The sequence below is a fragment of the Dendrobates tinctorius genome, unplaced genomic scaffold, assembly GCF_039654945.1.
Source record: "Dendrobates tinctorius isolate UK_male_01 unplaced genomic scaffold, ASM3965494v1 ptg000019l, whole genome shotgun sequence".
Taxonomy (NCBI): Eukaryota; Metazoa; Chordata; class Amphibia; order Anura; family Dendrobatidae; genus Dendrobates; species Dendrobates tinctorius.
The window spans coordinates 51,986,900-52,275,257 of record NW_027361687.1 but is presented as its reverse complement, the minus strand read 5'-3'; the positions used below and the strand labels follow the sequence as shown (position 1 = coordinate 52,275,257).

General features: G+C 47.0%; 4 protein-coding genes and 1 non-coding gene across 16 annotated transcripts in view; 4 read left to right on the top strand and 1 right to left on the bottom strand.

The window, feature by feature from the left end:
• Positions 1-42,632, bottom strand: part of LOC141082950 (uncharacterized) — an 80,035-nt gene extending 37,403 nt beyond the window's left edge. For all 4 annotated transcript variants that reach the window (XM_073567028.1, XM_073567031.1, XM_073567030.1 and 1 more), the window contains exons 1-14: positions 42,495-42,632; positions 41,111-41,159; positions 40,899-40,973; positions 39,838-39,928; positions 39,415-39,551; positions 39,088-39,210; positions 38,538-38,607; positions 35,859-36,356; positions 35,686-35,728; positions 34,359-34,404; positions 34,234-34,272; positions 11,127-11,186; positions 8,273-8,425; positions 7,769-7,826 (exon numbers count right to left, since the gene is read on the bottom strand). In XM_073567028.1, coding sequence (XP_073423129.1) covers positions 7,769-7,826; positions 8,273-8,425; positions 11,127-11,186; positions 34,234-34,272; positions 34,359-34,404; positions 35,686-35,728; positions 35,859-36,356; positions 38,538-38,607; positions 39,088-39,210; positions 39,415-39,551; positions 39,838-39,928; positions 40,899-40,973; positions 41,111-41,152 — 1,435 coding nt within the window. In that variant the 5' untranslated portion in view covers positions 41,153-41,159; positions 42,495-42,632. The remainder of the gene's footprint in view (positions 1-7,768; positions 7,827-8,272; positions 8,426-11,126; positions 11,187-34,233; positions 34,273-34,358; positions 34,405-35,685; positions 35,729-35,858; positions 36,357-38,537; positions 38,608-39,087; positions 39,211-39,414; positions 39,552-39,837; positions 39,929-40,898; positions 40,974-41,110; positions 41,160-42,494) is intronic.
• Positions 42,633-42,719: 87 nt separating this feature from the next.
• Positions 42,720-51,956, top strand: KHDC4 (KH domain containing 4, pre-mRNA splicing factor). Of its 5 annotated transcripts, none has more exons than XM_073567033.1 (14): positions 42,720-42,859; positions 44,040-44,289; positions 44,956-45,084; positions 45,167-45,243; positions 45,596-45,648; positions 45,724-45,887; positions 45,971-46,182; positions 46,621-46,681; positions 47,204-47,261; positions 47,645-47,904; positions 48,702-48,845; positions 49,195-49,307; positions 49,606-49,694; positions 50,155-51,956. In XM_073567033.1, exons 2-14 carry the CDS (start codon positions 44,104-44,106, stop codon positions 50,346-50,348), a joined length of 1,740 nt encoding a protein of 579 aa, XP_073423134.1. In that variant the 5' UTR covers positions 42,720-42,859; positions 44,040-44,103; the 3' UTR covers positions 50,349-51,956. The 5 variants fall into 5 exon arrangements, 4 of the variants coding, with proteins under 4 accessions (XP_073423134.1, XP_073423133.1, XP_073423137.1 ...); XR_012230616.1 differs by having other exon boundaries at positions 42,812-42,969; positions 49,223-49,307; positions 50,155-50,214; XM_073567032.1 differs by having other exon boundaries at positions 42,812-42,969.
• LOC141083115 (small Cajal body-specific RNA 4) lies at positions 46,714-46,842 on the top strand. Its single transcript, XR_012230651.1, has one exon.
• A 30,005-nt stretch (positions 51,957-81,961) lies between the features above and the next one.
• Positions 81,962-93,013, top strand: NOP9 (NOP9 nucleolar protein). Of its 4 annotated transcripts, none has more exons than XM_073567025.1 (11): positions 81,962-82,109; positions 88,205-88,404; positions 88,813-89,247; positions 89,753-89,833; positions 89,912-90,053; positions 90,218-90,410; positions 90,483-90,623; positions 90,701-90,820; positions 91,902-92,132; positions 92,257-92,362; positions 92,470-93,013. In XM_073567025.1, the coding sequence occupies exons 2-11, from the start codon at positions 88,224-88,226 to the stop codon at positions 92,625-92,627; spliced, it is 1,788 nt and encodes a 595-aa protein (XP_073423126.1). In that variant the 5' UTR covers positions 81,962-82,109; positions 88,205-88,223; the 3' UTR covers positions 92,628-93,013. The 4 variants fall into 4 exon arrangements, with proteins under 4 accessions (XP_073423126.1, XP_073423125.1, XP_073423127.1 ...); XM_073567024.1 differs by having other exon boundaries at positions 82,053-82,208; XM_073567026.1 differs by having other exon boundaries at positions 82,079-82,216.
• Positions 93,014-93,523: 510 nt separating this feature from the next.
• On the top strand, positions 93,524-277,418 carry LOC141082948 (sodium/potassium-transporting ATPase subunit alpha-2). 2 transcript variants are annotated; one of them, XM_073567023.1, is made up of 23 exons: positions 93,524-93,685; positions 227,462-227,566; positions 227,750-227,809; positions 229,231-229,434; positions 229,521-229,634; positions 230,252-230,386; positions 230,520-230,637; positions 232,073-232,341; positions 232,436-232,634; positions 236,951-237,060; positions 237,165-237,299; positions 237,511-237,700; positions 237,783-237,958; positions 239,342-239,478; positions 245,223-245,373; positions 245,519-245,687; positions 258,357-258,511; positions 258,704-258,827; positions 260,967-261,112; positions 261,615-261,745; positions 262,045-262,146; positions 262,482-262,573; positions 277,030-277,418. In XM_073567023.1, exons 1-23 carry the CDS (start codon positions 93,539-93,541, stop codon positions 277,056-277,058), a joined length of 3,198 nt encoding a protein of 1,065 aa, XP_073423124.1. In that variant the 5' UTR covers positions 93,524-93,538; the 3' UTR covers positions 277,059-277,418. The 2 variants fall into 2 exon arrangements, with proteins under 2 accessions (XP_073423124.1, XP_073423123.1); XM_073567022.1 differs by lacking the exon at positions 93,524-93,685 and adding an exon at positions 208,769-209,055.
• The last annotated feature ends 10,940 nt before the right edge of the window (positions 277,419-288,358 follow it).

Sequence of the window (288,358 nt, the reverse complement as noted above, 5' to 3'; positions counted from 1 at the left end):
TTAACCCTTTTCTGACATTTCTCGTAATAAGTTCCTGTGCATTGGGCCTTATTGACCAGAGACAGATTATTATGCTATTGCGATCACCCACGCACACGGGTGGTGTATGGGCGATTACCGCTGATTGTCAGCTGATTCTGACAGCCGTCACCCGGCACTAAGTGCCAGGAGCGGTAACGCACTGCTCCCGGCACTTAAAATGCTGCAATCGAACACCATCGCAGCATTCCAGGAGACGGCAGAGGGCTTACAGTCCCTCTGCCCTTGGATTGGGGACCCTGCAGCGTCCCGATCGTTGCCATGGTGACCAGATGTCATCATGACAATTTCCGGGTCACCAGAACTAGGAAAGTTGCTATATCATGCGCAGTGCATGATCAGCAAGTCTCTGTCAGTGCAGCGCTGACAGCTTATATGACATGCAGATGCTGCTGCATCCCTATGCTGTACAAGCGATCATCCCATAGTGGGACCAAGTAAAAAAAAAATACGTTTTCATAAATATTTGTATGAAAAAAATCTAAACAATAATAGTACACATATTTGGTATCCTAACGTCAACAACTACCCGACCTGTAAAACTGTCCTGTAAGTTAACTTCTTTAGTGAACACCAAAAAAAAAACAAAAAAAAAAAAACACAATGCTTTATCATCATACCACCGAACAAAAAGTGGAGTAAAACGCAATCAAAAAGACGGATAAAAATAAGAGCAGTACTGCTGAAAGCGTCATCTTGTCGCGCAAAAAACAGGCCCCCATAAAGCTCCATCACCAGAAAAATAAAAAAGTTATAGCTGTCAGAAGAAAGTGATGCAAAAATATTTTCTTCTACAAAAGTTTTTATTGTATAAAAGCGCCAAAACACAAAAAACGATATGAGGTATCGCTGTCACCGTACTGACCTGAAGAATAAAACTGCCTTATCAATTTTACTACATACGGAACCGCATTAACCCCCCCCCCCAAAAGAAATTCCTGAATTGCTGGTTTTTGCTCATTTTGCCTCTCAAAAATCAAAATAGAAAGTGATCAAAAAGTGTCATGTGCCCGAAAATGGTACCAATAAAAAGGTCAACTCATCCTGCAAAAAATAAGACCTCACATGACTCGGTGGGTCAAAATATGGAAAAATTCTAGCTCTCAAAATGTGGCGATGCAAAAACATTTTCGCAATAAAAAGTGTTTTTTAGTGTGTGACAGCTGCCAAACATAAAAACCCGCTATAAATCTGGTATCGCTGTAATCGCACCGACCCCAAGAATAAAGTCGCCTAATTACTTATACCGCACGAGGAACGGAATAAAAAAATAAATAAAAACAATTCTTCACATGATGTTGATTTTTTTCATTCTGCCTCCCAAAGATCACAGTAAGGCTTGGTGCGAATTTATCCTGCGTGCTGCGATGAGTGCTTACACCGGGGTTTCTGTGTAAATCTCTGAAATACGTGATCCAGACAGAACCCCTGTCAGATGATTCCCTATAATGAGGCAGATGGAGGCACTGTGGACGATGTCTGACCTGTGATCCAGTGGTGTCCGTCTTTTTAGGATTGCATAAATGTGTTGTGCACTTCTGAAAAGGACACTGCTGAACAGAGGCCAAGCGGAGTCCAGAGTAACTCTGCTGCCTCAGTATTGTGAATGCTGTAGAGCGCCGGATAAATGTGATCACAAACGTTACATAAAATGTTCCCAATAAAAGCTTCAACTCAATCCACAAAAAAGCAAGTCCCCACTCAGGTCCGTCATCTATTAACAGAAATATAGGGGGCTTACATGTTTACTGGTAGCAGAAAGGCTCTGGAAAAGCGAAATGGCTCCATAACACTTGAAAGTAATTCAGCAAATTCTGCACTTCCAAATCCAAATGCCCCCCTCCCTTCTGAGCCCCAGTGTGCATAAACCACATATAGCGTCCATGTTTGGCATTTCTGTAGTGATGAGAGCCCACCTAACTTACGGGTGCATGTCTACAGAAGAATGAGCTGGGCATAACGTACTGATCACTACAGCGGCAGTTTTCAATTTTCACTCGGCAACATTCATTGCCGCTTCTTTCTGGAAAACACCCATGGGTGTATTATTTACACCACTCAAAGTGACTTCAAATGTGAGGTGGTCCCTAAAAAAATGGTTTTGTAAATTTTGTTGGAAAAATGAAAAATATCGCTGGACAACTTTTAACCTTTATAATTTCCTAACAAACAAAAAATTAGTTCCAAAATTAGACATGTGGGAAAAGTTAGATATCTCTGTGATTTAAGGGCTTGGAAATTCAAAGTTTTGTAAATTTCAAAATTTTCACCAAATTTCTGTTATTTTACTATCATGAAGTACAATATGTCACGAAAAAAACAATCTCAGAATCACCGAGATCTATTGAAGCGTTCCAGAATTATTACCTCATCAAGTGACAGTGGTCAGAATTGTAAAAATTGGCCTGGTCATTTACGTGCAAGCCACCTTCGGGGGTAAAGGGGTTAATTGGTTCAAAACATTATTATTTATATAGCACCATTGGTTTCATGGTGCTGTACATAAGAAGGGGTTACATACAAATTACAGATATAACTTACAGTAAACACTTACAATGACAGACTGATATAGAGGGGAGAGAGGACCCTGCCCTTTCGGGCTTACATGCTACAGGATGGCGGGGAAGGAGACAGTAGGTTGGTGGGTTGCAGCAGTTCCGGTGTTGGTTGACGTGATAACTCCGGTAGTGGTGAGGAGGCAGCAGGGTCATTGAAGGCTGTAGGTTTTCAGGTTCCGTCTGAAGGATCCGAATGTGGTTGATAGTCGGACATGTTGGGGCAAAAAATTCCAAAGGATGGGGGCTATTCAGGAGAAGTTTTGGAGGCGGTTTGGTGAGGAGCAAATAAGTGTGGAGGAGAGAAGGGGGTCTTGGGATGACCGAGATTATGTGAGGGAAGGTATCGGGAGATTAGTTCAGAGATATATGGAGGAGACAGGTTATACAGTTGTGGCCAAAAGTATTGACACCCCTGCAATTGTGTCAGATAATACTCATTTCCTTCCTGAAAATGATTGCAAACACAAATTCTTTGGTATTATTATCTTCATTTAATTTGTCTTAAATGAAAAACCACAAAAGAGAATGAAGCAAAACATTGATCATTTCACACAAAACTCCAAAAATGGGCAAGACAAAAGTATTGGCACCCTCAGCCTAATACTTGGTTGCACAACCTTTAGCCAAAATAACTGCGACCAACCGCTTCCGGTAACCATCAATGAGTTTCTTACAATGCTCTGCTGGAATTTTAGACCATTCTTCTTTGGCAAACTGCTCCAGGTCCCTGATATTAGAAGGGTGCCTTCTCCAAACTGCCATTTTTAGATCTCTCCACAGGTGTTCTATGGGATTCAGGTCTGGTCTCATTGCTGGCCACCTTAGAAGTCTCCAGTGCTTTCTCTCAAACCATTTTCTAGTGCTTTTTGAAGTGTGTTTTGGGTCATTGTCCTGCTGGAAGACCCATGACCTCTGAGGGAGACCCAGCTTTCTCACACTGGGCCCTACATTATGCTGCAAAATTTGTTGGTAGTCTTCAGACTTCATAATGCCATGCACACGGTCAAGCAGTCCAGTGCCAGAGGCAGCAAAGCAGCCCCAAAACATCAGGGAACCTCCGTCATGTTTGACTGTAGGGAACGTGTTTTTTTCTTTGAATGCCTTTTTTTTTTTTCCTGTAAACTCTATGTTGATGCCTTTGCCCAAAAAGCTCTACTTTTGTCTCATCTGACCACAGAACATTCTTCCAAAACGTTTTAGGCTTTTTCAGGTAAGTTTTGGCACACTCCAGCCTGGCTTTTTTATGTCTCAGGGTAAGAAGTGGGGTCTTCCTGGGTCTCCTACCATACAGTCCCTTTTCATTCAGATTCCGACGGATAGTACGGGTTGACACTGTTGTACCCGTGGACTGCAGGGCAGCTTGAACTTGTTTGGATGTTAGTAGAGGTTCTTTATCCAACATCCGCACAATCTTGCGTTGAAATCGCTTGTCAATTTTTCTTTTCCGTCCAAATCTAGGGAGGTTAGCCACAGTGTCATGGGCTTTAAACTTCTTGATGACACTGCGCACGGTAGACACAGGAACATTCTGGTCTTTGGAGATGGACTTGTAGCCTTGAGATTGCTCATGCTTCCTCACAATCTGGTTTCTCAAGTCCTCAGACAGTTCTTTGGTCTTTTCTTTCTTTCTTTTCTCCATGCTCAATGTGGTACACACAAGGACACAGGACAGAGGTTGAGTCAACTTTAATCCATGTCAACTGGCTGCAAGTGTGATTTACTTATTGCCAACACCTGTTAGGTGTCACAGGTAAGTTACAAGTGCTGTTAATTACACAAATTAGAGAAGCATCACATGATTTTTCAAACATTGCCAATACTTTTGTCCACCCTCTTTTTTATGTTTGGTGTGGAATTATATCCAATTTGGCTTTACGACAATTCTTTTTGTGTTTTTTCATTTAAGACAAATTAAATGAAGGTAATAATAACAAAGAATTTGTGTTTGCAATAATTTTCAGGAAGAAACTGAGTATTATCTGACAAAATTGCAGGGGTGTCAATACTTTTGGCCACAACTGTAGATGGCCTTGTAGGTCAGTATTAGTAATTTGAACTGGATAAACTGAGGTAATAGAAGCCAGTGAAGAGATTTGCAGTGCGGAGAAGCGGAGGTGTAGCGAGGAGAGAGATGAATTAGTGAGGCAGCAGAGTTAAGGATGGACTGGAGAGGTGCGAGGGTGTTAGCAGGGAGACCACAGAAAAGGATGTTGCAGTAGTCGAGGCGGGAGATGATGAGGGCATGCACAAGCATTTTAGTAGATTGAGGGTTGAGGAAAGGACGGATTATGAAAATATTTTTGAGCTGGAGGCGACAGGAGGTAGAAAGAACTTGGATGTGCGGTTTGAAGGACAGGGCAGAGTCAAGGGTTACTCCGAGGCAGCGGACTTGCGGTGCTGGGGAAAGCGTGATGTCATTAATTGTGATAAGATAGGTCAGGTAAGGAAGATCTGTGAGATGGAGGAAAGATGATGAGTTCAGATTTGTCCACATAGAGCTTGAGGAACCGAGAGGAGAAGGAGGATATGGCTGATAGACACGCCGGGATTCTGGGCAGCAGAGAGGTGACGTCTGGGCCAGAGAGCTAGATCTGAATGTCGTCAGCATAAAGGTGGTACTGGAATCCATGGGACTTTTTGAGTTGACCCAGGCCAATGGTATAAATTGAGAAGAGTAGGGGTCCTAGAACTGAGCCTTGGAGGACTCCAACAGAGAGAGGGTGGGATGAGGAGGTAGTGTGGGAGTGGGAGACGCTGAATGTGCGGTTTGAAAGGTATGAGGAGATCCAGGATAGGGCGAGGTCTTTGATGCCAAAGGAGGAAAGGATTTGTAGTAGGAGGCAGTGGTCAACTGTGTCGAATGCAGAGGACAGGTCTAGAAGCAGGAGTATAGAGTATTGTCCTTTTGCTTTGGCTGTAAGTAGGTCGTTAGTAATTTTGGTCAGGGCTGTGTCAGTGGAGAGATGGGGGGCGGAAACCAGTTTGTAGATTGTCAAAGAGCAAGTTAGATGAGAGGTGGGAGAAAAGTTCAGCGTGGACGTCCAGCTCCAGGAGTTTGGAAGCGAATGGGAGCAGTGATATTGGGCGATAGCTGGACATAGCGGTTGGGTCGAGGGTTGGCTTTTTAAGGATAGGCGTAATTGTGGCATGTTTAAAAGCAGAAGGGAAGGTACCGGATGTTAGCGATAGGTTAAAGAGGTGGGTTAGGGATGGGATAAGTGTGGTGGTGAGGTTGAGGAGGAGGTGGGATGGGGTCAAGTGCACATGAAGTGAGGTGCGATTTGGAGAAGAGGCGATTAAGCTCCCCTTCAGTGATGTTGGAGAGGGAGGTTATGGGGTTTGGGCATCGGTCTGGTATACAAAGGGGTTGTGGTGGTTGAACAATGAAGACTTGCCTTGTTTGGTCGATCTTATTTTTGAAGTGTGTGGCAAAGTCCTCAGCAGAGATGAGGGAGGTTGGAGGGGGCAGTGGTGGGTGGAGGAGGGAGTTGAAAGTTTTGAATAACTGTTTGGGATTGTAGGATAGGGAAGATACGAGGGTTGTGAAGTAGGCCTGTTTAGCAGAGGTGAGGGCAGAGTTGAAAGCGAGTGTTGCCTGTTTGAATGCAGTGAAGTCATCTTGCGAATTTGGACACTTGCCGGAGCTTTTTAGTGGTGTTATTGTGCCAGGGTTGGTCTGTTGGTACGTCGCATTCTGCCATGAACGAGAGGGGCCACCGTGTCAAAAGCTGATGCGATCAATTCTTATTGCACAAAGTAAGGGATTTTCTAGGATTTCATATATGGGTTGAAACACAGCCATGAATGAAACAGAAATAACTATGCAGAAGGCTTTAAACTTGGTGAGGAACAGGAAAACTCTACTACGAAGTTGAGGTTTTGGAAGACAGTTTCATATCCCAAGTCATATAATACACCATGGTAAGACTGAGCACAGAAACAAGACACAAGGTAGTTATACTGCATCAGCAAGGTCTCTCCCAGGAATAAAAAATGCTGTTCAAGCTCATTTGAAGAAATCCCAAGAAAAAGGCAATGGTGAGGAAAGAAGATCAGTGCTCGGCCAAGGTAGTTTAGTGCAGCAGATGAAAGACACATTGTGTGTACTTGTCTTTTGAAATTGGAAGATATCTGGCAGTGCCATCAGCTCAGAACTGGCAGCAACCAGTGGGACCAGCTACTGTTCAGAGACGTCTGGTCAGAAGTAGTCTTTATGGAAGAACAGTGACATGACACAAAATAAGGCCAAAACGACTCAACAATGCACAAAAAGATAGAAACCAGGGGCAGAGAAATGTCAGCAGGTGATCTGGTCAGATCAGTGTGAAATATTTGGCTATAACAGAAGGCAGTTAGTTCCTGAATGGCTGGAGCATGGCACAATAACGAGGGTCTGCAGGAACAGTGAAGCGCGGTGGAAGGTCCTGCAAGTTCAGGAAATGTAGTTGGGGATTGGGTCAGGATTAATGTTGTCCTTAATGCTGAGAAATACTGACATACTTATCCATCACGTAATACCATCAGGGATGCATCTGACTGGCTAGAAGTTTATTCTGCAGCCAAACAATGACCCCAAACATACAAATAATAATAATAATCTTTATTTTTATATAGCGCTAACATATTCCGCAGCGCTTTACAGTTTGCACACATTTTCATCACTGTCCCCGATGGGGCTCACAATCTAAATTCCCTATCAGTATGTCTTTGAAGTGTGGGAGGAAACCGGAGTGCCCGGAGGAAACCCACGCAAACACGGGGAGAACATACAAACTCCTTGCAGATGTTGTCCTTGGTGGGATTCGAACCCAGGACTCCAGCGCTGCAAGGCTGCAGCGCTAATCACTGAGCCACCGTGCTGCCCTTATACGAAAATTATAAGCACAAGGAGTCCTGTAAGTGATGATGAGACCCCCACAGAGCCTAGATCTCACATCATCCAGTCTGACACTACATGAGGAGCACAAGCAACACCCACAGACCTGCAGTGAATTCTCCAAGATGTTTATTTTGTTTTGCAGACAATGGAGGGGGGGGGGGGTCACCAAATATAGATGTGATTTAGATTTCTCCTTTGTTTCTATGTTTGATTGCCCGGGGTCTCCATTTTCTAACAGTGCAGTCACCCTTATAACACGTGTTTCTCCCGCTAGGCCTGGTCTTGTACTTACCGCAGATTTTTGTGCTGGTTATCTTATCTTCTTTTCGCTTCTTCATTTCTTGAAATTTCTAGAATATAGAAGACAGGTGGTTATACAGGATCACAGCCCCATTGGCAGCCCCATTCCGCTCCTCCCGGGCCAGGGGAGAAACAAAAGACATCTGGCTATGGCAATGCCACCTGATGAAGACAGAAGCTGTCGAAGCGCGTTGTGAAATTCAATAAACTAAAGAAATCTTTTAATCTACTGACCCTCTCCATGTCCTTTGTGCTCCCCTGCGACCGGGACATCCTGCACTATTATAGAATTACATCAGGGCTGAGCTGCGGCACCAGGTATGGTCACATCCATATAGTGCCCCTGTTACGCTCACCAGTTGGGCCCCAAACCCACCATACATTGATCTTGCAGCTACTCATCAAGCCACTGAGGAATGATGAGGGAAGGGCAGCAATTACACACAAAAGGCCCCCTATTCCGGAGGTGCAGGGACAGTCACACAGCACATAATACCTTCTTCTCTTCTTCCAGCTTCTGCTTCTCCTGCGCTATCCAATTCTTCAGATCCTCCATCCGTGTCTTGTGACGTACCAAGGCGTGAGATAAGGTCTTTATGGCCTCCAGGATGAACTGGACGTCTTCTTCATCTCCAACGTGGTAGCATTTCTAAAAAAGACAAAAATCAGAAGGTAAATCTCAGCATCTCCGTACTAGAGCCGCAGACAATTTTTGATTTTGCGCTACTTCCACCTGTTTCAAGACTCATAATAACTGTTATTTTTGTGCTGACGTTGCATTCAAGAGATTTTTTTTTTTTTTTTTGAAGGATGAGTTGTAGTTTTGAATGACAAATCATTTGAGAGTAAAATTTACTGAAAAATTAAAGTTTGCCATTTTATTTTTAAATAATGGAAAATTATATACAGTACAGACCAAAAGTTTGGACACACCTCGTTCAAAGAGTTTTCTTTATGTTCATGACTATGAAAATTGTAGATTCACTCTGAAGGCATCAAAACTATGAATCAACACCTGTGGAATTATATAATTAACAAAAAAGTGTGAAACAACTGAAAATATGTCTTATATTCTAGGTTCTTCAAAGTAGCCACCTTTTGCTTTGATTACTGCTTTCCACACTCTTGGCATTCTCTTGATGAGCTTCAAGAGGTAGTCACCGGAAATGGTTTTCACTTCAAAGGTATGCCCAGTCAGGTTTAATAAGTGGGATTTCTTGCCTTATAAATGGGGTTGGGACCATCAGTTGTGTTGTGCTGAAGTCTGGTGGATACACAGCTGATAGTCCTACTGAATAGACTGTTAGAATTTGTATTATGGCAAGAAAAAAGCAGCTGAGTAAAGAAAAACGAGTGGCCATCATTACTTTAAGAAATGAAGGTCAGCCAGTCCGAAAAATTGGGAAAACTTTGAAAGCATCCCCAAGTGCAGTGGCAAAAACCATCAAGAGCAACAAAGAAACTGGCTCACATGAGGACCCCCCCAGGAAAGGAAGACCAAGAATCACCTCTGCTGCGGAGGATAAGTTAATCCGAGCCACCAGCCTCAGAAATCGCAGGTTTCAGCAGCTCAGATTAGAGACCAGGTCAATGCCACACAGAGTTCTAGCAGCAGACACATCTCTACAACAACTGTTAAAAGGAGACTTTGTGCAGCAGGCCTTCATGGTAAAATAGCTGCTAGGAAACCACTGCTAAGGACAGGCAACAAGCAGAAGAGACTTGTTTGGGCTAAAGAATACAAGGAATGGACATTAGACCAGTGGAAATCTGTGCTTTGGTCTGATGAGTCCAAATTTGAGATCTTTGGTTCCAACCACCGTGTCTTTGTGCGAAGCAGAAAAGGTGAATGGATGGACTCTACATGCCTGGTTCCCACCGTGAAGCATGGAGGAGGTGGTGTGATGGTGCTTTGCTGGTGACACTGTTGGGGATTTATTCAAAATTGAAGGCATACTGAACCAGCATGGCTACCACAGCATCTTGCAGCGGCATGCTATTCCATCCGGTTTGTGTTTAGTTGGACCATCATTTGTTTTTCAACAGGACAATGACCCTAAACACACCTCCAGGCTGTGTAAGGGCTATTTGACCAAAAAGGAGAGTGATGGGGTGCTACACCAGATGACCTGGCCTCCACGGTCACCAGACCTGAACCCAATCGAGATGGTTTGGGGTGAGCTGGACCGCAGAGTGAAGGCAAAAAGGGCCAACAAGTGCTAAGCATCTCTGGGAACTCCTTCAAGACTGTTGGAAGACCATTTCCGGTCACTACCTCTTGAAGCTCATTAAGAGAATGCAAAGAGTGTGCAAAGCAGTAATCAAAGCAAAAGGTGGCTACTTTGAAGAACCTAGAATATAAGACATATTTTCAGTTGTTTCACACTTTTTTATTATTAATTATATAATTCAACATGTGTTAATTCATAGTTTTGATGCCTTCAGAGTGAATCTACAATTTTCATAGTCATGAAAATAAAGAAAACTCTTTAAATGAGAAGGCGTGTCCAAACTTTTGGTCTGTACTGTATATATACATACATATACACACACACACACACACACACCCCCTGTATATACTCGTGCATAAGCCGAGTTTTTCAGCCCCTTTTTTGGGCTGAAAAAGACCCTCTCGGCTTATACACGAGTCGCACACCTGAAAGCCAGCGAGGGAGGGGGAACAGGAGACATGATACTCACCCCCCTGGCATCTGCATATCCGGCTCTGCTACATCTTAGTCCCAGCGTCTGTATCTCCCTTCCTGTGCGGTCACATGGTACCGCTCATTAAAGTCATGAATGTGGACGTGTCTCCACTCTCATAGGGGTAGATCCGCATATTAATGACTTTAATGAACGGTACCATGTGACCGCACAGGAAGACGACAGGAAGGGAGATACAGACGCCGGGACTAAGATGTAGCAAAGCCAGATATGCAGACGCCAGGAGGGTGAGCAGCACTGGGGGAGGATGAGCCAGCCATGCCATAAGGATGCCATAAAGAGAGGTGAGTATGTCAATTTTTTTTTTAAATCGCAGCAGCATTATTATATGGGGCATATATGGAGCATGTTATGTGCCATCAATAACCTTTGTGCAGCATTATATGGGGCATATATTAATATGGAGCATATTGCATTTCCCACCCTCGGCTTACACTCGAGTCAATAAGTTTTCCCAGTTTTTTGTGGCAAAATTAGGGGGGGGGGGGGTTCAGCTTATACACGAGTATATACACTTATATATATATATATATATTTTACACACACACACACACACACACACACTCTGAACTTTATTATTAGTGTAAAAGGTGATCAGTATCTCCTCATATAAGATGAGGCCTTACCAAGTAATCAAACAGCTCCTCGTTACACCAGAAATCGTCAGGTTCACATTCGCTGAAGTCCTGTAGGTAAATGGAATAAATATTATTAGAAATTTCATCCTGTGGCGACATGTAAACCAGCTTTTTAAATAGTATGAGAACAGAAAAATGGTCTGTGGTGACCCCCGGCAGAACCACTCCTTTATAGGGGCTGTCTTGTTAATTGCTTCTATTTCTACCTGTTGTCTGTTCCATTTGCACAATAGCAGGAGAAATTGATTCACAATCAGTGTTGCTTCATAACTGGAGAGGTTGATTTTACAGAAGTGTGATTGGCTTGGAGTTACATTGTGTTGTTTAAGTGTTCCCTTTATTTTTTGGAGCAGTGTTTGTGAGTGTATTCTACTGCTGTTATGCAAATAGTAAAGACAACAGGTAGAAATGACAGGCAATTAACCAGATATTTGGCTGTCGTTTTGGTCACTTTTGCATTTTGTCATTCTCTCACACCTAAAGGTACTGTACAGTAGAATGAGGCAGTGTCTACAATTCAGATATTGATCAGGTAGTGCAGCTCATCCAGGATGGCACATCAATGTGAGCAGTGGCAAGAAGGGTAGCTGTGACTGTCAGCACAGTGTCCAGAGCATTTAGCAGATGCCAGGAGACAGACCAGTACACCAAGAGATGTGGATAGGGCCGTAGGAGTGCAACAATACATCATCACGACCACAACACCTCCTCCTCTGTGCAAGGAGGAACAGCAGGAGCAGTGCTAGAGCCCTGCAAAATGAACCCCAGCAGGCCACTAGCATCCATGTGTCTGCTTAAACTATCAGAAACAGACTCCATGAGGGAGCTATGAGGGCCCGACATCCACAGGTGGGAGTTGAACTTACAGCCCAACACTATGCAGGGTGTCAAATTGAACGTTGGCGACCAGGACTCTTCATGGATGAGAGCAGGGTCACACCGAACACGTGACAGAATATCGTTCTGCTGCCTGCAACATTCTTCAGCATGACCGATTTGGCAGTGGGTCAGAAATGGTGTGGGAGGCATGTCTTTGGAGGACCGCACAACCATCCATGTGCTAACCAGAGGTACTCTTGACTGCCATTCGGTACCAGGATGAGATCCTCAGACCCATTGTGAGACCATATGCAGGTGCACTGGGCCCTTGGTTCCTTCTGATGCATGACCATGCTAGACCTCATATGGCTGAAGTGTGTCAGCAGTTCCTGCATGATGAAGCCATTGATGCTATGGACTGCCCTACCCGTTCCCCAGATGCGAATCCAATCGAGCAGATCTGGGACATCATGCCTTGTTCTATCCACCAATGCCACGATGCACCACAGACTGTCCAGGAGTTGATTGATGCTTTAATCCAGGTCTGGGAGAACCCTCAGGAGAACATTCGCCTCATCAGGAGAATGTACAGACGTTGTAGGGAGGTAATATAGGCACATGGATGCCACACACACTACTGAGCATCATTTCCTTGTCTTGAGGCATTTCCACTGAAGTTGGATCAGCCTGTAATTTGATTTTCCACTTAGAGAATCATTCCAAATCCAGACCTCCATGGGATATTAAGTTACATTGATCATTTTTATGTTTTATTGGTCTTAACGCATTCCACTATGTAATGAATAAAGAATAGCAACTGGAATACTTCATTCAGCAGTGATATGCAGGATGTAGTTGTGAGATATGGGAAAATGATATTTTGATTTCTGATGGAATTCCCTATCAAGATAAAGTTTGGCCCAAAATTACTTGCTTCAGACAACGCAGCCCCCTACCTTGGCATGCATTCACAAGGACATAAAAAGCAATGCAATGTTTTTCTTTAATTAAAATATGCAAATTGCCTCTTCAGAGAGGAAGAGAACTTGAACTTTATAGCGCCACCTGTTGGTAGTAGCGATCCTACAAGTCACAATCAACTCTTTACCGAGTCTTGTAATAGGACTTAGGATTGAGCGTTGCACGGCGAATAAGCCTCCTTACCTTGACAAGCCAGAGCTGGTATGTCACTCTCCACAAGGAGAAACCTTACCCCTTAGACCTCTTTAATTAAAAACTCTAGGAACAAGCTCTTTTAAGCTCGGTGCCAACAATTAGCACAAGGGTGTGAGTTCTAGTGCAGGCACAGCCAAACTAAATTCCTTTTGTGTAACTCATGCACTACAGGTCACAGGAAGGCTCTGAGGTATTGAATCTGTAAAATGACCTATATTAACAGCATGCAACATCTCTGAGCCTAGCTGAGCATATTATCGGAATCGGCATTCCTTTCCCCACACACCCGTGCCCGGCAGCCACCTGTAGCACTCTGCGTTATTGAATTACAAAGCATGGCTACCAGGAATTACACATGATAGGCATATTTAGTCTCTATGCGCAGATAAACTCCAGCGGAATCCAGTGGCACCGCTGCCATTCCATTCAGAGCTTCGGACGAAAAGTTATCAGCCTCCACGGATCTGGACAGTAAATCATACTTTCAGATATGGGAGGAGAGAGGCTGCACAAGCCCAGGGGTGGGCGCAGAGTGTGGGAGGGAACGGCCTAGGAGATATAAGGCAGCCCCTCATTTTAGACCAAGTTTTTTTCTACTGGCAGGAGGATCCTTTAGCTGATGCAGCCAGGAAAACCACGCAACTAAGTTTTGGACCCATGATCCATCAGTGCCTCCCTGTGGTCATAAGCTACATAACACCCTATCTATACCCTATCCTTGTACTACACTCTTGACTTTATACCTGTATATTGTTCTTGTAAATACATACCTGTATATTTCTAGTTTAACTTTTCGGCAATCGATTATAAAATTAATCTAGGGCTGCTTTTATCTCGATACACGAATCCCCACGTCCGCACGCTCCGTTCGTTATTATTATACGCTACCCGGGTTGGTTTCTGACCTGATATAAGCCTGCTGTCGGACGGGGCTTATTTCGAATGAGGAACTGGTGGCACAATACTGTACTGTTTTAGTGAGAAACTCTGGCAGTGACGGCCGGGAGGTATATATACATATCCCCAGCCTGGTCTGGTGATATATATCCCCCCTCACTGGGAGTGCCTCAATAACTCGTACCTATAAGGGAAGCCTTTCCGACGACTATTTGCCCTCGGTGCAGTTCCATGACTGACCTGGGGCAAGTGGTGGCGTCAGAGAGCCGATCCCTGCTGGGTCCTTCTCTCCCCTCCCCAGAGTTGAGCGAAGTCGACACCCCCTTCCCCTGTGCGATCGGTCACAGTGGTATTTTAGTGTTCAGAGCCCAGCGCTGCCCGGGCTCATGCCATAGTTATAGCAAATTATAATTATCCTCCATCCCATAGTCCGGTGCCCATATACCCATCATACATATCCACGATCCCATAGGCCCGTACCAATTTACCCATCATCCATATCCGCCATCCCATAGTCGAGCACCCATATACCCATCATACATATCCGTCACCCCATAGTCCTGTGCCCATATACCCGTCATACATATCCTCCATCCTATAGTCCAGTGTCCATATACCCATCACACATCCGCCATCCCATAGTCAACCATTATGACATCATAATGAGGGGCGGGGCTTGATACACACACACTTTTTCCCCATTATGTAGATAAGGCCAATTGGTGAATTGGAACGCGCGGGGTTAAAATTTCACCTCACAACATAGTCTAGGACACTCTCGGGGTCCAGACGTGTGACTGTGCCAAATTTTGTGGCTGTAGCTGCGACGGTGCGGATGCCAGTCCCGGACACACACACAAACACTTGAGCTTCATATATTTTATATATCAGAGAATATATATATATATATATATATATATATATATATATATATATATACACACACACACACACAGTATGTATATATATATATAATATATATATAATATATATATATATATATATATATATATATATATATATATATATATATATATATATATATATATATATAATACACATAGGCTTGGCCCATGCAAAATTTTCCCACATTGGTCGTTGGGAGTGCATGCAATTTCAGAAAAAGCAAGCTGGTCAAATGTAAATGTATTTCATGAGCTGAAGAACACAGACAGGTATTTGTATATGTAGACTGGTAATACAATAAATTGTTTTGATAAGTAGAGGCCAAAAAATGTTTTCTGTTTGAGGTGCCACCTGCAGGTCATTGTGTCTTTCTGCAGGTTAATGAAAATGAATGTTTAAACTGTATTTAGTGATAAAATCGTGAATGTGTGGTTTGTTTGGCTGTTTTCTTGCTGAAGGGAGCATGACAGCACACCTGAGAGAGGGATCCGCCCCGCCAGGACAGGAACCTACTGAAATATAAGGGTCAGCACCTCTCCCCTGCTTCAGTTGGTTATAGAGCATGGAGAGGACTTCCCGGTTAGTCACGTTTATCCGACACCACATCACACAAATACACCCTACTAACGTGCATACCCATAAGGTAAAAAAAGGGGGGGGGGGGGGTTGATATACGGGTGCTGTCATGGGTTCAGGTAAAAACGGCTACCGGTAAGTAACCATGGTGGTTTTCCCTTCACCCATGACAGCACACCTTAGAGATTTTTGGAGACTTCGAGACACCTAAGGGATGGACCACCGCTTGCAGCACCCTTCTACCAAAGGTTAGGTCAGCAGAAGAGGATAGATTTAATCTACAGTGCTTAAAAAAGGTTGAAGGTGAGGCCCAGGTAGCGGCCTTACAAATTTGCTCAATCGATACCGCTGCCTTTTCAGCCCAGGAGGTCGCCACGGCTCTGGTGGAATGAGCCTTGATGCAGTCAGGAATTCGAACACAACTAGCTGAGTTGGCTATACTAATGGCCTCCCTAATCCATCTGGCAATAGTCCCTTTTGATACTCCATAGCCCTTCCTAGCACCCTGGAAGGCTACAAATAGGGACTGGGACCTTCTACACTGGCTAGTCACTGATATATACTCTAACAGGGCCCTTTTAACATCTAGTTTGATGAATTTCTCCTCCCCTGGGTTTTTTGGATCCTCACAGATGGAGGGGAGGATAATCTCGTGCTGACACCTGCACTTTAAGGGTATTTACCGCTAGGCCTAGCTGTAGTCCTGCCTGTAAGAATTCCAAGATGGCCTTAATCAGGGGTTTTTGGTCTAACGGCTTCCCCAGGAACTGCAGAAACTTATTCCATGTTCTACCATATATGTTAGTTGTTACTGGTTTCCTACTTTTCATCAACGTAGCCACCAACCCAGGAGAGAACCCTCTATTTCTTAAAAGTGACCTTTCAAATTCCACGCCATCAGATGCAACCCCTTGACTTGCGTGTGGAATACTGGACCCTGAGCTAGCAGATCTGGGATCTCTGGTAGCACCCATGAATCCGAGAGGGACATAATTTGCAGTAGCGAGAGCCAGGGCCTTTTCGGCCAGAACGGGGCTATTAAGATCACTCTGGCCTGATCTTCTCTTATTTTCTTCACCACTGCTGGGATTAGAGCTACTGGAGGAAAGGCGTAACTCAGTTTGAAATTCCACGGAATTTGCAATGCGTCCACCGCCCATGGTTTTTCTTTTGGGTTCAATGAACAAAATCTCTTTGCCAACAAAAGCAACAGACAGGTAAAGAGGTCTACTACCGGATCTCCCCAGAGTTGTACTATTTCCTGGAACACTAAGTGATTTAGGGCCCATTTGTCAGGGACACCGCACTGAACTTGCTCACTGAGCCAGTGCGTGTATCCTGAGTAAAGCGAACTGTGCTCAAAGATACCTGTGGAGCGGGCAGCAGCCGAGTAGATGCGTACTTCAGAACAGCAGGACCTGAAGCACTTGACTGCTAGGGGCGTGGCCTAAACTCCAGAGAGCTAGGAGCTACAAGAGAACTCATAGCAGGGTACCTGCGAGACAAAGTTACCAAGGGGCATAGACAGGGTGGATAGTCAGGACATGGCCAATGAGTCATACACAGAGATAGCTGCAAGGTACAAGAGGGGCGAGCAGAGTAGTCAGATCACAGGCAATGAGTCATACACAGAGAGGGAAGCGCAGTACAGAATCAACAGGCAAACTCACAACGGGGAACAGAACCGGGTCAGAACCATATAAACAAGCTATAACAACGAACAAGCACACAGAGGTCACCACACTCGGCCAAAGGCAAAAGTATAACTGACAGGGATTGGAGCTTCCCAGGGGTTTAAGAATCTCTCCCAGAACCAAAGAGAGGCCACAATCATTAACCCCAGGCACTGAGCTCCAGACATTAACCCCTGATGCGCAGCTCAAAAACCTGCACTGGGATCATGACAGTACCCCCCTCTCAACGGGGGACCTCTGGACCCCCAGGCTTCCCCGGGAACTTGGCATGGAAAGCCAGAACCAGGCAATCTGCATATACAGAGCGAGCAGGGACCCATGAGCGCTCCTCTGGTCCATATCCCTTCCAGTGGACCAGGTACCGCAAAGAGCGGCGCACCCGCCGAGAGTCCACAATATGTCCGACCTCATACTCCAATTGACCCTCCACCAGCACTGGAGGAACAACAGGCTCGGAGTCCTCTTTGACAGACCCGACGGATTTCAACAGAGATTTATGGAACACATTGGATATTTTTAAGGAGGCGGGGAGACGCAACCTATATGCTACTGGGTTGACTATCTCCATAATCTCGTACGGACCAATGAATTTTGGTCCCAACTTAGCTGATAGTACCTTTAAGTTGATGTTATGTGTGGAAAGCCAAACCTTCTTTCGCACGTGAAACATGTCTCCCGAGGCTCTCTTTTTGTCAGCAAAATATTTGTACCTCCCCTGGGTACAAGAGATATTACGCTGGACTTTAGCCCAGAGGTTTTTTAACCATTGAACGGACCCCTCTACCCCTGGACAACCGGAATCCACCCGTGAAAACTCCTCAAAATGAGGATTAAACCCATAATTGATTAGGAATGGGGACATGTTGGTGGACTGACTCACCCGGTTGTTAAAAGCGAATTCCGCCAACTGTAACGCATCACACCAATCATCCTGTCTGTCGGAGGTCAGACACCTGAGATTTTGTTCCAGGGATTGATTGGTGCGTTCTGTCTGATCATTACTCTCCGGGTGATATGCCGAAGAGAAGAGTGAGATGCCCAATTTCATACAGAACGCCCTCCAAAATTTGGCCACAAACTACACACCTCTGTCAGACACAACATTCAGGGGTACCCCATGCTGCACAAACAACCTTGACAATGTTTCTGCTGAGGGTAATGCTGCCAAGGGAATGAAATGGGCCTGTTTAGAAAACCTATCCACCACCACCCTGATCACGGTATTGCCCCTGGGAGGTGGAAAGCCGGTAATAAAATCCATGGAAAGATGAGTCCATGGCCTATCAGAAACCCGTAAAGGTATGAGTTCCCCAGCCGGTCGGTTATGCGAGCTTTTGGAACGGGCACACACGCCACAAGCAGAAACAAATTTCTTGACATTGGACCTTAGTGAAGGCCACCAAAAACCCCTGGCTACTGCCTCTCTAGTGGCCGTGATACCTGGATGAGCACTCAGCCTAGACTCATGAAACTCCTGCAGAAGTCTAGGCCGCAATAAATATGGAACAAACAATTTATCTCTTGGCCTGGTTGCCGGAGCTAGGGCCTGAGCCCTTAGAATTTCTTGTTCCAACTCAGATGAGACCCCCGCCACTACCACCCCTGGGGGAAGAATGGAGGACGGCGGCTCAGGGGGAGACACTGGGTCAAAACTTCTGGACAGGGCATCCACTTTAACATTTTTGGACCCCGGTCGAAAGCTAATGGAGAACTGAAATCGTGAAAAAAAAAGTGACCAACGGGCTTGTCTAGGAGTAAGCCTCTTAGCAGATTCAAGGTATGCCAAATTTTTGTGATCCGTTACAACCGTGATAGGGTGAGCCACCCCTTTCAAAAAGTGCCTCCATTCCTCAAATGCCAGCTTGACCGCAAGAAGTTCTCTATTGCCTACATCATAGTTTCTCTCGGCTGAAGAGAACTTCTTGGAGAAGGTACAGGGTTTGAGATTCGTAAGGGTGGCCGGACCCTGGGACAGCACAGCCCCCACTTCAGAAGCATCCACCTCCACAAAGAATGGTTTGGACGGGTCTGGTTGTACCAACACTGGGGCGGACACGAAACATTTCTTAATAGCCGAGAAGGACTCCTTAGCGAGTACAGACCAATTTTTCACATCAGCGCCTTTCTGGGTAAGATCCGTGAGTGGTTTAACCACTTGTGAGAAACCTTTAATGAATCTCCGATAATAGTTTGCAAATCCTAAGTGCTGGAGCCCCTTGCGATCTCGAGGCTGAACCAAGTCAGCGATCGCCAGCACCTTCTTAGGATCCATACGAAACCCCTCACAGGACACAATCAACCCCAAAAAAGACAGTTCCTGTACATTTTCCAATTTAGTGAACAATTGGTTCTCCCTGAGTCTCTGAAGAACTGTCTGTAGATGTTGCAAGTGAGATTGGCTGTCCGGGGAATAGACTAAAAAATGTCATCCAAATAGATAATAACAAAACGGCCTATCAGGTCAGAAAACACAACATTGATGAAATTCTGGAAAATAGAGGGTGCATTAGTTAACCCAAACAGCATTACCAGGTTTTCAAAGCGTCCTTCTGATGTGAGGAACGCAGTTTTCCACTTGTCCCCTTCCCGAACCCTTATCAGATTGTAGGCCCCCTGGAGATCTAACTTGGAGAACTGTTGTGAGCTCATCTCTTCATTCATCTTTTGTGTCCGAGGATCTCCCTCTTCTGGTGAAGGAAGGTAGTGAGGCTGATTACCAAACACCTGATCAGGTGGATGGTGACTGGGTAACGGGAACTTCTGACTGGATATAAGGCAGCCGACGCCCTTCTGAGTCGCTGGTGATTTCTCTGCTGGATTCTTGGAGACCAGTCTGATTCCTGCTTCCCAAAGGTAAGTTTTTGCTCTGCTATTGAACTTATTAGTTTTGGTTTTGTTTATTTTGTTTTTTGGAGTTCAGCCATCCCCGGCCGGGGGTGTGCTGGATTCTTCTTCCTTGATCAGTGTTCTCTTTTGCTCTGCTTCCAGAATATTCTGAGTGCTGATATAGGGTTTGAAGTCTAGAGACTTCAGGGTCCTTTTTGCTTATCAGTTGTGTTGGTAATATTTTTTAGCAGGGTTTTCTCGGATTGCAGACAGCAGCTTTTCTATCCTGTCCTTTTTAGTTAGCTTGGGCCCCATCGTTTGCTCAAATCTATCTTTTTATCTTTGTTACTGTTTTCATCTTACTTCACCGTCATTATATGTTGGGGGCTGCCTATTGCTTTGGGGTCTGCTCTGGGGCAGTCAGTTTTTCCCTTTTCTCTCTTTAGGCTTATGTAGATCTCCGGCTATGACGAGGTGTCTAGGATCACCGTAGGAACACTCCACGGCTACTGCTAGTTGTGTGATAGGATTAGGGGTCTGCAATCCGCTAGTTTCCAACCTCTCTGATTTTCTGGGCTGAGCTTGTGTTTTGTTTTTTCCTCCTCGGTGACTCAATCATAACAGAGAACCATTGGGCCCCAGCTAACTGGTTACATAAGTCTGGGATGAGGGGAAGCGGGTAAGTGTTCCTAACCGTTATCTTGTTCAGTTCCCGAAAGTCGAGGCACGGCCGCAAACCACTATCTTTTTTCTTCACAAAAAAGAATCCTGCTGCCACAGGTGACACAGAAGGCCTGATATGCCCTTTGCGGAGACTCTCAGCTATGTACTCCTTCATGGCTTGGCGCTCAGGCCCAGACAAACTGAACAATCGAACCTTAGGTAACTTGGCTCCGGGTACTAAATCAATGGCACAATCATAGGGTCTATGTGGTGGCAGCACCTCAGCCTCACTTTCGGAAAAAACGTCTTCGAAATCCTTCAGGTACTCCGGAATACCTTCCAGACGACACATGTACGGATTTAACAGCGTTAACAAGATGTCCCAGGTTACCACATTTATCCTTGCATCCCCATTGAGTGATCTCCCCGTAACCCAATCAATGGTAGGATTATGGCGTTGAAGCCAAGGCATCCCCAGTACCAGTCCCGCAGGCAAGTTATCTAGCACAAGACAACTTAGTTTTTCCACATGAGTGGAACCCACTTTTAGAGAAAAAAGTTCAGACCTGCAACAGATACCATCCTGGGTAAGAGGGGACGAGTCAACTGCCACAAGTTTAACAGGATCCTGAAGCCGGACTATCCCTATATTATTAAGTGTCATAATTTTGGTATCAATCAGGTTCACAGCAGAACCACAGTCAACAAAAGCAGTAGTCTGAATCGGAACATTACCAAGTTCCAGTTCCACCTGCAGCACCATTTTTGCACGTGAGGAAAATTGTACCTGAAGGTATAATTAGCCTCCTCGACTACTACCCAGACCTAGTCGTTTCCAGCCATCTTGGAGGATGACGGACAGGAGGGGCAGTCCTTCTTCCAGTGTCCAGATTCCCCACAATAGAAGCACAACAGCTTCTTCCGGCGGCGTCTTCTTTCCTTTTCCTCACAGGTGACAGCGCTCACCTCCATAGCCACAGGAAGAGTCCGGGTCTCATCTCCACTGAAGAATAATGGTGTTTCCAGTTGCATAACGCCTCTAGCCCGCAGTCTGCAATCCATGCGAACCGCTTGGGTCATGGCATCCTCCAGGGAGTCAGGTGGAGGATGGAGTGCCAAGGCATTCTTCAGACATTCACACAGGCCTCTACGGAACAGCCCCTGAAGGGCGGCATCACTCCAAGAAATCTCGGCTGTCCAACGTCTGAATTCCGTACAGAACCACTCGGCCAAGTGCTCCCCCGACAGACACTCATCACCTTGTCCTCAGCCAAACGCACTCCATCAGGCTCATCATAAATAAGCCCTAAGGCTTCAAAAAACGCATCCACAGACATTCTCTCAGAGGCAGAAGAGGAGAGCGAAAATGCCCAGGCTTGTGGGGACCCCCTAAGCAGGGACATAACCACCCCCACCCTCTGTTTCTCATCCCCAGAGGAGCGGGGTCTCAGAGAAAAAGCGCTTACAGCCCTCCTTAAATGCTCTGAATTCATCTTTTGTTACCATAAAACGTATCTGGCACTTTAACCGGGGATTCGGGTGGGACAAAAATTACATCTCTATTCCCCACCTGCTGAAAGCACCCTCTGAACTGAGTCCTCAACCAGCCGTTGGGACTGGGCTAGAGCTTGGTGTTCCAAACTAAGCTTCTGCAGCGACTGAGTCAAGCATTTCACCTGCTCAGATAAAGCACACATTGGATCCATGCTGCAGAAGTGAGGAGAGAAAAAAAAAAAATTCAAGGTCAGTTATGTCAGGAACACCGCACTGAACTTGCTCACCGAGCCAGTGCTTGTGCCCTGAGTAAAGCGAACTGTGCTCAAAGATACCTGTGGAGCGGGCAGCAGCCGAGTACTTCAGAGCAGCAGGACCTGAAGCACGTGACTGCTAGGGGCGTGGCCTAAACTCCAGAGAGCTAGGAGCTGTAAGAGAACTCATAGTAGGGCAACTGCGAGACAAAGTTACCAAGGGGCATAGACAGGGAGGATAGTCAGGACGTAGCCAATGAGTCATACACAGAGATAGCTGCAAGGTACAAGAGGGGCGAGCAGAGAGTAGTCAGATCACAGGCAATGAGATACACAGAGAGGGAAGGGCAGTACAGAATCAACAGGCAAACTCACAATGGGGAACAGAACTGGGTCAGAACCATATAAACAAGCTATAACAACAAACAGGCACACAGGGGTCAGAACACTAGGCCAAAGGCAAAAGTATAACTGACAGGGAATGGAGCTTCCCAGAGGTTTAAGAAGCTCTCCCAGAATCAAAGAGAGGCCACAATCATTAACCCCAGGTGTGCAGGTCAAAACCTGCACTGAGCTCCAGACATTAACCCCTGACATGCAGCTCAAAAACCTGCACTGGGATCATGACACCATTCTCCTTGCCTCAATGTATTGCGGCTTAGGAAGTCGGCTTGTACGTTTTCTACCCCTCTTATGTGTAGTGCCGTTAGGGAGAGTAGATGTCGTTCTGCTCTGTGAAAGATTTCGTTGGCCTCGTTCATTAAGGAGTGTGACCTTGTCCCTCCCTGGTGGTTGATATACGCCACTGTCACTTTGTTGTCTGACATGATCCGGACATTGCGGCCTTCTAGGCTGGGAATAAAGATTTTTAAGGCTTTGTTTACTGACCGTAGTTCTCTTAGGTTGGAGGATGCGTTTTGCTCTTGGGGTCCCCAGGCTACCTGTCCCCTTAGGTGCGCCCCCCACCCCGAGGAACTTGCATCCGTCAGGATCACGTCGGACACTGGTCTGTGCCATAACGTTCCTGCTACCAGGTTTGTCCTGTCTAACCACCATCTGAGAGAGTTTTGACCTTTAAGGAAAGCTCCAGCCTTCCTTCCAAACGCCCTCTTAGCGATTTCTGTGCTGATAGGATTTCTGCCTGCAGCTGAGGGGTGGGAAATTGTGCCCATCTGATCGCTGGAATACAAGCTGTCAGGGTGCCTAGTAAGGACATCGCGCCCCTCAGGGTCGTGTGAGGTTGGTCTAGGGATGCCAAGGTCATATTCTTCACCTTTTCCACCTTGGCTTCTGGCAACAGACAGGTTTGTTGCTCCGAGTCCAGGATGAACCCTAGAAATATCTGCCTCTTTAGGGGTTGTAATCTTGACTTCTTGATATTCACCATCCAGCCAAGTCTCCGTAAGGTATTTGTTACCCTTTCTACCTGCTCTGTGCAGTGATGTTCCAAGTTGCCCACTATTAGAAAATCGTCCAAGCAGGGTATTAAAATTGTGTTGTAGATTCGGAGGAAGGCTGTCATCTCCGCTACTACTTTCGTAAACACCCTCGGGGCTATGGATATGCCGAATGGAAGGACTTTGAATTGAAAATGCCTGAGATTGCCCTGGATGTAGAGAGCTACTCTTAAGTATTTTTGATACTCTGGATGGATCGGTATGTGGTAATAGGCATCCTTTAGATCGACTACGGCCATAAAACAATTGTGGTGTAATAGCTTTATGGCCGAAGTTACCGACTCCATTTTGAAGGTCTGGTTTTCTATCCACTGATTGAGGCCTCTGAGGTTTATAATCGTCCTGAATGACTGGTCCGGCTTTTTTATTAGGAAGAGGGGTGAGTAGAACCCCGTTCTCTCCTGTCCGCTTGGGACTTCGGTCAGGACGCGTTCGTCTAGCAGACTTAAGATTTCTGACTCCAGGGCCAACTGCTCTTCTATCCCCTTCCTGACGGGGGTCACCACAAATGATGCTCTCAGACGTTGAAAAAACGGGATTTTGAGGCCTTTTTTCATAATGTTTAAGATCCAAGCATTGGAAGAGATACCTTCCCAGGCCTGACAAAAGAGCATCAGTCTCCCCCCTACTGGGATCCCGGCGTCATTGTGGGGATTTTTTTTGCGGATGAGGTGGCTCCGCCGAACATGAATCCAGATTCCTTCTTCCTTTTGTCCTCCCCATCTTTTCCGATCCCCCGGAGGAACGGCCCCTGTTCAATTTTCCTCTCCGAAAGGACAGCCTTCTTTGATCTCCTGGAAATCTGGGGGAAGCCCTTCTTTCTATCACTTGCTTTTTCCAGGATGTCATCTAAATTTTTTCCAAATAGAAATTGTCCATCACATGGAAGAGAGCACAACTTAGCTTTTGATTGTAGGTCTCCTGGACAACCTTTAAGCCATAATGCACCCCTTGCGGCGTTTGATAATCCTGCTGCCCTCGCCGTCAGTCTCATGGAATCGGCAGAGGTGTCGGCCAAAAAAGCTGCTGCTCCATGTAGAAGATACATATCTGCCAGAGTTTTTTCCCTCGAGACCTTGGATGCGAGTTTCTCTTCCAGCTGCTGCATCCAAATAATTAAGGATCGTGCTGTGCAGGTGCCGACTATTGCCGGTTTCAATCCTCCTGCCGCTGCTTCCCATGTATGTCTTAGGTAGGAGTCTGCTTTCTTATCTAGCGGGTCTCTCAGTACACCTGAGTCTTCCAGGGGCAGGGTCGATTTTTGTGGACGATCTAGACACTGCTGCGTCAATCTTTGGGACCTTGTCCCATATTTCCGTATCTTTAGGCTCAAAGGGGTATCTCCTTTTAGAGGAGGAAGGAAGGCTTCCTGATCTTTCAGGCTTCTTCCATTCTCTTTCAATGAGTGCTTGGATTTTCTCATTGACAGGAAAGGTGCGCTTTTTCCTTTCCTGTAACCCCCCGAACATGATGTCTTCTAGGGACTTAGTCGTTTTCTCCTCCTGTAGGCCCGTGGTTGTCCTAATGGCTTTAAGGAGAGCATCCGTATCCTCTACCGGAAAACACGGCTTGCCACCCGTGTCACTATCCGAGGAGAAGGAGGACAGGTGTTCGGCCTGATATTCAGCCGAGGAGGAGTCTGATGAAGAACTTTTTCTTTAATAACACTTTAAGTGAGCCTTCCACCTCAGACCTGATGACTGATCTGAGGTTAGTTGCCAAGTTCGGCACCTCCTCCGCCATAGTTCGCTGGATTCAGCTGGCGCAAAGGTCCTTTTGCCAATCTCTCGCTAGGGGGTTCTGACATATGGCACACTCCCTATTATTTCTCTTGTTCCCTGCTTTTTTGGCTTTTCCCTAAGGAAAAACAACACACAAGAAGGACCCTATTAACATTAGTCTAGCATTCACGGAGATCACTCACCACCCATAAAGTCGGGTACCGGACTCGGAGGCTGTGTTGGAGCATGTGGCCTGTGCTCTCTCGACCTCGAGGAATCTCTCGATCTGTGGCTCGGGCGACTGCTGCTTTTGCCGCTTGAATGGCTGCCATGCTTACGAGCGGAGGTTTGCGATGGGGGAAGAGACGGTGGAGACGGCGAACGTTCCTGCTGTGACCCCATTGTATTACCTGGCCGCCTTGCCTCCTTTAAATAGGTCCATCCGGTGAGCGTTTTCTTCTCCCCTCCCCCCTGCGACCGCCGGCCGCCGCCATTCTTCTTAATGCGGCCGGCGTCGCACCAGGCGCCATCTTGCCGTCGCATCTGTGACGTCAGCCGGCGCGCTCCCATGGTGCCCCGCGCCGCTGACGTCAGACGCCGGAAACCGCCCCCGGCTCTCCCTGTCGTGTCCAAGGGAGAAAGGTCGGGCGCGCGCAAGGGGAGGGAGGTACGGAGGAGTGCCCCGCTACAGAGGCCACCTAGCCGCACACGAACCCAGAGCCTGCAGGAGGATCCCCGGGGACTGCGCTTCCAGGAACCGACGGCCGGCGCTGGAGGTAAGCTGACCTGCTCTTCCCGCACCGGGACGGCCCTGGGTCCATTCATCCATGACATGCACCGCCGCTGTCAGACTGGGATTCCGTTCCAGGACAGGAACCCAACTGAAGCGGGGGAGAGGTGCCGCCCCTTATATTTCAGTAGGTTTCTGTCCTGGCGGGGCGGATCCCTCTCTCAGGTGTGCTGTCATGGGTGAAGGGAAAGTCTTAGTTACTCACCGGTTAACGGTATTTTTCGGAGTCCATGACAGCACCACCTGAGAGGGGATCCGCCCTTCAGAAACAGGAAACCTACAGATACAAAAGGGCGGCACCTCTCCCACGCATCAGTTGGATTACAGAGCACAAGCTAAATATTTATCACCAGTGGACATATACAAGAGGAAGACGTGCACACCCGATTTAGCTAAGGGAAGGGAATATACTGGTGCTGTCATGGACTCCGAAAAATACCGTTAACCGGTGAGTAACTAAGACTTTATTCGGTCGTCCATGACAGCACCACCTGAGAGAATTACAGAGTGTAATAACTACTTTAGGGAGGGACTACAGCCTGTAGTACCCTTATACCAAAAGAAAGGTCTGCGGAAGCACCCAGGTCTAGCCTATAATGACTATAAAAGGTGCTCGGAGAGGACCAAGTAGCCGCCTTACAAATCTGGTCAATGGAGACTTCTGATCTTTCGGCCCATGAGGTTGCCATGGCTCTGGTGGAATGCGCCCTCAGCTTTCTGGGTGGTGATCTGCCTTTTGAGGTGTATGCTATTGAAATCGCCTCTCTAATCCACCTGGCTAGTGTACTTTTTGACGCTCTACAACCTTTCCTACGGCCTTGATGGGAGACAAACAGGGCATTATCTTTCTTCCAGGGAACGGTAACTGCCAGATATTCTATGAGGCATCTCCTAACATCCAGGGTGTGTAGTTTCTCTTCCTTCTCATTAGCTGGATTAGGGAGGAAGGACGGAAGGACTATTTCCTGTGTCCTATGAAAGCTAGAAACTACCTTAGGTAAGTACGCTGGATCAGGTCTAAGTATTACCCTATCGTCTTTAAACTGTAAATAAGGAGGATGCCTAGATAATGCCTGGATGTCGCTTACTCTGCGAGCTGATGTCAGAGCTACCAGGAAGGCTATTTTGAGGGACAGGTTTTTTATGGAAGCTGATGAGATAGGTTCGAATGGGGTTTCCGTCATAGCTGTGAGGACTAGGTTCAAGTCCCATGGCATGAATCGATCCTTCACTATTGGCCTGGATCTACCTGCCGCCTTAATGAACCTGCTGACTCAGTAATTACCCACGATGTTGCAGCTAAAGAGGGCCCCCAAGGCTGATACTTGTACTTTAAGGGTACTGGTAGAAAGCCCCATGTACCTTCTACCTTTCTGTAGAAACTCTAAGATCTGAATTATAGGCGCTGAATCCCCAGCGACTACTCCTGGGTTATGAAGGAATTTTTTCCAAATTCTGACGTAAATTTTTGTAGTAATGATTTTTCTACTTTTAAGTAGGGTGTTAATCTGGTCTGGTGAGAAACCTTTATCTATTAGGAGTGACCGTTCAAACTCCACGCCGTCAGATGTAGGCCAGCCACCTGAGGATGGAAGACTGGGCCCTGGGATAGGAGATCCGGGATGTCCGGAAGAACCCAAGGATCGGACACTGACATGGTCCTGAGGCATGAGAACCATGCCCTCCTGGGCCAAAATGGAGCAATAATTATCACCCTTGCTCTGTCATTTCTGATTTTCCTCATCACCAGGGGTAGTAGAGATAGGGGAGGGAAGGCGTAGGCTAGCCTGAAGTCCCATTTTATCAGAAAGGCATCTACCGCCAGAGGATTCTCTCTGGGGTTTAGGGAGCAGAATTGCCTTAATTTCCTGTTTTCCTTGGTGGCAAAGAGATCTACCTCTGGATGTCCCCACTTTTGTACAATCAGGTTGAAGATGGAGGTGTTTAGGGACCATTCTCCTTGCTTTAGCAGATTGCGGCTTAAAAAGTCTGCCGTGATGTTTTCTTTCCCTTTTATATGTAGAGCTGTTAAAGATAGAAAATGCTGCTCTGCTAGTTGGAACAACCGCTCTGCTACAGTCATCAGGGGTTTGGAACGAGTCCCGCCTTGGTGGTTGATATAAGCCATGGTGACCTGATTGTCAGAGAACACTCGTACGTGATGGCCCTGTAGATACACAAGGAGCTTTTTAGCTGCCTGCTCCACTGCTGTCAATTCTTTCAGGTTAGACGACATTTCTATCTGATGATGCTCCCATAGGCCCTGGACTTGCATCTCACCCATATGGGCCCCCCAACCGGAAGGGCTAGCATCCGTGGTGACTATGCGGGTTATGTTATACTCCCAGGGTACCCCTCTGGATAAATTATCCTTGTCTAGCCACCACTCTAGGGACTCCCTTGTGTTTCGGGACAAGGTTAGCTGGCCCTCCAAGTAACCCCCAAGGACTTTTTGATGTAATAAAACCTCGCCCTGTAGTTTCCTTGCATGAAACTGGGCCCACTGGACTGCCGGGATACAGGCCAAGAGAGAACCTAGAAGGGACATGGCTTTCCTGAGGGACATGGAGGGGTTACTGGAAGCGTTCAGGACCTGGTAGTGCAGGCGAACAAGCTTCTCATGAGGCAGACGGCATTCCTGTTTCTCAGAATCTAGGATTAGGCCTAAGAATTGTTGGACTCACGGCGGTTGTAACCGAGATTTTTTGATGTTCAGCAACCATCCTAACCCCTCTAGGGCCGATATTGCCCTTTGTAGCTGTTCCAAACAATGATCCGCCGTTTTGCCTACAATAAGGAAGTCGTCCAGGTAGGGGACCACTAGAATGTCTGATTCACGTAGATGGGCCATGACCTCCGCTACTACTTTAGTAAATACTCGGGGGGCGACTGCCACCCCAAAGGGGAGGGCCGCATATTGGAAATGTCGAACTGACCCATCTAACTGAACCGCCACTCTGAGGAAACGCTGATGAGCTACACGAATTGGTATATGGTAGTAGGCGTCCTTTAAATCTAACACCACCATAAAGCAGTTTTGGAACAGCAATTTTATTGTGGAATTAATTGTTTCCATTTTGAACGGACGTATGACCAGAAACTCGTTGAGGGCCTTAAGGTTTATTATAGTCCTAAAGGAGCTGTCTGGCTTGCGGACCAGGATCAGAGGGGAGTAGAAACCTTTCCCCCATTCTCCCTCTGGAACTTCTGTTAGGACCTTCTTGCCGCATAGATCATGAACCTCGGCCTCCAGGGCAGCTTGTTCTGAAGTGGAAGACCTGAGTGCGGTGACTTTAAATCGATCTTGGGGAACCCCGGAGAATTCTAGTCGCAGTCGCGCAGCTATCACCCCCAGTATCCAGTTGCTATTAGAGGTCAGCAACCAGGCTGGGTAAAAGGCAGCTAGTCTCCCTCCTACCGGGGCAACTAGTCATTGGTGCGGCTTTTTCGTGTCGCGAGCTTCACCTTCCTGGCGCCCCCCTCCTCCAAACATAAATCCTGTACCTTTCCTTCTTTTCTCATCCCATCTGCCCTGATCTCTGGACGGCCTTCTACGGAAATATCCTTTCCTGGTAAAGGGACGTCTATAAGAAAGGTTAGGCAGACTGGGGAATTTCTTTTTGTCATCCCCAGCTTTTTCTAATAGTTCGTCCAGGACGGGGCCGAATAGATATTCCCCCTAACAAGGAATGGAACAGAGTCGGGACCTGGCCTGAATATCTCCCGGCCAGCACTTTAACCAGAGCGCTCGTCACGCTGCATTAGACAGTCCCGCGGTTCTAGCCGCCATCCTTGCAGAGTCTGCTGAAGCATCGGCTAAAAACGCAGCGGCATTCTGGATGATCGGCAGATTTTTTCAAATGGATGCTCTTGAGGCTTCGTCTTTTAGCTGGGAATCCAGTTGATCTAGCCAGACCATCATGGATCTGGCTGTACATGTGGCAGCTATCGCTGGTCTTAGTGCACCTGGTGACATCTCTCCCATGTAACCTTTAGAAAAGAATCTGCTTTTTTATCCAGCAGATCTTTCAAGGACGCCATATCGTCAAAGGGTATGGAGGATTTTTTGGATGCTTTGGCTACTGCCGCGTCCAGCTTAGGGGCCTTATCCCATCTGCTTACTACTGGGTCATCAAAGGGGTACCTTCGCTTGAAAGCTGGTGGCATGGTGCCTTTTTTCAGGCCTCTTCCATTCTCTATCAGGCTCTGGACTTTATCATTTAATGGAAATGCCCTGCGTTTTCTGGGGTCTTTCTGGGGTCTAGACCCCCCGATCATCATGTCCTGTGCTGAGAGTTCCGGCCTTGTGTCTGCTACCCCCATGGTGGACCTTATTGCTTTAACAAGTCTATCCATTTGGTCTAAGGGGAAGCAGAACCGGGTAGAGTCTTTATCCGAGGAAGACAAAGAGGAGGCCGAGGAGTCTGAGGAGTTATCGTCTTTCCTAGGGACCACCGAGGACTCCGAGCCTGAAAAACTAGCCTCTCTTCTTCTAGAAGATTCCCCTTGAGATAGGGCTTTCATCTCTGTCCTGATTATCTCCCTCAGGCTTGTAGTGAAGTCAGGCGTCTCTTCCGCTACCTGCATAAACGGGGGAGAGTGTAAGGGCCTGACAATCTACCCATGGACTCTCGATCCCCATCAACCCCTACCTTCTGTCATACGCATGGCTGACATAACTTTTTAGGGTGGCCATCTGGTAAGGGGCAACTACTGAGGGCACATTCCCTGTGCTTCTGTTTTCCCGTATCTTTCCTCCCCTGCGAAAAAACATAAGGGAACACTGCATCAGGGTACATTCACAGAGATCTTTTACCCATGCAGATGAAGCAGGTACCAGATCACGGAGGGAGGCAGGGGGATCCTTTAGTCTGGAGGAACTTCCGCGGCTCTGTCCGCTTGTTCGTCTGTTTCTTTTGCTGGCCACTCGTATGCGGTTTCGTTGTGGCCTGTTTCTGCGGGCGCTCCTGCGCCTCGTCCTGCTGGTCTATGGGGGCTCCCGTCGTATCCATTGCTGGGCCTTCGGAAGCACCCCAGCAGCGTCCCCGCCTGCCTTATATGGCCTCCTGGTGTCCGGGTCAGCAGGGTTCTGGCCGTGGCACCTCCCACCTGGGACCCTCCCGCGACCTTCCAGCGCCCCGGCCGCCGCCCGCGACCCAGGACAGGCATGCACCCGCGGTGCACACCGGAAGCCGGCCGGCACCCGACTTCCGGTTTCGGCGTTCCCGGCCCCGCCCCTTCCGCCGCGTCACCCCCCGCCGCTCACCTGAGACCACGGGAGCGCGCGGGAAGGAGCCGGCACAGCGCCCCCGGCCCGGAATGCCTCCAGCCCCCACGTGCGCCGCCACATACCCGTCGACAGGGCGCTAACGCCGACCTGGATGAGGAGAGGACCGGACCCCGGGGGAACGCACCAGGAGGGGCCCGGGGCATACATACCTGGTGCTGGCACTCTGGAGGCAGTTGTCCACCAGACCCTGTGTTCCACCTGCTCCGTCCACTGCCGTGGCGACCTACCCGGCTCCACCGTGGCGCTTCCAGGGACCCCGCGCTGACCGAGGTAGGAGATCCCCCCGCTACCTGGGTCGGTCAGCCGGCCTGGGAATATCCTCGAAGACTCCATGACGGACGATCTGTAGGAAGTCCTGTCCTCTAGGAACAGGAAACCAACTGATGCGTGGGAGAGGTGCCGCCCTTTTGTATCTGTAGGTTTCCTGTTCCTGAAGGGCGGATCCCCTCTCTCTCAGGTGGTGCTTTCATGGACGACCAAATAAAATTACCTTTGAAATGGTGTATCGCGTGTGTGGAGTGATCAGCGAAAAAGCTGTGCATGTTTACAAATGTGTTGGTAGTGTGCCATGGGGTACTGTGGTGCCACCTGCAGGTCATTTTTCCTTACTGCAGGTATATGAAAATTAATGTTTAAACTGTATTTTGTGATCAAATCGTGAATGTATGGTTTGTTTGGCTATTTTCGTGCTGAAGGGGGCAAGTTTACCTTTCAAATGGTGTATCATTTACAGTGTGTGTGTGGGTGCAGTATGAACGGGGATACAAAGGAATCACCGAAAAACAGTGTTTAGAAACAATAAAATATATACAGTAGGTCCATATATTTGGACAGAGACAACATTTTTCTAATTTTGGTTCTAGACATTACCACAATGAATTTTAAACAAAAAAATTCAGATGCAGTTGAAGTTCAGACTTTCAGCTTTCATTTGAGGGTATCCACATTAAAATTGGATGAAGGGTTTAGGAGTTTCAGCTCCTTAACATGTGCCACCCTGTTTTTAAAAGGGACCAAAAGTAATTGGACAATTGACTCCAAGGCTATTTCATGGACAGGTGTGGGCAATCCCTTCGTTATGTCATTCTCAAGCAGGTAAAAGGCCTGGAGCTGATTTGAGGTGTGGTGCTTGCATTTAGGTTTTGCTGTGAAGGAAACATGCGGTCAAAGGAGCTCTCCATGCAGGTGAAACAAGCCATCCTTAAGCTGCAAAAACAGAAAAACCCATCCGAGAAATTGCTGCAACATTAGGAGTGGCAAAATCTACAGTTTGGTACATCCTGAGAAAGAAAGCACTGGTGAACTCATCAATGCAAAAAGACCTGGGCGCCCACGGAAGACAACAGTGGTGGATGATCGCAGAATAATCTCCATGGTGAAGAGAAACCCCTTCACAACAGCCAACCAAGTGAACAACACTCTCCAGGAGGTAGGCGTATCAATATCCAAATCTACCATAAAGAGAAGACTGCATGAAATACAGAGGGTTCACTGCACGGTGCAAGCCACTCATAAGCATCAAGAATAAAAAGGCTAGACTGGACTTTGCTAAAAAAATCTAAAAAAGCCAGCAAAGTTCTGGAAGAACATTCTTTGGACAGATGAAACCAAGATCAACCTCTAACCAGAATGATGGAAAGAGAAAAGTATGGCGAAGGCATGGTACAGCTCATGATCCAAAGCATACCACATCTGTAAAACACGGCAGAGGCAGTGTGATGGCTTGGGCATACATGGCTGCCAGTGGCACTGGGTCACTAGTGTTTATTGATGATGTGACACAGGACAGAAGCAGCCGAATGAATTCTGAGGTATTCAGAGCCATACTGTGTGCTCAGATCCAGCCAAATGCAGTCAAACTGATTGGTCGTCGTTTCACACCACAGATGGACAATGACCCAAAACATAAAGGCAAAGCAACCCAGGAGTTTATTAAAGCAAAGAAGTGGAATATTCTTGAATGGCCAAGTCAGTCACCGGATCTCAACCCAATTGACCATGCATTTCACTTGTTAAAGACTAAACTTCAGACAGAAAGGCCAACAAACAAACAGCACCTGAAAACCACCGCAGTGAAGGCCTGGCAGAGCATCAGAAAGGAGGAAACACAGCGTCTGGTGATGTCCATGAGTTCAAGACTTCAGGCAGTCATTGCCAACAAAGGGTTTTCAACCAAGTACTAGAAATGAACATTTTATTTACAAATATTTAATCTGTCCAATTACCTTTGGTCCCCTTAAAAACAGGGTGGCACATGTTAAGGAGCTGAAACTCCTAAACCCTTCATCCAATTTTACTGTGGATACCCTCAAATGAAAGCTGAAAGTCTGAACTTCAACTGCATCTGAATTGTTTTGTTTAAAATTCATTGTGGTAATGTCTAGAACCAAAATTAGAAAAATGTTGTCTCTGTCCAAATATATATGAACCTAACTATAATATAGATAGATAGATATATATATATATATATATATATATATACACACAAACATGTGTCAGATTTCATGTACTGTACATCAGTCTGTCACATACCATGCTGCACACTTCCATATCGCTGTCCGAGTCCTTGTCCTGAAAAAAAAAAAAAAAAAAGAAAAAGATAAGGTGAATGTGTCGCCGCTATGGGGGTTTGTTTAGGATTTCTTGTGGATGCTTACCGTCTTCGTCGTCTTCTTCTTTTTACACAGGGGTAGATGTAAGCTGCTGTAAAAGAAATAACTCCATGAGTATTTTATGTTGAATCTATTTTTATTGAAAGAAAGACCAAATAGACAGACAGAGTAAACAAAATAAACATACAAAATGGTAAAGATTGTACAACATCTGAACAATTTCACATTATAACAATCCCTTATAACTCTATCACATCTGCTTAAGGTAAAGTTTCGCTTCTTCCCAATAGAATGCATGTTGAGTATACCCAGATCCACTGTCGCTACCCAAGTTCCACCCGAATGATTGGCCCTTAGTATTAATTAACCCCACTATATGGGTTGCATTAAACATTCTGCTTACACTCCATGAGTATTTTATACATTATATGGTTAAGCATTATGTCGGCTGCCTCTAGACAGAGCTGTATATTGGGGGAGATATGTTAGGACAATAATGTATTGCACATATGTACCAGAGAGGACCACATTCACCTTGAGTACAGTGATCCCACGGTCGTGTACTGTAAATGACCTTTTTTATTTACTTCCCTTTTTTTTCGAATTTCCATAGAAGTGAATGGAAAGAGCAACACATGAGCGACCATTTCTACATTAAACCTAGGGCCGCATTCTCCACAGGGTTACGAGTTCCAGATGTGGGACACATTCCTATTTCAAAAAAAGGAAGTCGCCCAACCGGAGAGACACTGTTTCGCATGTGCTTGTGAAGTGAATGGAGAGAGCTGCAAATGGGTTGGGCCCATGTTCAAGACAAGTGAGATGGCCAGTTTTCCCATGAAGGGATGTCTTGTGATCCCTGCCTCGCGGCTTGTAGCAGGTAGGGCGGCGCATGCTCATCTCTCTCAGTTTGAGTTTATGGTAGGTCCAAGATGGCTATTCTACTTTCAGAAAGGCGACTGGAGAGAACTGAACATAATGGGACCCTTTACCATGTACAGCCGCAGCAAAATAGGACCCACTATTGAAATTACTGCAGGATCTTGAGGTGGGATGAGCACTTCTCTCATGACCTCTACTGTACATGCGCATCTCTCAGAGCTGTGTTTCCAATGCAATCTTTCCATTTTCAGCACCTGGAAGCAAGATGCTACTGGGACCTGCGCCTATAGGACGTTTATGGTATATTCGGCTGATGTGCTAAGCTAAGAGAGAGGACAGGATAGGAGCAGCCAGAGCTGCACTGCATTACATGCAGGCTCCACAAATCTAGACCAAATACTGCACTGAGCCAAAATATTGTAGCCATGTGTAAACCTACAACATTGGTAACAGAAGCATCCTGCATTGATGTCATAGCCTTATCACTAACCTGAATCCTCCGTGTAGATGTCCTACGTTAGCTGCCTTCAGTTCTGTAATGATACATGTGATCAGTACAGTATGGACCGTAGTGACAAGGTGACACAAGGTAGGTACAGAACGGCAGAGACCAGTGGCCGAATACAGCAACATTTCAGAAAGCCAGAAAGCAGATGAGCTTACCTCGAAATGAGATGCCCCCTGCGGGCAATACAGACCGCACGTCAATATCGCCAGAGCTCTCTAAGAATTTGGATCTGTGACTACTATGTGATTTACTGCGACGATCTGGAGAACGAGACCGCTTCCTACGATCTGACTTGGAGTTAGCAGCTGAGGAATCTTTCAGTAAGTTGAGTCGAGATGCAGAGCTACTGCCCTGGCTTATGTTCCTGGCATCGAAATCGTCATCGTGAATCAGAGATTTCGGCAGCTCTTTATGGTCACGTCGAGAAGATGAGGAATCGCGGTCACGACGAGAAGGTGAGGAATCGCGGTCACGACGAGAAGATGAGGAATCGCGGTCACGACGCCTGGATCGGTCATCACGATCATCATCTCGCTCTCGAGATTTTATCAGATCTCTAAACTTCTCTGCTCGCTCCCGTGCTCTTCTGGATCTACTATTCTCCTTGCCGACATCTTTTTTGCTTTCCGGGTCTTTTATCGAGGGAATATTGTCTGTGAGATTTAAGGGGTTGTACAGCATTAAAAACAAACAAAAAACCTATAACTGTTTCCATAAACTGTGCCACACCAGTTTTGTGGCTGTTATTGCAATTGCGCTCCATTCACTTCACTAGAGCTGAGCTGTAATACCTCACACTGACAGGTGTGGCACTATCCCGGCAACATCCGGTCAACTGATCCTTTTAAGTATATTCTACGACACTGGTATTGCAGTATACAGTACAAATAATGCTTTTCTGGAGTAAGTAGATCGCAGCGAAGGGTGATGTGGGGGTGGGCTTCAGCAGCCCCCGACTGTCATGGCAACCAATCGGCACCTCACAATCCTGCAGCAAAGAGGAGGACTGCTCCTTGACAGATGTCTATATCATGAAGTGTGTAGAGGTTAAAGCATCATATACATTGTCTTACAAAATATACACCCCCTTGGCATTTTTTTGCGTTTTGCTCCCTCACAACCTGGAATTTCACTGTTTTTCAAGGGTTTGCATAAATTCATGTAAAGAACATGCCTACAACTGAGAACATGTGGGTTTCTTTCTATTGTGAAGCAAATAGGACAAAATAACTGAAAACTTCCGTGTGCATAATGATTCACCCCCCTAAAGTCAGCACTTTGAAGAGCCTCCTTTTGCAGAAAATACAGCTGCAAGTCACTCTCGATAAGTCTCTGAGCTTTCCACATCTGGCTACTGGGATTTTTGCCCATTCCTCAAGGCAAAACTGCTCCAGCTCCTTCACACTAGATGCTTTCGACTGAGGAACGTGCTCAGATAAGGTGTTATCTGAGCATGCTCGTGTCCTATTCGATTCTTTTCCGTGTAGTCGAAAAATATGTTTGAATCCCCGCGATTGCAAGTCTGGAGGCTATCGAACAACTGCAAGACATGCAGCGGCTGGAACATTTTTCAGGTACGCTGAAAAAACTCGATTAGGACACGAGTGTGCTCAGATAACACCTTATCCGAACATGCATTGCTCACTCATCACTATTGTTTTCCTCTGGTGAACAGCAATCTTCAACTCTGACCACAGATTCTCAGTTGGATTAAGATCTGGGCTGTGACTAGGCCACTCATTTACACGTTTCCCCTTAACCCACTCAAGTGTTGCTTTAACATTATGCTTTGGGTCATTGTCTTGTTGGAAGGTGACCATCCGTTCCAGTCTCAAATCACTGACAGAGTGAAACAGGTTTTTCCTCAAGGAGAAGAATATCCTTGTTAAATACATCAATCTTCCCCTCGACTTGACCACTTTCACGGTCCTTGCTGCTCACCACAGCATGATGCTGCCACCATGTTTCACTGCGGGGATGGTGTGCTTGGAATGATGAGATGTGTTGGTTTGTCTCCAAACATAACGTTTACCTTGGTGGGAAAAAAGTTCAATTTTGGTCTCATCTGACCACAGCACTTTCCTCCGTATGTTTGGGGAGTCTCCCACATCTTTTGGCAAACTCAAAACCAGCCTTACAGTTTGTGTGTGTAAGTAAAGGCTACCTCTATGAAGTGTACGGCTTATTGTGGTCGTATGGAAAGTTACTCCAGTCTCTGCTTGGGAACTCTGCAGCTCCTTCAGCATTACCTTTGTCTCTGTGCAGCCTCTTTGATTAATGCCCTCTTTTCCCGGGCTAGGAGTTTTGGAGGGCACCCTCTCTTGACAGGTTTGTTGTGGTACCATGTTCTTTCCATTTGATAATGGTTTTGATGGTGCTCTGGGGACTATTCAGAATATATGTTATAACCTAACCCTGATGTCTAGCTTCTCAACAACTTTGCCTCTGACTTGTTTGGAGATGATCTTGTTGGTGTTTGGAGATCTCCTTGGTCTTCGTGGTGGTGTTTGGAGATTTCCTTGGTCTTCATGGTGTTTGGTTAGTGGTGCCTCTTGTTAATGGTGTTGCAGCCTCTGCAGCCTTTTAGAAAAGGTAAAGTGTATACACTGACGGACATGTGACACTTAGATTGCACACACGTCCTGTCACTAAGCATGTGACTTATGAAGGGAATTGCTTGCAAAAGAAATTTTTAAGGGCTTCATAGCAAAACAGGTGAATACATATGCAAATGCCAGTTTTTAGTTATTTGATCCCATAAATGGGACGTATACTTTTTTCTCACTTCACCAACTTAAAACTACCACTCTTTCCTCTGCCAGTGGTTAACGTACCCACAAGATAAATTTCAAGATCACTGACTTCAGAGACGTTCGGTTTTGATACATAAACTTCCTCCACAACCTAAAAGTAAAAATAAACATATACAAGGTATCAGACATCCTCAATCCTGTTTGAACCTCCCTATCTGTGCATGTTTATTAACCCATTCCTGATAACGGGGTTAATAATTAAGCCCCCTCCATTCACAGCAGACACCATCATGTAACTGCAGGCATTGGAGAGGTCTCAAATTCTGAAGACTCAACCACTTAGATGCTGCAGTGAATAGCTGCTGTGGCATCTAAGCGTGTACTCAGAGAATCATGGCTTCCTCTGCCACCCCAAAAGTCTAATGGGCTGCCAGAGTAATTGGGGACCTAAGGTAACTCCAAGCCTGTTATAAATGCCTAACACTATCGTAGAAGTACTGACTTGTACCAGCAAACACATTACTAAAGTTGCCACAAATGCTACCAATTTCCTGAAGTGAAGTCTGGTATGGCAGTATTCTAGTTACAGAAGCACGGCCCATGGAAATACTGTTTAAGATGTCTGGCTTACATTTATCTTCTTCCTTCCGTGCGTCTGCTCGATGGCGAGGGCATGATTGGTTAATTTTCGGTAATGCACTTGTTGTTGTACTTCGTAATTGTCCTCAATCCCCATAATGGGATGATGCTTTGCCTAAAAGAAAAAAAAAAAAAAAAAAAAACTCCACAAACCGAACTGGAGTCATAAGAATTTGGACATGAGCCAGTACAGAGGTCGGGGGGCACCAGGGATTACTACACAAATTCCAAGGATCCAGGAGAGAGACATCAGATGAGAGCACTGCTGGTACAATCCTGAATCCCTCCATCGCGGGGAGTCTGTGCAGCTCCTACTTACCAGGTACAAAACCCGGTGCCGGATCCCCACAATGTGGAAGAAGATGGAGGCGACTCTGAAGGCGGATGAGCAGAGCTTGCATTCGTACATGCGGACCCCTTGGCTATCCTCTGCATACTCATAGATGTACTCAAGGCCTGCCAAAAGAAATCCAACACAGTATTGCGTGTATCCATCATCTCCCCACAATTCATACCTTACACGCTCTGCTCTGTATGCACCCTCATAACTGCTGAAGCTACTGAGCTCAGTGACTGGCTACAAAGGTGTTGCGAGCTGTCGAAATGACATCATTGCTGAGGGAGCCATCATAGGGGTCACCCCGCTGCCCCTCCTAGTGATGCACTCAATACTACTGGCCAGGAAGCCCCCATTGCAGTGTACAGAAGCCCCCTGGCGTGTGAAGGCTCCCGACTTTCTTACCAATTAAAGACTCCTTTTTGCCGGTTTCTGTGATCTGATCGTTCAGCGTCTTGGAATTTCCCATATAAGACAGCTGCGTTCGCCTCACCCCCTGTATGAAGAGTAATCATACAGTCCTTATACATCACAGACCTAACAACCCGGCAGATTATAAAACCTTCCGGATTATCGAAAAAAAAAAAAAAAAAAAAAAAGGGGCTTGAAGGGAACCTGTCAAGTACCCCGTGCCCTCCAATCCAGCAGCATTCACCTATGTGTGATTGAGCACACTCACTAACCAGAAGTCAGTTCTATAACTGATCTAAAAAAAAAAAAAAAGCCTTCATATTGTCCCCGTTTCCTATGCAAATGAGGGCTATGACTAGTCAACCCTCTTTTCCGGCAGCGCGTCTGAAGCCGGGTTTACGCTTCCCGCATGACCAGAAGCCATCTCCTAAACTTGCGGTCATGTGCAGTGCGTCTCTGACGCTGGGAAGCGTACACCCGGCTTCAGACACGAAAACTATGTTATCGCACCCACAGGGGCATGATAACATGAAAAGAGGGCTGACTAGTCTGAGGAACTAACGCCACATGGACTAGGCACAGGCCTCATTAGTATAGGGAGAGCGGAGGTTAGAGATGCTTCAGTAGGGCATTATACCTGAATGCGGTTATATAGGGCGGGTTAGGAGGGAGCGGAATGCTGCTGGATTGGAGGGCATGGGGGACCTCACAGGTTCGCTTTAAATCCTTCCTGATCAGAAGAATTTCCATTCTTGCGCTTCTGTTTTTACCTCCTTTTCTTCCAGGGACCGAAAGTTTTCTTTAATTTTCGCCTGTGAGAACTTGTTTGTTTCCTGGACGAGCCGTCATTCACTTTACCTGGATTTTTTCCCCTCATCTTCCAGTACATTAAAATGAATGGCGTCATTCAAAGCTACAACTCGCAAGAAAACAACAAGTCCACATATGGGGAAGAAAAAAAAAAAAAAAAACAAACTTCCGGCACTTGGAACAAAGGGGAGAAGCAGCTTTTACTTTGGGTCTTGTGACGAGAACCAGTCGGGGCTTTCACTCACCGTCATGAACTTGTGGAACTGCCCGTTATAATGGGTGTCTTTTTCCTTGTTGTTCGTGAACTGCGCATCGCAGAGCTGAAAAAAATGGAGACAGGTAGTAATGATATATAAGGGCTGGACCCTGGCTGATTTCAGGGGTCACATGTAGACTTCCTGGCAAGGTCGGCTCCGGGCGCTGACGGACCCTGGCAGTGGCCAGCTGCGGTACTTACATGGCACTTATGGACGACTCCCTCTTTCTCCTTGTCAGCCATGTCGATTCTGCAATTTAAAGAGACGTGGCGATGAATTCGACAGAGCGTGTGTGCCGCCATTACTAGTCCTACATCATATTAACAACCTACGACATACATCTTCCCCATAGCCTTCCAAATATGAGGTCGGCTCAGGACTGCTGGGCCAGCACTAGGCCCCGGTGACGCTCGCCCATGGGCTAAGCTCCAGGACAAGCACGGATATTTCACTAGGTACTGCAATACTGTAGGATGACACTGAGCACGTTCAAGTCCCCTAAAGGGACCGGAAAATAAAGTAAAACATTTAAAAAAAAATTAGAAATATTAGAATAAAAAACATTTAAAAATCAAAAATAAACCTTTATCGTGTAAAATATATACCGTATTTTTAGCTTTATAAGACGCACCCCAAATTTTGAGGAGAAAAATGGGAAAAAACATTTTTTTAATAAAATGGTGGTGCTTCTTATAATCCAGGCGTCTTATTGCTTACCGCTCTGTCCCCAGGGTGCTGTCGCCACCGGGCTCTGTCCCGTGCTGCGTGGGGGGCTTTGCCGTTCCATCCATGCCTGTGCGGTGGATTGCTTCCTGGAAAATGGCCGCCGCGCAAGCGCAGATGGAGATCTCGGCACTGTAATCTCGGGAGATGAGATTAAAGCGCTGAAATCTCATCTCCTGAGATTTCAATGCCGAGATCTCCATCTGCGCTTGCGCGGCGGCCATTTTCCAGGAAGCAATCCACCGCACAGGCATGGATGGAACGGCAAAGCCCGGTGGCGGCAGGCACCAGGGGACCCAGCGCGGCGGCGACAGCACCCGAGGGACCCAGCGCGGTGGCACAATAAAAGGTACATTTGCATTGTAAGACGCACCCCTATTTTCCCCACAAATTTGGGGGGGAAAAAGTGCGTCTTACAAAGCGAAAAATACGGTATATATCTCAAAATACAAACGTAATAGAAAGTAAAGGAAAAATTAGAAGGCAAAAATGATGAAATCACTGCAAACAATGCAATAAAGTGACCAAGACACGATATCGGAGGGGAGGAAAGAAACACCAAGGGCTAATAAAGCCCCGCTCTGTGGAACCAAAATACTACAGGATATGGAGGCAGACGACAAAAAGAAACCACAAATATATGGACAACACAGATCAGAATCAGCTAAACTATATCCTAAAAATCAAATCACAATATTTCTAAAAAAAAATATATATATTTAAACAATGTTTTCCAAAGTATTTCCCTCCTGCCAGCCGCCACCGCCGCCGCCGCCGCACTCATCAAACCATCAGTTCATTAGAATCAAGCGCCGGACTTGAGTGACCCAGCGCGGCCCACACACCCGCCACAGGCCTCACCTGCACCCGGAGCTCGGCTCCGTCTCCCAGTCTCCTCTGCTCGCCGCAATACAAAGCCCCGAAACTACGAGCTACAGCACACGCCCTCTGTCTCCCGTGCAGCCGCCATCTTGGAGGAGATATTCCGGTAGGAACACATTGCCGGAAGTCTCCGACAACATGGAGGACGCGCAGACATAGGGGCTGCGCACTGCGAACACGGGAGAATCGGCGCTTAGATGATGGCATAACCATGTGATCAGCCACTTTTTTTTTCTTTAAACGGCTGTTTTATTTCTTTATTTTCCCCCTCTGCTGAGCTAGACACGTTGCAGTTACGCCGTCTGAGTGAGAGAGGGCGCCCGTACGACAGAACTCTACAGAAGGTACAGCGTTGGTGGGCGTGGACTTTACAGTAACGTTCTTGCGTCATGACGTCGCGGGAGGTCGTCGTGAAGGCGCAGAGCGGAGCGGTCGCCATGTCAGCTATGAGCGGGTGAGGAGGGGATAGTCCGGGGACTGTCGCAGTGATTAACCGTCCCCCTTCCCACAGCCATACCCTCTTTTCCTCCCGCCCGTGTAGCCGGGAGTCGGCTTCTGTCTCGCCGGCTGAGCCGTAGTGGTTCTTATTGCCATGGTGGGGTGATGGGACGCTTTGTCGCCTCTTATCACATGGTTGTTAGGCCTCTTTCACACATCCGGTTTTTGTAATCCGGCACGATGCGGCGAAACTTTTAATAACCGGATCCGGTTTTGTCCCATAAGCTTTCATGGGCGCCGCATCGTGCCGGTTGGTTATGCGTCGTGTCCGGTTGTTGCCGGACACGGCATAAATTAGCCGTCCGGTATCTGCAAAAACGTTCCCTGCAACGTTTTTTTGTCAGCGCCGGACCGGCTTTTTCCACAGCGCATGCCCGGACTGTGAATGTTAACCCCACAAGTGCCCGGCGAGAGAGAGATCTCTCTCTCTCGCCGGGCACTTGTGGGGTTAACACTCACAGTGTCTGGGTGAGAGAGCGAGATCTCTCTGTGGGGTTAACCCCACAAGTGCCCGGCAAGAGAGAGATTCTCTCGCCTGGACACTGAGTGTTAACCCCCCCATGTCTCTCTCTCTCTCCACCTCCCCTCCCTTTCAGCAGCTGTCTCTCATCGGCTGCCTCTGTTCACCTCGTCCTGCGGCTCCTTTAATAATGTCCGAGCCGTATCGTCTCACCACACACACATCCGGTGTCACGGCTGCAGGCCGGATCCGGCGGCCCGGCTTTTCCCCGCACGCCGCCGGACCCCACACACCGGATGTGTGAAAGTAGCCTTAGATGTGGCAACCAAGAAAAGTCATCTGTGGGGTTTGAGGTTTCACCTTCTTTCTGGTGCGGTTATGTAACAGTCACACTGCGGTATCGCCTCCGTCACAGATCCACCACCCTCCGAGAACGGCCACACATGGTTAATGAGCAGCTCACTTTACTGCCTGCTGTAAGAGGCCTGCTTCAGGGCGGCTCAGACTAGGAGCATGCACATTACGGGGCCACACATCGCGTCTTGATTTTATTTATTTTTCCCTAGACGGAGAAGTAAATGGGACCAGCCGGGCCCTGCTACCACTGCCAGCCATCTCCTCCCCGGGGTGATGTCGGTGATCCCGCCCATTGGTACGACCATGTTCATGCTGCCTGTAGAAGAAAAGCTGCCGATGTGTGAGACAGTTAGCGCACCCTCCGGGGCCCTGGATGCGGCAGCCGCCGTGGCTGCCAAGATCAACGCAATGCTGGTGGCCAAGGGGAAGATCAAACCTGCCCAGAATACACCAGACAAGGTGAGGGGGCCCCCTGTGGCAGAAACTCATGAGCAGGGGATTAATGGATCATAAGAGGAGGGTCCTGTGACCCCTGTGGATCTGAAGTCACTCATTCAGGTGCTGTACCATCTGGTGGTATAGACCATGAAGGTGCTCGCCACTGTGTTGTAACAGGATTCAAGACCCTCATTCTTTTGCTTTGGGGGTCTCCACAACCATTGTACAGTTATCACTTAACCTATCTGATAATTTTGAGGTGAACGAGGTCAGTAACTGATTAGTTCAACAGCGAGCACCGACTAATTCTGTTTCATTACTTAGAGGTTGTCCACTACTATCCTTAGTATGGTTCATCAATGTGTGATCGGTCAGGGTCTGGCACCCTCGCTGATCAGCTGGTGTCGGCGCTGGCTGGAAGTACTCGCTTGCCAAGCTGCTCTGCTGTAGGGACTGCACATTCACCTCCTATTAATTTAAAGGACTTAGATGCGAAGTACCAAGAAGCCCCGGGCACTACAAGTAGACGGAGCAGCTCGGCAAATGAGTACTTGCATCCAATACCGATAACAGGTGATCAGGGGAGTGCCGGACCTCTTTAAATGCCAGCTGCAGGTTGGTAGGTCATGGCTGTGGGGAACATTGGGTCGTTATATTCTCACCCATATGTTGAACGGTTCTTTTTAGGTTCCGGTCGCTGTTAAACCTCCAGCCACCTCCAAAAGCAAAGACAACCTGGTAGTGGCCGAAGTGGAGATCAATGACGTGCCCCAGACCTGCCGGAATCTGCTGACCAGGGGGCAGATGCAGGACGAGGTGCGTACACTGCTCTCCAATGTTTGTCAGCGTTGTGCTAACGAACTGTTACGAGAACAACCATTATCTTGTGCCCCCACAGATCAGCCGACTGAGCGGAGCTGCTGTGTCCACAAGGGGGAGATACATGAGACAGGAGGAGAAAGCCAAGGAGCCTGGGTACGTATGAGTGGAGGATGGAGCGGCTCTGTGGATACTGGGCCGAAAAGTCAGGCTGTTCTCACCTCTTGCTACTTTTTGACGAGACAGACGATGGATAAGAGTAGTGTCACCTTATAAGGGGTGGTTGATTTTGCTGATCTCAGGGTCTAAACCCCTTGCTCTAATTTATAGGGATATTACAAAACTATATTTGTGGGTTGACATCAATGGCTTACCTTACAGATAGACACTGGGTATTGCAATCCCATCTAAGACTTGTATTGTACTGTTTGCGGTGGGAGGGGATAGTGAGAACGTTGCCCTGTTGGGTTCATTTCTCATGTCACCCTCTTTTCCATCCTCCTGGCAGGGATCGACCGATCTATCTCCACGTTCAGGGACAGACCAGGGAGCTTGTGGACCGTAAGTAGCTTGTTCTGTTCTGGTGATGCTCTGTGTGATGTGCAGTGTGACAGGTAACATTCTGTGCCGCCTCAGGGGCAGTGAATATAATAAAGGAAATCATTACCAATGGAGTGGTCACAGCCGCCACCGGCTCCAGCCCCACCTTCAATGGCGCCACCGTGACTGTGTATCACCAACCGGCCCCCGTGACACCAGTAACCCCTTTGGCATCTCCCAAGCCGCCGTTTCAGTCCGGAGTATGTATTTCTTTCAAACACAATACCCAACCTTAGAAGTAGGGGTGCGGAAAGCTCAGCTTTTGTTCTTGTCCCCTTCGCAGTTGCACTACGTCCAGGACAAGCTGTTTGTGGGGCTAGAGCACGCCATAGTCACCTTCAACGTGAAGGAGAAGGTGGAGGGGCCGGGCTGCTCTTACCTCCAGCACATCCAGATGGAAACCGGCGCTAAAGTCTTCCTGAGGGGGAAAGGCTCGGGGTGTATTGAGCCTGCGTCTGGGCGGGAAGCTTTTGAGCCAATGTACATTTATATCAGGTTTGTCAAATGTGTTGTTTTTTTTTTTTTTTTTTTTGTTTTGTTTTTTTTTAATAGAGGTCTCTGTATTGAAGAGGTGGTCCGATACCCTTCACTCCTGCATCAAGAGGTGAGTGGTGCTGAGGTCACATCCTGGAAGATTTGTGGTAGCGCAGCTTTCTTATCAGCACCGCTTGCCCCCTGATGCGGGACACTGGGCTGTGTGGGTATCACGTATGGCAGGGTTCCCCAACTCCACTCCTCAAGGTCCACCAACAGGTCATGTTTTCAGGATTTCCTTAGTATTGCCCAGGTGATAATTGCATCACCTGTACAATACAAGGGAAATCCTGAAAACATGACCTGTTGGTGGGCCTTGAGGAGTGGAGTTGGGGCACTCTGACGTATGGGTTCCAGATAATGTGCACGTCTGAGTGTGATGTTGCTTCATCTTCACAGCCACCCAAAACCCGAAGGCCTGGCAGCCGCCAAGAAGCTGTGCGAGAACCTCCTACAGACGGTAAGTGCCCAGACCTCTCCCATAGCCTCTTCTGTGGAGGGTGAAGAAAGCACAGTCTGTGCAGTGAGGCTCTGCTGATACTGCCCTCCTACAGGAAAGCATGGTCCGAGAGCAGCCGTGCTACCAGTCAGGGTGAGGGCTGACTGCGCCATGCGACACCACCAAGAACCGCCGCTGCCATGCCCAGACACTGATGTGGCGCTCTCACCCCCGAGGTGGGGTTTAGAAGACTGTGAATGGATAATTTGTATTTCTCACGGTTACCAGTTCTCTCCTCGCCATCATTAGTTTGGACTTTTTGTTGGTACCTGGTGGACCCATTTAGCACTGGAATTATCTTTAGGGCCCGATAGCGAGCAGCGCAGGGCCTCGCACAATCAAGAGGTGGCACTCTGCCAGGAATGGGGTCCTGGCTGTTCATGAATCGCTGAGAGCGCCATACATGGATGTCAGGTCTGCAGGGAATGTACCAGAGGAGACCACCCCTTTAATGGAGTAAATATTACTTTTTCTGCCCACCAGGTCCATGCGGAGTATTCAAGGTTCATCAGTCAGATGACTTCAGCTGCTTCTGTGCCCGGTACGTCATCCCGGGGTCTGGAGACCGTTCGCCCTGTCACTGCTGACCCCTCTAAGTATTGGCCGTGACAGGTAGTGAGACAGTGTCGGGCTGAATGATGGGTGGTGGGCCCACTCCACCACCTCTCCATATACACAGGACTCTTGGGGCCCCCCCAGCACCCATCCTGTGTACAATGTTATACAACCTCCTCAAAGGGGTTAAGGTTTGGTAGATCCCCCTCTGCTTTCTGTCGGCAAATGGGGTTATTCTTACCTGGTCTACCAGCCATCGTGACACAGCTGAAGCGTTCTACACTCAGGTTTAGTCCGTCCTGTGAGCTGCGACTTCAGAGCGATGCCTTGTACCTGCACTAACACATTGTAACAAACTCTCTTTCTCAGCGTATGCCCAGCCCCCACAGATATCGACTGTACCCATCCAGCCGCCATACTATGCAACAAATGGCTACCAGGCGGGGTTTCCTGTGGGTCCACCCATCCCACCGCAGCAGCCGGTGCAAGTGCCATATGTAGTGCCCACACCAATGAGCAGCCCAGTGCCTCCTGTAACTACTGTCATACCGACCATGCCCGCTCCTGTGCCCCCTGTACCAACGCGGTATCCAATCCCACAAGTGCAACCACCAGTAACCTCTATTCCAGTAAGTTACTGCGACAGCAGAATAGTGAGTGAAGCTCTGGAGTATAATATAGGATGTAACTCAGGATCAGTACAGGATCAGTAATGTATGTATACAGTGACTGCACCAGCAGAATAGTGAGTGCAGCTCTGTGGGTATAATTCACGATGTAACTCAGGATCAGTACAGGATTAGTAATGTAATGCATGTACTCAGTGATGGCACCAGCAGAATAATGAGTGCAGCTCTGGCGTACAACACAGGATGTTTCTCAGGATCAGTAATGTATGTACACAGTGAATGCACCAGCAGAATAGTGAGTGCAGCTCTGGAGTATAATATAGGATGTAACTCAGGATCAGTACAGGATCAGTAATGTGTATATATACAGTGACTGCACCAGCAGAATAGTGAGTGCGGCTCTGTGGGTATAATTCACGATGTAACTCAGGATCAGTACAGGATCAGTAATGTAATGCATGTACACAGTGAAGGCACCAGCAGAATAGTGAGTGCAGCTCTGGAGTATAACTCAGGATCAGTAATGTATGTACCCAGTGACCGCACCAGCAGATTAGTGAGTGCATCTCTTGGGTATAATACTGGTTGTAACTCAGAATCAATACAGGATCAGTAATGTTATGTATGTACACAGTGACTGCACCAGCAGAATAGTGAGTGCAGCTCTGGAGTATAATACAGGATGTAACTCGGGATCAGTAATGTATGTACACACTGACTGCACCAGCAGAATGGTGAATGCAGCTCTGGAGTATAATACAGGATGTAACTGTATTCCGTTCTTTCTTCCTCTTCAGGCTCCTATACCCTATATTGCGCCTGCCCTCTGTAAATCCACCACTACACCCCTGTTGGTACCCAACTTACCTCTTCAAGGTCAGAAGCGACGTTTCAAAGAGGAGCTTCCTGAGGAACAAGACTCGGGTCTGCTGGGTTACCAGGTGCTTTTACACCTCCATATTCGTTTGTGTTTCCTCCTCTCTGCCCCCTGTGCTCATTGCTCTACGCTCACTGACCTCCGTGGCTTTCAGCTGATTTTGGTGGGGGACGTTGTGGCCATTTCTTCCCTGCAGTATCACGTGATGGCCCACACTGGGAGGCGCTGACATCTTATTGCCCCGGTCATTGGGATGATAGCCGGGGTCTTGTATGTAGTAGAGTGGAGATGCCACCCTGGAGCCCTCTTCCTGGGGTGGGGATCTATGGGTTGCTTGGTTGCCCGCGCAGTAGCAGATGGCACCACTTCTGTAGGATTGCTAATAATGCCCCTGTGTATCTTTCTGCTCATAGCATGGACCCATTCATATGACTAATTTAGGTACAGGCTTCCCGGGCCAGAACAAAATGGACGCTCCTGCCTCTAAACCAGACACCTCGGCCTGCAAGGAGCGAGAGAGGGACAGGTAAGAACACAAGGCTTAAAAGGGCAGTGAGATGAGACTGCATGGACTTAATCTAGTTCTCAAATATTAGATTTCAGTGTGGTCCGCAGTCATCGGGGGGCAAAAGTGCTCCTTTTTACCATTCTACTCCGCCAGTACCCGTCTATAAGGCTGTGTACTATATTCACTACACAGTGTGCAGCTCACCAACAGCAAATATTAGATGTGCTGAATAGTTCATTTTTGATGTGTAAGATTAGGGGGGGTATCTCCCGCGAGGAATAATGGTTCCCACGATATGTCTATTAACTCCCTGCAGGCAGTTGATGCCCCCGCCAGGGTTGCCAGTGACGACGCAGAGGAGTCCAGAGGAGCACAGCAGCATGCGGACCTATGAGGGTGCAGATGGTGAGTGTTGAGCCCCCTCGGTAGGTGGTACCCCTGCTTCCCACCAGTTCTCAGCCTTCTCCCTGGATTCTGCAGGCTGCCGGTGTGAAGTCTTCCATGATTTTAGCTGGCCCTGTGTATATTGTGTTGCCCCTGCCGCCCGTTATACGGCAGGGGGCAGCTTGGTGCAGAGTCTGTCGTCATCTCTAACTGCATATTTTTGTATTTTTTTTGTGTCTTTTTTTTTTTTTTCTCCATTTTTCTCTTCTCTTCTATGACCGTGGACTGCGTGCCTATGCTGTGCTTGACCCGACGCGTGACCTGCCCTGGGGGAACCCTCACAAATCTCCCATATGGTTCCCGACTAATGTGTTTATTTCTCCTGAATTAATGGACCCGGGTATTTTCTCTTTCTGTCCTCCCGCCTTTGTTTTGTTCCCCTCCCCCTCTCCGGCTCTTGTTCTGTTTTTTCCTTTTCCAGATTCTCCCACCAAGAAAATGAAGGCTGATAAAACTTTCGGGCTGGTAGCATACGCTGGAGATTCGTCTGATGAGGAAGAGGAGCATGGGGGGCATAAGAGTTCGGGTTCCTTCTCTCCGGGGTGGAATGTTGGGTACCAGTATCCCGCGTCCCAGCAGCGGGCCAAACAGATGCCTTTCTGGATGGCACCGTAGCGCGTTGGCACATTCATATCCTGTAGCAATAATTCGGCATGTGCGTACACCAGACTCTCATGTGTCAGACTTTATAAGCAGGAGCAGGTAAAGAGATGACATCTGGATCCATCTTGTCCCAACTCTCCCTATCCAGTCGTTGTCCTGTCCCTGTTAATCCTACTGTTGGGCTTTGCTGGAGCTCGGCCCTTGATCCTTGTAGAGAAAAGATCGGCAGCTTTTGGCAGGCCAGTGTTGTGACACTACGGTTCCCAGCATGCTTTGATCGTCTGAGGCTGTTGGGCATGTTGGGAGTTGTCTGTCATTGTTACAATGCTGAAAGTGTAGCTACTGCGCGATTATGATCCTTAATCCTCTTGGCAGCCGCTTGGGTACCAGGAAGGAATAAAGATAGTTTTCTCCCTGTAGCTGTGCGTTTATTGAAGTGGTCGGACAGCATTGTAACGCAGATTACCTGCAGCTTATAAGTGTTTGGGGACAGGACGGTCCCCCTATGTTGCAGTAATGCTAGCTCATAAAGTGATGGCAAGCTTGCAAGGGTCATTGTACTACTATTGGGGTCCTTTACCAATCTTGAGTTCACAGATTAGCACTATGTACAGCGACGATACCTCAACACTGCATCCACTTCATGCTCGGCGAGGACATAACCAGCGATGCACCATTGTTTTGAGCGCAGAATACCTATTTAAATTGGTAAATCATAAACGTGGTAATTTTTTTATTTTTTTTTTTTTATTTGCTCAATCTTCTCGGTTGTTAAAGGGTTATTGCAGCTCTACTCACTTCTGTGTTAGCATGTGCCATCACATCTATACTAATACTGGATGGGTCACTTGAATGTTATATTGTTGATCCTCTCCCTTACTGATTCGAGTGGGAGTGGAACTAGAATATCCCTTTAAATTTAGAGTATGCTGCTGAAGAATGTAAATGTAATATGGGCGGCTTTCTAAGTTCAGGTTATGATAGGTGCTGATTTACCTGCTGGACCTTTTGAAAAGACTTTTTGGTGTGTACAACTGTTGTTTTTTTTTTGTTTTTTTTTTTTTTTTTTTTCTTCTCTCCATTGGAGGGACCCCAAATAGCTGACGAGGGTAATAACCAAAAGCCACATTGGGAGATTGCTTCCAATTGATTAGTCAACAGTGTGTTTTGGGGTTCTGTAATGAGGTCCAACCTCACTTCACGACTACTCCATTATGTTGAGTGCACCATGGCTTGTGGTCTTGTGCCAGCTGAGTTGGGTGGAAACAGTTAACACGCTCCCTCTGACACCTAGTAATGTTAAATCTTTTCCCATTAAGAGCCTTATTCTCACTGAGGACCCCTTTGCTGTACACACTTAGCCCCATGTGCCACTGATTACCTCACTCTGTGCTCTGAGTCGCCCCCTGTTATTTGCATGTTGTCATCGTGCTTGGATATTTATAGCTAAACGCCTGATCGCAGCTGCTGCCGTCTATATACTGCAGATTTGTTCCTCCTGTCTGGATCCCTCTGCGTCCATCTCCTGCTGCCTGGTGGTTCTGCTCTGTACTTTTTATGTATTTTGCTGTAAATATGGGGGGAAAATCTTTTATTGTAAATAAATGTATTCATATTCAATCTTCTGCGTCTGTGTGGTGCAGGGTAACAGGGCAGGAGTTCTGTAAATGTTGCTCATCTTGCCTGTGGCTGGCAGAGGGGTTTCCTGTGTACGTTGGCCATTTCTCTTAACAGCAGCGGACCTTGAGTGTGACGATCTGCTGCCATGAGACACGGGTCATCTCTTGCCAGGCAGAAGGTTTGGGCATTGATGTTTAGCATGCCCGATCCTCTCCAGTGATAAGTGTGAAGGGTCTCTGCTCAGGCTTTCCCTGATAAGTATGGGGTTGTTGCAAAAATATTTAATGCCAGATTAGAGAGAACCTGTCATCACATTTTTGGTCTACCAGCTTAAAATATCCTTTAATGTCACCTATGCATTACAGAACTAGTTTTAACCCCTTACCTACAATGGACGTAATATTCCGTCCATGTGACCCTGGACCTAATTCCCATGGACGGAATATTACGTCATAGCGCTCAGCGGCGCCAACGTGAGCGCCGCTGATCGCGGCTGGGTGTCAGCTAATTATCACAGCTGACACCCGGCACAATGTGTCAGGGGCGGTCACGGACCGCCTCTGACAAGTTAACCCCTTGCACACCGCGATCAAACACGGTCGCGGTGTACCGGGGGTTAAAGGGAAGCATCGGCAGGGAGGGGGCTCCCTCCGTGCTTCCCTGAGCCCCCCACAGCAGCGCAATGTGCAGCGCTGCTGCGGGGGGGGGGCTTCTTCCCTGCAGGTCCCCGGATCCAAGATGGCGACGGGGGCCTACAGGGAGCTGGCTTCCTCAGTACCTGCAAAGCGCAGGCATGAGGAAGTCTGCGTCTATGCCTGTGACAGATCGCTGATCTGTCAGTGATCTGTGATGTGACAGATCAGCGATCTGTCACAGGACAGTGATGTCCCCCCCTGGGACAACCTAATAAAGTTAAAAAAAAAAAAAAAGTGTAAAAATAATTTTAAAAAATCGCTAAATAAATTTAAAAAAAAAATTCCCAAATTCATTTTTTGGAAATAAAAAAATAAAAGTACACATATATGGTAACGCCGCGTCCGTAACGACCCGCCCTATAAAACGGTCTCATTAGTTAACCCCTTAAAAAATAAAAATAAAAAACGAAGCAAAAAATGATTTATCATACCGCCGAACAAAAAGTGCAATAACGCGCAATCAAAAAGACGCATATAAATATCCATGGTACCGCTGAAAACGTCATCTTGTCCCACAAAAAAGAGCCACCATACAGCATCATCAGCAAAAAAATAAAAACGTTATAGCACGCAGAATAAAGCGATGCAAAAATTATTTTTTGTATAAAATTGTTTTCATTGCATAAAAGCGCCAAAACATAAAAAAAACCTAAATGAGGTATCGCTGTAACCGTACTGACCCGAAGAATAAAGCCGCTTTATCAATTTTACCGCAGGCGGAACGGTGTAAACGCACCCCCCAAAAGAAATTCATGAAACGCTGGTTTTTGTTCATTCTGCATCCCAAAAATCGGAATAAAAAGCGATCAAAAGATGTCACGTGCCCGAACGTGGTACCAATAAAAACGTCAACTCGTCCCGCAAAAAATAAGACCTCACATAACTCGGGTCAAAATATTAAAAAATTATATCTCAATATGTGGTGATGCAAAAACTATTTTTACAATAAAAAGAGTCTTTTAGCGTGTGACAGCTGCCAAACATAAAAACCGCCATAAATAGTAAATCAAGCCCCCCGTTATCACCCCCTTAGTAAGGGAAAAATAATAAAATTAAAAGAAAATGTATTTATTTCCATTTTCCCATTAGGGCTAGAGTTAGGGCTTAGATTATGGTAAGGGGTGTGTTGGGGTTAGGGTTGGAGTTATAATTGGGGGTTTCCACTGTTTGGGCACATCAGGGGCTCCCCAAACGCAACATGGCGTCTGATCTCAATTCCAGCCATTTCTGCGTTGAAAAAGTCAAATGGTGCTCCTTCCCTTCCAAGCTCTGCCATGTGCTCAAACAGTGGTTTACCCCCACATATGGGGTATCAGCCTACTCAGGACAAATTGCAAAACAACTTTTGGGGTCCAATTTCTCCTATTACCCTTAGGAAAATAAAAAATTGGGGGCAAAAATATCATTTTTGTGGAAAAAAATGATTTTTTTATTTTCACGCCCGGGCGTTATAAACTTCTGTGAAGCACTTGCGGGTTCAAAGTGCTCACCACACATCTAAAGTTCCGTGGGGGGTCTAGTTTCCAAAATGGGGTCACTTGTGGGGCGTTTCAATAGTTTAGGTACATCAGGGGCTCTCCAAACGCACATGATACCCGCAGACCATTCCGTCAAAGTCTGCATTCCAAAACGTCACTACTTCCCTTCCGAGCCCCGACGTATGCCCATACAGCAGTTTTCTCCCACATATGGGGTATCAGAGAACTCAGGACAAATTAGACAACAACTTTTGGGGTCCAATTTCTCCTTTTACCCTTGGGAAAATTAAAAAAAAATGGGGACTAAAACATGTTTGTTGAAATAATACGATTTTTTTTTATTTTCACGCCCAGTCGTTATAAACTTCTGTGAAGCCCTTGGGGGGTTAAAAGTTCTCACCACACATCTAGATAAGTTCCTTTGGGGGTCTAGTTTCCAAAATGGTGTCATTTGTGGGGGGTCTTCACTGTTTTGGTACATCAGGGGCTTTCCAAACGCGACGCGTCCGATCTTAATTCCAGCCAAAAACGTCAAATGGCGCTGCTTCCCTTCCGAGCTCTGCCATGCGCCCAAATAGTGGTTTACCCCCACATGTGAGGTATCAGCGTACTCATGACAAATTGCACAATAACTTTTAGGGTCCTGTTACCCTTGCAAAAATAAGAATTGAGGGTGAAAAGCAGGGCTGTGGAGTCAGAGTCGGTGCTCATTTTGGTGGAGTCGGTATAAAATGGTCCGACTCCTAAAATATATAATAAATTGGGTACAGTAGTTCAATGCAGAATGTGCTGAATATTTTTTCATAGGAATTTGGGAAAGTCATGAAATGTCCTAGAAATGGCTGTTCTATTCCTGATGTAAGGCTACATTCACACAGCATTTTTCCTGCGTTTTTTGAGGATACGTTTTTCAGTTGCAAAAGCAGATCAGCTTTTTAAAAAACCGCATCACCTGAAAGGTTTTTGAGCTCATAGATAATGTTTTCAATAGCAAAAGAAGATTAGAAATCTGCTCTATCTATATATCCATTTATCCATATCTGTCTATCCATATCATATCTGTACCAAAAAGAATGAAAGCCGGGTAGCACACAGACTAACACTCCTTTTATTTAGCAACAATCAGGTACACCTCATAGCTGCCCAAAAGGACGCCCAGGACAGGCATTGCTCGTCTTCAGTAACATCAACATCAACTGATAGTTGGAATAAATAGACTGCATTCATCACCACATCTTAAGGTGCAGGCTTTATTTTCAAGTGTAGGGTTGTGAAGTATGAGGTTCTGCAGCAGCTGAGGTGTGCAGCATAAAATTCTGCGGAACAGTATGAGGTTCTACCCCCCCACCCCCCCCCCAGGTTTGATCGTGGCTACGCCCATAGTGTGAATGTAGCCTGAGGATCTAGGCTTTATCTTAGCCGAGATAAGTCAGTGTGTGTGTGTGTGTGTGTGTGTGTGTATATATATATATATATATATATATATATATATATATATATATATATATACACACTCACATACAGTATATATAATATATACACAGTACAGGCTAAAAGTTTGGACACACCTCAAAGCGTTTTCTTTATTTTCAAGACTATGAAAATTGTAGATTCACTCTGAAGGCATCAAAACTATGAATTTAACACGTGGAATTATATAATTAACAAAAAAGTGTGAAACAACTGAAAATATGTCTTATATTCTAGGTTCTTCAAAGTAGCCACCTTTTGCTTTGATTTGTGCTTTGCACACGCTTGGCATTCTCTTGATGAGTTTCAAGAGGTAGTCACCGGAAGTGGTTTTCACTTCACAGGTGTGCCCTGTCAGGTTTAATAAGTGGGATTTCTTGCCTCATAAATGAGGTTGGGACCATCAGTTGTGTTGTGCAGAAGTCTGGTGGATACACAGGTGATAGTCCTACTGAATAGACTCTTAGCTGCTTTTTTCTTGCCATAATACAAATTCTAAGTAAAGAAAAACGAGTGGCCATCATTACTTTAAGAAATGAAGGTAAGTCAGTCTGAATAATTGGGAAAACTTTGAAAGTGTCCCCAAGTGCATTGGCAAAAACCATTAAGCGCTACACAGAAACTGGCTCACATGAGGAACGCCCAGTAAAGGAAGACCAAGAGTCACCTCTGCTGCGGAGGATAAGTTCATCCGAGTCACCAGCCTCAGAAATCGCAGGTTAGCAGCAGCTCAGATTAGAGACCAGTTCAATGCCACACAGAGTTCTAGCAGCAGACACATCTCTACAACGACTGTTAAGAGGAGACTTTGTGCAGCAGGCCTTCATGGAAAAATAGCTGCTAGGAAACTACTGCTAAGGACAGGCAACAAGCAGAAGAGACTTGTTTGGGCTAAAGAACACAAGGAATGGACATTAGACCAGTGGAAATCTGTGCTTTGGTCTGATGAGTCCAAATCTGCGATCTTTGGTTCCAACCACCGTGTCTTTGTGCGACGCAGAAAAGGTGAATGGATGGACTCTACATGCCTGGTTGCCACCGTGAAGCATGGAGGAGGAGGTGTGATGGTGCTTTGCTGGTGACACTGTTGGGGAATTATTCAAAATTGAAGGCATACTGAACCAGCATGGCTACCACAGCATCTTGCAGCGGCATGCTATTCCATCCGGTTTGCGTTTAGTTGGACCATCATTTATTTTTCAACAGGACAATGACCTCAAACTCACCTCCAGGCTGTGTAAGGGCTATTTGACCAAGAAGGAGAGTGACCTGGCCTCCACAGTCACCAGACATGAACCCAATCGAGATGGTTTGGGGTGAGCTGGACTGCAGAGTGAAGGCAAAAGGGCCAACAAGTGCTAAGCATCTCTGGGAACTCCTTCAAGACTGTTGGAAGACCATTTCCAGTAACTAACTCTTGAAGCTCATCAAGAGAATGCCAAGAGTGTGCAAAGCAGTAATCAAAGCAAAAGGTGGCTACTTTGAAGAACCTAGAATATAAGACACATTACTCTGTCGCCTCATTGGGGGACACAAGACCTTGGGTGTTATGCTTTCTGTCCACTAGGAGGCGACACTATGCTTAATCTGAAAAAGATTTGGCTCTGGCTCCTCCACAGTATACACCCCTGGGCGGCATCCGCCTTACCTCAGTTTTTGCTTAGTGTCGCAAGGAGGCACACCATAAGAAGATTCTTCTTGACACAGATGAAGAAAAGAGGGTCTCTCTGAGACTCCCGACATGGCTCCCTCCTCGGTCCTCTTTTTAGCGGTACCCGGTTGAGGTAGAGATGGCTCTTCCCCATGTCGCTCCCTCCCCAGCCCTTCGGGTGCATGGTTCGAGGTCGAGAACCCCCCTCCTTCCCCAGGCCCTGGGCTTTTTGGTTTGAGGCTGAGGTGAGGAAGAATTCCTCCTGATGGCGGTGAAGCGCCCTCCCTAACCCCCTCTAGGGATGTTAGGTTGAGACGCCACAGGTAGGAGCTGCGTTCGCAGCGCTAACTTTATTGTAGCCCCAGCACTGCTGTGGTCTGCTATGGGGCCGGGGGCTGCCATATTTGGGCCACAGTATGCAGGGATTCCTGTCCCTGCGGCAGCGTCAGCCCTCTAAAGGGGTCAAAAAGACCCTTCACAGGGCTGCGCTGCGTATATAGGGGCGTCCGGGCGATATGGCACTCATCCGGGGGGGGGTTTTGGTTCGTTTTCCGCCCCCCTCCAGACTACCGCGCCGCTCTGGAGCCCTTCCCGGGCAGGATTTTGTACTTTAGTCCGTGGCTTCGGCCTAAGCCGAAGCCGCTGCCCTTGTTACCGCCCCCGGTAACCTCAGGGAAGACAGCAGCGCTGCTATATTACTCAAGAACGCTGCACAGTCTCCAGGGGGCGCAGAACCGAAGTTTTTCTGCTGGCGCCGGATCTAGGAGCACACCGGTGGGGTAAGGCACAGCAGGATAATATCCTGCTGTGGACGCAGACTCCCTATAGGTTCCCTATAGCGCTCCTCTACATAGCCACCCCTGTAAGGTTTTTGGTCAGAATAACCTGCCGGCACTCAGTGCACTATGTCGGTCTCCAGGTCCGAAAGAAGAGAGAAAAAAAAAAACAGGTTTATCTGCTGTTACGCAGTCTGTTCAGCCTGCAAAGCCAATCTTCCCAGTGGCAACATGCACCGTACTGCTAGAGTTTTTCCCAAAATGCTGGGTCAGTGCCCCAAGAGGCTCCTGTCACTGTTTCAACTCCACTGACATGCCGGTATGGGCCGCATCTATGTCACAGTCCATAGATACGCTGACTTCCACATTGCTTCAGGCTATGCAGGGTCATATCCCAGCTATAAGCGGACAGGCAGTCCCTGGCAATGCTAGTAGTGAACGGCCCCATAGGTCACATTCAGCTACGTCCTCCCATGGCTCACGGTCGTCCTGCTCTAGGCAGAGACACCGTAATTCTAGGTCTCCTAGACCGTCTCGTTCCAGAGACGGGCGCAGCAGATCTCCACAGAGATCTTCGGGCATGGAAAAGCGGAGGTCCAGATCTCCCTCCAAGCAACGCCTCAGCGATGCGCAGGATTCAGAGGGCATCTGTGACTCCGAATCAGAAAAGGAAACATAGGAGTCTCAGGCTCCTTGTCCTCCTAGCAATACAGCCCTAGTTGAGGACATTATCACTTCTATTCATCGGGTGCTGGTTTTATCCGATGCTCCCCAAGAACCCCCAAAACATAAGATCTGTTTTGAGGGGCCCCTGAAGTCCCTAAAGTTTTTTTCTGATCACCCAAGCTTTCAGGACATCCTTGATAAGCATTTTTCGCAGCCTGCCAAATAATTCGCCAACCGTAAATAAAACCATAAAAAAGGGCTAGATAGTCTTTTTTTCTCAAAAAGACCAAGAAGTGGACAGATCCACCGGAAATCGATCCCCCTATCTCTAAGCTTGCAGCACAGTCTCTCCTCTCACTGCCAGATAGCTCAACCCTGAAGGATACAGCAGATCGGCAGGTTGAGCGCATGGCTCGTTCAATTTTTGAGGCTGCAGGAGCCTCCCTGGCTCCCGCGTTCACCTCAACGTGGGCAGCCACGGCCATTCTGCTATGGGCCAAAAGATTGCAGGAGAACCTCCAAAAGTCTGCTCCTCAGATGTTCGATCAACTAGTTCAGATAGCGGTGGTGGCAGATTACATACGCCTTGCAGCTTTTGATTCTGCAAGAGGCGTAGCAGGTATAGCAGCGAATGTAATTACAATCAGACGTATCCTCTGGCTGTGAGAATGGGAAGCGGACGCGTCTTCAAACAAGCCTCTTACGGATCTCCCGTACGTCAGTGGGAGATTTTTTTTTCGGGGGAAAAATAGACAAGATGATTTCCAATGCCACGGGGGGGTATAAGAGTACCTTTCTTCCCCAACCGCAACCTAAACGTACGTTTAAGCGACGTAACCAGGCTAGGTTCCGGTCTTTTCAGAACTCCTCAGGCTAGGCCGCTTCACGTCCTTCACAGAATTACAACCGTTCCCCCTCACAGGGACAACCAAAGGACAGCAGAGAGGACGGACAAGAATTGGCGGTCAACATCAGGCCAGGCAAAGCCCAAAGGAGGGAAATTCCACAATTTCTCCTCGTCATGACTCACGAAATACGGAAGACACCCCACCTGTAGGCGGTCGACTTTTAATCTTTCAGCAAGTCTGGCTGCCTATTACAGAGGACAGGTGGGTCAAGGAAATAGTGTCTCTTTCTCCTTCAAGCAGGAGTCATAATACGGGTTCCCGAAAACGAGAGATTCCGAGGACTCTACTACAACCTATTCGTGGTTCCCAAAAAGGAGGCAGCGTTAGGTCCAGGAATTGGCCGAACGCAACTCAAAAAGTTTGTAAGAGTTCGGCAGTTTCGCATGGAGTCCCTTCGATCCATCATTGCGGCTATGGAACAGGGAGAATATCTCGCATCCATAGACATACAAGAGGCATACCTGCACATCCCTATTGCGCCTGCTCATCAAAGATCTCTCAGGTTCACAATAGGGCAGAATCAGTACCAGTTTGTGGCTTTGCCTTTCGGATTAGCCACGGCTCCCAGAACATTCACCAAGGTTATGGCAGCCACCATGGATGTCCTACACTCCAGAGGCATAGTGGTCGTCCCATGTCTGGATGATCTACTCATCAAGGCACTTACTGTCAAAGACTGCGAAGACGGCGTCTCAATCACGATCAACACACTAACTCATCTAGGCTGGCTAGTCAACTTTAAGAAGTCGTCAACTACTCCCGAGTCAGTCACTGATCTTCCTAGGGATCCTGTTCGATACCTCCAGGGGTCTGGTACACCTTCCCAAGGACAAGGTACAAGCTATCCGCTGTGCAGTTCGCATGTTAATCCACATACCTTGCCGATCTCTTCGGTTTGCCAGGAGACTCCTTAGCAGGATGGCAGCAGCAATGGAGGTGATACCATTTGCCCAGTTCCACCTCAGACCTCTTCAACTAGCCATTCTCAGATCCTGGGACAGGAACCCTTTCTCCCTCGAAAGGGAGTTCCGACTGACGGAGTCAACCAGGAAATCACTGTACTGGTGGCTCAAACCACCCGTACTGGCCAAAGGAAAATTCTTTCTTCCCAGTCGATGGAAAGTCCTGACCACCGATGCGAGTCTAACAAGATGGGGTGCAGTGCACCTACTTCACAGGGCACGTGGTCTCCAATAGAAGCGACCATGCCCATCAACATTCTGCGAGCTATCTTCCTGGCGCTAAAAGTTTTTTGCCATCTGCTGAAGGCCTCACATCAGAGTGCAGTCGGACAATGCCACGGCAGTGGCATATGTGAACCACCAAGGTGGGACTCGCAGTGCCCAGGCAATGAGAGAAGTGGCGCGTCTCCTTCGCTGGGCAGAAAACAAGAAATCAGTACTCTCAGTGGTCCACAGTCCAGGTGTGGACAACTGGGAAGCTGACTACCTCATCAGACAGGAAATGGACTCGGGGGAGTGGTCTCCATCCCAAAATCTTTCGTCGGATCTGTTATCGCTGGGGGACTCCGGACTAATCGCATCTCATCTCAATGCCAAGGTCTCCATTTTCATGGCAAGGACACGCGGTCTGAGGTTGCTCGGGGTGGATGCACTGGTTCAGGACTGGACTCAGGTCCAGCTTCTGTACATTTTCCCACCTCTTCCCCTGATGGCCAGAGTCATGAGGAAGATCAAGCAGGAAGGAGTTCCGACCATCCTAATTGCGCCGGACTGGCCCAGACGTACAAGGTACGCCGACATCCTTCAGCTTACAGCAGACACCCCTTGGCGTCTTCCAGACCGTCCCGATCCCCTGTCTCACGGCCTGTTCTACCACCAGAATTTAGGGACTCTCAATTTGATGGCGTGGTCCTTGAAACCTGGGTTTTAACCCAGGCAGGGTTTGCTCCAGACGTCATTAGAACCATGATCAGGGCACGGCAACCAGCTTCCGCCAAAATTTATCATCGTACCTGGAAAACGTATTTTACTTGGTGCGACTCTCGCGGGAGAATTCCGTTCCCTTACTCTCTTCCGTAAGTTCGTGGTTTCCATCAATCAGGTCTGGACGCCGGCCTATCCTTAGGATCGCTTAAGGGTCAGGTGTCAGCGCTTTCAGTGCTCTTTCAGAATCGTATTGCTTACAAACCACAAGTCAGGACGTTTCTTCAGGGAGTCTCCAGATTGGTCCCTCCTTACAGACTTCCACTGGATACGTGGGACCTTAATTTGGTCCTAACTGCTCTACAGGCACCTCCTTTTCAACCTCTTAAGGAAGCTCCACTTCGAGTTTTATCACAAAAGGTGGTCTTCCTCGTGGCAATCACCTCGCTACGCAAGGTGTCTGAGCTGTCAGTGCTCTCCTGCAAACAGCTTTTCCTATTCTTCCACCAGGACAAGGTGGTTCTCCGGACAGTTCCATCCTTCCTTCCAAAGGTTGTGTCTGATTTCCACCTCAATGAGGGCATCTCATTACCGACCCTTTGCCCGGCTCCGGTTCATAGAGTGGAGAGGGCCCTGCATACTCTTGACCTTGCCAGGGCATTGCGTATGTGTGTGTCTAGGACTCCACCCTTCCGGAAGTCTGATTCCTTTTTTTCCTTATTCCAGAAGGCATTCGCAGGGGTTTACCGGCTTCAAAAGCTACCCTTGCCAGGTGGATCAGGTCCACCATCCATGACGCCTACCGCCTAAACAATTCTCCTATTCCGGCCGGTATCACGGCACATTCCACACGGGCGGTAGGAGCCTCCTGGGCCATTCGACGCCAGGCTTCAGCACAACACGTGTGTAAAGCGGTCACTTGGACTAGCTTACACACGTTTACAAAACAATACAGTGTGCATACTCAGTCCTCAGTGGAAGCGAGTCTGGGTAGACGGGTACTGCAGGCGGCAGTGTCCCAAGTCTAGGGACCTGTCAGCACAATGTTTGTCCATTGCTTCCCACCCAGGGACTGCTTTGGGACGTCCCAAGATCTTGTGTCCCCCAATGAGGCGACAGAGTAAAGGAGATTTTTGTGTACTCACCGTAAAATCTCTTTCTCTTAGCCTCTAATTGGGGGACACAGCTCCCACCCTGTTGCCCTTGCGGGCTGTTATTATGTTGGGTACTCATATTGTTCCTTGAGCTGTACATAGTGGCCTTTGTTTATAGGCTTGGTTATGTTGGATTTGTTATCTCCTCCTACTGCTTGGGTACAAAAACTGAGGTAAGGCGGATGCCGCCCAGGGGTGTATACTGTGGAGGAGGAGCCAGAGCCAAATCTTTTTCAGATTAAGCATAGTGTCGCCTCCTAGTGGACAGAAAGCATAACACCCAAGGTCTTGTGTCCCCCAATTAGAGGCTAAGAGAAAGAGATTTTACGGTGAGTACACAAAAATCTCCTTTTTCAGTTTCACACTTTTTTGTTAATTATATAATTCCACGTGTGTTAATTCATAGTTTTGATGCCTTCAGAGTGAATCTACAATTTTCATAATTATGAAAAAGAAAACTCTTTGAATGAGGTGTGTCCAAACTTTGGTCTGTACCGTATGTATGTAATCGATATTATACAGTGTATTACATATTTACAATTTATTAGTTTTTTGTGTTCTAAAGTTGTATTCCAATAAATAGATATTATGTTCTAAATATCTTGATTATTGTATCATAGAAATGATTAAATGTCTGTTCACATTGTGCTACAATAAATTTTTCACTTAAATATAAGCAATATATTTCGGAGTCGGTGTAAGGGAAATTGAGGAGTCTGAGTCGCAGGTTTTGCTTACCGACTCCACAGCCCTGGTGAAAAGATCATTTTTGTGGAAAAAATATGATTTTTTTAATTGTACGGCTGTATGTTATAAACTTCTGTGAAGCCCTTGGGGGTTCAAAGTTCTCACCACACATCTAAATAAGTTCCTTAGGGGGTCTAGTTTCCAAAATGGTGTCATTTGTGGGGAGTTTCCACTGTTTTGATACATCAGGGGTTTTCCAATCGCGACATGGTGTCTGATCTCAATTCCAGCCAAAAAAGTCAAATGGCGCTGCTTCCCTTCTGAGCTCTGCCATGCGCCCAAGTAGTCGTTTACACCCACATATGGGGTATCAGCGTACTCAGGACAAATTGCACAATAACTTTTAGGGTCCTGTTACCTTTGGGAAAATAAAAATTGGGGGTGAAAAGATCATTTTTGTGGAAAAAATGATTTTTTTTAATTGTACCGCTGTACGTTATAAACTTCTGTGAAGCCCTTGTGGGTTCAAAGTTCTCCCCACACATCTAGATAAGTTCCTCGGGGGGTCTAGTTTCCAAAATGGGGTCACTTGTGGGAGGTTTCCACTGTTTAGGTACATCAGGGGCTCTCCAAACGTGACATGGCGTCCGATCTGAATTCCAGCCAATTTTGCATTGAAAAAGTCAAACAGCGCTCCTTCCTTTCTGAGCTCTGCCATGCGCCGAAACAGTGGTTCCCCCCACATATCAGGTATCAGCGTACTCAGGACAAATTGCACCATAAACTTTGCAGTCCAATTTCTCCTGTTACCCTTGGTAAAATAAAAGAAATTGAACCTGAAGTGTTTTTTTTTGTGAAAAAGTTAAATGTTCATTTTTTTTTTTTAAATATTCAAAAAAATTCCTGTGACGCACCTGAAGGGTTAATAAACTTCTTGAATGTGGTTTTGAGCACCTTAAGGGGTGCAGTTTTTAGAATGGTGTCACTCTTGGGTATTTTCTATCATATAGACCCCTCAAAGTGGCTTCAAATGTGATGTGGTCCGTAAAAATAAAATGGTGTTGTAAAAATGAGAAATCGCTGGTCAACTTTTAACCCTTATAACTTCCTAACAAAAAAAAATTTTGGTTCCAAAATTGTGCTGATGTAAAGTAAACATGTGGGAAATGTTACTTATGTTTTTTGTGTGCCGTATCTCTGTGATTTAAGGGCATAAAAATTCAAAGTTGGAAAATTGCGAAATTTCCGTCAAATTTCCGTTTTTTTCACAAATAAACGCAAATTATTTGAATTAAATTTTACCACTAACATGAAGTACAATATGTCACAAGAAAACAATGTCAGAATCACCGGGATCCATGGAAGCGTTTCAGAGTTATTACCTCATAAAGGGACAGTGGTCAAAATGGTAAAAATTGGCCTGGGAGTTAACATGCAAACCACCCTTGGTAGTGAAGGGGTTAAACCCCCACGACTCCCCATGTATCATTCCGAAATACCTTTTTTTTTTTTTTATAATATTCCTCCTGTGCCTTATGTAAATCTATTCTGTCCGGTATGATGGGTGTCGCTTAGTTTCCCTCTTTCCACCCCTCCTCGGCTTGCTGTACGTATTCAGCGATGTTACATTTTCTGTGAATATCAGAAATCGCAACTGTGGGCAAAGCAGAAAATCAGTATTGCGCATGCGCCGGGATACGCGATTGCTTTCTCTGTCCCTGAAGTATTTCTCTGCCGTTTTTCTGTGTTTCCTGCAGTGTCAGTTTTCTGGGAACCCAGAAATGGAAGGGAAATACTTCTGAGACATATAAAGCAATCGCGTATGCCTGCGCAATAATGATTTTCAGCTTTGCCCACAGTTGGGCAAAGCATACTGCGCACTCGAAAAATGTACACCATCGCTGAAATTCACTATATGTTGAGCAAGTGAGGAGGGGTGGAGAGATGGAAACAAATACACGCCCATCAGAGCGAACAACTAACATACAGCGCGGGAGGAATTAAAAAGGTATTTCTGGATGATACATGAGGAGGTGGGGTTTCAAAACTAGTTCTGTAATGCATAGGTGACACTAAATTAAAGGATAATTTATGCTGGTAGACCCAAAATGTGATGACAGTTCACCCCCACATATTAAAAGGAACCTATCTACCGATCCTACAAATATGTATTTTATTTTCTCTCTAAATTCTGGAACAATGCACTGTGTTCCAAATTATTATGCAAAAAACATTTCCTCATATTTTCTCTAAATTACCTATATGAATTGCAGTCATTGTTATTTTCCAGTCATCTAATATTCTAGTATAATTGCAATGTTTTTGAACAAACTGCCTGAGAAAACAGTATATTTTTAAAAATAAACACTCAAAATACATGTTCCCAATTATTATGCACAGCAGAGTTTTCAACCTTTTTATTTTGAACAAAAAAATGGTCAATTGTGAAATGATAAGCATTATCAGCTTATTACAAAATGAAATCAAACAGTTTTCAAGTCAAAACTTTATTCTAGGTGGTGTTACATTTGCACATAGGACCCCTTGTGGGAAAGAAGCTTCTGAACTCTCTCGTCCATTGAATTTGTCAGTTTTTGGATGGTTTGTGCTTCAATTGTTTTGCATGTGGACAGAATACCCTCCCAGAGCTGTTGCTTAGATGTGAACTGCCTCCCGCCATCATAGACACTCCTTTTGATGATGCTCCAGAGGTTCTCACTGGGGTTCAGGTCAGGGGAAGATGGTGGCCACACCATAAGTTTGTCCTCTTTTATGCCCATAGCAGCCAGTGATGCAGATGTGTTATTTGCAGCATGAGACGGTGCATTATCAGGCATGAAAATGATCTTGCTGCGGAATGCACGGTTCTTCCTCTTGAACCATGGCAGGAAGTGCTGTTTTAGACACTCCACATAGATTATGGAGTTCATCTTTACCCCTTCAGGGATCCTAAAGGGGCCAACAATCTCTCTCCCCATGATTCCAGCCCAAAACATTACTCCATCTCTTCCTTGTTGGCGCCTTAGCCATGTTTTCATGGGGTGTCCATCAACCAGCCATCCTCCACTCCTTCCATCTGGACCATCGAGCGTTGCACGGCACTCATCGGGGAACAAAACAGTTTGGAAGTCAGTCTTCATGTATCGTTTGGCCCACTGGAGCTGTTTCTGCTTGTGTGCAGTGGATAGAGGTGGTCGACTGGATGGCTTACGCACAGCTGCAAACCTCTGAAGGACCCTGCATCTTGTTCGGGGGGACATTGGAGGCACCAGCAGCTTCAAAAACTTGTCTGCTGCTATGACAAGCCATTTTTGCAGCTGCTCTTTTAACCTGACGCAATTGCCTGTTGGAAAGAGTCCTCAATTTTTCCTTATCAGCACGCACACGTGTGTGCAGGGAATCAGCTACATACTTCTTGATGCTTGTGCGATGATCACGATGAAGTGCCTTGGCAATGTTGATTGTAGTCATGCCTTGACCTAAATACTCCACAATTTGTTGCTTCTAAGCAGCCGACACATCCTTTTTCTTTCCCATTTTGGCAAAAAATGTAGGCTGCTTAATAATGTGGAACAGCCTTCTTAAGTAGTCTTGCCTTTATTTGGACACACCTGCCAAACTAATTTGCACAGGTATCTGCAATTGCTTTCAGTGATATAAAGAGCCCTGACACACATCACCATCAATGAGTTTAAAAGACAAACCAAAAAATTCTAACCTTATCACTCCTAAACTCTTTTTGCATAATAATTTGGAACACAGTTTATTAAGTCTCATCCAGGTCACTGCTGTGGGTGGTTCGGCACCACAGTGACAGGATGTCCAGGATGCGGTGATGAGAAGAGCAGAAGGTCGTGGGAGCCTGGCATTATGCTACTGAGAATTGCTCTGTAGTGGCGCCTTAGTCCAACGCAGAACACAACTAGCCGGGCATTAGTACAATGTCAGGTGGCCGACCTGTGTTCCCCACGTCTGTCAGTGTTTAAGAGCACAGCTGAGAAAGCCTCATGCTGCTGTGCTCCAACCACTGACTGCTCTGCTAGGTACGTGAGCCTCGTTCAGATGTCTGAGAAGTAGCAAGGTGTAAATGAGGCTTTGCTGCGGCTGCCACTTGCATCATCTCAGACCTGAGAGTGGGACAGTGGGGGTGCTGCACTCAAGCCTCATTCACACATATCTGAAGGACGACTGAATGAGGCTTTCAGTGACCGCAGAGCTGCGTCCGTTCAGAGCACAGCAGTGTATTTCTTCTCCCTGGTCTGCAATGTTACCTCCATGTATTTCAGCCAAACTTGCATCATACTCTATATCTCAGCCTGGCCTTGGCTCCGACATGTACTGTGCTACATGGGCTTGGATACACTTCTTGCTCTGCGCAGGATGGGCTTACAATCAGTTGTACCTATCACACAGGATGGACTTGGATACACTCTGCACAGGATTTTCTTAGCTACACTCTGTACCTCGCAGGAGAGGCTTGGAGGGTCTCCTTGTGTCGTGAAGGCTTGGCTGGAGTCACACCAGCGTATAACATAGAATGTGAGATGCTAATGACCCTCTGCTGCTGCGAGCGTGAACCGAGTGTCAGTGCTCCGATCCTCTCACATAACAGTATCGGTGCACAGCTGCGGAGGAGATGGAGAAAGTAGTTTCTCCATCTCCTTTGCTGCGGGAATCGTACTGCATTCGGGTGCTATCCCAATGCAGTCAGATGTTTCACTCTCACCCATAGACTTGTATGGGTGCGAGTGAGCAGAGTCTCGCTGCCATTGTTCTCTCATCCTGAATAGGCATGATGAAATAAGGGCACAACTGATCTGCACCCTAGTATAACACTGGGCAGAGTGATATAGGAAGTTTTATCACACAGCATTTGGCCGTGTTGTACAGTAGTGCAACTCCGGCCTGTGAGATGCGCTCAGTGTATCGTGCCAGATGGACTTCGATGCACAGTATATTGTTAAGTAGGGGCTGAGATGCACAGTCTTACATAAAATGGTGGAAAATGGGCTTGGATCACTCCATGCACTGTACAGGATCAGATTGGAAGCATTCTGGGTACAGCTCGGGATGGACTTAGTGCATCTAAGGGTATGTTCACACTGGGCGTTTTTGCTGATTTTTTTTCAGCAGCAAAACCTGATTTCTTGGCAGGAAAGAAGCTGCGGCAAAAGCGCAGGTTTTGGAGCGTTTTTGTGTCTTTGTCTATGACTTTTCTGCAGAAAAAATGCTGCCAATAATGATAACTGCGTTTTTGCAGCGGTTTTTTTCAACACCCATTCAAGCCAAAGGGTGAAAAACGCTGAAAGAAGTGACATGCTCTATGTCCAAAAAAGCAGCAAAGCACAAAATCCTGATCACACAAAAAAAAATGTGTGTGCATGAGATTTCTGAAATCTCATAGGCTTTGCTGGTACTTAAAAAGCAGCAAAAACTCCCAGTGCGAACATACCCTTAAGGCCCCTTTACATTTAGCGATGCACCAGCGATCCGACCTGGTCAGGATCGCTGGTCCATCGCTAAATGATCGCTAGTGAGCGGTCACACAGGCAGATCTCACAGCGATGCAGCAGCGACGCAGCGCACGATACTCACCTTTCACACACAGCGATCCTGACGTCGTCACAGCAGGAAGCTGACGACGAGAAATGGAGAAGGACATTCTCGCGCCATCAGTGATGGACAGTGGGGGAGCCGGTCGGAGGTAAGTATCACACATAGCGATATCTCTATAATGTCGCAAAATCGGTGGCGTTATAGCGATATCGCTATGTGTAAAACCCCCTTTAGGGCTAATTCCCACTTACAATAGAATCCGATGAAAGTAATCTGATTAAAGATCGTATTGCGTTGGAATCAGGGTTCATCTACGATCCCCTCCTTGTCTCATCAGATCACAATCGGACTGAAAAATTGCAGCATGCTGTGATAGTATGTGAAATTCAGATCACATTCACCAATAGAAGTCAGTGGGTGCAAGAAAAAACCAATCGCATGGCACTCGGACCGTGCAAGTGCAGTCCGATTTTTAGGCTATGTGCACACGTTACGGATTTGCCTGTGGAATTTTCTGTGCAGATTCTACCTATCATGGCAGAAAACGCAATTGAAAATCTGCACGTTTTTGTGGATTTTCATGCGTTTTTGTAAGCTAAATAAAGATAGATTTACCAAAAAAAAGAATTGTGATGTAATTTCCTTGTCCAACCTCTTTTACATTCTCCATTGAAGACCATAATATCATCACATACCATCTTTACACACAAAACAAATATAAGTGAATATCTATAGATACATAGATAAAATGGTACAGAAAGAGTTAAAGATACACACTCACACTGCATTAAAAGCAATATCTTTAATTTAAAAAAAAAAAAGGAAAAAAAAATTGCGTGGGCTCCTGCGCAATTTTCCAAACCAGAACACGGAAAGCCAATAGGTGGGGGGGGAGATATTTATAGCCTGCGAAAGGGGTAATACCCATGGCTACTAATATCACCTCACAGCTGTATAATTAGCCTTTACTGGCTATTAAAATAGGGGAACCCCCCCAAAAATGACGTGGGGTCCCACTATAAGAACCAGAAAAACTATTCTCAGCCACCCCACAAATGGCACCTCTCTAAGATGCACCAATTTTGGCACTTAGCTTCTCTCTTCCCCCTGCCCTGTAGTGGTGGCAAGTGGGGTAATGGGTGGGGGTTGATGTCACCTTTGTGTGGTGACATCAAGTCCACAGCTTAGTAATGGCGAGGTGTCAATAAGATCCATTACTAATCCTATAGTTGTTAAGGGGATAAATAGACACAGAATAAAGTATTTTAATTAAATAAAACACAGTTTCCCATATTATACGCCTAATTCCTGCGACGCCCTCATTCTCGTGCAAAAAATAAAGCAGGTACTCCCTGTTTCGATGTAATCCATTTAATAGAGCGTCCCACGACAATCTCCCATGTAGAGCGGTTACATCAGGAGATGTGACCGCTCTACAGGGCCTCCACTGACCGGAGATAATATTCCTGCAGTGTAGTTCATCGGAGTTTGTGCTCTCACTTTATGGCAGTACTGTTGTATGAGAATTCTATCACGCAGTGGTGCCGCAAGTGACAAGACAAACTCCGGTGATCTCTAGGAAACGGAATGATACAGAGCGGAGGATCACCTCTGGTCACTATCACCAGATGCCCTGTAGAGCAGTCACATCTCCTGATGTGACATTTCTACACGGGAGATCGTCGTGGGACACTCATTAAATGGATTACGTTGGAAAGGAGCATACTGTTTTTTTGTTTTTTTTTGTAGGCGATCGAGGGTGTCGGGGAATAGCTGGTGAGTATGTACTGTATGTGTATGGGTTTTTTTGTGGGCGATCGAGGGTGTCGGGGATTAGCTGGTGAGTATGTACTGTAAGTGTATGGTTTTTTTTTTTTTACTATTCAACACAGTAGCCGGATGATGGGACTACTACTGTCCCATCATCGGCTAATGCTGTCACTGTAGTAGGCATAGCCGGATGGGACTAGTAGTCCCATTGGATGATTCCTGCCTACATAGACACCCGCAGACAGACCCGCACACATTCTCCGGCCACACTCTTCCTCCCTAGCTGTATCTTTTCTCGCATGCAACTCCGCAGCAAAATCGCAAACTTTCTTACACCTGCGATTTTGCTGCGGATTTGACTGACTCAGTGGAAATCAATGCTGAAATGTCAGGTTTTCAAGAACATCGGTGTGTGAGGCTAGAGTTCCCCTATAATAACCAGCAAAGGCTATGCAGACAGCTGTGGGTTGATATTGACCCCCTCCCAGACTAAAACCATCAGCCCTTGCCCGCCCCAGAAATGGCACGTCTAAGTAATGCACAGGATGGGCTTGGAAACACTGTGGACAGCGCAGGATGGGCTTGGATACACTGTGGACAGCGCAGGATGGGCTTGGATACAATGTGGACAGCGCAGGATGGGCTTGGATACACTGTAGACAGTGCAGGATGGGCTTGGATACACTGGACAGCGCAGGATGGGCTTGGATACATTGTGGACAGCACAGGATGGGGTTGGATACACTGTGTGGACAGCGCAGGATGAGCTTGGGTACACTGGACAGCACAGGATGGGCTTGGATACACTGTGTGGACAGTGCAGGATGGGCTTGGATACACTGTGCACAGCGCAGGATGGGCTTGGATACACTGTGTGGACAGCGCAGGATGGGTTTGGATACACTGTGGGCAGCGCAGGATGGGTTTGGGTACACTGTGGGCAGCACAGGATGGGCTTGGATACACTGTGTACCGCACAGGATGGGCTTGGATACACTGTGTGGACAGCGCAGGATGGACTTGGGTACACTGTGTGGACAGCACAGGATGGGCTTGGATACACTGGGCAGCGCAGGATGGGCTTGGATACAGTGTGGACAGCACAGGATGGGCTTGGATACACTGGACAGCGCAGGATGGACTTGGGTACACTGTGTGCACAGCGCAGGATGGGCTTGGATACACTGTGGACAGCGCAGGATGGGCTTGGGTACACTGTGTGGACAGCGCAGGATGGGCTTGGTACACTGTGTGGACAGCGCAGGATGGGTTTGGGTACACTGTGGGCAGCACAGGATGGGCTTGGATACACTGTGTACCGCACAGGATGGGCTTGGATACACTGTGTGGACAGCGCAGGATGGACTTGGGTACACTGTGTGGACAGCACAGGATGGGCTTGGATACACTGGGCAGCGCAGGATGGGCTTGGATACAGTGTGGACAGCACAGGATGGGCTTGGATACACTGGACAGCGCAGGATGGACTTGGGTACACTGTGTGCACAGCGCAGGATGGGCTTGGATACACTGTGGACAGCGCAGGATGGGCTTGGGTACACTGTGTGGACAGCGCAGGATGGGCTTGGGTACACTGTGTGGACAGCGCAGGATGGGCTTGGGTACACTGTGTGCACAGCGCAGGATGGGCTTGGATTCACTGTGTGCACAGCGCAGGATGGGCTTGGATTCACTGTGTGGACAGCGCAGGATGGGCTTGGATACACTGTGTGGACAGCGCAGGATGGGCTGCCTTGGGTATCCTCTCCCGCTACAGGACACTAAATACTGGACTGCACGACTGTGTGGACAGCGCAGGATGGGCTTGGGTACACTGTGTGCACAGCGCAAGATGGGCTTGGATACACTGTGTGGATGGCGCAGGATGGGCTTGGGTACACTGGACAGCGCAGGATGGGCTTGGATACACTGCACAGCGCAGGATGGGCTTGGATGCACTGTGTGGACAGCGCAGGATGGGCTTGGGCACACTGTGTGCACAGCGCAGGATGGGCTTGGATACACTGTGTGGACGGCGCAGGATGGGCTTGGGTACACTGTGTGGACAGAGCAGGATGGGCTTGGATACACTGCACAGCGCAGGATGGGCTTGGATACACTGTGTGGACAGCACAGGATGGGCTTGGATACACTGTGTGGACAGCGCAGGATGGGCTTGGGTACACTGGACAGCACAGGATGGGCTTGGATACACTGTGTGGACAGTGCAGGATGGGCTTGGATACACTGTGCACAGCGCAGGATGGGCTTGGATACACTGTGTGGACAGCGCAGGATGGGTTTGGACACACTGGGCAGCGCAGGATGGGCTTGGATACACTGTTTGTACCGCGCAGGATGGGCTTGGTACACTGTGTGGATAGCGCAGGATGGGCTTGGGTACACAGTGCACAGTGCAGGATGGGCTTGGATACACTATGTGGACAGCGCAGGATGGGTTTGGATACACTGTGGGCAGCGCAGGATGGGCTTGGATACACTGTGTGTACCGCGCAGGATGGGGTTGGATACACTGTGTGGACAGCGCAGGATGGGCTTGGGTACACTGGACAGCACAGGATGGGCTTGGATACACTGTGTGGACAGTGCAGGATGGGCTTGGATACACTGTGCACAGCGCAGGATGGGCTTGGATACACTGTGTGGACAGTGCAGGATGGGTTTGGACACACTGGGCAGCGCAGGATGGGCTTGGATACACTGTGTGGACAGCGCAGGATGGGCTGCCTTGGGTATCCTCTCCCGCTACAGGACACTAAATACTGGACTGCACGACTGTGTGGACAGCGCAGGATGGGCTTGGGTACACTGTGTGCACAGCGCAAGATGGGCTTGGATACACTGTGTGGACGGCACAGGATGGGCTTGGGTACACTGTGTGGACAGCGCAGGATGGGCTTGGATACACTGCACAGCGCAGGATGGGCTTGGATGCACTGTGTGGACAGCGCAGGATGGGCTTGGGCACACTGTGTGCACAGCGCAGGATGGGCTTGGATACACTGTGTGGACGGCGCAGGATGGGCTTGGGTACACTGTGTGGACAGAGCAGGATGGGCTTGGATACACTGCACAGCGCAGGATGGGCTTGGATACACTGTGTGGACAGCACAGGATGGGCTTGGATACACTGTGTGGACAGCGCAGGATGGGCTTGGGTACACTGGACAGCACAGGATGGGCTTGGATACACTGTGTGGACAGTGCAGGATGGGCTTGAATACACTGTGCACAGCGCAGGATGGGCTTGGATACACTGTGTGGACAGAGCAGGATGGGTTTGGACACACTGGGCAGCGCAGGATGGGCTTGGATACACTGTTTGTACCGCGCAGGATGGGCTTGGTACACTGTGTGGATAGCGCAGGATGGGCTTGGGTACACAGTGCACAGTGCAGGATGGGCTTGGATACACTGTGTGGACAGCGCAGGATGGGTTTGGATACACTGGGCAGCGCAGGTTGGGCTTGGATACACTGTGTGTACCGCGCAGGATGGGGTTGGATACACTGTGTGGACAGCGCAGGATGGGCTTGGGTACACTGGACAGCACAGGATGGGCTTGGATACACTGTGTGGACAGTGCAGGATGGGCTTGGATACACTGTGCACAGCGCAGGATGGGCTTGGATACACTGTGTGGACAGCGCAGGATGGGTTTGGACACACTGGGCAGCGCAGGATGGGCTTGGATACACTGTTTGTACCGCGCAGGATGGGCTTGGTACACTGTGTGGATAGCGCAGGATGGGCTTGGGTACACAGTGCACAGTGCAGGATGGGCTTGGATACACTGTGTGGACAGCGCAGGATGGGTTTGGATACACTGTGGGCAGCGCAGGATGGGCTTGGATACACTGTGTGTACCGCGCAGGATGGGGTTGGATACACTGTGTGGACAGCACAGGATGGGCTTGGGTACACTGTGTGGACAGTGCAGGATGGGCTTGGATACACTGTGCACAGCGCAGGATGGGCTTGGATACACTGTGTGGACAGCGCAGGATGGGCTTGGATTCACTGTGTGGACAGCGCAGGATGGGTTTGGATACACTGTGGGCAGCGCAGGATGGGTTTGGGTACACTGTGGGCAGCACAGGATGGGCTTGGATACACTGTGTACCGCGCAGGATGGGCTTGGATACACTGTGTGGACGGCGCAGGATGGACTTGGGTACACTGTGTGGACAGCGCAGGATGGGCTTGGATACACTGGGCAGCGCAGGATGGGCTTGGATACAGTGTGGACAGCACAGGATGGGCTTGGATACACTGGACAGCGCAGGATGGACTTGGGCACACTGTGTGCACAGCGCAGGATGGGCTTGGATACACTGTGTGGACGGCGCAGGATGGGCTTGGGTACACTGTGTGGACAGAGCAGGATGGGCTTGGATACACTGCACAGCGCAGGATGGGCTTGGATACACTGTGTGGACAGCACAGGATGGGCTTGGATACACTGTGTGGACAGCGCAGGATGGGCTTGAATACACTGTGCACAGCGCAGGATGGGCTTGGATACACTGTGTGGACAGAGCAGGATGGGTTTGGACACACTGGGCAGCGCAGGATGGGCTTGGATACACTGTTTGTACCGCGCAGGATGGGCTTGGTACACTGTGTGGATAGCGCAGGATGGGTTTGGGTACACAGTGCACAGTGCAGGATGGGCTTGGATACACTGTGTGGACAGCGCAGGATGGGTTTGGATACACTGTGGGCAGCGCAGGATGGGCTTGGATACACTGTGTGTACCGCGCAGGATGGGGTTGGATACACTGTGTGGACAGCGCAGGATGGGCTTGGGTACACTGTGGACAGCGCAGGATGGGCTTGGATACACTGTGTGTACCGCGCAGGATGGGGTTGGATACACTGTGTGGACAGCACAGGATGGGCTTGGGTACACTGGACAGCACAGGATGGGCTTGGATACACTGTGTGGACAGTGCAGGATGGGCTTGGATACACTGTGCACAGCGCAGGATGGGCTTGGATACACTGTGTGGACAGCGCAGGATGGGCTTGGATTCACTGTGTGGACAGCGCAGGATGGGTTTGGATACACTGTGGGCAGCGCAGGATGGGTTTGGGTACACTGTGGGCAGCACAGGATGGGCTTGGATACACTGTGTACCGCGCAGGATGGGCTTGGATACACTGTGGACAGCGCAGGATGGGCTTGGGTACACTGTGTGGACAGCGCAGAATGGGCTTGGATACACTGTGTGGACAGTGCAGGATGGGCTTGGATACACTGTGTGGACAGCGCAGGATGGGCTTGGGTACACTGTGTGCACAGCGCAGGATGGGCTTGGATACACTGTGTGGACAGCGCAGGATGGACTTGGGTACACTGTGTGGACATCGCAGGATGGGCTTGGATACACTGGGCAGCGCAGGGTGGGCTTGGATACAGTGTGGACAGGACAGGATGGGCTTGGATACACTGTGGACAGCGCAGGATGGACTTGGGTACACTGTGTGGACAGAGCAGGATGGGCTTGGATACACTGCACAGCGCAGGGTGGGCTTGGATACAGTGTGGACAGGACAGGATGGGCTTGGATACACTGTGGACAGCGCAGGATGGACTTGGGTACACTGTGTGGACAGAGCAGGATGGGCTTGGATACACTGCACAGCGCAGGATGGGCTTGGATACACTGTGTGGACAGCACAGGATGGGCTTCGATACACTGTGGACAGCGCAGGATGGGCTTAGGTACACTGGACAGCACAGGATGGGCTTGGATACACTGTGTGAACAGTGCAGGATGGGCTTGGATACACTGTGCACAGCGCAGGATGGGCTTGGATACACTGTGTGGACAGCGCAGGATGGGCTTGGATACACTGTGTGTACCGCGCAGGATGGGGTTGGATACACTGTGTGGACAGCGCAGGATGGGCTTGGGTACACTGGACAGCACAGGATGGGCTTGGATACACTGTGTGGACAGTGCAGGATGGGCTTGGATACACTGTGCACAGCGCAGGATGGGCTTGGATACACTGTGTGGACAGCGCAGGATGCGTTTGGACACACTGGGCAGCGCAGGATGGGCTTGGATACACTGTTTGTACCGCGCAGGATGGGCTTGGTACACTGTGTGGATAGCGCAGGATGGGCTTGGGTACACAGTGCACAGTGCAGGATGGGCTTGGATACACTGTGTGGACAGCGCAGGATGGGTTTGGATACACTGTGGGCAGCGCAGGATGGGCTTGGATACACTGTGTGTATCGCGCAGGATGGGGTTGGATACACTGTGTGGACAGCGCAGGATGGGCTTGGGTACACTGGACAGCACAGGATGGGCTTGGATACACTGTGTGGACAGTGCAGGATGGGCTTGGATACACTGTGCACAGCGCAGGATGGGCTTGGATACACTGTGTGGACAGCGCAGGATGGGCTTGGATTCACTGTGTGGACAGCGCAGGATGGGTTTGGATACACTGTGGGCAGCGCAGGATGGGTTTGGGTACACTGTGGGCAGCACAGGATGGGCTTGGATACACTGTGTACCGCGCAGGATGGGCTTGGATACACTGTGTGGACGGCGCAGGATGGACTTGGGTACACTGTGTGGACAGCGCAGGATGGGCTTGGATACAGTGTGGACAGCACAGGATGGGCTTGGATACACTGGACAGCGCAGGATGGACTTGGGTACACTGTGTGCACAGCGCAGGATGGGCTTGATACACTGTGGACAGCGCAGGATGGGCTTGGGTACACTGTGTGGACAGCGCAGGATGGGCTTGGATACACTGTGTGGACAGTGCAGGATGGGCTTGGATACACTGTGTGGACAGCGCAGGATGGGCTTGGGTACACTGTGTGCACAGCGCAGGATGGGCTTGGATACACTGTGTGGACAGCGCAGGATGGACTTGGGTACACTGTGTGGACATCGCAGGATGGGCTTGGATACACTGGGCAGCGCAGGGTGGGCTTGGATACAGTGTGGACAGGACAGGATGGGCTTGGATACACTGTGGACAGCGCAGGATGGACTTGGGTACACTGTGTGCACAGCGCAGGATGGGCTTGGATACACTGTGGACAGCGCAGGATGGGCTTGGGTACACTGTGTGGACAGCGCAGGATGGGCTTGGATACACTGTGTGGACAGCGCAGGATGGACTTGGGTACACTGTGGACAGCGCAGGATGGGCTTGGGTACACTGTGTGCACAGCGCAGGATGGGCTTGGATACACTGTGTGCACAGCGCAGGATGGGCTTGGGTACACTGTGTGGACAGCGCAGGATGGGCTTGGGTACACTGTGTGGACAGCGGAGGATGGGCTTGGATACACTGCACAGCGCAGGATGGGCTTGGATGCACTGTGTGGACAGCACAGGATGGGATTGGATACACTGTGGACAGCGCAGGATGGGCTTAGGTACACTGGACAGCACAGGATGGGCTTGGATACACTGTGTGGACAGCGCAGGATGGGCTTGGATACACTGTGGACAGCGCAGGATGGGCTTGGGTACACTGTGGACAGCGCAGGATGGGCTTGGGTACACTGTGTGCACAGCGCAGGATGGGCTTGGGCACACTGTGTGCACAGCGCAGGATGGGCTTGGATACACTGTGTGGACGGCACAGGATGGGATTGGGTACACTGTGTGGACAGAGCAGGATGGGCTTGGATACACTGCACAGCGCAGGATGGGCTTGGATACACTGTGTGGACAGCACAGGATGGGCTTCGATACACTGTGGACAGCGCAGGATGGGCTTAGGTACACTGGACAGCACAGGATGGGCTTGGATACATGTGTGAACAGTGCAGGATGGGCTTGGATACACTGTGCACAGCGCAGGATGGGCTTGGATACACTGTGTGGACAGCGCAGGATGGGTTTGGATACACTGTGGGCAGCGCAGGATGGGCTTGGATACACTGTGTGTACCGCGCAGGATGGGCTTGGTACACTGTGTGGATAGCGCAGGATGGGCTTGGGTACACTGTGCACAGTGCAGGATGGGCTTGGATACACTGTGTGGACAGCGCAGGATGGGTTTGGATACACTGTGGGCAGCGCAGGATGGGCTTGGATACACTGTGTGTACCGCGCAGGATGGGCTTGGATACACTGTGTGGACAGCGCAGGATGGGCTTGGGTACACTGTGTGCACAGTGCAGGATGGGCTTGAATACACTGTGTGGACAGCGCAGGATGGGTTTGGGTACACTGTGGGCAGCACAAGATGGGCTTGGATACACTGTGTACCGTGCAGGATGGACTTGGATACACTGTGTGGACAGTGCAGGATGGGCTTGGATACACTGTGTGGACAGCGCAGGATGGGCTTGGGTACACTGTGTGCATAGTGCAGGATGGGCTTGGATACACTGTGTGGACAGCGCAGGATGGGTTTGGATACACTGTGGGCAGCGCAGGATGGGCTTGGATACACTGTGTGCCGCACAGGATGGGCTTGGATACACTGTGTGGACAGTGCAAGATGGGCTTGGGTACACTGTGTGCACAGTGCAGGAAGGGCTTGGATACACTGTGTGGACAGCACAGGATGGGTTTGAATACACTGTGGGCAGCGCAGGATGGGCTTGGATACACTGTGTACCACGCAGGATGGGCTTGGATACACTGTGTGGACAGCGCAGGATGGGCTTGGGTACACTGTGTGCACAGTGCAGGATGGGCTTGGATACACTGTGTGGACAGTGCAGGATCGGCTTGGGTACACTGTGTGGACAGCGCAGGATGGGCTTGGGTACACTGTGTGCACAGCGCAGGATGGGCATGGATACACTGTGTGGACAGCGCAGGATGGACTTGGGTACACTGTGTGGACAGCGCAGGATGGGCTTGGATACAGTGTGGACAGCACAGGATGGTCTTGGATACACTGTGGACAGCGCAGGATGGACTTGGGTACACTGTGTGCACAGCGCAGGATGGGCTTGGATACACTGTGTGGACAGCGCAGGATGGGCTTGGGTACACTGTGTGGACAGCGCAGGATGGGCTTGGGTACACTGTGTGGACAGCGCAGGATGGGCTTGGGTACACTGTGTGGACAGCGCAGGATGGGCTTGGGTACACTGTGTGCACAGCGCAGGATGGGCTTGGATACACTGTGTGGACAGCGCAGGATGGGCTTGGATACACTGTATGGACAGCACAGGATGGGTTTGGATACACTGTGGGCAGCGCAGGATGGGCTTGGATACACTGTGTACCACGCAGGATGGGCTTGGATACACTGTGTGGACAGCGCAGGATGGGCTTGGGTACACTGTGTGGACAGCGCAGGATGGGCTTGGGTACACTGTGTGCACAGCGCAGGATGGGCTTGGGTACACTGTGTGCACAGCGCAGGATGGGCTTGGATACACTGTGTGGACATCGCAGGATGGGCTTGGGTACACTGTGTGGACAGCGGAGGATGGGCTTGGATACACTGCACAGCGCGGGATGGGCTTGGATGCACTGTGTGGACAGCGCAGGATGGGCTTGGGTACACTGTGTGGACAGTGCAGGATGGGCTTGGATACACAGGGCAGCGCAGGATGGGCTTGGATACAGTGTGGACAGCACAGGATGGGCTTGGATACACTGTGGACAGCGCAGGATGGACTTGGGTACACTGTGTGCACAGCGCAGGATGGGCTTGGATACACTGTGTGGACAGCGCAGGATGGGCTTGGGTACACTGTGTGGACAGCGCAGGATGGGCTTGGGTACACTGTGTGGACAGTGCAGGATGGGCTTGGGTACACTGTGTGGACAGCACAGGATGGGCTTGGGTACACTGTGTGCACAGCGCAGGATGGGCTTGGATACACTGTGTGGACAGCGCAGGATGGACTTGGATGCACTGTGTGGACAGCGCAGGATGGGCTTGGGTACACTGCACAGCGCAGGATGGGCTTGGATACACTGTGTGGACAGCGCAGGATGGGCTGGGATACAGTGTGGACATCGCAGGATGGGCTTGGATACACTGTGTGGACGGCGCAGGATGGGCTTGGGTACACTGTGTGAACAGCGCAGGATGGGCTTGGATACACTGTGTGGACGGCGCAGGATGGGCTTGTGTCCACTGTGTGGACAGCGCAGGATGGGCTTGGATACACTGCACAGCGCAGGATGGGCTTGGATACACTGTGTGGACAGCGCAGGATGGGCTGGGATACAGTGTGGACAGCGCCGGATGGGCTTGGATACACTGTGGACAGCGCAGGATGGGCTTGGGTACACTGTTCACAGCGCAGGATGGGATTAGATACACTGTGTGGACAGCGCAGGATGGGCTTGGGTACACTGTGTGGACAGCGCAGGATGGGCTTGGATACACTGCACAGCGCAGGATGGACTTGGATACACTGTGTGGACAGCGCAGGATGGGCTTGGATACACTGTGTGGACAGCGCAGGATGGGCTTGGGTACACTGTGTGCACAGCGCAGGATGGGCTTGGATACACTGTGTGGACAGCGCAGGATGGGCTTGGATACACTGTGTGGACAGCGTAGGATGGGTTTGGATACACTGTGTGGACAGCGCAGGATGGACTTGGGTACACTGTGTCCACAGCGCAGGATGGGCTTGGATACACTGTGTGGACAGCGCAGGATGGGCTTGGGTACACTGTGTGGATAGCGCAGGATGGGCTTGGGTACACTGTGTGGACAGCGCAGGATGGACTTGGATACACTGTGTGGACAGCGCAGGATGGGCTTGGATACACTGTGTGGACAGCGCAGGATGGGCTTGGGTACACTGTGTGCACAGCGCAGGATGGGCTTGGATACACTGTGTGGACAGCGCAGGATGGGCTTGGATACACTGTGTGGACAGCGTAGGATGGGCTTGGATACACTGTGTGGACAGCGCAGGATGGACTTGGGTACACTGTGTCCACAGCGCAGGATGGGCTTGGATACACTGTGTGGACAGCGCAGGATGGGCTTGGGTACACTGTGTGGATAGCGCAGGATGGGCTTGGGTACACTGTGTGGACAGCGCAGGATGGGCTTGGGTACACTGTGTGGACAGCACAGGATGGGCATGGATACACTGTGCGGACAGCGCAGGATGGGTTTGGATACCCTGTGCGGACAGCGCAGGATGGGCTTGGATACACTGTGCGGACAGCGCAGGATGGGCTTGTTTACACTGTGTGGATAGCGCAGGATGGACTTGGGTACACTGTGTGGACCGCAGGATGGGATTGGATACACTGTGTGGACAGTGCAGGATGGGCTTCCTTGGGTACCCTCTCCCGCTACAGGACACTAAATACTGGACTGCACGACGGCTTGTGACATCATCATTCAGCGCTAAAGGGTAGCGTAATCACTGCGCGACCCTCTCCTGCACTTTTCTTGAGTGGTGACGTAATCAGCTGGCGCCGGGAGCACGTGTGTTTGAGATACGGGAGGTAATGGTTCTGTTCCTATCTGCGGCGGGTGATGGCAGCTGGGTGTCGTTGCAGCTCGAGGCTGTCAGTGCCGTGTAGGACGTCGCCCCCTCACTAGCAGTGAGTTGGTATGGTCCAGTGTCCGTGCTGGTAGTGTTAACCTCTTCAATGCCGACAGATCTTTCCTTGTTGCTTTCCTCCCCTTTCCTCTTTTCTCTCCTCCACTTTCCTCTTCTCTCCCCCACACCCCATTTTCCTCTTCTCTCCCCCCCACCTCACTTTCCTCTTGTCTCCCCCCCACCCCACTTTTCTATCTTCTCTCCCCCCACCCCACTTTCCTCTTGTCTCCCCCCCCACCCCACTTTCCTCTTGTCTCCCCCCTTTCCTCTTTTCTCTCCTCCACTTTCCTCTTGTCTCCCCCCCACCCCCCCTTTCCTCTTCTGTCTCCCCCCCACCCCCCCTTTCCTCTTCTGTCTCCACCCCACCCCCCCCCACCCCCCCTTTCCTCTTCTGTCTCCACCCCACCCCCCCTTTCCTCTTCTGTCTCCACCCCACCCCCCCTTTCCTCTTCTGTCTCCACCCCACCCCCCCTTTCCTCTTCTGTCTCCACCCCACCCCCCCTTTCCTCTTCTGTCTCCACCCCACCCCACCCTCTTCTGTCTCCACCCCACCCCACCCCACCCCACCCTTTCCTCTTCTGTCTCCCCCCCCCTTTCCTCTTCTGTCTCCCCCCTTCCCCCCTTCCCCCCTTCCCCCCTTCCCCCCTTCCCCCCTTTCCTCTTCTGTCTCCCACCCCCCCACCCTTTCCTCTTCTGTCTCCCACCCCCCTCCCACCCTTTCCTCTTCTGTCTCCCCCCTCCCTCCCACCCTTTCCTCTTCTGTCTCCCCCCTCCCTCCCACCCTTTCCTCTTCTGTCTCCCCCCTCCCTCCCACCCTTTCCTCTTCTGTCTCCCCCCTCCCTCCCACCCTTTCCTCTTCTGTCTCCCCCCTCCCTCCCACCCTTTCCTCTTCTGTCTCCCCCCTCCCTCCCACCCTTTCCTCTTCTGTCTCCCCCCTCCCTCCCACCCTTTCCTCTTCTGTCTCCCCCCTCCCTCCCACCCTTTCCTCTTCTGTCTCCCCCCTCCCTCCCACCCTTTCCTCTTCTGTCTCCCCCCTCCCTCCCACCCTTTCCTCTTCTGTCTCCCCCCTCCCTCCCACCCTTTCCTCTTCTGTCTCCCCCCTCCCTCCCACCCTTTCCTCTTCTGTCTCCCCCCTCCCTCCCACCCTTTCCTCTTCTGTCTCCCCCCTCCCTCCCACCCTTTCCTCTTCTGTCTCCCCCCTCCCTCCCACCCTTTCCTCTTCTGTCTCCCCCCTCCCTCCCACCCTTTCCTCTTCTGTCTCCCCCCTCCCTCCCACCCTTTCCTCTTCTGTCTCCCCCCTCCCTCCCACCCTTACCTCTTCGTTCTCTCCCTTACCCCTCCTTTCTTCTCTCTCCCCTCTCCCCCCTTGCCTCTTTGGTCTCCCCCCTTGCCTCTTTGGTCTCCCCCCTTGCCTCTTTGGTCTCCCCCTTGCCTCTTTTCGGTCTCCCCCCACCCCACTTTCCTCTTCTCTCTCCCCACCCTGAGCCATAACCTTATTTTTCCTTCCCCCAGGTTGTTTTTTGCAGTTTTTGTTGTCACCGTTCCCTTTACCCGAAAAAATGAAAAATTTAAATTGCAAATGCGATTGAAACAGCATAACCCTGCAATTCTGTCTTTTTTTTGAGGGGGGTTATTTTTATTGCGTTTGTTGTGCGGTAGGAATGGCCACAGAGGCTGATTATCCCCCCCGACGGTGCGACTACAGCACCTCCGGCCTCAGAAGGTTTATTTATGCGGTATTTTAATGGTTAGAAATGTCCAAATTTCTTTTTAGACTTGGGGTGAAATAATTTTGTGTCTTCATAGATTGGAAATTTCCAGACACAAGAAGGAATCTGATTATTCTCTGTCCACATTCTTGCATCGGGGAACTTCTTTCTTTTTTTTGAATATATATAATTTTATATTCCCTGGTTTCTCACCTTTTTTCTTCTCTCGGGGACTTGAGCCTTTTGTCGTCTGTATTCTGAGATCTTGATGCTTGTATTATTATTATTTATTTATTTAGATAGCACCATTAAGGGTGTGTGCACACGCTGCGGATTCTACTGCGGATCCGCAGCGGATTGCACAGTACCTTTATAGCCTATGGAAAATGAAAACCGCAGTGCAGACGCTGCGGAATTTTCCGCACGGATTTGCTGCGGTTTCCAAACCGCAGAAAGAATTGACATGTCAATTCTTTCTGCGGATTCCGCTGCGGTTTGCCATCTGCTCCATTGTAGAGATGGAAAACCGCAGGGCAAACCCGCAGGCTAATCCGCAGGTCTTCTGACCTGCGGATTTTACAAAATCCGCGCTGACAAATCCACAGAGCATTCCGCAGCGTGTGCACGTACCCTAATTCTATGGTGCTGTACATGAGATGGGGTTACATCAAAATACAAATATCACTTACAGTAAACAAACTAACAATCACAGACTGATGCAGAGGGAAGAAGACCCTGCCCTTGCGGGCTTACATTCTACAGGATTATGGGGAAGGAGACAGTAGGTCGGGTTGCAGTAGCTCCAATGGTGAGGTGGCTGCATGGTCATTACAGGTTGTGAGATTTTATGAAGAGATGGGTTTACAGGTTCCATCTGAAGGATCCGAATGTGGTTGATAGTCGGACATGTTGGGGCACAGATTTCCAGAGGATGGGGGATATTCAGGAGAAATCTTTGAGGCAGTTAGGTGAGGAGCAAATAATGTGGAGGAGAGAAGGGAGGACCAGAGATTACCTGAGGAAAGATATTGAGAGACTAGTTTGGAAATTTACGGAGGTGAAAGGGTATGGATGGCTTTGTAGGTCATTGTTAGTAGTTTAAACTGGATACGTTGAGGGAATGGGAGCCAGTAAAGAGATTTGAAGAGGAGCGGAGGAGAGAGATGAATTAGTCGGGCAGCAGAGTTAAGGATGGGCTGGATGGGTGCGAGAGTGTTAGCAGGGAGGCCACAGAAAAGGATGTTGCAATAGTCGAGACGGGAGTTGATTAGGGCATGCACAAGCATTTTAGTAGATTGAGGGTTGAGGAAAGGACGGATTCTGGAAATATTTTTGAGCTGCAGGTGACAGAAGGCGAAGAGAGCTTGGATGTGCGGTTTGAAGGACAGGGCAAAAGTTAAACGAGGCAGCAGATTAGCGGGACAGGGGAAAGTGTGCATTCATTTATAGTGATAGATAGATCAGGTAGGAAAGGTATGCGAGATGGAGGAAAGATGATGAGTTCAGATTTGTCCACATTGAGTTTGAGGAAGCGAGAGGAGAAGGAGGATATGGCTGATACACGCCAGGATTCTGGACAGCAGAGAGGTAGATCTGAGTGCCGTCAGCATACAGGTGGTACTGGAATCCGTGGGACTTTTGAGTTGCCCCAGGCCAAGTGTATAAATTGAGAAGAGTAGGGGTCCTAGAAAAGAGCCTTGGGGACTCCAACAGAGAGAGGATGGGATGAGGAAGTAGTGTGGGAGATGCTGAATGTGCGGTTGTACAGTCATGGCCAAAAGTTTAGAGAATGACACAAATATTATTTTTTACAAAGTCTACTGCTTCATTTTTTCTAATGGCAATTTGCATATACTCCAGAATGTTATAAAGAGTGATCAGCTTAACAGCAATTACTTGCAAAGTCAATATTTGCCTAGAAAATTAACTTTATCCCCCAAAACACATTTCAACATCATTGCAGCCCTGCCTTAAAAGGACCAGCTAACATCGTTTCAGTGATTGCTCCATTAACACAGGTGTGGGTGTTGATGAGGACAGGGCTGGAGATCAATCTGTCATGATTAAGTAAGAATGACACCACTGGACACTTTAAAAGGAGGCTGGTGCTTGGCATCATTGTTTCTCTTCTGTTAACCATGGTTATCTCTAAAGAAACACGTGCAGTCATCATTGCACTGCACAAAAATGGCCTAAGAGGGAAGAGTATCGCAGCTAGAAAGATTGCACCTCAGTCAACAATCTATCGCATCATCAAGAACTTCAAGGAGAGAGGTTCCCTTGTTGCCAAAAAGGCTCCAGGGCGCCCAAGAAAGACCAGCAAGCGCCAGGACCGTCTCTTAAAAGTATTTCAGCTGCGGGATCGGGCTACCAGCAGTGCAGAGCTTGCTCAGAAATGGCATCTGCACGCACTGTGAGGCGGAGACTCTTGGAGCAAGGCCTGGTCTCAAGGAGGGCAGCAAAGAAGCCACTTCTCTCCAGAAAAAACAAACATCATGGACAGACTGATATTCTGCAAGAGGTACAGGGAGTGGACTGCTGAGGACTGGGGTAAAGTCATTTTCTCTGATGAATCCCCTTTTCGATTGTTTGGGACATCTGGAAAACGGCTTATTCGGAGAAGACCAGGTGAGCGCTACCACCAGTCTTGTCTCATGCCAACTGTCAAGCATCCTGAAACCATTCATGTGTGGGGTGGCTTCTCAGCCAAGGGAATGGGCTCTCTCTCAGTCTTGCCTAAAAACACAGCCATGAATAAAGAATGGTACCAGAATGTCCTCCAAGAGCAGTTTGGCGATCAACAATGCCTTTTTCAACATGATGGAGCACCTTGCCATAAAGCAAAAGGTGATAACTAAATGGCTCAGGGAACAAAACATAGAGATTTTGGGACCATGGCCTGGAAACTCCCCAGATCTTAATCCCATTGAGAACTTGTGGTCAATCATCAAGAGACGGGTGGACAAACAAAAACCTTCAAATTCAGACAAAATAAAAGCATTGATTTTGCAAGAATGGACTGCTATCAGTCAGGATTTGATCCAGAAGTTGATTGAGAGCATGCCAGGGAGAATTGCTGAGGTCCTGAAGAAGAAGGGTTAACACTGCAAATATTGACTTGCTGCATTAACTCATTCTAACTGTCAATATAACCTTTTGTTACTCATAATATGATTGCAATTATATTTCTGTATGTGATAAAAACATCTGACAAACACATAAAAACCAAAGGGCAGCAGATCATGTGAAAATATAATATTTGTGTCATTCTCTAAACTTTTGGCCATGACTGTAGAGGTATGAGGAGATCCAGGATAGGGTGAGGTTTTTGATACTAAAGGAGGAGAGGATCTGTAGTAGGAGGCAGTGGTCAACTGTGTCGAAAGCAGAGGACAGGTCTAGAAGGAGGAGTATAGAGTATTGTCCGTTATCTTTGGCTGTAAGTTGGTCCTTAGTAATTTTGGTCAGGGCTGTCTCAGTGGAGTGATGGGGGCGGAAACCAGATTGTAGATTGTCAAAGAGCAAGTTAGATGAGGGGTGGGAGGAAAGTTCAGTGTGGACGTGCTGCTTCAGGAGTTTGGAAGCGAATGGGAGCAGCGATATCTGGTGATAGCTGGACGTGGCTGTTGGATCGAGGGTTGACTTTTTAAGGATAGGCATGATTGTGGCATGTTTGAAAGCTGAAGGGAAAGTACCAGAAGTTAAACATAGGTTGATGAGGTTAGGGACGGGATAAGTGTGGTGATGAGGTTGGAGAGGAGGTGGGATGAGATGGGGTTGAGTGCACAAGTGGTGAGGTGTGATTTAGAGAGGAGACAATTAAGCTCCTCTTCAGTGATGTTTTATAGGGAGGTTATGGGGTTAGGGCATTGGTCTGGTATACAAAGGGGTTGTGGGGGTTGAACAATTGCTTGTATGTAGTGATATGGATCATCTCCCAGGAGGACACAGATGGCAGCGACCTTCAGTGGCTCTGTCTCCTCTGCCATGAGGGTAATTGAGAGTCTTAGGGGATCGGAGCTGGAACACGTGGCTCTGAGATGGTTAAACAACCGTGATCGGAGTTTGGTTCCAGTCTGTGCTTTTGAGGTAGATGTCGGCTGTATGACCCCCCCCCCCCCACACACACACACACACGTCTGGACTTGAAGACCCTGGCACGCAAATACTGTTGAGCCCCCACTTGTGCCTGGTAGATGATCCTGCGCCGACTCACAGGGTGCAGGGTTTTCACTTCTGGAATCTCTTTAAAAGCAACTCCCCAATTTCTCACCTTTTCATTTTCTAGGGAGACAAGAGAATAAAAGATGATGGATGCACAGCGGAAGAAACGTACTGAACGGAAAAGACCTCGCAGCGACAAGAGGAGCTGGGAGTCAGAAAAGGTGGAGGAGAATCCAGCCCCTTCCCTGGACCCCAAATTTGTGGAATATTTCCGACGAGTGAAAGAAACTCTGGAGCAAGACTTTGAATCGGCAGAAAATCTGGGTAAGAAGCCACATTACTAATGCAAACCAGCTCCTCCTCTGTGGTCCTTCCTTCACATCACTGCTGCATCCAGTCGCTATCCTCAGCAGTGACATTTACACATAGTAGAATGTTATAGCTGTGATTGGCTGCAGCGGTCATTTGATGGGTGGACGTGATGTCATCATTGCCAGGGATCCTATTATTTTAACACATTTCCTTCTCTTCCTCCTGGAGTCCATAATAGACAAAGAAATGATCACTCACCGTCAGCACTAGAGATGGATGGCGCTGCTGATGCTATTGTCTCAAACCCCCAGCTGTGTATAGTATTTTTTTCCATTCACTGACAGCAAGCAGCAGTCTTGCACCTTGCAAGGTACTGATAGATGTCAGGATATCGATTTCAAATTCTCCATCTCCTCGCAGCTCTATTCGTCCGGAATGTCTTCAAGGAGGTGAAGGGGAACGAGCGAGCCGTGGCGGCCGACGTTGCTGGGAGCATCACCCTGCAGAAGCTGCTGGCGCACGCATCATCTGCCGAGCTGTGCCAATTTCTGGATGTCCTGAGTAAGAGCTGGCAGACTATATGTTGGCATCGTACCGGATCACACGTGGTTGAGACTGCTCTCCTCCAGTACGAGCGGCTTCAGGGAGCTGAGGAGGAAGATGAGGAGGAAGATGGGAGTGATCCCTGCAGCAGCCTGGACGATCTAATTCTGAGCCTCTGCGCAGAAGTGAAGTGCAAGTTCCTGTCTTACAACCAGAACACACACGGCAGCTTCATCGTACGGACTCTGTTCCAGGTGCTGAGCGGAACCATCCTCAGCAAGGACCCCAGGAAAGCAGGTCAAGGGTCCACAGGTAGACATTTTTTTTTTTTTTATAGTTACAATGTTCTTCCTCCATACTGTTTTTAAATTACGAGCTGAGGTTCTTAGCAAGAAGAGGTATTGAATAGGAAGAAACGCAAAGTAACTAGTCTTTAGTTCCAAAACATCATACAATTACTTGTATGGAACAGCTGCAATAACGCTCATGGCCACTACATATACGCCGTTGTGCCAGTTCTACCATTCACTTGTATGGATTTGCTGCAGTACTGCTCACGGCCACTGCACCATATACGGCACTGATATCACCTGAGTGCAGTGCGTTTGCCGTGGATGACGACAATGGAGGAGATGGACAAATGACTTCCTGCGTCACCTCCACAGCTGTGTTGTGATACTCTGATGTGAGGGGATCGGAGCTCTGACACTTGGGTCACACTCGCAGCAGAGCAGGAGCCGAGTGTCATTAGCAGATTGCATGCGATGGCCCCACCAGTGTGAGCGAGCTCTTTGTATGTCGTCCTTGTCTCTTGCAGTCCGCTCTGAGTTTGACGTGCCGCCCATTTTCCTGCAGGAGTTACAGGAGATGAGTGGATTATTTAAGGGTGACATCGGAGGTGAGTTCATATTGCCTTTTAATGACCAATTCATTTCACTGAGACACACGCCTGACCCTCGCTTTGTGCACTCACCAGTCTTTGCCACCCATGAATTGGCCAGCTTGGGCATGCAGACCGCTCTAGTGGTTCTACACCGGAAGTCGCCTTCTACGTGCGCCGCACTCTGCGATGATGTCATCGGTTACTTGTCCTCCAGGGAGGTCTCAGGCCATGGCCGGTAAGGACTGAGGGAGGGGTGGTGGATGACTCCAGAATGCTGCCATTCTGTATTCTATTGCTTGTACAGCCTTCCAGCTCCTCCTCCTTTTTACACTCCTCCCATGAGGAGCCCAGAAATGTTTTTGGAATCACTAGTGACCTTCCTTTCCTTTTTTTTTTCAGCATCCTCCTAGTTTTCCTGAAGGACGAGACCAGCAGCCGCCTTTTTGAGAAAATTCTGGAAGTTTCTGAGCAGAAGCAGCTGCATCGCCTTTTTAAAGCACAGTTTAAAGGCCAGCTAAGGGAGCTGTCAGCACATCCCATCGCCAACTATACGGTGCAAAAATTGATCAGTGCCATCCAAAGAAAGAAAGTGGTGAGTAATGCCCCTAGTTCCTTCCTTCAGATATGGTATCACAGTGACCACCACTGACTGTCATTTTGCAAGTTTTCTGCCATGTTCGAGGAGCTGTCGCCAGGAATAGAGGACGTTTTGGCCAAAGGTCACATGGGGATTGTCACAACCCTGGCAGAGGGTTGCAAGAGACTGGAAAGTCACCAGGAGGAGCTCGTCACCCTTCTCATGGAGGTAGGTGCCCCCTACAATTGTGCATCATTGTACTCTAATATCATACAATGCAAATAAATATTCTCAACCTCTCCCAGGCCTTCCACTGTGCTGCGCCGACCTCCCGCCAAATCTCCTGTGTACTGCTATTCCTGTCTCTACTGACCTACGAGATTTACTACAAGATCGAGGAAGAGAAGGAACGCTCTGAGCATAAAGTAAAATCCCATTTACTTCACTTATCTCTTCAATTCAAACTTATGACTGTAGAGGACAGTATTATAGTAGTTATATTCTTGTACGTAGGGACAGTAGTTATATTCTTGTACGTAGGGACAGTATTATAGTAGTTATATTCTTGTACATAGGAGCAGTATTATAGTAGTTATATTCTTGTACATAGGAGCAGTATTATAGTAGTTATATTCTTGTACATAGGGGCAGTATTATAGTAGTTATATCCTTGTACATAGGGGGCAGTATTATAGTAGTTATATTCTTGTACATAGGGGCAGTATTATAGTAGTTATATCCTTGTACATAGGGGGCAGTATTATAGTAGTTATATTCTTGTACATAGGAGCAGTATTATAGTAGTTATATTCTTGTACATAGCAGCAGTATTATAGTAGTTATATTCTTGTACATAGGAGCAGTATGATATTTATATTCCTGTACATAGGGAGCAGTATTATAGTAGTTATATTCTTGTACATAGGGGCAGTATTATTGTAGTTATATTCTTGTACATAGGGGGCAGTAATATAGTAGTTTTATTCTTGTCCATAGGGGACAGTATTATAGTAGTTATATTCTTGTACATAGGAGCAGTATGATATTTATATTCCTGTACATAGGAGCAGTATTATAGTAGTTATATTCTTGTACCGTATGTATAGAGGAAGTATAGACAGTATTATAGTAGTTATATTCTTGTACATAGGGGCAGTATTATAGTAGTTATATTCTTGTACATAGAGGGCAGTATTATAGTAGTTATATTCTTGTACATAGGAGCAGTATTATAGTAGTTATATTCTTGTAGATAGAGGGCAGTATTATAGTAGTTATATTCTTGTACATAGGAGCAGTATTATAGTATATTCTTGTACATAGGGAGCAGTATTGTAGTTATGTTCTTGTACATAGGGGCTGTAGTATGGTAGTTATGTTCTTGTACATAGGGGATGTAGTATGGTAGTTATATTCTTGTACATAGGGGCAGTATTATAGTAGATATATTCTTGTACATAGGGGGCAGTATTATAGGAGCAGTACTATACAAGTAATACTTTTCAGGATAACCCGGATGTGAAGCTGCAGTCTGTCACCTACCATGGCTCCATATTACTCCAACACCTCCTCCATTTTGAAAATCCCACTATAGTGCTGCATAGCATGGGGAATATGACTGAAGCAGACCTTCACACCGTAGCTTGTAGCCCAGCCGGCAGCCACATATTTGATGTCCTGCTTGATGGTTCCAACATTTCAAAAAAACAGAAGAAGAAAATTCTACGAAAGTTAAAGGTACATTTACACTTATAGTTCAGGACCTATGCCCAATATTTTGTTTTGGAGTCCAGTAATGTCCTATTGTCCACTTGGCGGGAATTCCTTATCGCCGTTCCTTTTCTTCATTTATCCACCTTAGGCTCACTGCATGGAGCTGGCATGTAACAAGTATGGAAGCCGAGTGTTGGACCGTGTATGGAACACCTCCACCATGGGAGTGAAAGAGGAGATCGCTCAGAAACTCGGTGAGATTTGCCCATTTCCCATAAGGGATTTGTCCAGTCTTATAAAGTTTAATCACAGACTGATAGAAAGTTTTGCAACTTTTGCAATTTTTCTTTCTTGTTGACAGTTATAAGACTCCGGGAGCTGCAGAATGACCCCATCGGACATCACATCGCCAGAAACTTTGCTCTAAATCACTTTGTGAAGAGGCGGAAAGTTTGGGAAGAGCACCAGCAAGTGGCGAAAAAGCGGCGCAAAATGTTTGCCGACATCCTGGAGGACTGAGAAGATTAGCAGCTGAGGAACCTTCCTTGGTGTCCATGAGTTGCCGCCTCTCGCCCATCAGTCATGGTGACCTCTTGGCCAATATCTGGGGTCTTGGGATGTGGCTGTTCTTTGTTAATGACCCAGTCAGTGTGGATCCTTAATTGAGAACTGTGACAATCTCTCCTCCACACACCCCACTTTATTGGGTTCCGGTCCTGGATCACAGTGGCGAACACCACCACTATGGACTATTACAGGTTTATCCACAATTTCATTCAGATGTTTCTAATCCCCAAATCTTCTCAACTGTATATAGCATTCCCAATAAGTCATTTTATAAACTTTCAAAATTGTGTAATTAAGTTTACTTCCCATAAAAGAGGCCCTTTCTTGCGCATTACAAAGGTGAATAGTATTTTCTGAAATCTTACTCCTAGTCTGAGAGCTGATCACTTGAAGTTACAGGCCCAAAGCCTGAGGCTGCCACTACTGAGAGATTCTGATGAGAGCACGACTCCTGTCAGGTGCACTGTTGTTTTTTCTCTCACCCATGACCGCACTACTGAGAGAGGGGATCCGCCTTTCATGAACAGGAAACCTACAGGATAAAAGGGTGGCGCATCTCCCACACATCAGTTGGTTTTCTGTCCTTGATGGGGGAACCTTGTATCGGGGCATACCTGAAGAAAAGAAGACGCGGCATCAGTGGTTGTTCCCAAACCTGGCAATTGGTTCAGGTAGTGATCCCTTCCCTGCCTCGGCTGCTGCAGTGGTCCTGAAGCACCACAGTGAGTCCGGAGGGGCCTTCAGTAGTGATCGGGAACAAGCAGCGTCACCACGCTCATTGGATTGCCGACTTCTGCGAGTTTCAAGTAGCGCACGTGCCAGGAGGTGCAGCAGCAGGGGAGTCCCCAAACAGCTCAGCGACGATGTGGCAGTGGCCGCTCGGAAGGAGGAGCAGAACCACACAGCAGAACCCAGTGCTCCTGCAAGGTGGACGAATCCTCCTTCTCCAGAGGGGATCTATCAGCTATGATTCCTCCTCCGAATCCGGTACCCTTAATTACCTCCGAGTGGTAAGTGATTTTCGTGAGGGTTCACTTTGTTATGGGGTCCTGTTTCATGTCATTCTACAAGGTGGGCCATTTATATGGATACACCTAAATAAAATGGGAATGGTTGGTGATATCAACTTCCTGTTTGTGGCACATTAGTATTTGGGAGGGGGGAAACTTTTCAAGATGGGTGGTGACCATGGTGGCCATTTTGGATCCAACTTTATTTTTTTCAAGGGGAAGAGAGTCTTGTGACACATAAGCCTTATTGAGAATTTCACAAGAAAAACAATGGTGTGCTTGGTTTTAACGTAACTTTATTCTTTCATGAGTTATATACAAGTTTATGACTACTTATAAAATGTGTTCAAAGTGCTGCCCATTGTGTTGGATTGTTAATGCAACCCTCTTCTCCCACTCTTGACACACTGATCGCAACACCGCAGAAGAAATGCTAGCACAGGCTTCCAGTATAAGTTGTTTCAGATGCTGCACATCTCGTATCTTCACAGCATAGACATTTGCCTTCAGATGACCCCAAAGATAAAAGTCTAAGGGGGTCAGATCGGGAGACCTTGGTGGCCATTCAACTGGTCCACGACGACCAATCCACTTTCCAGGAAACTTCATGTAGGAATGCTCGGACCTGACACCCATAATTGATGGTATGGTGTGGTATATGGGGTACAAAGATAGTGGGGCCATTCTTCATCAATGGTAACCTCAATGCCACTGGATAGCTAAAATTGCTACATGATGATGTGTTGCCCTCTTTATGCATTGAAGATGGCACGTTCCCTGAGTTTTTCCAGCAATATGGTGCACCACCACATTATGGGTGTCAGGTCCGAGCATTCCTACAAGGAATCTGACCCCCTTAGACTAGCATTTCTTCTGCGGTGTTGCCATCAGTGTATCAAGAGTGGGAGAAGTGGGTTGCATTGACAATCCAACACAATGGGCAGCACTTTGAACACATTTTATAAGTGGTCATAAACTTGTAAATAACTCATGAAAGAATAAAGTTACGATAAAATCAAGCACACCACTGTTTTTCTTGTGAAATGCTCAATAAGTTTGATGTGTCACATGAAACTCTTCCCATTGGAAAAAATAAAGTTGGATCCAAAATGGCCGACTTCAAAATGGCCGCCAGGGTCATCACCCATCTTGAAAAGTTTCTCCCTCTCCATATACTAGTGTGCCACAAACAGAACGTTGATATCACCAACCATTCCCATTTTATTTAGGTGTATCCATATAAATGGCCCACCATGTATTGTCAGGGGAAGAAATGCATAATATAATAAATTTTATTTCTATAGCGCCGACATATTCCGCAGCACTTTACATTTCGGAAATGCATAGTGCAGTCCAAGCACAGGGCGTGTGTGCTCTGTAATGAAGAGTTGGCACATTCGTGGGAGAAGAGACTTTCAGTCTTGTATTGAACACACATTATGTGATGAGTACTCCTTATTTGACCTCTGAGTTGAGATCTTTTATGAGGGCGAGGTTAAAAACTCCCTAAAATCCCTGTCTCAAAGAGAAGAGAGGGACAGGCGAAGCATGAAATCTAGGAGGTTGTCTCCTGAGTCAGCAGAGGTTGAAGATGGAGTTTTAGTATCTTCCTCTACAACTTCGTCATTGGATGAGGATATGGCAGGACCTCACTGGATTCCTATAGAGGAGACAGATAAGCTAATTAACCCCTTGGAGACGAAGTCTGTTTTCACCTTGATAACTAGGGCAATTTTTACAATTCTGACCACTGTCCCTTTATGAGGTAATAACTCTGGAACGCTTCCATGGATCCCGGTGATTCTGACATTGTTTTCTCATGACATATTGTACTTCATGTTAGGGGTAAAATTTCTTTGATCTGACTTATTTGTGGAAAAACAAATTTGGCGAAAATTTTTAAACTTTTAATTTTTATGCTCTTAAAATACAGAGCTGTCACATAAAATACTTAATAAATAACATTTCCCACATGTCTATTTTAAATCAGCACAATTTTGGAAACAAAATCTTTTTGTTAGGAAGTTATAAGGGTTAAAATTTGACCAGCGATTTCTCATTTTTACAAAAAAATTTGCTAAACCATTTTTTTTTTTTTTTTTTTTTTTTTACAAACCACCTCCCATTTAAAGTGACTTTGAGGGACCTATATGACAGAAAATACCCCAAAATGACACCATTCTAAAATTTACACCCCTCAAGGTGCTCAAAACCACATTCAAAAAGTTTATTAACCCTTCGGGTGCTTCACAGTAATTTTTGGAATGTGGAAGGAAAAAATAAATATTTACTTATCTTTCACAAAAATTTTCCTTTAGACCTATTTTTTTCTTTTTTTTTTTTTTTTCGCAAGGGTAAGGCTAGTTTCACACTAGCGTTTATTCCACGCAGCACACGGCGCCGCTAAGCCCCGCCCCCTGCCGGCTCCCTGTCCGCCCCATCCGGTCATTGCCGTGCGCTAGAAGGATTTTGGCGTGCGCTGCGCACTTTTGAAGGTGCGCCCGTGTGCGCCGAACGCAGCATGTTGCATTTCGGCGCGCTCGGCACACCTTCAAAAGTGCGAAGCGCACACCAAAATTCTACTAGCGCACGGCCAGCACACGATCTGCGCACCCTGTGCTTAAGATGGGGTGCGCAGATCGCTTGCGTCCATGTGCGATAGTAGGCGGCGATGACCGGATAGGGCGGGCAGGGAGCCAGCAGGGGGCGGGGCTCAGAGCCGCGTGTGCGCTGCGTGGAATAAACGCTAGTGTGAAACTAGCCTAACAGGAGAAAATGGACCATACACTTTGTTGTGCAAATTCTTCTGAGCTTGCCGATACCCCATATATGGGGAAAATCTACTGTTTTGGCGCACAGCAGGGCTTAGAAGGGCAGGAGCACCATTTCATTTATTGAATGTAAAATTTGCTGGAATAATTAGCGGACACCATGTCACGTTTGAAGAGCCCCTGATGAGCCTAAACAGTGGAAACCACCAACAAGTGACACTATTTTGGAAACTAGATCCCATAAGGAACTTATCAAGATGTGTATTGAGCACCTTGAACCAACGGGTGCTTCACAGAAGTTTATAACGTTAAGCCGTGAAAATAAAAAATCAAATTTTTCCACAATTTTTTTTTAGCTACAAATTTTTGTAGTATTTTCACAAGGGCAAAAGGAGAAAATGGACCCCAAAGTTTGTTGTTCAATTTCTCCTGAGTTCACCGATACCCCATATGTGGTCAAAAACTACTTTTGAGGCACAGTGGAAAGCTCAGAAGGGAAGTAGCGCCATATTACAGTGCAGATTTTGCTGCACTTGTTGAGGGTGCCATGTCACATTGGCAGAGCCCCTGAGGTGCCAGAACAGCAGAACTCCCCATAAGTGACCCCATTTTTCCAATTAAACCTCTCAATGAATTCATCTAGGGGTGCAGTGATTATATTGACACCACAGGTGTGTCACAAACACATACCATTGGGCAGTGAAGAAAAAATAATTTACCACCAAGATTGTGTGTTAGCCCCAAGTTTTACATTTTCACACTGGGAAATGGGTAAAAATGGCACCAACATTTGTCCCACATTATTTTCTGAATGTAGAAATACCCCATATGTGGCTGTACAGTACTACTTAGCCATACGGACTGACTTGGGTGGGATAGAGCCTCCTGGAGCGCAGATTTTCCTAGTCTAGTTTGTGGATTCCATATAAAGAGCCCCTAAGTCCTAGAAAAGCAGAATCCCCCCTCAAGTGACCCCATTTTGGAAATTATAACCCCTTTGGGAATTTATCTACAGATGTAGTGATGATTTTGACTCCATGAGTGTTTTCCAGAAACAAGCAGCAGTGAATGTTGCTGAGTGAAAATTGCAAAATGCTGTTGTAGTGAACTGTAGTGACCAGTACATTATGCCCAACTCATGATTTTGGAGTTATTTTCATACAGAAATGCCAAATGTGGGAGCTATATGTGGTTTATGCACACTGGGGCTCAGAAGGGGGGGGATTAGGATTTGGGAGCGGAGAATTTGCTGAATTTCTTTTGGCTGGTGAGGACCCATTTTGCTTTTCCAGAGCCTTTGTGCTACCAGTAACGTGGAAGCCCCTTATATTTTTGTTATTAGATGACAGATCTGAGTAAGGACTTGCTTTTTTTGTCGATTGAGTGGAAGCAATTTTATTGGAAACATTTTACATAACATTTTGGTTCACAGTTATCCGGCACACTACGCTGAGCACTTATTTTGGGGTTTCCATCTAAATCTCTGAGTGACGTGATACAGATGAAACCCTCGATGGATCCATTCACTTTAGTGAGGCAGACGCGCTGCTGGGTCTTCCACACGTGCTGCCGCCCACCACAAGGTAAAACAGCTGTGACACCTAGCCTATGTTATTGTTAACAAACCGCTGTTGGAGGCAGGGATATTAGCATATATGGTCGCATGTATTTTAGGCCAGCTTGGTCTGGTGTTTAATTTGCATACTTTGCTAGTATATGTGGATGAAGTAGTGCTCTATCACCATTAATTCTATTGCCCTATGGTAATAATGTTACTGGGAATGCCCAGATCTGTTCATTAAACACAGGCGGTTTGGTAGCCATTAGCCATAGATGTCTTTCTTGTGTGGGACATGCCACGGTGTAGATTGGTGGATTAAATGTGACCAGTTTATATAATAAACACACACTGTGTGTCACCTAGTGTTAATCTAATTGTAGATAGCATTTGAAAAAGTGGATAGTCACAAAAAATTTGACCCAATCTTCTCAGCGGTATAAGACCACACAAGTAAAGATATGGGGTGGTCATAATACGTAAGATATGAGAGATATAATATAAACAGTTCATTGTGGAGACTCATAGGCCGGCGCGCAATTTTTGCACGAGTGCACTTTTTGCTTGTTTGCACATGTTCCCCACATTGTTCCTTTTCCTGTCTTAGTTTTTTCTAATAAAGTAACCTTTATAAATACATGGATCTATGGTCGTTTGTGGTTTTCCACACCTCCGTACTATAGTGAGGCAGCAGAGTTACTCTAGACTCCATCTGGCCTCTGTTCCACAGTGTCCTTCTTTTAAGAAGTGCATAAAACTGTGGCCGACAGCGCTTTTATGCAATCCTAAAAGATGGACACCTCCGGATCACAGGTCAGACGGTATCCACAGTGCCTCCAACTGCCTGATTATAGGGCAGTTCTGTCTGAATCACATATTTCAGAGATTTACATGGAAGCCCCGGTGTAAGCGCCCAGCACAGAGCGCAGGATAAATTTGCGCCGAGCCTAACTGCGATCTTTAGGAGGCAGAATGAAAAAACAGCATGGGAAGAATTGGTTTTATTTATTTTTTACGCCGTTCCTCATGTGGTTTAAGTGATTAGGTGACTTTATTCTTCGGGTTGGTGCAATTTCAACGATACCAGATTTATATTGGATTTTTATGTTTGGCTGCTGTCACACACTAAAAGATGCTTTTTATAGGGAAAACAAGTTTTTGTGACACCATATTTTGAGAACTGTAATTTTTCCATGTTTCGGCCGACAGTCATGTTACGGCTTGTTTTTTGCGGAACAAGCTGAAGTTTCTATTGGTACCATTTTTGGGCACATGACATTTTTTTGATCACCTTCTATCCCAATTTTTGGGAGACAGAATGAACAAAAACCAGCGATTCAAGATTTTTTTTTTTAATTTTTTTTTTTATATCGTTCCGTGTGTGATAAAATTGGTAAGACAGCTTTATTTTTTGGGTCAGTACGATTACAGCAATACCTCATTTGGTTTTTTTTTATGTTTTGGCGCTTTTACACAACAAAAATTTTTTAGAGAAAAAATAACCATTTTTTCCATCGCTTTAACCATAACCTTTTATTTTTCTGCTGTTGGAGCTGTATGGGTGCTTGTTTTTTGCGGGACAAAATGACGTTTTCAGCTGTACCATTTTTATTTACACCTGTCATTTTGATCGGATTTTATTGCACTTTTTGTTCGGTGGTATGATGATAAAGGATTGTTTTTGCCTTGCTTCTTTATTTTTTGATGGTGTTCACGGAAGGGGTTAACTAGTGGGACAGTTATAGAGTAAGTCGTTACGGACGTGGCGATACCAAATGTGTACTTTTATTGTTTTTTTTTTATTATTTACATTAATGTATTGGCAAAAAAAATTTTTTTTCCCTTTGGGGATTTTTAAAAAAAATATTTTTATACATTAATTTTTTAACTTTTTTACATTGCCCCATATTACTATATTACATCAGATCAATTATCTGATACTCTGCACTGCAGAATATCAGATCAGGATGTGACAGGCAGGGAGGGAGGTATGCCAGCACCTGCTCTCAGGCCCGGAAGGACCCCGCGGCCATCTTGGTGCCGGGGGTCTCCATGGAGACCTTCAGAACAACACTATCGCATTGCGTCGTTCTCATGGGATCGCGTAGGGAGCCCTCTCCCTGCGCGATGCTTCTCTATGCCACTGTCACTACTGACAGCGGCATCAGAGGGGTTACATGTCCGCGATCGGTGCTAGCACCGACCGTGGGCATTGCCGTGGCGTGTCAGCTGTAACATACAGCTGACACCTGCACATGATCGCCGCGGCGCTCAGCGTAAGGCTGCACTATCGCTGCGCCATACTAGTACTGCTCTTGGCACAAACGCACCTCCCGAATAGCAGTACTAGTACGGTGCATGTCGCAAAGGGGTTAAAGTGGTTAGATCCATAATGGGTAAGGTTGATCCAAAGCCAGCAAAATTATAGGCTCATCTAGGAGATACAGTTGTGGCCAAAAGTATTGACACCCCTGCAATTCTGTCAGATAATATTCAGTTTCTTCCTGAAAATGATTGCAAACACAAATTCTTTGGTATTATCTTCATTTAATTTGTCTTAAATGAAAAAACACAAAAGAGAATGAAGCAAAACATTGATCATTTCACACAAAACTCCAAAAATGGTCCAGACAAAAGTATTGGCACCCTCAGCCTAATACTTGGTTGCACAACCTTTAGCCAAAATAACTGCGACCAACCGCTTCCGGTAACCATCAATGAGTTTCTTACAATGCTCTGCTGGAATTTTAGACCATTCTTCTTTGGCAAACTGCTCCAGGTCCCTGATATTAGAAGGGTGCCTTCTCCAAACTGCCATTTTTAGATCTCTCCACAGGTGTTCTATGGGATTCAGGTCTGGACTCATTGCTGGCCACCTTAGAAGTCTCCAGTGCTTTCTCTCAAACCATTTTCTAGTGCTTTTTGAAGTGTGTTTTGGGTCATTGTCCTGCTGGAAGACCCATGACCTCTGAGGGAGACCCAGCTTTCTCATCCTGGGCCCTACATTATGCTGCAAAATTTGTTGGTAGTCTTCAGACTTCATAATGCCATGCACACGGTCAAGCAGTCCAGTGCCAGAGGCAGCAAAGCAACCCCAAAACATCAGGGAACCTCTGCCATGTTTGACTGTAGGGACCGTGTTCTTTTCTTTGAATGCCTTTTTTTTCTCCTGTAAACTCTGTATGTTGATGCCTTTGCCCAAAAAGCTCTACTTTTGTCTCATCTGATCAGAGAACATTCTTCCAAAATGTTTTAGGCTTTTTTCAGGTAAGGTTTGGCAAACTCCAGCCTGGCTTTTTTATGTCTCGGGGTAAGAAGTGGGGTCTTCCTGGGTCTCCTACCATACAGTCCCTTTTCATTCAGACGCCGACGGATAGTACGGGTTGACACTGTTGTACCCGTGGGCTGAAGGGCAGCTTGAACTTGTTTGGATGTTAGTCGAGGTTCTTTATCAAACATCCGCACAATCTTGCGTTGAAATCGCTTGTCAATTTTTCTTTTCCGTCCACATCTAGGGAGGTTAGCCACAGTGCCATGGGCTTTAAACTTCTTGATGACACTGCGCACGGTAGACACAGGAACATTCAGGTCTTTGGAGATGGACTTGTAGCCTTGAGATTGCTCATGCTTCCTCACAATTTGGTTTCTCAAGTCCTCAGATAGTTCTTTGGTCTTCTTTCTTTTCTCCATGCTCAATGTGGTACACACAAGGACACGGGACAGAGGTTGAGTCAACTTTAATCCATGTCAACTGGCTGCAAGTGTGATTTAGTTATTGCCAACACCTGTTAGGTGCCACAGGTAAGTTACAGGTGCTGTTAATTACACAAATTAGAGAAGCATCACATGATTTTTCGAACAGTGCCAATACTTTTGTCCACCCTCTTTTTTTATGTTTGGTGTGGAATTATATCCAACTTGGCTTTAGGACAATTCTTTTTGTGTTTTTTCATTTAAGACAAATTAAATGAAGATAATAACAAAGAATTTGTGTTTGCAATCATTTTCATGAAGAAACTGAGTATTATCTGACAGAATTGCAGGGGTGTCAATACTTTTGGCCACAACTGTATCATAGTCCAGGAGGTTTGAGCAGGGGACTAAAAAGGTAGTTTCGTCCAACGTGAAAGAACTACTAGCAGTGGAGCAGACTATAAGGAAGCTGTCATTGCATCTTCAAGGTCACCATGTAAGAATCCTTTCGGTCAATCGGGTAGTAGTGGTGGCCTATATAAATCAGGGAGGAACCAGTCCAGACCTGTGATGGAGGTGGCAAGACACATTTTTTAAGTAGCAGTGGATCATCTTTCACTAACAGCTCTCCACAGAAAGGGCAAAAAAAAACTTTACAGCAGACTTTCTAAGCCAGAATCGGCTAAAACAGTGAGAATCGGTTGGTTTTCAGCAGATTGTGAGAATGTGGGGCGTCCCCCAGACATAGACCTGTTTGCGAAAAGACAGAACACGAGGGTGAAAGATTTTTGTTCCCTAGATTCTCCCCCCCCCCCGTGGGATTTGAATCTTATCCTGACATCTCTGATTAGTTCTCCATTTGAGCCCTTGGAAATCAACATCACTCAAGGTTATCATTAACCTGTACCTGCATGTATGTGGCATTTTCTGATGAAGTCATTGTTCTGCCTATTCATGTGCAGCAAGACATTTCTCAGGTGCTGTTCCAGCTATGGCCATTAGATGTCATAGTTGCCCTTCTCTTTCCTGTTAATGGATTTAGAATCCTTTTCCCTTAAAGGGAACCTGTCACCCCCTCCAGGCGATTTTAAGTAAAAGAGCCACCTTGTGCAGCACTAATGCTGCATTCTGTCAAGGTGGCTCTTTTATTTAGGGTACCTTCCACCGCAGAAATAATCTTTTTTTAAAACTGGTCAGACATACCTGATATTTGACAGGGGGGGCAGGTCTTTCCCCATCTGACCGAGCCACCTTGACAGAATGCAGCATTAGTGCTGCACAAGGTAGCTCTTTTACTTAAAATCACCTGGAGGGGGTGACAGGTTCCCTTTAATGGTTAATCTGTTGAGAACCGCCCCTTCTTCCTTCCGGGGTCAGCAACATGTAGCCATTTCTGCCAGATCTCTGAGGAACTCACATGTGCTCAGCTCCCTGCAGGATCGCTGCTTATATCAAGCGGATTCCGGTGCGGTTTTAATGCAGTTATGTAATATACGTTATGCATCTGTGTTAGCTGGCCATAGTGTATGCCCCATGATATTTGCAATGCATTTCCAGTTCCTTGTAATGCTCTTACTCTGCATCTAGTTATATGCATTTCTGTTCAGTTAGCACAGTGCTAGCAGCCTAAGTTTGTTTCACTGCATTGTATGTTGTATTGCTCTGTATAATGCATGTTACTGATAGAATAGCACTCTGTATCACTGCTTTACTGCTATGATAGCACCTTGTGTATTGCTGTGATATTATCTGCTAGCACTGACGTATTGTCTGTTTCTTTTAGTTTTTACCCGATATCATCCACATTGTGTACAATAACCTCTGATATCATCTACTGTGTTCACCAATCTCATCTACTATTCCATCTGTTATCATCTCTCAATGTTGTCCATATCATCCTAATAAATATAGACTTAAGGGCCTGTCACAATAAGCGATATCGCTAGCAATATCGCTAAAACGTCACTGGTTTTTGTGACGCTGCAGCGATATTGCTAGCGATATCGCTGTGTCTGATACTTGCCTCCGACCGCTCCCCTGCTGGTTATCGCTGATCGCGCGAGAACGTCCTGGACCGTTTCTCGTCGTCAGCTTCCTGCTGTGGAGACGAGCGAAGTGTGGATGCGGGCGGGAGGACGTCAGGATCGCCTAGTGTGACAGGTAAGTAGCGACCCCCGTCCCCTGCGATGTCGCTGGTGAGATCTGCCTGTGTGGCAGCTCACTAGCGACCACTTAGCGATGCACCAGCGATCCTGACTGCGTCATGTCGCTGGTCGGGATCGCTGGTGCATCGCTAAGTGTGACAGTCCCTTTAAGCATCCATACAGTCTTGTTACTGGGAGTGGATGAAGGGTTTAGCCGTATGCTGGATTCCACACAGCGTCATACGTGGAAGAAGGCAGAACAGTCATTGTACTTAAAAACGCATCGAATAAACCTCACTTCAGTACGTGAATATTTCCGGATCTTCAGTTATTCGGCGCCGCAGATAATCTCCACGCTTTCCCATGATTTTCTAGCACTTGTGGATGAGCACGCCTTTGGTTCTGGTGCCAGGTCATGCAGTGTTTGAGTATTATGATGTTGATGTTTGAATTGTTATAACCATTGGAGGTCCCCTCGTGCCCTGTAAACCAGGGTTCCCCAACTCCAGTCCTCAAGGCGCACCAACAGATCATGTTTTCAGGATATCCTTTGTATTGCACAGGTGATGCAATTATCACCTGAGCAATACACTACATTCAGACTTTTGCTATGGGGCCCAATGATTTCTATGTACGCCCCTGTCGGCAGCTATTGGTAGATGTTATGTCACCGGCACTGCTCACCTGACAAGGAAGTGAGCGGAGCCTGATTATAGCTTTAACATGTCATACAGAATTTTTGCACAGCTTATGCTGCATGCTTTGCCACTGATAACAGTTTAACCTCTTAAATGCTGCTATCCAGTGTTAAAGTGGCGTTTAACCCCTTCACCCCCAAGGGTTGTTTGCACGTTCATGACCGGGCCAATTTTTACAATTCTGACCACTGTCCCTTTATGAGGTAATAACTCTGAAACGCTTCCATGGATCCCGGTGATTCTGACATTGTTTTCTCGTGACATATTGTACTTCTTGTTAGTGGTAAAATTTCATTCATATAACTTACATTTATTTGTGAAAAAAAAACGGAAATTTGGGGAAAATTTTGAAAATTTTCGCAATTTTCCAACTTTGAATTTTTATGCCCTTAAATCACAGAGATATGGCACACAAAAAACTTAAGTAACATTTTCCACGTGTTTAGTTTGCATCAGCACAATTTTGGAACCAAAATTTTTTTTTTTGTTAGGAAGTTATAAAGGTTAAAAGTTGACCAGCGATTTCTCATTTTTACAACACCATTTTATTTTTACGGACCACATCACATTTGAAGCCACTGTGAAGGGTCTATATGATAGAAAATACCCAAAAGTTGACACCATTCTAAAAACTGCACCCCTTAAGGTGCTCAAAACCACATTCAAGAAGTTTATTAACCCTTCAGGTGCTTCACAGGAATTTTTTAAATATTTAAAAAAAAAATGAACGTTTTAACTTTTTTTCACAAAAAAAATAATTCAGGTTCAATTTTTTTTATTTTACCAAGGGTAAAAGGAGAAATTGGACTCAAAGTTATTGTGCAATTTGTCCTTAGTACGCTGATACCTGATATGTGGGGGGGAACCACTGTTTCGGCGCATGACAGAGCTCAGAAGGGAAGGAGCGCCTTTTGACTTTTTCAGTGCAAAATTGGCTGGAATTCTGATCGGACGCCATGTCACGTTTGGAGAGCTGATGTACCAAAACAGTGGAAACCCCCCACAAATGACACCATTTTGGAAACTAGACCCCCCCAAGGAACTTATCTAGATGTTTGGTGAGAGCTTTGAACCCCCAAGGGCTTCACAGAAGTTTATAACATACAGCTGTACAATTATAAAATCATATTTTTTCCACAAAAATTATCTTTTCACCCTCAATTCTTACTTTCCCAAGGGTAACGGGACCCTAAAAGTTATTGTGCAATTTGTCCTGAGTACGCTGATACCCCATATGTGGGGGTAAACCACTATTTGGGCGCATGGCAGAGCTCGGAAGCGAAGCAGCGCCATTTGACTTTTTTGGCTGGAATTGAGATCGGACACCATGTCGCGTTTGGAAAGCCCCTGATGTACCAAAACAGTGAAAACCCCCCACAAATGACACCATTTTGGAAACTAGACCCCCCTAAGGAACTTATCTAGATGTGAGGTGAGCACTTTGAACCCCCAAGGGCTTCACAGAAGTTTATAATGCCCGGGTGTGAAAATAAAAAAATCGTATTTTTTCCACAAACATGATCATTTAGTCCCCAATTTTTTTATTTTCCCAAGGGTACAAGGAGAAATTGGACCCCAAAAGTTGTTGTCCAATTTGTCCTGAGTACCCTGATACCCCATATGTGGGAGAAAACTACTGTATGGGCCCACGTCTGGGCTCGGAAGGGAAGTAGTGACGTTTTGGAATGCAGACTTTGATGGAATGGTCTGAGGGTGTCATGTTGCCTTTGGAGAGCCCCTAATGTACCTAAACAGTGGAAACCCCCCACAAATGACCCCATTTTGGAAATTAGACCCCCTAAGGAACTTATTTAGATGCGTGGTGAGCACTTTGAAACCCCAAGGGCTTCACAGAAGTTTATAACGCCTGGGCGTGAAAATAAAAAAAATCCTATTTTTTTACCACAAAAATGATATTTTTGCCCCCAATTTTTTATTTTCCTAAGGGTAACAGGAGAAATTGGACCCCAAAAGTTGTTTTGCAATTTGTCCTGAGTACGCTGATACCCTATATATGGGAGTAAACCACTCTTTGGGCGCATGGCAGAGCTTGGAAGGGAAGGAGCACCATTTGACTTTTTCAGCACAGAATTGGCTGGAATTGAGATCAGACGCCATGTTGCATTTGGAGAGCACCTGATGTGCCCAAACAGTGGAAACCCCCAATTCTAACTCCAACCCTAACCCCAACACACCCCTAACCCTAATCTCAGCCCTAACCCTAGCCCCAACCCTAGCCCTAACCCTAATGGGAAAATGGAATTAAATACATTTTCTTTTAATTTTATTATTTTTCCCTAACTAAGGGGGTGATAACGGGGGGTTTGATTTACTATTTATAGCGGGTTTTTATGTTTGGCAGCTGTCACATGCTAAAAGACGCTTTTTATTGTAAAAATAGTTTTTGCATCACCACATATTGAGAGCTAGAATTTTTCCATATTTTGACCCACCGAGTCATGTGAGGTCTTATTTTTTGCGGGACGAGTTGACGCTTTTATTGGTATCATTTTCGGGCACACAACATTTTTTGATCGCTTTTTATTCCGATTTTTGGGACGCAGAATGAACAAAAACCAGCGTTTCATGAATTTCTTTTGGGGGGGGTGCGTTTACACCGTTCCGCCTGCGGTAAAATTGATAAAGCGGTTTTATTCTTCGGGTCAGTATTGTTACAGCGATACCTCATTTATGTCTTTTTTTATGTTTTGGCGCTTTTATGCAATAAAAACTATTTTATATAAAAATTATTTTTGCATCGCTTTATTCTGCGAGCTATAACTTTTTTATTTTTTCGCTGATGACGCTGTGTGGCAGCTCGTTTTTTGTGGGACAAGATGATGTTTTCAGCGGTACCATGGATATTTATATGCGTCTTTGATCGCGCGTTATTGCACTTTTTGTTCGGCGGTATGATAAATCATTATTTTTTGCTTCGTTTTTTATTTTTATTTTTTAAGGGGTTCGCTAAAGGGGTTAACTAATGGGACAGTTTTATAGGGCAGGTCGTTATGGACGCGGCAAAACCAAATATGTGTACTTTTATTGTTTTGTTTTTTTTATTTCCAAAAAATGAATTTATTAGGGAATATTTTTTTTTTTTTATTTAGCGATTTTTTTTTTTAATTTTTTTTTAAATTATTTTTGCACTTTTTTTTTTTTTTAACTTTATTATGTTGTCCCAGGGGGGACATCACTGTCCTGTGACAGATTGCTGATCTGTCACATCACAGATCACTGTGACAGATCAGCAATCTGTCACAGGCAGTGTGCAGGTTTCCTCCTTGCCTGCGCTTTGCAGGCACTGAGGAAGCCAGCTCCTGCAGGCCCCCGAAGGTCCCCATCGCCATCTTGGATTCGGGCCCGGGGATCTGCAGGGAAAGAGTCCCCCGCAGCAGTGCTGCACATTGCGCTGCTGTGGGGGGCTCAGGGAAGCACGGAGGGAGCCCCCTCCCTGCCGATGCTTCCCTTTAACCCCCGGTACACTGCGATCGTGTTTGATCGCGGTGTGCAAGGGGTTAACGTGTCGGGGGCGATCCGTGATAATCAGCTGACACCCGGCCGCGATGAGCGGCGCTCACCACGTGGGCGCCGCTGATCGCGCTAGACTTACTATCCGGTCCATGGGCATAGGGGCCCGGGGCCCATGGACGGGATAGTACGTCTGATGTCAGAAAGGGGTTAAAGCTTCAACAAGTCAATGGTGAGTTCGGACTATCACTGTCCCCACGCAAACTTATGACGGGAAGAAGGGGAGAAAATGAAAGCAGTAACAAAAAAATTGGCTACAGTTAAGTCCAGCTTTCGACACTTAGGTCCTTCTCCATCAACCTGTCGTTACCTCCATCTTCCTCAAGGTGGTGCTATGGCTCAATAGAGGCTGTAAATTGTGTCTGCTCAGTCCTAATGACTCATAAATGACGGCTCATGAGTATTCAGGTTTATTAATGAAGCGGACGGTCTTAAAAGACCCGATTATTCTAGCGTAGGATAAATGCATAAAGTGACCAATAAGGAAGCCCAGTCAGATGGATTTTGAGATGCGATGCAAAACCCACCTCACCGCTAGGACTGGAGATGGCAGTTTCCTTTTGGAGGCCCTGTGAATCCAGCGTCCGGCCATCTCCTCAGTGCTGGAAGAGGGGCCATAGAAATGAAAGAAAGGACTCTGTTTTCCCACACTGCCTCACAAAAGACCCTCATCTATCAGTGCCCCCATTACATAGTGACAGGCGAGGCCGCTCTGCTTCATACACACAATGGAGGGGGGAAAGGAGGATAAGGGGGGCTCCACATTAATTTCCAAGAAACCTGGATGCTTCCTGTGCACCGGATATCATGCTAATGAGGGGCCGCAAAACAAGAAGGGGTGGTGGGTTGCCCTCTAAAAACATCTTATGGGATTTCATGTATTTCCCTAAGATTTAATCAGATATCATGGTATCAAGTGGTTTTGTAGTTCTTTTCAGCCACCTGAACCTGAAGGCAGCAGGATAATTAGGGTTTGTACACATGGGGTCTTTTTTACGTGTTTTTGGAGGAGAAACTGAGCAGAAACTCTAAATCTTCCTAAAAAAATGTAGTTTCCACTCAAAAATCTCAATGTGAGCAAACATTTCAGCTATGTGCATGCAGACCTTTTTTTTTTTTTTTCTTTTACACTGGGTCTTCTTCAAAAAATTTATTTTCTACTGTATGCACACATCTTTTTCAGGTGTATTCCACCTGGTACTGGCTGAGAAAGCACTGAACAAAAGTTCAAGATACATTGTTGTGCGCATGTTCTATCCTTTGTAGCTTATGTGCCCATACCCTCCGTGTGCCCATACTCCAAAACGCAATGTGACCATACCACACCGTGTGCCCATAACCCCTCCGTGTGTGCTCACTTGCATCTTTTTGAAGTGGAAACGCCAAAATCCTTCTCAAAAACTTGGGTCTTGATTCATCTTTTGCTTTTTATTTTGTCGCTTTCCTTTTCCATTTTGTGGTATTAGGCTACTTTCACACATCAGGTTTTCGGCGTCAGGCGCGATCTGGCGTCGTGCCGGAATGCCGGATCCGGCAAATGTTTTGTAAAACCTGAAGTGCCGGATCCGGTTTTCTGCCGGATCCGTCTTGTTCTTGACAGACAAAACCGGATCCGTCTCATCCGGTTCATCCGTTTTTCTATCCGTTTTTCGACGGATTACGCCGGATCCGGTTTTTAAAATTGACCCTTGTGGCCTTCCGAACGGGATTGGCTACTGGAAAACTAGATATAGCATGTTCCTACAGCCCTTCTTTGACAGGTTGTAGAGAAGAAAGTGCAGGTTGGAGAGAAGAGCAAGTTACTGGCGAAGATGGATGTTGTCATTGGAAATATTACCACTAGAAGTTCTGTGACGGTTTCAGGGACAATTTTCCACTATACTTTGTCACCTCAAGGCAGAGTACACTGGGATGACAGAGTGTGAAAGATTTGTGCCCTAAACTTGTGTACCTTCTGTACCAACAGTATATACCTTTGCCAACCAAAGTTGGCTATCTTGTCATGGTCTTACTATTTTTAGCTTTAGGCCACAGGTGTGTACCTGGTTGTGTTTTATGCAAAGTATTTCACCTTTTAACAAAAGTTGTGTACATTGTTAGGAAATCACCAACAATAAACACAACTTTTCAGGTGAAATACTTTGCTTCAAACACAACCAGGAACACAACTGTGGCAAAAAGCTAAAATTTACCCACAGTTATATACCTGGTTTTGAATACCTTTTTACCTTTGAAATACCCTGTATTTAACCTTTTTTTAAAACATAGTTCGCCGCAGAAAGAAATGACAGACAACCATTGTGAAACGATAATTTAACTTTTATTTAAATTTTTTTTTTTTTTCTTGTAAAATGTTTTTAAAGTGCAAAAAACTTTTTTAATAAAGGTTTTAAACCCAATGGGCATTTTTATTACAAAAAACACACATTACAAATCTGTGTAGTGTGGGGTGGAAATACTGCTGGAGGGGCTGCGGGGCACTTCGACACTGGGAGTGTGGAGAGAGGACTGGGATCGTGGTGGGGAAGGAACAGTTAGAGGTGAAGGTGTGGAAAAAGCTACAGAATGGGTGGACATGTGGGAGGCAGAAGAGGTGGTGGGCGGTGGAGTGGAGGGTTGGGCAGGGACTGTAGGAGCAGATGATGTTGATGGAAAGTTGTATGGGGAAGGAGTTTGGTACGGGGAAGGAGTTTGGTACGGGGCAGGTTGCTGGAAGTGGGGAGATGTCTGGTACTGGTGAGGTTGCTGGTACTGGTGAGGTTGCTGGTATGTAATAGGAGGGGGAGGATGGAAAGTGGCTGGAGGGGGTGCAGATGTAATAGGAGGGGGAGGATGGAAAGTGGCTGGAGGGGGTGCAGATGTAATAGGAGGGGGAGGATGGAAAGTGGCTGGAGGGGGTGCAGGTGGAGGAACTACAGTGGTGGGAGGTGGAGGTTGGGAGGTAACCTGCTGTAGAGCACCGTGGCACGAATGCATTACATGCATCTGCTGGGTAGGAGATAGTGTTGCCATGCGCTCCACAACAGACCTGAAAAAGGTGTGGTTTGGCGAAGATCTTGCTTCTGAATGCATGGTTTGCAGAAGTGTCTTCACCTCCAGAATGCTGGAGTTGATCTGCTGAAAGCCTGCGGAGATTTGCTCTGACAAGACTTTGAGACAGTTCTGGAAAGATGCATTCAGATGCAAGAACTCTTGCGCATAACTCTTTTCCTGACCCCTCTGCCGCTGCCGCCCAGTACCCGCAGGTGTACTAGAGGTGGCAGGGGCAGAAGGGTGGGGTAAAGGGAAAGCGATCTCCTCACCAGCAGCTTCATGTAATGTAGGCGGCCACGATGCTCCTGTGCTGGTGGATGGGACAGATGGGTCGAATGTGTGGGAAGGCTGGGAAGGTGCAGATGTACCGGGGCGGTCGAAGTGTCCCTCGGTGCCGGTCTCCTCAGGGATCGCCTCAGAAGGGTCCAATCGTGCAGGCTCCCGAGTGCTGCTCACCGTGCTGTGTAATAAAGAGAAAAAAAAACAATTAAAATACTGACATGGTATGGCCCTGGCTGAAAAAAAAAAGTTACATCTAACATTTTTTTCACATGTGGTGTGTAATATTTACCTTCTGGTGAGCATTGTTTCCCGGAGGAACGACAGGGCTTGTGCGTACTTGTACTTGCTCCTGCGTCCTCCAGATCCACTCGGGGCCCGCATCTCTTTATTGAACTCCTTCTTGAAACGATCCCTCACAGACCGCCACCGATTCACAATTCTGTTCCCTGAAACGAGAAAGGAGTGGTTAGTATACAACATCAGTGTTTCACAAACTCCAGTCCTCATGGTCCCCAGGGGTCATGTTTTCAGGATTTCCATAGTAAATAGAAATCCTGAACACATGATCCGTGGGGACCACGAGGACTGGAGTTCGGGAAACACTGGTTTACATCAAGCAACCGGTACTGTATATACTTACGCTCTTTAATCTGGGCCCGAGCTTCGAGGTCCTCCCAGCGGCCCACAAGGAGAGAACAGATTTCCTCCCAGAGTCGTCGGGTAACGATCAGGTCAGCGTGGCGGCGGTCAGCCATATTCCAGAGCGGCTCCCTTTCTCTGACGAGATCGATGAGGCGGTCCACATCGAGTCCTCCATCCTCACCATCAGAGTCGGGAGCACGCTGTGAAGGCTGTTAAAGAAAAAGACAAAAATAACATAATTAGCCTCCACAAAAGAAATGAAATAAAAAGTGCAAAAAAACAAAGCAAAAATATTTATACTTACACGCTGGTGACCGCCGCGTTGCTGTCGCCGACGACCCTGGGAGGCACTGCGAGGACCTCTTGGCCGAGCACCAGATTGGGAAGACTAGAGAAGAAAACAAAAAATGTTATGTCTTTGGATGTAGGCATTGTTGTCTGCAGAACATTTTCTATGTGTTGTGTGTAGTGTGATCTTGTGTTTCTGCGTTTGATGCAAAAAACTTACCAATTGTGAGCCCACTCCAGGTGTCTGTCCACCCCTTCCTTCTTCTGGGAGCTCCTCTTCATCTTGTGATTCCTGTTTTGAAATAAAAGTCAATGAATAGACATATATTACAGAGATGATGGATTTTGGAAATAAAAACTTACCGTCAAATGCTGACGATGCGAGGGAGGGCTCCCAGAAGAAGATGTGCTGTCCTGTTGATGGCCAGACTCCATGGCTGTGGGTATTGCTGCTGCTGTTGCTGCTGCCAGTGATGCCATTTCTGCTGCTGCTGCTGCTGCATCTCTTTGGCGGCTGTTGAATAAAGAGAAACAAAGGGCCAATGAATATCTTGATATTCCATGGCCCTAGTTTGGAGGAATGGGGGATTTGATAATTACCGTCTCTCATCTGCTGCTGGACTCCCCTCCTCAGCATGTTCCATTTGCTGCTCCATTTGGGGTGGTGCTGATGGTGCTGCTGCTGCAGATGTCTGCTGCCTTCTCCTGGTTCTTGGCTTGGGTGGCATGTTGGGTGTGGCTGAGGGTCCCATTGTCTTGCTTTTATATATCTCCTGTGGGCAGAGCTACTGAGCATGCTCAGACCAAAAAACCGGATCCGGCGCATTGCGGCGCTCATAGGCTTTCATTGTGTGAAAAAGCCGGACGCGCCGGAGACAAAAAACGTTACAGTAGACGTTTTTTCCAGACGCCGGATCGCGACACATTGCCGGATCCGGCGAAAACCGGATGAAACGCATGGCCATCCGGCGCAAATGCAAGTCAATGGGGGGGAAACCGGATTCGGCATTGCATTTCGCCGGATCCGGTTTCTGTCAAAAGCGCCGGATCGCGCCTGACGGCGAAAACCTGATGTGTGAAAGAGGCCTTAGTTGCCATTTTTGGTGCCAAAATAGCGCATGCAATTCATGAATTTGGCGCAAAGCTACAAGTGGGATTTCTTCCTGTCTTGAACTGTTTTTGCGTCTTTTTGGTGGAAAATTTTGATGTATATAAAATTACACCAGGGGGAGGGCTGGAGGGAAATTGTGCCAAATTTTGCAACTTCTCGAAAAATCGCAATTGATTAACCAGATGAAAATATTTGGCATTGCTGGACGCCACCTGTAATGATAAGATATGACTTCTGGAACCTTCCAGAATCTTCCATTCTCTGAGACTTTGTCTGTCACATAGCTGCAAACCCCCCTTCCTCACCCACAGCTCTGTGAAATCTGAGATCCCAGTGAGGATTCTTTCCCCTTCCCCCCTTAGCCAGGAAAGGATTTCTTTTGTTGGAAGCACCACGCAGCTGGATATAAGTATGGGTAATATTCAAGAGGCTGAATCTCGAAAACCATACGCGGCAGAGACATGAAAATTACATTTCTGCAAAATGCATCAACCCAGCGTTCTGGCCCATAATTTTCACGGTTCCAGCACCAACAGAAACCGAGAGCTGGATTTCTCCTAAACGGTGTGACATCATTTCTGCATGTTTGGTCTTTAACTATTGCTGCGATAGGTTAAAGAGAATGATACCATGTGCATGTTTACACGAGGTACCCTCTGCAAAATATAGTCATAAGTTTTGTAGTCCGAATTGTAACTCCTAGAGCAGGGGGGAGGAACATGCTAGACAACCCCTTTTATGATGTCACAAACCCAAAGCTCTAAGGTATTCCCTCCCAAAAATCAGTCATTCGAGCTGGAGGTTTGATGCCCTCCTCCCCACATGGTTAGCCTAAAGACCATCTAAGCAACTGTAAGTGTTGAATCTCTATGTTAATCCCTTTTATTTTATACAGTCATATGTTAAAGTTAATGTTAACCTTTTTTCTTTATAACAATTTTGGTTTTTGCAACAGCTACTTCAGTTTCATATATCTAATAACTGATGGACTCAGTTATATTTCTGGATTCAAATGAGGTTTATTGTACTAACAGAAAATGTGCAATCGAATTTTAACAAAATTTGACCGGTGCAAAAGTATGGGCACCTCAACATAAAAGTGACATTAATATTTTGTAGATCCTCCTTTTGCAAAATTAACAGCCTCTAGTCGCTTCCTGTAGCTATTAATGAGTTCCTGGATCCTGGATGAAGGTATTTGTGACCATTCCTGTTTACAAAACAATTCCAGTTCAGTTAAGTTTGATGGTCGCCGAGCATGGACAGGCCGCTTCAAATCATCCCACAGATGTTCAATGATATTCAGGTCTGGGGACTGGGATGGCCATTCCAGAACATTGTAATTGTTCCTCTGCATGAATGCCTGAGTAGATTTGGAGCGGTGTTTTTGATCATTGTCTTGCTGAAATATCCATCCCCTGCGTAACTTCAACTTCGTCACTGATTCATGCACATTATTGTCAAGAATCTGCTGATACTGAGTTGAATCCATGCGACCCTCAACTTTAACAAGATTCCCGGTGCCGGCATTGGCCACATAGCCCCAAAGCATGATGGAACCTCCACCAAATTTTACTGTGGGTAACAAGTGTTTTTCTTGGAATGCTGTGTTTTTTAGCCTCCATGCATAACACCTTTTTGTATGACCAAACAACTCAATCTTTCTTTCATCAGTCCACAGGACCTTCTTCCAAAATGTAACTGGCTTGTCCAAATGTGCTTTTGCATACCTCAGGCGACTCTGTTTGTGGCGTGCTTGCAGAAGCGGCTTCTTTCGCATCACTCCCATACAGCTTCTCCTTGTGCAGAGTGCGCTGTATTGTTGACCGATGCACAGTGACACCATCTGCAGCAAGATGATGCTGCAGGTCTTTGGAGGTGGTCTGTGGATTGTCCTTGACTGTTCTCACCATTCTTCTTCTCTGCCTTTCTGATATTTTTCTTGGCCTGCCACTTCTGGGCTTAACAAGAACTGTACCTGTGTTCTTCCATTTCCTTACTATGTTCCTCACAGTGGAAACTGACAGGTTAAATCTCTGAGACAACTTTTTGTATCCTTCCCCTGAAAAGCTATGTTGAATAATCTTTGTTTTCAGATCATTTGAGAGTTGTTTTGAGGAGCCCATGATGCCACTCTTCATAGGAGAATCAAATAGGAGAATTACTTGCAAGTGGCCACCTTAAATACCTTTTCTCATGATTTGATACACCTGGCTATGAAGTTCAAAGCTCAATGAGGCTACAAAACCGCACACATCAAATCGCCGCATGCAGACACTTCCGCATACTACGCATGTCCCTGCGTACCCAATGTGAAAGATAGGTATGCAGGGAAATGCAGGATGCATAGAGAAGTAGTTGGAGCTTCAGGTAGGAAGAAAGGAGGAAGTAGGCAGCCATCCGCAGCCCTTCTGAATGCAAGTGTGAAACCAGCCTTAGCTCTACAATGTCCAAACCACCTTCCACTGTGCTGAAGATCCAGATAATGTCCTGTGGTAAATGCATCACTGTCTGCAGAGCTGATGTCCCCGTAGTACTTGGTTGGCCCTGCTGTGTTGCCCACCGTTTGCCGCCCCTGTGCTGCCCACCATTTCCTGCCCCTGTGCTGCCCACCATTTCCTGCCCCTGGGCTGCGCACCGTTTGCTGCCCTCAGGCTGCGCACCATTTGCTGCTCGAATACTAGTGGCCATAACGTACGATCTATGGTAAAGAGCAATGATGGCATTACATAGATCGCAGGGGAGTGTGGTCGTAGACTGTGTTCCTTCTGGTCTCTAACCACAGGTGACAGCAGGTGGATGACATTGTGCTATGTGCAAACACAACAGCGTTTCTCCAACGTTGATGAAGTCCAAAACGTAAGTAAGATAAAAAAATATTTTTTAATGATCCAAAGTATAAAAGAGGCCGCCTCCCATAGCAGGATCCACATGCCGGTGAGTCATCTCTGGTCAGACTGAACTACTGTTTATAGATCACAATATGCACGCATCCGTACATCCCCTGACAAAGCTGCAGTACGGCAGCGATACGCGTGGGGCTCTCCTGTGCCCTGTCCCCCCACCAGGCCGTACTTCCAAGTGATAACCTCACTTTGGTAATCCCATTCAGGACTCTTTACTCATATGGGAGTTTTTCCTCCATTATTTTTGGCCTGGACTGCGTGGAGTTAATCATATCCTTGTGCTGCTATCTTCTTGTCCCACTTGGGACATTTTCTGGGGGGATTCTCCTGCATACAGATACATTCTACACCTTCTACATATTTTCTGGCTATTTTAGCCGTTTCCTGTCTGCTAGGGAGAATCAGTGTAGGGGACCATTTAGTGCTCTTATAGGCATTACTCCCTCTTTAATTGATGTGTTGCTGTCTCTGGGGACGCCCTCCACAGCCATCGGTCTGTATTCATGTATAGCAACATGGTATTTTTGCAATTGAGAGGTGTTCATTAGATTATGTACAGTATGTGTACACATATATAGTTTGCACATAAAAGTCAAGTTTACGGTATTCTTCAATTGAGGTGTTCATCAGATTGTGTATGTGTATTGTGTATACATGTATAGTTTGCACATAGAGTATAGTTCACAGCTGTCCCCTAGCGGACATGGGCACGGATTGTTGGTTTTAATTGTTTTTAACCCTTGAGTGCTTTTTGTGATGTTAATAAAATTATACGTTTATGGATATTCAAGAGTGCACTGATTATATGTCGTGGTCTTTTTTTGCATATGTTCCCCAGGTTTGTTTCCATGCATTTGGTGGCACCTTGTAAATTTTAGTGATCATATTGTAGTGCATCCTTGTTAGTTCCCAAAGTCTAAAACCTGAATATGCTGGACACCAAAAGAGATTATTAAAATAATTTTTTATCTTACTTACGTTTTGGATTTCATCAACGCTGGAGAAACTGTGCTACTTGCAGTTAACGTTTACGTTCAAGACTAGGGTGGCTCAGGGCGTCGCTCTTGTGCTCAAACAAGGTGCATTCAACTGAGGTGAGCTGACGTTTTCCTGTTCCTCTTTGGTCGCCACAAGACAGCGACAGGTCCGCTCTCTTATAAACCTGCAGCACATTTTCTGCTTTTTGTCTACATTGAAGTACAGGGGACACACAATTTGTGAGTCCAATATATTCATGAGCCTCTGCCCTCCCCTCACTGCATGAGTGACAGCTGGAAGTGAAGTGTCTGCTCTACTGCAGAATCTCATACAAACGGGTAAAAAAGCTGCTCAGGAAATGACACGTGCTGGCAGGGCTGGACTGACCATCTGGCAATTCTGGCAAATGGCAGAAGGGCCTGTTTGGTTGTGGGCCGCCTTGTCTGCTATGTTGTTAGCAGAATCAGTGTTCTCAAGACACCCATACTGCTAAGAGTTGTGATGGACCACAAAGTCGCTGACTCCGTCACTTACCCCAGCAGGCCACAGGTATCATTAGAAATATTGGTCTTGTAGTAAATCTTGCTTTCCTCCATCCATGGTAATATTAGTAATATATCCCATCTGGTTCATGGGGACGTGGACAGTATGGGCCTGCGTGATTTCAAATGCCAGGGCTGAATTTCAGTCCCAGTCCGTACCTGTGTGCTGGGGATTTTTAACTGGAAGTTTTTTGCTGATTTAACTAATGTTCACTAATTTCAGAGACCCTCTGCCCACTCCACCGCACTTCAGCCGTAGCTGCATCTGGGTCGCCCTCCCAGGGCCGTGGGGTACTCGGTACCGGACCGTTCTCTCAGAGGGGAATGTCACCGCAGCGGTGACCCGGTCCGTGGCCCAGGGCACCCATGTAAAAGGGATTAAGTGATGCAATAAAGTTTATGAGTGAATGATTCGTGACGCCACCTGTAGTGTTCAGCAATAAAGATGTTAAGCCGACGCTGCAGACAGATCCTCTGGGACAGTTGGTGTGGTGTAGCAAAGACGTTGTGGCCCTCCACAGGTAGGTCTGTAGTCCCAGGGCAGTGTAGATGGAGAGCTAGTGAGGAGAGCGTAACGGTGCATTGTTAAGCAGAGTTGTAGCAGTGCTGAGTGTGTTGGCTCAGGAATAAGCGGAGGACACCAGGGCATGTAGTTCCAAAGCTTTACTCACAGTCTGTTGTGCATACAGGTGCCCGCATCCAAGCTGTGTCCTCCAGGTCAGGAGCTCAGTCAAGCTCCAGGCAAGATGGCTTACTCCTTTCCAACACTCCGCCAACATATGTGCCTTTTCTGAACGTCTCGCTTTTGCGCTTATAGTGGAGTACTCACAGTACTGAGTAACACTGGAGTTCCTCCTGTCAGATGTTCCTATGAACTCTACTTGTACGGCAGACAGCTGTAGCCTGCTTTGGGGACTCCTTGCTACTAAGTCCCGGCTCTCTCACGTTGCTGTTGTGCCCCCAAGTCTTGTGTGGGAATAAAGTGGTGACAACTTCTATTCCTCCGGTGTCTGTCGCAGGACCATTAGTATCCATACAACCTCGGGGACCGGACCCCGGCCATGCGCTGTGAACTTGGGAAGGGTTCTGCTCTAACCCTAATCCTTAGTCCTCCTCTCCTTACGTTCCGTACTAATCCTTCCTTCTTATGGAGAGAGTCAGGCTTTCCATCAATGTTCCTCTCCTGTGCCAGCGGACCCAGGTCACTGAGGTCGGCTGCGGCACTTCCTTCATCCATCCCACTCAGGGGATCTTCACTCTTCCACTGACTCTGTCAGACTGACTAAATCCTAAACTCTTCCCATTCTTTTGGTGCCAACTAAACTCCACCCGCCTCCCAGAACGCTTCGTGTTCCAAGCAGGGAGCCACCAAAGGTGCTTTGCTACACTACTATGTTGTGTGGAATGCAGGTGTTGGAGCATGGTCAGGCGTCTCCACCTTACCTGAATGGTGGGGTACCATACCTCAGGAGGAGGTGCAGTACCTCTGTGGCGACTGAACCCTCAGGGGCGCAACATACCCTCCCATTAAACACAGCACGTCCGCGAGCTGCAAGTGAAACAAAGTTAGACAAACAAAGGAAAATACAAAAATTTTTGAAATGCTTAATAAACAATTCTTATCTAAACTTCCCAATGTGGGAGGCACTCACTCTTGAACGTTGCAAACAATTTTAACTATCTATGTCGAAATATAGTGCCTAATCAAAGTGCTATTGGCAGTAAACTCACTACTAGTTCAAGTATGATCATTAACACATTTCTTTCACCTTTCTACTATTATTTCTAGACTTCTAGACCCTAGGTGACAACCGCCGATGCCTGGTTCGTCACCTGCATTTTCAAATCTTTATTTAAATTTTTCACCTTTATTCACACATTAACATGAGTCTGAACTCTGTAAAACATTCACTATTCCTATATAAAATCTGTTCTATTTCTTTATTAAACACTACCACTATTTACTTTTTCTATCAAAATACTAAACATTATTATTAAGTGCAATTATGTAAAGTAGACATTGATCCAGCCAAGATGTATTGAAATGTCCCTATTAAAGCAGGTCTATGTAAAACCAAGAGAAGGCACCTTAAGAGGTGCAACTATTTACAGTACAGTTCTGGATCATTCATTGTCCATGATCTCCACTAGTGTTGAGTATTCCGATACTGCAAGTATCAGGTATCGGCCGATATTCACTGTATCGGAATTCCGATACTGAGTTCCGATACTTTTAGCATATCGAATACCGGAATCAGAAGTTGCCATAATGCTATGAGCCAGTTTGATTTGATTCAGCCAATGACAATCCTCAGAAGTGTGGGCACATCCTGTTAGGCATGTAGGCATGTTAACTAATGGCATGGCTGTGATTGGCTGCTGAAATGATGTCATGATGCACTATAAAAGCCGCCGCAACCACCATTTCTGGTTCACTCTGCTGTGAATTCAGTTAGGGACAGGCTGCTGTTCAAGACTGTGAGGGACAGTTTGAGAGCGATTTTACAAATCACATTGTGCTTTACCCAGGCTACATTATCAATAAGTGTAGCTTTCTTTTGCCTTGCAGCAGTGTTCACGGCTGTCTGCAAAGTCTGTGTGAGTGCAGCTCACGCTGAGTAGTGTGTCCTGCAGCCACGTCTGGTTGTAGGACGCTCAGCGTGTCACTGCCTCATACATATTTTTCATTTTTTGCTGCTAATTTTTCATTCTCCTATTAGTGTGCACTGTGCATCATCCATATACGTTGGTTGCAAACACTATAGGAGTAGACAGCGGAGCCTCTCTGCAGCCTTTCAGTGCTAGTGCCCAGTTTGCTGCACTGTTCACGGCTGTCTGAGAGGTCTCTGACTGTGTGTGAGTGCAGCTCACGCTGAGTAGTGTGTCCTGCAGCTACGTCTGATTGTAGGCTGCTCAGCGTGCGTCACTGCCTCACACATAATTTTTCTTTTATTGCAGCTCATTTTTTATTCTCCTATTAGTGTGCATCAATCCGTATCCATCTACATTGGTTGGTTGCAATCACTATATAGGAGTAGATAGAGGAGCCTTTTTTCTGGCTTGTGCCCTTCATCTGCAGCCAGATAAGTATTGCCCTATTTTTTGGAGCCTCATCTTTTGCATTGTAAGTTACCTTCCTGCATTGTAATAGTTCCAAAAAGTTAGTGATACTATCGCTTTCAAATCTTTGGTCACATCCTTTTTAGATTTTTAAAAACAAAAAAAACAAAGTTCACCAAACACTCCATTTCACAGTTGTGTAGGCCACATTAGCTCCTATTAAAGTGTAGTCAGCACACATACTTCATAAAATTAGTGTTTCTTATACCTGTTACCAGCTGTTCAGGAATAAGCACACTAAGCCCCCCCTTTGTACTTTTCTGCCTATCTTTATCAGTCTACCAAGATGAAGAAGGCAGGGAGTAAGGCATGTGGGAGTGGGGATTCTGCAGGGAGAGGACATGGGGATTCTGTGCCTGCTGCTGGCACCAGTGAGTCAGCATCCCCCAGTTTTACCAGGCAACAGTCCTTTATGCGCAGCTTTGTAGGACCTTGCCGTACCCCACTGCTGCGGGAGGAACAAATTGAAGCCATTGTCGGATGGATGGCAGCTAACGCATCGACTTCAATGACTTCCACGTCCTCTCAGTGCCAGAGCACTGAAGAGCAACCATCTGTCTCTTCACCACCTGCCAAAGTGCCCAGGCAGTCAGAGAGCCCTGGACAGGAGCCATCACAGTCTCTACTTCTGTTCTCTGAATCTGTTGGCTCGGAAAGAGGGGGCCAGCCAAGCAGCATTCAAGAATGTGAAGAAGAGGGAGTATGCAGTGATGCGCAACTTCTTTGTCCCTCTGAATCTGAAGAGGCGGGTGGGCCAGTGCCTATGGTCAGCACACCTCAGTACGCATCAGATGATGACGACACTCAGGTGCCACTTTCTGGTGCGTATGGTGCTGGCGAGACAACCCAGGAGAAGCAGGTGTTTGAAGAGGGGAGTGTAGATGATGAGGTCCTTGACCCATCATGGCGTGAGGAACAGTAAGGTGGTGGGAGCAGCTCTGAGGAAGAGATTCTCCGAACGGCCAAAACAGGAGGGAGAGGGCAGACTTGGTTGCCTGTAGCCTCCACTTTGGCACCCGTTAGGAGCATTCCTCTTTCAAAAGCCAAAACGGGCGCTCCCAAGACTTGCAGTGCGTGGTCCTTTTTTGACAAAGTTGCAGATGTCATTTGCTTTGTCAAATGCAAGCTGTGTCATCAGAAAGTTAAGAGGGAAAAATGTCACAACCTCAATACCACAAATATGTGGAAACATGTGCGGACCAAGCACGAGGTAGAGTTACACAGACACACTGAAGATGTAGGCCAGCGTACAGCACCACCTACCACCTCTTAAGCTCGTGTTGGGGCCTCTTCCTCCAGCTCACACACAGCTGGTTCGGCTTCCTCACAGGATCGCCAAGGAAGAACCTCTGGCACTGTTGTCTGGAGACCCAGTGACATTCCACCCACAGCACCACGTTCCCAGTCATCCTCACACTCCCAGGCCACTCTACAGCCATTGGTAGCACAGGCATAGGATAAAAGGTGGCCATACTCGGCAAACCATCCCCGAGCACAGGCTTTGAATGCTGGCATTGCCAAACTACTGGCCCTTGAAATGCTCTCATTCAGGCTGGTGGAGACTGACACCTTCCGGAACTTCATGGCATTGGCAGTCCCACAACACACCGTGCCCAGCCGCTTTTATTTCAGCAGGCAAGCCGTCCCTGCCCTGCAAAAACATGTGGAGGGAAAAATAAAACATGCGCTACTAAACGCCGTCAGTAGCAAGGTCCACCTGACCACCGATGCGTGGACCAGTAACCATGGACAGGGACGATACCTTTCCCTCACTGCCCATTGGGTCAATGTTGTGGAGCCGGGTACAGATCTGGAGAGTGGCGCTGTACGTGTTCTGCCAACTCCATGGATTGCAGGAATCCAGTCTCTACACATTGACTCCTCCTCCTACTCAAGTTCCTCAGAAACAGTGCTGCAGGAGCCTGTTACGACCGATATGAGCACAGCCGTGGCCAAACGTCAACAGGCCGTACTCAAATTAATTTCTTTGGGGAATCGAAGCCACACAGCGCAGGAGCTCTGGAATGCCATCAAGCAGGAGAGCTGTGGTTTGTGCCAGCGAATCTCCAACCGGGCTTGGTAGTGTGTGACAATGGCCGAAATCTGGTGGCAGCTCTTGGAATAGGCAACCTCACTCAAATCCCATGTCTGGCACATGTGCTGAACTTGGTCGTGCAGAGCTTTTGAGGGACTATCCAGATCTTGATGCACTGCTGCACAAGGTCCGCATAGCGTGCGCTCACTTGCGGAGTTCCAACACAGCAAGATCGTGCTGGAACTCGGATACCGAGAAGGAGGCACCTAGGCCAAAGGCACTGCCGAGAACCAGCTGACGGTGCTGGAACCCAGATGGTCCACGGTTGTGCCATTGGCTCTTGTTCCTTCTGCTGCCACTCTGGGTACCAGCACCGTGCTCCACTATGGCCTCTGGCTCCACTGTCTCTAGTATTTCCCCTGGCCTCCAACCTCGCCAGTTGCTGCTCTGAAGTGGCGTCTGCACAATCCACACTTGTTCCTGTGTTACTGGGGCTCAGTCACGTCAGTTGATCCCCTGATGTGTGTCCGGCAATGTCTCCTGCTCTGTCCACATTCCCATTACCCATCCGGGTTCCAGCACCGTCAGCTGGTTCTCGGCAGTGCCTTTGGCCTAGGTGCCTCCTCGGTATCCGAGTTCCAGCAACGTCTGCTGGTCCTTGGTAGTGCTTTGTAGCACAGGTACCTCCTGCTTAGTAACCGTGTTCCAGCACTGTCAGCTGGTCCACGGTTGTGCCATTGGCTCTTGTTCCTTCTGCTGCCACTCTGGGTACCAGCACAGTCAGCTGGTTCTCAGTAGTTCCATTGACTCTTGTAGCTTCTGCTACGCATCCGGGTTCCAGCATCGTCAGTTGGTTCTCGGCAGTGCCTTTGGCCTAGGTGCCTCCTCGGTATCCGAGTTCCAGCAACGTCTGCTGGTCAATGGTAGTGCTTTGTAGTACAGGTACCTCCTGCTTAGTAACCGTGTTCCAGCACCGTCAGCTGGTCCACGGTTGTGCCATTGGCTCTTGTTCCTTCTGCTGCCACTCTGGGTACCAGCACCGTCAGCTGGTTCTCGGTAGTTCCATTGACTCTTGTAGCTTCTGCTATCCATCCGGGTTCCAGCACCGTCAGCTGGTTCTCGGCAGTGCCTTTGGCCTAGGTGCCTCCTTCTCGGTATCCGAGTTCCAGCAACGTCTGCTGGTCCATGGTAGTGCTTTGTAGCACAGGTACCTCCTGCTTAGTAACCGTGTTCCAGCACCGTCAGCTGGTCCACGGTTGTGCCATTGGCTCTTGTTCCTTCTGCTGCCCTTCCGGGTTCCAGTACCATCAGCTGGTTCTCGGCAGTTCCTCAGCCTTCTTGTACCTTCTGCTACTTTTCAAAGTTCACACTTGTGGAAATGGTTTTTGGTTCTCACTCTGGATCTCCCTGACGACGACGACCCTGAAGACCACCAAAGAAGACCAAAAGGATGACCCTGAAGAAGATGACCAAGATGACAAAGAACATGAAGACAACCACCAAGATACAGAACAACAAGAGGCAGAAGAACAAAAAGTAGAAGGACCAAAAGCAGAAGAACATTAAGCATAAGACTAAAAATCAGAGCAAAAGATATTATCTAAATTCTAAGCAGAAGAAGACTAAGCAGTGTATGGGGGTGAGTCCGTTCCTCCTCATTGTAGCCCTGTAAAATGCCTGGTGCTGCAGGCCAAACTGAACGCGGACAAATCCTGTTGTAAATCTTTTGCGACAGGCAGAACGGAAGGTGTAATCTTCAAACTTTTATAGATAACTACAGGAATGCCTGTCACAAATAAGAATATGATGATGAAGAATAGGAAGAAGATGAAGTAGAATATGAAGAAGAATAATAGTTGAATAAGAAGAATATGAAGAATGTAAAAGAAAAGAATAATAGGAAGAAGGTGAAGAAGATGAAGAAGAAGTTGATGAAAAAGATGCTGCTGCTGAGGATGATGAAGGAGAAAGTGTTGGAGAAGTAAAAACGAAGGTGAAGAGCATGGAAGTAGTGAAACATACATATCTGACAAAATATAAAAAAGGTTAACATAGTCAATATCTTTGTAACTCCGAACGTCTTTAAAAAAAAAAAAAAAAAATAATTCCTGCTATTCCATTTGATTGGGCTAAACCTCTATGCCTTTAATGTTTCCTCCACCTCCCCCAATACATTCTACATTATTCTTAGTTGTTTTTCTTCATGTAGAATTAAACTACAAGGAAAGAAAGGTTTTTTTAATTCCGATATTTCTGTTCCATTGACTTGAATGGGACTTCCGGGATCGGAATCGGCGATACCCGATACTTTTTTCATATCGGCCGATCCAATCCGATCCGATATTTTTCAATATCGGGTGGTATCGCTCAACACTAATCTCCACAGTTCAAATATAAAAGGCTGACTAAGAAATTGGGCAAACTGGGATCAAAAGAAAAACAACATGATGAACAAAACACAAAAAAATGAAGAAGGCATAACGGTGCCTATACCCTCCTTGATAAGTTAGTTATTACTGCTAAGTAATGGTCCCCTCCTGGGGTGGTGGAAGCGGGTCGCTTGTGCTGCTTCCAGGGGAGAACTGAAGGACATCCTCTTCTTGCCGATTGTCCACAAATTGCAGGTATTCCCTCTCCCAAAGAGTTAGGCTAGTGGCAGCCTGTGCAGATGGAATGGCAGCTGGTGGAACTGCTGCCTGTGAGGGTGGCTCTTCAGCTGCTGATGGTGGTAGCTCTGCTGCCAATGATTCTGCAGAAGTTGCAGTTGATACCAATAGATGTTGCTCTCCAGTTTCAGGTGGCACCACAGTTAGCAGTGCTGCTGCCGGTTGCTGCTGGCACGGCGCAAATTTGGGTGCTGCCACTTGATACCCAAGAAATCACGGGTTCATTTCTGTCCATGGGAGCAGTCCCCAACACCAGGATCATGGCAGGGGGCAGTGATCCTACCTGGGGATTCCGGGTGACGTTCGGGCTCCTGCGCGGGTACGGGAGAGTGGAGGATGGTAGCCACAACCTCCGGGGCTGCCTGATGAGCGGCCGGCAGCTGGGTTGAAGCTGTTGCCGGATCGGCGCCTGCCAAAGCCTCCGGGATGGACCTGCGCGGCCGCGCCAGGTCCGAGTAGGGCCTCGGCCCCTGATCTACCGCTTGCTCCGGAACTCTCATGTACCTCCTCCTGGCAGGCCGCATCCAGTGGCAGCATCCGCTTGGAAGTGGAGGTGGGCGCTGTAGATGGCATCGGCAGTATGCCCCGCAAGGGCTGCTTGGGAGCAAGTGGTTTCTCTCCATTGCGGTGTCCTGGCCTCCGTCCTATCATGGCGTTCTGGCGTTCTTCCTCCTTCCTTGCCTCTTTTCCCGCCACCGGCTCTCGCTCCTCCTTCTGGGGGCGGCGTCTTCTTCCTACTCCTCCATACCAGGCCAGTATCCGAACGCCTCGGGGGGTGGGCCATGTTGCAGTTGCATAGAAGTTCAGGCAAGGGAGGCCCAGGACAGTTCACGATCTTTTCTTATGACCACCCATGTTGTCACGCCCTTCACCATTTTGAGAGTCCATTTTGCAGTCTATTAATTTGGTTATTCTGCACATTTTCAGCGATGTTTAAGTCCAATAAAACTCAGACACACAGAACCCGGTGGCACCGGGCTTCGTCATCCTGTTCGTGACGCCAAATTGGGTCGCCCTCCCAGGGCCGTGGGGTACTCAGTACCGGGCCGTTCTCTCAGAGGGGAATGTCACAGCAGCGGTGACCCGGTCCGTGGCCCTGGGCGCCCATGTAAAAGGGATTAAGTGATGGAATAAAGTTTGAGTGAATGATTCGTGACGCCACCTGTGGTGTTCGGCAATGAAGATGTTAAGCTGACGCTGTAGACAGATGGTGTGGTGCAGCAAAGATGTTGTGGCCCTCCACAGGTAGGGCTGTAGTTCCAGGGCAGTGTAGATGGAGAGCTAGTGAGGAGAGCGTAATGGTGCAGTGTTAAGCACAGAGATGTAGCAGTGCTGAGTGGGTTGGCGCAGCAATAAGCGGAGGACACCAAGGCATGTAGTTCCAAAACTTTACTCACAATCTGTTGTGCATACAGGTGCCCGCATCCATGCTGTGTCCTCCAGGTCAGGAGCTCAGTCAACCTCCAGGCAAGATGGAGTTCTCCGTTCCAACACTCCGCCAACATATGTGCCTTTTCTGAACGTCTCCCTTTTGCTCCTATAGTAAAGTACTCACAGTACTGAGTTACACTGGAGTTCCTCCTGTCAGATGTTCCTATGAACTCTACTTGTACGGCAGACAGCTGTAGCCTGCTTCGGGGACTCCTTGCTACTAAGTCCTGGCTCTCTCACGTTGCTGTTGTGCCTCCAAGTCTTGTGTGGGAATAAAGTGGTGACAACTTCTATTCCTCCGGTGTCTGTCGGAGGACCATTAGTATCCATACAACCTCGGGGACTGGACCCCGGCCATGCGCTGTGAACTTGGGAAGGGTTCTGCTCTAACCCTAATCCTTAGTCCTCCTCTCCTTACGTTCCGTACTAATCCTTCCTGCTTATGGAGAGAGTCAGGCTTTCCATCAATGTTCCTCTCCTGTGCCAGCGGACCCAGGTCACTGAGGTCGGCTGCAGCACTTCCTTCATCCATCCCACTTAGGGGATCTTCACTCTTCCACTGACTCTGTCAGACTGACTAAATCCTAAACTCTTCCCGCTCTTTTGGTGCCAACTAAACTCCACCCGCCTCCCAGCACGCTTTGTGTTCCAAGCAGGGAGCCACCAGAGGGTGCTTTGCTACACTACTGTGTTGTGTGGGATGCAGGTGTTGGAGCGTGGTCAGGCGTCCCCACCTTACCTGAATGGTGGGGTACCACACCTCAGGAGGAGGTGCAGTACCTCTGTGGCGACTGAACCCTCAGGGACGCCACACATCCCTCTGACCTCTCCTCCACCCTTCTGCCATAGCTGCGGCCTTCTGACCCCTCCTCCACCCTTCTGCCACAGCTGCGACCCTCTGCATGCTCCTCCTCCCTTCTGCTGTATTTGTGACCCTTCTGAACGTTCCTCTGCCCATCTGCCGTAGCTGTGTCCCTCTGTGTGCTCCTCAGGCCTTCTGCCATAGTTGTGACCCTCTGACCACTCCACCATCCTTCTGCCGTAGCTGCGTCTCTCAGCATTCTCCGCCCTTCTGCCGTAGGTGTGACACTCTGTATGCTCCTCCACCCTTTTGCTGTAGCTGCGTCCTTCTGCATGCTCCTCCACCCTTCTGCTGAAGCTGCGAATTGCTACATGCTTCTCCGTCCTTCTGCTGCAGGCAGCTGTGACCCTTCTGACTGCTCCTCTGCCCTTCTGCCATTGTTGCAAACCTCTGACCGCTCCTCCTCCCTTTAGCCGTAGCTGCATTCCTCTGCATGCTCCTCAGCCCTTCTGCCATTGCTGTGACCCTCTGACCGCTCCTGCACACTTTCGCTGTAGCTGCATCTCTCTGCGTGCTCCTCCACACGTCTGCCATAGCTGTGACCCTCTGCATGCTCCTCTGCCCTTCTACCGTAGCTGTGACCTTTCTGACTGCTTTTCTTCCCTTCTGCCGTAACTGCGGCCCTCTGACCGCTCCTCCACCCTTCTGCCGTAGCTGGATCCCTCTGCATGCTCCTCAGCCCTTCTACCATAGCTATGACCATTCTCACCATTCCACTGACCCGCCCTGGAGGCAGTAGGGTACTCGGTGCCGGGCCCGTTGATTTCAATGGGAGATGTCACAGTGGCAGTGACCCGGTCCGTGGCCTCAGGCAGTGAATGTAAAAGGGGTAGAGTGATGGGGATAAAGTTATTGGGATGATTCGTGACGTCACCTGTGGTTTCTCGTAAGTTGACCAGCACTGCAGGGTAGCTTCTCTAGGACAGATGGTGTGGTGCAGCAATGATGTTGGAGCTCCCCACAGGTGGAGCTGTAGTCCCAGGGCAGTAGTAATAGGTGTTGAGGAAGAGGGTGCAGTGTTAGGCACAGAGATGAAGCAGTGCTGAAGGTGTTGCAGGAAGAAGGCAATGACACAACAGGGTGGTTTCCTTTACCTTTACTGTGCTTTGTCAGTGCAGTCCAGGATCCAGATCACAGATGGAACAGGAGTTGATTAGCCTGGAAGCAACTTAGGAATCTCTCTATGCAGATGGGTTGTGTAGTCTCCTTCCTAGTGCTTCTCGGAGGTACTTGCAGTACTGAGTTACACTGAAGTCCCCCTTGCTTGTTCTCTTTAGAACGCCCCTCGTATGGCAGCCGTAGCCTTCTATCTCTTCTGGCTCACACACGTTACTGCTGTGCCTCTAAGTCTTTGTTGGGAACAGAGCATTTACAGCTTTCTGTTCCTCCGGTTTCTGCTGCAGGACCATCAGCATCCATACACCTTCGGATACCGGACTCCAAACCATGCACTTGAAACAAGAAGTGGGCCTGAATTCCCCTCAATCCTCCAGCTCCTCTTTTCCACATCCACACACTTTGCCCTCCTCACAGAACTGCCTAACTTTCCCTTCCTGGCACCCAGAGAGCAGCTCCTCCCCCAGTTTGGTTAAGAGCTCCCCCTGCTGGCCTGGAGTGGGAACTGTGCTGTGTATGTATTTAACTGATAGAGAGACCCTTCATTGCTTCCAAGCATGACATCACACTCCCTAGGAGGAAGGTAATGGCACTGTGGTGACCATACTCCTGGGGGCGCCACACCACCACCCTTCTGCGATAGCTGAAACCCCATCTGTGTGCTCCTCAGCCCTTCTGCTGTAGTTATGATTCATTTAACTGCTCCTCTGCCCTTCTGCCGTAGCTGCAACCCTCTGATCGCTCCTTCGCCTTTTTGCTATAGCTGCATCCCTCTGCGTGCTCCTCCGCCCTTCTGCCATAGCTGCGTCCATCTGTGTGCTCCTCAGCCCTTCTGCTGTAGTTGTGAGCCTCTGACCGCTCCACCATCCTTCTGCCATAGTCTCGGAATTCTCCGCCCTTCTGGCGTAACTGTGACCCTCTGCATGCTCCTCCACCCTTCTGCTGTAGCTGCGAACCTCTACATGCTCTGCCCTTCTGCCATAGCTGCACACCTCTGACCGCTTGTCCCTTTTGCTATAGCTGCGCCCCTCTGCATGCACCTCAGCCCTTCTGCCGTAGCTGTGACCCTCAGACCGTTCCTCCACACTATTGCTGTAGCTGCATCCCTCTATGTGCTCCTCCACCCTTCTGCCAAAGCTGTGACCTTTCTGACGGCTCCTCCACCCTTCTGCTGTAGCTGGGATCCTTTGGACTGCTCCTTTGCCCTTCTACCGTAGCTGCAACCCTCTGACCGCTCCTCTGCCCTTCTACCATAGCTGAAACCCTCTGACCGCCCTTCTGCCATACCTGCGTCCTATGTGCTCCTCAGGCTTCCTACCATAGCTGTGATCTACCTGACCGCTTTCAGCCGTAGCTGCGTCCTTCTGCATGCTCCTCAGCCCTTATGCCATAGCTGTGACCGTTATCACCATTCCACCACCATTCTGCCATAGTTGCAACCCTCTGTGTGCTCCACCGCACCTCTGCTGTAGTTGTGATTCTTCTTACCGCTCTTTTGCCGTGACTGCTGTTGGCATATGCAACAGATCAGGACTTATTATACGTGAAGGGAGGACTTTACACTAGCCTGACAGCAGATTTCGATATTGAGAAGTTATATGTTTGCTGTACTGTGGGGAGGGAAGCTCTATTGTTGTTGATAGTTTTACTTTCGTTTTTGACTGTATTATACCAGCAGCACCAGAAGCTGTGTGCTTCTGAATTCTTGTCTCATGTTTACCCATAAGAAGTAAATGCTGTTTACTCAAGATAACTTGCTCAGTGAAGTTCTCTTGTGTACCAGTGAATTCTCTGCTACAGCTCCAACCCTCACCCTCTGATCGCTCCTCCGCCTTTTGCCATTGCTGCGTTCCTCTGCATGCTCCTTTAGCCCTTCTGCCGTAGCTGCGACCCTCTCACCGCTCCTCCATCCTATTGCCGTAGCTGTGACCCTCTACATGCTCCTCCGCCCTTCTACTGTAGCTACATCAGCCCTTCTGCCATAACTGTGACCTTTCTGACCTCTTTTCTGCCCATCTGTCTCAGCTGCGGCCCTTTGCATGCTCCTCAGCCCTTTCACCATAGCTGCGGCCTTATGCCATGCCCATTTTTCCTTTTTTCCTAACCATCATATTCAAGAACTGACCAGTCACTGTCTGATGCATCCCCCCGAGGTCATTATTACTAGTGGTTTTAATGTTATGCCGCTGCTGTAGTGGGTTATGTGCTGCAACTGCTCGCCAAATATAAGGATATGATGTACGGGACGTGTCCTCAGAGCCACAGGTCAGGAGATAATGGAAAGTGTTAGTATTAAGGACAAGTGCAGTGATGCTCTGCCATGCGTGACAGCGGATACCTAGCAGGAGAGGCAGCGACATAATGAGATTGGATGGAAGTGGAAGGCTTGCACTATAACTCCCACCATGTCCTGTCAGCCAGTGACTGCTGATGATGCCTGGCTATCTAGTACAGTTTTCTGGGGTGTTGAATAGGGCAGCTTCACCATAGGCTTAATGGTACACATGACCCTTGCTATGGAGGATCTATGGTGGCACTGTGATGTGAGTGCCATGTGGCGGGTGCTGTGCCCCTGGTGGTTCCTCTCCTGAGTGATGGGCACAGCTTCTCTGACTGGCAGCCCAAGGCTTGATCACTTTGTGTGGCACAGAAAGAAGCTCAGGGTGACGGTGTGGGGGTCTTGTCTGGTTTCCATGGAGACGATGCCAGTATAGGTTAACGGCCGCTGAAACACAGGATGTTTTGTGCCGTTAACCCACTAAGACCTGAAGCGATCGGCGCTGATAATCTGCACATAGCTACTTTGGTCTTCCGTTCCTGTACCGTGATGAAGTGGCACAATGGCTGTGATTGCGCCGATTTGGTACTACGAAAGTTTATTAGTCACTAACGAGGTGGTGAGCATTGGTATCGGCTGTCTGCCCGAAGAGTGGGTCGCCATCTGGATTTCACTCTTTGGTTGTCCCTCAAAATGTTGATCTCTATAGGAAAAGTAGCCATGCTGGGGAGCTACGTTGTGCTGGAAGAGGGTGGATTGGGGGCTGTGTCCATGGTATGTGGGCCCTTGGCCCAGTACCACATTCTCTCAGGGAGAGATCAATGGATCCTCATTGCCCTTTGATCCCAGCGTCAGTATGCTGCACTTAAGCACCCCCCCCTAATTCTCCTGCGTCTGATCACTGATAAACGTTACCGCTGTGGAGTCATCTTTGATCCTAAAAGACTCCATCTGGTTTTTATATAGAAGCAGCAGGATGAGCAGCCATGTATTTACCTTGGCCCAGAGATGCCTGGGACAACAGGACTGTGCCCAAATAAAGCCTTTGTCACAGCAGCTGCTGGCAGTCGGACAGATCTGCCGCGGCCCAGTGACTGTACAACTATTTATCATGGCAGGTTTACCAGCCCAGAATAAACAGGACGATGGATTCCAGCTCCCATTGGACAGATACGAGCTCTGCATAGTCTCGCTGCGACCGCAGAGAAAAGCGTGACCCAAAAGTATCACATATCTAGGTGTATCTGAGCCCATCTTGTGTAATACTGTCTATTGAGCCAGTCTAGAGATGGTAAGAACTAGTGTGACTTAGTTTCTTCTATCCTCTGGATGTAACCGTTATTTTGCAGCAACACTAATGGGGCACTGTGGGGCGCCATGTAGGTTGGTGTGGATATCGTCGTTATTGTGGGAGGTTGGATTGGGGGCACTGTGAATGTTACCGTGGGTGTGCGGACACTGTCAATGTCGTCATTATTGTGGGGTGGCACGGAGGTTAGTGTGGAGGCGCTAGTCCCTACAATCCTGTGGATGTAATTTTGTTGGTTATGACCCAACAACTATCTTAATTGAAATCCAAAAGCTGCAACCTAATGAAGACGAAATCCTACAAAATGATGCATGAAATGTCCCAAGGAGAAGCAATTCTAAGATATCAGTTATGATAAAAAAAAATAAGGAAGCAAAATGTGCGTTGGGGAGATGGACTTACAACAGGGTCACTCCCAGCATGGGTAAGCATTGTATTGCACTTTGTGTTTGATGACAAAATGCCACATGTGTTGGCCGGTTATACATATTGACGTAAAGTTGTTTTCATGACTTTGAAGCTTGACTGCCATTTGTGGGAGCACTGCGTACCACATTATTGGCAAACTTGCTTCTTGTCCAGGACTGACTTTTTCTATACATCTGACCTGTTCTTTCTTTATATATGATACTATTATTCAGGGTCTTCATTTACATCTTGCATATTACCACTCATGGTGACGTCCTACTTTGTGTCCTCACCATGAACCCCCACTAACTTGTTTGCTATAATGATATTATCAGTCATTGAATTGATTTTATATTGCTTGTTTAATAAAATATATATATGTATATATATATATTATATCGTGACTGATATCTTAGCGTTGCTTTTCCTTGGGGCATTTCGCTCCATCAGCTTGTAAGATTTATTCATTTAGGGAGTTGCCCTTTTCCCTATAGGGATTATGGGTTTTGTGTATACCCATTTTCTCGGTTTTGCTTATAATGTAATGAAGTCTATTGGGGTGCTGCTGGTGGACAGATGTGAGCCCCATAATTCCCAGGACACTTAGTGGTGTGATGCCCCCCAGCGATGTCTTTAGCTCCTGTGTATGTGACCCCCGTGGTGTCCGTACAGAGCGGGTGGTGGGAGTATTAATCATGGTGCCATTCACACGTCTGTGAACAAGGGAGCTGATTGTTGTGGGGTAAGGACCGGGACGCAGCTCTGAATCCATGAAACAAGGGCGCTCATTTATCAGATCTCTAAAGGTTATACAAGTGGGCAGAGCTCGCAGCTTATACCGCACAGGACAAGATGGGTAATTGTTGGCGCAAGAACTCCAGGCAAAGCTTCAATACAGCACTATAGAAACAGAGGGCACAGCATGGAAGGTCCATGGCTCTGGGTGGTCCTCTGACCTGAAGGACCCCATATGATTAATTGTGGAGGGTGTGGATCTGCGGCATAGTGCACATTACCAGGCGCAGTGCGCATTACCAGGGCGAGGTCCATTGCCTATGGACCACTGGTGCGTCCTGGTCCCAGTACTGAGCTCATCTTCCCCCTTGCCTGAACATACTGATGTAGTTACAGTTCGTCCTTTGACACCCCCCCAATTTTTTTTCTGCTTATGCCAACATAACACTTTTAAAGTCATCATACATTTTATTTTTTTTACATTTTTATGTAACTTTAGTCCTAAACTCAACCTTCGCTCTAACCCTGACTATGGTTATTGGTGTCCTGACTCATTCGGCAAAGTGGGGAAAAAGGGGCAACAGTCACCTCCATATTGCTCACGTCCTGCCCCAGTGATGGAGGATTAAGTACTGTCCTCCGGGCAGCGCGTCCAGGCACATAGTAAATCCTTGTTCTGTTTTTTTTCCTTCATGTTTTCGACACCTAATTGGACGTCTGTGTTGGCATCTGGGTCCTCGCGCTTCATTAGCTGTCGGGACAGCAGATTACATAACGTAGGTTTCACAGATGCTGCCGCCGTTCACAGGATGACCTCACTAATAATGCCATCCGCTCCTACCGAGACGTTCAGAAACAGCCGTGCGCAATGAATATCCTTTACAGATCTTTTCTCCATTTTCAATATATCTGCTTGCAGTCAGGGAATGGCAGTGTTCTTTAGATGAAAAAAAAAGCTTGCAAATATCTGAAGGTTTGTTACAATTGTATCCAGTCTATAGAGGTTTCTGGTTCTCTCCTTTTGGTCTGTCCCAGTGCACCCTGGTGTCAATCAGCTGTTAGAAAGCCAGTGGAAAAATGTTGCTGTGGGATAGTGATTTTGAGGTCCCTTGTGCTGTCAGTGTTTTAGGCAGTTGTGGGACAGATCCCTTGATAAATCTTTTTTGATAATTTGTACACTTCATTAGTGGTAATTTCTTAGTGGTTTTAACTTGTTTACCACTTTCTCGGGTCCTTCTGCACTTCTGCATTCTTTGGCCCCCGCTAAGTCCACTAAGGTACTACCTGCAGAGATGTTCAGCTATGTCAACGAAATGTGGTGACCGACCTCCCACCCGCGATTCCCAGCTGCCTGACATGACTGGGGGCAGATCAAAAGAGAGCCGCATCCACAAGGGTTAGAGGTCCCCGAAATTACACGGTGGGGAACAATAGGCAACCTCCAATTAAAGCATAGGAGCAACAAAAAGCAAAATAAGACGCAACATGCGGTGAAATAACGGTATTAGGAAAAAGCAGAAATTCATTAAAAGCAGATTTCAGTCCCATAGTACTAAGAATAGTGATGGGCGAGCACTAAAATGCTCAGTTGCTCGGGTCGAGCAAATTGGAATACTCGGGTTCTCGTACAGAACAACGAGCCCAATGTAAGTCTATGGGAGACCCGAGCATTTTTACTGCGAGCCCCCCCCCCCCCCCCCCCCGGGGGTCCTTTTAAGGTCTAAAAACATCTGAAAATGATGGAAACACTGCTCAAATGACATGGGGACATCATGGGGATCGCCCCTGGAAGCATTTCTGACTCCTAGTTCACAGCTTTAAACAATGTTGTCAGTTTCATGCCATTTTTACCGGTGCACCAAAAAACATACCAAAACGGATTTTGCTGGGAAATATGTTAAGGTACATCCTTTCCAGGTTAATGACTTGTATATAAGGCAAAATAATTAACCCCAGACCAAAATGTTCCTTCCCCACTTGGGCTATATCCAGACGCAGGGTTTTTGAAGCGTTTTTCAACTTTAACATTGCTTTCAACCAATACAAATGCATTTACTTGGAAATATCATTGTTAGATTTAACAACCCTCGCTGGCCATGTGGTGTATGACACATAAGCAGACACATCTTGTTTCATTTATGAAGGAGGGACTCGTAAAGTCACAGAGCCTATTTTTACCGGGGCATCAAGCGGCATTAATCTTAAAAGGCCATCATTAAACAGTGGGTCTCCTATGCTGTTATAGCTTATGCAGTGAGTGAATGGGCTGCCAAGAATTACGATGCACTCCAATACCCCTTTCGCGAGATGTTCAGGAGGGCCTCCATAAAAAATGTTGCATTGAATGCAAGGCCTGTCCTGCTACCAAGTCATATGCACCCCAATAAACCTTTGAACCCACATACTGGATGGGCACAGGAAAATCCACTTCACATTATTCATTTTGTACTCCCATTCTGTTTTCTTATGTATTGACTGCAAGGCCTGCCCTGCTACCAAGTCATATGCACCCCAATAACCCCAATCCCCCCCTTGGAAGAAACATGTAGGAGGGCCTCTTAACAAAAAATGTCCCATTAAGAAGGAGCGGGTCTCCTAGACTTGTAATGCCCATGCACTAAGTGTATTGAGCTGGCAAACATTTCCCCTGTGGGGTACACCTCAACCTTTTCCATATCAAGTATTTTAGGCCCATCAAAACCATCCACCCATGTTCGGAATTCGACACTGGCTGTAGCAGCACGGAACACGTTAAAGCTGGTGGCGGCGGATGATGAGACGTGGAGGAAGGCCTGATTTAAAACTATGCCTAATTTAAAGGAGCAGGTCTCCTAGACCTGGAATGCCCATACACTAAGTGTATGGCCTGGCAAACATTTCCCCCTGGGGGTAGATATTGTCATGCTTGCCATGTCTGTTATGTCCACCATGTCTGTTTTGCCTCATGACCCTGGTGCGGTGTGCACGCCCATCTCATGTCTGCTTTCCTGCTTGTTCCCTAGAGCAGTGTGCATACTCACCTCATGTCTGCTGAGCTGCAAGATGCCTGCGTTTCTGCTTTGCCTTCTGTGATCTTCTCGTCATGTCTAGAAACCTTGATCATGTGACGTTTCCTAAGATCCTGCACTGTCTGGTTCTGCAATCATCTCGTCATGTCTAGAATCCCTGATCATGTGTCCTTCCTAGGATCCTGCACTGTCTGGTTCTGTGATCATCTCGTCATGTCTAGAATCCCTGATCATGTGTCCTTCCTAGGATCCTGCACTCTGGTACTGTGATCATCTCGTCATGTCTAGAATCCCAGATCATGTGTCCTTCCTAGGATCCTGCACTGTCTGGTTCTGTGATCATCTTGTCATGTCTGAAACCCTGATCATGTGACTGCGCTCTGTGATCCTGGAGCATCTGTACTAGGAAGTTCTCCCCTGGTCCTGACCCGGAAGAGGAGGTGCTATGCCCTATATTAGACCGCACCTTCCTATGCTCAGGGCCTGAGTATTGTGTGGTGTCCCTGCATGGCTGCTTGGTCTGTGGGGGGCGCTCCCTCTATTCTGTGCCCTTGCACTCTGCTCTGTCGTGCATCTCTGCACACGCTCCATGCTCGTACTCCATCTCTTGTCCCGTGCCTTGTCTTATGTTTGTCCGTTGTGCCATGTTCGTCCTTGTCCTGCTTGGACTTGTAGTCCTTCTGTTATTCTCTGCCTTGCCTGTTTTCGCTATGCCTTGTTTCGTACCTTGCCTTGCTCTGCCTTGTTCCTCCCTATGGTCTCAGTCTTTGCTTGCTCTGCCTCGCTCTCTCCTATGGTGCTCTGTAGTGCTCCCTGGCACACGCACCATCCCTCCTTTCTTTCCTTTCGTGCTCTTTTCCATGTCTAGTCCCAAGGCTCTGCCTTGGCCCTGCTCTGTGCTTCGGCCTACGCTCCGCTGCTAGACTCTTTCCTATTTTGCTCTCTTGCACGTTTCTAGGCTAGTCCCAAGGTTCTCCCTTGGCCCGGCTCTGGGCCTTGGCCCGGCTCTGGGCCTTGGCCTACGCTCCGCTGCTAGCTCTGTTCTTGCTCTGACCTGATTCCGTGTTTCTGCCTATGCTTCCGTTCCTGGTTCCGTACACTGCCTAAGCTCTGTCTTGTTTCCCATCTTGTCTTCCCTTGCTCTGTTTCTTCGTGTGCCCTTTGCATGCGCCTTGCCTTCCTAGCCTCCTGTTTGTGCCTCAGCCGTGCCCACCCTAGCCGTGCCCGCCTGCTTGTGCCTCAGCCGTGCTCGTCGGTCAGTGACAGCTGTGTCGCCTGCCATGCCTCAGCCGGGTTCGCTGGAGTCTTGCCCGGCTGTCAGTGCCGCAGCCCGATCAGCTAGCCAGTGCCCCAGCCATGCCCTCTGTGCTCCCTTGCACTTCACGCTGTTTCCGCACTGTGCTCTCTAAAGCACGCGCAGGCCCTCACCTGCCCATGGCATACCTCCCCCGTGCTTCTGTAAAAGTATGCTCAGGCTTTTCCATGTCCCCTGTCGTGCCCTCTTGCACGCACAGGCCCTAACCCTGTCCTGGAACCCTGACCCTGACGTGCCTCTCTGCACGCGCAGGACTCTGCCTCGCCTGACCCTGGCGTGCCCCTTTGCACGCGCAGGACTCTGCCTCGCCTGACCCTGGCGTGCCTCTCTGCACGCACAGGACTCTGCCTCGCCTGACCCTGGTGTGCCTCTCTGTACGCGCAGGACTCTGCCTCGCCTAACCCTGGTGTGCCTCTCTGTACGCGCAGAACTCTGCCTCGCCTGACCCTGGCGTGCCTCTGCACGCGCAGGACTCTGCCTCGCCTGACCCTGGCGTGCCTCTCTGCATGCGCAGGACTCTGCCTGCCTGACCCTGGTGTGCCTCTTTGCATGCGCAGGACTCTGCTTTGTTACCTTGTGCCTTGGCGTGTCTCTACACACGCACTCTGTCTTACCTTGTGCTATGTCTCTACACACGCACCTTGTCTCGTTTTGTGAACCCTGGCGTGTCCCCTACACACGCACCTAGCCTTGTACCTAGCCTTGGTCCTTGGAGTGTTCCCTAACACGCACCATGCCTGGATATCTGACGTGCCTCCTTGCCTGAAACCTGGTTTGCCTGCCGGATGCCCGGAACCTGCCGATCGCTGCCAGAGATTGTAAGCTGGATGACTGCGGCCTGATGTCCGGAGCTGATGTCCGCAGCCTGATGCCTTGATCATGTCGATCGTTGCCAGCGGTCCAGAGTCCGATGCCATTGTGCCTCTACCTATACCCAGGCGTGCCACCTGGCACGTACCATGCTATGGACCTTGGTGTGACCACGCACACACTTTGCACGTTTTGCTTGTTCTCACGTTTTTACACTGAATGTGATTCTGAAGTTATCCTAATGAAGATACCTTGCACCTACGTCTTGTCTTGCTTCTTGCCCGTCCTGTTGCCAGACATTCGGTAGTGTCCCCCTGAGCTGGCCGTCTGGTCCCAGCAGTCGTGGTGGCTCACCCCCTTGGTCTTGCCCCTGACACTCCCTGTACAGGGGGTGGGTTCTCACTAGGTCAGCTCGCCCTAGGTGGGTGGGTGCCACGGCCCAGAGGGTCCACTCTAAAAAGGAAAATGGACTCAGCAGAAGCTGAGTCCGTCACAGATATCAACATAGTGTGTACATTTTTTTTTTTTTTTTATGGGCATCATAAGCGCCTTGCAAAACTGTAACGTGGTTTCCTACACAGTTGCTGTTGGGAAGGTGCATGTTTTTAGTAACAATATGGCGGACGAATCGTTGGATGAAGTGATCTGGAGAAGGGGCATGGTGATGACAGGAATGGGAAAGTACATGATTAATAACAGCAGTGGCTATGGGAGATATGAGATCCAGGATACAGCAAACAATGATTCGTCAATTACCTGCCTGTTTGAAGATCGGTGTAACAGATGCGCGTGTGAGACTCCACCTAAGAAATGCCCATCCATAATATGTTGCCAAAGATGCACGTGTCTGTATAAAGGGCAAAGTGCAACATGTTCATGAGATGCTGAATTAGAGAAAGCAGATCAGTGTTGGAGGAAAACCAAACTAATGGATGCTCGTCTTGATAAAAACTAAGTTTAAAGAGGAGTGCACCATCCGTAACTATAAACATACCCGTGGCCCTAGCTTCTTCATAGTAACATAACATAGTAACATAGTTTTGAAGGCTGAAGGAAGACCTTATGTCCATCTAGTTCAGCCTATTTTTAGTGCAGCTGTTCTGCATTGTTGATCCTGGGGAAGGCAAAAAACCCATAGAGTAGAAGCCAATTTTCTCCATAGGGAAAAAAATTCCTTCCCCTAAGCTGGGTCAACTATCTACCTATAATATTCTGTTATTCGTAACCTTCTATACTGTTACTCACAAGAAAAGCATCCATTCCTTTCTTAAATTCATTCAGTGAGCTGGCCATCACCACTTCCTCAGGAAGAGAATTCCAGAGCCTCACTGCTCTTACTGTGAAGAACCCTCTTCTATGCTGGTGCAGAAATTGTCTTTCCTCCAAGCGAAGAGAATGCCCCCTTGTTCTTGTCACAGTCCTTGGTACAAACAGTTCATTAGAGAGATCTCTGTATTGCCCTCTGATATACTTGTACATATATATTAGGTCTCCCCTATGTCTTCTCTTTTCTAGAGTAAATAGACCTAATTTTGATAACCTTTCTGGGTATTGTAGTGAACCAACTCCATTTATCATTTTAGTAGCCCGCCTTTGAACCCTTTCAAGTTTAGTAATGTCTTTCTTGAGCACCGGCGTCCAAAACTGCACATAATACTCCAAGTGTGGTCTGACGAGTGATTTGTACAGAGGGAGAATTATGTTTTCATCTCGTGTCCCCAGACCTCTTCTAATGCATCCCATGACCCTATTTGCTTTGGTGGCAGCTGCCTGACACTGGGCACTCCAATTTAGCTTCTTATTGACTAAGATGCCCAAGTCTTTTTCCATGTCTGATTTCCCCAGCAGTTTTCCATTTAGTAAGTAATTGTAGCATCTGTTTCTCCTTCCCATGTGCATAACCTTACACTTGTCTGTGTTAAACCTCATTTGCCATTTTTCAGCCCAATTCTCCAATTTACTCAAATCTGTCTGTAGTTGCAATTCACCCATACATATTACCAATAATATCCTAATGTTCCAGTCTAAAATTAATTGTCCTAGTGTAACGAACACCGTTAAAGTAATAGCACAAAACGTACATAACCACAACCCTTGGAAACACTTGATTACCTCTTCAACATATGGAAGATGATGGTATTGATGACGACTTAGAAATTTACAACATCCACACCAATAAGATGAAGATCACAGCTGCAAAAAATGTGCAAAAAAGGCAGTGAATGTCTGGAAAATCATTTTCTCTAGGGCAGAGTTTACCTATTACTAAAGTGGTACCGAACGAGGCATACACAGCTCTCAGGTGTACTCAGTGTGAGATGCTTAAAGATGATGTATTCTGATTTGTCCATATCCACTTTTTGAAGCAAGCAGAAAAGAAGGATGACATAGTGGGAAGAGACGTGTGATTTTGGTCAGTAAGGAGGTGATGTCAGGTACAGATAGGTAAATCTACTTGTCATCGGTGTAGTGATGATATTGCAAGCCGTGCCATTACATCAGCTGTCCCAGGCCGAAGGTGTAGATGGTGTAGATGGAGAAGAGTAGGGGTCCTAGAACAGAGCCTTGGGGAACACCCAAAGACAGGTGTCGAGGTGAGGAGGTGGTGTGGGAGAGGGAGACAATGTCCTCCTACCAGTCTTGTTGTTTTTTAAAAAATGCTGATAACCCCAAAAAGGACATTTGCAGCATCGGCCATGGCTACATCAGCAGGGGTAGTAAAGCCTTACCACCACCAGCATCAGGGCCGGACTGGGACTAAAATTCAGCCCTGGCATTTGAAGTTACACAGGCCCACTAGTCACATGGTGACTATATAATATCTTTGTACACTTGTAGGTTACAAGAAGTGAGAGGAGATTAACACGACTATATAACATGTAGTCAGAGCTGTGCCCAGTATTTCAGCTCAGTCCTATTTATTGCTTTTAGTTGCAGTACTCCTCCCAAAGCTCTGTCCACTTTTGTACGCCCGGTGACAGAATTCCTGGCAGAACTGCTATCCATTGGGCAACCAGACCCCCTGGTCATAGCCGCCCTTATCATACCTCCCAAGTTTTGAAGAAGGGAAAGAGGGAGAAAGACAGCGGTGCGCGCAGCGCGCCGCTGCAAATTTTAGGCCACGCCCCGGCCACATCCATTTCACAAAGAGTCACACCCATGTCCACGCCCAACTGCACCCATTTAGCACTGCTGATCACACTGACTGGTACTGAGGGCACAGTGGCTGGCATTATGGGCACACTGACTGGCACTTAAGGAAAAGAGAAAACAGAGCGAGAGAGAAAGAAAGAACAGAGAGAAAGAAAGAGGGGAAAGAAAGACCAGAGAGAGAGAGACAAAGAAAGAACAGAGAGAGAAAGAAAGAAGTAAAGAAAGAAAGAACAGAGAGAAAGAAAGCGAGGAAAGAAAAAGAATGAAAGAGGGGAAAGAAAGAACAGAGAGAGAGATTAGAGAGAGAAAGAAAGAACAGAGAGAGAGAAAATGAGGGAAAGAGAGAATGAGAAAGAAAAAGAGAGAGAGATTCTATAAAGATACAGTAGCAGCCCGGTTCCCATTGTAGTGCCCACCTGAGCCTCCCGGTGCAGGACATATCACGATCTGCTCACATGGCCGGCATCCCCGATTCCAAGGCGATCCTGCTGTCCATGCTGTCGGAGGAGGACATGGTGATGGAACTGAAGCATTCCTAGTTCCGTCACAATCTCCTCATGAAATTATCTCATTTCCGGTCAGCTTCCAGCATATCACTTGCGGTGGAACGTCATGTGTGAGTTTTAAAATGCTCCTCGGGGATCCGCCGTGTACTCCTGTGTCCATGGGAAAAGCCTGCTTTGTATGCTTCGTACACACTTGGCTCCGCTCCGTACATCCCGTACACATATGGCTCCACTCCATACACACACGGCTCTGCTCCGTATACCCCATACACATACGACTCCGCTCCGTACACCAAGTACACACACGGCTCCGCTCCGTACACCTCGTACACGCGCAGCTCCTCTCCGTACACCCCGTACACACATGGCTCCGCTCCGTACACCTCGTACACGCGCGGCTCCTCTCCGTACACCTCGTACACGGCTCCTCTCCGTACACCTCATACACATCCAGCTCCGTTCCGTACACCTCGTACACATACGGCTCCTCTCCGTACACCTTATACACATCCAGCTCCGCTCCGCACACCTCGTACACACGCGGCTCCGCTCCGTACACCTCATACACACACAGCTCTGCTACATCTACCCTGTAAACCCCTCCTGACCCCACACATACTTCCCTCATCCAGCACCTTGACAACCAGCACAGCAGAGTCCGGGCAGACACCAAGAGGCAGGGCTGTGCGCACAGGACCTGTGATGAGGTCACAGGAGGGGCGGAGTCAGGGGTCACCAGATCAGGGGTCTGGACAGAGGCTCCTGATCATGTGACCCTGACTCCTCCCCTCCTGTGACCTCATCACTAGTGATGGGCAGTCCGGCTCTTTTTGGTGATCTGGCTCACTCGGCTCCGCTCACCAAAAAGAGCCGGCTCGTTTTGGCTCAAAAAGCGGCTCTTCTTGCAAAAAGTGCTCCTTTCCCCACTTTTATCACTCCAGTCTCTTCACTATAAAGCCTGGGCCTCATTATACAGCTGTACAGGGGTCTAGTGAAGGCGTTTTAGCCATTTTCTCAGAGTGTAAGCTCCTGGGATCAGGCCCTCACTCCTGTCCGTATTGCTGATTTGTGTTATCCTCTAATATCTGACATTTGTCCATGTGTTCTACATTAGTCAGTGCGGTGACATCTGCCGGCACTGATTATTCTAAGGCTATGTGCACACGCTGCGGATTTGCTGCGGATCCACAAGTGATGTACAGTACAATGTTATTCTATGGGGAAAAACCCGCTGTGTACGTGCTGCGGAAAAATCCAAGCGGAAACGCAGCAGTTTATTTACCATGTCAATACTTTGGAGGGCACTGTTCTCTCCTGGTTCTCCTCCTATCTCTCCGACCGCTCCTTTACTGTATCTTTTGCCGGTTCCTCCTCCTCTCACCTTCCCCTTACTGTTGGGGTCCCCCAAGGATCGGTTCTAGGCCCCCTCCTATTCTCCTTGTATACTGCCCCTATTGGTCAAACAATCAGTAGATTTGGTTTCCAGTACCATCTCTATGTTGTTGACACCCAGTTATATGCTTCTTCTCCTGACATCACACGAGCCTTTCTAGAAAACACCGGCGATTGACTAAACGCTGTGCATAAAATCATGTCCTCACTATATCTGAAACTGAACCTGTCAAAGACTGAACTCCTGGTGTTTCCTCCCTCTACTAATGTACCTATACCCGACATTGCCATTTCCGTGTGTGGTTCCACTATTACTCCCCAGCAACAGGCCCGCTGTCTTGGGGTCATACTTGATTCCGAGCTTTCCTTTGCCCCCCACATTCGATCAGTGGCTCGCTCTTGTCATCTGCACCTCAAAAACATTTCTAGAATTCGACCTTTTCTTACTTTTGACTCTGCAAAAACTCTTACTGTTTCTCTTATTCATTCTCGTCTGGACTATTGTAACTCTCTACTAATCGGTCTCCCTCTTACCAAACTCTCCCCTCTCCAATCTGTCTTGAATGCTGCAGCCAGGATCATATTCCTCACCAATCGTTACACCAATGCCTCTACCTTGTGCCAGTCATTACACTGGCTACCCATCCACTCCAGAATTCAGTATAAACTTATTACCCTCACCCACAAAGCCCTCCATGGCTCAGCACCACCCTACATCTCCCTTGTTTCAGTATACCACCCTACCTGCGCCCTCCGTTCTGCTGATGACCTGAGGTTAGCATCCTCAATAATCAGAACCTCCCACTCCCATCTCCAAGACTTTACACGTGCCACGCCAATTCTTTGGAATGCAGTTTCCAGGTCAATACGATTAGTCCCCAATCCCCAAAATTTTAAGTGTGCCCTGAAAACGCATTTATTCAGACTGGCCTATCGCCTCAACACATTAACCTAATCTATCCCTGTGTGGCACAGCCAAAAGTTTTACCATAACCAGATTTCCCGCATCATGTTCCCACATGCTTTATGCATCCATTAGCCCTCTGTGTCTGTACTGTTACACACTTAACATTATGGCTGGTCCATACAATCAGGGCAACTGTTACCACCCACCTTTCGTGTCTACCTCTTTCCTCATAGACTGTAAGCTTGCGAGCAGGGCCCTCATTCCTCTTGGTATCTGTTATAATCTATGTGATTATTGTTATGCTGTAATGTCTATTGTCTGTATAAATCCCCTCTGAAATGTAAAGTGCTGCGGAATATGTCGGCGCTATAGAAATAAAATTTATTATTATTATTGTGCGGATTCCGCAGCATTTTTACACCCATTCCATTATAGGAATCCTCAGGTGTAAAACGCAGGGGAAATCCGCACAAAATCCACAATAAATCTGCATAAAAACCTCACGGATTTAGACCTGCAGATTCTGCCAAGAGATGCAGATTCCGCACAGAAAATTCCACACAGCAATCCACAACATGTGCACATACCCTTATAAGTAAATCCTTGGAGACATGTTCCAGGTTCCTACAGAGTAACTCTGATATCTGCACCATACATGGCACCCCTTACCTACCAATTCTGGTATGCATGGTACCCCTCACCCCCCAATCCTGGTATGCATGGAACCCCTCATCCCCTATCCTGGTATGCATGGTCACCCTCACCCCCCAATCCTGGTATGCATGGTCACCTCACCCCCCCAATCATGGTATGCATGGTCCCCTCACCCCCCTATCCTGGTATGCATGGTCCCACCTCATCCCTATCGTAGGATATATGGTCCCCTCATCCCCAATCCTTGTATACATGGCACCCCTTACCTACCAATTCTGGTATGCATGGTACCCCTCACCCACCTATCCTGGTATACATGGTACCCCTCATCTCCCAATCCTGGTATGCATGGCCCCGTCATCCCTATAATGGTATGCATGGCCCTCTCATCCCAATTCTGGTATATATGGTCCCCTCACCCCCTCAAGTCCTGATATGCATGGCACCCCATTCCTCATCCTGGAATGCATGGCCCCCTCTCCCCCCAGTCCTGGCGTGCATGGTCCTCTAACCCCCCTATCCAGGTATGCATGGTGCCACAACCCGCCCTCTACTGACTTCACGGTGAGTACCCGATCGGTAATCTTTTGTGCCATGATGTGAGGAGAGGGCGGGTTGTTGGGCCGGAATTGGCGCCTGCACATTCCTCTCTTTCTGGCGCCATTTTCTTGCAGAGTCACTGCAGTGTGACTTCCACAAAATGGCGCCGGAAAGCGCGGACTGCGCATGCGCCGATTCCGGCCCAACAACCCGCCCTCTCCTGTCATCACCGCCAGACGCAAGACCCCACGGCAACACCAAATCGGTAAGGTGTTGTGCCAAAGATCGCGATATGCGTTCAGTGCTTACGCATACTGCGATCTCCTGGGGGGAGTGCGTCTACCGTGATCTCGTGGGGGGTGCGTCACTCTGGAGCCAGACTGCGCAGGTGCGTCGCACTTGCTCAGTCTATAAAGGCTTCGGACAGAGTGATGCTTAGAGTGTTATATTATACACTAGCTATGAACCCGTCCTACGCCCAGGTGGTGAGCATTTTTATTGGTATATGGTCTCCCATCCTGGTATGTGCTGCCACCCTCCTATCCTGGTATGCATGGCACCCCTCATTCCTATCCTGATATGCATGGTGCCCTCACCCCCCCAATCCTGGTATGCATGGCACCCCATTCTCATCCTGGTATGCATGGTCCCCTCACCTCCCAATCCTGGTATGCATGGTACTCCCTCATCCCTATCCTGGTATGCATGGTCCCCTCACCCCCTATCCTGGTATGCATGGTCCCCTCACCCCCAATCCTGGTATGTATGGCCCCCTCACCCCCTATCCTGTTATGTATGGTCCCCTCACCGATTATCCTGGTATGCATGGTCCTCTCATCTCCCAATCCTGGTATGCATGGTACCCCTCATCCCTCAATCCTGGTATGCATGGTCCTCTCACCCCCCAATCCTGGTATGCATGGTACTCCCTCATCCCTATCCTGGTATGCATGGTCCCCTCACCCCCTATCTTGGTATGCATGGTACCTCTCATCCCCCAATCCTGGTATGCATGGTACTCCCTCATCCCGATCCTGGTATGTATGGTTCCCTCATCCCCCAATCCTCGTATGCATTGTCCTCTCACCCCCTATCCTGGTATGCATGGTCCCCTCACCCCCCTATCTTGGTGTGCATGGTCCCCTCACCCAACAATCCTGGTATGCATGGTCCTCTCACCCCCCTATCCTGGTATGCATGGTCCCCTCATCCCCTATCCTGGTATGCATGGTACTCCCTCATCCCCCGATCCAGGTTTGAGGAGTGTGGGATTGTGCGACCGTAACTGGAGCCCGATTTCGGCGCCACAACCCGCCGTCTCCTGACTTCATGGCGAATTCCCTGGTAATCTTTTGTACCTGCTGTGATGACGGGAGGGCGGGTTGTTGCTCCAGAATCGGCGCCTGCGCATTCCTCTCTTTCCGGCGCCATTGTCTTGAAGACACACTGCAGTGTGTCTTCCCCAAAATGGCGCCGGAAAGCGCGGACTGCGCATGCGCCGCTTCCGGAGCAACAACCCGCCCTACCCTGTCATCACAGCAAGATGCAAGTCCCCGCGGCCACACCGAATCGGTAAGGTGTCGTGCCGGCGGGGGGCTGCTTCTACCGCGATCTCCGGGGGGGTGCGTTTTGCGCGATCTCCAGGGGGGGTGCGTCACTGTCTGGAGCCAGACTGCGCAGGCGCGTCGCGCTTGCGCAGTCTATAAAGGCTTCGGACAGAGTGATGCTTAGCCCGTTATATTATAGATATACCCCGGATCTGTCCACAGTTTCTCTGCCTCAGATTTATATTATTACTTTCTCACTGTAGAGCAGCAGGAACTACAGAAAATAATGAGGGATAAGATGGGTGTCAGTGCCTGACCTCAGCGCTTCTGCTCTGCTCATCCTGCAGCTGCCAGACATCCACTGTTATGTCAGTGACAGTCTGTGTGACTACACATTGTGATCTATCACAGATCATGTGTGTGCACTCACTGCACTGAGCAGCCAATCACAGTACAGCTATGTGTTCATGTGGGAGGAGCCCAGTCGCAAATCAAAGCCTTGCCAGTGACTCCCCACTTGTACACACTGCTCTAAGTCCCCTCCTCAGCTCCTCCCAGCCCCCCAGCCAGGCAGGAAGAAGCTAGCAAACAGCAGGGGGAAAAAAAAAATTGGCTCAGCTCCCAGTGGTGAGCCGACTCCCGTCGGTCACATGAAAGAGCCGACTCTTTGTCTCGGTTCGTTCACGAATGACACATCACTGCTCATCACAGGTCCTGTGTACAGAGAGTAGAGCAGGCAAGCGATGCTGTGAGTGGCTGTGGGGCGGGGGGAGGTCTCAAGCTAGGGCGAGGATGGGGGGGTGTGGTGGCTTACAAAAATCCCGGGAGGGTTGGAAACTATAACCGCCGTGCCCGCAGAGGGCTGGCGGCAGGAACAACAGCCAGGCCAGTGGCCACATCAGCTGGCAAGCGGCCAGATGAGCGGGCGCTGCCGCCCGCGGCCCACATGACAGCGGCCCAGCGGGAAAATGCCCGGTTGGGCATATTACCAATCCGGGCCTGACCAGCATGATCAGGCACATGGCAGCAAAGCACCCAACCTTGTTGGTTGAACACCAGGCTCCATGAACAGTGTCTGTGGGTGATACCACTGCTTCTTCCGCTGTTGTGAGTGCAAGCCAATCCTCTGTCCACAGTGCATGTCTCCTGCCCTGCACTGGCCGTTCACCACAGTCAAATAGCACCATCATCAAGCATGTCCAAATCCTTGTCCCAGTGCAGCCTTCAGTTGTCCATACCCCAGTCTTTCGACCATTCGGAAAGATGCAGCCCACGGGCCACAGTACTAAATTCACAAATTTCTCGTCTGCTTGCACTGTAAATGTTGCATTTTAGGCTCGTGGGACGTTTTCCGCAACCTGATGGTGGTGACAGTAACAAGGTACTTGGTCCCCACCCGCCACTATTTCTCCAGGTATACCGTCACGATATTACACAAGCAAGCACGTGTCCCACAAAATTACCTGGGCCATCAACAATGCTGTTACAGAGAAAGTGCACCTAACCACAGACTCGTGGACAAGTGCTTGTGGGCAGGGACGGTACATCTCGCTGATGGCACACTGGGTTTGTGTAGAAGAAGTCATGACCCAGTCGGACATTGGGAGACCATGTCACAGATGTATAGAGGAGACAGATTGTGGAAGGCTTTGTATGTCATATTTAGGGTTTTGAACTGTAGCCTATGGGCAATAGGAAGGCAGTGAAGGGCATGGCAGAGAGGACAGGCTGGGGAATAACAGAGGGACAGTTGGATTACTCTGGCAGCAGAGTTTTGGATTGATTTGAGTGGTGCAAGAGTACTAGAGGGGAGGCAAGAGAGTTTAAGGTTGCAATTGTCGAGACAGGAAATCATGAGGGCGTGCACAAACATTTTTAATTTTCTTGGAATGTATGGATCCAGGAAATGTTTTTGAGTTGAAATGGACAGGTGGAGGCAAGTGCTTGGATCTTAGCTTGAAAGAGAGGGCAGAGTCGAATATCACCCCAAGGGCACGAGCATGCGGGAATATTTGTCCCGGTGTGCCGTCCCGGCATTACACAGGCACGTGTTCCATAACATTACCCGTGCCCTCCATAATGCAGTTACTTGGAAAGCCCACCTAACCACCAACACGTGGACAAGTGCTTGAGGTCAGGGATGGTACATCTCACTGAGGGCACAATGGGTTAACATAATGGAAGTCCCACTCCGACCTTGGTATGGTGCACGTCCTCCCAAACCCAGAGTATTGCGGGCCCTACGTCAATCTTGGTTGTCCCCACAGTCTACAGCTCCTGCACCTCCTGCTCCTTCGCCTCCTTTTCAGCCTCCTTCTACAAAAGGTATCACATCAGTCACAAGCTGGAAGCACTGCAGCACTGCCAAATGAGAGCTGGAACAGGCTGTGCTGAAGCTAATATGCTTCTGTGACAAATCCCAAAATGCTGAATAGTTGTGGACAGCTCTGAAAGAGCAGGCAGATCGATGGCTGAGACGGCTGAACCCCCAGCCAGGCATGGTTGTGTGTGACAATGGCTGGAACCTGGTGGCTGCTCTGTGGCGAGGCGAGCTCACACATGTGCTTAACCAAATTGGTCAATGTTTTTTGAAAAGCGACACTGAGCTGGCACATCTGCTCGGAAAAGTTAAACGCTTGAAATACCCATTTTAGAAAGTCAGCTACAGCTTCATCCGCCCTTGCTGTGATTCAGCAGCGCTTGCAGCTTCTGGCTCAGCGACTGGTGTGTGATGCTCCCAGGCCTTGGAACTCTACACTGCAGATGTTGAAAAGGATTTGTGAGCAGAAGAGGGCAGTTGGTGAATAGTCTACCAGCATCAACAAGGTTGTCGGTATTCAGTTCTGTCTTCACACATAACATGTGAGGAATGGACATGGATGTCTGACATATGTAACATCCTCAAAAACTTTGACAAATCCACATTGTTTCGTGATGTTGGTCTACTAGGCATTGCTTGCACCTAGCCAGAATCCTACTCCACACTGATGAGGGGCAACACCCCGAAACAGCTGTCTGTGGATGGATACCTGGCCTTGGTATTTCCCTTGTCATATCTGTAAACTCGTAAAGAGCTGGATATTGACTTAAAGGGCCACTGAATATGGTGGTTTTCGAAAGGAGCCACCCCTTGGCTGGGTCTTTCCCTGGAGGAAGATCTGGCTAGTCCCGTGTTTGAGACTCTTAAATGAGGCTCCATGGACTTTATTTGCATATTCATATTTCCCAGGGAGCAATGCACCTAGGATTTCACTGATTGAGCGCCTTTGCTGGCTGCCGCAGTATTTTCCTTTGAGTGGTCTCCCTGAGGTCAGTGATTGTTTCGTGATGTTCTACTAGGCATTGCTCCCACCTAGCCAGAATCCTACTCCACACTGATGAGGGGCAACACCCCGAAACAGCTGTCTGTGGATAGATACCTGGCCTTGGTATTTCCCTTGTCATATCTGTAAACTCGTAAAGAGCTGGATATTGACTTAAAGGGCTGTGGCGCCCCTGAGGGTTCAGTCGCCACAGAGGTACTGCACCTCTTCCTGAGGTGTGGTACCCCACCATCCAGGTAAGGTGGAGACACCTGACCACGCTCCAACACCTGCATCCCACACAACACAGTAGTGTAGCAAAGCACCCTTTGGTGGCTCCCTGCTTGGAACACGAAGCGTGCTGGGAGGCGGGTGGAGTTTAGGTTGCATCAAAAGAGCGGGAAGAGTTTAGGATTTAGTCAGTCTGACAGAGTCAGAGGAAGAGTGAAGATCCCCTGAGTGGGATGGAGGAAGGAGGTGCAGCAGCCGACCTCAGTGACCTGGGTCCGCTGGCACAGGAAAGGAACTTTGATAGAAAGCCTGACTCTCCATAAGAAGGAAAGGATTAGTACGGAACGTAAAGAGAGGAAGAGAACTATGGATTAGGGTTAGAGGAGAACCCTTCCCAAGTTCTAAGTGCAAGGCCGGGGTCCGGTCCCCGAGGTTGTATTGTTACTAATGGTCCTGCAGCAGACACCGGAGGAATAGAAGTTGTCACCACTTTATTCCCACACCAGACTTGGGGGCACAACAGCATCGATAGTGAGCCGGGACTAGGTAGTAAGGAGTCCCCGAAGCAGGCTACTGCTGTCTGCCGTACAAGTAGAGTTCATAGGAACATCTGACAGGAGGAACTCCAGGGTAACTCAGTACTGTGAGTACTCCACTAAAGGCTCTAAGAGGGAGATGTTCAGAAAAGGCATATATGTTGGCGGAGTGTTGGAAAGGAGTGCTTCATCTTGCCTGGAAGTTGGCTGAGCCCCTGACCCGGAGGATACGGCACTGAGGCGGGCACCTGTACCTGCAACAGACTGTGAGTAAAGCTTTGGAACTACATGCCCTGGTGTCCTCCACTTATTCCTGCGTCAACACACCCGCCACTGTTACATCCTTGTGCCTAGCCCTGCGCCCGACACTACACCATCTACCTGTCACTTCATCTCACTTCCCTGGGACTACAGCCCTGCCTGTGGAGGGCTATAACATCATTGCTGCACCCCACCATCTGTCCCAGAGGATCTGTCTGCAGCATCGGCTTAACATCTTCATTGCCGAACACCACAGGTGGCGTCACGACTCATTCATTCATAAACTTTAATCATCATAAGCACACTGAACATTCCCCCTTTGTTACAATGGGCGCCCAGGCCACGGGCCGGGTCCCAGCTGCCGTGACATCTCCCATTGAAGCTCATCGGGCCCGGTACCGAGTACCCCACAGCCCTGGGAGGGCGACCCAGGGCCACTTAATATGGTGGTAATAGTGGTTTCCAAAAGGAGCCATCCCTTGGCTGGGTCCTTCCCTGGAGGAAGATCTGGCTAGTCCTGTGTTTGAGACTCTTAAATGAGGCTCCACGGACTTTATTTGCATATTCACACATAACATGTGAGGAATGGACATGGATGTCTGACATATGTAACATCCTCCAAAACTTTGACGAATCCACAAAGATGTGAGCATCAATGACCATAATTAACGTCTCCATCCTACTTATCTGTGTTCTAATTTGAAGATTGAGAGTTATTATAGAGCAAAAACTTATTTACAGTTTAACAGTTTCAAGCACAACAGTCCTAAGTAACGATAACAATAATCCAATAATTAAACCAAAACAAAACTACCCTGCTGGTGACAGCTTACAATCTATACTAAGTAACAACGATAGCAATAATTAAACCCAAACAAAACAATCCTGCTCGTGACAACTTATAATCTAAAGTGAAGTGGGGGAGATAAAAAATTCAGGGGTGTATTTACAAGAAGGTATTTACAATGATGTTTGTACAATGATATTACTGAGGTTAGTTCTAAAGGCCCTTTTACATTTAGCGATGCACCAGCGATCCAACCAGCGATCCGACCCGGTCAGGATCGCTGGTGCATCGCTAAATGATCGCTAGTGATCTTTCATACAGAAAGATCTCACAGCGATGCAGCAGCGACGCAGCGCACGATACTTACCATTCACACACAGCGATCCTGCGTCCTCCCGCCCGCCTCCACGCGTCGCTGGACGTCACAGCAGGAAGTCTCAGCAGGAAGCGCCCGACGAGAAATGGAGCCGGACATTCTCGCGCGATCAGCGATGGACAGCGGGGGAGCCGGTCGGAGGTAAGTATCACACATAGCGATATCGCTAGCAATATCGCTATAACGTCACAAAACCAGTGACGTTTTAGCGATATTGCTAGCGATATCGCTTAGTGTAAAACCCCCTTAAGTGTTGGAGGCCTGAGGACAAGGAGGAGAGCATGGTCAATCATCCTCTTGGTGAGGACACGGAAGTATAGCAGTCTTGCACGCATGGCTGGGTTTATGTTACGTTACCTTTCCCGTCACCATCACGTTATCAAAATTTTGGGTGACAGGCAATACTGATTGGTGACATTTCTAGACCCATGCTACAAGGAGAACTTTACATCTCTTATTCCAGAGGTAGACAGGTGTACTAAAATGTTGGAGGAACAGAGGGCCCTTCTTGATGAATTATTAAAAAAAATCACATCTGAAAACACTGGCAGCAGAGGTCAAAATTTGGCCAAGCAAGAAGTACAGGTGAGAGAGAAACAACTCCAAGCCAGCAAAGGCAGTGTAACACTGGCAAAGTTTGGGTTGAGTTTTCTCAGACCCTCCCACTGCCCTGTCCCTGAGGTGCAGGGGACTCTCACATGGAGTGCAAGTTTTTGAAAATGCTGAAGGGGTACCTTGCTGATGGTAACAATGTCCTCTGTCATTCCTCTGTGCCTCCTAATTATTGGTTATCCACTATGAACACGTGGCTTGAACTGGCTCTCTGTACTGCACACGTGTGCTGTACTCCTGGTCAAGGAACCCACGGCGCCTCGCTCTCTGGCGATTAATGGGCAAACGGCGCCTTGGTAAATTGCAGTACCGCTTTTAGTGGCGGGAGACAATGGGAACTGTCCTTTGCAGTGCCACTGCTCTAAGGACGGAGCACGCTACTCAGCCTCCTATGCGCTGCTTGTCCACGCCAAAAATCTTTGATGTCTTTCCCGCTTTCTCTTAAGCTGGCCACATGCCTCTAGGTCATCGGGTCTGTCTGCTGCATTTTGACACAGCGTCGGCGCTTCGGGTGCATAGTGCACTGCCCCCTGGCTGCTCACACGGTCACAGCTGGGGACTCACTCCTGCATTGCTTTTTTTTTTCTCAACTTCCGTCCAGGTTCCCTGTCTAAGCAGGACCCCTCTTTCTGTGTAATGGGGCCTGTCCGTTACCCTATTCCTTCCGCTGGGAAACATGGGACGCAGCCTTGACAGTTCCGGAAACGGCACAGCACAGGTACCCGCAGCCCGGTCATCCTGACTCCGTACATATCTGGCAAATCAGTTCTTTAATGCAAGCAGCATAGAAGGCATGTAAAAAAAATCCTTCAATAACATGTTTGATAGATTGTCTAGTGGAAACACCCATATAGCATTATTATTATTATTATTTATTTATTTATATAGCGCCATTAATTCCATGGTGCTGTACATGACGAGGGGTTACATACATTAATAGATATCGTTTACCCCCAAAAAATTACAATGACAGACTATTACAGAGGGGAGAGGATCTTGTCCTTGCCAACTTTCATTCTGCGAGAGAATGGGAAAGAGACAGAAGGTGGTGGGTGCGGTACCCCGGGTGGTGGAGAGGTGGCAGCTTGTGTGATGGTGTAGAAGTCACATGTCTGACCACCATGCTCTCCAATTGACATCTCTGGAAATGCATCTGAAATTTCAAAATCTTTAGCTTCATTTATAGAAAATACATGGGCTCCTTTTAAACGTCATCATCCAACCAGTTCAGTATTAGTAGGTGAGGACTTGTCAGAATCCTGCCCAGGAACACCTGGCTTCAGTAGCTGGGAGTCCTGCCCCCGTGTTCTTCAACGTTATCTTGCTATGGCTCTTCATCAAGCAGATTTAGCCTTCATAATACAGAGTATAACACGCCTAAGTGTTCACCCTCTGCTACTCAGACTTTCTATCTGCGCAGTGACTGCCACTAGACTGAAGATGATGATGGTGGCAGTAGTTGGAGCATTTAACACAGTCATGAAGCTGCCATAACAACTTGAAACAGAAATCTTTTTACCAACATACCCCACGGTAAAAAATTTTTAGGAATAAAAAAGAGTGCTGAATATAACGAGAGTGACAGACTGCCCAAAAAAGGGAATTTAGGCCTAAAATGCCTCATTTTTGGCACACGGATGTATGAGGCGTGTCAAAGATGGACCCCACCGTAAAATGTGACCTGTTTTTTAAAATAATGCAACATAGTGCTGTATATAAGTACTGTGACACCCTGAACAAAAAAAAGAAAACTGCCGTAAACTGGCCAAACTTTGAGGAGGCACAGATATGAGCTGGCACGGAGATGCCACTACTAGAGTTGAGCGACTTTTGGTTTTTTATGGTCGAGTTTCGTTTCGTGAAACCCGACTTTTCCAAAAGTCGGGTCGAGCAAGATCGGCCGATTATAGGGAAAAGTCGGGGTCGTCCCGAAACACGAAACCCAATGTAAGTCAATGGGGAATAAAAGTCGGCAGTGAGAGGAGGACAGGAAACACACCTACAGTGCTCATTTGAATGCCAAAAGCATCAATTCTTCTTACTTAAGCTGGTCAACCTTAATTAACTTCATAATACAAGTTACGCACTGAAAAATGGGGGTTATTTGGCTAAAGTTGTGGGGGGGTTGGGCTGGCTCCAGGTTTTCATGTGCCCTGGGCGAAAGAGCGCCCCTTTAACACATAATACCACAACTCAACATGCTCCGATACGGCAGAGAAATAGCGGTATAGTACAATGAAAAATACCTCACTTTTTACATCTCATGACGAGGCCCATCTATTTCTCCATACAGAATCATTGGTCCCATATAATGTTTGAAACAGTATATGATGAGCTCCACATAATGCTACAGTATATGTTGGTCCCCATGGATGAAGCTCCACTGTCTTATGGGCCCAAATAATGCTCCAAACATAATGGGCCCCATTTCTAATGCTCTAGTGTATAATGGGCCCTGTAAATGCTGCTCCAGTGTCTGATGTCCACCTTTGGAATGTTCCAGTGTATGGTGGGCCCCATCTATCATTCTCCAGAGTATAGTGCTCCCCAAAAATTGCTGTCCCAACATTGAAAACAATCAAATAAGTCTCCTCGCTAGGGAATCCCTGTACTAGTCTGTACTCCTCGTCGTCCCCATCTTTCATCTCACTGCACAGTATTTCAACCTTGCAAGTGCTGTGATCCTGAGCAAGCAGGGGGGGCCCACTCGTTGGCGACGGCACTGGAACAGGGCCCCTGATAGTACGGTGGTGTGTCTGATGGCGGGTGGGCTGAACCTGCACTTTCATCTGCAGCTTCCTCTTTGTCACCGTGTAAGATGGAACTGTATATGGGAAGGGTAACCTGAGTTTCATCAGGGTCAGATTCAGGCCGGGTATCGTGCGAGGGGAATGTAGTGGTCTGGGTCAATGTACCAGCAGATTAATCGAGCAGTGGCTGGGCATCAGTGCACTTGTGTTGCCCCCAGGAGTACGGTCGCCACAGTGGCATTACCTTCCTCCTAGGGAGTGTGATGTCATGCTTGGGAGCAACGAAGGATCTCTCTAGCAGGTTAACTGATTGGGCGGCGTTATTCCCACGAGTCATGACCCTCCAAACAGCGTTCATGAAGGCAAAGTGTTTGTTTTACGTGGGCAGTATGGTTGCAAAGCTGAACCTTAAAGGAATGTCCAGAAGGGCACCACCAGGAGTGGAGCCTACGGTTAAATTCGACTCCACCTGGGAAACCTCAACCATGCCAGCTACAGAACAGATGCACACATTGCAAGCTTAATTCCGTTAACGAACGAGACTCCGTCATGCCCCGCGGTCCGAGTCCGGCTTAATAGAGGGACACGTGAGGCTCTGGCACATGAGATTGGCCAATAACTGGTGTGTCATGCCCTTACATGTCCGTGGCTGCATGTGCGCTACACTGAAAACGCCAGCGTTTGTCGCTTACAGGTGCAGATAACCCGCTGAACAACGTTAGTGATGGGGATCACTGATTACAATTATTACTCGCGAACGATGATTTCCCAGTAAGTGCAGGTCAACCGCAGTTCTGGAATTAGGCCTAACCGTCATTCCTGAAAGAAATGAAAAACTTACGTGTGCAAACCACAGGTGCTGTAGCTTGCTTAACAGCTCGCCAGCCGTTCTCACGCCCAGTATGGGTTACACGTGATTGCACAAAGGTGAGAAAGGGTACCGCATCCCCGGATAACATGTATGGATAGCGTACACATTCAAAAGATATGTCTATACATCAGGAGGCAGGCTCAGACGGTGTTAGGCCCAGTATGGCTTGCACGTGATTGCACAAAGGTGAGAAAGGGTACCGTATCCCCGGATAACATGTATGGATAGCGTACACATTCAAAAGATATGTCTATACATCAGGAGGCAGGCTCAGACGGTGTAAGGCCCAGTATGGCTTGCAAGTGATTGCACAAAGGTGAGAAAGGGTACCGTATCCCCGGATAACATGTATGGATAGCGTACACATTCAAAAGATATGTCTATACATCAGGAGGCAGGCTCAGACGGTGTAAGGCCCAGTATGGCTTGCAAGTGATTGCACAAAGGTGAGAAAGGGTACCGTATCCCCGGATAACATGTATGGATAGCGTACACATTCAAAAGATATGTCTATACATCAGGAGGCAGGCTCAGACGGTGTTAGGCCCAGTATTTCTTGCACGTGATTGCACAAAGGTGAGAAAGGGTACCGTATCCCCGGATAACATGTATGGATAGCGTACACATTCAAAAGATATGTCTATACATCAGGAGGCAGGCTCAGACGGTGTAAGGCCCAGTATGGCTTGCAAGTGATTGCACAAAGGTGAGAAAGGGTACCGTATCCCCGGATAACATGTATGGATAGCGTACACATTCAAAAGATATGTCTATACATCAGGAGGCAGGCTCAGACGGTGTAAGGCCCAGTATGGCTTGCAAGTGATTGCACAAAGGTGAGAAAGGGTACCGTATCCCCGGATAACATGTATGGATAGCGTACACATTCAAAAGATATGTCTATACATCAGGAGGCAGGCTCAGACGGTGTCAGGCACAGTATGGATTTGACGGCCCAGACTACACAGCGGAGGAGCAGGGAGAGGTAAAGATTGCAAATCCTGGGGCCCTGCGCAAGCAAGGGGGGCCCACTCGTGGGCGTCGGTACTGGCACTGGGCCCCTCATAGTACGGTGGTGTGTCTGACGGCGGGTGTGCACCACCACCGTCAGAGACACTTGATTGCACTATGAGGGACCCTGTGCCAGTGCCTGCGCCCAAGAGTCAGCCTACCCACCTGTCCAGGGCAACGGCACTCGCACAGTGTCGTGCGCTAGGTGGTGACCCCGGCCATGGGGGGGAGGCAGCATAGTTAGGGAGTTTTAGAAAGTGGCATATGTTGATGTTGGACATTCAGCTGATGCAAAAGGTGAAATAGGTCAAGTCCCAGGAAGAGGTTGACCAAAGCAAGCCATTTTTCTGTCACCCTATGTGTCATCAGGGGAAGGTGGGACAAAATCCTTGGAAACCCATGCATGGTTCATTTTAATGAAGGTTAGATCATCCACATTTTGGGTTGACAGACGGGTCCTTTTTTCTGTCAGGATTGATCCAGCTGCACTGAAGACTCTTTCCGATAGCACACTTGCAGCTGGGCAAGCGAGCTCCTGTAAGGCATATTGTGCCAATTCAGGCCAGGTGTCCAGTTTAGCAGCCCAATAGTCAAAGGGGAATGACCTGTGTGGGAGAACATCGATATGGGAGGAAAAGTAGTTTGTAACCATAGTTGACAACTGCTGTCTCCTGTCACTTTCCATCGATGCTGTACTACCAGTTGTGTGAGCGGTACTTGAAAAATCAGTCCACAACATTGTCATGAAACCCCTGTCTCCAACGCCACTTCTGCTGTGTGCACCATGAACACCTCTGCCAAGCTGCCCCCGGCCCGTACGGCTCGTGTGAGAACCATCACCGCTGCTGTGTGCTGGGAATGCCTCAAGCAACCGATTTACCAGAGTTGCTTGTTTATTAGCCAATATTAGGTCAAGGTTCTCCTGTGGCATGATGTTTTGTAATTTGCCTTTATAGCGTGGATCCAGGATGCTGGCCAACCAGTAGTCGTCATCGTTCATCATTTTGGCAATGCGGGGGTCCCTTTTTAGGATCCGCAAGGCATAATCTGACATGTGGGCCAATGTTCCCGGTGTCAATGATGCACTGCGAGTGCTGGTTGGAGGAGCACTTTCTGGCAAATCCACATCCCTCCAGTCACGCACAAACCCTGTACCAGACCTTGCCACGCCAACATTTTCACTTGCCCCACGAGATGCATCCTCCTCCCCTAAGTAATCATCCCCATCATCATCCTCCTCCTCCTCTTCTTCCTCCAACTCGTCCAGGAGAGGTCCCTGAGCAGACAATGGCTGAATGTCATCAAGGATTCCCTCCACCTCTTTCTCCTCGTCAACATTGGCTGCAGACGCCTGCTCCTTAAGGTGCGTCAAAGTTTGCATGAGCAGACGCATAAGTGGGATGCTCATGCTTAGGATGGCGTCGTCTGCGCTTACCAGCCGTGTGCATTCCTCAAAACACTGAAGGACTTTACAGAGGTCTTTCAGCTTCGACCACTGCACACCTGTCAACTCCATGTCTGCTCTCAAAGTGCCTGGCCGTGTATCCTCCCACAAATGCATTATGGCCTGCCTCTGCTCGCACAGCCGCTCCACCATGTGCAGGGTGGAGTTCCACCTTGTTGCAATGTCGATAATGAGGCGGTGGTTGGGAAGGTGGAGCAATCGCTGCAGCTTCTGCATACGAACGGAGTGTACAGGCGACCGGCGGATGTGCGCGCACAGTCTTCGCACCTTCTGGAGCAGGGCTGTTAACTCCGGATAATTTTTGAGGAAGCACTGCACCACCAGGTTCAAGGTGTGAGCCAAGCAAGGTATGTGGCTGAGTTTTGAAAGGGCTATGGCTGCCACAAAATTATGGCCGTTATCACTAACTACCTTGCCTGCCTCAAGATGTACACTGCCCAGCCATGACTCAGTTTGTCGCTTCAAGTACTCGGCCAGCACCTCGGCGGTGTGTCTGTCGCCCAAACACATCATCTGCAACACAGCCTGCTGACGCTTTCCACTAGCTGCTCGATAGGGGGACACCTCGTGTGCAACAGTGGTAACTGCAGATGGAGTGCTCGTACGACTGCGCTCTGTGGACGAGCTTTCGCTTCTGGAGGAGGAGGAGGAGGGTGGAACGCCTACAGCCAACTGTTTCCTATACTGTGGGCTAGGCAGCACTGTCCCACCACCGCTGTCCCCTGTGGACCCTGCATCCACCACATTAACCCAGTGCGCAGTGATGGACACGTAACGGCCCTGGCCATGCCGACTGGACCATGCATCAGTTGTGAGGTGCACCTTTCCACTCACTGACTGCTTGAGTGCATGGACAATGCGGTCTTTCACATGATGGTGGAGGGCTGGGATGGCTTTGCGAGAGAAGAAGTGGCGACTGGGTAGGTCATAGCGTGGTACTGCATAGGCCATGAGTTCGCAGAAAGCTGCGCTTTCCACCAACCGATAGGGCATCATCTCAAACGAGATTAGTTTGGCAATGTGGGCGTTCAAACCCAGTGTACGCGGATGAGAGACTGAGCACTTTCTTGACCTACTCATAGTGTCTGGGAGGGTGAGCTGGACTTGAGAGCTGCATATGGTGGAAGTAGCGGTGGACAGGGCGGACTGAGAGAGGGTTGATGATGGTGATGGAGTTGGTGTTCTTTCTGATGGCCTAGATTCAGTATTTCGTTGATATAACAGTGGGATTCCCTGACTGCTGTGGCCTTGCAACGACACCTCAACATTTGCTGCTGTGCTAACCGGTGGGCTTACAGTGGGGGAAACAATGTAGCGTTGCTGACTACCTTCTTTGTGATCAGTTGCACATGTGGCACTTGAGGTTTGGTGTTGTGTCCACGCTTGCAAGTGCATGCTGGTTAAATGTCTAAGCATGCAACTGGTATTCAAATTTTTCAGATTTTTCCCTCGGCTAAAGGTCTTTGCGCACTTCTTACAGATAACCTTGGCCTGATCATGAGGATTTTGTTCAAAAAAGTGCCACACTGCACTCTTCCTACTTTGGCAGACATTTTGCGGCGTAGCTCGCTGTGATGTTTTGACCCTCTGGACAAGCTGTCCAGCAACTCTTTTGATTTTTGGAACCTGTCTTTGGAGTGCTCCGGGCCTGCCAGATAACAGCTGTTGCGATGTTGATGTCTGCTGTGGATGCTCCTCATCTGAGCTATTGGAAGCAGCACCCTCTTCCCCCAATGGATGCCAATCTGGGTCAACAACTGGGTCATCCATCACCTCCTCTTCAATGTCATGTGCACCTTCCTCTGTGTCACCGTGTATGGTGGTATAGTGTGCGGGAAGGGGCACCTGAGTCTCATCAGGGTCAGAATCTGGCTCTGTACACTGCGAGGACAATGTAGTGCTCTGAGTGAATGTACCAGCAGAATCATCTATCAGCGGCTGTGCATCAGTGCACTCCATGTCAGATTCATCTTGGCCTGGGTAATTCACCATTTCACTTGATAATCCAGGCATGGTATGTGAAAACAGCTCCATGGAGTAATCAGTAGTATGGCCTGCGTCATCCTTCAATCTTGGTTGTGGTGAAGGACACAAGGAAAGGTGTGGTTCATGAACATGAGCCTCCAATGACGACTCAGTGCTTTTACTTTTTACAACTTCAGAAGAGGAGGCGATAGAGCTGGAGGCTGAGTCAGCAATGTAAGACAAAACTTTTTCCTGATGCTCTGGCGTTAAAAGCGGTTTGCCAACTCCTAGAAAACTAAGCCTTCGAAGCCCTATGGAGCCAGACGATGACGCAGGCTCAACACCTCCTGCATTCGGTCCTATTTTGCTTTTGCCACTACCATCAGATCCACCACCAACACCATCATTACCAGCTGCCAACCCCCGCCCAATTCCACGGCCTCTTCTACCAGCCTTCCTCATTTTTGGTAGAAATGTAGACAAAATCCTACAAACTATATAGTAATGTAAAACAAGGTACAAGGTGTCTATAGGACAGGGGAGATTTAGATTTTCTGCAGACACCTGTGGACACTGGACACTTGGATTGTGTGAGGCCCACTGAATATCACAGCGCTATGTCACAGGCTCGATGGCACAGGTGTGAAAAAAGTGACTACAGGATAAGGGAGATTTTGAATTTCTGGGAGATTTTGAATTTCTGCAGACACTTGTGGACACTGGACTCTTGGATTGTGTGAGGCCCACTGAATATCACAGCGCTATGTCACAGGCTCGATGGCACAGGTGTGAAAAAAGTGGCTACAGGATAAGGGAGATTTTAAATTTCTGCAGACACTTTTGGACACTGGACACTTGGATTGTGTGAGGCCCACTGAATATCACAGCGCTATGTCACAGGCTCGATGGCACAGGTGTGAAAAAAGTGACTACAGGATAAGGGAGATTTTGAATTTCTGCAGACACTTGTGGACACTGGACACTTTTGGATTGTGTGAGGCCCAATGAATATCAGAGCGCTATGTCACAGGCTCGATGCAGCAGGTGTGAAAAAAGTGACTACAGGATAAGGGAGATTTTGAATTTCTGCAGACACTGGACACTTTTGGATTGTGTGAGGCCCAATGAATATCAGAGCGCTATGTCACAGGCTCGATGCAGCAGGTGTGAAAAAAGTGACTACAGGATAAGGGAGATTTTGAATTTCTGCAGACACTTGTGGACACTGGACACTTTTGGATTGTGTGAGGCCCACTGAATATCAGAGCGCTATGTCACAGGCTCGATGGCACAGGTGTGAAAAAAGTGAATTGTAGAATTGGGCAGAATAGGAATCTCCCTAGAGTGTAGGTCTGTAAGAACGGAACAAGTCCTCCACTTATCCTTCCACAGTGACACACAGATAGCTTCACTGTGGCTGTGATAACAGCCGTTACACGGTACTGTGTGAGGAGCGTACATCGCTGTATGGTGTGAATAAATGCACGCTCAGTACCTTAGCAGGACAAAAAAAAAATTGGGATTGCTTTTAAAAAAGCAGTTTGCAGAGCAGTGGGGAAACAGCAATGCAGCTGTCAGGAAGCCTTAGAAGGCAGCCTAACAACCAACACCGCTGATCCACCACAATATAGCCTCCCCTTGCACTGCACACACAGTGACTGGTGTGTTGCACAGGCAAAATCGCTAGCAGCAGAAGCAGTTTTTTTGTCTTCTTCCCTGCCTAACGCTCTCCCTACAGAATTAGCAACCTCTCCCTATGCTAAGATCGGCAGAAGTAAGATGGCGGTCGGCGTGCACGCCCTTTTATAACCCCTGTGACGCCCACCAAAGCAAGCCAATCACTTGCATGCCCTTCTGAAAGATGGTGGCGACCCCTGCCTATGTCATCACGTTGCCCACAGTGTCCGTGGATCCTGATTGGCTGAAAAAGAGCGCTAAACAAACTTTTGAAATGCGACTTTGGCGCGTAAGTCGCCGACCTCGTGGCCGACCTCATCCTAGGGTCGGGTTTCGTTTCATGCCGTCAACTGGCCAAACTTTGAGAAGGCACAGATATGAACTGGCACAGAGATACCACTAGGACAAATGTGTGGCCTGTAATTTTTTTTATTTCTTGGCTAAATAATGCTGTATATAAGTACAGTGCCACACAGCAAAAGAAAATTGAATTTAGGGCTAAAAAGACCAACATTTTTTGCAGACAGATGAATGAGGCGTGTCACAGCTATACCACACTGTAAAATATGTGGCCTGTATGTATTTTTGGAGGGGTTCAGCAAAATAGGGTCAAGAAATTGTGTAAGACACAAAAAAATCTACTCAATCGTACCACATAAAAATTAAATACTTCTTTGCGCTCTCAAAAGGGATGTTTGGGACCCCTTTAAAATTGCTGGATTTTCATGTTGTGCGAGGAAAAGGAACTGGCTATATTGTGCAAAAAGCAAATGGAGGGTAAAAAAAAGTGCTCTGGATTGTTTTGCAATAAAAAAGCTCTATTAGCCCTGGCCAAAAAAATTTTCAAAGCCATTTACATCTGGGGCTTGATATATATGGCCAATATATTCTACAGGTAGCAGCAGCACCAGAACACAGGAAGGGAATGGACCCTCTTAATGTATGCAGTGCTCTATACATACAGTGCCTGAAGGCCTTGCACTGAAGTATATAGAGCGACGTACACTACCCTTCCTACCTAACACTGGAACATATATACTCTGGTATTAGACCTTAGAAGGACTGTTGGTTTATCTGGATTTGAGTTGTTTAGGATGGTAGACCCCACACTGACTATTAAATCCCCAATTCTGACCCTATCTCGGCGGCAGCTCTCCCTACACTATCTAAATCCGGAGCTGAATGTGCCGAGCAGGGCAGCATCCGGTCTCTTATACCCCTGATGATGCTGTGCGCCCAGCCAATCACTGCACGACCACAACAAAGAAGGCTGCAGTGTTTCATTGCCTGGCAGACAATCCCTGCAGTGTGATCTGGTCTGAAAGTCTGCCAAAAAAGCTGGGTGGAGACCCGAGTTCCGCTGAGTAATCCCGGAAATGCTCGGTGCTCGCCGAGTACACAGAGTACCGTGATATTTGGGCGAGTAACGAGTAGGGGCGAGCACGTTCGCTCATCACTAAGAACATTAAAGTACATTATTTGTAAGTCCTGGTGAAGGTCCAAAGAACGTTAGGATGAGAACCAATATGGCCGCTGTTGTCACAGTTATCCCAGACTCATGAGTGATTTTCTCAGCCATGAAAAATAGGAGGAGACAGACAGAATGAAGCTTAATAACAAAGCGGATTGATCGGCAGGAATGACCATTCACGTGTTTGTATATATTTGTGTAATGTATATATAGCTCTGGCAAAAATTAAGAGACCACTGCAAAATTTTCAGTTTGTCTGATTTTTCTCTTTATAGGTATATTTTTGAGTAAAATGTAAATTGCTCTTTTATTCTATAAACTACTGACACCATGTCTTTGAATTTCCAAGCACTAAATTTTGTATTTATTTTCAGAAAATGATAAATGTTAAAAATAACAAAAAATGCAGTGCTTGCAGACCTCAAATAATGCTAAGAAAACAAGTTCATAATCATTTAGAAGCAACAATATTAATGTTTTAACTCAGGAAGAGTACAGAAATCAATATTTTGTGGAATAACCATGATTTTTAACCACAGCTTTCATGCGTCTTGGCATGCATTCCACCAGTCTTTCACACTGCTTTTGAGTGACCTTATGCCACTCCTGGTACAAAAATGTAAGTGGTTGTTACAGAGGTTTTCAATGGGGTTCCGGTCTGAAGATTGGGCTGGCCATTACAGGGATTTGATGTGGTGGTCCTTCATCCACACATTGATTGACCTAGCTGTGTGGCATGGCGCATTGTCCTGCTGGAAAAACCAGTCCTCAGAGTTGGGGAACATTGCCTGAGCAGAACGAATCAACTGTTTTTCCAGAATAAGCTTATATGCAGCTTGATTCATACGTCCTTCACAAAGATTATTCTGCCCAATTCCAGCCTTGCTGAAGCATCCCCAGATCATCACCCATCCTCCATCAAATTTCACAGTGGGTGCAAGACACTGTGGCTTGTACGCCTCTCCAGGTCTCCGTCTAAGGCCTCTTTCACACTTCAGTTTTTTACAATCAGTCACAATCCGCCAGGTTTTTAAAAAAACGGATCCTCAATTTTCTTTTGAGGATCCGTTTTTTTTTCCCCATTGACTTCCATTATTGGCGGATTGTGACGGATTGCCGTCCGTTGCATCCGTTTTTTTTGCGGATCCGCCAAAAGTTGCTGTCCGTCACCATCCTCAAAGATTTCAAAACGGAGCTTGCAACGTTTTTTTCCTCTGGCGGATCCTCCAGACACTCATTTAACCCGAAATTCTTTCTGGGTTCTCTCTCTCTCTCTGCGATTCCTTTAAAATTCTTCATTTGTCGGATCCGTCAAAAAAACGGACAGGTGGCATCCGTTGTCATCAGTACTAAAACGGATCCGCCATCCGTCCTTTTGGCGGATTTTGACTGATGCAAAAAACTGAAGTGTGAAAGAGGCCTAACCATTAGACAACCAGGTGTTGGGCAAGTCTGAAAATTAGACTCAGAGAAGATTACCTTACTGCAGTCCTCTATGGTCTAATCCTTATGGTCCATTGACCTGGCTCTCCTTTGCTTTTCATTGATGAAAGGCTTTTTTCTAGCTTTAAGCTATGTGCACACTTTGCGGATTTAGATGCGGATTCGCAGCATTTTTGGCCGCATGGATTCGCATCAAATCCTCAGTTAAGTGCACAGCCAATGTTAGTGAATGGGAAATTCGGGTTTGTTGTGCACATACTGCGGAAAAATCCACACAGATTTGCAGCGTTTTTTTCCCGCAGCATTTCTCTTCTTTTTGCAGATCTGCAGCGTTTCTGGATCCATTGACTTCCATTGTGTCAGGCACATCCGCAGCAAAACCGCAGATGTATAAAAGATCTGCGAATTTGCTGCGGATGTGGGTGCTAGGAACGCTGCAGATCGGGAGGAGGGAAGTGTGTTGGCGGAGACTGTGTGTGTGTATGTGTACGATTCTGTGTGTGTGCGTGTGTCCCTGTGTGTGTGCGTTGTAGTATCCACACGTTATGACGAATTCAATGTATTAAACTTTAGATATGTTTTATTCTTCGTCCTCCAGCACACAGCATAACACTTGCATTCCCATGATACCAGAAGTGAAACTGAAACTTCCCTTCTCATCCCTCTTGTCTCCACCCTCCAAGTCCCATAAGTCTGGCTTGCTTAAAGAGACAGATCTAATTATTATACATTACATCATCCCCTTTTTTTTTTTTTTTTTTTTTTTTATAAATAATCTATATTACTGATAAATGCAACAACATGAAAACGTCCAAAGAAATCATGTCCGTTTTGTCTTATTTGTTCAATTCTAAAACCAGAGAAACAAACAACAACAAAAAACAAACAAAACTGTAGTTACACTTCTTCAATAAGCCTCGATGGAGCTCTTCTCTCTCGTGTAGGATAACGTCTGGGCTCATTGAGAGAGTTCATTGTTGATGGACCAGCTACCTCTTGTTGGTCCTCTCCACCATCGGATACCAAATCTTCCACCAAAGAGAGTTCATTGTCATCATTCTGCGGTATGACTTTAAAATATGAAGAATTTCGCGTTATGGAGTGTCCATCTCGTTCAGCTGTGATCATGCTGCCTTTCCTTTTGGTAACATAATATTTTGCAGGACCATATACAGGTGAGGTCTTGTTGGTTGGTCTTTGACGTACCACCACGACATCCCCTCTTTCGAAGGCACTTGACTGTGTCCTTCGCCTTCTGTCTGCATAACGTTTCATGGCTTGTTTGTTGGAGAAATCTGTGGATCTCACTGAGGAGTCACTCGGTCGGGGATGGCTGGTCACATCAGGGAGACGTATACGCAGGGTTCTGCTGAACATTAAATGAGCTGGAGCAGCATTAGTAGTGGAGTGTGGCATATTGCGGTAATTACGCATGAATTTGTATAATGACTGTTTCAGTGGGATGTGCTCCAGACTCGCTGCCTTGATACGTTTCCCCAGAGTGCGCATAAAACATTCCACAATTCCATTGGCTTGCGGCCAGCAAGGTGCGATTTTCCTGTGATTGAATCCCAAGTATTCAGAAAATTGTGTAAACACATGTCCATTGAATGGAGGTCCATTGTCTGTTTTGACCACTTTTGGAATACCATATGCCGAGAAAATGTCGTCCAGCTCTGGTATGACATTATTAGCAGATGTTGAAGAGATAAATGAAATGACAGGGTATCAAGAATATTCATCAATTGTTACGAAAATGTATTGGCCATTTGGCAATGGTCCATATATATCGACTGCCACTTCCTCCCAGACAGCAGTGGGTAACGGAGACATTTGTAATGGCTCTAAGTTTGATGATGGAGTGATTAATTGACAAGTAGAACAGCGTCTAATCTTTTCTTCCACCAAGTGATCCATATTTGGGAACCACACTTTTTCTCTGAGTAACTTCTTTGTGCCAACAATTCCTAAGTGACCTTCATGTGCTATCTGTATGACTAAGTTACGCAAAGTCTTAGGTACGACTAGTTTGGTACCTCGAAGAATGAGGTGTTCTTCAGTGACTGATAATTCCTCACGTACGTTTGAGAATAGTTTTAACTCTTTCAGATCAATCTCAGAATCAGGAAATTTTTCTTTTTGAATTTCATGCCATCTTCGATTTTGGATGATTTGTATTAGGGCACAGAGTGTCTTGTCTTTTGTTGTTTCATTTATAAATTGATCAAGAGAAAGTGCTTTTGGCACGGCATGATCTGTAACAAAACGTAGGTATTCTTCAATGGAGGAATGCACAGGTATATCATCATTAGTAGGATGTCTTGAAAGATAATCAGCCGGATTGCTGTATTTTCCAGGTTTGTGAACAATTTTATAGTTGTAGTCCTGTAGACGTAGGCCCCATCGTTCAATTCGTGCAGGCATTTTAGCTCTGGGATTTCCAAAAACTTGCATAAGAAATGATGTGAGGATTTTGATTGTTATCCTTGTATTGCGCTAGAATAGCACCCAGTCCCACGGGACTGGCGTCCACAATCAGTTCAGTTCGAAGAGCTGGATCAAAATAAGCCATAGTGGTTGTCGAGCAGAGTTCATTTTTAATTGTTTCAAAAGAGGCCTGACAGCCTTGAGACCATTGAAAAATACAACTTTGTTTTGTAAGTTCCCGTAGTGGATTGCTGATTGTTGAAAAATTCGGAATATATCTAGCACAGTAACTTGCCATTCCAAGGAAAGAACGCACTTCACTAGCATCCTGTGGAATTGAGGCTGTTCTGATAGCTTCCACTTTCTTGGGGTCTGGTTGCACTCCTTTTGCCGAGAAGATGTGACCATAGAATTCTAATGAACCCTTGTCAAACTCGCACTTCTCTTTGTTTAAAGTGAGTCCAGCAGAAAGCAGGCATTCGAAGATAGCATATAGAGCACGATTATGCTCAGCTTGAGTTTTACCAAAAACCAATATGTCATCACTGTAATTAAAGGCATTTGGGATGTGTTGAATGACACTCCTTATTGCATCCTGAAAAATTTCTGCTGCTGAGCAGACTCCAAAAGTCAATCTTTTGTATCTTCTGAGGCTCACATGGGTGGAAAATGTGGTCAAATATCGGGACTCTGGACTCAGTTCTAATTGATGATATCCCTTATTGAGGTCGAGCTTTGAAAAGACGGTGGCTCCATTTAATAAATGAATAATGTCATCAATCGTAGGTGAGCGGTGTTGGGCAGGCGCATGTCAACACACAGTCTCACTTGATCAGGAGTCTTTGGTTTTGGAACTACCACAAGTGGAGAGACCCACGGAGTGGGACCAGTAACAGTTTCAATAACGTCCTCATCCATGAGCAATTGGAGTTCCTTTTCTACCTTCTGTCTCAGGTGAAATGGAATACGCCTGTGAGGCTGGGCTACTGGACGAATATTGTCATCCACATGAAGGTGTACTTGAGAGTCCTTTAGTTTTCCCAAACCACTAAATAGGGAGGGAAAGCTGTTCACCATAGTTTGTACATCCATATCCGCAGGGTCAGTTATGGTATGAATAATCTGGATGAGCCCTAGCTCCAAGGCAGTGTGATAGCTGAGAAGACATCCTCCCGATCCTTGTAATGTGTGGAAAGTGGTTTTCTGCCTGTTTTCTTTATATCTAATTTCAGCATCAAATTGTCCCATTATAGCTAGAGGTGTTTTAGATCCATAAGGAAAAATTTTAGTCTGCACTTGTAAGACTGGCCTTGTTTTCAATTGTTCATATGTAGTGCCATCTATGATATCCACTGAAGCTCCTGTATCTATTGTAAAGATAATGTCAGTGTTGCAGATTGAGAGTGTAACACAGGGAGACTGTACTGAACCAGTGACAGAGGTAGTGAACACATAGTTCTCAGTCGCAGAAATTTCTGTGTCCTGATTTATCACTTTTACATCTGCAGATTTTGTCATAGGCAGCGGAGGCTTGTACTGCGCTGATTTGCAAACAGCTGCAAAATGATTCCCTTTTCCACATTTACTGCAGGTTTGTCCCATAGCTGGACATTTGTTCTGGTGGTGAGGGAAATCCTGTCCACATCTATAACATTTCTTCTGTTTCTGGGCTTGTTTGTCTGGTAAATTTTTCTGTTTGAGATTATGCACATGTAATTTATCCCCATTCTCCATTACGGTAGCCTGATGATCTGCTATTTCTATAGCACGGGCCATTTTGAGCAAATCATGTAGAGAGATATCCTGCTGCAGAGCCTTACGCCTTAGGTTATTAGACGAGCAGGTGACAATTATTTGAGTTAGGATTTCATCATCTACATCTGTAAAGGCACATCCATGTGCTAACTCTTTCAGCCGTGTGACATAAGTGTCTATGGACTCTTCTGGAAGCTGCCTGGCAATCCTGAATTTATATCTTTCATATCTGATGTTCTATTTGGGGTTGAAGTAGCCAGTGAGAGCTTTAGTGCAGTTGCTGTCTGTGTCTGTTTCTGCTGCAGGTAACGTACTGTATATGTCATAGACTCCTGTGCCTGCACAATGCAGGAGCAAAGCTCTCTTTCTTTTCTCCTCCTTTATGTCCATGGCTTCTAGGAAATTCTCAAATCTGTTTAGCCATTTTCTCCAGTTATGGGAGAGATTAATGACATCAGTCATATCAAACTGTGGGAATGTGTGCAAGTAGTCAGCCATGATAGAGTCTCTCAGTGGTGCTGGCGTGTGAAGCGGTAAAATAGAGTCCGTACTCACAGCAGTAGGTGATTATATCCCATCCTCGTCGCCAGTTGTAGTATCCACACGTTATGACGAATTCAATGTATTAAACTTTAGATATGTTTTATTCTTCGTCCTCCAGCACACAGCATAACACTTTCATTCCCATGCTACCAGAAGTGAAACTGAAACTTCCCTTCTCATCCCTCTTGTCTCCACCCTCCAAGTCCCATAAGTCTGGCTTGCTTAAAGAGACAGATCTAATTATTATACATTACATGCGTGTCTGTGTAAGCAGCCATTGTCTGATGGGACTTCTGCTCCCATCCGGCTATGAATGCTCACGGTGATAGCATTGCCAATGATGTGAAAGTAGTCCTATCAGACAATGCATGAGTTCAGTAGTAAAAAAAACAAACAAACATACAGTGCATACATATACACATACATTACAGACAGTACATATAACATAGAGTACATACTCATCAATCACCTAGTCCCCAAAGCCCTTGATCTCCTGTAGCCAAAAATAAAAAAATCAACCTATACATACTTTCCGCCGTAGTCCAGTTAATAACAAGCGTCCCATGACGATCTCCCGTGATGTCAGTGCTCTACAGGGGCTCCCGCGATGAACTGACAGGCGAAGGTAATCCTCCGCGTTGTATCCCTCCGCCGCCGGGAGAGCGGTCCCCTAACCCTAAGTTCATTCTTTCACCTGCAACGCTGGCATAAGAAAATTCTCATGCAGCATTGCCGTAAAGTAAGAGGATGAACTCAGGTATCCTCCTCAGTGATGCACTGCAGGAGGCATTGTCTCCTGTCAGTGCATCTTGGGAGGCCATGTAGATCAGTGACATCACCCGATGTCACTGTTCTAAAGGGGAGATCGTCGTGGAACACTCATTATTAAATGGACTACGTCGGAACAGGGAGTATTTGTTTTTTGTTTTTTTTGCAGGAGATCGAGGGCGTTGCATTGATTAGGCGTCTAATAAATATGACAAAACTGTGTAGTGTTTTATTTCATTAAAAGACTTTTTTCTGGCTGTCTTTTTTTTTTACCCTTAACAACTATAGGATTAGTAATAGATAGGTGTCTTAGTAATGCCTCTCCATTACTAACCGGGCTTGATGTCACCTTACAATACAAAGGTGACATTAACTCCCAAATATTACCCCATATGCCACCACTACATGGCAGTGGGAAGAGACAGGCTAAGTGCCAGAATTGGCGCATCTTTCTGGGGTGGCTGGGGGTAGATATTTGCAGCCAGGGGAGGGGGGCAATAACCATGGTCCCTTCCTAGGCTATGAATATCTGCCCCCAGTCGGCTTTCGCTTTCTGGCGCAGAAAATTGCGCCGTAGCCCATGCCATTTTTTTTCCCTTTTTTTTTCAAAATTAAACATATTGTTCATTAATAAACATCGGTCTTGGTATTAAATATCTATATACTCAAACGAAACAGAATTGGAGCAAAAAACAAATCATCAAGTGTAAAAGACAAATTCATTCTTTATTAATCCACATAAATATAAAAAATATAAATATGCCAATAATAAGACCTTAGAGAGGAAAAAGGCAAGGAATACTGCGGCTGATACAGGGGTACACAGAAAAAACACTGTGGCCAAAAATCAAGAATGTACACATCTACATAAAGGAATAAAAGGGCAAGTCCTAAACAATGCGTAAATACAGCGAAAAATGGGCCAATAAACAATGTGCCAATGCATAACAATGACCAAATTAGCATGCCCGTTTGTGAAAGTATAGGTGCCGCTTACCCATGGTCGCTGGTGTGTCTGTGTGCCTCCCTGCAGACCCCTGACGCACGTTTCGCGTTAGTTGCTTTTTCAAAAGGGGTGCCATATACTGTATATCTATGGATGTATCTATCTATAGATCTGTCTATCTAGTGTGGAACGAGCCCCACGGGTGGCTTCTGCCCAGCCCGTGCCTATGGGGACCCTTCCCTTTACAACAAGCTTCTTTCTGTCTCTATTCCTTCCAGCAGCTCTTCCCAACCAGGAGCTGCTCCACATACGTCCTTCCACATCTCCCCCTTGGGGAGGACTGTCCTAATTTCCTCTCTATTCTCCCGCTCTGAACCCTCAAGCTCCACCCACCTCCCTTCACCCTTTATAACCTAAGCTGAGCACCTACCTGAGCAATACTGAGCACCTTTTCCTTGTCACGAGGCAATTCAACTGAAGATGGATCAGCCTGTAATTTGATTTTCCTCTTTGATAAAAAAATAATCTTTAATTTTATATAGCGCTAACATATTCCACAGCGCTTTACAGTTTGCACACATTATCATCACTGTCCAAGATGGGGCTCACAATATAAATTCCCTATCAGTATGTCTTTAGAATGTGGGAGGAAACCGGAGTACCCGGAGAAAACCCACGCAAATACGGGAAGAACATGCAACCTCCTTGCAGATGTTGTCCTTGGAGCCACCGTGCTGCCTGTGCTGTGCTGCACTTTGATTTTGAGTATCATTCCAAATTCAAACCTCCATGGGATATTCATTTTGATTTACATTGATAATTGTTATGTTTTATTGTTCTGAACACATTCCACTATGCAATTAACAAATATTTGCAACTGGAATATTTCATTCAGCGATATCTAGGATGTGGTATTTTAGTGTATGTATATATATACAGTATATATATATATATATATATATATATATATATATATAAAGCTCAAGTGTGTATGTATGTATGTATGTATGTCCAGGATTGGCATCCGCACCGTCGCAGCTACAGCCACAAAATTTGGCACAGTCACACGTCTGGACCCCGAGAGTGACCTAGGCTATGTTGTGAGGCGAAATTTTAAACCCGCGCGTTCCAATTCACCAAACAATTTTGCCCCTATCTACATAATGGGGAAAAAGTGTGTGTGTATCAAGCCCCGCCCCTCATTATGATGTCATAATGGTTGCCATAGCGACGCTGATGTCATCATAGGTTGCAAGCCCCGCCGCTCATTATGATGTCATAATGGTTGACTATGGGATGGAGGATATGTGATGGGTATATGGGCATTCGACTATGGGATGGCGAATATGTATGATGGGTATATGGGCACTGGACTATGGGATGGAGGATATGTATGACGAGTATATGGGCACGGGACTATGGGATGGCGGATATGTATGATGGGTATATGGGCATGGGACTATGGGATGGAGGATGTGTGATGGGTATATGGGCATGGGACTATGAGATGAAGGATGTGTGATGGGTATATGGGCACTCGACTATTGGATGGAGGATATGTAGGATGGGTATATAGGCACGGGCCTATGGGATGGTGGATTTGTATGATGGGTATATGGGCACGGGACTATGGGATGGAGGATATGTATGATGGGTATATGGGCACAGGACTATGGGATGGAGGATATGTATGATGGGTATATGGGCATGGGACTATGAGATGAAGGATGTTGATGGGTATATGGGCACTCGACTATGGGATGGCGAATATGTATGATGGGTATATGGGCATGGGACTATGGGATGGAGGATGTGTGATGGGTATATGGGCACTTGACTATGGGATGGAGGATAGGTATGTTGGGCATATGGGCACGGGACTATGGGATGGAGGATAGTTATAATTTGTTATAACTATCCACAGTTAGTTACTATGCCCGGGCAGCGCCGGGCTCTTCAGCTAGTATGTGTGTATATACACTCACTGGCCACTTTATTAGGTACACCTGTCCAACTGTGTGTTAAGACTTAATTTCTAATCAGCCAATCACATGGCGGCAACTCAGTGCATTTAGGCATGTAGACATGGTCAAGACAATCTCCTGCAGTTCAAACCGAGCATCAGTATGGGGAAGAAAGGTGATTTGAGTGCCTTTGAACGTGGCATGATTGTTGGTGCCAGAAGGGCTGGTCTGAGTATTTCAGAAACTGCTGATCTACTGGGATTTTCACGCACAACCATCTCTAGGGTTTACAGAGAATGGTCCGAAAAAGAAAAAAAATCCAGTGAGCGGCAGTTCTGTGGCCGGAAATGCCTTGTTGATGCCAGAGGTCAGAGGAGAATGGGCATACTGGTTCGAGCTGATAGAAAGGCAACAGTGACTCAAATTGCCACCCGTTACAACCAAGGTAGGCAGAAGAGCATCTCTGAACGCACAGTGCGTCGAACTTTGAGGCAGATGGGCTACAGCAGCAGAAGACCACACTGGGTACCACTCCTCTCAGCTAAGAACAGGCATCTGATGGCTACTTTCAGCAGGATAATGCGCCATGTCATAAAGCTCGAATCATCTCAGATTGGTTTCTTGAACATGACAATGAGTTCACTGTACTCAAATGGCCTCCTCAGTCACCAGATCTCAATCCAATAGAGCATCTTTGGGATGTGGTGGAACGGGAGATTCGCATCAGGGATGTGCAGCCGACAAATCTGCGCCAACTGTGTGATGCCATCATGTCAATATGGTCCAAAATCTCTGAGGAATGCTTCCAGCACCTTGTTGAATCTCTGCCACGAAGAATTGAGGCAGTTCTGAAGGCAAAAGGGGGTCCAACCCGTTACTAGCATGGTGTACCTAATAAAGTGGCCAGTGAGTGTATATATATATATATATATATACTGTATATATAAATGTATGTACTAGATGGTGGCCCGATTCTAACGCATTGGGTATTCTAGAATATGGCCAGCGGGAGACCGACGTTCAAAAGATGGTCCAGGACGATCCACCACGATTGGAGATCTCACAGCGTGGGCCGGGTCGCTGCTGCGTGTCACACTGAGCCTAAGTACCCACGTTGCAGAAATGCTGCGGAAATTTCCTCAGCATTTCCGCAACTCCCACCGTGGGAAAAACGCATGTGAATTCGCATGCATTTTCCCGCAGAAAACATGCGTTTTTCACGTGATTTTCGCATTCGGAATTCAAGAGCATTCCAAGCGATATGAAGCATCGTTTGGTATGTGATTGTCAGGTTTGTCACACTTGTTAAGCATAGTGTTTGACAATTGTGATCAACTTTTTACTATTGATGCTGCCTATGCAGCATCAATAGTAAAAGATAGAATGTAAAAAAATTTTTTTAAAAATTGAGCGCAACGTCATCAGCGGTCTTTCGCGCAAAGCATTAATGGGACCGGAAGATGCTGGGCTCGTGGTGAGAGGAGGGAAAGAGTCCGGGGGCCGTCGGAAGGTGAGTATATCACTATTTTTTATTTTATTTCTATTTTTTACTGGTTTCTGGTACCCAAGGCCTGGAGGAGAGTCTCCTCTCCTCCGGACCCTGGGTACCATCTGCACATTGAGCGCTGCGCCGGTCATCTCCTGGCTGCGTCGCCGCTGACTGTGCGGCAGGAGATGACCTGCGGCAACCATTGGGAGATCAAGAGAATGCCAAGAGTGTGCAAAGCAGTAATCAAAGCAGAAGGTGGCTACTTTGAAGAACCTAGAATATAAGACATATTTTCAGTTGTTTCACACTTTTTTGTTAATAATATAATTCCACATGTGTTAATTCATAGTTTTGATGCCTTCAGAGTGAATCTACAATTTTCATAGTCATGAAAATAAAGAAAACTCTTTGAACGAGAAGGTGTGTGCAAACTTTTGGTCTGTACTGTATATATACTGTATATATATATGTATGTATATATATATATATATATGTGTGTATATGTATGTATGTATATATGTGTGTATGTGTATATATGTATATTTACTGTTTATATATGTGTGTATGTATATATGTATACTAGCTGAAGAGCCCGGTGCTGCCCGGGCATAGTAACTAACTGTGGATAGTTATAACAAATTATAATTATCCTCCATCCCATAGTCCCGTGCCCATATACCCAACATACCTATCCTCCATCCCATAGTCGAGTGCCCATATACCCATCACACATCCTCCATCCCATAGTCCCATGCCCATATACCCATCATACATATCCATAGGCCCATGCCCATATACCCATCATACATATCCTCCATCCCATAGTCGAGTGCACATATACCCATCACACATCCTCCATCCCATAGTCCCATGCCCATATACCCATCATACATATTCTCCATCCCATAGTCCCATGCCCATATACCCATCATGCATATCCTCCATCCCATAGTCCCGTGCCCATATACCCATCACACATCCTCCATCCCATAGTCCCATGCCCATATACCCTTCATACATATTCGCCATCCCATAGTCGAGTGCCCATATACCCATCACACATCCTTCATCTCATAGTCCCATGCCCATATACCCATCATACATATCCTCCATCCCATAGTCCCGTGCCCATATACCCATCATACATATCCGCCATCCCATAGTCCAGTGCCCATATAACCGTCATACATATCCTCCATCCCATAGTCCAGTGCCCATATACCCATCACACATTCTCCATCCCATTGTCCCGTGCCCATATACCCGTCATACATATCCTCCAGCCCATAGTCCAGTGCCCATATACCCATCACACATCCTCCATCCCATAGTCAACCATTATGACATCATAATGAGCGGCGGGGCTTGCAACCTATGATGACATCAGCGTGGCCACGGCAACCATTATGACATAATGAGGGGCGGGGCTTGATACACACACACTTTTTCCCCATTATGTAGATAGGGGCAAAATTGTTTGGTGAATTGGAACGCGCGGGGTTAAAATTTCGCCTCACAACATAGCCTAGGACACTCTCGGGGTCCAGACGTGTGACTGTGCCAAATTTTGTGGCTGTAGCTGCGACGGTGCGGATGCCAATCCCGGACATACATACATACATACACACACTTGAGCTTTATATAATAGATATGTGTATGTATATATACTGTATGTGTATATATATGTATATACAGTGTATATATATATATATATATATATATATATATGTATATGCACTGCTCAAAAAAATAAAGGGAACACAAACAGAATATAACTCTGAGTAAATCAAACTTCTGTGAAATCAAACTGTCCACTTAGGAAGCAACACTGATTGACAATTAATTTCACATGCTGTTGTGCAAATGGAATAGACAACAGATAGAAATTATTGGCAATTATCAAGACACTCTAAATTAATGAGTGGTTCTGCAGCTGGGGACCACAGACCACATCTCAGTACCAATTCTTTCTGGCTGATGTTTTGGTCACTTTTGAATGTTGGTTGTGCTTTCACACTTATGGTAGCATGAGACGGACTCTACAACCCACACAAGTAGCTCAAGTAGTGCAGCTCATCCAGGATGGCACATCAATGCGAGCTGTGGCAAGAAGGTTTGCTGTCAGCGTAGTGTCCAGAGGCTGGAGGCACTACCAGGAGATAGACCAGTGCACCAGGAGACATGGAGGGTGCCGTAGCAGGGCATTAACCCAGCAGCAGAACCGCTACCTCCGCCTTTGTGCAAGGAGTAACAGGAGGAGCATTGCCAGAGCCCTGCAAAATGACCTCCAGCAGGCCACAAATGTGCATGTGTCTGCACAAACGGTTAGAAACGACTCCATGAGGATGGTTTGAGGGCCCGACGTCCACAGATAGGGGTTGTACGCACAGCCCAACACCGTATAGGATGCTTGGCATTTGCCAAAGAACACCAGGATTGGTAAATTCGCCAATGGCGCCCTGTGCTCTTCACAGATGAAAGCAGGTTCACACTGAGCACGTGACAGAAGTGACAAAGTCTGGAGACGCCGTGGAGAGCAATCTGCTGCCTGCAACATCCTTCAGCATGACCGGTTTGGCAGTGGGTCAGTAATGGTGTGGGGTGACATTTCTTTGGAGGGCCGCAAGGTGTTGAGTTGTGAGCACAACCCCCATCTGTGAACGTCGGGCCCTCAGACCATCATCATGAAGTTGCTTTCTAACCGTTTGTGCAGACACGCGCACATTTGTAGCCTGCTGGAGGTCATTTTGCAGGGCTCTGGCAGTGCTCCTCCTGTTCCTGGTATGCATAGTCCCCTCACCTCCCAATCCTGATATGCATGGTCCCCACACCCCCTATCCTGGTATGCAAGCTACCTCTCACCCCACTATCCTGGTATTCATGGTCCTCTCACCCCCAATCCTGATATGCATGGTCCTCTCACCCCCCAATCCTGATATGCATGGTCCCCTCACCCCCTATGCTGGTATACATGCTACCTCTCACCCCCTATTCTGATATGCATGGTCACCTCACCCTGTATTCTGGTATGCATGCTACCTCTCACCCCCCTATCCTGATATGTATAGTCCTCTCATCCCTATTAAACTGCACAAATACAAAAAACTATACTCTCCTTTCTTCCCTGTGCTCCAGCGCTGTCACGTTCTGCTGGAGGCCTGGGGAGGAGTGTGGGGGAGGAGTGTGGCACCGGAGTATGTGCATGCCCATACCACGCTGTCCGGCGCCATATTGCTGATGGCACACTGCAAATGTGTCTTCAGTAAAATGGCGCCAGATAGCGCTATGCGCATGCGCGATTCCGACACCACACTCCTGTCCAGTGAGAAGAGAAGCGCCGCAACAACGCTCCTCCCGGTCAGGTAAGTATGTAATCCCCCCGCCCCACCGACTGAGCCAATGAGCGGAGTCGCGCGGCTTGGCGGGGGGATTCAAATCCCGCGCGGCACTGCTCATTGGCTCAGCCGGCGGGGCAGGCAATTTGAATCCCGCGCCGCTCATTGAATCCCGGCTGCCATATCGGAATACCCATAACTTGGTTGTTCCATTATGGCGGTCGGCGTAGTTCTGATGCAAGCAGCCGGGAGATGAGCGGCTAGCACCGCTGATCTCCCGACGGAATAGCGGTGCCATTTTTGTCACAGCTTCCAGCCGCGGTGGATTGTGGGATAGCGACACAATCGCCGGAAGCTGTGACAGAGTCGATTGGCAATTATATATTACATATGTGTGTGTATGTATATAGTGAGGCAGTGACAGGTGTTATATGCGAAGGTTGCTATGTATCTCCCGGGATATGCATAGAAGCGTATTAAGGCCGCTGGAGTGCATTGCAGTCACAGATATAGCGGTGATTGCAGTGCAAAATAAAAGTAAGTTTGGTCTTGGCCAAGCTATTTGATCAAGGCAGATTTAAGAAAACCCGGCATGGGCTTTTATTTTTGGATCAAACTGCAGGATGGTAGTCGTGCAGTTCACTCCCTTCAGGCCTGGTCTTACAAGTAGCCCATGGCCACATATTCCATTTTAAAACCCTGCAGCAAAGGGTTTTTTTTTGGGGGGGCAGTCTGGGTTTGCAAACTTGCAGAGCAAGTGGCTCTGCAAAGTTTCAGTCTGTGTGAATTAACACGTAGCAAAGCGGAGCCAAACGGCCTGGCACCCCTTTGCGTGACACGGCTGCACAGTCGCCCATGAAAACAGGTCTCGGGTACGGACTGTCTTGTTTCTCGGTTGCGATCCGAAGGATACCATTTATTTGTCGTTTGTGAGTACATTGGAAATGAAAGAGACTTTGTTTTTGAACTTTCCTATGGTCACTGCCTGTCTATTGCACTGCACTAACCCCACTACACTACATATGGATGGAGAATGTGGGCAGTGTGAACTGAGGCATACCAAAAGCCCGCTGCATGTCGGTTATTAGGCCTGCAACACTGCAGCCCAAGCCGGCTGACAAAATGGGGGTGCTGCTGAAGCAATTGGTCCATAGTCAGTGGCAGCAGCAGGAGATGTACCAGCAGCAGACGAACAGTTTGATCCTGCAACAGTTCACAGCCCTGCGATAGGCGCAATTATCCGTGACCCCAATCCGTTCTGAGGCCTGGTACAAGGTCTGGTAAGCACTGAGGAAAAAGAGTCCTGAGGATGACATGGAGGCTTTCCTTACAGTGTTCGAGCGCACGGGAGAGCGGGAGAGCTTGCCATTTTCCCAGTGATCTGAAGTGGTGGCCCCCTTCCTTATGGGAGATGCCCAGAAGGCTTTCTTGGACCTGAGTCGGGAGGATGCCCTGGACTATGAGAAACTAAGAGGTGAGATCCTTGCCCGACTGGTGGTTAATACATATGTGCCGGCCCAACGGGTGCTCCAGTGGTCCCTTGCGGAGTCTCGCCCCACCAGGTCTCAGGCATATGATTTGCTACAGCTTGTGAAAAAATGGCTCCAGCCTGAGACCTTAACCCCTCTCCAGATGGTAGAGAGGGTGGTGGTCGACCGGCAGGTGAGGGCTCTGCCAGCAGCCATATAGAGTTGGGTGGGGCAAGGGGACCCGGGAACTCTGGACCAGGTGGTTGGACTGGTTGAGCGGTAAACGGCCACTCAGGACTTTATATGGGACACTGCTCCACATCGGCTGTCACGTCGGGCACCACCAGCCCAGGAGCCTGGGAAAAGTCAGTGACTCTCTGTTGGGGACAATAAAAACCAAGCCTGCACTGAGGGGGTACCCCGAAGTGAGAGTTACAAAAGTCCTGTCTCCGCTAAACTGGTCCCGAGGTCTAGTCGTACCGCTGCTCTTAGGTGTTGGCAGTTCTAAGGGCCCAGATATGTGGCTGCCAACTGCCACCTGACGGCTGAACCAATGGACTGCAGGTTTATGCACAGAGTCTCTATGTTTGACCAGCCAGTCTGCGCAGCAACTACAGGCCCTGCAGGCAGTGAACCCCAACTGTGCCAGGCACTCGTCAATGGATACCAAACGGAGGCTCTCTTGGACTCGGAGAGCTAAATGACTCTGGTCCATGGTCACTTGTTGCCAGGGACAACCCCAATGGACGGAAAGTGGGGAGAGTATGTATACATGGGGATCTCCGCGAGTACCCGACCGTGGAGGTTACTTTTTCCACACTGTGTAGAGAAATAAAACATGTGGTCTGAGTTGTGAAGACTTTTCCATATGGGACTGTGTTGGGAAGAGACTTGCCCCTGTTTTAGTCCCTGTGTGAGAATGGAGTTAACCCTCCCAGGGTAAAGATTATTCTGTGTGTGGAACCCGAAGATCCTGAGTCAGGGATACCTGCTGTAGGGGTCGCCAACCTAGGGACAGAGTGTAACCCCGACAGGTTTCACCTAGAGGTATTGGCAGGAAAGGTTGAGGAGATCCCACCGATCTCGAACTGGAAGTGTTCCCTGGTAAGTTCGGGACAGATCAGCTCCAGGATCCCACTCTGGCCGCGCACAACAAAGGGTGATAGAAATAAATGGAGTGGCTTAGCAACCGGGTGCAGAGGCAGTTCCCCCCCCATGGCTATCCACCGGTATTTGTTATACAGGGTGGATAAAATCCAGGATGAAGTGGTGGAACAACTGGTAGTGCCCCAATCCTACCATTGGGCGGTGCTAGAAATGGCTTACATCCACATGCTGGGTGTTCACTTGGGGACCAAAAAGGCGCAGGAGCGGATACTGCAGCTTTTTTTTTTTGGCCTGGGATTTATGCTGAGGTCCAGAGGTATTACAAGTTGATGGAATGGTCTGCGGGCGTCATGTTATGTTTGCAAAGCCTCTGTTGTGCCTAAACAGTAGAAAACCCCCACAAGTTACCCCATTTTGGAAACTAGACCCCCCAAGGAACTTATCTAGATGTGTGGTGAGCACTTTGAACCCCCAAGTGCTTCACAGAAGTTTATAACGCAAAGCCATGAAAATAAAAAATCATTATTTTTCCTCCAAAAATTATATTTTAGTCCGCAATATTTTAATTTCACTAGGGTAAAAGGAGAAATTGGACCCCAAAAGTTGTTGTGCAGTTTGTCTTGAGTACACTGATAGCCCATATGTTGGGGTAAACCACTGTTTGGGCGCATGGCAGCGCTCGGAAGGGAGAGAGAACTGTTTGACTTGTTGAACGCAAAATTGGCTGGAATCAATGGTGGCGCCATGTCATGTTTGGAGACCCTCTGATGTGTCTAAATAGTGGCAACCCCTCAATTCTAACTCAACCTTAACCCCAACACACCCCTAACCCTAACCAAAACCCTAACCACAACCCTAACCCCAACACATCCCTAACCCTAAACCCAACCATAACCATAACCCTAACCACAAGCCTAGCCCTAATCTCAACCCTAACCTCAACACACCCCTAATCTTAACCCTAATTCAAACCCTAACCCTAATTCCAAGCCTAACCCTAATTCCAACCCTAACCCTAATTCCAACCCTAACCCTAATTCTAACCCTAATTCTAACCCTAATGGAAAAATAAAAATATTTTCTTTATTTTCTTATTTGTCCCGGACTATGGGGGGATAAGGGAGGCGGTGATTTACTATTTTCTTTATTTTGATCACTGTGAGAGTTTATCACAGTGATCAAACTGAATGAATGGAATCTGCTGCTTGCAGATGCAGGAGGAAGTCGGGACACCGGGAGCGACACGGGGACTCAGGAGGTACCGGGGGTATGGTGATCGGAAGGCGGGTGGAACGTAGGGCAGGGGTGTGGGAGCAGATAATGGCTGCGGCAGCAGATCGCCGCCATTTTTCGGTGGCGGGGGCAGATCGCCCCCTTCAGCCGGTGGGGGGGGCTCTGATTGCTGTCTCCAGCCATGTCCGATGCTACTGCAGCATCGGCCATGACTGGATTGTAACATTTCATCAAATTTAATTGATGAAATATTACTATCGCTCTGATTGGCTGTTAAAAGTGAAACAGCCAATCAGAGCAATCATAGCCGTGGGGGGGCAAAGCCCCCCCCTGGTGTGAAGTACAATGCCCCCTGTACCTGCGGGTCAGGTGACCATTCATTGACTCCAGTCACCCGACCCGCGGGGGATTATTAATTCATGACACAGCATATGCTGTGTCACTGGTCGGGTAGGGGTTAAAAAGACCCTTAAGTCCATGCCATGCTTAAAAAGATAGTCTCCAAGGATGGGAGAGACTGGGACATGTTATTTCCCTATCTAATGTTCACTATCCATGAGGTACCACAGACGTCCACAGGCTTCTCACCGTTTCAGCTATTATATGGCAGGCATCCGAGGGGGTTGCTTGACATAGTTAAGGAGACGTGGGAACAGGAGCCAACACCGCATTGGCGTGTGATTGAGCATGTGGCAAGCTTGCAGGACCAGATTGCTGCAATCAGGCCCATAGTAAAGGAGCATCTGATGGCTGTGCAGAGTCGCACGTATAATAAAAGAGCCACAGTTAGGACCTTTTAAAAAGGGGATCGGGTGTTATTGCTACTGCCCACTGCGGAGAGTAAACTTATAGCCAAGTGGCAAGGGCCATATGAGGTACGGGGAAAGGTGGGAGAAGTAAATTATAGAGAGTAGCTGCCCAGAAAGGAAACCCCGAACATCTGTACCATGTAAACCTGCTAAAAGCCTAGAAGGACCGGTAATGTTTGGTCACGGAGACAACTCCAGTCGTACCAAAGGGGAACCCTCTGTCACCGGCCAAGGCCGCGGCTGGGGGTCAGGATAAAATAAGTGATGCTCTCACCAAACAGCAGCGGGTTCTGCTGCAACAGAATACGGATGTATTCTCAGATACTGCCGAGGCGGACCTAGGTGCAGTACTATTTGCGGCAAACAGATGCCTCAGAGATAGGCCTAGGTGCGGTACAGTCGCAAGAGGTGAACGGGGATGAACATCCAATCACCTACAGGAAACTGACTCCGGCGGAGAAAAATTATAGCGTAGTGGAGAAGGAGTGCTTGGTGATTAAGTGGGCCTTGGAATCCCTATGCTACTATTTGCTCGGGTGTCAGTTTTGTTTGATGATGGGCCATTCACCCCTCGTCTGGATGAGCAATGCAAAAGAGAGGAATGCATGAGTCACCAGATGTTTCCTGTCCCTACAAAACTTTAATTTCTCAGTGGAACATCAGGTGGGGAAGTCACAGAAAATGTGAATCCCCTGTCACGAGCCCCCTGTATGGTGCCAAATGTGCAACCCCACAAGTTTGAACAGGGGTGTATGTGAGGCAGTGACAGGTGTTATATGCGAGGGTCGCTATGTGTCCCCCAGGATGCGCATAGAAGTGTTTTAAGACTGCTGGGGTGCATTGCAGTTACAAATATAGCTGTGATTGCAGTACAAAATAAATGTAAGTTTGGTCTTGGGCAAATTTAAGAAAACCCAGCATGGGCTTTTATTTTTGGAGCAAACTACAGGATGGTAGTTTGAAAGTTCGCTCCCTCCAGGTCGAGTCTTACAAGTGGCCCATGGCCAGATTCCATTTAAAAACCCTGCGGCAAAGGGTTCGGGAGTCAGTCTGGGTTTGCAAACTTGCAGAGTAAGTGCCTCTGCAAAGCTTCAGCCTGTGCGAAGTAACATGGAGCCAAGCGGAGCCAAAAGGCTCGGCACCCCTCAGTGTGACACAGCGGCACAGTCACCCACAGCAATGGTCTTGGATACGCACCGTGTTGTTTTCAGTTTGTGAGTATGTTGGACATTAAAGAGACTTTGTTTTTGAACTTTCCTATGGTCACTACCTGTCTATTGCACTGCACCAATTCCGCCGTGCTATATATAAAAAATTTTTCAAAAAATAATCCCATATATTTATGAATGTGTTTCTGTTATAAGAATCTATACTATATAAACTGTGACTGGAAAATGTGTGCATGAATATATCTTCTGTTTATCATAATATAGAGAAAAAGGTTTAGAAAGCAATTGTAAATGTGATCACCCCAGGATTTACGGGAAAAAAGCATAATGAAAGAATTTGGCTGAGATTAGTTGGGAAAAAAACCAGCATGTGGTAGGCAAGAATTTATTCATCCAGTCAGCCCACCTCACCTCTCCCCTGCTATAAGAAAAGCCTAGAATAGAAGTGACAGATTTTAATGAGATATAGGGGACCATGATGGGGTCTGGGACATGCCACCTGAGCCCATAGTAGAAAAAAAAAAAGACTTAACTGATTTATAAAAAAAAAAAGCACAAAAATTGGGAAAAGTTTATTGTGGACTTAAAGAAGATTTTGTCTTTGAAGCTTACAATGTGATTCAAAAGCTAGGAACTTTGTATTTTATTTGAATTTATATCTTAAAATGTATATATTATAATTGTTGCATAAATTGCTACAGGGAAATAGTTGAAAATATATCATGTATTTGAAAAGTTTAAAAAGCATTTTTACATCAAGTGGCCCCATGATTTACCATATTCCCAAAGCAATCGGATAGGCATGTCTTGATTTAACAGCAGGTGGTAGTATAATTCATTCAGACCTTGTCACCTCCTTTGCAGGGACGAAAAACTAGAGTAGTAGTGACAGGTTTTAATGAGATATAGGGACCTGGGACGCGGTCTGTAATACACCACCTGAGCTCATGGTAAAACTCGACTAAAAAAATAAAAGAATTTAAAAGGTTTTTTAGTACTGGAGATCATATCACCAATAATTATATGGAAAAAAGCTTAGAAAACATTTTTTCTTGAGCTATGAGGATTTAAATGAAGAACAAATCTGTAAATTCTTATAAATATGTGACAAATGAAAGATAAAGCTTATAAAAGAGGAGCAGACATGAGACTAAGGGTTCCGTTACACGTAGCGACGCTCCAGCGATATGACCTGGTAAGGATCGCTGGTACGTCGCTACATGGTCGCTAGTAAGCTGTCAAACAGGCAGATCTACTCAACGACGCAGCAATGATAAGGCGATCCGCATAACGACCTCGGTGGTCGTTGGGACCTTGTCACACAGCAGCTATTATGAGGGCTCAGCCCGCGATAGGCGTGCTTCAGCGTTGCCTTTTCCACGCCCCTCTGCTCCGATTGGTGACCACTACTGTGCTATCACTATACGGTTTTCTTCAGCTTCCCTGTCTGAATCGCTAGTGCGCTATTTATTCGTGGATCCACAGTCACTGACACGGGGACACGCGATTATTATAACTGTACATGTTAAATGTTCTGATTGCATATAATTGATAGCTGACCTATAAAAGGAAAAGCTACAAAGATCCTAACTTGAGACCACCAATTGGAGCTGAGGGGGCATTGAATAGACAAAGCAAAATCACCCCTGCGTCCCTGAGTTCTGAGTCGCCAATGAGGTCGCTCGTCGTTGTTAAGGCGTCAAACACAGCGATGCATGCTGGCCAGCGGGACACCAACGATCAAAAAATGGCCTAAGACATTTGTAAAAACATGCAAAACACAAGCCGCGGAGACACCATCCCATGTTTCTCAACGCAAGCAATGACTAGCCAGGTCTTTCCCCGGGAAGGAACGACCACGGGAAGGGCAGTCTCCAATGAAGACATTTGTGCATGATCAGCGATATCGCAGCGGGGGGGCCCGTGGCCACTATGTGTCACACGTAGCGAGATCGCTGGCGAGGTCGCTGCTGCATCACAAAACCTGTGACGTTTTAGCGATCTCGCTAACGATCTCGCTATGTGTGAAGTACCCCTAAGCTGAAATACACAGCAGGTGGCAGTTCAGAATCCACCTAGCCCTTGTCACATCTACTCTGCTGGAATAAAAGCCCAGAGTAGAAATAACGGATTATTGCAAAGGGGACAGTAATGGAGTCAGGAACAAGCCACTTGAGCTCAAGATAAAAAAAAAATTAAAAAATCTGAACGTTATTGTGGACTTGACAAATATTGGAAGCTGTTATCTTACAATATAGTTTAAAGACAAAGGAGAGTAAACTGTTTAATTTATAAAGTCAAGTTTTATACGATGGTAGCCAAACATCTATGAAGGGACAGCAAGTAACAGGGTAAAAAGAAGTCATAGGTTGTTGTCAATGCTCATAGATAGGACAGCAAAAGGGTCAATACATCCCTCCACATTACAATAGTAAATCATACCAATGGATTTTTCCACTGTACTTTGGGCAGAAGAAGCTGAAAAACGGCAGGGTAGTGTTAATTTGACAGCTTGCGTAGTCTATTAGTATGCAGAAGCGCTTCTAGTTCAATAGTTAATGTTACAGGTAAGTGCAGACAACAATAATAACATTAACCACCCAAGATGGGATTGGTGACCTCAATACGCCAAGTTCAGAGACATCAAGGGTAGATGCACTCAGCCAAATGCCGGGAGAGATGATGGTGGCTGCCAAGGGCCTCAAAGTCCTTTTGCCAAATACCAGATCTGATTGATAAGCTGACCCAACCACATTCAATCTGATTGGTGTCTCCTTGTGAGGGCATATAGATGTGATGTGTGACTTCATGTCACCACCATCCACCTGCAGTTACACTACCTCCAGTGATCTATGAAGATCTGAGTGATCACTTAGCAAAGATTATCTCCCATTACCAGAGTATTCTAGTATATCTAGTGATGGCAAGCACTAAAATGCTCGGGTCGAGCAAATTGGAATGCTCGGGTGCTAGACCCAAGCAACGAGCTCAATGTAAATCTATGGGAAACGCGAGAATTTTTCCAGTGGCCCCCCGGCAGTCTACAGAGGGACTAGAAATTGCGGAAATCAATGGGAACAGCATGAGGAAGACATTTGGAAGCATTTCTGACTCCCAGGTCATTGATGTGAACACTGTTGTCAGAGTCTTACACCACTTTTACAGACTCACAATAAAACATACAAAAACAAAACCAAAATGAATTTTCCTGGGAAATATGATAAGGAACATCCTTTCCAGGGTAATGACTTGTATATAAGGTAAAATAAATAACCCAAAACAAATATGTTCCTCCACACCTTGGGCTATGTTCACACGTAGCGTTTTTGATACGTTTTTGAACTTTAGCATTGCTTTCAACCAAGACAAATTCACTCACTCGGAAATGTAATTTTAACATTTCACAACCTTATCTGGCCATGTGGTGTGTGACACATCATCAGACACATCCTGTTTCATTTATGAAGGAGGGACTCTGAAAGTCACAAAGCCTATTTTTATAGGGCCATTAGGCAGCCTTTACTATTCTTAAATTGCCAGCAGTCAGCCCTCAGTATTCTTAGAGACGCATCAGCCGGCTATGCTTTGTTGTTCCCATTATTAAACAGTGGGTCTCCTATACTGTTATTGCGTATGCTGAGTGGCAGGGCTGCCCAAAATTTGGACGCATCCCAATACCCCATTGAAGAGAAGTACAAGAGGGCCTCCTGAAAACAATGTTCCCATTATAAGGAAGTGGGTCTCCCATAGTGTTTTCCTATGCAGTTGTAAAGGGGGTTAAGTTAATAATATTCATTGTTGTATTTGTTTTTTTGCTTATTGGTATTGCTACATGTTAGCTGGAGACCACCGGAGAGAAAGACTGTACTTCCCTCAAAGGAAGGGGGAGCTTATTCTCAGGACTGCTGTCCCATGCGTAGGGCACGAACTTCGGTGCGCACCGGATGTGGCTACCTCATATATTCTCTGTGCGTGGAGTATATACTGTAAATATTAAAGTTTTAAATGTGTTTGGTCAGGGATGACCAAATTTAAAGAAAGGGGAGTATAAAGGTCGTTAAGTTAATAATGTCCATTGTTGTATTTATGTTTATGTTTTGCTTATTGGTATTGCTACATGTTACATGTACTGCCTTATGTATGATATGGTACTGCTACCCCTTCTGGGTATTACCATTGCTTTGCCTCCATGTTTAATTGTTCTTCATTGCATATAATGTGATAATGTTCACTATATTTTCGTTTACACTATAGGGAAAGCGTAGTGCTCGTGGTTGGACACTAGAGGGGGGAACTCTAGTATTCAGAACAGTTAGTAGGTACTATAGGGTTAAGTGTAGGAGGGGCTGCCGAAAGTTAAGGTTAGAGCAGAAGGGAAGTTAGACACACGGGGCCAGGGTGCCTGAAGTGTCCATATGGGCTATAGGTCCAGGACGGCTTGGCACCCACGCAACATTAATCAGCGGCAGCCCACGTTATCTACGGCCACTGGGCATCATTGCAGTGGGCCAGTATAGCTTCGCAGGGAATAGTACAGACGGGCCGGATACTTTTCCAGAGGCAACCAAACCGGGTGGCGGATGATTTCAAGTCTGGGGCGAAACAGGCAGAAGGAATTGTCATCATGGCGAGGTTAAGCCAGGAAGAAGCTGGGAAGCAGTCTAAGACGGTCCGGTCCAGATGTGTGCCGTACAGAAGCGACAGCAAAGTAGGGAAAGCTGAGGAAACAAGTGAAGTTGAATGTGTATACCATGATGTGCCAACTGTGGATATAATATGTGAAGTCATAAGTAAAGAAAATGTTCAAGTTACTCTGGACTGTGTCTGCATTACTGAGTGTCGCTGCTTGGGAAGTAACCAGGGGGACCCGAACCTGGAGACGCAGGATTTGTCATTAAACGAGGTGTACCAACAATTTTGATCACGTGTGTATTTTTAACAGCAATTTGGTGTCAATAACTCCGCTAATACACTGCAACAAAATTTAAATGGAGACCAGAAATGACAGAATTTTGAGCACACTTATATGTGATCCGTGTGACGGACAAACCACAGTTTTAAATAGATGGATTTTTAGCGCTGTACTATGGAAAGGATCTGGCTGCATCCTGCATTGCCAACAAGCAAATGGAGCAGAAAAATAGTGTTCTCTGGATTTGTTTTTTAAGCAAATAATCAGGATTACGATCCAAAAAAGAATTATTCCTGGCCCCTGATAACCGGGGTATGTCTAGAAATATTTGTAAAAGCAGACAGAACTGGAAAGGACCCTTTTACTATATGCACTGCAGTCTGCCACATACACTGCTTGCTTGCCTAGCACTGATATCTATGCAGCTGGATTAGTCCTCAGAAGGACTGTTAGTTGAGAAGGATATGTGTATAATATATTGTTTTATACCTACACTAACTAAGAAACAAGCAAATTTCTCCTTAGCTCAGCAGCACTCTCTCCCTACACTGCCTGAGCAGACTGTGGCGAGCATGGCGGTGTCAGGTCTGATATAGACCTGATGACGCTGTGCGGCCAGCCAATCACTGTAATGCCACAACCAACATGGCTGTGGCATTACAGTGTGTGGCAGACAATCCCTGCATGTTCATTGGCTCTCTAAAGAACGCCAAACATGCAGGGAGGGGACCTGAGCTCCCACCGAGCAACCCCAGAAATATTCGGCAAGCTCCAAGCATCTCAAGCAGTGAGATGCTCGGGCGAGTACCGAGTAGTGGCGAGTATGCTCGCTCATCACTATTCCTATCTTATATTCCACTAGTATAATACCCGCGGCTTTGCTCACGGAAAATATGTTAAATTATTGGTTATGGTAGCTAAAGTAAAATTTTCAGTGTTGCCCTGAAATTGACATTTTCAGAGTGCTACAGTAAATTTTTTTTTTTTTCCACTTTAAATTTTTATTATTTTGGCATTTTATTAATTTGTCGAGCCGCGAGTCACGTTGTTCACTTGTTTCAGCTCTTTGACACAATTTTGCTTTCTTAGCTTTTGGATGAAATTGCCCAATAGATGGTCGTTTTTTGGGTGGCATTTTAAAAAACAGTCCTTAGTATTATTGTAAGGGGAGGCCAGGACTATAGTCATGGCCAGAGACATTGAAGCATCTGTGTCCTGACCTTCCCTCATAGAAAACTGTAACCCACTGCTCAGCATACCTGCGTCTCCAGGTTCAGGTCCCTCTGTGCATTTCCCAGGCGGCGACGGACCTTCTTCCAGGCTACCCCCAGTAATGGAGACACAGTCCAGAATAACTTGAATGTTTTCTTTACTTAGAACTTCACACATTATATCCACAGTTGCACATCATGGAATTCACATTCAACTTTACTTGCTTCCTCTGCTTTCCCTACTTTGCTGACGATTCTGTGCGGTACACGCCGGACCGGACCGTCTTAGACTGCTTCCCAGCTTCCTCCTGGCCTAATCTTGCCATGGTGACTATTCCTTCTGCCTATTTCGCCCCAGACTTGAAATCATCCGCTACCTGGTTTAGTTGCCTCTGGAAAAGCATCCGGACAGTCTGTACCATTCCCTGCGAAGTTTCAACTTCCTTCTGGTCCTCAATCCAACCAACTCCCACCCTAAAGGCATCCGCCCAGTCTATGAGTCGCCACATCTTCTTCCTACTGTACTGGCCCACTGCAATGATGCCCAGTGGCCATGGATAACGTGGGCTGTCGCTGCTTAACGTTGCGTGTGTGTGGTGTGCATGTGGTATTTATGGGGTGGTGTTGTGGTATTTGTGGGGTGGTGTTTGTGTTGTGTGTGTGGTGCCCCTGAGGGTTCAGTCGCCACAGAGGTATTGCACCTCCTCCTGAGGTGTGGTACCCCACCATCCAGGTAAGGTGGAGACACCTGACCATGCTCCAACACCTGCACCCCACACCACAAAGTAGTGTAGCATAGCACCTTCGGCGGCTCCCTGCTTGGAGTGTAGCATAGCACCCCTTGGTGGCTCCCTGCTTGGAACAGGATACGTGCTGGGAGGTGAGTGGAGTTTAGTTGACACAAAAGAACGGGAAGAGTTGAGTTAGTCGGTCAGTCCTTGCACTCAGTCAGAGAGTGAGGATGTAGACGGACGGAGTGTGAGACAGAGAAGATCCCTGGGAGAGGGATGGGAGAAGGAAGTGCTGCAGCAGGCCACAGTGATCTGGGTCTGCTGGCACAGGAAAGAGACAGAGAAAGAAAGCTTGATTCTCCATTGGAAAGAAGGATTAGCACGGAACGTAAGGAGAATAAGAGAACAAGGACCAGGATTAACGGAGAACCCTTTTCAAGTTCTAAGCGCAAGGCCGGGGTCCGGTCCCCGAGGTTGTACGGATACTAATGGTCTTGCAGCAGACACCGGAGGAATAGAAGTAGTGACCACTTTATTCCCACACAAGACTTGGGGGCACAACAGCAACGTATTAGTGAGCCGGGACTTAGTAGCAAGGAGTCCCCGAAGCAGGCTACAGCTGTCTGCCGTACAAGTGGAGTTCATAGGAACATCTGATAGGAGGCACTCCAGTGTAACTCAGTACTGAGAGTACTTCATTCTTAGGCGCTATAGGAGGAGACGTTCATAAAAGGCACATATGTTGGCAGACTGTTGGAAAGGAGTACTTCATCTTGCCTGGAAGTTGGCTGAGCTCCTGACCCAGGAGGACACAGCACCGAGGCGGGCACCAGTATGCTCAACAGACTGTGAGTAAAGCTTTGGAACTACATGCCCTGGTGTCCTCCACTTATTCCGGCGCCAACCTGCCCAGCACTGCTACATCTCTTGCACCTGACACTACACCATCTATGTGTCACTTTACCTACACTGCCCTGGGACTACAGCCCTGCCTGTGGATGGCTATAACATCACTGCTGCACCCCACCATCGGTCCCAGAGGATCTGTCTGCAGCGTCGGCTTACATCTCTATTGCCGAACACCACAGGTGGCGTCACGAAATACTAATAAACTTTCACCACCATAAGCATACTGAAACAACCCCCTTTGCAATGGAGCCCCGGGTCACTGCTGCCGTGACAACCCCCCGTTGAGAAGATCAACCGGCCCGGTACCGAGTACCCCACAGCCCTGGTGAGTGAGAGCGCTCTGTGTGTGTCTAGAGTGGTCTAGTGTTTGTGTGGTGTGTTGTGGCATTTGTGTGGTTTTGTGCTTGTGGGTCAGTGTATGTGTGCTGTCTGTGTGATGTTTGTATTGTGTTTGTGAAATGTTTGTGTGGTGTGTGTGGTGGTGAGGCCCCCTTTAGCAGCGACTCTTTGGCACTGTCGCTATAATCCATCCCTGTCAGTCACAACTGTCGTTTTTCCGTTAGCACTTTTACTTTCACCTTCACATTTCTCCATTACATGTATAGGGCCTAAATTCGGGGGCCCCAATCTCATGAAGGGGGGACGATAGCGAGATTAACATATTCTGTTCCTTTGGGTGGAGAGGGGGCATGCCAAATTTCATCCAAATCGGGTGGATTTGTATAGAGCGGGCTACTACAGCTTTCACATTTCCCCATTATATGTATAGGACCTAATTTCAAGGGGAACGATAGCGAGATGTAACGTGTGCAGTATTCTGCTCCTGTGGGTGGAGAGGGGGCGTGCCAAATTTCACCCAAATCGGGCGAGAACTGTGGATTTGTATAGAGCGGGGGCTACAACAGATTTTGATTTTTATATATATAGATAGGTGACTAGAATCAGTCTTCTGGGAATTAAAGGGGTGCAGCAGAAAGTGTTCACATGGGGCAAGTGCGTTGCGGGCCCAGAGTGCTACAGGGCAGGAACATTTCAGAAGGGGACAGACCACCAAACCAAAACCATGGGCTCCACTGTTGAGAATATGAATCGTATCTAATATATCTACCCTTCAGTTTGGCTCTGGGATATAAATACCCTTTGCTCTCCATAGCTGAACCTTGTCCCCCGTCCCTTTCTCCAGTTACAGGGGGCTTGACATTATGCGACCATTTGATCCGAGGGACAGGATAAGAATATTACTTTTACATTTGGCAGCTAGAGGGAATCCCTGCACCCAGCCCGAGTCTCGGGTTCTGACAGTCCAATGGCAGAGCGGTAGCTGGATCCGAGCACTCGTGTGGTGTGCCAATGCTCATCAGTGCCACCTCTCCCAGGCAGATGAATGTGCTGTGACTGCCCATTACCAACCACAAGTGGCTCAGCCTGACAGCGACTGCGCTTCCCTCTGCCGCAATCTAAAGATTTCTTTCCCCATTCCTGTAAACCCCAAGGCAAATCACCTCTGGCCCCAAGAGCTGACACTCTACCGGGAGCGCGCTAGCACAACACAATCTGTCACTTCTACGTCAATGGCAGCGACAACATTGCCGAAACAGTGAAGGAATGAACCACAAAGCGTAAAATATTGCATGTTTTCACCCAGAGGGCAAGTCACAGCTTTTTTTTTCTGTATTTCCGAGCATGTGTTACACTGTATTAATGTTATTTTCCCAGCTGCACCAAGGCTACAGGGAGGTCTGGCCACGCTCCCCATCTGCACAAAGCCAGGGGGCAGGTGAGCTGCGGAGGAAGGATGGGGGGTGCAGAGTCAACAAGGGGGTCAAGAGCTGTAAATATCCCATTAAGGAGGGAGGATCTGACTCCGGTCTACGTGGTACAGGGAATCATTCACACAGGCTGTTAATCAACCAAGGACAGTGGCTTGCGAATGTATTCACCCCATTGGCATTTTTTCATGTTTTGCTACCTCACATCCTGGATTTTCACTGTTTTTTGAGGGCTTGCATCAGTTAATGTAAAGAACATGGACACATACCCTGCTGTCAGTAAATAAATAACAGCAATAGTGCATATAAATAACACTGGGTACTTAGTAAACATCATTTTGAATAAAAGAAAAAAAAATCATAAAAGCCATCCCACCACGACAAGGTGTTCCCCAATTCGGGATGGTCCTAACTAGAGATGGGCGAACCCGAACAGTAAAGTTCGTCATCTGTACCGAACACCTACTGTTTGGGCATGGACACCGAACGACTTCACCAGGAAGTCCGTGTTACTGTTTGGGTTTGTCTGCATGTGCATATGCATGGCAGCACGGCAAACACCGCTTCTGATCGGCGGTGAAATCATCCCCGCCGGTCAGAGAGCCGCGGTTCTCACGATGTCAAAAGACAGCGTGAGTGCTCAGCTGTGATCAAAGATATAAAGTTTTCCTCTGATCACCGATGACAGCTGATGGGACTACTGATCCCATCATCCGACACCTGCTGCCACTAATTACAGTGAGAGCAGGAACAAAGGATGGGAGTATTCATTAGCCGCTCCTGCGCCAAAAAAAGTTGTGGGTTCCCCTTATTTTTGCTAACCAGCCAGACAAAACTCACAGCTGGGGTCGGCAACCCTCAGCTGTCAGCTTCAGCAAGGCAAGGCTAGTTATCAAGACTAGAGGGGTCCCCACAGTGTTTTTTTAATTATTTAAATAAACAATTTAAAAACTGGCTTGGGGTCCCCCTCATTTTTGACAATCAGCCTTGCTAAAGCAGACAGCTGGGGCTGGTATTCTAAGGCTGGTAAGGGGCCATGGATATTGGCCCCCCAGCCTAAAAATAGCAGCCCACAGCTGCCCAGAAAAGGCACATCTATTAGATGCGCCTATTATGGTGTTTTGCCCAGCTCTTCCCACTTGCCCTGTAGCGGTGGCAAGTGGGGTTCATCTTTGTGGGTTTGATGTCACCTTTGTATTGTCTGGTGACATCAAGCCCACGGATTAGTAATGGAGAAGCGTCTATAAGACACCCATCCATTAATAATCCTATAGTTGTATAGTAAATAGACACAGCCAGAATAAAGTCCTTTATTTGAAAGAAGACTAAACACAGTTTTTCATTTTTATTTAAAAGCCTAATTTGATTGAAGCCCTCGTTCTCCTGTAATAAAAGTAAAATAAAAAAACAACAATATGCCATACCTGTCTGTCGTTCTGTCCCACGCCGTAATCCATGTCTGGGGGATAAAGTTTTCTACCTGGACAGCGCCAAGATGCGCCCGTCCAGGCTGAAAACCACTGGTGACTGAACTGCTGCGAGCGCAGCCTCAAAGACTTGTGGTGACATCATCGAGGTTAAGTCCGGTCACTGAGGCTCTGTTCTTTCACAATTTTTCTTATTCAAAATTTTTATTGTTTTATAATACACAACAAAAACAAACATATCAACAGGTTCAAACGAAAAAACCTGTGGAATAGTAACTACTGAAAAAGAGAATTGTGTAGTAACGTGAAAATAAACAACTCTATACGGTATCAACAGTAGTTTGCAAAAGACAATTGACAACCTGTTAAACTAAATAACAAGAAGGAGAAGAGAAAAGAGAAGAAATGTTTATAGGGACGATGAGGACAAATCACTAAAGCAGACGGAGTATGAACTATGATAACCAGCGTCGGACTGGCCCACCGGAGAACCGGAGGATTCTCCGGTGGGCCCTGGCATCTGGTGGGCCCTGCACCTGCTGGCATACAGGGCCAGCAGTTGCCTAGGGCCCCCGCTGCTCCAGGGGCCCCCAGCCAGTGGTGTGTCGCACACCATGCAGCTGCTATGGGGGCCCCTGCCAGCGGAGCAGCAGCGGGTGTCAGGAGGCAGGAGCCCCTGTCCCCGCTGCTAAAGAGAAATGAATATTCACTGCGAAGCAGTGAATATCATTTCAGGTCTCCACCCCCAGAGGCCCCGCCCCCAGCCCAGTAAGCCGCTCTGCATCAGGGCCGGCGCCGCCCTCAGTCCTCTCTGCTCCTGACTCACAGCCAGTGCGCGATGACGTCACTACATCGCGCACCCGCTGTGTGTCTGGCAGAGGGGGCAGCTCCTGACACTGAAGCCGGGATCAGCGTGGGAGCGAGGAGGAGAGGTGAGTATCGTGTTTTGTTTGTTTTTTTAATATCTCTCTCGCTCTCTCTATCTGTCTCTCTCTATCTCTCTTATATCTATCTATCTCTATATCTCTATATCTCTCTCTCTATCTCTCTTATATCTAGCTATCTTTCTATCTCTATCTATTATCTATATCTATCTATCTCTATATCTATCTCTATTATCTATATCTATCTATTTCTATATCTATCTCTATCTATCGCTCTATCTTTATATCTATCTTTCTATCTCTACATCTATCTCTATATCTATCTATCTCTATATCTTTCTATATATATCTCTATATCTATCTATTATGTCTATCTATCTCTATATCTATCTATCTTTATCTATCTCTATATCTATTATCTCTATATTTATTATCTATCTAGCTACCATCTATATCTATCTATCTTTATCTATATATATATCTATCTAATATCTATATCTATCTATCTCTATACCTATCTATTTATCTGAGAAACTGGGTCTGAGCAGAAAAAGTAAATTAATGTGCATGCAAAATGTAATTGCATATGAACACATGACCTTTACACTGAGAAAACCAAAACACAAAACAAATATCCTGGAATAAAAAAGTAAAAAAATGTATTGCAAAAATTGCATGAAGGTAGTAATAATAGTAATAATGAGGGTATTTAGTTAACATAATTTTGATCAAAATAATGTAGAAGCCATCCCGCCACGTCACGGCAACCCTTGTGGGACAGTCCTAACTCTTGTATTTAAAACCTTTCCACTTGTCAAGTGACGTAAATGTGAACAAGGACAGAGGGACTGAACCACCAGTAATAGTATAGGCCAGACAGGATGGATTTTCCAACTCAGAAACGGGGCGGTCACACCCTTATATGCACAGAATGCACAATGAAACAAATGAGAAACTGGGTCTGAGCAGAAAAAGTAAATTAATGTGCATGCAAAATGTAATTGCATATGAACACATGACCTTTACACTGAGAAAACCAAAACACAAAACAAATATCCTGGAATAAAAAAGTAAAAAAATGTATTGCAAAAATTGCATGAAGGTAGTAATAATAGTAATAATAAGGGTATTTAGTTAACATAATTTTGTGGGACAGTCCTGTCTGGCCTATACTATTACTGGTGGTTCAGTCCCTCTGTCCTTGTTCACATTTACGTCACTTGACAAGTGGAAAGGTTTTAAATACAAGAGTTAGGACTGTCCCACAAGGGTTGCCGTGACGTGGCGGGATGGCTTCTACATTATTTTGATCAAAATTATGTTAACTAAATACCCTTATTATTACTATTATTACTACCTTCATGCAATTTTTGCAATACATTTTTTTACTTTTTTATTCCAGGATATTTGTTTTGTGTTTTGGTTTTCTCAGTGTAAAGGTCATGTGTTCATATGCAATTACATTTTGCATGCACATTAATTTACTTTTTCTGCTCAGACCCAGTTTCTCATTTGTTTCATTGTGCATTCTGTGCATATAAGGGTGTGACCGCCCCGTTTCTGAGTTGGAAAATCCATCCTGTCTGGCCTATACTATTACTGGTGGTTCAGTCCCTCTGTCCTTGTTCACATTTACGTCACTTGACAAGTGGAAAGGTTTTAAATACAAGAGTTAGGACTGTCCCACAAGGGTTGCCGTGACGTGGCGGGATGGCTTCTACATTATTTTGATCAAAATTATGTTAACTAAATACCCTCATTATTACTATTATTACTACCTTCATGCAATTTTTGCAATACATTTTTTTACTTTTTTATTCCAGGATATTTGTTTTGTGTTTTGGTTTTCTCAGTGTAAAGGTCATGTGTTCATATGCAATTACATTTTGCATGCACATTAATTTACTTTTTCTGCTCAGACCCAGTTTCTCATTTGTTTCATTGTGCATTCTGTGCATATAAGGGTGTGACCGCCCCGTTTCTGAGTTGGAAAATCCATCCTGTCTGGCCTATACAATTACTGGTGGTTCAGTCCCTCTGTCCTTGTTCACATTTACGTCACTTGACAAGTGGAAAGGTTTTAAATACAAGAGTTAGGACTGTCCCACAAGGGTTGCCGTGACGTGGCGGGATGGCTTCTACATTATTTTGATCAAAATTATGTTAACTAAATACCCTTATTATTACTATTATTACTACCTTCATGCAATTTTTGCAATACATTTTTTTACTTTTTTATTCCAGGATATTTGTTTTGTGTTTTGGTTTTCTCAGTGTAAAGGTCATGTGTTCATATGCAATTACATTTTGCATGCACATTAATTTACTTTTTCTGCTCAGACCCAGTTTCTCATTTGTTTCATTGTGCATTCTGTGCATATAAGGGTGTGACCGCCCCGTTTCTGAGTTGGAAAATCCATCCTGTCTGGCCTATACTATTACTGGTGGTTCAGTCCCTCTGTCCTTGTTCACATTTACGTCACTTGACAAGTGGAAAGGTTTTAAATACAAGAGTTAGGACTGTCCCACAAGGGTTGCCGTGACGTGGCGGGATGGCTTCTACATTATTTTGATCAAAATTATGTTAACTAAATACCCTTATTATTACTATTATTACTACCTTCATGCAATTTTTGCAATACATTTTTTTACTTTTTTATTCCAGGATATTTGTTTTGTGTTTTGGTTTTCTCAGTGTAAAGGTCATGTGTTCATATGCAATTACATTTTGCATGCACATTAATTTACTTTTTCTGCTCAGACCCAGTTTCTCATTTGTTTCATTGTGCATTCTGTGCATATAAGGGTGTGACCGCCCCGTTTCTGAGTTGGAAAATCCATCCTGTCTGGCCTATACTATTACTGGTGGTTCAGTCCCTCAGTCCTTGTTCACATTTACGTCACTTGACAAGTGGAAAGGTTTTAAATACAAGAGTTAGGACTGTCCCACAAGGGTTGCCGTGACGTGGCGGGATGGCTTCTACATTATTTTGATCAAAATTATGTTAACTAAATACCCTTATTATTACTATTATTACTACCTTCATGCAATTTTTGCAATACATTTTTTTACTTTTTTATTCCAGGATATTTGTTTTGTGTTTTGGTTTTCTCTATCTATTTATCTATCCGTTATCTATCTCTATATCTTTTCTCTGTATCTATCTATCTCTATATCTATATCTCTCGCTATCTATCGCTCTATCTCTATATCTATCTCTATATCTATCTTTATATCTATATCTATATATCTATCTCTATCTATCTCTATATCTATCTCTATATCTATTTCTCTCTATATCTATCTCTATATCTCTCTCTATAGCTATCTATCTATATATCTCTATCTATCTCTATATCTATCTCTCTGTATATCTATCTATCGCTCTCTCTATATCTATCTTTCTATCTCTATATCTATATATCTATCTTTCTCTATCTATTTATCTCTATATCTTTTCTCTGTATCTATCTCTCTCTATATCTATATCTATCTATCTCTATATATATCTATTATCTCTATATCTATATCTATTTCTCTATATCTCTTTCTATATCTATCTATCTATTTATCTCTATCTCTATATCTATCTCTGTATATCTATCTATCTTTCTATCTCTATATCTATCTCTATATCTATCTATCTTTCTCTATCTATCTATCTATCTATCTATGTATCTCTATCTATTATCTATATCTATCTATCTATCTATTGCTCTATCTCTATATCTATCTTTCTATCTCTACATCTATCTCTATATCTATCTTTCTATCTATCTCTATATCTATCTATATCTATTATGTCTATCTATCTAGCTATCTCTATTATCTATATCTACCTATCTCTATATCTTTCTATCTTACTCTATCTCTATATCTATCTGTTATCTCTATATTTATTATCTATCTTTATCTATCTATCTCTATCTATTATCTATATCTATCTCTCTATCTATTTATCGATCTCTGTATCTATCTCTCTCTATATCTATCTCTCTCTCTATCTACCGCTCTCTCTCTATCTCTATCTATCTTTATATCTATATCTATCTATCTCTATATCTATCTATTATCTCTATATCTATCTATCTTTATCTATCTCTATATCTATTATCTCTATATTTATTATCTATCTAGCTACCATCTATATCTATCTATCTTTATCTATATATATCTCTATCTAATATCTATATCTATCTATCTCTATACCTATCTATTTATCTATCCGTTATCTATCTCTATATCTTTTCTCTGTATCTATCTATCTCTATATCTATATCTCTCGCTATCTATCGCTCTATCTCTATATCTATCTCTATATCTATCTTTATATCTATATCTATATATCTATATCTATCTCTATATCTATCTCTATATCTATTTCTCTCTATATCTATCTCTATATCTCTCTCTATAGCTATCTATCTATATATCTCTATCTATCTCTATATCTATCTCTCTGTATATCTATCTATCGCTCTCTCTATATCTATCTTTCTATCTCTATATCTATATATCTATCTTTCTCTATCTATTTATCTCTATATCTTTTCTCTGTATCTATCTCTCTCTATATCTATATCTATCTATCTCTATATATATCTATTATCTCTATATCTATATCTATTTCTCTATATCTCTTTCTATATCTATCTATCTATTTATCTCTATCTCTATATCTATCTCTGTATATCTATCTATCTTTCTATCTCTATATCTATCTCTATATCTATCTATCTTTCTCTATCTATCTATCTATCTATGTATCTCTATCTATTATCTATATCTATCTATCTATTGCTCTATCTCTATATCTATCTTTCTATCTCTACATCTATCTCTATATCTATCTTTCTATCTATCTCTATATCTATCTATATCTATTATGTCTATCTATCTAGCTATCTCTATTATCTATATCTACCTATCTCTATATCTTTCTATCTTACTCTATCTCTATATCTATCTGTTATCTCTATATTTATTATCTATCTTTATCTATCTATCTCTATCTATTATCTATATCTATCTCTCTATCTATTTATCGATCTCTGTATCTATCTCTCTCTATATCTATCTCTCTCTCTATCTACCGCTCTCTCTCTATCTCTATCTATCTTTATATCTATATCTATCTATCTCTATATCTATCTATTATCTCTATATCTATCTACCTATCTATCTCTATATCTATCTCTATATCTATATCTGTTTCTCTCTATATCTATCTCTATATCTCTCTCTATAGCTATCTATATATTATCTCTATATCTATCTATCTATATATTATCTCTATATCTATCTATCTATCTCTATATCTATCTATCTATCTCTATATCTATCTGTTATCTCTATATCCATATCTATCTCTATATCCATCTATCTCTATATCTATCTATCTCTATATCTATCTTTCTATCTAACACTATATCTCTATATCTATCTCTATATCTCATTATCTATCTATCTATCTCTATCTCTCTCTCTTTATCTATCTATTGATCTATCCATCTATCTCTATATCTATCTCTATATCTATCTATTATATCTATCTATTATCTCTATTATCTATATCTATCTATCCATCTATCTATCTAGCTATCTCTATCTATCTCTATATCTCTCTCTATATCTATCTATCTATCTTTCTAACTCTATATCTATCTCTATACATATCTCTATATCTAGCTATTATCTCTATATCTATCTCTATATCTATCTTTCTATATCTATCTGTCTCTATATCTATCTCTATATCTATCTATCTCTATATCTATTATCTCTATATCTATCTATCTCTATATATATCTCTATATCTATTTTTATTTATAGCCATCTATCTATATATATTTATCTCTATATCTATCTATATATGTCTATATTATTATTATTATTATTATTATTATTATTATTATTATTATTATTATATCTGTATATCTCTATTATCTATCTCTATCTATTATCTATCTCTATCTATATATCTATCTATCTCTATATCTTTCTATCTATAGCTATCTATCTCTATATCTATCTATCTATCTATCTATCCATTATCTATTTTCTATCTATCTCTATATCTATCTACCTATCGATCTATCTATCTATATTTCTTTCTATATCTATCTTTATATCTATCTCTATCTATCTCTATGAATCTTTCTATCTATATCTATCCGTTATCTACTTTCTATCCATTATCTACTATCTATCTCTATATCTATCTATTTCTACATCTATCTTTCTATCTATATCTATCTAACTCTATATCTATATATCTATATAGCATTATACCCTATGAGGGGGTGCATTATTCCCTATGAGGGGGGCAGTATTATACCCTATGAGGGGGCAGCATTATACCCTATGAGGAGGCAGCGTTATACCCTATGAGGAGGAGCGTTATACCCTATGAGGCAGCATTATACCCTATGAGGAGGGCAGCATTATTCCCTATGAGGGGGACAATATTATACCCTATGAGGGGGGCAGTATTATACCCTATGGGGGGGGGCAGTATTATACCCTATGAGGGGGGCAGCATTATACCCTATGAGGGGGGCAGTATTATACCCTATGAGGGGGGCAGTATTATACCCTATGAGGGGGGCAGTATTATACCCTATGAGGGGGCAGCATTATACCCTATGAGGAGGCAGCGTTATACCCTATGAGGAGGAGCGTTATACCCTATGAGGAGGGCAGCATTATTCCCTATGAGGGGGACAGTATTATACCCTATGAGGGGGCAGCATTATACCCTATGAGGGGGTGCATTATTCCCTTTGAGGGGGCAGCATTATACCCTATGAGGGGGCAGTATTATACCCTATGAGGGGGGCAGTATTATACCCTATGAGGGGGGCAGTATTATACCCTATGAGGGGGGCAGTATTATACACTATGAAGGGGGCAGTATTATACCCTATGAGGGGGTGCATTATTACCTATGAGGGGGGCAGTATTATACCCTATGAGGGGGGCAGTATTATATTCTATGAGATGGCTGCATTATACTATGTGAGGGGGCTGCTTTATATTCTATGAGGGGGCTACCCCAACTCCTGCTACATAATTAAGACATGTACAACCTTATATTATACCCGGATATTAGCGTGTTTTACCGCATAATTGGTGGTCTGGTATTTAACTCTATGCAGCTACATAGTGGTCCCCAAGAATGATTTTCTCTGGTGGCCCCAAGGTGTTCCAGTCCGACGCTGATGATAACTATGATATTAAATATCCTAAAAAGGATAAGATAGCCATTATCTTAGCATATTTTGGTACATCGATGAGGATAAGAAGGATTCCCAAAGAAACCATTTTGCAGCCACTTTGTTAGCTGCCTCTTGTGTATGGGCTATCAGCGATTCCATTCGGTGAACTCTAGCCACCTCCCCAAACTATTCCTCTAGCCAAGGCGGGTCTAAGGACTTCCAGTGTCATGGAATTACCACCTTTAAGCCTGAAGAAGGTGCCTCAATAAAGATTTCTTAAAGGCATTCTTAGGCATGGGAAAGATAAATAATAGAATTGCTTCCGGGCTTTTAGGGATTGACACCCAAGTCATTTCTTTAATCGCTTTAAGTACACCTTCCCAGAAGGCTGCCAAGGCCGGGCACGATCACCATGTAGGCGACATCGAACCCACATGGGCCCCACATCGCCAGCACAAGTTGGATACTCCCGGGAACCATTTATGCAAGACCGAAGGAACACAATACCATCTAGATACTATTTTATAACTAGTTTCCTGAGCTTTAGTGACTATATTAGATTTATGAGAGAGATGGAAACATTTATACCATTATTCTCTTGTACAGGTTTGATGGAGCTCCCTTTCCCATGCCTTACAAAAAGAGGGAAGCATATCCGGATCACTATTTAATAGAAGCTTAAAGATATTGGAAATTGCATGTGCAGGATTAGTGGGAGCCATACATAGGGATTCAAATGAAGAAAGGGGGTGTACCCATTCTAAATGATTGGCAAATGTAGAGAAAAAATGCCCTAGTTGAATATATTCAAAAGAATATCTCGCTTTCTGTGGATGATCACCTAAAATAGCTGAGAGAGGAAGCAATACACCCTCGGGGACCACATGATAAAGATGCAAGGGGTTTGTCTTGGAGCTAGAAAAAAGGCTTAAGGAGACACCGGATGGAAATTTTGGGCTATCTGTTATCGGGGATAACGGTCCTAATGGGTCAATGAGGAATTCCCTTTAATCTGGGAATGTGGACAGTTTTGAATGTTTGCCTGAGACTAAATGGAATAGGGATGTTATTTCGGGCCAAAGGAGGCCAAGTCCATGGTAGAGTGGAAACTGATGTGTGACAAGACTCATAGGCTATATATACCCACAGTTTAGATTCTCTACAGTGCAGAATATCAAAGATTCTTGCATGGGCGGACGTCAGATTGTATTTTTGGCAGTCTGGCAAACCTATATATACCCCCAAAAAATCTTCTGGAAGCACCAAAACAATGCTATGAATTCCTGGGAGTCCCGTTGACCAAACAAACTGACTGAATTTACATTTGACCCTCATCCAGAAGGAGGATTAGATATATATTGGGATAGTTTTTAGTAAATACAAAAGTCTAGGCAATACAGTTATTTTGAGGATGTTAACCTGGCCAAACCAGGAGAACTCTCCAAGGTTCCAGGAATTAAGATCCCCTTCCTAGCCTTACAATTTTTGTGGGTAAGTAAAGGTTTTTTTTTCTGCCCAGTCTTCCATAAATGCCACCTCTGTGGAGTGTATGGCTTATTGTGGTCATATGGACAGTTATTCCAGTCTCTGCTTGGGAACTCTGCAGCTCCTTCAGGGTTACCTTTGGTCTCTGTGCTGCCTCTCTGATTAATGCCCTTCTTGCCTGGGGTGAGAATTTTGGTGGGCGCGCTCTCTTGGCAGGTTTGTTGTGGTACCGTGTTCTTTACATTTGATGATAATGGATTTGATAGTGCTCCGAGGGATCATCAGAGATTGGGATATTTTTTAATAATCCAATTCTGACTTGTACTTCTCAACAACTTTGTCACTTACTTGTTTGGAGATCTCCTTGGTCTTCATGGTGTTTGAAGATCTTCTTGGTGGTGTTTGGTTAGTGGTGCCTCTTGTTAATGGTGTTGCAGCCTTTGTGACTTTTCAGAAAAGATAGTGTATATACTGACGGACACATGACACTTAGGCTAAGTGCACACGTTGCAGAAATTTTCTGCTCAAAAACCTGAATCCCTTCCCAGAAACCGCACCTATTTTTCCGCTTGTGTTTTTTGCGCGGTTTTGATGCGTTTTTTTTCCGCAGCGGTTTAAAACCGCATGGAAGAGGCCTAAAATGGGGAAAATCCGCAAAATTAATGAGCATGCTGCGTTTTTTACCGCGATGCGTTTTTTTCGTGGTAAAAAACGCATCAATGTGCACAAAAAGTGCAAAATGCATAGAAATGACTGGGAAGCTTATTTTTAGCGGTTTTATAGCGAAAACCGCGGTAAAAACCGCTAAAAAAACGCTGTGTGTGAACACAGCCTTAGACTGCACACAGGGGGATGTCCTGTCATTAAGCATGTGACTTATGAAGGGATTTGCTTGCAACATAAATTTCAGAGCAAATGGATTGAATACATGTGCACATGCCAAGTTTTAATTATTTGATCCCATAAAATTTATGCAAATATTTTTCTCACTTTACCAACTTAGTCTATTTAGTTCTGATGCATCACGCACAAATAGGATTACAAAAATATTGAAACAGAGATTGTAATGTAACAAAATAGGTAAAAAGTGGGATGAATAATTTCGCAAGTCACTATATATAGAAAGTTAATCGAAGCTAGTCAATTTAACATCGAGACATCGCAATAATTGTGAAAATTGCGTACAAACTCCTTTACGTTATGGTCTGCAGCAAAATTGCCTGTGGATGCGTTTGTGTGCGGCTGAGCATTGACATCTCTAAGGTCTGCCTAAAAATTATCCAATCAGTGATCATTAGCTTGTTCCTTTGCTGGACATGATCATTCCAGCAATAAATTAACTGGATCGATCAAGGAGCAGTTGTGATCCTCCGTGCGAAACACTTGATTATTGTTTACCCAGCAGAATGTGCTGCCGAGCAATAGTTTTAGGGTAGCATAAAATATATGATCACAGATCATTTGCTCGCTGAAAATCACGATTCAAGCATTAATCAGTCAAACACGATAAAGAAATAATCGTGATCCTTTTCTTTTGGAATTGTCACAACACCCTGTGCTTACGAGTCATTGTGCTGCCGACAGTGATGATTTCAATATCTGTATCAATGACCCACTCAGCGCTTAGATTTATCTCCAATTTAGACATTTCTTAAAGGCAAACTCCATTCTTGTGTTACGATATAGTCACAGTTGTCGTTCAGCGTCATGAGTCATCATTGGAGTCGTAGAGATGCTCCTGAATACAGAGAACGAGTTGGGGGTCACAGACTCCTGACAATGTAGTCTTCTCCTATGGATAAATCAAAAGTGGACAATCCCCTCTAAATAGCAATTCCTTAAAGGGGGCTTCCAGGATTTATGACATTTGGTCAAAGGGTAATTTTTAAAAATACCGAAATAACTGGCTCCTACTCTTATCCCCAGCTACTCTGGTGGTCCTTGACATAACTCCATAAATTGCGCTCCCTGTTTTTAAAGGGGTTGTCCACTTCGAGTAGAAGGCTCTGCAGATAAGGAGATGAAGGGCAATCCTGGGCTCAACTGTAATCTGAAAATTGCTTCTTCAGAGAAGATGAGAGCCACCATTCAGAAATAGCAATCCTAAAAGTCAATATCGACCCTTTAACAAGCCTTGACATGTGACTTAGGGTAAAATTCAAATCAGAATCTCTATTTGCAGACACCTGTTTCGGAGTGTTGCCCCTCCTCAGTACAAAGGAAGAGAATTGATTAGCCTGTATGACAGGTGTCTTGACTGTGGTCTAAGGAGGAGAGACATTACCCTCTTAGATCCAAACAGTAACCTGTTAGGAATAAGATATTAAGTGTCCCACTCTGTCCAGCGCCTCCACAGGACTAGTGAAGTATTGCACAGTTCTCATTCAAATCAATGGGAATTTGCGCCTTTCCGATGTGAAGGTACGGGACTGGGCAGGTAAGGGTTACTCGGATATGTTGTGAGATAATGAAGGAAATGTGATGGGGGAGGAATGAGCCATGGGGGATTCTAGCGGTCTGCATAATGAGGAATTAAAGAAAAAATGAGGACGAGTGAGGAACAAAGCAAGGGATGATCGGGGGAAAAGGAAGATAAATTTAGAAATAAGGACAACAAAGAAAGGAGGGGAGACATTAGCGGAATGGAGGGAAGAAAGGATTGAATGTGACACACAAAAGAGGAGGAAGACGAGGAGACGGGCATCGGAAGGGATACAGGCAGGGTAGGCATGGGGCGAGGGGGATGGGCGCTTGTTTTGGAATTGACCCCAGGCACTGATGGACTTTAGATGCAGCCAAACTTTTTTTTTCTTCATCTGGCACCAGAATCCAAAGGGACAAGAGGAGGGTCCAGAGTGCCCCCCAGGGAGGGAGGAGTTCATCCCAAAAATCAGCTCCTGTTTCAACAAGTGCTTCTTTCCCGAGAAGGAGAAACGCACACCGGCTGCTATTTAAAGAAGGAATTGCTCCATTCTGCTTTCCTTTGGAATGTTTCTTCCCTTTTTTTCTTGAAATTTAATTTTAGGATCATCAAATTCTCATCTGTAAATTCCACAGGACGCGGGAGGACAATGGGCAGAGGGGTGAGTACTCCACACGAAGGGGTAATGGGTGTATGTGTGTACTGTGCGGGTCAATGTGCGCTGCACAGCGAGGACGTGTCCACATTATGGAGAAATGGTGGCACATGGGCTGCGGGATCTATCCACAACAGCCGAGAACACACCAGGAGATCTAGTTCTGAGTAATCTCTAAGATGGATTGTAGGAATTGATTGTCTCTTTGAAAATGTAGTTCATAGAAATGTTCAAAGATATTTCTTTCGTTTTGCAAGCGATGCAAATGTATATCCTGTATTATACTCCAGAGCTACACTCACTATTCTGCTGGTGCAGGTACTGTGTACATACATTACCGATCCTGTACTGCTCCTGAGTTACATCCTGTATTATACCCCAGAGCTGCACTCACTATTCTGCTGGTGCAGTCACTGTGTACATACATTACATTACTGATCCTGAGTTACATCCTGTATTATACTCCATAGCTGCACTCACTATTCTGCTGGTGCAGTCACTGTGTACATACATTACATTACTGATCCCGAGTTACATCCTGTATTATACTCCAGAGCTGCACTCACTATTCTGCTGGTGCAGTCACTGTGTACATACATTACATTACTGATACTGAGTTACATCCTGTATTATACTCCAGAGCTGCGCTCATTATTCTGCTGGTGCAGTCACTGTGTACATACATTACATTACTGATCCTGTACTGATCCTGAGTTACATCCTGTATTATACTTCCAGAGCTGCACTCACTATTCTGCTGGTGCAGTCACTGTGTACATACATTACATTACTGATCCTGAGTTACATCCTGTATTATACCCCAGAGTTGCACTCACTATTCTGCTGGTGCAGGCACTGTGTACATACATTACATTACTGATCCTGAGTTACATTCTGTATTTTCCACCAGAGCTGCACTCAATATTCTGCTGGTGCAGTCACTGTGTACATACATTACATTACTGATACTGAGTTACATCCTGTATTATACTCCAGAGCTGCACTCACTATTCTGCTGGTGCAGTCACTGTGTACCTACTGTACATTACATTACTGATCCTGAGTTACATCCTGTATTATACCCCAGAATTGCACTCACTATTCTGCTGGTGCAGTCACTATGTACATACATTACATTACTGATCCTGAGTTACATCCTGTATTATACTCCAGAGCTGCACTCACTATTCTGCTGGTGCAGTCACTGTGTACATACATTACATTACTGATCCTGTACTGATCCTGAGTTACATCCTGTATTATACCCCAGAGCTGCACTCACTATTCTGCTGGTGCAGGCACTGTGTACATACATTACATTACTGATCCCGAGTTACATCCTGTATTATACTCCAGAGCTGCACTCACTATTCTGCTGGTGCAGTCACTGTGTACATACATTACATTACTGATACTGAGTTACATCCTGTATTATACTCCAGAGCTGCGCTCATTATTCTGCTGGTGCAGTCACTGTGTACATACATTACATTACTGATCCTGTACTGATCCTGAGTTACATCCTGTATTATACCCCAGAGCTGCACTCACTATTCTGCTGGTGCAGGCACTGTGTACATACATTACATTACTGATCCCGAGTTACATCCTGTATTATACTCCAGAGCTGCACTCACTATTCTGCTGGTGCAGTCACTGTGTACATACATTACATTACTGATACTGAGTTACATCCTGTATTATACTCCAGAGCTGCGCTCATTATTCTGCTGGTGCAGTCACTGTGTACATACATTACATTACTGATCCTGTACTGATCCTGAGTTACATCCTGTATTATACTTCCAGAGCTGCACTCACTATTCTGCTGGTGCAGTCACTGTGTACATACATTACATTACTGATCCTGAGTTACATCCTGTATTATACCCCAGAGTTGCACTCACTATTCTGCTGGTGCAATCACTGTGTACATACATTACTTAACCTGTACTGATCTTGAGTTACATCCTGTATTATCCTCCAGAGCTGCACTCACTATTCTGCTGGTGCAGTCACAGTGTACATACATTACTTAACCTGTACTGATCTTGAGTTACATCCTGTATTATCCTCCAGAGCTGCACTCACTATTCTGCTCGTGCAGTCACTGTGTACATACATTACTTTACTGATCCTGTACTGATCCTGAGTTACATCCTGTATTATCCTCCAGAGCTGCACTCACTATTCTGCTGGTGCAGTCACTGTGTACATACATTACATTACTGATCCTGTACTGATCCTGAGTTATATTCTGTATTATACCCCAGAGCTGCGCTCACTATTCTGCTCGTGCAGTCACTGTGTACATACATTACTTTACTGATCCTGTACTGATCCTGAGTTACATCCAGTATTATACTCCAGAGCTGCACTCACTATTCTGCTGGTGCATTCACTGTTTACATACATTACATTACTGATCCTGAGTTACATCCTGAATTATTCCCCAGAGCTGCACTCACTATTCTGCTGGTGCAGTCACTGTGTACATACATGACATTACTGATCCTGAGTTACATCCTGTGTTATACTCCAGAGCTGCACTCACTATTCTGCTGGTGCAGTCACTGTGTACATACATTGCATTATTGATCCTGTACTGAACCTCAGTTCCATCCTGTATTATACTCCAGAGCTGCACTCACTATTCTGCTTGTGCAGTCACTGTGTACATACATTACATTACTGATCCTGAGTTACATCCTGTATTATACTCCAGAGCTGCACTCACTATTCTGCTTGTGCAGTCACTGTGTACATACATTACATTACTGATCCTGAGTTACTTCCTGTATTATACTCCAGAGCTGCACTCACTATTCTGCTGGTGCAGTCACTGTGTACATACATTACATTACTTATCCTGAGTTACATCCTGTATTATACCCCAGAGCTGCACTCACTATTCTGCTGGTGGAGTCACTGTGTACATACATTACATTACTGATCCTGTACTGATCCTGAGTTACATCCTGTATTATACCCCAGAGCTGCGCTCACTATTCTGCTGGTGCAGTCACTGTGTACATACATTACTGACCCCGAGTTACATCCTGTATTATACCCCAGAGCTGCACTCACTATTCTGCTGGTGGAGTCACTGTGTACATACATTACATTACTGATCCTGTACTGATCCTGAGTTACATCCTGTATTATACTCCAGAGCTGCACTCACTATTCTGCTGGTGCAGTCACTGTGTACATACATTACATTACTGATCCTGAGTTACATCCTGTATTATACTCCAGAGCTGCACTCACTATTCTGATGGTGCAGTCACTGTGTACATACATTACATTACTGATCCTGAGTTACATCCTGTATTATACTCCAGATCTGCACTCACTATTCTGCTGGTGTAGTCACTGTGTACATACATTACATTACTGATCCTGAGTTACATCCTGTATTATACCCCAGAGCTGCACTCACTATTCTGCTGGTGCAGTCGCTGTGTACATACATCACATTACTGATCCTGAGTTACATCCTGTATTATACCCCAGAGCTGCACTCACTATTCTGCTGGTGCGGACACTGTGCACGCACATTACATGACTTCTCATCTTACCGATCCTCCTGCATTATCTTCTGTAGAATGATCTATGAAGATTCTCTCTTACATTGTTTCTCTGTTGATGTTATTAGACTCATGAATCAGACAATTGAATAGTTAACACTTCACATATGGTTAGCATAAAAGATTCCTGCACCCTCCCAATGGCGTTACGCCCATTCACCCTGGATGAGGATAAAGGAGATTTATGGGTTACGCAATAAATGACTTCTCAGGGGGAATCCCTTATGAACCTATAATATGAGGGCCACCGTGACTGCTCCAGATAAAATTATGAAAAAATGTGAGTGGGTCTAAAGAAGTTTGGACTTCCACTAATCAGATACTTGACACATTCTGTGGATGTTATTGATGTATCTGGTAAGGGAATCCCTCTTTATCCAATTAATGACCATTGGAGTACTAATCAAAGGTTCCAATCATACTGCTCATACTTATTTTTAGAAAATGTTTGGTCTACTGGATATTGCATCACCACCAGTCAGACAGTTGACATGTTCAATAGATGTTATTGCTGTATCCAGTAGAAAAACAACCTTTAATGACTAGTGTCCTGATCAGATCACTGGTCAGGCATGTCCAGTCTTCATTCATGGTCTGAGTCTTTACGACAATACATGTCAATCCGATAGATGACCTCCACTGTCATGAACTCATTTTCTGCTCCACCAGTTGAGAGTTCCCCTTCCGTTCTCCCTCTGGTGGTGACAGGAGGTAGTGCGGTTGGTTTAAGTGGTAGTGATCTGCCACCTGATGAGGAAGATAACGATTGGATCTCTGGAGTATCAGACTGGATATAAGACAACCAACGCCCTATCCGGGTGCTGGTGATTCAGTCTGCTTCTCAGGTCCTGGACTTCAGCTCTCTTCCAGTCTTATCAAGTTAAATTTGTTTTTTGCTAATGTTCACACTTGCGCTTGTTGGTCAATTTAGTTTTTTGTGTAATCAGCCTGCCCCTGCTGAGGCTATGCTGAAATTCCACTCCTATTGAGCAGTATTTCCATTCTGCTTTTTGTCCCTTATTAGATTGGCCTCTTTTTTGCTCTGTCTCAGAATATTTCAGAGTGCTGACATAGGTTTAGAAGTCTAGTGACTTCAGGGTTAATTTTGCTATCAGAAGTGTTGGACAATATTTTTGTAGGTTTTTTTGGCAGATTGCAGACAGTGTCTTTCCTTTTCTGTCCTTTCTAGTTAGCCGGGCCCCAATCATTTGCTCAGCCTATTTTCCTGCCTTTGTTTGTATTTTCATCTTGTTTCACCGTCAATACATGTGGGGGGTTGTCTTTCCTTTGGGGTCTGCTCTGGGGCAGTTAGTTTTCCTCTTTTCCTGCTTTAGGCTTATGTAGTTCTCCGGTTGTGACGAGGCGTCTAGGACCAACGTAGGAATGCTCCACGACTGCTGCTAGTTGTGCGGTTAAGATCAGGGATCTGCAATCTGCATAGTTACCAACTTCTCTGGTTTTCTGAGACTTAGCTTGTTGTCTTTTTTTCTCCTCAGTGACCCATTCATAACAGAATCACCAGCCTTATCGCAGATTCTAAAGTACTCAAAAGCAGGAAAGAATTGTTAAAAAAAAAAAAGGGAAAAGTGTCAGAATTTTTTTTTTTTATTATTATGTATTTTTTCCTCTTTTTCTCTGGGACCGTAGGAGGATTTTTTTCCTAATGGAGATTATGCAATTGTCTGATCGTGTGGAGCAGCTTGCGGCTGAAGTGCAGGGAATTTCCACCTACCTCATTCAGTCACATGCTGCCGAACCTAAGATTCCTACTCCTGATGTGTTTTCTGGGGATCGGTCTAAATTTCTGAATTTTAAGAATAATTGTAAATTATTTCTTGCTTTGAAGCCTAACTCATCTGGGAGCTCTGTGCAGCAGGTTAAAATTGTCATCTCCTTGCTGTGCGGCGATCCCCAAGATTGGGCTTTTTCTCTGACACCTGAAAATCCTATTCTGACTAATGTGGATGCATTTTTTCAGGCCTTGGGGTTGTTGTATGATGAACCTAATGCCGTTGATCAAGCTGAGAGAACCCTGTTGGCATTAAACCAGGGTCAGGATCCTGCAGAGTTGTACTGTCAAAAATTCCAAAAGTGGGCAGTCCTTACTACATGGAATGATAGTGCATTGGCAGCTCTCTTTCGGAAAGGTTTGTCAGAGACCGTAAAAGATGTTATGGTGGGATTTCCTGTTCCCTCTGGTCTGGCTGGCTCTATGTCATTAGCCATTCAAGTTGATAGGCGTTTACGTGAACGTAAAGCTACACGGGAGGCGCTGCCACCTTTTGAACAAATGTCTGAACCTATGCAATGTGATGGGGTTTTGTCTAGGGCGCAACGTCGGGAGTTTAGAAGGCGTAATAAGCTGTGTTTTTTCAGTGGAGACGCCTCTCATACTATTTCTGTCTGCCTTAAACGAGAGAAACGTTTTGCACACACATTTGCTGTGGGCAGTATACAACCTAAGTTCCTTTTGGCAATTACGCGGATCTGCTCTTTGTCCACATTTTCCACTAAGGCTTTTGTGGATTCAGGAGCAGCTCTGAATCTGATGGATTTGGACTTTGCTAAACATTGTGGTTTGTCCATAACGCCTCTGCAGACGCCCATTCCTTTGAGGGGTATTGATGCCACTCCTTTGGCGGAGAATAAATCTCAGTTTTGGACCCAGGTGATAATGCGAGTTGCCCCAGACCACCAAGAAAATTGTAAATTTTTGGTGCTGCATAATTTACATGATACTATTGTTCTGGGGTTCCCCTGGTTGCAAACTCATAACCCAGTTTTGGATTGGAAATCTGTGTCTGTTGTGATTTGGGGTTGTCAGTGTGTTCTTAGTGACGCTCCTGTTTTCTCCACCTCTCCTCAGTCTCATGATATTCCTGATTATCTGGCTGATTTCTCTGATGTTTTTAGTGAGAGTAAGTCTGCGTCTTTACCTCCTCATAGGAGTTATGACTGTGCAATTGAGTTGATGCCTGGGTGTAAATTTCCCAAGGGTCGGCTTTTCAACTTATCTGTACCTGAACATGATGCTATGCAATCCTATATTAAGGAGTCATTGGAGAAGGGTCATATTAGACCATCCTCATCACCGTTAGGCGCTGGGGTTTTTTTTGCGGCCAAGAAAGACGGATCATTAAGACCGTGTATTGATTATCGTTCCCTTAACAAGATGACGGTTAAATATCAGTACCCGTTACCTCTGATGTCTGATTTATTCTCCAGAGTTAAGAGTGCCTGCTGGTTTACTAAGCTTGACCTCAGGGGGCGTATAATCTTATTCGCATCAAGCACGGGGATGAATGGAAGACGGCGTTTAATACTCCGGAGGGACATTTTGAGTACCTGGTGATGCCTTTTGGGCTCTCTAATGCCCCTTCTGTCTTCCAATCCTTTATGAATGATAATTTCCGAGACTTTGTGGATAAGTTTTTGATCATCTATCTGGATGATATTTTGATCTTTTCTAGTGATTGGGATTCCCATGTGGAACATGTCCGGACTGTGTTTCGGATTTTGAGGGAGAATTCCCTGTTTGGTAAGGGATCGAAGTGCCTCTTTGGTGTACAGAGGATTTCATTTTTGGGATTTATCTTGTCTCCATCGACTATGGAAATGGACCCGGCCAAGGTACAGGCCATTTATGATTGGGTTCAGCCTACTTCTTTGAAGGCTCTCCAGAAGTTTTTGGGTTTTTCCAATTTCTATCGTAAATTTATAGGTAGTTTTTCTAGTATTGTCAAACCACTGACTGATCTGACCAAGAAGGGAGCTGATAGCTTAAGCGGAGATTTACTTCAGCTCCAGTTTTACGGCAACCTGATGTCTCACTTCCATTTCAAGTGGAGGTGGACGCTTCTGAGATTGGTGCAGGAGCTGTGTTGTCCCAAAGAGACCCTGCGACTTCTAAGATGAATCCCTGTGCCTTCTTTTCTCGAAAGTTTTCCCCATCTGAACGCAACTATGACGTGGGGAATCGGGAATTGTTGGCCATGAAATGGGCATTTGAGGAGTGGAGACATTGGTTGGAGGGAGCTAGACATCAATTTGTGGTCCTCACCGATCACAAGAATCTGATTTATCTGGAGTCGGCCAAACGCTTGAATCCTAGACAGGCTAGATGGGCCTTGTTTTTCACGCGTTTTAATTTTGTGGTCTCTTTTCTTCCGGGCACTAAGAATGTTAAGGCAGAGGCCCTTTCTAGGAGTTTCTTTGCTGATTCTCTTAATGTGACCGAGCCTACTACTATCCTAGGTGAGGGGGTAGTTCTTTCTGCCATTTCGCCCGATTTGAGACGTGCCCTGGAGGAATTTCAGGAGTATAAACCTGAGCGTTGCCCTATGAGAAGATTGTATGTTCCTGACCAGTGGAGAAAGAGAGTGATGTCTGAAGTCCATTGCTCAGCATTGGCTGGTCATCCGGGTATTTTTGGTACCAGAGATTTGGTGAGTCGGTCGTTTTGGTGGCCTGCCTTATCTCGTGATGTCAGGAATTTTGTACAGTCCTGTGGGACTTGTTCTCAGTCTAAACCCTGTTCTCGTTCTAGTGGGTTGCTGATACCCCTGCCGGTGCCCAAGAGGCCATGGACCCATATCTCATGGATTTTATTTCTGATCTTCCTGTCTCTCAGAGAATGACTGTTATCTGGGTGATTTGAGATAGATTTTCGAAGATGGTCCATCTTGTACCACTCCCAAAGTTGCCATCTTCCGCTGAGTTGGTGCCCTTGTTTTTACAACAGGTGGTTCGGTTACACGGGATTCCTGAGAACATTGTGTCCGATAGAGGGGTCCAGTTTGTTTCCAGATTCTGGAAAGCCTTTTGTTCCAATCTGGGAATTCAGTTATCCTTCTCCTCCGCGTTTCATCCCCAGACCAATGGGCAGACTGAGAGAACAAACCAGACCCTGGAGTCTTATTTAAGATGTTTTATATCTGCTGATCAAGATGACTGGGTCTCATTTTTGCCCTTGGCCGAATTTGCGCTGAACAATAGAGCTAGTTCTGCCACTCTGATGTCACCCTTTTTCTGTAATTTTGGGTTTCATCCTCGATTCTCTTCAGGGCAAGTGGAATCTTCATCCTGCCCAGGTGTGGACACTGAGGTTGTGAGAATGCAGCAGATATGGGACCAAGTGGTGGATAAGTTGTCACTCTCTCAGGAAAAGGCCCAGCATTTTTCTAACTGGCGTAGGACCATTGGTCCCCGGTTTAAAGTGGGTGATATGGTTTGGCTGTCGTTTAAGAATATTCCTATGAAGGTTGCATCTCCAAAATTTAAGCCAAGATTTATTGGACCTTATAAGATTTTGGAGATTCTTAATCCTGTTTCTTTTCGATTGGCTCTTCCAGTTACGTTCAAAATCCATAACGTATTTCACAAGTCACTGTTAAAGAGATTTGTTGAGCCAGTAGTTCCTGTGGCGGCACCTCCTGATCCTGTATTGGTTAAAGGCAATGTGGAATATGAGGTAGAGAAAATATTGGATTCTCGTTTGGTTAGACGGAGACTCCAGTATTTGGTCAAATGGAAGAGTTATAGCCAGGAGGATAATTCTTGGGTCTCTGCCTCTGATATTCATGCCAATAAATTGGTTCATGCTTTTCAGCGGGCCCATCCTGATCGGCCTGGTGGCATGGATGAGGGTTCGGTGACCCCTCCTCAAGGGGGGGTACTGTCACGAACTCATTTTCTGCTCCACCAGTTGAGAGTTCCCCTTCCGTTCTCCCTCTGGTGGTGACAGGAGGTAGTGCGGTTGGTTTAAGTGGTAGTGATCTGCCACCTGATGAGGAAGATAACGATTGGATCTCTGGAGTATCAGACTGGATATAAGACAGCCAACGCCCTATCCGGGTGCTGGTGATTCAGTCTGCTTCTCAGGTCCTGGACTTCAGCTCTCTTCCAGTCTTCTCAAGTTAAGTTTGTTTTTTCCTAATGTTCACACTTGCGCTTGTTGGTCAATTTAGTTTTTTGTGTAATCAGCCTGCCCCTGCTGGGGCTATGCTGAAATTCCACTCCTATTGAGCAGTATTTGCCATTCTGCTTTTTGTCCCTTATTAGACTGGCCTCTTTTTTGCTCTGTCTCAGAATATTTCAGAGTGCTGATATAGGTTTAGAAGTCTAGTGACTTCAGGGTAAATTTTGCTATCAGAAGTGTTGGACAATATTTTTGTAGGTTTTTTTTGGCAGATTGCAATGTCTTTCCTTTTCTGTCCTTTCTAGTTAGCCGGGCCCCATCATTTGCTCAGCCTATTTTCCTGCCTTTGTTTGTATTTTCATCTTGTTTCACCGTCAATACATGTGGGGGGCTGTCTTTCCTTTGGGGTCTGCTCTGGGGCAGTTAGTTTTCCTCTTTTCCTGCTTTAGGCTTATGTAGTTCTCCGGTTGTGACGAGGCGTCTAGGACCAACGTAGGAACGCTCCACGACTGCTGCTAGTTGTGCGGATAAGATCAGGGATCTGCAATCTGCATAGTTACCAACTTCTCTGGTTTTCTGAGACTTAGCTTGTTGTCTTTTTTTCCTCCTCGGTGACCCATTCATAACACTCCACCTTGTCTCAAGACAACAATCGTAGCTGCCGTATCCAAGAGAGATCCAAAGGCTTCTATGTCATCTATTTTCCCTCATATTCTCGACCTTGAAGTTGACCATAAATATAGCTCTATCCAATGTCCTCATCAGAGTCCTGGTCTGATCAGATGTAGGTTTTAGTAACAGTGGGTCTAAGTACCACCAAAATAGTCATAATTGTCTGGTTGGTTATGTTGTCAACGTATCTCGTGGGAAATCAACAAGTGCTATGATTAGGGCTCATACTCATCTGCGTGAAAAACGGACAAGTGCAATCCGATAAAAAATCGTAGTGCATTCTGACTAATATTATTCTATGAGTCACAGCTCATCTACGATTTTATTCCTAGCTCAGATTGGATTGAGAAAAAATTGTCCCATGCTGCGAGTGTCTTTGTATAACGCACGTGACTCGTCAATGCAAGTCAATGGGTGAGGGAAATAAAATCACTCAGCACATGGACCATGCCTGTCCTGTCCAATTTTTACCCACTCATCTCCTAGAAAACCAAACATTTCATCCGCCGTGTATTGTAAAATCACAGTGTGACCCGACAGAACTTAAAGAAAAAAATGGTGTGGGATGCCCCTACATTTTAATAACCATCTGAGGGAAAGCGGACAGCTGGAGGCAGATGTTTGTAGCCCGGGAAAGGAGTAAGGCCGGGGTCACACTAACCGATGCAAAATACGGTCCGTAGTTTACATGCATAATACGGATGAATGACCCCTAAATAGTGCTCCGTATGTCATCCGTAAGCAAGGTGTGGTCGCGTATTTTGCGCATGTCTGCATCCGTATGTAATCTGTATGGCATCCGTATGCAATCCGTATGGCGAGATTTTCTCGCAGCCTTGCAAAATGGACATTTAACGGTTTTGAGGCCTGCTAACTATTTAAATCATTAGCCTGCACCCTATTTATTGCCTCAGGAACAGGTGGCTGCCTCCATTCTGTCCATTTGTGACCTTGCCTTCACTAGGTGTGTTGCTGTTGTATGTGCAACATGGCAAACAGTGAGTTTCAACACAACTGAGCAGGTTCTCTTCAACTGGCTTTTGTCACGCCGCTTTGGCCAACCATACCCAGTGATAGTGGATCTGCGGAGGATCAAAATAGACTACTCACTTGATAATGCATAGAAAAGGCGTGCTATCCTTATTCAATTAGTCAATTTTTTGGCAGCTAACTATATTCCCAAATCAAGGCGAACAGCCTCAAGAACATCATGCTCTCTCTATGTATTATCAAGTGAGTAGTCTATTTTGATCCTTTGACTTTCCCAGTATAGCGCGGTGAAATATTGTCTTTTTTACAGACATGCAATATGTGTCAGAAACGCGTAAGTAGCCTTGCCTGTCATGGTGGCTTATTAATATGATTTGAAAACCTTCCTAATAAATGTGAGTTTTATCTTTTTTATATAATTTTGCTGATGGAGACCACCTCTTTTTTTCCTTTGGATTGGGATTTAGAGCACCAGTTGAACCACACTGGACATCTCCTGGCATCAGACCGCTTATGGACACTGATGTACGGTATGCGTAAAGAGTTTGCATGTTTTTATGCTCTTATAAATTGTGGTAAGTTGGGGAAGGAGAAGGCGGAAGAGCAGCCTGTGGTTGCTGCTGGCTACTTTGCCCAACATCGCCCTGTGTGGGGGCATACTGTTGCCCATGATGTGGGTAGTGTGCTTCCTCCTGGGATTGTTGGGGGTACTGGCCAGAGTAATAATGAAGAGGGGCATCTTATTGGCTCGGGTAGGCCCGTGTCTCATACCCACCAATATAGCCATGTCGTCCCCAACCAGGTTGGGACCAGCCTCCAACACTGGGTGGGAAAAAGTGGCCATATTGGTGGGGTTGGCTAGAGGCAGACATATGTTGCTGGTGTTGTAAAGGTTGGGTAGGGGGAGGAAGGGGGTGAGGTGTAGGCCCACGTATTTGAGGATCCTCAGAGCCTGCTTGAGCAAGCATCTGTGTGGGTGGTCTCATGCGCATTAGATTTCTGGGGGAAAGCTGCCCCCCTCCAGATATTCAAACAGCTCATATGGGGTATTGGGGGGTGTGCTTACATCAAGCAGGATCTGAACACATCCTCGAATACGGAGCCTCACCTCACGGGAAAGGGCACGTAGATAAAGGGCCAGGCTACGTGAGTATGCCTCCTCCCCATCATCTGTATTCACTCTAGCCAGATAGTTGACGACCCCTGTGTCCACATTGGTCTGGGTATCTTGGGCAGGGATCTGGCGCCTTCTTCGTCCTCGCCGGGATATTCCAGCAAGTTGTGGGGAGCCCCGGATCTGGGCAGTTGGGCTGCTGCTCATGTTGCCCTGCTCCTCCAGTATGGCTGATGGTGCAGCAGCAGATGGTCCTGGTGGTGGGGTTTGTGGCGCAGGCAATGGGTTCTCCTGAGAGGATTCTTCACCCATGCTTCTTGTAGGGGGAGAAGATTGACCAGCCACCTCATCCCCTACAGGATCAATGATGGGCTCTGTATCTGAGCCCGTTCCTCTATCCGTAAGGTTGGACTGAGTTCTGTTATGAAATAGAACAGAGCCAAAAATACATCAATATTTTTGGCCATGTAAAGTATCGGTGTAATGTGGTGTGAGGTATCTACTTACGGTCTCAGATCCAGAATAGGGGCGAGGAAGGAGAGGCGGTCATAATAGATGTATTTTCGGTTTACGTGGCCCGCATCACCACTCCTGGACCGCTGCTGACGTTCCCGCCTGTACTGATCGCGGATTCTGCGCCAGCGTCTCATCACATCTTCCACTGCAATGTGACAGGAAATATTCACAATTTAACATATTTGATCGGTCAAATTTGATACCAGTAGTCTAGGCATGTGGCCTTCTGGGGTGTGCTTTCTACCCAGGTTGGCATATCTAATTGGGGCATCCAGGCCAGATACACAGGGTCACAAAAGTTCATGTATCAAGTAACTACACTTAATAACTTGGTTGGCTAAGAGGATGAGGAGCTTGTGGCCTGGGCCAAATTATGGCAGTGTCAAACCATGTGTCACATCAAAATCTACCCGCCTCATGAGGAAAAAAGTACAAGCACAGGAAGGGGGGGGCTGATTCTATATGCATTTTTTGATGTGAGGTAATTTTAATCATTTTTTGGCTTGTACTTACTCAGTTTCTGCTGCTCCTCACGTAGCCGATCAGCAAAATCATGGAACATCTGGCGACATATGCGCCTCCATGACGCCTCCTTTCTTGCCTGGTTCGCATAATGGGCATCACGTTGGTCCCAGAGTTCTGGCTGCTCCTGCACCAGTATAATGAGCATCTCCACATTGAGGAAATATGGCGCCATGATGCTGCTGTACTCCGTGGAGGCGTACTTTCTGGATGTCTGGAGCGCTTTTTGAGCTCATTTGCATGTCTAGGCTTCCTGATGATGGATTGGCCCATTTCCTGTCACCAGCTAAAAGTAATCCGTATTTTTTACGCACCCATAGACTTGCATTGGCGTACTACGGGCGTAGTATGCTGACAATCGCAGCATGCTGCAATTGGCACGGACCGTAGAATACGGACGAGAAATATACGGCTGTTGGGAGCAAACCCATAGAGAATCATTGGTCCGTGTGTAATGCGTGCTTTTAACGCCTCTCACTCGTCCGTATTCCTCTCTAGTGTGACCCCGGCCTAATGCCCAGGCTATTAATATCAGCACACAGCTGTATACTTAGCCTTTGCGTGTTATTAAAATGGGAGACCCCCAAAAAATGATCTGGGGGCCCCCTAAAATTAGTAAATAGCAAAGGCTAGGGAGACAGCTGCAGGCTGATATTAACAGGCTAGGAAGGGGCCATGGATATTGACCCCCTCCCAGACTAAAAACATCAGCTCTCAGCTGCCCAGAATTGGCACATCCATAAGAGTCTGGCGCTCAGCCTCCCCTTTTCCCACTTGCCCTGGTGCAGTGGCAAGTGGGATAATTGTATTGGGGTTGATGTCAGCTTTGTTTTGGCAGCTGACATCAAGCTCAGAGGTTAGTAATGGAGAAGTGTATATAAGACACCCCCATTAGTAGCCCCATAATCAAATTGTAAAAAACACACAGCCTGAATAAAGTCTTGAAATAAACACTCCTCCCTTTTACCCATTTTAGTTTAAAAAATTAAAAATAAAAAGCAAACATACTAAGCTGACCAATGAGAAGATAATCCATTGATGCCCATGTCCCTGTAAAAGACAAAAAAATAAAAACCCACTATATTCCTCACATGTCCGACGACAAGATAATCCATTTGTCCTGCCACTAGATACCATGCTGAGCGTTGGTATAATGTGAGCGTTCAGCCTGGCATCCAGCAGAAATGCTCAGCTGTGCATGATAGGACAGCATTAGTATCTCACAGTGACGTGAATAAAGTGAGTAGAGTTCATAGCCAATGAACTCCGTTCACCTCACTGACGTCACTGCTAGGGCGTGAGAACTTTTTTAATATAATTTGACTATGGGGTTAGTAATGAGGGCGTCTTATAGACACTTCTCCTTTACTAACCCCTGGGCTTGATGTCAGCTGCCAATAAAAAGGTGACAAAACCCCCCAATAGTATTAAATCACAATCACCCTGCACCAGGGCAAGTGGGATGAGCGAAGGGTGATCATAAGAATTGGAGCATCTTATAAGATGCACCATTTCTGGGGTGGCTGAGAGATAATGTTTTTAGTCTGGTAGGGGGCAAATATCCATGGCCCCTTCCTAGCCTATTACTATCAGCATTCATCTGTCTGCATAGCCTTTGATGTTTATTAATTATAGGGGGACCCCAAGCCATACTTTTCTTTAATTTGCAACTTAAATACATGTACAGTAAGCTACATACACAAAGCAATGGTTATATCTCTCACTCACATATTTCTATCTATCTGTCATCTATCTGTTATCTATTTATCATCTCTCTTTATCTATGTATCTGTCTATTATCTATCATCTAATACCTATGTTAGGCGTCAGGTTTCTGCGTCTGCTCTGCAGGGATCTAGAGCCTCACATTCTACGGTCTCCTGCTGTCTATCTACTGCAGAGAAGATTACTTTGCAGCAGACCGCTCCAGCGACTAAGTTCCTCTGTGCTCATACTGGGCATGCTCATGAGACGATCTCCCATTGGAGATCGGGAGTCATGTGCCCAGGTCCTGCTCCAGATCTCATTGGTCCATCTCAGAGATCTGGAAGGTCCCGCACGGCTATAAAAAGTGCGCATGACCGTTCCGCCATGCGCTAGTATAGACTATACTGCTATGTGTGAATGGTGACGGATGTATGATTCTGGTGACAGACTCATTATTAAACCCCTTCCCTCTGTTATTACGCATGTGGTTAGGGAATTAGTTCAGTAGTCTGCGCCAGTCTGTGGCAAGCCTTAGGCCACTGTGCACACCGCACCTCTGCGCTAGCGTCCGACATTGTGCCTGCTTTGTAGCTATGTCGTCCAGTGGCAGTGTCCTGCGCCGCGCTGCAGTTGCAGCCCTTCTTGGCGTTCGCAGTAGCGACGCCGCACACACGTTAGGTCTAGACGGACGCAGCTCCTCTGTCTTAGCTCCTGTGACCAGATACTGTGTGTGTATTTACCTGAGGCCTGGGACACTAACAGGTTCAGCGTTTTGTATGTTTTTTGTTGCGGCACCTCTGTGTGTGAACAGAGGCCGCTCTGCGCACTTTGGGTGAAGTCTAACCCGTGCGCATTATACCGCCATATTGCTCGTCTGTCATTACCTAGCAGCGGTGTAACACCTACTGCACGGTGGACCCCGAGCGGCGAACGCACTTTATTATTTATTTTTATTTAGTGCGTTCCGCCGTTCCTAACAATCTACTATCTATTTATTATCTATCATCTATCTGTCTACTATATATCTATCTATTACTGTATCTATTTATTTATTATTTATCTATCATCTATTATGCTATTATCTATTTAATTATTATCTATCTATCTATTATCTATCTAGGTACTAAACAATAGTTTGATGGAAAACTACCTTTAAAAGACATAGAGAATTACTCTATGCAAAAGCTGATGTTAAAATCGCATTGCATGTGGATTGCATATAGGCATGTCATACGGATGCTATGTGAGAAAAGTCGCATTGTGCTCGCATGACACAAGTCCGATTTTTCAGGAACAACATCGCACCAATTTTATTAAAATTAGATGAGATTTTTTGGTCCAAGTCTTTATGACAATACTTGAGATTCTCGTACTTGACCTATCAACTTTTCTCCAGACAACACGATTGCAGCTGCCATACCCAAGAGAGCCTACTGCCTTTAGCGCCTTCGTTAGTGCCTCACGTTGAAGATGATGTAGTTTGCCTGGAGTTCTGAGCATGTGTTTTTTCACTCTTCTTGGCTGACAGAATGTGAGCTGAGGAAATCTCCATGAAGTTGGATTTGTGCTCAACTCTAGGACATGATGGGACAGGTATTTGGTATGTACACTCACTGGCCACTTTATTAGGTACACCTGTCCAACTGTGTGTTAAGACTTAATTTCTAATCAGCCAATCACATGGCGGCAACTCAGTGCATTTAGGCATGTAGACATAGTCAAGACAATCTCCTGCAGTTCAAACCGAGCATCAGTATGGGGAAGAAAGGTGATTTGAGTGCCTTTGAACGTGGCATGATTGTTGGTGCCAGAAGGGCTGGTCTGAGAATTTCAGAAACTGCTGATCTACTGGGATTTTCACGCACAACCATCTCTAGGGTTTACAGAGAATGGTCCGAAAAAGAAAAAAAATCCAGTGAGCGGCAGTTCTGTGGGCGGAAATGCCTTGTTGATGCCAGAGGTCAGAGGAGAATGGGCATACTGGTTCGAGCTGATAGAAAGGCAACAGTGACTCAAATTGCCACCCGTTACAACCAAGGTAGGCAGAAGAGCATCTCTGAACACACAGTGCGTCGAACTTTGAGGCAGATGGGCTACAGCAGCAGAAGACCACACTGGGTACCACTCCTCTCAGCTAAGAACAGGAAACTGAGGCTACAATTTGCACAAGCTCATCGAAATTGGACAGTAGAAGATTGGAAAAACGTTGCCTGGTCTGATGAGTCTCGATTTCTGCTGCGACATTCGGATGGTAGGGTCAGAATTTGGCGTAAACAACATGAAAGCATGGATCCATCCAGCCTTGTATCAACGGTTCAGGCTGGTGGTGGTGGTGTCATGGTGTGGGGAATTTTTTCTTGGCACTCTTTGGGCCCCTTGGTACCAATTGAGCATCGTTGCAACGCCACAGCCTACCTGAGTATTGTTGCTGACCATGTCCATCCCTTTATGACCACAATGTACCCAACATCTGATGGCTACTTTCAGCAGGATAATGCGCCATGTCATAAAGCTCGAATCATCTCAGATTGGTTTCTTGAACATGACAATGAGTTCACTGTACTCAAATGGCCTCCTCAGTCACCAGATCTCAATCCAATAGAGCATCTTTGGGATGTGGTGGAACGGGAGATTCGCATCAGGGATGTGCAGCCGACAAATCTGCGCCAACTGTGTGATGCCATCATGTCAATATGGTCCAAAATCTCTGAGGAATGCTTCCAGCACCTTGTTGAATCTCTGCCACGAAGAATTGAGGCAGTTCTGAAGGCAAAAGGGGGTCCAACCCGTTACTAGCATGGTGTACCTAATAAAGTGGCCAGTGAGTGTAGGTAAAAACAGGAGACTGGATGAGATTGGACCACCGGTCTTGTGTAGACCACTTCTTGTTGGCATAGTTCCCCTGTTATGTTCACAATCTAAACTTCCTGTTTCTAAATATTTTTGTAGCTCCAAAATACGCAGAGGTGATCGCCCTCTTCTCATGACTGATCCCACCACCTCGGACTATTTCTGTCCCAAAATAGTCATGTTCTCACAGAACAAGCTGTCCTTGTGGAATTAGAACTGGAGGTCAGAGGCGTGAACTGACCTCGGGACATGAACTAGAGGTGCGACTCCTACATCCAGGAGACCTAAAATAACTAAACTAAACACAGCTGGTAACACTATAAATCCTCCCTTATGTGATATGGAGTATGCTGATAGAACCTGGGCATGCTCTAGTATTCTCTGGCTCTCTACATAGTTATAGCTGGTACAATGTAAGCTCTTTCGCTCTTTACTCTAGGTGCACATATTTTTTATCTTGTCCTCGGACCTACACTGCATGGTCTGGGAACCTAACAGTCAATATCGCCCATCTTCTATCATCTCACTTTGTAGGAGGGTCGGGAATACTCGCCCGCTGCAACCAATGCAGACAATGGAGGGGGCAAGAAGAAGCAGAAGGAGATGGAAATGGATGAGCTCAAAAAGGAAGTTACTATGGTGAGAAATACCTGACTTGTGATACTTAACGGTGCAAGAATAGAATCATGGTGGTAATTTGTGGTACTGGACTAGTATCTAGATAAGTCTCTTTACAAGTATGTGCGCTCCTCCGCCCGACATGTCCAATGTTGTCAGTTGCCTTTGCCTTAATAATGTAAATAAGTTACACTTTTTCACCAGGATGACCACAAACTTTCACTTGAAGAGTTGGCTCGGAAATATGGCACCGACCTTGCCAAGGTAAGAATGTGTGGGAAAGATTATTAAACCAGCAGTAAATCTGTTCCTAATTACGGTGCTTCTTTTGTTTGACATTTTTGCGTTAACATTAAATGGGACCTTTAACATAAGTAAACTCCCTTTAAATGACATGGAAGCTTACGAATGTCACAACAATACTGGATCCTGAGAGTAACTATTGTTGGATGGGTAATGTTAAACATGACCCTGCTCTTCAGGCCCCAAAGGAGTCAGACCCCACAGCTGTCTGATACTGTCTTTTCCCCTGCCGAGCATCCACATTCTGTGAACTCTGAAATCCTCTACCACCGCTGGCCTAAAGTGACATAACCTAACAAGCAGTGGCTCTGCCAACAGACCCACTTCTCTGCATATAGCATTTTTTTAGGTGGGAGGTGGTGGTGGGGGGCAATGTTCAGAGGCAATTTTTCTGTCTTCATTACATGGGTAAGACCACTGGCATTGTGAGAGGGCTCCAAATTCTATGGAGGATGCAAGATTTTGTTTTAGTTTTGTTCAGAAATAACTAAAAAAAAAATGTTTTTATAACATAGTTCTAGTTCCAACTTTTGACCTAACACTAAACTGCTCATATCTGTCTGTTTGCTGTCTATTCAGAGAGCGGTAGCCAATAACAAACTCGTCTTCACTGCTATGATCTACACAGACAGCGACTAGACAGATGAGTGCTTAGGAGTCAGGGCTAGAACAAAGGAAAGGAGGAGAGCTGAGAATAGAGATATTGTAATTTTACCAGAAAGCTGAAAAACTTGAGGCCAAATTGCAAACGATGAGTAGATCACTATCACATTAAAATCTAATAACGTTATTGTTGTGGGGCTGTGGACTCCACTAATGATGAATCGCTGCACAGAACGACAACCAGCCTGCCGCACAGCCAGAGATCTGTGTGAGCTGATCACATGCCCCAATTACCTCACATTGTGACTTTGTGTCTGTACATCCCACCGCACAAGATCCAAAGCCCCCACATTACACCCCACATCATCGGAGAGAAGGACATGTCACTACGTAGATAAATACCAGGAAAATGATAGACAAATAGACTAATAGCTTCTATAGAGCAGCCAAGGAAAATGAAAGAACCTGTTGCCAGGTGAAAAGTGGCCGGCCTGGTCTTATATTATATTATATTTTATTATTATTTATTTAGTGCATCCACTATGCTAATTTTTACGATCTGTACAAGGAGGTGTTGCTCACTGGATTCTCTATGAGCGCGTGTTTAGGCCGCATAAATGCCATATTAGCTCTACAAGTTAGTTCAATACACTTTCTCTAGAAATATCTCATAATCTGGATTTTATCAATGTCAAATTAAAGGAATTTCTATGATTCATAATTTTGTCTATTTTATAGTTTGTCACTAAGCTTTGTTTTGGCTTTCTGACTTCTCACAGGGTCACACAAACACTCGTGCTGCGGAAATCCTGGCACAAGATGGCCCCAACGCACTCACACCTCCTCCTACCACCCCAGAGTGGGTAAAGTTTTGCCGGCAGCTGTTTGGTGGATTCTCCATCTTGCTGTGGATTGGAGCCATTCTTTGCTTCCTTGCCTATGGAATCCAAATTGCCATGGAGGACGAACCCATCAACGACAATGTTAGTATCATCCACATGTTAGGACACGCTTTCGTCTACACTTTCTGAAACCTCTTTCGTGACTAGTCTCTTCTACCTTTGCTTAGCTCTATCTGGGGGTGGTCCTGGCCGCTGTAGTCATTGTCACAGGATGCTTTTCTTACTACCAAGAAGCAAAAAGTTCCAAGATCATGGACTCCTTCAAGAACATGGTGCCCCAGGTAATGGAATGGTCAGTGGAGACACCTCAGCATGATATCTATCCTTTCAAAGATTCCAAGTTTATGTACTCAAAATAATTAAGTTTAATTTCTACCTCCGCATACCCAATGGCTATGCTTCTGGGATGCATGCCATAGACGGGAAGAAGTGAAAACATTGTCAATTTGGATTGGTTTTCTTCATAGGGTGCAGGAGCAGTTGGATGGACCTCCATTTGAAATATCCAAATCAGGCCAATTTACTCAAGGCTTGACTTGGGATCCTTAAGTAGAAAATCCATCCATAAACCTGGTAGTGATTGATACTCAGACATTGTCATGCCTCATGGTTTTGTCTACACCCATGAGAAGCGAAGGACTAAGTTGTCTTAGCTTAGTGAAAATAATAGGATCACAAAACTACCTTCTGTAAGATCAGTTGATCTAGTGATGGCCTTCAACCAAGATGCTAGCCGATAAGGGAGTGACTGTCTAACTTTGGATGGTCCTGTGTTTGCTCTAGACCTTGGTGCATCCTTACAGTTCACCCTACAGAGAGACATTTCTCCAGCAAAATAAAGCTTTTAGGCGATAATTAGTATCTATGTGTCTCAAATTTTCATTTTGCATTCTTCCAGCAAGCTCTTGTAATTCGTGAAGGGGAAAAGCTCCAGATTAATGCAGAAGCCGTTGTTGTTGGGGATCTGGTGGAGATCAAAGGAGGTGACCGAATTCCTGCAGACATCAGGATTATCTCATCCCATGGGTGCAAGGTACCTCCACTCACACCATGTTCATCACTAGTCATATGGGATGTTCTGAGTGCCAGGAAGTTCCAGCAGTAATTAAAGGAGCTCATGTTCTTCTTCCAGTCTTAGCATATTTTTTGTGATCCCGCCCTGCCAGGTGGACAACTCCTCATTGACTGGAGAATCAGAACCTCAGACGCGCTCTCCAGAATTCACCCATGAAAACCCTCTAGAGACAAGAAATATCTCCTTCTTCTCAACCAACTGTGTAGAAGGTAAGAATGAAAAAGTCTTCTACATGAGAAATCAATATTGCAGATTGACTTATGTTACCTCAACATGGTGGCTGTAAGTAAAAAAGATTGAATGATTTCAGTTCTGTGTGGAGAAAAGAATCCATTGAATCACCTGGGAACCCAAATGAGTGACCATCCATACTTGTATGGTTCCCCATCAAGTAAGGAGTGTTAGGCATCTGGTTCCTGCAGCTGCACAGCGGGAATCCAGAGCCTTGCATCCAGCGGTCTCCCATTCTCCACCGACCGCTCAGGAGCCTGCACAGCAATCTATGCGTCCCAGATGCCCTGCTCAGACCAGCTCTGTAGGACTGGTTGTTGCTGCCACCTCTGGGTCAGCAATAGCAGCGCAAGCTGTCCTGCAGCAAGCCACCCCAGTGACTAAGTCCTCTCGTCGCGCTACTGGGCATGCTCACGAGACGATCTCCCATTGGAGATCGGGAGTCACGTGCTCAGGCCTTCTCCTGATCTGATTGGTTCATCTCAAAGATCTGGAAGGTCCGCATGGCCGCTCGGCCATGCGCTAGTATAGACTCTACTTGCTACCTGTGTGAATGATGACGGATGCATGTGCCTGCGAATGACTCATTAAGACTCCCCTCCCTCTGATATTACGTGTGTGGATAGGGACTTAGTATTAGAGTCAGCGCCAGTCAGTGGCATGATACAGGCCACAGTGCATATCTTCACCTAACTAGCGTCCCAAACAAGACATCAAATTTTCACATCCTAATTTACAGACCTCTAAATTATCAGACCTCAGAACTGACCAGTAAATTTTCGTACTGTAGACAAGACTCCTAAATAATCATATCCTTTGACTTTAAATTACAAGACCTCGAAACAGACCCCAAAATGATTATACTTCTTATTCTAAATCAGAAGTGAGACCAGACTCCTAAATTATCATACTTGATTAAGTTAGAATACCCCAAATCCTAATCTCAAATTATTAGACCTCTAAAACACCAAACCTAAACCAGACTCCTAAATTGTCATACTACTTATAACTCTATGTAATTACACCCCCCCAAAAAAAAATTGACAATTGACCCGTCCTTTAAATTTTCAGCCTTTAGACTAGACACCTAAATTATTACAACTCAGGAACAGACTCTCAAATGATCAGAACTAAGATTAGACTCCTTAATTACCTTAATTATAAGACCTTAGATGAGGCAGACCCCACCATACTTACTAGTCTCATTCTTAATTGGGCCTCTTGACCTTTAGGTACTAATTCCCCTAAACTCCTGACACTGATTAGTGTGAGTACATTGTGTGCCAGGCCACCCCGAGACTGCACACCCCATAACAAATGATATGGTTGGTATTTTTGCCCCTGGTATTGTGGCCCTGTTTGCTCATGAGATAAAAGATCTTGAATCACTCATATTTCCTTCTTTATTTGTAGGGACAGCTCGGGGTGTTGTCATAGCAACAGGAGACCGCACAGTAATGGGTCGAATTGCCACTCTGGCTTCAGGCCTAGAAGTAGGCCGCACTCCTATCGCCATGGAGATAGAGCACTTCATCCACATCATCACCGGAGTGGCTGTCTTCCTTGGTGTCTCCTTTTTCGTCCTTTCTCTCATCCTTGGCTACTCTTGGCTGGAAGCAGTAATATTTCTTATTGGTATCATAGTGGCTAATGTGCCCGAGGGTCTTTTGGCCACAGTCACGGTGAGATGCAGACCTCTGTAGTCACTATTAAATAATGTAGATGTGAAATAACAAGCTCAGTTCTGTCTCGGTATCTTATATGGCTTCCTCATAGGTGTGCTTAACCCTGACTGCTAAGAGGATGGCGCGTAAGAATTGCCTTGTGAAGAACCTGGAAGCTGTGGAGACTTTGGGATCTACATCAACAATCTGCTCCGATAAGACAGGAACCCTGACACAGAACCGAATGACCGTGGCACATATGTGGTTTGACAACCAAATTCACGAGGCGGACACCACAGAGGACCAGTCAGGTTTGTGAAGATACTTGGTCATCACTTGAGGCTGGGACAACCCAGAATATCAATCACCATTCTTTGGTTAACGTCAAGGGTGGATTATCCATAGATATTGTCATGATCCCAGTGCAGGTTTTTGAGCTGCACATCAGGGGTTAATGTCTGGAGCTCAGTGCAGGTTTTGACCTGCACACCTGGGGTTAATGATTGTGGCCTCTTTCTGGTTCTGGGAGAGCTTCTTAAACCCCTGGGAAGCTCCAATCCCTGCCAGTTATACTTTTGTCTTTGGCCGAGTGTGCTGACCTCTGTGTGCCTGTGCCTGTTCGTTGTTATAGCTTGCTTATATGGTTCTGACCCGGTTCTGTTTCCCATTGTGAGTTTGCCTGTTGATTTGGTACTGCGCGATCCTCTCTGTGTATGACTCATTGCCTGTGATCTGACTGCTCTCTGCTCGCCCCTCTTGTACCTTGCAGCTATCTCTGTGTATGACTCATTGGCTATGTCCTGACTATCCTCCCTGTCTATTCCCCTTGCTAACTTTGTCTCGCTGTTACCCTGCTAGGAGTTCTCTTGCAGCTCCTAGCTCTCTGGAGTTTAGGCCACGCCCCTAGCAGTCACTTGCTTCAGGTCCTGCGGCTCTGAAGTACGCATCTACTCGGCTGCTGCCCGCTCCACAGGTATCTTTGAGCACAGTTCGCTTTACTCAGGACACACGCATTGGCTCAGTGAGCAAGTTCAGTGCGGTGTTTCTGACATTTTACTGTCATGATCCCAGTGCAGGTTTTTGAGCTGCATGTCAGGGGTTAATGTCTGGAGCTCAGTGCAGGTTTTGACCTGCACACCTGGGGTTAATGATTGTGGCCTCTTTCTGGTTCTGGGAGAGCTTCTTAAACCCCTGGGAAGCTCCAATCCCTGCCAGTTATACTTTTCAACCGGGTGAGTCAGTCCACCAACATGTCCCCATTCCTGATTAACTATGGGTTTAATCTGCATTTTGGGGAGTTTTCACGGGTGGATTCCGGTTGTCCAGGGGTAGAGGAGTCCGTTCAACGGTTAAAAAACCTCTGGGCTGAAGTCCTGCGTAATATCTCTCGGGCCCAGGGGAGGTACAAATATTTTGCTGACAAAAAGAGAGCCTCGGGAGACATGTTTCAGGTGGGAGAGAAGGTTTGGCTTTCCACACGTAACATCAACTTAAAGGTACCATCAGCTAAGTTGGGACCAAAGTTCATTGGTCCATACGAGATTATGGAGATAGTCAACCCAGTGGCATATAGGTTGCGTCTCCCCGCATCCTTAAAAAAATCCAATGTGTTCCATAAATCTCGGTTGAAATCCGTAGGGTCTGTCAAAGAGGACTCCGAGCCTGTTGTTCCTCCAGTGCTGGTGGAGGGTCAATTGGAGTATGAGGTCGGACATATTGTGGACTCTCGGCGGGTGTGCCGCTCTTTGCAGTACCTGGTCCACTGGAAGGGTTATGGACCAGAGGAGCGCTCATGGGTCCCTGCTCACTCTGTACATGCAGATGGCCTCATTCGGGCTTTCAATGCCAAGTACCCGGGGAAGCCTGGGGGTCCAGAAGCCCCATGTTCAGAGAGGGGGTACTGTCATGATCCCAGTGCAGGTTTTTGAGCTGCATGTCAGGGGTTAATGTCTGGATCTCAGTGCAGGTTTTGACCTGCACACCTGGGGTTAATGATTGTGGCCTCTTTCTGGTTCTGGGAGAGCTTCTTAAACCCCTGGGAAGCTCCAATCCCTGCCAGTTATACTTTTCAACCGGGTGAGTCAGTCCACCAACATGTCCCCATTCCTGATTAACTATGGGTTTAATCCGCATTTTGGGAAGCATGGGGGTCCAGAGGCCCCCCATTGAGAGAGGGGTACTGTCATGATCCCAGGGCAGGTTTTTGAGCTGCACGTCAGGGGTTAATGTCTGGAGCTCAGTGCAGGTTTTGACCTGCACACCTGGGGTTAATGATTGTGGCCTCTTTCTGGTTCTGGGAGAGCTTCTTAAACCCCTGGGAAGCTCCAATCCCTGCCAGTTATACTTTTGCCTTTGGCCAAGTGTGCTGACCTCTGTGTGCCTGTTCGTTGTTATAGCTTGTTTATATGGATCTGACCCGGTTCTGTTTCCCATTGTGAGTTTGCCTGTTGATTCTGTACTGCACGATCCTCTCTGTGTATGACTCATTGCCTGTGATATGACTGCTCTCTGCTCACCCCTCTTGTACCTTGCAGCTATCTCTGTGTATGACTCATTGGCTACGTCCTGACTATCCTCCCTGTCTATGCCCCTTGGTAACTTTGTCTCACAGTTACCCTGCTAGGAGTTCTCTTGCAGGTCCTAGCTCTCTGGAGTTTAGGCCACGCCCCTAGCAGTCACATGCTTCAGGTCCTGCGGCTCTGAAGTACTCATCTACTCGGCTGCTGCCCGCTCCACAGGTATCTTTGAGCACAGTTCGCTTTACTCAGGACACACGCACTGGCTCAGTGAGCTAGTTCAGTGCGGTGTTTCTAACAGATATACTGCAGGCTCCCTGACCTAATTGTAAGGTTCACACAGACCGAGGGGTTTCTTCACATCCCAAATCTACAGTGAAATTTGATCATTCTCATGTGTGGTGATGACCTCTTTGGACATCTTCCCTTCAGGTCACATATTTTTTACATAAAAAATCTGATACCCACGGATCTGATAAGAGTATTTCCAGTAGAAGAAAATTAAACTTTAGTTTACTGGAGGTATTGATGGACAGTGTATACAGTTAATAGCCGGTACATAACTTAGTAAGCTTCAGGCATTAATTACATATGGCAGCAAATTACTCGGAGAAACACTTCTATCTTGTGCTCATGGTTGACTTGGGTCCTCCATACTTCAAGTTATACTTCTACAGTAACTTCAACCTTATTCAACACAGTACCTGTGCCCCAGGCAAACCCAGTCTGCTTTCTCTAATGCTTCCAAGTCTAGCCAATACATTTCCACAGCTCTACATCTTCTCCTTTGCTATCTTGGGATCCCAACAAATTAAGTTATATCTTCCTGGGCTCACGGCTCCATACCCTTCTGAGGCTGAGCCCTCCTTCCTCTCTACTTTATGTTCTTTGGCTACAAGGATGTTCTGACTGTATCTGCCGCATTTATATTTCGGTTGCTATGCTTCCTATAACTGTTCTTCTGTGGTAGGGGCCGGGATTGGGGGGTGGACCACTGCATACCACGTCCGGATGACACAGATACCAGGCGATGCAAGGACGCGGCGGAGGCAGAGTTCAGTTGTTACAGTTATGGATTTATTTGTCGTCTCCCTGATGACCACAACCACGCACCGCAGTCTCTTTACAGTTCTCCGTCTCCAGGCCCGGGTACCTGCTCCTTCCTTCCAGTCGAAGTAATGTCCCTCGCGGATCTTTCGCTGGGGCTGTCCTAGACCAGTCTACTGCCAGCGCTTCACCTGCCCGAGGTCGTCGTCCAATCAGTACCCCCGGGGCCTCGTCTGTCCTGCGGTCCGTCGGGTCAGGGCCACCCCCCTGACTGTCTCTTTGCTTTCAGTACCCTGGTCGAGCTCTTCTCTGTTTACCGTCTTCTACCGAGCTCCTCCCGGGACTAGCCTGCCTGGAACCCTACCCTGTCCTATTTATCCCCTCTCTCACCGGGAAGTCCCCTCTTGGGTTCCTATCTCCCCGCCCCCCATGACTAAGCGTTTCTCAAGCCATAAGCTGATGTTAAGTCCTAAGCTACTCCCCCCTGCCATCTTGTGGTCATTTCTAGGTACTGCACTCTCCTATCCACCTTTCCCAGCTGTCACCCTTCTATCCTGTCAATCTCCGTCTCTAGTGCACAAACCGTCCCCTACTACTACCAGTCACATCTGTCCGTCAAGTCACCTTCCCCACACTTCATTCTTGACCTATAGTTGTCACACTCCTTCTGTGATTGTTCTCACTAACTAAACTGACTAGAACTTACTAGCAAACATCCCTTGCATTCCCCGAACTGCTCAATGTTATAGGGTCTGGACTCTGGCTCTATCTAATAGCTCTTCACTGTCCTTCTATCTGCAGTGTCATGTCCTCTTCTCCCTAATACCTTGTCATTCTAGCAATGATTATGCAATAATGTATAAACTCATGAAATTATAGTAATTTCCATCAGTATGAAAAATAAAGCTCTTGGTATACTGCCATAAAAAGTTGAATCAGACATCAACATACAGACATTACAATAGTGCAGCACACCACAGCATTTAGTCATAATGGTAATATCTTCAGGGGGTGCCAACAATCATCCTCTTCTTTACATGATCACCAATTGTTTTGCCTTTTAGGAGCCACCTTTGACAAGCGATCTCCCACTTGGACTGCTCTGTCTCGAATCGCTGGACTTTGCAACCGTGCCGTTTTTAAAGTGGGTCAGGAAAAGATTCCCATCTCCAAGGTGAGGTGTTAATAAAAGGATTGAAATGAGATCGATAAATTATTGGAGCTACTCAAAGGATGGATAACCAGTGACTGATCCTTGTCACATTTATTTGTGTGTAGCGGGACACTGCTGGGGATGCATCTGAGTCTGCTCTCCTGAAGTGTATAGAGCTTTCCTGTGGGTCAGTGAGGAAGATGAGAGACAAGAACCCGAAAGTGGCAGAGATCCCCTTCAACTCAACCAACAAATATCAGGTTAGTAGTTGATGCAGACAGAAACACTACTGTGTCAGATCTGATGATACACCAAGATTCTAAGATGTAGTGCCATGGGGAATGCCCTGAACATTCAGTAAGATCTAGTTATCTACTTTCATGCCTTGCAGGTGACCAGTGGTGGTCCACAACATGGAGGATGTAGTTTGGGCTATGACCTCTCAAAACGTTGGTTTTATTATTTCTACAGTTATCTGTTCATGAACGAGAGGACAGTCCCGATAGCCACCTGCTGGTCATGAAGGGGGCGCCCGAAAGAATCCTGGACCGCTGCTCGTCCATTATGTTACACGGAGAGGAACAACCTCTGGACGAGGAGATGAAAGAAGCCTTCCAAAATGCCTACTTCGAGCTAGGAGGACTGGGCGAAAGGGTCTTGGGTAGACATCTTTCATTTTACTGATTTAACAATAACACAAAGCTAGAAATGCCCACTTTATGTCTTTACTCTATTTCCTCTAGGGTTCTGCCACACCTATATGCCTGCTGACACCTTCCCACGTGGATTTAAATTTGACACCGACGAAATTAACTTCCCCACCACCAATCTGTGCTTCATAGGGCTTATTTCTATGATAGATCCGCCTAGGGCTGCCGTGCCGGATGCTGTTGGCAAGTGTCGCAGTGCTGGCATCAAGGTAAACTTTTCAGAAATACTGAAACATGATGCTTCAGGACAGTATACTGGTGTGACCACTAAAGTGGTTGTACAGATGATGACTAAAGATACACCTACTATTCTGACATGGACCACGAATATGGACTTCACCATGAAGTCGGTTTTACTGTTCGGTTTAGCACTCCAAACACTGGGTGTTATTTGCATTGTCATCTGCATGACAGAGCGAAAAACACCGGCGGCTCTGATTGGCAGTAAGATTAATACCACCATTTAGAGCGCTGCAGTTTCCATGCTGTCAGATGACAGTGTGAGCCCACAGCTGTGTTCAGAGGTAATTTACCTCTGGTCACTGGCGTCAGCTAATGGGACAACTACTCCCATCAGTCTATGCCTTCTGTCGCTAATAACAGCAAAAAGCAGGCAGTGACTACTGAGAATATTCATTAGCCGGCGCCGGTGCTATAAATAAATTAATTTAAAAAAATGGTGTGGGTTCCCTAATATTTTTGATAACCAGCCAGGCAAAACTGACAGCTGTGGGCTGCAACCCTCAGCTGTCAGCTTTCGCAAGGCTGGTTATCAAGAATAGAGGGGCACCCACGCTGTTTTTCAAATTATTTAAGTAAATAAGTTATAAAAATGAGGTGGGGTCCCCTTCTTTTTTCACAGTCAAGCTAAAGCAGACAGCTGGGGCTGGTATACTCAGATTGAAAAGGGGCCATGGATATTGACCCCCTCAGCCTAAAAATGGCTAGCAGCCACCCCAGAAAAGGCACATCTATTAGATGCGCCAATTCTGGCTCCTTACCTGGCTCTTCCCACTTGCCCTGTAGTGGTGGCAAGTGGGGTTAATATTTGTGGGGTTGATGTCATGTTTGTATTGTTCGGTGACATCAAGCCCCTGGATTACTAATGTAGAGGCATCTATAAGGCACCCATCCATTACTAATCATACAGTTGTATTGTAAATAAACACACAGCCAGAATAAAGTCCTTTATTTAAAATAAAAAAAACACATTTTTACTATTTTATTTAAAAATAACAAACAGTTATACTCACCTAATGACCATTCCATTGAATCCCTCATATTCTGTAATAAAACAAAAATAAAAAACAACAATATCTCTCGTGAGATCACCGCTAGCACCCTACTCTAGCTGTTATTAGCGGCAGCAGGCATAGGGTGATGGGAGTAGCATTCCCATTAGCCGACGCCTGTGATCCGAAGTAAACTTTTTGCACATGACAGCGTGGCAAACACTGGATGCTTGGGCCCCCCACTCAACTGAATGGGGTCTGGGTTCAGGTACTGTTCTTGTACTGTTCGTCCGGACCCGAGCATCCAGGGATTCATCCATCGCTAATGACAACCTACTCACTGATGCACATATTTTCCAGGTCATCATGGTAACTGGAGACCATCCCATTACAGCCAAAGCAATTGCCAAAGGTGTAGGTATCATCTCTGAAGGAAATGAGACAGTAGAAGACATTGCAGATCGGCTTAACATTCCAGTAAGCCACGTCAATCCCAGGTGAGTCATACTCGAGAGTTCAATGAACAGTGTGCAGTGCAATAAAGGGAGTGATCACTAGGGTGCAGTATAGGATATGATGGCCATATGCAGTACAGGGTATCACTACGAGGGAGCACTGTGGTGCCATATAGGGGCTGACCACCAGGTGACAGTGCCATACAGGGGCTGACCACCAGGCGGTAGTGCCGTACAGGGGCTGACCACCAGGCAACGGTGCCGTACAGGCGCTGAACACCAGGCGGCAGTGACATACAGGGGCTGACCACCAGGCGGCGGTGCCGTACATGGGCTGACCACCAGGTGGCGATGCCAAACAGGGGCTGACCACCAGGTGGTGGTGCCGTACAGGGGCTGACCACCAGGCAACAGTATCGTACAGGTGCTGACCACCAGGTGGCAGTGACATACAGGGGCTAACCCCCAGGCGACGGTGCCATTCAGGGGCTGACCACCAGGTGGTGGTGCCGTACAGGGGCTGACCACCAGGCGGCGGTGCCGTACAGGGGCTGACCACCAGGCGGCGGTGCCATACAGGGGCTGACCACCAGGCAACGGTGCCGTACAGGCGCTGAACACCAAGCAGCAGTGCTATACAGGGGCTGACCACCAGGCAACAGTGCAGTACAGGCGCTGACCACCAGGCGGCCAGGACATACAGGGGCTGACCACCAGGCGGCGGTGCCGTACATGGGCTGACCACCAGGCAACAGTGACATACAGGCGCTGACCACCAGGCGGCAGTGACATACAGGGGCTGACCACCAGGCGGCGGTGCAGTACGGGGGCTGACCACCAGGCGACTGTGCCATGCAGGGGCTGACCACCAGGTGGTGGTGCCGTACAGGGGCTTACCACCAGGCGGCGGTGCCATATAGAGGCTGACCACCAGGCAACAGTGCAGTACAGGCGCTGATCACCAGGCGGCAGTAACATACAGGCGCTGACCACCAGGCGGCGGTGCCATATTGGGGCTGACCACCAGGCTACAGTGCCGTACAGGCGCTGACCACCAGGCAGCAGTGCCATACAGGGGCTGACCACCCGGCAGTAGTGACATACAGGGGCTGACCACCAGGCGAGGTGCCATACAGGGGCTGACCACCCGGCAGTAGTGACATACAGGGGCTGACCACCAGGCAGCAGTGCCATACAGGGGCTGACCACCCGGCAGTAGTGACATACAGGGGCTTACCACCAGGCGGCGGTGCCATATAGAGGCTGACCACCAGGCAACAGTGCAGTACAGGCGCTGATCACCAGGCGGCAGTAACATACAGGCGCTGACCACCAGGCGGCGGTGCCATATTGGGGCTGACCACCAGGCTACAGTGCCGTACAGGCGCTGACCACCAGGCAACAGTGCCATACAGGTGCTGACCACCCGGCAGTAGTGACATACAGGGGCTGACCACCAGGCGAGGTGCCATACAGGGGCTGACCACCAGGCAACAGTGCTGTACAGGCGCTGACCACCAGGCGGCAGTGACATACAGGGGCTGACCACCAGGCAGTGGTTCCGTACAGGGGCTGACCACCCGGCGGCGGTGCCGTACAGGGGCTGACCACCAGCCAACAGTACCATACAGATGCTGACCACCAGGTGGCAGTGCCATACAGGGGCTGACCACCAGGTGGCAGTGCCATACAGGGGCTGACCACCAGGTGGCAGTGCCATACAGGGGCTGACCACCAGGTGGCAGTGCCATACAGGGGCTGACCACCAGGTGGCAGTGCCATACAGGGGCTGACCACCAGGCTACAGTGCCATACAGGCGCTGACCACCAGGCGGCAGTGCCATACAGGGGCTGACAACAAGGCAACAGTGCCATACAGGCGCAGACCACCTGGCAGTAGTGACATACAAGGGCTGACCACCAGGCGGCAGTGCCGTACAGGGGTTGACCACCAGGCAACGGTGCTGTACAGGCGCTGAACACCAGGCAGCAATGACATACAGGGGCTGACCACCAGGCGGCGGTGCTATACAGGGGCTGACCACCAGGCAACAGTGCAGTACAGGCGCTGACCACCAGGCGGCCATGACATACAGGGGCTGACCACCAGGCGGCGGTGCCGTACAGGGGCTGACCACCAGGCAGCGGTGCCGTGCATGGGCTCACCACCCCGCAACAGTGCCATACAGGGGCTGACCACCAGGCGGAAGTGCAGTACAGGGGCTGACCACCAGGTGGCAGTGACATACAGGGGCTGACAACCAGGCAACAGTGCCATATAGGCGCTGACCACCCGGCAGTAGTGACATACAGGGGCTGACCACTAGGCGGAGGTGCCATACAGGGGCTGACCACCAGGTAACAGTGCCGTACAGGCGCTGACCACCAGGCAGTGGTGCCATTCAGGGGTTGACCACTAGGCGGCGGTGCCGTACAGGGGCTGACCACAGGCGGCGGTGCCGTACAGGGGCTGACCACCAGGCAACGGTGCCATACAGGCGCTGACCACCCGGCAGTAGTGATATACAGAGGCTGACCACCTGGCGGAGGTGCCATACAGAGGCAGACCACCAAGCAACAGTGCCGTACAGGCGCTGACCACCAGGCGGCGGTGCCGTACAAGGGTTGAACACCAGGCGGCGGTGCCGTACAGGGGCCTACCACCAGGCAATGGTGCCGTACAGGGGCTGACCACCGGGCAGCGGTGCCGTACATGGGCTCACCACCACGCAACAGTGCCATACAGGAGCTGACCACCAGGTGGCAGTGACATACAGGGGCTGACCACCAGGCGGCAGTGCCATACAGGGGCTTACCACCAGGCGGCGGTGCCATATAGAGGCTGACCACCAGGCAACAGTGCAGTACAGGCGCTGATCACCAGGCGGCAGTGACATACAGGGGCTGACCACCAGGCGGCGGTGCCATATAGGGGCTGACCACCAGGCAACAGTGCTGTACAGGCGCTGACCACCAGGCAGCAGTGCCATACAGGCGCTGACCACCAGGCAGCAGTGCCATACAGGCGCTAACCACCAGGCAGCAGTGACATACAGGCGCTGACCACCAGGCGACAGTGACATACAGGGGCTGACCACCAGGCAGCGGTGCTGTACAGGGGCTGACCACCAGGCGGCGGTGCCGTGCAGGGGATGACCATCAGCCAACAGTACCATACAGGTGCTGACCACCAGGCAGCAGTGACATACAGGGGCTGACCACCAGGTGGCAGTACCATACAGGGGCTGACCACCAGGCAACAGTGCCGTACAGGCGCTGACCACCCGGCAGTAGTGACATACAGGGGCTGACCACCAGGCGGAGGTGCTATACAGGGGCTGACCACTGGGTAACAGTGCCGTACAGGCGCTGTCTACCAGGCGGCAGTGACATACAGGGGCTGACCACCAGGCGGCGGTGCCGTGCAGGGGCTGACCATCAGCCAACAGTACCATACAGGTGCTGACCACCAGGCAGCACAGCAGTGACATACAGGGGCTTACCACCAGGCAGCAGTGCCATACAGGGGCTGACCACCAGGCTACAGTGCCGTACAGGCGAAGACCACCAGGCAGCTGTGACATACAGGGGCTGACCACCAGGCGGCGGTGCCATACAGGGGCTGACCACCTGGCAACAGTGCATATACAGGCGCTGACCACCCGGCAGTAGTGACATACAGGAGCTGACCACCAGGCAGAGGTGCCATACAGGGGCTGACCACCAGGTAACAGTGCCGTACAGGCGCTGACCACCAGGCGGCAGTGACATACAGGGGCTGACCACCAGGCGGCGGTGCTGTACTGGGGCTGACCACCAGGCGGCGGTGCCGTACCAGGGCTGAGCACCAGGCAACAATGCCGTACAGGTGCAGACCACCAGGTTGCAGTGACATACGGGGGCTGACCACCGGGCAACAGTGCCGTACAGGCACTGGCCACCAGGCGGCGGTGCCGTACAGAGGCTGGCCACCAGGAGGCGGTGCAATACAGGGGCTGACCACCAGGCAACAGTGCCGTATAGGCACTGATCACCAGGTGGCAGTGACATACAGGGGCTGACCACCAGGCTGTGGTGTCGTACAGGGGCTGACCACCAGGCGGCGGTGCCGTACAGAGGCTGGCCACCAGGAGGCGGTCCCATACAGGGTCTGACCACCAGGCAACAGTGCCGTATAGGCACTGATCACCAGGTGGCAGTGACATACAGGGGCTGACCACCAGGCGGTGGTGTCGTACAGGGGCTGACCACCAGGTGGCAGTGACATACAGGGGCTGACCACCAAGCGGTGGTGCCGTACAGAGGCTGGCCACCAGGAGGCGGTGCCATACAGGGGCTGACCACCAGGCCACAGTGCCGTATAGGCACTGATCACCAGGTGAGAGTGACATACAGGGGCTGACCACCAGGCGGCAGTGCCATACATGGACTGACCTCCAGGCGGTGGTGTCGTACATGGGCTGACCATCAGGCGGCAGTGACATACAGGGGCTGACCACCAGGTGGCGGTGCTGTACAGAGGCTGGTCACCAGGAGGCGGTGCCATACAGGGGCTGACCACCAGGCAACAGTGCCGTATAGGCACTGATCACCAGGTGGCAGTGACATACAGGGGCTGACCACCAGGCGGCAGTGCCGTACAGGGGCTGACCACCAGGCGGTGGTGTCATACAGGGGCTGACCACCAGGCGGCGGTGCTGTACAGGCACTGATCACCAGGCGGCAGTGACTTACAGGGGCTGACCTCCAGGCGGCAGTACCATACACGGGCTGACCACCAAGCTACAGTGCAGTACAGGCACTGACCACCAGGCGGCAGTGACGTACAGGGGCTGACTACCAGGCAATGGTGCCGTACAGGGGCTGACCACCAGGCAACAGTGCCGTACAGGCGCTGACCACCAGGCAACAGTGCCGTACAGGGGCTGACCACCAGGTGGTGGTGCCATACATGGGCTGACCACCAGGCAACAGTGCAGTACAGGCGCTGACCACCAGGCGGCAGTGACATACAGGGGCTGACCACTAGGCGGCAGTGCCATACAGGGGCTGACCACCAGGCGACGGTGCCATACAGGGGCTGACCACCAGGCAACCAGTGCTGTACAGGCGCTGACCACCAGGCAGCAGTGACATACAGGGGCTGATCACCAGGCGGCGTTGTCGTACAGGGACTGACCACCAGACAACAGTGCCGTACAGGCGCTGACCACCAGGCAGCAGTGACATACAGGGGCCGACCACCAGGCGGCGGTGCTGTACAGGGGCTGACCACTAGGCAGCGGTGACATACAGGGGCTGACCACCAGGCGGAGGTTTCCTACAGGGACTGACCACCAGGCGGCGGTGCTTTACTGGAAGCTGTAATACAGGTTACCCCCTGTAAAGTAAAATAACGTCCCATTGAGCTGATGGTAAATGTTAACTTTTTAGAAAGTTCACTGTGAGCATGCTATTGTTAACTATGATCTCTGGTATATGGTGATTTTGGTACCAACGATGTCTGAATGGTTTTATATTAAGTTTATGGAGCTGATTAAGAATATGGCTTAGGTTTTGCCAGATTGGCTCTAGTTTCTAAGATATTTAATAGATAATAAATTAATTACAATGGAATTCTGGCTTTTACATCATTGTAAGCCTATCACACACAGGTCCCATTGGGGGAATACATTATTTTCATGGATGAATTATCTCAAAACCTAGAACCAATTTAGCATCAGTAATGCTATGTTACATTATATAGACCACGTCTGTAATATAAACAACTTTTATCATCCTTCCAGGGAAGCCAAGGCTTGTGTGGTCCATGGCTCAGACCTGAAGGACATGACCTCGGAGCAGCTGGATGATATATTAAAGAACCACACAGAGATCGTATTCGCTCGGACGTCACCACAGCAGAAGCTGATCATCGTGGAGGGTTGTCAAAGACAGGTGAAGTGTGGAGAAGGGGAACTTTAAGTCACATTTTAGGCAACTGACCTTCACAAGATACCATGTTCCAATGTCATTCAAGACCCTCATAATGTCTGAATTTATGGGGTGCCAGCACCATAGCTCAGTATTCTCTTCTCCACAGGGAGCTATAGTGGCGGTGACAGGAGATGGTGTCAATGACTCTCCAGCCCTGAAGAAGGCTGATATTGGGGTGGCCATGGGCATAGCAGGGTCAGACGTCTCCAAGCAAGCAGCAGACATGATCCTACTGGACGATAACTTTGCTTCCATTGTGACCGGAGTCGAGGAAGGTTTGTAAGATCACAATCCATGAAAAATAATGCATGGCTGATAACAGGGAACAATTGACTACTTTTAGCTACATAGGAAATTAAGATTAGCGCTCCTTTTAAAGAAATCAGGGTCAAGCTGTTACACCGCTCCATCATACTCACCCGGCCTCCGCTCCCACGCCGCAGCCTCACTCCACCCGACGGCCACGGCAGTCACCTCTGACGGGCTTGAGGCCTACGCCATCCCTGCATGCAATGCGCATGCGCCATAGGCCATGGCCGCGCCTCCCTGCTGCTTCTTGTGCATAGGCTGTGCCCTGACCCGGAAGCACCTTCGGACCAATGGCAGACCAGACAGGGCTATATCAGGCCGCTTCCCCCTGAGGGAGGCGCCTGATCGTTGTGTTACCTTGCACACTGGGCCCTGCTTCCTCCTGTGCTCTCTACAGTCTCTCGGTGCCGTCCTCAGTGTTTCCTGCAGCAGCCTGTCTTCCGTGTTCGCTAACAGTTATTCTCAGTCCTGCTCCAGTGTTCCTGTTTCCTCCGTCTCCTGCCTCCGGTGTTCCTGATCCATCCTGTTCCAGTCCTGCCGTCCTACTCCAGTCCTGCTTCCGGTGTTCCTGTTCCATCCTGTTTCAGTCCTGCCGTCCTACTCCAGTCCTGCCTCCGGTGTTGCTGTTCCAGTCCTGCTGTCCTACTCCAGTCCTGCCTCCGGTTTTCCAGTTCCATCCTGCTCCAGTCCTTCCGTCCTCCTTTATTCCTGTCTCCTGTGTTCCAACTCTGTCCTGTCATCTACATTTCAGTCCCGCACTCCTACTCCAGTCCATCCTGAGCCGCCCCTCTCGGTACCGGCTACTGTGGTACTAGAACTCCTGGGCCTGCTCCTAACGGTCCCTGTATAGGAGTCCGTTCTACCTGGCAGCTCGCCCGGGGCCCCTCGGTGCCACAGTCCAGAGGGACTCCTGGAGATTCCAGCTCCTGACCACCCACGCTAACACTACGATCAGGCCATGGACTCCGCCGTTACTATTGCTGCTACTGAGAAAGAGTTGCTCTTCCTGTGGGAGAATCAGGGACGCATTATGTTGATCATGAAGTCTATGGACACCCGTTTGTCGGCCCTGCAGGTAGCCGATCCTGGAAATGCCACTCAACTGGCCAGTCTCCAACAGGAGCTGGGTCAGCAACAAGATACTCAAGCCCACATTTTGTCTTACATGGCCTCCTTTGACAGTCGCTTGTCGGCCCTCCAGGCTGCTACCACAGCCCCGACTCCTCCCTCCACGTCTACAGCTCTCCCGACGCCCCGCCTTGCCAAACCGCCTCACTTCACCGGGGATCCCAGGCTCTGTAGGGGGTTCTTAAATCAGTGTAGCCTCCACTTTGAATGGTTGCCGCAGCAATATCCCTCTGATCGGGCCAAGGTGGCCTTCATCATGTCCCATCTGGAGGGGGAGGCCCTGTCTTGGTTGAATCCCCTCTGGGAACGTGACGACCCTGTAGTCTCGAGTCTCCCGTTTTTCTTGGATACTTTTTGCAGGGTCTTCGATGAGCCGGGCCGGTTAGCCTCTCACTGAGTCACTCTTTAACTTACATCAGGATTCTCTCATGGTCGGACAGTACGGTATTCGCTTTCGCACTGTCTCCTCTGAGCTTGGCTGGAATAACGCGGCTTTGGTAGGGGCATTCTGGTGTGGTCTTTCAGGCAGAATAAAAGATGAACTCGCAGGTCGAGATACCCCGTCCACCTTAGAGGACCTTATCTCGCTGGCTACCCGCATTGACCTACGCTTCCAGGAGCGCGCTCACGAGTCAGCGAGAGATGGGAGGTCCACCAGGCCAGTTCCCCTTTTCGCCCGTTCTGCCAGTCCCCGTTTGGCCGGGTCCTCTTCTCCCTCCTCGGTCGAATCCATGCAGATAGATCACCTAAAGTTGGCCGAGTTGCGTCAGAGAGAGAGGCGGACACATGGTCTGTGCCTCTATTGCGGTGATTCGTCACACTATGTCCGCACCTGTCCTAAGAGACAGGGAAACTTCTCCACCTAGGTCAGGTAAGAGAGGCCTCCCTAGGTGATGATGACCCCTCTCAACCTCTTACGATTTCTGTGCTTTTGGTTTCAGGGGAGAGACGTGGTTCCGAGGTGGCCTACGTGGATTCGGGCTCGGCAGGTAACTTCATTCGACCTGAAGAGGTGGACAAATACCAAATTCCCGTGGTTACTCTATCTAACCCTATCCAGATTGCCGCAGTGGATGGCAAACCGCTACAGGTGACCATCACCTTGGTCACTGAAGAAGTGGAGTTGCAAGTCGGAGTCCTACACCGAGAGAAGATAGCCTTCTACGTTTTGCCTAAGCTCTCTCACGCCATTCTACTTGGTCTTCCATCGTTAAGGACTCATCAGCCTGTTCTCGACTGGTCTTCTGGGGAGATACTCCGCTGGGGGCACCCGTGTCAAGCTCGCTGTCTGACTCCTGTCCACCTTGCAGCCGCTCCTCGGTCACCTCCAGACCTTCCGGGTCTTCCTCCAGCCTACAGCTCTTATGCCGATGTTTTTGATAAGAAGGAAGCGGAGGTCCTTCCTCCACACCGGCCATTTGACTGCCCAATTGAAACGTGTTCCCGGTTCAACCCCTCCAAGGGGCAGAATCTACCCCTTGTCTCCCACAGAGACCACCGCCATGTCCGAGTACGTCCGAGAGAATCTCGCCAAAGGCTTTATACGGAAGTCCTCTTTGCCAGCGGGAGCCGGGTTCTTCTTCGTCAAAAAGAAGAATGGAACTCTACGGCCGTGCATTGACTATAGGGGCTTGAATGAGATTACCATCAAGAACAGGTACAATCTTCCACTCGTTCCGGAGCTGTTTTACCATCTCAGAGGGGCTCGGGTCTTCTCCAAGCTGGACCTCAGAGGAGCCTAAAATCTGGTCTGTATCCGTGCAGGTGACGAGTGGAAGACTGCTTTCAACACTCGAGACGGCCATTACGAGTACCTGGTCATGCCCTTTGGTCTTTGCAATGCTCCTGCGGTGTTTCAAGAGTTCGTCGATGAGATCTTCCGGGATCTCTTGTACTCCTGTGTGGTCGTGTACTTAGACGACATCCTCGTCTTCTCGCCGGACCTCTCGCCCCAGAGATAGTGTCCGCCTGGTGCTACAGCATCTTCGGGAGAACCGCCTGTATGCGAAGATCGAGAAATGTCTCTTCGAGCAGACCTCTCTGCCGTTTCTGGGATACATTATCTCCGACGCTCGCTGGTCTAAGGATGGACCCCGAGAAGTTGTCTGCCATTCTCAAATGGCCTCGCCCCGTCGGAGTAAAGGCGATACAACGATTTCTCGGATTTGCCAATTATTACCTGCAATTTGTCTCCCACTTCTCCGCGATCACAAGACCTATTTCTGCTCTCACCCGTAAGGGGACTACCCCCAAAGATTGGACACCTGAGGCGGAGGAGGCCTTTCTGACCCTAAAACGGGCTTTCTCCACGGCAATCGACCTTTTGTACTCGAGGTGGACGCTTTCTCGACAGGTGCTGGGGCAGTATTGTCCTAGAGAACCGCCTCCGGTCGCCTGCATCCTTGTGGCTTCTTCTCAAAGGCCTTCTCTCCATCCGAGTGTAACTACTCGATCGGCGACCGGGAACTCGTTGCCATCAAGTTGGCCTTGGAGGAATGGCGTCACCTCCTGGAAGGAGCTGTCCATCCCTTTGTCATCTTCTCGGACCACAAGAATTTGGCCTATCTCCAGTCTGCCCAGAGACTTAACCCTCGTCAGGCCAGATGGTCCTTATTTTTTGCCCGATTTGACTTCGAGCTCCGTTTCCGTCCTGGCAACAAGAATACCAAAGCCGACGCCCTGTCCAGGGTCTTCCAGCCACATGAAATGGAGGAACCTTTGCATATCATTGATCCCACTAGGATCATCACAATGGCTCCAGAGAGAACCCCAAGCGAAAGGTCCTCCTATGGGGGCACTCCTCCAAACTGGCCGGCCATGCCGGAACTAAGAAGACCCTTGATCTTATCACGCGTCACTACTGGTGGCCCACGCTTCGCCAAGATGTACTCGACTTCGTGGCTTCTTGTCCATCCTGTGCTAAAAACAAAGTGCCACGAAGACCTCCATCCGGCTTGTTGCTTCCGTTGCCCGTTCCTACGGTTCCTTGGGAAAACATCGCCATGGATTTCATCACCGACCTACCCCGCTCTTCGGGCTGCACAGTCATTTTGGTGGTGGTAGATCGTTTTTCCAAGATGGCCCACTTCGTCCCTCTGCCCGGTCTTCCCTCGGCGCCGGAGCTGGCCAAAGTTTTCATTCACCAAATCTTCAGACTTCATGGACTACCTCAACGCATTGTGTCTGACCGAGGGGTTCAGTTTACCTCCAAATTCTGGCGTTCACTTTGCAAGCTCATGAACGTTTCCCTCAACTTCTCCTCGGCCTACCATCCACAGTCCAACGGACAGGCAGAGCGTACCAACCAGACATTGACGGGGTACCTACGTCATTTCTCCAACGCCCACCAGAGCGATTGGGTCGACTTACTCCCCTGGGCAGAGGTTGCTTATAGCAACCATGCTGGCGAGTCCTCGGCCAAGTCTCCTTTCTTCATTGTTTTTGGCAGACATCCTGGTGTTCCTCTTCCGATAACCCCTGCCTCCGTGGTGCCCGCGGCCAATGCCTTGTCCTCTGAATTTTCCAAGATTTGGGCCGAGACCAATACGTCACTCAAGAGGTCCGCTGATCAGATGAAGAATTATGCCAACAAAAGGAGATTGGATCCTCCACCATATCGTGTTGGGGACAAAGTCTGGCTCTCCTCCAAATTCATCCGGTTGAAATTGCCCTCCTACAAGTTGGGACCACGCTACATCGGTCCGTTTGAAATTCTTGGACGTATCAACGAAGTCGCCTACAAATTGCTTCACTCCGGGTCCCGAACACCTTCCACGTATCCCTCCTGAAACCTGTGGTGCTGAATCGCTTCCATTCCTTGCCTGATCCTGGTCCTCAGCCGGTGGGTGCCGATGATGTCTTTGAAGTGCAGGACATTCTCGCTATGAAGAGGGTTAGAGGTAGGACATTCTTTCTTGTTGATTGGAAGGGCTTTGGTCCTGAGGAGAGATCCTGGGAGCCTCGGGAGAATATCAATGCTCCCCGTATCCTCAAGAGATTTCTTGCTAATCTCCGGGGAGGGCGGCTTAGGGGAGTGGGTACTGTTACACCACTCCGTGATACTCACCCGGCCTCCGCTCCCACGCCGCAACTGGCCTCCGCTCCCATGCCACAGCCTCTCTCCACCCGACGGCCACGGCAGTCACTTCTGACGGGCTTGCGGCCTACGCCATCCTTGCATGCAATGCGCCATAGGCCGCGGCCGCGCCTCCCTGCTGCTTCTTGTGCTCCGGCTGTGTCCTGACCTGGAAGCACCTTCGGACCAATGGCAGACCAGACGGGGCTATATCAGGCCACTTCACTGGGCCCACTTGCACACTGGGCCCTGCTTCCTCCTGTGCTCTCTACAGTCTCACGGTGCCATCCTCAGTGTTTCCTGCAGCAGCCTCGCAACCTGTCTTCCGTGTTCGCTAACAGTTATTCTCAGTCCTGCTCCAGTGTTCCTGTTTCCTCTGTCTCCTGCCTCCGGTGTTCCTGATCCATCCTTGTTGCGAGTTCATTCTCTGGTTCCCCTTCTGGACTCCCTCTGGTGGTGTCGGGAGGTGGTGCGGCTGGTTTGATCGGTGGAGATCTGCCACCTGAGAATGAGGATGACGATTGGATCTCAGGATTCTCAGATTGGATTTAAGACAGTTACTGGTGATTCCTTCTGGCTTGTCAGCTCTTGGTTTTCAGCTCTGTTCCAGTCATCTAAAGCTAAGTTTTTCTGCTAATGTTCACACTTGATTTTGTTGGTCTATTCAGTTTTTTGTGTGGTCTGCCAGCCCCGGCTGGGGGCTGAGCTGAATTTCCACTCTTATTTATCAGTATTTTGCCAATTGGCTTTTTGTCCCTTACTAGTTCTGTCTCTTTTTGCTCTGTCTCAGAATATTTCAGAGTGCTGATATAGTGGGAGAAGTCTAGTGACTTCAGGGTTAATTTTGCTATCAGAAGTGTTGGACATTATTTTTGTAGGGTTTTTTGCAAGTTGCAGACAGTGTCTTCCCTTTCCTTTCCTGTCTATTTAGTTTGGGCCCCATCATTTGCTCTGCCTATTTTCCTGCCTGTGTTTGTGCCTTCATCTTGTTTCACCGTCAATACATGTGTGGGGGCTATCTATTCCTTTGGGGTCTGCTCTGGGGCAGTTAGTTTTCCCTTTTCTTGCTTTAGGCTTATGTAGTCCTCCGGCCGTGACGAGGCGTCTAGGTTCATCGTAGGCACGCTCCACGGCTACTGCTAGTAAGATCAGGGATCTGCAATCTGCATAGTTACCAACCACTCTGGTTTTCTGTGGCTTAGCTTGTTTTGCCTTTTTCTCCTCGGTGACCCATTCATAACACATCCTATTCCAGTCCTGCAGTCCTACTCCAGTCCTGCCTCCGGTGTTCCTGTTCCATCCTGTTCCAGTCCTGCCATCCTACTCCAGTCCTGCCTCCGGTGTTCCAGTTCCATCCTGCTCCAGTCCTTCCGTCCTCCTTTATTCCTGTCTCCTGTGTTCCAACTCTGTCCTGTCATCTACACTTCAGTCCCACTGTCCTACTCCAGTCCATCCCGAGCCGTCCCTCTCGGTACCGGCTACCGTGGTACTCGAACCCCTGGGCCTGCTCCTAATGGTCCCTGTATAGGGGTCGGTTCCACCTGGCAGCTCGCCCGGGGCCCCTCGGTGCCACGGTCCAGAGGGTCCACTCCTGGAGATTCTGGCTCCTTACCACCCACGCTAACACAAGCATACAATGTCCTATCGGTTCCCACAGGTTGGTACAATTGACCTATTGCTGTCTTTCAGCCACAACTGACATTTGCCACCCCCTGGATTAGTGATTAGCTGCCAGTACTCCATCTTCTGATGGAACATCCCAGTGTCGCGCCCAAAAAGGCCTACTAAAAAACCTTACATCTGGGAGAGGTTTCGGGGGGCTTTCTCAACTGTGGGAACATTTCCCATTTTTTTTCGAAGTGTCAAGGATATTTCCCATTTTTTTGGGAGCCTCCCTTACACCTTGGAAGAGTTGAAAAATATGTCTAAAGTGCAGAGGCGTAGCCAGGGGATTAGCTCAGGTAGGGCGAAACTTCTGAGTGGGCCCTGGTTGGCACACCCCAGTAGTGGGTAAAGTGGAAGCTTGGCAGATGACCCGGCTGAAAATACAGCACATCTCTAATCACAGACCAGAACTGATATTACCACAATACAGTGACATATATTGGTAGCAACAGTCCTGCAGAACATAAGAGTTATTACAGTACAGTAGTGTATTAGATGACTTACAGGTGACGTTCTTTCTGATGGAGTCGTTCACTTTTCCTGTCTTTTCCATCTGACCCAGACCGACATGACAACTCCAGCCAGGACTCCATAGCCGAGATTATAGCAAAGACACATCTGACTTCTCACATGTCTATCTCCGTCACCATCTATCCACAACCTGCACAACCTCCTCATCCTGATGTATGTTGCCCTATTACTGCACATGCTGTGTGGTACAATAACATTCCTCCTCTTAATGCCCATCACCGTGCCCCTTCCATAGTAAACTGCCTCTTTTGTCCTCTCTAGATAGTAAAATTGCCCTAAAAAATATTAAAGCCTTGTGTAAGTGCTATAGAAAACAGTAGCCACGTTTTGGCTCCAGAGTGTAACAATGAGCCTTATTAGGCCCTTTTATGGTCACAATACCCTGAGTGCCCTTATTACACTAATGCTTCTTAAGTGCCCACTTAACATTTAATAATGTATTCTTAGTCCCTCCATCTACAGTAATAATATTTTCTGAGTCTCTCCCATGTACAGCTCCCCTATGTACAGTTAGATGGTCCCACAGCTCCCCTATGCACAGCATGGTGGGCTAAAAGTTCCCCTATGCACAGCATGGTGGGCTCACTGCTCCCCTGTGCACAGCATGGTGGGCCAACCGTTCCTTTATGTACAGCATGGTGGGCCAACAGCTCCCCTATGCACAGTATGGTGGGCCCACAGCTCTCCTATTCACAGCATGGTGGGCCCACAGCTCCCTCATGCACAATATGGTGGGCCCACATCTCCCCTATGCATAAGATGGTGGGCCAACAGCTTCCTTATGCACTGTAATCCGAAAAGGTAACAGAAGCTAAACGCCATAAAATAAATAAACTTTATTATGGCACATCATGAATAAAAATTGTTAAAAAGAAGATACATTCCAATGACTGCCAAACTGGTCAAAATGTCCAAAAACCATGCAATATGAGTATCCAAAACAGGAAATAATATTAAGCCCGCAGTGATAAATATACCAGCGTAAAGATATATGCTAAATAAATGTGTACATCACAGAAATAAATATACATATACAACTGGTATATAATTTCATATGAGGACTAAGCATAAGTACATCCATAATAGAATGGCATAATTCCATATAGATTTCTCATATATGAGAAGAGAGAAAGGTAAAAGCACATTTGCCAAAGTGAATATTCTCATAAGTTAATGACTGCTAATATCAAATAGTACATCAAGACAAATATAACCATACCACACCTAATATCTCCTAACAATAGTATGCGTAGATATTAGTTTAAACTAGTGCCCAGATCAGTATTGTCTTGTTTATTGCAGGGAACAAGGGTTAATTTAAAGTGCATGTGCACATATCTAAAGACATAAATCCCTGTTAGTCTCCGCTATGGCATATATCAAGGACACATGAAATAAAGGTGCAGACAGTGCAAAAAAGACTTTATAGGGCAAGGACATATGACCTGAGTGTAGCAGTGCAGCTCCCCGACGCACGTTTCGCGTTAGTTTTGTCCCAGAACAACCCCTGGGACAAAGCTAACGTGAAATGCGCATTGGGGAGCTGCACTGCTACATTCAGGTCATATGTCCTTGCCCTATTAAGCCTTTTTTGCACTGTCTGCACCTTTATTTAATGTGTCCTTGATCTATGCCATAGCGGAGACTAACAGGGATTTATGTCTTTAGATATGTGCACATGCACTTTAAATTAACCCTTGTTCCCTGCAGTAAACAAGACAATACTGATCTGGGCACTAGTTTAAACTAATATCTATGCATACTATATAGATATTAGGTGTGGTATGGTTATATTTGTCTTGATGTACTATTTGATATTAGCAGTCATTAACTTATGAGAATATTCACTTTGGCAATTGTGCTTTTACCTTTCTCTCTTCTCATATGTGAGAAATCTATATGGAATTATGCCATTCTATTATGGATGTACTTATGCTTAGTCCTCATATGAAATTATATACCAGTTGTATATGTATATTTATTTCTGTGATGTACACATTTATTTAGCATATATCTTTACGCTGGTAGATTTATCACTGCCGGCTTAATATTATTTCCTGTTTTGGATACTCATATTGCATGGTTTTTGGACATTTTGACCAGTTTGGCAGTCATTGGAATGTATCTTCTTTTTAACAATTTTTATTCATGATGTGTCATAATAAAGTTTATTTATTTTATGGCGTTTAGCTTCTGTTACATGTTCAGATAAGTTTTGCATTTTGAAGTGCCATTCTTTAGGCCTTAGTTTGGATTAGTTCCTTATGCACAGTATGGTTCATCCACTGCTCCCCTATGCACAGTATGGTGGGCTCACAGCTCCCTCATGCACAATATGGTGGGCCCACAGCTCCCCTATGCACAGTATGGTGGACCCACAGCTCTTCTATGCACAGCATGGTGGGCAAACAGTTCCCCTATGCACAGCATGGTGGGCCCACAGCTCCCCTATACACAGTATGGTGGACCCACACCTTCCCTATGCAAAGTATAATCCTACATAAACAGGTAGTGTATGCCAGACAAAAGTATACAAACTTTATTGAAGATATAGATAACAAATAAATACAAATACAATTTGCAGGGGATACAAATGCAAATATTAACCACATACATTGGGTGTATACCTTTTCTAATCAGACCAGTGTCAAAGTAAAGAGTTAGACCTGTGTATTAAGATTTAATTTACAATTTTTTGTACATACATTGAAAAATGCAAATGTAAACTGGGCTCCCAGAAACTGCTGAGTCTTTTAAAGTGGATGATATCACAGAATAGGTACAGATAGGGAAGGCCAGAAGTCTCATACATAAATTATGACAATGTATGGAAATTCCATTCACAAGTAGTTACACCTGTCAGAAAATTTTGCACATGTAGGTGCTAATGCTGATAGTGCATCATGAAAAAATTAAAAAAATGGATACAACCACCCCTAGCCATTATACATATACAGAGAGGACAGACCTAACATATGGGTTATGAAGGTTTTTGCTAGAAAGATAAAGTGGCAAATAACTTCCATAAAATTATGGAATTATGGCAATAAATGCTCAGTTCAAAAAACATAGACTAACAGCCTTATGTGATGGAGTGACAAGTAACAGCACTTATTAAGTAGAGTGGTAAATGAAAAATACTCTACAGACAGAATAAGTATTGGTATACAACCTCGGAATGCAGCACAGAGCCCCAACGCACGTTTCACGTATTGCTTCTTCCTGGGGAATTCCAAATTATGATATGCGCAGTATGGTGGACTCACAGCTCCATTATGCACAGTATAGTGGGCCCACGGCTCTCTTTTGCCCAGCATGGTGGGCCAACAGCTCCCCTGTGCACAGTATGGTGGACCAACTGCTCCCCTATGCACGGTATTTCCTCACTGCTCCGTCAAAACACAGTAAACTAACTCACACTATATAATGGCCCCCAAACACCCCCACACTGTATAATGGTCCTCACATTATCTCCAACACTATATAATTCCGCCCACAGTAGCCCCCACAATTTATAATGACCCCACGCTGTATGATGACCCCTTCACACTGTATGACTACCCCCAACGTAGTCCCCAAACTGTATAATGGCTCCCACACTGGAAAATGGCCCTTACACTGTATGATAGACCCTTCAGTAGTCCCCACACTTTGATGGCCTTCCATAATAGCTCCCACACTTTATAATGTCCTCCATAGTGGTTCCCACACTTTTAGGACCCCCAAACTGTATAATGGCTCCCACATTAGCTGTCATGCTGTATAATGGCCCACATAGTAGACCCCAAACTGTGTAATGCCTCCACTCTATATAATGGCTCCATAGTAGTACCCGAACAGTATATAATTGCACCCACATTAACAGCCACACTATATAATGGCCCCCACAGTATTACCTTAACAGTGTAATGACCCCCACATTAGTTGCTACAATATATAATGGCCCCCCACAGTAATACCCAAACAATATATGGCCCCACACTTTGGGGGCCCCTCACAGTAGCCCCTTCAATGTATGATGGGCCCCCTTCCCCAAAGTTTATAACGCCTCCATAGTCACATCACAAGTTTTCATTAAAATAAAAAACATATACTCACCTAATCCAGGCTCCTGACAGGTCCACCTGCAAAGCTCTGGTGCACGCATAGGATATCAGTTGCCCACGCGGAGCGATGACGTCAGTGCGCCAGGTCTCAGATGCCGTTTTGTAGACCACAGGCTTAAAGAAACCTGCGGTGTTCAGACCGGAGAGTGCTGGTGTAGGGAGACCGTGTCTCCTTGCTCTACTAGGATATATTTTGCATCCCTGTCTTTGTACATATTTTGGAAATGCCTTGTTATTAACTATTCTTGTACCTCGGTTTAATCTCTGTGTATTTGTCAGGCCAACTAACTCCCTTTATAGGAATTTTCCTATCAGCTCAAACTGCTTTGACCTTTGGTCCCTGGACAAATTATTTCTAAATTTGGCTTTCCTAATACTTTACGTACGGTGCATTACCATCAGTGTTTGGCGTACTTTGCACATGTGGTCCCTACTATTTGGTTGTTAATTGTTTTTTAATATAATTCTTTTGCTTCTGTAAAATTATGTATTTTAATGTCATATAGCTTCCCTTCTTCTTGTATGAGTTGACCTCCTTGAGTAAGGAGAGACAAGTTTAGTGTGTGGACCTCACCTTGACTCAGCAAAGAGAAGTAATGAGGCAGGCATCTTGAAGCAGCGTTCAATGTGCAGACTGTACACAGGAACAACAGATTTGAGTGGGCAACTGGGCACCTTGGTGAGAGAAAGCTGAATGTGCACATGGCACTCAGGAACAGCTCAGGTGAAAGGCCAATCAGGCAGCTGTTTGCAGCATAGTGGGATGTGTGGTTAGACCCCCTGGACAGCACACATGGCAGCAGTGTACATTAGGACTTGAATACTCATGTGGCATGCAGCTGCCTGCAATGTACACTATAGAGCAGAGGGAGGAAGCAGAGCTAGGACAGGTAAGTACACAAGCCCTAACACCCTAAAAGTCCTCACTCGTCCTGATTTTAAAGAGTCAGGACCACAAGGAAGCTTGTCATGTGACCTCTGAGATGAGGGAGGAGGTGGGCATAAGTCGCAATATGGGAAATGGTACGTCTGGGCACAAAATGCGCTATACCACTAATCGGAATCAGGTTATTGTCCTTTTAAGTAATATTATGAAATATAGTAAGTTTAATTTTTTTATTTCTTTAAAGGACGTCTGATTTTCGACAACTTGAAAAAATCCATCGCTTACACACTGACCAGCAACATCCCGGAAATCACGCCATTTTTACTTTTCATCATCGCCAATATCCCTCTTCCTCTCGGCACGGTTACTATTTTGTGCATCGATCTGGGCACCGACATGGTGCGTATGTCTCCTCTCTCTCCTCATCAAGACTGATTTTAACGAGGCATCATTTGTCTCGAACCTCGTGACTCACTAATGTCAGATGTTGATAAATAGGGGTACTCCACAAAATATAGTCTCTAGCCATAAAATGACTACAGACCACCTTACCGACTTGTCCGTTTTTCTATTTTACCCTATCTGATTTAGGTACCTGCAATCTCCCTGGCATATGAAGCTGCCGAAAGTGACATAATGAAGAGACAACCCAGGAACCCGCGGACTGACAAGCTGGTGAATGAGCGTCTCATCAGCATGGCATACGGACAAATTGGTGGGTAGGAAGCTTGATTTTGAATACAAGTGCAATACCACTTATGACCACTGGATGGAGATGAAGACTCTCTCTGCAAATTGAGATATTGTCACTTCTATATGGAGGAAATGAGCATTTTTATTAACTCCTTGATTGAGATTCTGAAAAATTATTCATAGGGTGAAAAGGCGCCTCCTAACTGAGTGTTATCGGTGAAAAATCTGACCAACTGACAGTTTCCCTTTAAATCGCTATAGCTGTTTCAGGAGTTATTCCCCTTTTAAGAAGCACATTCTGTGTTGCGTATGGACGTCAGTGGTCCCCAGGCTAGATTAGTGCCTATTTTCCCAGGGCAGTGACTCTGCACAGGACACGCAACTTTATTTATTCATTACTGCTCAACAGATTTCATGATTTAATCACCCGCCTTTTATTTGGAAGAAAAAAAGGCCAATTAGTTTCTGGGTCTGAGCGGCGGAGAGAAATGGCTCTGTTTGGAGAGTGAAATTATAGATTACAGCGGTTCAGTTGCGTGATGTTCACAATGAGCGGGGGGGGGGGGTGATCGCTGCGGATCTATGGAGTGTAGGGATACATTGCTCTGGATTATTACGGGTAACGCAGGGGCTGATAACTGTCGGAGTCCATGATCCAGATCCCCCAATGATTCCTAACAATAGGTCTATGCTCAGTCAGCCTTGTGTTAGCTATATATATGTGACAGACATATGATATTGTACAATATCTAAGCACAGGCTCCATCACTGGGTCATGATTTTCCGAAATTTCGACTATAGATGAGAGGTGGTGAGTTCTCCTTCGATGGAAGTGTTCAAACAGAGGCTGGACAGACATCTGTCTGAGATGGTTTAGTGAATCCTGTATTTAGCTTGGGGGTTGGACACGAGGACCCTGGAGGTCCCTTCCAACTGTAACATTCTAGGATTCTATGACTAGGGACCCCCTTGGGGAAAAAAAATCTAGTTTAGGATGCCACTACAGATATTTGTATTTTAGAGAAAGACCTAGAAATTTATCATCAGATCTCAAAATTAACTCACCCTCAAGGAGATTCCGAGGGTCAGTTCTGATCTTAGACCAGACATCTAAATCAAACTGCAGACCAGGCACAAAATGCACACCCTAGACACAAAAATGAATGACTTGAGACCTCTAAATGAATTGTACCCCAGATCAGAGCCCAGAATTAATACTAGCTGGTACTTTCCTATCTGGGCTTCAGCTCCTGATACCAGTCAGTGCTGGCAGCACAGCATCCTGACCAGTCCAAAACCACAGAACTCTGTTGGGAAATCCTGTAGTTTTGGCATGGTGCTCGAATACCTGTGCCATACATTGGCCTAACAGCACATAAAATACAGATATAATACATTGTAAACCAACACATACCACCAGACCGTGCTCCACAAAATGTCATACTGTACCCCCCACTCTACTCTCCTTCCTCCAATCCTACAATACGTGGGGAAGGGGGAATGGGGGGGTTGTACTCATTTAAGCTGAGTACAGTATACTGCCATATTATTCCACACAACATATACATCAACACACTATATATACCGCCATTTATTATTTAATAACGACCTATATGTCGAGTCATTGTGACTTGATGGATGAACGGTCTGTAGGAAGATCGATGTTATGCAAGCCTAGGTAGCTCCACCAGGGTCTTCTCCACCATTATTTTGATAATATCAAGCCATCAGGTTGCTGGAATTCCTCTTCGTCTTGTTCCTTCTTTTCTTCCATCCATGATGTCCTTCTCCAGTGATTGCTCTCTTCGTATGATGTGTCCACAGTAGGCAAGTCATATCTTGGGGATCCTCTAACACCACCAGTGACCAAATAACTGCTCTATACATTAAGTAATCCAGTAGCAGTGCTAATTATGGAAATAATTCTGCTACACCATGCATATTAGGATTTGTAGCAGTCACAAGCCTCATGTGCCAGTTGTTCCCCTAAGGCTGGCAATTGCCCTGTGGTTCAACCCCAGTAGACAGGAAGAGAAACCAATTCTTAAAAAGGAAATATGCCTATTATGTCTTCCAGTCAGAATTGGGAATAGTTTTCCCTTCAGCTTTTGGATTGAAGTGTCTGGTTACGCTTACATTGTCTCATCTGTTGACCCTACAGGCATGATCCAAGCCTTGGGTGGGTTCTTTACCTACTTTGTAATCCTGGCGGAGAACGGTTTCCTGCCTGCTCAGCTGCTGGGTATACGACTGGACTGGGATGACCGGTCTAATAATGCCGTAGAAGACAGTTATGGGCAGGAATGGGTGAGTGGACACCTTCATACCTACATTGTGAGTGGTAGTTTCAGGGGTGTGCTAAGGATCTGGGAGTCCCACTGATTCTCCTGACGATCTAACTAACTAGATGACATCCTTCTCTGGCAGATACTGGAGACATCACTACTGTTGATGACACTGAATAGTCTCCGACAATGACCAGCAGAAATGAACTTCTCAATATTTTCTGCTGGGACAACAGTATTTTGAGGCAGTGTAGTGGTGCTGAAGTTTTTGGCCAGTCCAACGGAGGTCAGCATCTAGATCACTTTCTCATTGGGCGAATACTGGTGATGTCACTTAATATAAGAATTGGTCCGAGGGTCCCTGAGGAGGCATGTACCAGTAGAAACACATTATTTGTGTCACCACAACTTGAGACGACAAGTTTTTGTTGGTCTTAGGACTTCGTAGTGTTATTAGAGCTTATGTTACTCACTATCCAAACTATGAGGGTCTCTTCTAACACCAATTGCATGATTCTTTTCAGACCTATGAGCAGCGCAAAGTGGTGGAGTTCACGTGTCACACAGCATTTTTCGCCAGCATCGTGGTCGTCCAGTGGGCCGATCTGATCATCTGTAAGACCAGAAGGAACTCTGTCTTCCAGCAAGGCATGAAGTAAGGAGCTCACGGTGGAGTCTTGCCGTTTGGGTGCCAGTTATTAGTGATGATCCAGGGGCTTCTGTATCAAGAGTGGTGAATACAGAAGTGGTCCATATGTGGTCCCTCTTCCACCTTCGACATAGAATGTGTGGACCTGCCCAATGCTCCACTTCTCGTAATACAACATGTGGACTACTGATGTGATGGGGTAAAAATTTATCATAATGGGTAACATGAAGGCAAGGGACATAGGGGCTACCAATCTTAGTTTTAAGGTCATATGGGACTGAATACAATGCTCAATGTCTCTTCAGGAACAAGATATTGATATTTGGTCTCCTGGAGGAGACTGCACTGGCCGCATTCCTGTCCTACTGCCCTGGAATGGATGTGGCGCTCCGGATGTATCCATTGAAGTGAGTTATATTAAAAAAATTCTCAATGGGTTATATATGCAAGAGTGCTGGTATAGTCTGACAATATTTAGTCGTGCTAGTTTACATACTGCGGTATATTGCAAGTATGTCCAGTAGATGGCGGTGTCAGCACACTCCAAAAGAGCGCCATTCCTGTCCCCATAATTATTGTGCTGCTGATTTGGTGCTTGTAAGAATATAATGTAATGTACAAAAAAAAGGTTTTTGACTGTTAATAAGGAATTTAGCCCAAGATATAAGTGAGTTTCCACACTCCGATGTGTTGTTTTTAATACTAGAAGAATCAATTATTTAATTTAATGATTTTCCCCTAGGGTGACATGGTGGTTCTGTGCCTTCCCGTACAGTCTGCTCATCTTTGTGTATGATGAAGTCCGCAAGCTGATCCTACGCCGTGACCCAGGAGGTAGGAAAAATACTGCCCCATATATACAAAAATACAACTACTGTAATACTGCTCCCTATGTACAAGAATATAACTACTATAATACTGCCCCTATGTACAAGACTGTAACTACTACAATACTGCTCCTATGTATAAGAATGTAACTACTATAATACTGCCTCTATGTAGAAGAATACAACTGATATAATACTGCTCTTATATGCAAGAATATAGATACAAAAATACTGCCCCCAATGTTCAAGAATATAACTACTATAATACTGCCCCCTATGTACAAGAATATAACTACTATAATACTGCCACCAATCTACAAGAATATAACTAGTATAATACTGCCACCTATGTAAAAGAGTACAACTGCTATAATACAGCACCCTTTGTGCAACAATATAACTACTTTAATACTGCCTCCTATGTACAAGAATATAACGACTGTAATAGTGTCCCTATGTATAAAAATATAACTACTATAATACTGCCCCTTTTACAAGAATATAACTACTATAATACTGCTCCTATGTACAAGAATATAACTGCTATAACATAATTCTGGCCCTATTTACAAGAATAAAACTACTGAATATGATTCCTATGTACAAGAATATAACTACTATAATACCGCCCCCTATGTAAAAGAATATAACTGCTATAATACTGCCCCTATGTAAAAGAATGGAACTGCTATGATACTGCCGTTATGTACAAAAATATAACTACTATAATAGTGGCCCTATGTTCAAGAATACAACTGCTATAATATGTAAAGGAAAAAGTGTTCAGCTCACCCCGTTATGTCCTGGTTCCTTGGCTGGTCATTGGCGCACGGAGCTGCCCTGTTCCCGGCGGTAAGGAAATCCAATGTGCAAGAAGAGTTGTATCCAGCAACCACAGGAGATATAATTCTTATAACTTGACATTTATTAAGCCATTATATTAAAAAAGCACAGATGTATGGAAAAAACAATCCCAGTGCAGGGAAGGAATCTGCTATAATACTGCCGCTATGTGCAAGAATATGACTACTGTAATATGCTCCTTATTAGTGATGAGCGAGCTTGCTCGCCTCTACTCAGTACTTGCCTGAGCATCTCACTGCTCGAGATGCTTGGAGCTCGATGAGTATTTTCGGTGTTGCGCGGTGGGAGCTTGGGTCCCTGCCCTGCATGTTTGACGCTCTTTAGAGAGCCAATGAACATGCAGGGATTGTCTGCCACACACTGTAATGCCACAGCCATGTTGCTTTTGGCATTACAGTGATTGCCTGGCCGCACAGCGTCATCAGGTCTATATCAGTCCTGGCGCTGCCATGCTTGTCACAGTCTACTACGGAATCAGGCAGCGTAGGGAGAGTTGCTGCTGAGCTAGGAAAGATTTGATTGGTTCTTACTTAGTGTGGGAATACCATATATTATACACATATCCATCTCAACTAACAGTCCTTCTGAGGACTAATAAAGCAGCATAGATATCAGTGCTAGACAGGCAGGCAGTGTATGTGGCAGACATCAGTGCAAATAGCAAGTGGGTCCATTCCAGTTCTGTCTGCTGCTGCTATTACAGATATTTCTAGGCATAGCCCCAGGTATCAGGGGCCAGGAATATATATTTTTTTTAATCTTAATCCTGATTATTTACTTAAAAAGCAATCCAGAGAACACCATTTCTCTGCTCAATTTGCTTGATGGGCACTGTAGGATGCAGCCAGATCCTTTCCATATTACAGCACTAAAAATCCATCTATTAAAACTGTGGTTTGTCCGTCACACGGATCAGAGATAAAAAGTACGCTCAAAATTCTGCCATTTCTGGGTTTCCTTTACATTTTGTTGCAGTGTGCTAGTGAAGTTACTTGACAGCGGTTCGCTGGTAAAAATAGTTACCTACAGGCAAGCTATTTAAAACTGTGGTTTGTCCGTCACACGGATCACATATACGTTCACTCCAAATTCAGCCATTAAGCCATTTGTAGTGAACGTGGAAAATTTTGTCCTCCATTTAAAACAGACAAGGCGCATGGCAAGGGCCGGGGAACTGGACATGATGGTGATGGTGCATGCAGAGGCCGAGGGCGAGGCCATGGGCAAGCTGAAATTGTGCCACAACAAACACCCACATCTTCTCGCCCGATCTTCCTGTCCCAATTACTAGGGGACCGCAACACACCAATATTGAACACAGAGCAGTGTCAAAAGGTTGTTGGTTGGATAGCGGACAGTGCTTCCAGTCACTTTGCCACCATCACCACCACCCTGTCTTCCACACGGTCAAGTCTCAGTAGCTGTGAGTCTGGACTGCATATTCCTCACCCTGATCCTCCTTCCTCCCACCATGCCGAGTGCCCGGAGACAACTGATCCCACACTTGGACACACCGAAGAGCTGTTCACTTTTCCATTTATAGATTTGAGCCTCTCGCCCAATCCCCTTTAAGCGGGGCAAGAAGAGATCGCATGTACCGATGCCCAAATATTTGAGCAGCCACTGTCAAACAAAGGCGACGGTGGGAAAGTGTCATAAGAGGCGGACGATGATGAGACACAATTGCCAGAAAGTCAGGAAGTGGAAGACAAGGTGGCGGATGATACAGTAACTGATCCAAGTTGGCAGGAGGACATACAGAGCGAAGACAGCAGCACACATGGGGAGGGAGGCGTAGCACCCCAACAGGCAGGACGAAGCAGTGGTGGTGGGCCGCAGACAGAAGGCGGGCAACCGTTCCCCATAACACCAACAAGACAGAAGTTGCCAGTACAACTGTTGGGTCTTCCCGAGTCGGGTTGTTTTTTGAAGACTCTGCTGGATTGTCCCCAGGGCAGGTGTGGGATTACTCGGTACCGGGCCGGTGTCTTAAAGGGATGTGTCGCGGTGGCGGTGACCCGGTCCGTGGCCCTGGGCGTCCATGTAAAATAGGTGGAATGAAGCTGAATAAAGTTTATAGGTAGATAATTTGTGACGCCACCTGTGGTACTCGGCAATGAAGGTGTTAAGCCGACGCTGCAGTGCAGATTCTCTGGGACAGATGCTATAGGGCAGCAGAGGTGGAATAGCTCTCCACAGGTAGAGCTGTGGTCCCAGGGCAGTAGTAGATGGTGTTGAGGTAGATGGTGTAGTGTTAGGCACAGAGATGTAGCAGTGCTGAGTAGGTTGGCGCAGGAAGGAGGCAATGACACAGCTGAGTGCAGTTCCAATTCTTTTACTCACGTTTATGGCACAGACAGGTGCTCACTTCTGTGCCGCAGCCTCCAGGTCAGGGGCTCAGCCAATTCCCAGGCAGATGGAATACCCCCTTCCAGCACTCCCTTTCGTGTGCCTTTTCTGAACGTCTCCTTTCTAGCGCTAATCTGAAGTACTTGTAGTTCTGAATTGCACTCAAGTTCCTCCTTCTTGATGTTACTTATACCTCCACTCATATGACAGGCAGCTGTAGCCTGCTTCGGGGACTCCATACAATCATGTCCCGGCTCACACATGTTGCTGCTGTGTCTTTGAGTTTTAGGTGGGAATAAAGTGGTCACAACTTTTATTCCTCCGGTTTCTGCTGTAGGATCATTAGTATCGCACACAGCCTCGAATACCGGCGCCCGCATTAAACTTAGGAAAGGGCTCTGCACTAGCCCTAGTCCCCAGTCTCTCTCCTCCTCACATTCCGTTTTTATCTATCTTCCTTCTGAACAACTGATCCTTCTTTCTTTCTCTTTCCTTGCCAACATCTCCAGATCACAGGAGGCTGTTGCAACACGTCCTTTCCCTCCTTCCCCAGAGGGGAACTTCTGACCTAACTTCCTGTCAGCTTTCCCCTCTAGGGTAATCTAAGCTCCTCCCACCACCCAGCACCCTTCAAGTGTGGGAGGAACGGCCCACGTCTAGTGTCCGGGCCGGAACCAAGGGAGCCGTCATCTAGGTTCCGGGGGGACAGAGTTCAGGGACAGACCGTTGTGACAGACAGATGGGCTGGGAGAGGGACCAATATAAAGGAGGTGGGGAATTCCCGGGACGATGAGTCAGCAGACCGACACAGAGACAGCAGGAGGTCGTGGGAGCGACTGAAAGCGAGAGCGACTCACCAGTGCCAGGGAGGATGCTCACCGAGGACTCCAGAGGGACAGTACCGAGGCAGATATCCGGGACTTGCTGCCCCACTCCAGCCTGCGGCCACTGCGGCTCCAGTTCAGCCCGCAGCCGCTGCCGCCTCCCCTCAGCCCGCGGCTGTGGCCTACCCGCGGTCACCAGCGGTCGCTGCTGTCTCCCTCCAACTCGCGGCTGCGGCCTGTTCCCCGCCACCTGCAGCCGCCCTGTTCTCACCAGTGGCCGTGGCAAATACAGTACCGCCGACGGCCACCACTGTCCCGCTCCAGTCCACAGCAGAGGCCGGGCCTCTGCTGACCGCGGACTCCCCGTCGCAGCCGTTAGCTGCGCAGGTGGCCTGTCATTTGCCATCACACATCGCTGCCGCTTGCCCCAGGCCAGGGGCTGCAGCCCAACCGTCCAAGGACTACTCCGGAGCCTGTGGGGCTCCAGTGTCATCAGCGCGCCGGAGCGCGCGAAGTCTTCGTCATCGCCTCAGCAACTGGACCCAGCAACTACTAAGCCAAAAGACCACCAACCGGAACGGCGAGGGACGTCTGGACGGCTAAGTTGACTTTATAATTAAGGACCCGTAGTCAGCCATACCGCGGCCCTATAGTGACCGGCTGTTGCCGGAAGTAGTCGTGTTCTACCCGTTTGTGTTTGCTTGTATAGAGCCCCTGCGAGGGCAATCCGTTTTACCCCTTTTATTGATCAGGCCGTGACTGAGGAGAGTTCCCTCTAGTCTTATAAACGTTAATATAGAAAGCACCTAACTGTCTCGCGACTCGTCACGGCATCCTGCGTACCTGCAAACCCCACATTTGGCGTAGTCGGCAGGATGCAGTCTCCAAGCATGGACAACGAAGGCCCCCGGCCCAGTATTTCTTTGGGGGCTATGCTAAGCAATCTACCCAGGTTCTCCGGCAGCAATACTATGCTGTGGAATTGGACGGAGCGTATGCATGGGATATTTAGGATGCATCCGCTTGCCCCTGACCTAGAGGCAGAGGTGGCCCTGATGACGTTGGACGGGGAAGCCCGGGATACCGTAATGTTGAGGCCCCGGGGGCAGCGAAACACCTTCGTCAGGGTGCTACAGATCTTAGAAGAGGCCTATGGGGACCCAACCGATGTGGGGGAACTGACAACTCAGATGTTTAGACGCATGCAGAAAGAGGGGGAAACAGTGACCAAGAATATGAATGTTTTGCAGGAACTGTTTTTAGCCATTGAAAGGAAGGGTGGAGTCGGTGTGGGGACCGTGGACTTAACATTACGTGACCTGTTAGTGACTGGGTTACGAGACACCTTGACAAGGCAGGCTTTGCGAGAGCGGGTGCGAGTGGACCCACATCTGACCTTTTCCGAAATAGGGAAGGAGGCACGGGTTTGGGAACAGGAGCAAGAGGTGACGGTCCCCGTGGGGATGACTCGGAGTATCGAAGCATCCGTAAGCTCCCTGAGCGAACCCTACTGGGTACAAGAGGTGAAGCAAGAGATACAGAGTGTTAAAGGAGAACTGGCCGAGGCCAAGAAAGCAGCCACAAGGAGTCGGCCAGGGCTGGCTAAAGGAGGCATGAACCATTGCGGCCCTCGCCCAAGTCGGTCCCTGCGGCCATTCGCCTGTTATGAGTGTGGTGAATTGGGGCACTGTAGCCGAGAGTGCCCGCATTCCAGGGGGAGCCCGCCCCGCTGCCTAAGAAGAGCAGAAAACCCTGAGCCGTGGAGGCACTACCCGTAGCCGTAGCCCACCACACGGGATGGAGGGAGTCATGAAGACCTGGCCGCGGGGTGCCCAGTGGTATGGGCAGAGATCGAATGCCGTGCCGTACGATGCCTAGTAGATATGGGATCGCAAGTAACAACCATGCCAGAGATTTACTTTCGGCAGCATTTTCCCGAGGCAGTGAGACCTCAGTGGGGAACCGTGATAAAGTTGGTAGCCGCCAACCAGCTACCAATTCCTGTCGTCGGAGTAGCCTGGATGCAGATTTCGATAAGCAGCAAATCACTCGGCTGCCGGGGAGTGGTCTTGACCCGGGGAGACACAAGCAGCAAACATCCAGTTACCCTGGGTATGAACATACTACGAGAGTTTGGCAACCTCCTCCTCAATGAGCCCACACAAGAGACTCTGAGCCACTGGGGTTCTCGCATGGCCCAAGGGCAGGTCTTCCAGCGGTTGGTTCGGGAGGCGCGAGTGCTCCAGGAATGCCAGGAGGGTGAGGCGCTGGGCAAAGTCGTCGCGCCGGCGGCTCCCCCGCTCGTGCTTCCTCCAGGGCAGACGGTGGTGGCCCTGCCGATCCGCGCCCCGATGCCACTGGAGGGCGTGGAGGTGCAGGTGGAACCCTGCTACTCAGAGCGCCTGCACCCTGGCATACTAGTAGCCCACTCCCTGGCCACGGTGCGGGAGGGGACCGTCCTGGTGCGTTATGTCAACCTGGAAGACCAAGATATCGCCATGAAGCTGCGGGCCGAAATGGCCAAACTAGTGAGGCCTTTGGAGGAGATGCTGCCGGACCCCGCGGTCCAGTTGAAGGTGCAGCCTAAAGATCCTTGGGCAGTAACGGTACGAACCCAACAGACTGCCGTATCCTCGACCCAGGAGAAAGGTCGAGCTATCCTGGAGTGGAGAGAATGCGGGCCGAACTTTCCGGCCTAGCGCCAGCCCAACTTCTCCAGGTAGAGACACTTCTTGGACAATATTACAGTGTCTTTGCCAGTCATGAGGATGACTTTGGATGTACCACGGCCATCACGCATGGGATCCCCACGGCAGGGGCGGCCCCCATCCGGGAGCGATATCTGCAAATACCACCGCAGCTATACCAGGAAGTGAAAACTCTATTAGCCCAAATGCTTCGGAAGGGGGTCATACGGGAAAGCCAGAGCCCCTGGGCAGCCCCCATTGTTCTGGTTCGAAAAAAAGATGGCACTCTGTGTTTTTGTGTGGATTATCGAAAGTTGAACGCCTGCACCATCAAGGATTCGTATCCACTGCCCCGCATAGAAGAATTTCTGTCCGCCTAGGGGAACGTGACATACTTTTCGACTCTAGACCTGGCCAGTGGGTACTGGCAGGTGCCGATGTCAGAGGAAGACAGAGCCAAGATGGCATTTATCCTTCCCATGCGATTGTTCGAGTTTAATCGGATGCCGTTCGGGCTGGCCACGCCTCAGGAACTTTCCAGCGGCTGATGGAGCGGTGTCTAGGAGACCTCAACTTTGAAGCCACGTTGATATACCTGGACGATATCATTATCTATTTCGCCACGTTCGAGGACCACCTGCGGCGGTTGGGGCAGGTGCTCGGCCGGCTACAGAAGTACGGATTGAAGGTAAGCCCCAGAAATGCCACCTGTTCCGCACCCAGATCGAATATCTGGGGCATACCGTCTCGGAGGAGGGTGTCAGACCATCCCTGGAAAAGGTTGCTGCCATCCAGGGGTGGCCTACCCCCGAAACGGTGAAAGACGTGCGGGCCTTCCTGGGGTTGGCCAGCTACTACCGACGGTTCGTGAAGAATTTTGCATGCCGAGCCCGAGCCCTGCATGACCTGCTGAAGGGGGCTCCAGCCGGGGCGAATGGACGGAAGGTCCAGTGGCAACAACCGCAAGAGGATGCATTTCAAGATCTCAAACCTGCACTCACGGTTGCCCCGGTATTGGCATATGCGGATTTCTCGCTACCGTTCATCCTGCACACCGACGGGAGCCTCCAGGGACTAGGAGCTGTGTTGTCACAGGTGCAGGACGGCCGAAAGAAAGTGATTGCCTATGGTAGCTGGTCGCTGCATGACTCCGAACGAAACCCGAACAATTACAGCTCCTTTAAGCTCGAGCTCCTCGCAGTAGTGTGGGCAATGACGGAGCGGTTCGCAGAGTACCTGGCGGGCTCCGAGGTGGTGGTGCGGACTGATAACAACCCATTAGCCCATTTGGAGAATGCCAAACTGGGAGCCCTAGAGCAGCGGTGGGTGGCTCGGATGGCCAAGTTCAACTACAAGATCATCTACAAACGGGGAGCTGAAAACGTGCACGCTGACGCACTCTCCAGAATCCGACACACCACCCCAGGGAGGAATCGAGATGACGAATTAGAAGGGGAAGAGACACCGTTCGCCCTCACCACTGCTGCTCTTACTGCTAACGCACAAGAAGCGCCTCATCCGGGACCCGTAGGGGGAATATTAGAACAGCCACGTGACAAGTGGATTCAGCAACAACAAGAGGATGGAGAGATTGGACTCCTGCGCCGATGGGTGGCCACCGGCAAGTTGCCCACTGACTCACAGAGACAGACTTTGACCCCGGATATGTTGCTGATGTTGCGCCAGTGGGAGAAACTAGTTATCAAAAAGGGACTTTTATATCGGAGAGCCGTGTCACAAACGTCGGCGAAAGTATGGCAGGTGATCATGCCCGGAACCCATCTCCGCCAACTGGCTCCGGAAGCCCACAAAAAGGGGGTTCACTTTGGTGCTCAAAAGACTTTGCAATGGTTGCAGCAGATAGTGTACCATCCACACTTGCATGCTGCTGTGGAAGAAGTTTGCCGTACCTGCCGCCCGTGCGAGCTCGCTAAGCCTCCCGCAAAACGAGCCCCGGTGCAGACAATTGTAACATCAGCTCCCCTCGAGCTCCTCACGGTGGACTATCTGACCATGGGTCCTGCCTAACATGGGCATGAACATTGCCTCGTTATGGTGGATCATTTCACCAAGTTCGCCGTGGTCACCCTCACCCGAGACCAAACAGCGGAGTTGGCTGCCTATGCGATTTGTAAAAACTTTATCCAAGTGTACGGCTGCCCGCAACGAATACATTCGGACCAAGGAGCGCGCTTCCTTGGAAGAGTCATGGAAGAACTACATCGTCTCTACGGTATTGATAAGTCTCGGACTACACCATACCACCCGCAGGGGAACGGAGCCTGCGAACGATTCAATCGGACACTAATCCAAATGCTGCGTACCCTAGAGAGTGACCGAAAGGCCCGCTGGCCTGAATACATCCCTGAGCTGGTGTGTGTATGGGTCGCCCTCCCAGGGCCGTTGGGCACTCGGTACCGGGCCGGTACCAGTGGGATGTGTCACGGTGGCGGTGACCCGGACCGTGGCCCTGGGCGCCTAAGTAATAGGAAGATGTGGATGTTAAATGTAATAGTTTGTGACGCCACCTGTGGTGTTTGGCAAGGGAGGTGTTAAGCCGACGCTGCATGCAGATCCTCCGGGACAGATGGCGTGGTGCAGCAATGATGGTATAGCCCTCCACAGGCAGGGCTGTTGTCCCAGGGCAGTGTAGATGTGGAGACACTTAGGTGATGTAGTGTCTGGCGCAGGGGATGTAGCAGTGTCAGGCGGACGGACGCAGGAAGGAATGGAGGAGACCAGGGCATGTAGTTCCAAAGCTTTACTCACAGTCTGTAGTGCCCGCTTCTGTGCCGTGTCCTCCGGGTCAGGGACTCAGTCAACCTCCAGGTAAGATGGAAAGCTCCCTTCCACACTCTGCCAACATATGTGCCTTTCCTGAACGTCTCCTCTATAGCGCCTTTAAGTGTGAAGATCTCCAGTACCGTGGTACTCTGGAGTTCCTCCTGACAGATGTTCCCAAGAACTCTACTTGCACGGCAGACAGCTGTAGGCTGCTTCGGGGACTCTCTACTCCTAAGTCCCGGCTCTCTATCTGTATTGCTGTTGTGCCCTCGAGTCTTAGATGGGAGTAGTGCATTTACAGCCCACTACTCCACCGGTGTCTGCTGCAGAACAATTAGTGTTCATACAACCTCGGGGACCGGGCCCCGGCCTTGCGCTTAGAACTTCTAGGCAGGGTTCTTCCTCTAACCCACGTCCTCTATGTTCCCTTATACTCCTACGTTCCGTACTTGTCTTTTCCCTTCTATGGAAGCTCAGGCTTCAGGTCAACGTCCTTTTCCTTCTTTCCTTTCCTTTCCCGTGCCAGCTGGCTCAGGTCAACCGCTGCCGCCTCCCCTCAGCCCACGGCTGTGGCCTACCCGTGGTCACCCGCGGACGTTGCCGTCTCACTCCAGCTCGCGGCTGCGGCCTGTTCCCCGCCACCTGCAGCCGCCCTGTTCTCACCAGTGGCCGCGGCAAGTACAGTACTGCCGGCGGCCACCACTATCCCGCTCCAGTCCGCAGCAGGGGCCGGGCCTCTGCTGACCGCGGAGTCCCCGTCGCAGCCGTTAGCTGCGCAGGTGGCCTGTCATTCGCCATCACACATCGCTGCCGCTTGCCCCAGGCCAGGGGCTGCGGTCCAACCGTCCAAGGACTACGCCACAGCCTGTGGGGCTCCAGTGTCATCAGCGCGCCGGAGTGCGCAAAATCTTCGTCATCGCCTCAGCAACTGGGCCCAGCAACTACTACGCCAAAAGACCACCAACCCGAACGGCGAGGGACGTCTGGACGGCTAAGTTGACTTTATAATTAAGGACCTGTAGTCGGTCATACCGCGGCCCTATAGTGACCGGCTCTTGCCGGAAGTAGTCGTGTTCTACCCGTTTGTGTTTGCTTGTATAGAGCCCCTGCGAGGGCAATCCGTGTTACCCCTTTTGTTGATCAGGCCGTGACTGAGGAGAGTTCCCTCTAGTCTTATAAAAGTTAATATAGAAAGCACCTAACTGTCTCGCGACTCGTCACTGCATCCTGCGTACCTGCAAACCCCACACATGAACCAAAGCAGCTGTCATAAAGGGTGCTCTGCTGTTCTAAGGTGTCTGTGCTGGATGTAGGTGCTGGAGTCTGGTCAGGTGTTACCATCTTACCTGGGAAGTGGGATACTACACCTCAGGAGGAGGTGCAGTACCTGTGTGGCAACTGAACCCTCAGAGGCGCCACACTGCCGATAACCCCAAAAAGGCCATTTGCACCACCTGCCAGGCCAGCATCAGCAGGGGTAACAAAATGACCAGCTTGACCACCACCAGCATTATCAGGGACATGGCAGGAAAGCACCTGACTTTGTGGGCCGAACCCCAGGGTCCAGGAACAGTGTCTGCGGGTGGCAACACTGCTTCTTCTGCCTGCAAGCAAATCCCCTGTCTATGGTGCATGCGTAGATGGCTCCTGCCCTGCACCTGTTGTTGCACGCACTCAACTAGCACCATAAGCAAGCACATCCATGTCCCAGCGCAGCGTTCAGTTGCCCATAGCCGAGTCCTGGAACGCAAGCGCAAATACGCAGCCAACGCCCCACAGGCCACATTACTAAATTCCCACATTTAGCGACTGCTTGCGCTTGAAATGTTGCCTTTTAGGCTCGTGGAGATGGAAACAGGATGTGTCACACACCACATGGCCAGATAAGGTTGTAAAATGGTAAAATGACATTTCCCAGTCAATGCATTTGTCTGGGTTGAAAGCAATGCTAAAGTTCAAAAACGCATAAAAAACGCTACATGTGATGAACATAGCCCAAGGTGTGGAGGAGCATTTTTGTTGTTGGTTATTTATTTTGCCTTATATACAAGTCATTACCCTGGAAAGGATGTTCTTTAACATATTTTCCAGGAAAATCCATTTTGGTTTTGTTTTTGTATGTTTTATTGTGAGTCTGTAAAAGTGGCATAAGACTCTGACAGCACAGTTCACAGCAGTGACCTGGGAGTCAGAAATGCATCCAGGGCTCTTCCCCATGATGTTCCCATGTCACTTGAGCACTGCTCCCATCAATTTCCACAATTTCTTGTCTCGCCAAAAAAAATGCTCGCGTTTCCCATAGACTTACATTGGATTCGTTGCTCGGGTCGGGCACCTGAACATTCCAATTTGCTCGACCCGAGCAATGAGCACCCGAGCATTTTAGTGATCCCCCATCCATCACTGGTCCTTATGTACAAGAATATGACTACTATAATACTGCCCCTATTTACAAGAATAAAACTACCATAATACTGCCCCGAAGGTAGAAGAACATAACTACTATAATACTGCTCCCTATGTACAAGAATATAATTACTATAATACTGCCTCCTATGCACAGAAATAGAACTGCAATAATATTGGCCCTATATACAAGGATATAACTATTATAACACTGCCTCCTATGTACAAGGATATAACCACTATAATACCGCCTAATGTACAAGAATATAACTACTATAATACTGCTCCTATGTACAAGAATATAACTACTATAATACTGCCCCTATGTACAAGAATATATCTACTATAATACTGCTCCTATGTACAAGAATATAACTACTATAATACTGCTCCTATGTACAAGAATATAACTACTATAATACTGCCCCTATGTACAAGAATATAACTACTATAATACTGCTCCTATGTACAAGAAAATAAATACCGTACTATAATACTTCCCCTAAGTACAAGCATATAACTACTATAATACTGCCTCTATGTACAAGAAAATTTTGCGCGTTTTTGCCGCGATTTTTTCCGGAGCATCCCCAGACACATAGAAAATAGCCAGAAATGCAGAATTTACCGCAAAATTAATGAGCATGCTGCATTTTTACCGAGAAGCAATTTTTAAAAAAAAAAACGCATCAATATGCACAAAAAGTGCAAAATGCATTAAAATGAATGGGAAGCTTCTTTTAGGCTATGTGCACACGTAGTTTTCGGTGGTGCGGATTTTTCCGTGCAGATTTTGGAAAAAAGGCAGGTCAAAAAGACCTGCGGTTTAGGCTGCGGTTTAACACGTCTCCAATGGAGGAGATGTGAAACCGCAGCGGATTCTGCACAAACAATTGACATGCTGCGGATTGTAACCCGCAGCAAATCCGCGCGGAAAAATTCGCAGCATGTGCACATCGTTTTTGGTTTTACCATTGGAAACAATGGTACTGTACAATGCAGCAGAAACTGCTGCGGACCCGCAGGGCCAGAAACGCTGCGGATCCGCAGCAGAATCCGCACTGTGTGCACATAGCCTTAGGCGTTTTTTGAGCGGATTTTTTGGTAAATCCGCTGGAAAAACGCAGAAAAAACCGCAACGTGTGAACACAGCCTAATACTGCCCCTATTACAATAGAACTACTATAATACTGACCCAAAGGTACAAGAACATAACTACTATAATACTGCTCCTACTTACAAGAATAGAACTACTATAATACTGCCCCTATTTACAATAGAACTACTATAATACTGCCCCAAAGGTACAAGTACATAACTACTATAATACTGCTCCTTATGTACAAGAATATAACTACTATAATACTGCCCCCTATGTGGAAATGTATAAGTGCTATAATACTGCCTTCTATGTGCAACAATATAAGTACTATAATACTGCTCTTATGTAAAAGAATATAACTGCAATAATATTGGCCCTTTGTACAAGAATATAAGTAGTATAATGCTGCCCCTTATGTACAAGGCTATAACTACTATAACACTGCCTCCTATGTACAAGAATATAACCACTATAATACTGCCCCTATGTGCAAGAATATAACTACTATAATACTGCCCCAATATACGAGAGTATAACCACTTTAATGCTGCCCCCTATGTACAAGAATATAACTACTATAATGCTGCCCCCTATGTACAAGAATATAACTACTATATTAGTGCCCATATGTACAAGATTATAACTACTATAATACTGCCCCCTATGTACAAGAATATAACTACTATATTACTGCCCCTATGTACAGGAATATAACTGCTATAATACTGCCCCTATGTACAAGACTATAACTACTATAATACTGCTCCTATGTACAATAATATAACTACTATATTACTGCCCCTATGTACAAGAATATAACTACTATGATACTGCCACCTATGTACAAGAATATAACTACTGTAATACTGCCCCCTATGTACAAGAATATAACTACTATATTACTGCCCCTATGTACAAGAATATAATTACTATAATACTGCTCCTATGTACAAGAATCTAACTACTATAATACTGCCCCCATGTACAAGAATCTAACTACTATAATACTGCCCCCTATGTACAAGAATCTAACTACTATAATACTGCCCCTATGTACAAGAATATAACTACTATATTACTTCCCCTATGTACAAGAATATAACTACTATAATACTGCCCCTATGTACAAGAATATAACTATTATAATACTGCTCCTATGTACAAGAATATAACTACTATATTACTGCCCCTATGTACAAGACTATAACTACTATAATACTGCTCCTGTGTACAAGAATATAACTACTATAATACTGCCCCCCTATGTACAAGACTAGAACTGCTATAATACTGCCCTTATGTACAAGAATATAACTACTATAATACTGCCCCCTATGTACAAGACTAGAACTGCTATAGTACTGTTATAAAGATTCACCTACTTTGCCTTAGCTATGATTATTAGATTTTTATGTTCTTGGTAACATGTGGTTCTTTCCACTTACAGGATGGGTGGAGAAGGAGTCCTACTATTAGAGGCCCAGGAGGAATGAACGCCATGTTTGGAGGCTACGTCGGCTGCAGACCTGATGAGAAAATTATATCTACATTATAACTTTATAGGGGGATGTCTATATTACATTGTAGATGCTTTACTGTTTCTCTCCGGCCACCAATCCTAGGCCATGGAAATGAAAGCCGCCTTCTGGCAGATAGCTATGACAGCCGCTAGACTATTAACCTCTCCGACACTGACAACAGTGTGCACGGCTAGCTCATGATCCTCTGACTGCTCCTCCTATCTGACCAGCATAGCAATCCTCTTGTTCTTCCTTTAACAGCCGTGTTATATCAGTATTTCTCTTGTACTTTACATAATTACATTTATAAAATTAAGTCACTCGTTGTCTGTATCAATTTATTCAACATTGTATAGTCGCAATAAAGAAAAATAGCTTATAGTATTTTTAAAGGTACAGTCAACTTTTAATAATCCGATGGGCATGTTTCTACTTGCTGATGCATTGGTATCTTCTCCACTCTGCAGTGAGAATTGTGATGGTTGCCAATAGGAATCTGTCCACACTGACGGACACGCCTCTCACACCTTAGCTCAGATCCTACAAAGCATCGCCTCCTAGTGGATATCATAATGGAATCATAGACATAAAATGCTAATATCTCAGCCTTGGATGTCTAAAATCTAAAGGTGTTCACTATGTGCTCATAATTGTAGAAAGCCCCATACTCTGCCATATAGATGGGCATGGTGGTCTTAGGCTACTTTCACATTTCAGTTTTTTGCTATCTGGCACGATGCGGCGAAATATGTAAAAGCCGGATCCGGCGCCTGTTACGACCAGATCCGGCTCTTTGCCTGTACACTTTCATTGTCGCCGCATTGCGCCGGATGGCAATGCGGCGCGTCCGGCTTTTGCCGGATACGGCATCTGGAAAAAACGTTGCATGCAACGTTTTTTCCAAACGCCGGACCGGTTTTTCATACTGCGCATGCCCGGAAGACCTTCTCTGCCAGGAATATATACCTGGCAGAAAGAAGGATCCATGTCAGCGTTTGCGGCCGGATCCGGTATTTCACCCCATCCTGCCGGATAAAGAAAACTGATGTCTGAAAGTAGCCTTAGCATTTAGCACTGAGATGTCTTGATTTCATATCTGACCAGTAACCCCCAATTGCTGTTAGTATATACCCATGTTACTAAAGTAAGGCAAACTCCCCAACATTTTTGTGAAATTGCACTTTTTATATGGTAGTGAAATTTAAGTCTTTCAGATCTTAATACAGAAGACAAACTCAAAGTTTCCTTCATTACAATATGCCAAAATTGTAGGCACCCCCATGGCATTAAAAGGCTCATGATGTATCTGAACCAAGGTCTACAACTTCTGTAAAGTTGTTCTCCTATTAGGATAGGTGACCATCATGATTGCAGGGAGCCTGACCACTGTCTCCAAGAACTGCGGTTCCAAAGTCCTCTGTATGAGTGGAGCAGTTGTGCGCATGTTCAACGACATCTTCATTCTCCTCTTTTGGATCTGTCTTATTGGCGCATACGCACAACGCACCACCATAATAGAGTTTTGGACCTTTATTTTTTAGATCATGAGGTCTCGTACCTGTGATTATACATTGATCTCCTATCATATGGATGAGTGATAGAAGTGAGAGAATCAATTGCTATGAATTTCCCCAAAATTTTGAGTAAAATAATTTATATTCTAGGTCTTCACCTTTATTAAGCAGCCGCCACTGCAGCTCCACATCTTCCATGCTGGTCTTTGGTTCTTCAGATACTTCCTCGCCAGTGATGGCTCCCCTCTGATTAGCTCTAAAGCTTCGTGAGGCCAACCACTGGTCTCTGCAATGGTCATGTGAGGGGTGATATAAGTCATGACCATGTGAGGCCTCTGCCCAGGAAGAATCGAAGACTAATTCAGAGAACCAAGGAACTATGAATTAATTTGACAGTTGCGAATCTGCCCAAAATTATTTTTTTTCCAAAGGTTCATTTATATTTGGTGGCGAAGCCCTCTTTAGGTTGGACTCTGTAGTGATGTAAGAGACTTCAGGGCCGACGTCGTGACTGAAAACATTTGCTCCTTCGCGCCCTGCTCTCCCACCACATAGATATAATGTTCCTTCTGAGGTGTACCAGTCTCCATGCTGTCCATGCTGTCAGGGTCCTCCCTGACCGGCTGAAGACTCATGCTGGGCTATTTTACACAGAGACACAGTCCAATTCAAACTTTAAACAAACAAGTTTACTTGAATCCATTCGCAGCACGTCCAGTTCAGTTACAGCTTCAACATAGAGTTCAACACAGTATACATCCTTCTCTTGCCCTGTGCTTACCCACATGTCTTCTAGAATGCTACCTGGTCGTACCGGCTCGTCCGCTACAGCAGCGTTCCCTCTGTCCAGCTTCACTACTTTTAGGAGTTCCCCTGTCTGTTTCGCACCAGCCAAAAGGTTTTCAGCCTACGTAGTAAGCTGCCACATCTTAGAGCTGCCCTGCATTTGTTATGCTGAGACTTCTGGCCCACAGGCCCTGGACGACTGGGCGTCTGACTTTACGTTGCGTAGCCAACCCCCCTAACAGGGCTCTAAGGCCCTACTCACTCAAATCATGATATCCTCCTGCCTTACCCACGGTTGGCTCCTCCTATGTTAATTATTTATCTATAGTATCCCCATCTAGTGGCCTATTTGCCGTACTGCACTTTCCCTAACAATAGTGTACATTCAACAGCAAACAGGCATAAAACATTATTTACAAGGTAAAACATTAACCATTAGTTTAAAGGGACAAATGTGGGGAATAACCAATCCTTGTGACCCCTTACACTGACACCCCCCTAGTGGGCCTTTTTCTGACTAGGGTGGTATGTAGGCCCATTCTGTAGGTCTTGTTTATTTGGGTTAGTAAAGAAGGCACTAATATATGTCTCTGAATTGAGGCACTACTACATAATATTTTACTCTTTTTATGGTGTAGCTGGTATCTCAGAGGGATGTTGGCATCTTTGCTACATACTCTGACAAAATTTCTGAAGTTGGTGACACTGAGCTTTACTGTATATGCAAACATCTAATTAGGAAATATCGATTTAAAAGCGAAGTCCACCATCCCCAGGAATGGTAGAAAGGTGAACTACTCATGATGTCCAGGATAAACTAAGTGTCCATGGTTCTATATACAGAAGGGGTTTGGTTGAGACCCTCAGCAGATTCCTAAGAAGACCTCAGTCCTTGACCATCCCTCCCCTTGCCTCGCTGACTATTAATACACCTCCCAAGCTGGCAGCTGTAAAATGTAGCACTCTCCGAAATAAGGTATGTAGCCTGCTGGTGGGAGGATAAAGTGTGCCTCATACCAAGCCTGTATCATTACACCACTCTAGGACATCAACAGCTCGAATGCATGTAAAGCGCTGACCTTTTCTGACCTCACCTGATAAGAGCCGCACATATCTGCCCGCATTACTGAATATACGAGGCATCATTCATGTTATTCGGAAAATCTGCAAGACATGACCGAATGGGGTTGTACTAGAAATTAGACCCCCCCCCCCCAAAGTTACAACTCTTGAGTGACAATTCATTATATAGGGGCAGTATTAGACTAGGCTCACATTGCGTTAGGGCAATCCGTTTAACGGATGCGCTAAAAATTAGCCTACAATTGTCTTTTTGTGGTGTATTTTTGCCATCACGTTAACGAATGTGTTAATGCATGTGGCTGCGTTAGATCATTATGCGTCTGCCTGCGTTTGCAATTGAGTTCTATGGCAGAACGAATGCTTCCGCTCACTGTGTGTTAGTCGTACCGGACCTTAAAACGTGGTAGTCTGCGTTGGAAGGTGTGTCGCAAACAGACCATTGCAAACGTATGCCAATTGTGACATGCGTTAGGATCCGTTACATTAATGGAAGTCTATGGGTGTGTTACATGTTAGTGCTGCTTACAAACGGATCCGTTAAACGGATTGCCCTATGCAATGTGAACCTAGCCTACATGGTTCTATCACTGCTATAATACTGCCCTCTATGGACACGTTACATGCATTTTATTTTAGTTTTTTCTACTTTTCGTGTGTTGTTTATTTTTTTTAGTTTGCATATGCTGTGCATTTTTTTTCACTTTTCGAGTGTTGTGTATTTTTTACTTGGCATGTATTGTGTGGTTTTTTTACTTGGCGTGTATTGTGCATTTTTTCACTTTGCGTGTATTGTGTATTTTTTTAACTTTGCGTATATTGTGCATTTTTTACGTTGCATTTTTTTTACTTTGTGTGTGCTTTGTGTTTTTTTCATCTTGCATGTGTTGTTGTAAAACACATGTACTACAAGCAACAGACGCACTTGTGTTGCACAGTCGCTGCCTTTCATACGTGCATTTTCATTTGTGTTATGTTGTATTTCATTTGCTATGTAATGTTGAATCTGGTGTGGTATGTTGTATACTATATGCATTGTATGTTATGGTCCAAGGACTAACAAGAGTCCCATGGGCCCCAGTGGCGAGAGCAAAATTTGGACCTGCGCCTTCACTTCCACATTGGTCAGATGTAAGGCTATGTGCACACGGAGTTTTTTGGCTCTGCAGATTTTGTAGTGAAAACCGCAGATAAATCCTATCTGCGGTTTTGCCCTGCGGTTTTACACCTCATAATGGATGAGGTGTGAAACCGCAGTGGTTCTGCACAAAAGAATTGACATGCTGCGGATTGTAAACCGCAGCAAAACTGCGCGGAAAAAAACGCAGCATGTGCACAGCGTTTTTTTTTATTTCCATAGGAAATAAAGGTACTGTACTACGCAGCAAAATCTGCTGCGGACCCGCAGAGCCAAAAACCGCTGCGGAAACGCAGCAGAATCCGCAGCGTGTGCACATACCCTAAAGGCCTTTTTAGTGTTCTAGAAGTTATACACACATGTGTAATAGTGTCCCCAAAATGGCATCTTCCTGTAATAATATCTACCATCCTGGGCTCGTTCCTGGCATAATGACTCCCATCCTGGGCCCGTTCCTGGCATAATGACTCCCATCCTGGGCCCGTTCCTGGCATAATGACTCCCATCCTGGGCCCGTTCCTGGCATAATGACTCCCATCCTGGGCCCGTTCCTGGCATAATGACTCCCATCCAGGACCTGTTCCTGGCATAATGACTCCCATCCTGGGTCCCTTCCTTGTATAATGAACCCCTTCCCCCCCATCCTAGGCCCCTTCTGGTATAATGTCTGTTCTGTTTTCCAAAACATAAAAAATATCATTCTTCCCTTACTGCGGTTCCACAACCTGTGCCGCCCTCTTTTTTAGCAGCTGACTTCAGTGTGCCGCATGTGCTGTCACTGCCATGTTCTGTGTGTGACTGGCATGCCGATGTCAGCTGATGGCCTCTAAACGGGCGGAGTACCCTGCACTGTGTGGAGTACACTGCGCTGTATTTTTTTGTATTTGTTTGAAAATGGAAATATTTGGGATTTATTAAGAAAGTGACCTACTAGGCATCTTGTACTCCATCAGTTGGTTCAAAAAGTTGTCAAGATGCATCCAACCACAGATGGGATCTTCACTGACATCATGAAGAAAAGTTCTCAACAGTAAAAAGTCTTTAAGAAGACTTTAGGGAGCCAGTGTCCCCACCTCTATGGAACAGAGGCCTATAAACCCTCCCCAGCTTACATATGTGATGCTCCTCCCCTCATTTATAGCTCCTCCTCTTTTACATACTGAATTGCATTCATTCCCAGAGTGCATCACCTCCTCCACCAGGAGAAATGGATTTCGCATTGAAACTGTACATATAAAAGGCTACTCCTTTATGATGGCTGTATGTGGAGCAAGATCACTTTGGTTAAGCAACTGCACAACATCCTTAACTGCAAGAGGAAAAACCATAACAAGGATTCTTCTTTTTGCTTCATGGTTCTTAAAATAAAAAAGGTGACCCAACCATGAGCACCTTGTACTTCATTCACAACATCATCTCATATTCTGGGCCGAAAGCTGTCAAAAATCAACCAACCACAGCTGGGATCTTCAATGAGCTCAAGAAGGAATAGCCATTAAGCAGATTAGGACTAACTAGTCCTGGGTGGCCTGACAAGTCTTCTTTTTTCCTTCTCCTCCTGATGCTATGCAGTAAATCTACAATAGATATACCATCAATCTGGCAGTTGCATAAATCCCATAATGCATTGTTAGGAAAACGACACACACGAGAGGACCGGGGGGATACAGGTATCACCCTGCCGCCACCAATCTGTGACAGAGCTTACACAGTCGCAGCTCTCTGGCGCCCCCTTACCCTTAGGTCAGTCAGGGAACAGCAGCCTGGATAAGTAGTTGCCGGAGAAGCTGCCCTGTCATGTACTGGTTATCGGGGCACTCTGCAGTGAGGGCAGTATATATATCACCAGTCCCAGGCCGGGAATATATATATATATATATATATATATATATAAACCTCCGATCCGTCACTGTCCGGATCCCCCAATAAAGCCAGAACGGTATGCTGCCACCAGTTCCTCGTTAGATATAAGCCCGGTCCATTAACTTATATCGGGTCAGAAACCAACCCCAGGTAGCATATAAGTACTAGCTGGACTCACAGACGTGGGAAATAAGGTTTCGAGATAAAAGAGAAGCCCAAAATTAATTGATATTTTAATTGCTGAAAGGTGCACTAGATACTACAAATATATACATATATTACAGATATTTCAGTCAGAAGTACAGATAAGAGTAGGGTACAGGTTTGGAATAGCAGTTAGCTGTAGGTGTCAAGTTACCATTTGTTATAGCATGTGGGCCCCAGGGAAGCGCTCGACTCCACAGGTACTTCCTTAGGTCCTGGTCCGTCTCCACACGTAACGTGACGTGGCTTCCATGGCAGAACAAAGACAGGACTAAAAGTGTGTAGCTAGCTTTTAACCCTTAGCACGCCCCCTCCCATATTTGCCATAGCCCCTCTGGGTTGGACTGAATTCTCTTCCCTGGATCTCCTGGCTGAAATAATTCCCAATATCTAGGATGGGTCATAACTTTCTAGCAGGAGGTCCAAATGGGATGACTGACATCTCAATGGGTTCGTTGGGCTGGACCGATACAGAGAGACCAAACTTGGGTTGGCTAAGTGGTTCTGGAGAGCCAGTCTTGATAGCTCTGTATCTGGGACAGCTAGAGCAATGTGAGACACAGGGATGCGTGCAGGGGGCTATCAGAATTCTGGTGGTATATTGGACTTACCCCTGAGATGCACGGTACTTTCATAATTCCTCTGTAGATGTTGGTGTCACTTGGTCTACAGTTTTCCTTTGAAGTAGGCAGACTTGCACAAAAGACAGCAGGGGGTCCTAGCTCTGCTCCTCCTTGCCTTCATTATCACGAGGCCTCTAATTCAGTGGCCATTTGGCAAAAGCTCTTTTGGAAACTGTGTACTTTTCCCAAGGGTGGGGGCCAACATTCAGGAGCGGAGAGAGATCTCTGGATAATCTATGGGAACTGAATTCTTAAATCCAAAATGGCAGTTGGCATAAACTACTGCTGACTGTTGACAAAAACTACTTTTTAGTGGTGACAATTTCCTATCCACCATCCCTGGTGTTGGACCTGCTTAATAGTCTCTCCTACTTAATGGACAGTATTACAAGAAAAAATAATATATATATATATATATATATATATATATATATATATATATATATATACAGTATATATATATATAATTTTCAAGACTATGCCATTAATTGCTCAATTGCTCTGCCCCAGGATTCCAGCAGCAGTAGCAGGACCTGTAATCCCACCGTTTTTGGCCCAGCAAATAGGCTCTACCCACATCATTATAATAAGCCCCACCCACCTTTTCTGGGCCCTGAACTTTGATTTCTAAGGATTTTTTATTTCGATTTCATTTATGCTTTTCAATGCCTACACGACTTAAGAGACTTTTATACTAATGAGATACTTTTTGGCCTAAATTGTTCAAATAAGATGGGGTTATAGGCGGTACTGCTCAGAAAAGACTGAAACAGGGTCAGGAGCCTTGGTTTCTTCACAGGTTTGGTCAAGAAAGGCGCAGCTTAAGATTGGAATGAGTGGAAGAAGCAGTGACTGCTGGTGTTAGTCCACTTGTCAATAGATGGCGCTTCTACACAACCAAGTCAAGGGATATATATAAGACTTGGTCAGAGAATAGAGGATGCCTGGAGAGGGAGCTGACTGCTGAATTGCTTAATGGTACACTGCTTTGGTCAAAGCTGTTGCTGTAGATAGATGTTCAGCACCACTGAGACACAAGAGGGATATAAGGCTGGGTCAACATTACCTGTGTCACAACCCGAGTGGTAACTTATGAGGCCAAGGATGGCTCGGTGCAGTTCAGTTAATGGAGTTTTGGCACAACTGGGAATGGGATACAAGTAGAGATGAGCGACTTTGCCTTTTTTCGGGTCGAGTCGGGTTTCATGAAACCCGACTTTCGCAAAAGTCGGGTCGAACGCAATCGGCCGATTATCGTGAAAAGTCGAAGGCCGACTGAAACACGAAACCCAATGCAAGTCAATGGGGAAGAAAAATCGGCAGTGAGTGGAGGACAGGAAACACACCTACAGTGCCCATTTTAATGCCAAAAACATCAATTTTTATTACTTAAGCTTGTCAACCTTAATTTACTTTATAATAATAGTTAGGCATTAAAAACTGGGTGTATTTGGCTAAAGTTGTGGGGGGGTAGGGCTGGCTCCAAATTTTCGTGGGCCCAGGGCCAAAGAGTGCCAATGGGCTCCTTTAACACATGCCACAATTCATGATCCTCTGATATGGCAGAGAAATAGCGGTATAGTACAATGAAAAATACTTCACTTCTTACATCACATGACTGATATCCATTTTAAATTCTCCAATAGCTCCAAAAACGGACAGTATATTACTCCACACAGTATTATGGCCACCACATAGTGCGCCATACAGAGTAATGAGGCCCATATATTTCTCCATATGGAATCATTGATCCCATATAATGTTTCAAACCATATATGATGAGCTCCACATAATGCTATAGTATATGTTGGTCCCAATGGATGAAGCTCCACTGTCTTATGGGCCCAAATAATGCTCCATATATAATGGTTCCCATTAATAATGATCCAGTGTATAATGGGCCCTGTAACTGCTGCTCCAGTGTCTGATGTCCACCTTTGGAATGCTCCAGTGTATGGTGGGCCCCATCTATCATTCTCCAGAGTATAGGGCTCCCCAAAAATTGCTCCCAAGCTTTAAAACAATTAAATATGTCTTCTCGCTAGGGAATCCCTGTACTTGTCTGGATGCCTGGTCGTCCCCATCTTCCATCTCTCTGCACTTGAACTGTTTAGGCAGAGGGCGTTGTGAGGTAGCGCTTTCATTTACTTAGGGGATTCTCGCTTGCAGAGAACAAAAACCAGTTCCGGCACAGGATTTTCCAACAAATCATACAGTCCTTGCGGTTTATTCACGCCTCATAAACCACAGCAGCAACAGAAAGTTCACTTAACAGCATTACCAGCATAGCGTCCATTATAATGCTTCACTCTTACTATCAATGTCCAGTACGCAGGCTCACTTAGCCTCACAACTATCTCACCCACGTCAGGGTTCCTCATGCGGCTGCAGCATTCCGCACACGTTCGTTCCCTCCAGGGAACTCTCAGGCACACATCGCCATTGCTCCCAGCCACTTCACACGTGCTGTCAGGCAGGAAGTTCCATCTCTGCAGGACCTTCCACACTGGACCAACCAGGTCCCAGCATTCACCACATGTGACCTACCCTGGCCACATTATATGGTCTATAGCCACGCCCACCTGGTCACGTGACTATGACCTCATCACAGGTCTTTCACACACTCACATAGCTTTTTAATACAGGCGTTTTCAGACACACCCCTGGGTGGGTTTGTAGGTAACTGGCCCGCCCAACTCCCGAGTTACCTGGAGACTTCTCCCTTATACCTTGAAATAACACTTCAGCAATATCATTGCTGATCAATACACATAACTAAGTCTCCATCTCAAAGCCACCCACTTTGAGATACATAACTATCCTTCTGGATTCTGCCAGACATCCTTTCTCTTGGAACCTCCACACAGCGCCCCCTATCGGACACAGTGGTTACTACACCACAGCGTACAGACGTGATGTCATCACGCTCTCTGGCCAGAATGTCACTGTCAGGAAACGTGGAAGACGTCATGGCGGTGGAGCAGGGAGAGGTAAGTATTTCAACTTTGCAAGTGCTGTGATCCTGAGCAAGCAGGGGGGCACACTCGTTGGCGACGGCACTGGCACAGGGCCCCTCATAGTACGGCGGTGTGTCTGACAGCGGGTGGGCCCTCCCACCGGCAGAGACACTTTTGCATACTATGAGGGACCCTGTGCCAGTGCTGTCGCCCATGAGTATGCCCACCTGCTCAAGGAACCTGCACTTTCATCTGCACCTTCCTCTTTGTCACCGTGTAAGGTGGTATAGTATGCGGGAAGGGGAACCTGAGTTTCATCAGAGTCAGATTCTGGCTGTGTAGAGTGCGAGGGGAATGTAGTGGTCTGGGTCAATGTACCAGCAGAATTGGGTCGCCCACCAGGGCCGTGGGGTACTCGGAGCCGGGCCGTGGGTTTCAATGGGGGATGTCACGGTCGCTGTGACCCGGTCCGTGGCCCTGGGCGTCCATTGTAAAAGGGGAATGTCGAGCTTGTGGGTGATGATTAAAGTTTCTGAGTGATTCGTGACGCCAGCTGTGGTGTTTGGCAATGAAGATGTTAAGCCGACGCTGCAGACAGATCTTCTGGGACAGATGGTGTGGTGCAGCAAAGATGTTATAGCCCTCCACAGGCAGGGATGTAGTCCCAGGGCAGACGTAGATGGTGCAGTGTCAGGCGCGGGAGATGTAGCGGTGCTGAGTAGGTTGACGCATGAATAAGTGGAGGACACCAGGGCATTTGGCTCCAAAGCATTACTCACAGTTCGTTGTGGTACAAGGGCCCGCATCCGTGCCGTGTCCTCCGGGTCAGGGGCTCAGCCAACTTCCAGGCAAGATGAAGTCTTCCTTTCCAACACTCCGCCAACATATGCCTTTTCTGAACATCTCCCTCTTAGCGCCTAGAGTAAAGTACTCACAGTACTGAGTTACACAGAGTTCCTCCTGTCAGATGTTCCTATGAACTCTACTTGTACGGCAGACAGCTGTAGCCTGCTTCGGGGACTCCTTACTACCTAGTCCCGGCTCACTCACGATGCTGTTGTGCCCCCAAGTCTGGTGTGGGAATAAAGAGG

What these genes read in the sequence shown, in the direction of transcription:
- LOC141082948 (XM_073567023.1), top strand. Translation starts at nt 93,539, where the DNA reads ATGTGGCAGTGGCCGCTCGGAAGGAGGAGCAGAACCACACAGCAGAAC. An exon ending in AAAAGATTCCCATCTCCAAG is followed by an intron (nt 237,061 to 237,164) that starts GTGAGGTGTTAA and finishes ATTTGTGTGTAG; the next exon opens with CGGGACACTGCTGGGGATGC. An exon ending in CTCCGGATGTATCCATTGAA is followed by an intron (nt 262,147 to 262,481) that starts GTGAGTTATATT and finishes ATTTTCCCCTAG; the next exon opens with GGTGACATGGTGGTTCTGTG.
- KHDC4 (XM_073567032.1), top strand. Translation starts at nt 42,905, where the DNA reads ATGACGTCGCGGGAGGTCGTCGTGAAGGCGCAGAGCGGAGCGGTCGCC. An exon ending in AGCCGCCGTTTCAGTCCGGA is followed by an intron (nt 45,888 to 45,970) that starts GTATGTATTTCT and finishes TCCCCTTCGCAG; the next exon opens with TTGCACTACGTCCAGGACAA. An exon ending in TTCAGCTGCTTCTGTGCCCG is followed by an intron (nt 47,262 to 47,644) that starts GTACGTCATCCC and finishes TCTCTTTCTCAG; the next exon opens with CGTATGCCCAGCCCCCACAG.
- NOP9 (XM_073567025.1), top strand. Translation starts at nt 88,224, where the DNA reads ATGATGGATGCACAGCGGAAGAAACGTACTGAACGGAAAAGACCTCGC. An exon ending in GAGGTCTCAGGCCATGGCCG is followed by an intron (nt 90,054 to 90,217) that starts GTAAGGACTGAG and finishes TTTTTTTTTCAG; the next exon opens with CATCCTCCTAGTTTTCCTGA. An exon ending in GGAGATCGCTCAGAAACTCG is followed by an intron (nt 92,363 to 92,469) that starts GTGAGATTTGCC and finishes TCTTGTTGACAG; the next exon opens with TTATAAGACTCCGGGAGCTG.